Source organism: Camponotus floridanus, unplaced genomic scaffold (genome assembly GCF_003227725.1).
Source record: "Camponotus floridanus strain SB8 unplaced genomic scaffold, Cflo_v7.5 scaffold209, whole genome shotgun sequence".
In the NCBI taxonomy this organism is placed as follows: Eukaryota; Metazoa; Arthropoda; class Insecta; order Hymenoptera; family Formicidae; genus Camponotus; species Camponotus floridanus.
In genome coordinates, this window is record NW_020229336.1 from 27,501 (window position 1) to 284,151 (window position 256,651).

The 256,651-nt window shown below is 32.8% G+C and overlaps 10 protein-coding genes across 18 annotated transcripts; 8 read left to right on the forward strand and 2 right to left on the reverse strand.

Moving 5' to 3' along the window:
- Positions 1-2,131: 2,131 nt before the first annotated feature.
- Positions 2,132-8,064, forward strand: LOC105256009 (proto-oncogene tyrosine-protein kinase ROS). Its single transcript, XM_025408401.1, has 8 exons — positions 2,132-2,256; positions 2,392-2,715; positions 2,902-2,990; positions 3,799-4,938; positions 6,119-6,223; positions 6,450-6,667; positions 6,958-7,431; positions 7,652-8,064. The coding sequence occupies exons 1-8, from the start codon at positions 2,132-2,134 to the stop codon at positions 8,000-8,002; spliced, it is 2,826 nt and encodes a 941-aa protein (XP_025264186.1). The 3' UTR covers positions 8,003-8,064.
- A 16,556-nt stretch (positions 8,065-24,620) lies between these two features.
- LOC105254752 (protein Mpv17) lies at positions 24,621-26,067 on the forward strand. The gene is made up of 5 exons (XM_011263628.3): positions 24,621-24,831; positions 24,946-25,101; positions 25,217-25,326; positions 25,598-25,819; positions 25,887-26,067. The coding sequence occupies exons 2-5, from the start codon at positions 25,029-25,031 to the stop codon at positions 26,010-26,012; spliced, it is 531 nt and encodes a 176-aa protein (XP_011261930.1). The 5' UTR covers positions 24,621-24,831; positions 24,946-25,028; the 3' UTR covers positions 26,013-26,067.
- A 1,893-nt stretch (positions 26,068-27,960) lies between these two features.
- On the reverse strand, positions 27,961-40,280 carry LOC105254755 (glutamate--cysteine ligase catalytic subunit). Of its 4 annotated transcripts, XM_025408402.1 has the most exons (10): positions 39,994-40,280; positions 31,438-31,547; positions 30,731-30,916; positions 30,463-30,635; positions 30,133-30,350; positions 29,671-30,039; positions 29,219-29,566; positions 28,868-29,049; positions 28,520-28,716; positions 27,961-27,985 (listed from the first exon to the last, which is right to left on the reverse strand). In XM_025408402.1, exons 1-9 carry the CDS (start codon positions 40,141-40,143, stop codon positions 28,539-28,541), a joined length of 1,914 nt encoding a protein of 637 aa, XP_025264187.1. In that variant the 5' UTR covers positions 40,144-40,280; the 3' UTR covers positions 27,961-27,985; positions 28,520-28,538. The 4 variants fall into 4 exon arrangements, with proteins under 4 accessions (XP_025264187.1, XP_011261932.1, XP_019884160.1 ...); XM_011263630.3 differs by lacking the exon at positions 27,961-27,985 and having other exon boundaries at positions 28,483-28,716; XM_020028601.2 differs by lacking the exons at positions 27,961-27,985; positions 39,994-40,280 and adding an exon at positions 33,757-33,776 and having other exon boundaries at positions 28,484-28,716.
- A 3,478-nt stretch (positions 40,281-43,758) lies between these two features.
- LOC105254759 lies at positions 43,759-69,082 on the forward strand. Of its 3 annotated transcripts, none has more exons than XM_025408399.1 (15): positions 43,759-44,516; positions 45,175-47,151; positions 47,398-47,627; positions 47,799-47,898; positions 48,031-48,113; positions 54,120-54,294; positions 57,761-57,952; positions 58,048-58,170; positions 58,251-58,415; positions 58,537-58,696; positions 61,108-61,523; positions 63,339-63,582; positions 63,807-63,927; positions 64,900-65,061; positions 68,748-69,082. In XM_025408399.1, the coding sequence occupies exons 1-15, from the start codon at positions 44,459-44,461 to the stop codon at positions 68,901-68,903; spliced, it is 4,362 nt and encodes a 1,453-aa protein (XP_025264184.1). In that variant the 5' UTR covers positions 43,759-44,458; the 3' UTR covers positions 68,904-69,082. The 3 variants fall into 3 exon arrangements, with proteins under 3 accessions (XP_025264184.1, XP_025264185.1, XP_025264183.1); XM_025408400.1 differs by having other exon boundaries at positions 54,183-54,294; positions 57,734-57,952; positions 68,748-69,081; XM_025408398.1 differs by having other exon boundaries at positions 43,760-44,516; positions 57,734-57,952; positions 68,748-69,081.
- Positions 69,083-79,949: 10,867 nt separating this feature from the next.
- On the forward strand, positions 79,950-111,821 carry LOC105254761 (intraflagellar transport protein 81 homolog). Of its 2 annotated transcripts, none has more exons than XM_025408396.1 (13): positions 79,950-80,309; positions 80,383-80,528; positions 88,547-88,658; positions 88,759-88,875; positions 88,982-89,041; positions 89,694-89,846; positions 89,988-90,266; positions 90,442-90,759; positions 92,937-93,078; positions 99,122-99,270; positions 99,336-99,416; positions 99,498-99,664; positions 111,701-111,821. In XM_025408396.1, exons 1-13 carry the CDS (start codon positions 80,205-80,207, stop codon positions 111,795-111,797), a joined length of 1,926 nt encoding a protein of 641 aa, XP_025264181.1. In that variant the 5' UTR covers positions 79,950-80,204; the 3' UTR covers positions 111,798-111,821. The 2 variants fall into 2 exon arrangements, with proteins under 2 accessions (XP_025264181.1, XP_025264182.1); XM_025408397.1 differs by lacking the exon at positions 111,701-111,821 and adding an exon at positions 100,771-100,853.
- Positions 111,822-112,156: 335 nt separating this feature from the next.
- LOC105254756 (poly(U)-specific endoribonuclease homolog) lies at positions 112,157-121,540 on the forward strand. 2 transcript variants are annotated; one of them, XM_011263633.3, is made up of 7 exons: positions 112,157-112,417; positions 113,359-113,754; positions 115,483-115,638; positions 118,967-119,282; positions 120,013-120,454; positions 120,577-120,821; positions 121,122-121,540. In XM_011263633.3, exons 1-6 carry the CDS (start codon positions 112,360-112,362, stop codon positions 120,808-120,810), a joined length of 1,602 nt encoding a protein of 533 aa, XP_011261935.2. In that variant the 5' UTR covers positions 112,157-112,359; the 3' UTR covers positions 120,811-120,821; positions 121,122-121,540. The 2 variants fall into 2 exon arrangements, with proteins under 2 accessions (XP_011261935.2, XP_011261933.2); XM_011263631.3 differs by having other exon boundaries at positions 120,577-121,540.
- A 1,870-nt stretch (positions 121,541-123,410) lies between these two features.
- Positions 123,411-223,461, forward strand: LOC105254757 (probable 2-oxoglutarate dehydrogenase E1 component DHKTD1 homolog, mitochondrial). The gene is made up of 11 exons (XM_025408408.1): positions 123,411-123,703; positions 124,519-124,808; positions 143,073-143,292; positions 143,519-143,865; positions 186,984-187,205; positions 187,276-187,433; positions 213,365-213,641; positions 222,132-222,339; positions 222,422-222,834; positions 222,930-223,050; positions 223,442-223,461. Exons 1-11 carry the CDS (start codon positions 123,559-123,561, stop codon positions 223,459-223,461), a joined length of 2,421 nt encoding a protein of 806 aa, XP_025264193.1. The 5' UTR covers positions 123,411-123,558.
- Positions 129,626-132,070, forward strand: LOC105254758. Its single transcript, XM_020028594.2, has 2 exons — positions 129,626-131,455; positions 131,531-132,070. The coding sequence occupies exons 1-2, from the start codon at positions 131,051-131,053 to the stop codon at positions 131,882-131,884; spliced, it is 759 nt and encodes a 252-aa protein (XP_019884153.2). The 5' UTR covers positions 129,626-131,050; the 3' UTR covers positions 131,885-132,070.
- On the reverse strand, positions 132,340-134,434 carry LOC112637826 (putative nuclease HARBI1). 2 transcript variants are annotated; one of them, XR_003122759.1, is made up of 4 exons: positions 134,298-134,434; positions 133,848-134,158; positions 133,354-133,747; positions 132,340-133,271 (listed from the first exon to the last, which is right to left on the reverse strand). XR_003122759.1 is itself a non-coding variant. In XM_025408405.1 (3 exons), exons 1-3 carry the CDS (start codon positions 133,821-133,823, stop codon positions 132,911-132,913), a joined length of 744 nt encoding a protein of 247 aa, XP_025264190.1. In that variant the 5' UTR covers positions 133,824-133,851; the 3' UTR covers positions 132,340-132,910. The 2 variants fall into 2 exon arrangements, 1 of the variants encoding a protein (XP_025264190.1); XM_025408405.1 differs by lacking the exon at positions 134,298-134,434 and having other exon boundaries at positions 133,354-133,555; positions 133,643-133,851.
- Positions 223,462-228,018: 4,557 nt separating the features above from the next.
- Positions 228,019-228,729, forward strand: LOC112637827 (the record flags this gene model as incomplete). Its single annotated transcript, XM_025408406.1, has 2 exons — positions 228,019-228,458; positions 228,537-228,729. Coding segments are annotated over exons 1-2 (633 nt in total), but the record flags the coding sequence as incomplete, so codon positions are not given.
- Between the last annotated feature and the right edge of the window lie 27,922 nt (positions 228,730-256,651).

Here is a 256,651-nt window from a genome sequence, read left to right on the forward strand (position 1 = left end):
TTTTACACAATTTTTTTTAATACAGCAATTTTTTATTAAAATAATTTTTTGTAAAATAGTTTTATACAATGTTTTACTACTGAGATGACTCGACTTTTTTTTTCACCTTTTTTTGAAAAGGTAATTTTTTTAAGATATAACGAAACAGAGCTATTAAATATCAAGATAGGAAGTCTGTCTAATAAAAAAAACATTCAACAAACATTCTTCAAATTATATCTATTAACGCTAATATTTCAATCGACAATCAATAACAATCACTCGAATTTATATTAATTTTCATTGTACATATATCCATTTATATACAATTATATCCACATATTTTTATGAAGGCATAACACTGATCAACACTCAAATTTTTTCCTGACATTTAACATGTATTGTAGGTTATAATCTAAGGTACTAAAAAAAATACTAGTTTAATTGTATCAGCACTACTTTTTTTATTTATAAGATATTAATTCTGAAATAGATTTTCGATATTTTTGAAAGATGTATTTGCCACAAATATAACAAAAACTATCTGGATTATGTAAACAACGTCTCGGAGTCGAAGACATATCGAAAGTTAAAAAAATAATAATTTTGAGTCGAGTAAAACTCAAAAAAACTGCACGTGATGTTTAAAGGGGATAGTCTAAAAATATTAAAAAACAAGAGCTGTAAAAATATTTAAAAAAAACAAGAGCTGTAAAAATATTTAAAAAAATTACTGTCATACTCGAAATTAGCACACTTAAATAAGCCCAAAACTGCAAAATTATAAGAGGAAAAAGTTAAAATTATTTATACTATCATTTCCAGAATTTGTTTGTATTAAAAATATAACGACATTCGAGAAAAAAACTTGAAAAAGTTATAAATAAAAGAATTTATTATATATAATTCTAGGACTAATATTTAATAACTGTAAAGAAACAATGTTTTTAACCTTTTTATTTTTGAAGAACAAACATTAATAAAACATCAGTAATATCGGCAAATTTTTGGAAAGAAATTTGAATTAGGGTAAAATTGAAAAGAGTTAACTGACCTATCGTGAAAAAGAATCAAATAGTCAGACAAAATTGTTTTAATAATTGAAAAAAGCTACATTTTCGCTTGCATTACTTGCTAAAAGCAGTTATTCCTCATTGACTCTCGTTAACCTATTGATTTTTACATGAGTTATGTAAGATATACAAAATGTTTTTAAAAAAATAAATAAAAAATAGATTTTACAATATGAATAAAAATACATCGCATTTAATATATACATATCATTTAGGAATGGCATATATCAAACCAGTATTATTAAGCAAACAAAAAACGAATGGCAATTTTTCGTTTAATTTCATAATTTATATAATTTAATATTAAAAGCACCAAAAACAACCACTTCAACGATATTCACTTTCTTTTCACAATTCTTTTCGTATGTTATATTTTATGAAGGATATTTCAATGTCCGAGAAAAGTGATCATCATATACTAAATTTCAAATCTGACCGGAGTCATTCTGATAGTAGTGCGAGAAATGAGCGAGAAGTCGATAAGATCGATAAAGTTTCACTTGCAAATATTTCTATCACCCCAGAATCGATCGGTAAGTTGCAAAAAAATGCATAAAACATTAATAACAAACATTTTAACAAAATCTATGACAAAAAAGTGTAAATATAATATAAATTCAAGAGAGAGTGGAAATAAAATCTAAAAATATCTTCCAGTAGTGAGAAGAATATGAATTCTAAGTCCAAAAAGAAAATAGAAAAGCTTAATATAAACATAACATTGTATATAAAAATTGTCATAATTTAAGGTAAAATCAATTTTATTAATTTGATACTCTGTTTTAAAGCAATCGCAAATATTACTTCTGATTTCTTATGCTATAGGAATTTTTCGAAAAGTATTTGTCATTTTCTTAAAAGTTATTTATTTGTTTTTGCCATGAATTAACGATTACTTTTCTAAATCTTAAATGACGCAAAAAATTCTTATATTATTTCTTTGAAGATCAATACTGTGCTAATTTCCGTATTTTGTAGTTTACATTTATTTTTGTGTAGTTCACATTTATTCCTTTATTTTCATACATATTGTTTTTTCCTGATTTACTGAGATAATCCACTTAATCTCAAATATAATTATGTCAATATGTACGCTCTTAAAATCTTTAGAAAGCAGTTTGAGCAAGCCAATATTTCTCAGAGCATTTGTACAATTCGACAGTCAATTTACAGAAAAAGTAAACGACATCTTTGTAACATTGAGGTAAGGAATCTAAATTCCCAATTTGTATTCTTTCATTTTTCTCTCTTTTTCTTAATTCAATATAAATATATCAAAATTATAATTCTGTTATAATTTTGTTAAATGTAAAATGATTAAAATTTTATGTTTTTACAGATGGAATCAACCTGAATTTACCGAAATAATACAAGGGTACACAGTGCAATGTTTTTTCATCGAGGATTTAAAAGAGATTCAAACCTGCGATGATAAAAATATCACAACTACAAAATTGGAGCACACGGTGCACAATCTATCATCTAACACGACATATTATTTTCGAGTACGTGCGCATACTAAAATTGTTGCTGGTCCTTACACGGATTTAATCAATGTGTCCACTACACATCAAAATCCAATACCTAAATTATTATTTACATCGAGCAAAGGTATCCGCATATTGGACGTGGATTCAAACATTACTTATTGCGTAACGTCAGAGTACGTATAAAAACTGATAAAAAAATAGTTATAATTACCATAAATTATTTTTAACACTAACTAAGATTAAAGTTATTATTATTATGCACAAGTTCATTATTAACATTATAACAGTAATAATTATAAAATTAAAAATTTCAACTATAATTTTTTACTATACAATTATAATTGGTTCCTTTTTTTCAGATTAGTACGATATGTCGCTTATTCGATACAAGAACATAGAATTTATTGGCTAACAGAAAGAGACCTAATGACATTGAAGATTAATGAAAATAATTTCACAAAAATAGCTAGCTTTGATAATTATTCATATAATCCCTGCATTGAAAATAATTTCACAAAAATAGTTAGCTTTGATAATCATCCATATAATCTCTGCATTGACTGGATAGCAAGAAATCTATATTTCACGTATGCTGAGTCACCCTCTTATATTGTAAAGTTCGACTTAGCAATGTGGGAAAATGGCATAATTAAATTTGATAAGATTTTCGAATCAAAAGTTTATTATGACTATTTAAATGTATCACCGTCCATGGGGTATGTTTACTACCGTTCACCTGAAAAAATAATTTTCTATTAAAGATTTATGCATATTTGTAATTTTTCTATAATTTTACGTAGATTTATAATTAAGATCATAAATAAAAAAAATAATAAGTTATTATATAATTATAAGAATTTCGAATTTTCACTACATATAAGTTTCTGTTTTGTTAAAATAATGTTTTATAATCAGTAAAAATAATTACATATTTTTTAGAATTTTATATTACGTGTCATACAATTCGAATACCGAATATCGTATGATGAAATATCATCTCAATGGAAAAATCGAGCAAATTGTTGAGATAAATGTATGCCTATATAATTATATTAATTATATAAATTTTCCTATGAGTAATATGATAATTGATAACATGAATAATGAAGAGCTATTAATTTACTGGTTAAATGAAGATTACATATTTGTGACAGACATTAATATTTCTATGTGCAATACGATTTTACACAAGAAATATCCAAGTAATAACATCTTCAAATCTATGGCGATTGACAAAACATACATTTACATTTCAGCAAGTGATAATTCGTCTCAATTTATTCTCTACGTTTTGAAAAAGAAATATGCAGGTCTCAAAAGCATAAATGCAGATGATCATGTCGAGAAGATAATAATAAGCTCAGATAAAAATATGATTCATAAAATTTACGCTTTTGATAAATCTTTACAACCATATCCTTTAATAAGGTGTCTGACACCTTACGAAAAAGTTTATAATTTTGAGAATGTAAATGCTACGGCAAACAGCATCATTATAAATCTTCCGGAGCCGGTTGTAAAGAGTGGATGCAAAAAATATAATTTACCAACTACTATATATACTATCTCCGTAAGCTGTTTAGACAACAATCTCAACAAGTCTGAGAAATTCAATGTGCTGACGGCCGAGCGATATTACGAGATTCAGAACTTGACACCATTTACAGAATACAACTTGAAGTTTACTATAAGCAATTTTTACTTTGACCAATTATCAATAAATCCACTCGATTCGAATGTGATACGAATAAAAACTAATTCGGGCAAGCTTAATGCACCAGAAAACATAAGCGTCCTAGGTTTGACGCCTACTATAGCAGTAGTTCATTGGATGCCACCCAAGAAAGTAAACTGCGTAGCCGTGACGTACGAAGTGCATTGGAAGTCAGTTACATTAATGAACGAAACGCAACAAAGGGACAAACAATTTATCAATATGCCGAAATGTATGGTAGACGGCAGATTTTTCACAAAGATTAACTTGTCGCTATCAGTACAAGATTACTTGATATACGTGCGTGTGTATCCAATTAATTTCAGCGATTTCTACAACGAGAGTTTAAGCAAGATCGTTGACATATACTCAGAACCAAACAATATTACTTTGAACGAGGTCAACATAAATAGCATGAACATTTCATGGATCTCAAATATTAATCTGACGATCTTTTTTACACTAGAGTACAAAGATATTGCAGCAAAAAAGTGGCAAAAAATGAATTATATTAAAATGAATTATATCAATTATAACAATGAAGTAATATACCATGTCGAAAATTTAAAATCGGGAACTTCATACAAGTTTCGCTTAATTTTGAGCTACATCGAATATGAGGAAACTTTTATATGGCCGGCTGATGAAAGATTTATTTTTTCAACACGTGGTAGCAAACATGGTAAGCAAATGAAAATACCCATACAGCACAATAAGGTTACGGATATATTGAAGAATAATTTCATTGCAATATTGCAAATCGAATACGAAACTCTGCTGAGTTATTGTTATAAGATTGTGATGAAGTTAAGCTATTCGTTTTTTGCAATGAAACATTGTAGTAATATTACAGTGTAATATTATATATTGGAAAGAAATTATTGCTAGCATATTTTTGTTTTTGATGGATGAATATCTTGCAAACATTTAATTTAATTAAAAAGCTCGATATAAATAGAAGTTTGCAATATCTAAAATAATTGTATTTAAAATAATATATTACAAAATTATATTTAAACATAATCATATAACATAAAATGTTATATTTTTATTACTAAATTAAACTCTTTAAACTCCTACTTACGAATCATTTTTTTATTTTAAGTGTTCTATATCCTCTTATAATGGATACTTTATACACATATACATATATGTTATAGAATTAATTATACATTTTAATTTATATTTTTAAAAACTTAAAAAATCCGTTATAATTATATTTACTTGCATGTGAAAGGTTCATAAAAATGCACAGAAAAATATAATGATAGTTATAATAGTATCTATATACTTAATATAATAAAAAGATATATTATCTTTGAAGATTAATATCGTAACATTGTAACATTGATATAAAATGTTATTTATATTTTATTAAAAAGAGAGCAGTGCATATCTTTGGATTAGAATTATAATATATTTACTCGACTGATATTATTTCTGTATCATTATTTCATTCGACATCTGCAAAAAAGTAAAATTCATCGCATATATACAAATATAAAAAAATATATTATTACATTATTTTTATAGATAAATTAAAGGATGTTATAAAATGTTTTCAAAATATAAATATCATATTGCTAATGTCTAATTCATACTTTTTTAAATTATATTTCTACAACGTTTCTGTAATGTTGCATTGCAATTTGTAATATTGCAATATTATTGCAAAGTAGTTGTAACATTCTGTGCTGCATAGATATTATAACATTATGTGCTAATTTTTTTAGATATGAATAGGCCATAATATAATTTAAAAAAATTAAATTTAAAAAAATTAAATAAAGTTACGACTAAAAATAAATTTGTAAAAACATACACACACTAAGATATTAAAATTATGTTTTTGCTTAATATAGATATTCCGAGCACTCCTGGAATAATAGTGAAAAAATATTACTTATTATTGATGTTATGTTTTATCGTTATAATTATTATAATCTGCGTCTGCTACTTTTATCGTCGTAAGTATATTTGATGTAGGTGTCGACTTGAATTGTAGATTATACATATATATACATATATATACATATATATACATATATATACATATATATATATATTTGGTATAATATCTAAAACTTTACTAAAAATAGTAATTTACTTATATAAAAGTAAACAAATAAATTTACTAAAAAACAGTGGATTTTATAATACATATTATTACATAATTAACTCGAAATTTTCCAGTACATCGTCAACGCAGAGGTAATAATGAAAAATTTTTGTCTTCAACAACGGCCGATGTAGAATTGGCGATTCTACATGAAGTACCTTGCCGAAACACTCAATTCAATATCATGTACAGTTCTATGTTACATTATAACCCGGATGAATATGCGATAACTAAAATCGCACGAAATCAAATTACACTTACAAAACATCTTGGTAGTGGCGCATTCGGAATGGTAAAAATTAATTCTTTCTGGCAATATTTGAAATTAATTTTTGGATTAACAAAATAGATACGTATTTTCTAATAAAGATATAAATTACATGAATTTTTTAAATAGATTATAAGTATTATAATATTTACATGAGATAACAAGCATGCACTTTATTATATATTTTTCATTGAATTATTATAAAGTAAAATTAATATAAAGTATTATAAAGTAAATCAATATAAATATAACTTGACATTAAACTATATTTTCTAATAAAGTACGCATGTAAATTTGTGTGAAATATTTCGCAGGTGTATCAAGGAAAGGTGAAGGATTTAGAAAAATCGGGCACAGAGATATCCGTTGCAATAAAAACGCTTCGAAAAGATGCTTCTTTCCATGAGAAAGAGAAATTGTTAAAAGAAGCCAAGCTTATGAATCATTTTCGACACAAACATATATTAAGGTTGTTGGCCGTTTGTTTAGATGGGGATTCTCCGTTACTAGTGTTGGAATTGATGGAAACTGGTGATCTGTTAACACATTTGAGAGATTGTCGAAATTTGGAAGCGTCAGATTCGCATGCTCTGCGTTTACAGGATTTGCTCGCCATGTGCGAAGATGTTGCGCGAGGTTGTTGCTACTTGGAAGAGTTGCGTTTCGTACACAGAGATCTAGCATGTCGCAATTGTTTAATATCTTCGAAAAATCGCGAGGATCGTGTCATCAAAATTGGAGATTTTGGACTAGCTAGAGATATCTACAAGGATGATTATTATCGCGTGGTATAAATACAATTATTAGAAATAATTAAAAAATGAATTGTTTTGAAAATACTTCCCATTTTTTTATCATAGTAGTCTCATGCATTGTTTCTTGATGTATTATAAATGATTTTTATTTATATATCGCAAGAGTTAAATGAACGTTTTTCATTTTGCACATATTGTGAAAATGAAACAACTTGAACCGGAAAATTAAATTTTTACTAAAATCATGTTTTAGGAAGGAGAATGTTTGCTTCCTGTTCGCTGGATGGCACCTGAATCTTTGATGATGAGAATATTTACTTCTCAAAGCGATGTTTGGTCATTTGGTGTTTTAATGTGGGAAATTACATCGTTGGGTGAGACACCTTATAGTGCCAAGACTAATGAAGAAGTGATGAATTATGTACGTGCTGGAGGCAGGTTGCCGACGACGCTTAACTGTCCGTCAACATTGTACCAGTTGATGCTACGTTGCTGGAGTGCAACGACCAGTGCTAGACCAAATTTCGAATTTTGTCGGAAAAATATTATAGCATTAAGAAATAACATAGAAGATGCCTTATTGAGTCCAGTCGATACTATTTAGCCGATATAATTAAATTAATGTTTATCTTATTTTCCAAACGATTCAATAAATCTTAATGTAGAAAAAATATTTCTAGGATATTTCTAAATTGATGCTTATTTTTAGGTTTGAACTTAATATTATATGTACCAATGAAAGTAAAAGAAATTTTTTAATCTTACCTTCCATAAAATTTTGATTATTATTAAAAAATATCACATCCGTTTTCATGATTGTTCAAAATCAAATAATATAATGATATATCTAATTTGTGTTTTTGAGTAATTGAAGCGAAAGCTAATGATTACGATTGTATATATAGGAGTGAAGGGGGCACTATAGGACACTTTTTTATTTAAAGCTCATAGATTTTTCAATTTTTAAGAAATTAATTCTCCGCTACAATTATAAGTTAGTTTAATTGTTAATGTTCAATATAAACGTATGGTAAAAGAAACACATTTGAAAGTAGTGCATTGTTTTTATCTTTTAAAAAAGTATGTTCTCTTAATCTGCCTCCCTGGGAAGGAAGTTTAGGACGCCATTAGGGCAATTTAGGATTGATAATGAATAATTGAGATAATTCTTGTTTTCTCACTTTATTAAAAGTAATAAATCTTTTACTAGGCAACAGAAATCTTAAATCTTTTTTAGTATATTTTTTCTTTAACAATAGATAATTTGTACTACGCAATGAAATAAACATTAGTGTTCACCTATTAAAACTTTAATTATTGCAAGAATCAGTCTCATTTTCTTTTAAATAATAAAATATTTAACAACTCTCTTTAAAAAAGTTAAAGTATTAAGTTAAAATTATTAATTTTGTAACAAATTAAAAAGTTAAAATTTAACAAAAATAATTTCCTTAGACTTTCAAAAATAACTTTCTACGTAACAAAAGGAAATTGAGATCGTAATAAACTTAAAATTAATCAGCCAAGTTTAAAGCTAGAAAAATTAAATGTAAACGTCATAATTTCTGCAGTTCTCGAAGTGCTATCTGCATCGTTTGGTATTGGCAATTAAGATATTCGTACTAATCACTAGCGATTCATCCTTCTTTTCAGAAAAGAAAAATTTGTAAAATCCTGTAAAATCTTCTTCAAAAAATTAACAGTAAAACCGTTTAAAATTTTTTTTCTACTTTGCCAACAAAAACCAAAAACAAGGCACATTGGGACATGTCCTAATGTGCCCCGTGAATTTCATCCAATACTATCTCAACTCTAACTTGAAAAAAAAACGTAGTATCTCATATTAACTCTTTTATTAATCGTTGTATTTCGCTCATTACAACGCAAAACATATAATCTTAACCAGAAAATACAATAGATTCCTTTTGAGCAATAGTTTAACGTAAAAGTACTTACATTTGCGAGCCAAAATAATTACACCAGTCAGCGAAAATTATTAATAAACTGTAGATTAGGTTTGACAGTTAACAGCGCGAGCTCTCATGTGATATTTGTCTCTTGACTGAATGCTAACCGCAAAATGCGTTCAACGTGAAAAAAGTGACAAATTTGTTTTTTATTCGTATGTCCTATACTGCCACTGTTCTAAAGTGCCCCCTTCTCCCCTTTATATGTATAAACAATATTTTTTTCAACATGGGAATTTAATTAATTTTCGACATTATATATGACCGATAATTACAAACTGATTGTAAAATTTATGAGTGAAAGGGGAAACGCGAATAATATTCTCTATAATTAGTTGTAAATATATAAATATAATAATATAATTATTTTTGAATTTATAACAGTTATCATGTATGAATTTTTTACATCATTCGAGATAAGTATATACATATATTATATCTTTTTATTTAATGACTTACTATATATTCAAATTATATTGATGATTACAAAAGTATGCAGTAAAAATGAACTACATTTATTGTTCTATCTCCAATAACTGTTTAATAAAGCTAATAATATATAAATATATAAATATATATTCACACACAAGTACGGTCTATCATTTCGAAAAAATTCTTCCACGTATATATATATCTTTGTTGGTGAGTAAGAAATTTTTATAAATTTGTAAAATATTTGAAAATACATCTATTATTATGCATGAATTTAAAAAAAGATCATTATATTAATGTTTACATTATTAAAAATATTCTTATGCAGAATGTCTCTTTAACAATATAGGAACATTTTTGAAAATAACAATGTATATCATTTAATATATGAATAGACTAAATATGTCACAAAAGGAGGCCGAAGCATCTTAGAATTATTTTCAATCATATTTCACGCAATTAAAGTATTTATCACATTTTTTTGGAAATATAGTAATTGATTTATAGCGGGAGAAAGGGAGAATTTGATTGGATGCACTAATGCACACTGGTGCATAATAAAGACTGTCGTATATAAAATTGCAATAATAGAAAATAATGAAGTAATTAATATTATACATTTTTTTATTATATCATATTATATATATATATATATATATATATATATATATATATATATATTGGGTTGCCCGAAAAGTAATTGCCGATTTTTTCATTACAGACAGTCTCTTTTTCATTACATATGATCGTGGATTGTTGATTTCGGTATTTTCAACTTCTCTCCAATCTCTCGCTCAGTTACATGACGATCCAATTCGATTATGGCTTTGATTTGCTCATCATCAGCATTCATTGGCCGACCTGAACGTTGCTCATCTTTGAGCGAAAAATCTCCAGAACGAAACTTATCAAACCAATTTCGGCACTGTCTTTCTTTTAAGGTTTCCTCACCATACACATCACGTAACTTTTTAGCAGCCTGCGCTGCGTTTTTTCCTTTACGGAAATAAAAAAGCAAAATATTACGAAAATGCTCGTTTTTGGACTCCATACTAAAACTAACGCCAAACTAACAATTTTCAACAAAAACACGTCCAATTTGCTTCTAAAGTAAACTAAAAGTGACAGTTGACAAACGTCAGAAGAAAACAAAACACAACATTGACATAAGACATTCACAAATACCATCAAAGCCATCTGTGCGTGAAATCGGCAATTACTTTTCGGGCAACCCAATATATATAGGGTAGAGAAAAAGTATGGAAGCAAACAATTATTTCCTATTCATTTTTCAACAAAATGTCTTAGACATAATTTTTATGAAAAGATGTATTATGTGGCATAGACGGCATGACCTTGAAATGACCCTTACGAGCTGCATACAAATAACGTAAAAAATTTCAAATGGAACTCGTCAGTTTTTGTTACAGATTCTTGTAGCTGATGTTGAAACGTTTACAAAACACTGCATATGAGCCCCATTCCCTTAAAAACACTCTCAGTTACGAAACAATTGTGATACAAACAATTTGTATGCACATTGACATTGCTTACTGATTTCGCATTATGACGTTCAGTTGCGTCCACTAATAACATGTAATTGTACCTGTTGTCATATGATACACTGTCTATGAGTATTCATAGAATTTTTTTGATTTCTTGATCATCGCTACCTTATTTATTATTATCATTTATTTTATCCTTAAAAAAGTAGTGTCAATTGGCATACAAGTTTCGGATATTGTGTTTTGAAAATTTGCTATTTTTGTCGTTTTCTATTATAGAAATTGTTACTGATTTTCATTTCTGTAATTTCAAATGTTATTTTCACGATGGCCCGGTTGGATGAATCGCACTTATTTTGCCTTAACTGATTGGATGAATCGCACTTATCTTGTCTTAACTGGTTGGATGAATCGCACTTATCTTACCTTAACTGGTTGGATGAATCGCACTTATCTTGCCTTAATTGGTTGGATGAATCGCACTTATCTTGCCTTAACTGGTTGGATGAATCGCACTTATCTTGTCTTAACTGGTTGGATGAATCGCACTTATCTTGCCTTAACTGGTTGGATGAATCGCACTTATCTTGCCTTAACTGGTTGGATGAATCGCACTTATCTTGCCTTAACTGGTTGGATGAATCACGCAATCTCTTTCCTTGAGTACGGTTCGATGTACGCCTTAACTGATTCTACGAACTTCGCGTGTCTTTCGTATCGGCAGAAATAATCGAAGCGGGTTATTCTCCATTTGTTGCAGTAATCGCTACTGTTGTACTGATCTCTCATAATGACGTTCAGTCGCGTTACACACATTCATGTAATCACACGTACGCTGTCTATTTTCAATTTCGTCAATACGAATTATCACAATTGTTTCGTAACTGGGAGTGTTTTTAAGGGGATGGGGCTCATATGCAGTGTTTTGTAAACGTTTCGACATCAGCTACAAGAATCTGTAACAAAAACTGACGAGTTCCATTTGAAATTTTTTACGTTATTTGTATGCAGCTCTTTGTATGCAGCAATTATTTGTACGCAGTAAGGGTCATTTCAAGGTCATGCCGTCTATGCCACATAATACATCTTTTCATACCATAAAAATTATGTCTAAGACATTTTGTCAAAAAATGAATAGTTTCGGAAATAATTGTTTGCTTCCATACTTTTTCCCCACCCTGTATATTAAGTATATTATATTAAGTTAATATTAACTAAAGTTATATTATATAAGTTATATATATATATATATATATATATATATATATTGCGATGTTTATTCAATTCAATTCAAATGAATCGACACTCATCGAGATGTTGGATGAGAACATGCGCGGGGGAGCGAAAACGCCGTCAAAAAAAATAACGAAATTAATATACTCGCGTTCTGAGGAACAGGGATGGAGGACATTCTCGCGCGAGCCGCGGCGGAGATCGTATCGATATATCGAAAAGTTGGGCGCCAGATGCGGTCTTTCCCGCATCAGTTTTCGTGAAAAGCCGAAAGATGCTAAAAACGATAGCCTGCTTCGCCACGGGCCGACTAGCTCGCCTAACGGTAGAGGGGAGGGGTTGTTAGAGAAAGTTAATTGATTATGCGAGTCTTCACGGAACCAACAAACGACAGACAAAACGACAATCGACAATTAAGCGAGACGAACACTTAAATAAATTACGCGAATTGAACAAAGAAAGATAACAAGTTTATTATTAGATGTGGATTTTTTTACATTAATATTTATTTATTATTTATTTACATTATTATTTATTTCAATGATTTTTGGTTGCCAAGTTATTCTTGGTGAGGTCTTAGTTATCCTAATCTCCGCTAGTTTTTCTCCTCGACTATTTCTTGCTTCAGTTTGAGTTCCCCTAGATTTTCTGTTGGAGGAACGAGGAGTCCTTGGTGGAGATGCTCTAGGAGTCACCGGGATGGGAGAAAATCTTCGAGAGAATCTTCTTTCGACCAGGTCTATTGGTATAAGTTTCCAGGGAAGAAACTGGATAACTTTCCGAGGGTCAGTGGCCATAGAGGAAGATCTCCGAAGATCCGGTATGGTCTAGTAGATCTGAAAGATCTTGGAGATCTTGAAGATCTAGTAGGTCTCGGAGGTATTGATGATCTGGAAGATTAAGCAGGATCTCGAGGATCTAGAAGGTCTGGAGGATCTTGAAGACTCGAGAGTCTGAAGGATCTGGGAGATTCGAGGTTCTTGAAAGTCTAGAGGATCTTGAGGACTCGAGGATCTCGAAGATCTGGAGGATCTGGAGGACTCGAGGTTCTCGAAGATCTGGAGGATCTGGATGACTCGAGGTTCTCGAAGATCTGGAGGATCTGGAGGACTCGAGGTTCTCGAAGATCTGGATGACTCGAGGTTCTGGAAGATCTGGAGATCTCGTGGATCTCGTAGATCTGGAAGGTCTCGGAGAATCTCGAAGGTCTCGGAGGAGAGAATAATCACAAGGGTCAAAAGAGAATTCGCTGAATAGCTATAAGCTATTTGTTGCGAGGTTACAAGTGATTGATAAGTCGTTGACCGCATCTTCTTATATACACTTTTCAATGTTTTCCGATAGCGAGAAAATTATCTTAATCTGCCGCGCCTTTCAGCGGCATTAATTAAAACTGATGTTGCGCCAACTTCATGATTCTAGTCAGCGCTTCCCGAGAACGTGCTCGATGTGACGAGCGTCAGGTCGGCGCTTCCTGAGATCGCGCTCGATGTGGCGAGCGTCAGGGACGCCACATTAGAAAAATAAAGTAACAATACGAGTGATCAATAATAGATTAATAATAAGAAATGGATCAATTTTGAACATTAAATCAGCAATCAATAAGAAGCGATAGCTCAACTGAAATTAATAATTCCTCACGGAGACATTGGATCGCTATGATTTCCGCTAAACACGAGACCGAATCATACAAATCAAATTGAAACGACGGTTCACAATAAATTCGAACGACATACGAAAGCGAAAAATACAATACAATTAATCCTGGCACGAAAGATGCGACGGTATTCTGAACAAATATCTGCTCGCAATCGACAACGAAAACGAGAGCGCTAATCCGGTTGTTTACCCGAGCCCGTTTTTATGGCCGGAATTCGCTGAACTGAGCCTTTACTGAGACTTTACGGAATACAAAGGATTTTCGGCACGAAAATATTCGCGGATAATACTCAAACGATATCGTAATTTCGGCAGCCAGATCAACAACTTATCGCTACGGACTTTTCCCCGGAATTTCCTAGTTCGCGAAACAAAACGACAACTTAATAGCTCGACAGTCTAATGAACCAGAGATCGAAAATAATTAATACTTTTGCGAAGACGGATCTTATATGCGACAGGCGAACGATATTTTCGATATTCGATAGCCGACGGCGGCCGGAGATTTTTCTCAGCCGGCGTTTTGCCTCTTTCATCCGCGCAAGCAGTTCCGATTTCACCCTCGATCGTACTTTGGCGATTATTTCGCACCACGATAAATTCGACAGATACAAATTATCCTTTATTATGCTCTATCCGACGGCGTAATAAGCGCGACGAAGACGCAGATATTCTCTTAGCCTTTATTACGCTCTATTCGGCGGCGTAATAAGCGCGACAAAGACGCAAATACTTTCACGCTCACACTACAATAAAATACCATAAACGCTCATACGCACTCTTAACAATTGACGACGACATACACGAAATCCAACACAAGAATCGCCCTGAGATAATTTACGGGAATATTCACGCGGCAACGACACGACACGACGACACGGGCGGCGTACGCTTTTCGCGATCCTTCGCGCACGCGGTCGATAGCTACGCGTAATGAATACCTCGAAACCCAGAGAGAGACGAACGTTGCCTTATCAATCTAATGCCGACGTTACGATGGTCCTTCCTCGGTCGCTTGCCTCCGGTCGCCCGAAAATACGCAAAATATCACCGTCTCGGCACTGAGCCTGAGCGGTCGCGAAACACGAAAAATGGCGACGGCGGCAGAACGGCCGGTCCGCGGACTAAATCGCGTACGTGGCTCACAAAGGAAAGATGGGCAACCGATAACACCTCTTCCTGCTGGGGATGGTCCTCGGCCTCGTCCTCTGCTCGGTCTCGATAGCGGCGACAAACACAAAGAGTTTTGCACAAAGCGACACGATAAGACAACCTGACTAGTTAGGACGAGCTCCCGCACCAGAATGATCCTGGGATCTCGCGGCCCGGGGTCGATAGCGGCGTCAATGACCGCTTAGTGGGGTGTGCAGCCCCGCGGCCAATCAGAACACGGCACGCAAGAGGTCCTAATGCCTCGCGAGATCCGCGGCGCCTTAGCGCTTCGCGCGCAATTATGATTAATTTGAATTAGGTTATTGCGGGCCTAATGACGAGTCCGATGAAGATCTTGTTGTCGTCCTTCCCCGTAGGGAAATCAGGGGTGAGCAGACCCTCATCCTCTTGATCGTAGGAGGAGCGACGTCCGGGGAATCTCCGGGTCTCATTTATCGCCTTTCCGCTGTCGGCTATCGCCGGGTGCTTTGCTTCTGATTTTCCTTGGCTGAATCTTCCTCGATGTCTTTTCCCTGTCGGGTTTTCTCCGGTAGGTTGCCCGTTGTCGATACAATTGTCGTACAAAATAATAAAACATACGCAATTAGTAACAATACAAAATGACTAAATCGCTCGTCTCTCCGGGGAGCTCGATCATGCTCTCTCGCTGTAAATTCTGGCGCGACCGCTCGGCCCGCGCCCCGTTAAAATTATCGGGGCGGATGGACGCGCGACAGGACGGTAACGTAACAATATATATATATATACAGAGTGGGGCATTTATCTTGAGACAAGATAATATCTCGATTGGAGTCGATTATTTTGAAAAAAGTTTTAGACAAAAGTTGTATGGTTTCAAGGGGGACATAAGATGGTGTTATTAGTTTGATCTTGAAGAGCCACCTGAAGGACACGCGAAGGTCAGCTCCAACTTTTTAAATGGGATACCCTATATGCTTTTGCATATTCTTGTAGCTCATCTCAGGGGCTTTCCAAAACACTATAATTAAGTTAGTTTTCATTAAGTACTTTCCAAGTTATGAGGCTTGAATTCATTTTTTAATTTTACATAAACCGTAAAATATCTTGTAAAATATTCATTTTTCGATTATTTTACCTTAATACTTTTATGTACAAAATAATGAGAGGAATCAATTGGTGTAAAGAAAAGACATAGTTATTTTTAAGAAAAAATATGTAATTGTTAATTGCAAATTACATTTTTTTTTTCGAAACAACTATGAGTTTTCTTTACACCAATTGATTCTTCTCATTATTTTGTACATAAAAGTATTAAGATAAAATAATCGAAAAATGAATATTTTACAAGATATTTTACGGTTTATGTAAAATTAAAAAATGAATTCAAGCCTCATAACTTGGAAAGTACTTAATGAAAACTAACTTAATTATAGTGTTTTGGAAAGCTCTTGAGATGAGCTACAAGAATATGCAAAAGCATATAGGGTATCCTATTTAAAAAGTTGGAGCTGACCTTCGCGTGTCCTTCAGGTGGCTCTTCAAGATCAAACTAATGACACCATCTTATGTCCCCCTTGAAACCATACAACTTTTGTCTAAAACTTTTTTCAAAATAATCGACTCCAATCGAGATATTATCTTGTCTCAAGATAAATGCCCCACCCTGTATATACATATATATATGTATATATATATATATATATATATATACATATATATATACACAGGGTGTCTTATTTTAATAATTTCAGGCAAATATCTCAAAAAAATATGGAAGATACGGAAAAATGTTTCAAACAAAAGTTGTTTGGCTCGAAGGGGGACAAATGATGAACGTATGTACTTGACCTTGAGTGATATAAATATATCCAATATTATAAAATTAATAATTCAAATATCTGTAGTAAGCAAGAAAGACCGTCACATTTTGAAAAAGAATAACGGGAGGGTTTATTTAAAAATGTATAATAAATACGTACAATAAAAAAATAATATTCATAAAAAAATTATAAAATATGTAATGTTTAATACATAAAAAGTGATATTCTTAAAAAATACCTTTTAAAGAAAAGTTAAACTTAAATATCTAAAAAACGATCATATAATATTTAAATATCTATAGTAAGCAAGCGAGACCGTCACATTTTGATATAGTATGACGGGGGTCGTGATGGGTTTATTTAAAAATGTTTAATAAATATTATGAAAAATAATAATTATGAAAAATTAAATTTAAAATACTTAATTTTAAAATACATAAAATACAATTTAAAATACATAAAATACAATTCAAAATACATAATTTTTTATACAAAAAGAAGTGATATCTAAAAAAATACCTTTTAAAGAAGAGTAAAGAAAAAGCGTCGAGTTCATCTAAAAACCCTCTCACAAAAAAATAGCTATCACAAAAAGTAGTTACCTTTATGTAAAAAATTAATTTTTACAAAAAATACTGATATTACTTATAAAAAATTGCATCAAGTTGGGGTGCAATTTCACTTTAAGTTTGTTAATGTTATAAAATTTTATACATATGTGCTTTTATATAATCCGCTGCTGACAAAAAGGTAGAAGTTCCGTTTAAAATCTATTACATTTTTGTCATAAAGAAGAACATTTTTGTCATAAAGAAGAACATTTTTGTTAGAGTTGAATCAATTTTTTAAAATAATTTATATATGACGCAAGACTTACATATAATTATATATTAAACTAACAGAAATCCATGTATAATTATACATAAAACATTGTGAACATTATATATAAGTATGCAAAATGCGCAATTATATATAATTATATATATGTAAGAGTTATTGCACTTATATATAAATAAATATAATGTCCTGTACTCTATCATTTATAATTATACATATTTTTGCACAATTATATATAGTTTTGTACAATTATATTCAATTCTGCATGAATATACATGAAAAATTTTTTAACGGGTAATCTTCTTCATTTTTAATTAAAATTTATTACAGCCTTTAAAGATAAAATATATCAAAATATATTTAAAAGGTATATGATATAATTAAAATAATGATTAAAAATATATATAGAAGAGTAAAAATATATGTATAGATAAATAAAAATATATGTAAAGATTAAAAATTATAAAGATTATAAATAGAAATATATGTAAAGATTAAAAATATATGTATATAATATTTATATATATATTTATATTTATTTTATTACAAAATTAAAAATTTATAATGTAAAAAGTACAAGTTTTAATGTGAAAACTTAAATATTAGTTGGCTACAAGTGTCTATCATATTATGTAGTTTTCCACCAATATTACGCATGCGCGACCGCCATATTACATGGTTTTCGGGGACACATTGGCTCATTTCTGAATCCTCTTTTATCGATAAAAATGGCTTATAAGTCTTCTAATTGGCTACAGGCCACTTTTAAAAACCCTTTGATAATTTCAGAACATGAACCATTTTATGTAAAAAATAAGAATTAAGGTGCCTCTACATGGCAGTGTCACGTCTCAGTGACTTACTTTTCCCCTAGATACCTCGGTTCTAGAGTAAAGTGCGCTCTCTTTATTTTCAAGGCAACCTGCTTACACCGGCTATACCTTGGGGATGCCGAGAGCGAGGATCTGACTTGTCGATAACGGAAAAATGAGGAAGCCACGAAACTTTATGATAGGATAAATTGATTAAATGAGATTATTTGACATATATGCGTGTGTAATAAGTACCTATTAGAATGGAATTTCGAAATTCTCTATTAATTCCATTAGTTGATCGATATCAATATCACCTGCGATATATTGATCTATAAATTCCAATAATATTTCAAGAATTTGAGCTTGCTCATTAGCTGTTAGAGTGAAAAAAATCTTTATCGTCGCACGAAGGTTTTATTGGAGAATCTGTAAATAATTCTCTATCTCACACTGGTTTTCCGGTAACTGAGATTTTAATTGAGTTATTAGATCCGCTGGTTTTGAGGAAAGGCTTTCAATAATATCTTTATATTTGATAATCTCTAAGTAATAGTTATAAAAAGAGTCAAATTCTACGTTTGTAGTAATTGGTTGACGAAATTTCTGCGAAGTAAAATTTTCTGGTAAATAAAAGAGAAATTTAGCTTTAATCTTTAGAGCGGATATAAAACTTTCCGGAAGGAAAACCCTTCTGTCTGATTTGACGTAATTAGGGTTTGAGTTTGATTTTAATCTTTTATTTCGACGGAATCGAAAGATATCGCGATATTCACGGATTATTTTACCTGCTATATGTTTTTTCTTTTTAGATTTCAATTGTGAATTCACCATTTAAGGAATTGATTGAGGAAATTAGTGTGTATTTATTTTGTGATTGTTATTATTATTATCTGGGTGTCAGCGCAAATTATTAAATTGTGTAATTAATTCTTGTGATTTTAGTTCAACTGAAACGTCAATGAAGGAATAAATTATAAGGATATGGATGTCTCCGGCATGACAGGGATGCTCGGAAGCGACGGAAAAAATGGGAGAAGGAGCAAGAAGGTTTTCGGACGGCACCGAGAAGATGCTGTATCCCTGTATAAGGAAAGACGTTTGTGTTGTTAGCAGTACATTATATAAATTCAAATTTTGTTTAATATATTCCGTGAAGCGCCGATTAACAAATTAATTTAGGAAATTGGATGCCTCCGGCATGACAGTGGATGCCCGGAGACGATCGAAATCTGGGGTCGGCTAGAGCTAGTAATGAACCTTTTTGGAGAAAAAATAGGAGAGTGCAGACGTTCCCGGCATGACAGAGGATGCCTGGAGAGATCCTAAGGGAAAGAGGCGCCCGACGCTTAACGGATGAGAGCTGTATAATGAATCTTAACTAATAATTACTCTGACTTGCCAGAATAAAATGATAAGTTATTGCAACCTTTATGCTGAGTAGGAAAGGAATACTATCAGCGACGTGCTAGTGCTTGACAGTATTGTTATTTATTTAATTCTCGAAATCTTATTTCAGGAAATGTGGTAAATGCAAGGAAGGTGAACAAACAATTGAGGTTGAAAACGAGAGAATAAAATAAGGGTATAAAGGAATCTGGTATTTACTATTCAGAGGTTGATTTCTGCTGATCTTGGTATACGCGTCTTCGTATACGCAAGTCTGGGTTTCTCCAAAATTGACACAATAAATATGCACAATTATAATTCTTTTATTTGAACCAGACCGAATGATATAGCAAATTGATACAAAAATAATAGTTTAGTTATAATGATTAAGAATATAAAAGTAATAACGACGAAGTGACACTGACAAAAGCGACTAACAGCAAGTCTTTTCTACTGACTTTTCTACTGACTAATTATTATTACTGCTCTCTTATTATTACTGCTCTCTTATTATTACTGCTCTCTTATTATTACTACTGTACGCTCGTGCCTGAAATCCGGGGTTTATATACTAGTAATTCCTTTGTTCCGTGCATGATCTTTTGCTAAAGGAATTCTCGAGTAAGGTGATCTCTTCATCGGACCACGTCGTACTCGGAAGCACCACCGAATTTCTTATCAATTGTTTAGACATAGATATCTTTTTCATTGAGGCGTGGCGGTGATCAAAGGGTAATGCGTGAATTTCACCAGAGGTGTCGGTCGACATCTCTGGAAAATCAATGTTTGACATATTTATGACTTCCTCTTTAATTACCTCACGCAAAAGTTATGCGCTCTTAATTTTAATATTATTAGGAGTACAAATAAGTCTCCGCCGTTTGACAAAAGATGGCCTCACCAGTAAGTTATGGTTGAAATTGTCAGATGTAAAACGTCATATCGTAAGGTTGGACATCTGGCAACATCATAACCTTGAAATATTAGCGATTTTGTATTAGCATCACATAATTTTTTTTGTGCGAAAATGTCGAGTTTTAAGCGAATAAGCGTCATTTGCGGGAACTTTTGATTTACTTCTTTAATTTGAAGAAATCTGCAGCTGAGACGCATCAATTGTTTGTAGAAGCATATGATAAGGCTGCTTTAAGTGAGAGAAGTTGTCGTGAGTGGTTTCATAAGTTTAAGAACGGTGAGTTTGACGTCGAAGACAAAGAATGTAGCGGAAGGCCGAAAGTGTACGAAGACGCAGAATTGGAAGCATTATTGGAGGAAGATTCGTGCCAAATGCACGAAGAACTTGCACTTACATTAGGAGTGACTCAACAAGCAATTTCACATCGTTTAAAATCGTTGGGAATGATTCAAAAGCAAGGAAATTGGGTTCCATATGAACTGAAGCCAAGAAACGTTGAACGCCGATTTTGCACATGTGAAATGCTGCTTGCCAGGCATAAACGAAAGGGTTTTTTGCATCATATAGTCACTAATGATGAAAAATGGATCCATTACGATAACCCAAAGAAGAGGAAATCATGGGGACCACGTGGCCATGCTTCAACATCGACAGCCAAGCCGAATATTCATGAAAAAAAACTCATGTTGTATATTTGGTGGGATCAGCTTGGTGTTGTGTATTATGAGTTGCTCAAACCAAACGAAATCATTACTGGGGCTCTCTACCGAACACAATTGATGAGATTGAGCCGAGCACTCAAGGAAAAACGCGCCCACTACTCCAGACACGACAAAATTATTCTCCTGCATGATAATGCTCGTCCACATGTTGCGGCGCCGGTCAAAACCTATTTGGAAACACTCAATTGGGAAGTCCTACCCCACCCGCCGTATTCACCAGACATTGCCCCTTCGGATTATCACTTGTTCCGATCGATGGCACATGGCCTATCTGAGCAGCACTTCACATCATATGAAGATACCAAAAATTGGGTCGATTCATGGATAGCTTCAAAAGATGAAGAGTTCTTCCGACGCGGTATCCGTATGCTGCCAGAAAGATGGGAAAAAGTAGTGGTTAGCGATGGACAATACTTTGAATAAAACATAAGGTACCGTTCTTTCACAATAAATGCTCAATTTTTGATAAAAAACGGCGGAGACTTATTTGTACTCCTAATAATATTTAACGCTATCGGTATTAGGATTATAGAGTTATTATATATACATATAACTTCCCTTATATTTTAGAAAAGATTTAGAAATATGTGTATTTTGGTAGAATAATCGGATTTAAATTACAGCATATAAAGGAAGTTATTTACACAAATTTTAAATAAAGCATTTCAAAGAGTTGGAATAATTTGGTAGTTATTCATTTAAAATTAATCCAATAATTCCCTTGAAATACCTTATTTACTTAAATTATTTATTTAGATCGCATTGTTTAAAGTTTAAATTTAAATTTAGCATACATAAAAAGTCCTTATTATATATCGATTAAGGAGTACATAATGAATTAGCAGGTTAAATAACCGTGTATAATAGGAACGGTAAGCAAGTGTTATAATCAATATTCTTATACGCGTATATTAAGGGGTAATATCACCTTGTTGACTTTTTTTTCGTTTTTTTTTTATTGGCTTAAATGCTCGATAAACTACCCAAAAATGAAATCCAAAAGGTTTTATGGGAGAGGAGATTTTTTAAATAATTTAAAAAGTCAATTTTTCGGAAAAAACCACAGCGTTGTTTTGCGGGTAATTCAAACGCGCTCGAGTGCGGCGCAGTTGTAATCTTTTTCTCTATCTTAATCACTGTCGATAGTTTTAAGATTCAAAATTTGACTAATAGATGTCTCTATTATTCAAATTTACGAACTATAAAAGGATATGATGCGAAAAAATCCGTTGATAGAGAAAAACATGGCGTTTTGCTTACTCGTAAGCCACACGTATTTCTTGTTGTTGTAGTGAGTTTATCAATCTATCTTGTGTTTATTTAGAAAATGAGTAAAGTAGATTGTGCTTCCCGTAAAAGGACTAAAACAAGCCAGAAAATACAGAGAAAAAGAAATTCCGGCAAGTGGAAAGTGCAAAATCGATACTTATAAGCATGATACTGCCATGTCAATGGAAGTTTTTGAAGCTGTAAAGCCAGTTTATGAAGAATTGAGCAAAGATGAGTTACTGACACGTTGCTTGGGCGGATTTACTCAGAACGCGAACGAAAGCTTCAATGCACTCGTCTGGCCAATGGCACCGAAAAATATCTCCAGTGGCAAAACTGTGCTTGATATTGCTGCATATCTTGCTGTAATATTTTCCAATGATGGCTATTTTGGAATTATGCAAGTCATGAAGCTTTTGGGCATAAAAATTGGATTAAATTGTTATAATTTCTGTACCGAAGCCAATGCCATACGAATCAAGCTATCTGAGCGCTCCCCCCTTTCTGAATAAGAAGCTAAAGAAGCTCGCAAGGCTACAATATCTTCAAGAAAGGATGACGACCATGAGAATCTTCAACTAGAAGGCCAATTTTGTACGGTGCAGACATCGCAGATTAGAGGTAAATCAAAAATTTCATTTAAATTTTACTACTTAAAACTTTAAACGCGTTTATCTCGAAACCATGTTTTTCGAGCTGGCCGTACCACTAGCGCCTTCAATTTTCAGCCGATTGACTTCAAAATTTAACTGTAGCTTTACAATAACATTCTCCAACGAACGGCGTAGGATTTTTTTGATTAATTAAAAATTACCGATTTTATGGCCGATTTTCGATTGAATTTTTCGAAAGAAAAAAAAACTTTTGCTTCAAATCGACGCCATTTTTTTTTAAATCGATTAATAAAAAAAATCCTACGCCGTTCACTAGGTCTTGGACCACATTTTCAGAAAAATTTTGAATTTTTGTTCCAGATGCAGAATTGTGATCTGTAGAGGTACGGCCAGCAAGGTCAACGACGAAAAATGGATTTTTTTCAAAGAGCTACAGTGCCGCCATTTTAATTTTTAAAAATATAAAAAAAAATTTTTTTATACCTTAAGACCTGTACTTTAATGTAAAGAAAATTAGAATTTAATAAATCTTTCCATTTATTTTAAATCGCTTCGAGAAAATGACCCTTGATTTAGTGAACACAAGGTGATATTACCCCTTAAGGTTAAAATAAAAACGATAATAGAGAATAAAATTGGATTATAGGTAATAAAATCGAATATTCGTCCTTATCTCATGGTTATACTAAAGAAATAAGATGGGTAAGTGAATAATAACTAAACCTAGTAATTTTTAAAATGGCGGGACGTCACAGCAGCACCAAACGTCGAGCGCAGAATACCATTACCAGATCATTGCGCAGGATTCTGAATGAGTTAAGCCTGCGGCACACCGTATGATTTTTCGTACTAGATCGCATGTGAGCATTTTAACTGACCAATCGTAATTTCGATATTAAAGAATTGTCAAATCATCGTAATGCTCGCATGCAATCCAGCACGAAAACAAGCATCGTGTGCTACTGGTTTAACTCATTCAGAATCCTGGCAAGGTCTGGGTTAATGGTTTCCTGCGATGGTTTCGAACCAATCGGAAGCTTAAAAGAGTTTCGGAACGGCTATCAAGTAAAATTTTCATCGAAGAGTAAAATCGTTTCGGAACGTACCCTAGATATCTGTGCCCAGTATGGCGGTTTTCTTAACCCTAAACAACTGTCGACTTTAGTGCTTCATAACTTTTTTTTAATTAACAGATTCGTATTTTACGTATTAAAATACACTAAATTATCAAATTTCAGCGAAATTCGTGAGGACACCACTCTCCTTCATATTTACCGCAATTTTTATTAAACGACGTAATATTGTTGGATCGTTTACAATTATGCGAAATATAAAGATATTATATCAGAAAGCTCTAAAAATGTATCCTATAAGTACACAGGCAGTACAATCTGGTAGTATAATACAATTCATTTTAATTTACACTGTACAATATATATGTATACATATAGTAAAGTATGTAAATATTGTAATACGATATTGAGTAATATTGAATATAATATTGAATAGGAATATTAATGGGACTTGGTGATCAGATTGCACAAAATTTTATAGACAACTCAAAAACTATTGATTTGGCACGTACAATGCAGTTTACTGTGATTGGTTTGTTTATAAGTGTAAGTACATTTGTATTATTAATGTTGCATGACATAAGAATTTCAAGTATTTTTCACAGATATTTCTAGTATATTTGCTTAATGTTTTTGAAATTTAATATAAAATATATAGTTTATAATAGGTAGATTACACACAAAATATTTAAATTAATATAGATTAATATAGATTATAAAATATATAGATAACATAATAACATTATACAAATATCAGAAATAGAATATATTACTTATTAATAAGTAAAAATTTATGCATTAATAAAAAAATACTTAGGGTCCAGCAACAAGAACTTGGTATGGTATTTTAGATAAATATATAGGTTCTAAAGGTTATTCTGTTGCAATAAAAAAGATTGTGTGGGACCAGTTACTATTTGCACCTATATTCACAGCAGTTTTACTAGTTACTATTGGTATTTGCCAAGGAAAAAGTACTGAAAAATTAAAAATTAAAATACAAGATGAATATAGTGATATTTTAATGAATAATTATAAGGTAATGAACTATATATCTTGTATAAATTTTCTTTTATTTGTTTTGTGACATTATTATTTCTTTTTAGCTTTGGCCTATGGTACAACTTGTAAATTTTTCTTTAGTGCCTTTACATTATCAAGTTTTAGTTGTACAAGTGGTTGCTGTATTTTGGAATAGTTATATTTCATATAAAACAAATTTAAATATATAAAACACATCGAATTTAAATAAATTAACTGATTGACGCACAAATTGTAATTATGAGTATACTTTTAATGTATGTAATAAATATTTCATATCAATAATTTAAAAATTCTATGAAAATATGTTTATATTAGTAAAACTAAAATTCTATCGATTTTATATCTATCACATTAATATTATTTTTTTATATATAATTAAAAAAAAGAAATGATAAGAAAAAAAGTGACAGACAATGTTGTAAAGATATAGTTAATGCTTTATTGATATAATAACAATTTTTTGTTTTATTTAAAATAATCTATCAATTTGTAAAAATTATAACAGCATGTATATACGCGTGTGTTTGTGTGTGTGTGTGTGCGCGCGCGCGTGTGTATAACATAAATAAGTTATAACATAAATTATATACATATTTTTATTTATTTCATAACTTATTGTATTATATTTTGAAAATTAATATTTCAATAGAAATATATCTTTGTATAATTTGTAAACATAAATATATATTAAGTACGTACAAGTCTCCATTATAATGTATACTTCTTTAACCATAATTATATCGTCATCTAAAGTCTTAAAAATGGTGTTGCTTAAATATTTGCATCCTTTATACTTTGCCAAATCAATTCATCAATATTTAGTATATGTTAAAAAAGATATAATATTATTTGAGTAATATTTTATAATTTTTTATAATTTTTTCAGTAATACTATGTACACACACTATTTAAAAACACTGTGTATACTATTATTTAAAAGTATATTGGAAGATAGTTGAATAACAACTCGTATAACTATAATACTTAATATATATACTTTAAATACTTAAATTATCTTATATAAAACATACATTAAATTAAAATTTGTTATTTTTTTTTAAATGTGCCTACATAAATAACTTTTAAAGGACTTGCTTGAATACAAAACAGATTTTCAACATAACATAAAAACTTTAATACTTTTGTAAAATTTTAACTAGTTTGGTAGTTGTTATGTCACCATTCTATCTTTTCATATATATCGAATAGTATATAACATACGTATTTTAAATATACTTTATCTTTCAAAATAACAAAAATAACATTTATTTATATTAAAAAAATGTGATAATCAAATGTAACTTTCATTAATCATCATCAATCATTATGTAAAATTAATAAAAGAATAAATTAATTTTAGAATAAAAGAAATTATAAAAAAATAATCATATTGATAAATCATAAAAAATAAATTATCAATTCTTGTGTTAACAAATTAAAATTCTTGTTGATTTTAACTACATACATACATGTATTACAAAATTAAACTTTTTATATTACTGCGTTTGTGTTCAATTAAAGAATTTTTTTAATATATTATAATAATATTTTAATCAAGGTTGAAAAGTAACGCGTTACTTTTAATGCCGTTAACATTACAATTTTTATTTTGATAACTATAATAGTAATGGTTAAAAATTTTGTGTGTAACAAAAAAAGAGACTTTGTTACTTGTGACTTGTTATTTTTTAATATAACTACCGAAATTAGTAATTACTTTTATCGTTACTTTTTTCAAACTTAATCAATATTGATATAAAGAAACTTTTCTTTCTCTCTTTATAAGAAACATTTTGTTACAGATAATTCGATGATTAATCAAGAATTCAAGATAATAGAAATTATATAGATATTAGTATGTAGTTATATCATGTCATTTAATTACAAAAATATTTGATTATTTACAAATCTATTGAAAGAAAACTAACAGTAAGAAAATTTTTTTTATTTACAACATATTTAGAAATCTGAAAAAAAATAATTTGCAAACTTAAAAAATTTTTTTTATTTAAAATTAATTATTATCATAATATCGCTTTTTTTATATCTTAATTAATATAAAATGATATTTGAAAATGTAAATTTATAAAATAAATGTAAAGTATGGAAATAATATTAAAAATTTGAATTTTAGATGTTTAACTTAATTTTGTATTAATAACTGAAAAAAGTAACGGAACGATTTGTGTTAGTATTTGAATAACGATAACAAATAATAGTAATGAGTTACTTTTCAGAAAAAGGAATAGTAATGAGTTACTTTAAAATTAACTTTTCTGACCCTTATATTAAATAATACATTTAAATGAATTAAGCACAAATTCATTAATTTGTGGAATGCACTTTTATGTGGAATGATGATTTATTGTCATACCAATTCTAATTCTTTTTTGTACTCAATACTATTCCCTTTTCTTTTAAAATTTGAAAATTATTTCTTTTTTAGAATTTTGAAAATTATGTTGCTCTCTTATATATTTATATTTGATAGATAAAAGTATGCAATACATCTCTAACAAATGGAATATAAAATTACAAATATAAAATTTTATATTGTGCTACATTTCTTTTATACTGTTTTAATAAAAATTTTGACAATTGTGAACGCAAATATATTTATCTAATTACAAAAATTAACAGTATAAAATATGTGTATATATAAGGACATTAAAAAAAGAGATATTTATTGATTTACCTGAAATGTTTCAAAATCATTAACAATTTGTTGTTGAACATTTTTCTGCTTTTGCAACAGCAGCAGGTATGGTATCAGTAGTTTTAGATAATATACACTGTCCGAGTAGCTCTGGACATAATACATCATTGGAAACAATGCTATGGATTTTTTTTAGCAAGTCATAGTTGATGCGCTGTGTTATTACAGCATCCTGCCTGTTTTTGCATTTAATATTTTATTAAAAGAATATCATATTTATATAAATATAGGGTTTATTTAAATTTACAATACTATTTATAATTTAAGGAAAAAATATACATGATATATATATATATATATATATATATATATATATATATTGCTTACTTATATTCAGGATGTGAAGTGACCTCTTTCCTTAGCCAGGCTGCAGTTGTTAAAAGTTCCCCAGAAGCTCGTTTTTGTATTAATTTTATGTATCTTTGTATAGTGCAATGTGTATCTGCATCTACATCCATATTAGCAAGATACGAATTAACTAATGGCACAAGACCAGGGAAAATACCATCCTAAAAAATACAAAAATAATAGATTACATTGAAAATAATAGAATTTATTACAATTTATTAAAAAATATATTTACACGAAATTTATATACAAAAGTGTATATTTAAAAATATGTATTATACAATAACACAAAATATTCTTATATTGCATATTTTTTCCTAAAATAAGCACCTTTCCGTTAATAATTTCATTAATTGTAAATTCAGTGTATTCTGATTGAGCATCATCAGATTTTATGTCTGAAGTAATATCACGACGAAACCAAAATTTCTCCACTTTGACCGCATCTCTTTTTTGCGCCTTGACCATATTTTGATCAACTTTACTGATTGGAATTAAAAGATTTAATTTGTAACTCAATATGACTCTCGTCAATAATACTGTAAAACAAACTATTGCGGCATTTTCAAAGTCCGTGATTTGAACTTCACATGGACGGAATTCTACACGCCAACCGATAGAAGAATTTGGCGGTGGTGGTTTAAAACGCATCGTTTGCCAGTTTGTAGACTGTATATTCTAAAATAATAACATATATTTTATAATTGTGTGTTATTTTGCAATTGCAATTAACATCTGTAAGTCTTAGCATTACATGCATAAGCTAGCAATTGTAATTTTACCTCAAAGTGATCAGTATCTTTCAAATCGTCCTGATGTACTTTTTCGGAGAATAAAGATACGCTATCTCTGATAAACAAATGAGCTATGTGTTGCGCGAGTAAATGATCAATGTCGTTGTCCAAAAGTTGCTTATATATTTCGTCATCATATGTCACAGGGACATCATTATATCTCTCCCCTTGTTTGCTAAGATACGAATCGATAGAATCGTATCTAGATTTACTGATTCTAAATTTATTTTCCTTAAGAGGTTTCAATCCACGTTCCTCTTGAGTTCTGCAGTCCACTGATGAAGATATGACGCTCCATCGACAATCAACATCACTTATATAACCGCGATAAAATGGACTAGCTGCAGTTAAAGCTAACTGTCGAATGTTAAACAAATGTTCTGTAACGTATGCATGGAAAAACATTCTGACAGTACATTAGTATAAACAAAAAAATTATTTAATACTAACCATAATTGGACATAAAGGTGTCAATTGATCATATAATGTTCTTGCTTCTTGTATATTACATGCTTGAAAAGTGAGTTGTAAACAACAACATCCCATCCCAAAGCCCATTGCATCCATGTAGATGTGATTATCTTTAGATGCCTTAGAGGAGGATCCATCATCTCCCTTATCGATAAGATCTTCTTTAAATAACAATGGTACACTTTTATCTCTGTAAACTAAAAAATATCCTTGGATCATGGAATAACAAGTACAATTTACTCATCCAAGTATTTTATAATATAAACAATAGAAAATGTATTCAATATTATCTATAATGCTGTCACATACTGGGAATGTTTATAGCAACTTTCTCTCCACGTCGTTCTCTTATGTTTCTAGTCAATGTTTTGAAACGTGGGTGACCAGGATATATAGCTTCATCAGGAAAAAATAAGCTCTTGGAGGCACCAGTATTGAATGCCGGATAAGCAGGAGGATCAGTAAATTCAGGAGCGCCTACTCTATAACAGAAATAATAAAATTTATGAAACGACTAAATATTTATGTATGTATTATACATATATATTTTTTAATGATTTATTCTGCTTAGCATTACCTTGGAAAAACGGTTAATGACATTAAAACTTCATTAGGTTGTAATAATTTTGTTGCTTCTTGTCTTCGATAACGCATGTTAGCTTCAACAACATTAAAATGAGCTAATAATCCTCCATATGGTTTTCCTGGAGTTCCTTCAATCATATAAGCACCATATTCTGGTCTCCAAAGTGACTTTACATTTCTGTGAAAATAATTATGTATATGTATATATATATATATATATGTGTGTGTGTGTGTGTGTGTGTGTGTGTGTGTGTGTGTGTGTGTGTGTGTGTGTGTGTGTGTGTGTGTGTGCGTGCGTGCGTGTGTATGTCTATTTGTGTGTAACAATTTGATATTTGTAAAAATTCAATTATCGCATAAATAAAATAACAAAATTGAAGTTTCAGGAAGATTTCAGGCTTTTCCAGAGATTTATAAAAATTTTTTATATTTTATTTTAGTTTTAAATTTTTGGTAACAAAATTTTAATGAAAGAGAGAGAGAATTCTTTATCACAATTTCTATTTTTTTCTATGTTGTGCACTTTCATGTCAATAAAAGTGAAATTAAAAGTAAGGATTAAAATTAGCAAAGAAGCATGCTGACATTTTGAAACTTATTCAATAATTTTTATTTAACATATATTTACAGTATATTATTAAATATCAAATCAAGGAAAAATATTATTTTAATATCAATATGTATTATGTAGGGACTTACTTTGGATCTTCATTTTCTTTTTCATTTAAGATTTTTAATATTTCCATAGCTCTTAAGCTGAGTTTTGCAGTTTTTGAATCATCATCAAATTTTATGAGCATGTACTCTACCTATATAAAGATAATTATGCTATATATATAAAATAAAATTCTTAATATAATTACACAGGCCTGCGAAATTTGAGATTTGCTTAGTTACAAAAAGGAAAGTAAATGAATCTGATAGATTTTTTTGATGCTGAAAGCGAATCTGGTCGCAGAATACGTCCAGTTGTTTGAAATATTTCTGCCAATGGCATCGTATAGTATTAGTATTCACCTTTCAAATTCATTTTCGATTGCTGTCGCACGATTTTTTTTCGCTCATATATACAACCCATACGGAAAATAATGGTATTGGAGAATATCCACTAGATATTCTTCATATGCATTGAAGATATTCACGAATATCCACGAATGAAACATAATTATTAGAGATGCTGTAGATATCCAAATGTTCGCAATTCGAGGTTTCTTAAATTTCTAGAGGATATATAAACCAATATCCTGCAAATATCCGTACAATATTCAGTGGATATTTATTCAGTGGATTATTATATATAGATACATTTATTATACAGGGTTTTCGAAAAGTCCGGAAACGGTCGAATATCTAAAAAATAAAGCATTTTAGAGAAAAATGTTTCAAATAAAAGTTGTTTGGTTTAAAGAGAGCTATAAAACGGTGGCAATGGTTTGACCTTGAATAGTCGCTGGAATTTCTGAAATGGAACATTCTATATATTTTATTTATTTTCGCATATTCTTGTAGCTTATCTCGAGAGCTTTCCAAAACGCTATAATTAAGTATTTTTTATTAAGTACTTTTCGAGTTATGAGGCTTGAAATCATTTCTTAATTTTACATAAACCATAAAATATCTAGTAAAATATTCATTTTTCGATTATCTTACCTTAATATTTTTGTGCACAGAACAATGTGAGGAATCAATTAGTGTAAATAAAAACCATAGTTGGTTTGGAGAAAAAATATGTAATTGTTAATTGCAAATTACATATTTTTTTTTAAAACTATTATATTATATAATATATTACTCAAGGTCAAACCATTGCCACCATTTTATAGCTCTCTTTAAACCAAACAACTTTTATTTGAAACATTTTTCTCTAGAATACTTTATTTTTTAGATATTCGACCGTTTCCGAACTTTTCGAAAACCCTGTATGTATATTGATATTTATTTTGTGATGGATATTCAATGTTCTGTATATAGACACATGTATGACGGAATTTTGAAAAAATTAACCGGTTCATTTATGGAGTTTTGGAACTTCTCGCACAAGCCGGAGGAGATGCGACTATAATAATCTCCGCTCTTTGATCGATAAATCGTGACTCGTGGGATCTGTGCGGAAGCCTTAATATTATCTCAGAAGGGGGGGGGGCACTTCCGGATTCATATTTATATGGCATTTTGCTTTGTTTTGATACGTAGCATCTATGGTTAAAGTTTGACGAGACCTTTTAGGAACACCCTGTATAGCCTCCGCTACAATGACTCTCGAGTGTATCTACAATTCAGTCGTACAGTTGTATCGATCGTTTGAGGTGATAATTTCAATTGCAAAACAGTCGTAGTCGCAGTCGTTTGAATTCCTATAGGTTCAATTCCTATTCGAGCGACTGCGACTACGATTACTTTGCGACCGAAAATAATGTGGAAATAAGGAAATAATCATCTCAAGCGATCATCGATACAACTGTACGATTGAATTGTAGATACACTCGAGAGTCATTATAGCGGAGGCTATACAGGGTGTTCCTAAAAGGTCTCGTCAAACTTTAACCATAGATGCTACGTATCAAAACAAAGCAAAATGCCATATAAATATGAATCCGGAAATGCCCTCCCTTCTGAGATAATACGGGATGAAGTCACGTATCTTCATAGACCTATTTCAATCACTATAGTAATGATTTGCATCAGATAAGCTATTGCTATAAGATATTGCTTTGTTTTGATGCGTAGCATCTGTGGTCCACGGATGCTGACAATAAAGAAGTTTACTACTGTACGTATTACATTAAGTACGTGCTCACTATTGCTGCTTATGGTGGCCACTTTGAACATCTTATCTGATGCAAATTACTACAGTGATTGAGCCAAATAGGCCTATGAAGATACGTGACTTCATCCTTTGTTATTTCAGAAGGGAGGCATTTCTCGACCCATGTTTGTATGAACATTTTGCTTTGTTTTGATACGTAGCATTTATGGTTAAAGTTTGACGAGACCTTTTAGGAACACCCTATATATTACCTTAGATGGAGTCCCACTCTCAGGTTAGGCGCTTTCCTTTTCGCCACCTAGCGGCAAAGCTCGTGGAAGTATATGTATAATGTCCATTGGATATCTTTGGTAGCTACTTAGTGAATATACACTCACACGTAAAAAAAAAAAAACGGGCCATTAAATTTTAGCAAAATTTTTCAATAGCAACAAATCAGCAAAAAATCACCGTATTGATGAAATAAAGCTTAAATTAAACAATCCTCTTAAAAACTAAAAAAATCAAATTTGTGTTACACAAAATGTTTTACAAAATGACGAATGCTAAAGATAGACTTTGAGAAATAGAAAACAAATTTTTTTTAACTGCTGCATTGCTCAGGAGAATCGGCTCCCTGGTACAAACATGTTTTTAAGCTATTTATTTCTTAACAAATCCATATTTTAATAAATTTTAATAAATTTTTTCTATGACTTTTTTTGATAAAGTTATATCGTTTTGAAGAAAATGTTACAAAATTAAACTTTCCTTGTAAAATCTGTAATTCAGAAGCAAATTATCATGGAAAACTTTTTCAAAAAAGAAATTAAAGTGTAACTCGATCCAAGATGCTTCACATAGTGATAGACGATCATATTTAAAACTTTCGTGAAAACGATAACTTTATCAAAAAAGATCATAGAAAATTGATTAAAATATGAATTTATTAGGAAATAAATGAGCTTTTTTTAAAAACTCATACATTTTTGTAATAGAAAACAAGAATTTTTGTAAAATTTTTGTACCAGTTAAAGAAAAATTGTTTTTCATTTCTTAAACTATCTTTAACGTCTGTCATTTTGTAAAATATTTTTTGTAACTCAAATTTGTTTTTTGCTTTTTAAAAAAAATGTTCAAGTTTTAATTTGAATTTTTGTTTCATCTTAATACAATGATTTTTCGCTGATTTATTGTTATTGAAAGATGTTAAAAAATTGTGCTAAAATTTAGTGGCCCGTATTTTTTATATGTGACTGTAAATATATGAATAACATGTGTATATCTAGTGGATATCTCTGGTAGCTACTTAGTGGATAGATATGTGGATAATATATATACATCTACTAGTTATCTATAGAGGATATGGACCTCATATAGACATTTAGATATTTATTAGATATCTATTAGATAAATTTTTTCCTGTGGGAAGTTATAAAACTGGTTATGCATAATGGTCTAATAAGCCATTCCAATTCAACTGTATTATCTTTCTGTTTTGATATCACAATTTGGATAAAAAGATAAATTTTTGAACGTTGCCTGTGATTTCTTGAAATTAAAAATAACGACAAAATCACAAAAATAAAAAAGTAAAATTTAGAAAAATTTATCAAAATATGTAACAACTGTGTAACAAATATGTAACTGTATTAGATATATTTTACGGGACTTTTTTGGACAACCAAACCTGACATATGTAAGTTTTTTTAAATTTCGAGATAGTGGATCTACCATGTTGATGCCTTTGTAAATTTTCCTTAACGTAAATTTTCATATAACTTCCCAGATAGCAAAGCCTGTTCAGGCAGATTTTGTTAAACATCTACAACAAATTTTTGTCAGCAGAAAGACTACAGATTGTATACAAAACCTGTTACATTAAATAATAAAAGCAGAATGGCAGAAAATTCTGCAAAACCTGCTGACATAATTTGACAACAAGTCAGTAGCAGAAATCGAAAAGGATTTGTACAGAATCATCATAGCAGATTGGCAGCAGAAATCAAGCAGAACCTGCGCAACGCAATTTGATGTTCGATTGGCGGCAGAAATGAGTGAGGCCCAGTTGCGCACAGAATAAATCGGACACAGGACTCTCTCGGACTCTCTATTGATCAACCGTGATAGGTCTCTAAACATCGGTCGATATGATTGGTTGTGTCCGTTTCATTCTGTGCGCAACTAGGATCCTCCCGCAGAAATTGAACAGGGTCTGCACAATGCAATCTTCTCACCTGTTAGCAGGATTTGCGCGGTTTCTGTTGCCAATTTGCTCATATCGCCTGTTAGCAGGTTCTGCCGACAGAACACGAGTTTAATACGGACACAGATGGCTATGGATTTTGGTGTGGGATTCTAATCGAATCTGCTGCCAATCTGCTAGCATTTTGCTATCTAGGTTCATATTTGTATATTTCAGCGAAAAAAAATCGTACAGCGGTAATCGAAAAGATGAAGACTAGTATTATACGACATCATTGGCAGAAATATTTCAAAAAATTTGCTTCTTTCATAATAAATTCATGAAATTGCCATTTTTGGACTATTTAACTATAAATTATTTGGAAACCTGATGGGCTAAGGAAGTTCTGAGGCCAGATTCGTTTTCAGCGTCAAAAAATCTATCAGATTTATCTACTTTGCTTTTTGTAACTTATTCTCGCAGGCCTGTCTTATTAATGAAATTGAAAACAAAATATAAAATAACAAATATTAGAAACAAATACTAGAACAAATATTAGAATACATCAAAAAATCAGATTGCAAAAAAAATGTCTGTTTATAACATATTGTTTTGAAATATTTTATATATCGAAAATCATAACAATATTTGAATCAAATCAAACATTCAATAAATAAATAAAGTCATGTTTTATGACAACACATAAGTATCGAGATACAGATGTTTTACATAAAGTATTACAGTATATAAAGTGTTACAAGATATTCAAAACTTAACACCATATAAAAATATTTCAGTTTAAAAAATTTCAGCTAAAATTTATAATTTTAGAAAAAAATTAATTGAATTTTAATTAAGATTATTTATCAAAATTATGTAAATGCAAATTTAATTTTTTTATATATGTTGATTTCTTGCACTATTCAGTATAAAAAATAATAAGAATAGAATAGTTAAAAGTTAAATAGTGAGATATTTAAATGAGATATTTTATATTTTAATTTGACACAATTTGATATAAATTTTAAAATATCTTGTAAAATATTTATTTTTTATTTTGCCTCGATATTTTTATACAAAGTAATGTTATATTTTTAAAAAATACGCAGCATTGTGTATGTGTATATATATATATATATATATATATATATATATATATATATATACACACACAGGGTGTCCCATTTTGATCCAGTCGAATATCTCGAAAACTAAGCCCGATAGAGAAAAATATTTCAGACAAAAGTTGTATGGTTTCAAGGGTGCCATAAGAGGGTACCATTGGTTTGACCTTGAAGAGTCATTTGAAGGTCATGCGAAGATTACTTCAATTTTTTTAAATGGAACACCCTATATATTTTTGCATATTCTTGTAGCCCATCTCGAGATCTTTCCAAAACACTATAATAAAGCATTTCTTCATTCAGTACTTTTCGAGTTATGAGGCTTGAAATCATTTCTTAATTTTACATAAATCATAAAATGCCTAGTAAAATATTCCTTTTTCAATTATCTTACCTTAATACTTATATGTACAAAATAATGAGAGGAATCAATTGGTATAAAGAAAACATACAGTTTTTTTTATGAAAAAATATGGAATTTGCAATTAACAATTCCATATTTTTTCTTAAAAACAACTATATGTTTTCTTTACACCAATTGATTCCTCTCATTATTTTGTACATAAAAGTATAGTAGTTAAGGTAAGATAATTGAAAAATGAATATTTTACTAGATATTTTATGGTTTATGTAAAATTAAGAAATTATTTCAAGTCTCATAAATCGAAAAGTATTCCACGAAGAAGTACTTTATTATAGTGTTTTGGAAAGATCTCGAGATGAGCTACAAGAATATACAAAAATATATAGGGTGTTCCATTTAAAAAAATTAATGTGACCTTCGCGTGATCTTCAAATGACACTTCTAGGTCAAACTAATGACACCATCTTATGGCCCTCTTGAAACCATACAACTTTTATCTGAAACATTTTTCTCTCTCGGGCTTTGTTTTCGAGATATTCGACTAGATGTACTAAAATGAGACACCCTGTGTGTGTGTGTGTGTGTGTGTACACACACACACACACACACACACACACACACACACACACACACACACACACATACACAATATCTCATAAGCTATTTAATTTTTGAGCATTCTATTCTTCTAACTTTTAATGTCAAATATTGTGAGAAAACAATTTGTATAAAAAAATTTGGATGATTCAGTTTAAAAAAACATAATTCACATTCATTTAACCTTAAAAAAAGGATTTTAATTAAATATTGAAAATTTTCAACATTTTTCTCTCGAAATCCTATAAATTTTGTATAAAACATTTTATAATGATGTCAAGTTTTGGAGGAAGTACCTTATATAAAATACCAACACTTTATATAAAATACCATATCTATATTTTAATTTTAAAGAATATATATATATCATTTATATAAATATTATAAAATTATTCAAACAACTAAATATAAGAAATTTAAGAATAATAAGAACATAAGGATATTTAAATGGAGTGAGAGCAAAGGCTTTGAGAGCTTTTAGTATGAAATAAATCAACGATAGTTATATATTAATCCAAAATAATTACATAACATAATATAAATTTAAATAAAATAAAACCGGTAAGCATAATATAAAAATATATATAAACAGGCTTAAATGATAAACATGTGCGGACGTTTCGACTTGTTCTCAAGTCATCTTCAGCGCAAGGGAGTAGGTTCGCAATGAGGTTTAAGATAACTGTATGATATTAACAATGAATTGAATACTTAAAGAGCGATACATGTTCTTCATTCGGTGTGATAAATTTCAAAGTTGTTATTGCAGTAAGGTGGTTATCCATCGCTAGTTGACAAATTAGGAGGCCCACAATTAAAACAATTCAATATTAGAGACTTGTTGGTGTAAACATTTTCTCAGGTCATGTAATGCATGCTTGTTGAAATCTAGTAGATGGAACAATCGAATTATAAGTCAATTAATATAAGAGTTAAAATATTTAAAGTCTTGTATTAATTAATCTTGTATTAATAAAACCTCATTGCAAACCTACTCCCTTGCGTTGAAGATGACTTGAAAACAAGTCGAGACATGTTTATCATTTAAGCTTGTTTATATATACTTTTATATTATGCTTACCGTTTTTATTTTAGTTGAATTTATAATATGTTATGTAATTATTTTGAATTAATATATAACTATCGCTGATTTATTTAATACTAAAAAAAAGCTCTCAAAGCCTTTAATCTCACTCCATTTAATTATTTTTTATAGAGAGCTTATTAATTACAATTATTATAAGAATATTTGTTTCAAAAAAATCAAATTTTAATCTTAATATTGATCTAATCATATATTTATAATATCAAATGTATAATATCAAATTTTGCAAACTATTACATGTTGTGTATCTTTTAGTAATAGTTTGTACAATATTAATTCAAATTTAAATAAGTTTTTTTCTTAGTATTTTTAACCTTGAAATGTTGTCTCGTTTTGATAATAAAACTCTAATGATTTTATTTTTTCACCCCTTTTCTTTTTTGAGAGAGAGAGAGAGAAATTTCAATATTATATTTATCTTTTTAAAATCCAAACAATAAACAGGAAATTTCCAATATTATCTTTCTAATATTATTTTCTCAAGTATTAAATATTGAATTCAAATAATCAAATGTTCTATTACCGATCTGATTTATAATTATTACTAATTTTGAATTGGAAACATTTCTGCAATTTTTTATTTTTGTGATAACAATATAAAGTATTTTTTTAATTGTACAAGGAAAGAGAATGAAATAAATATATCTTATTAAAAGTATAACAATAAAGAATAAAAGCTAGAAATACGAGCTAAATTGATATCTCGATTAAAAACTTAGTTAAAAAGAATTATGACAGTGTAACAGATATGAATTGTGAATCATTAAGTGATTAAGTAGTAATGACATGCGATAATTACATGATGTAACATGAAGAAATTTGTATAATATGCATGCAATATATGATGCAGCGCGAAATCTCAAGAAATATGGAAAATATTGTACAAGTTGTGATCAATTTTTCAATGATACTGTAATAAATATTTAAATAGCTATACCAGTTTGGTTACATATGACGCACGTGATATACCATCGCAACGAATCGATGAGAGAAAAATCGAAAGACAATATGATTAACGATCAAAATGACGAATGCAATTTTTCAGGAAAAATAATAGTGCAAATTATTATCATCATATTATCATTTCCAATGCAACCTGTTGTAAATCATGTTGAATTTTGACTCAATGTATACCTCATCACCCCACTTGAGAACATCTCCTTGTCTATCTCTGAGTCTTTTGTAAAGGTTAATAAATTGAATAACCCCATGTTTGCGCACATGATCGGACAATTTCTTCGTCTCTTCCCAATTTAAAGGACTTCCTTCAGAAAGTAGGCCCATCTTCGGCTTATTAATCGATAAATAGGCTTCAGAAATTGACGTCGAGAACAAATTTCCGCGAAAAACGGATGCAATGCCCGATTTACGCTAACTCGTACCCACAGACTACCCATAGACTCTTATCAGAATATATATAGGCTGTGATCGGGAAGACACTAAAGCCAGCGGCACACGATGCTTGTTTCGTGCTGGATTGCATGCGAGCATTACGATGATTTGACAATTCTTTGATATCGAAATTACGATTGGTCAATTAAAGCCCGTGTCACACTACGTATTGCGGCCGCGGATTGGATTGGCCATGGACGTAAGAAATACAGGACAGAGCATAAAGTACTCTTTTAGACTAGGGATGTACGAAAAAAAAATCGATGCTAAATTAATCGATTTTTGAATATATCGATGTTGATTAATCGATTATTAACAAAAAGAATCGATGAATCGACTATTTTTCAAAAAAAGTATTTTTTTAAGGAGGAATTACACGAATCATCCATATCAAAAGTTAATACATCTAATACACTTTAATTCATAAATCTGACATTGCGAAAAGTACTTTTAGCTTTCTTAAATATAAAATTACTATTTAATTTGTAAGTGGAAGCAAATATTTGGTTTGTAAAATTACAATTTGCATTTTTATGAATTTCTTTGTACAATCACTATAAAAAAGTTTGGTAAGTTTAATATAAGATGATATTAACAATTTTGAGATTATATTCTATAGATTAAATCTTTACCTTTAAAAATCTCATTGTAGACGACGCTTTATTACAATGAGATATTTTGATAAGAAAAAAAATAAAACTTCGATGTCTGACATAAAGAATCGAACATCGATACATCGGATAAAGAAAATATCGAACCGATTAATCGATTATTAGAAAAAAAACTATCGACCATTGCGATTAATCGATAAACATCGCCCATCCCTATTTTAGACGAGAGGTAAGGGATTTATTGTCGCGGCCATTTTAGATGCCTCAGATTTAGCATTCATATTTTCACGTCGCACGGACGTAAATCGAATAAAATATGAGAGATTCCGTGAAATAATATATCATCTGAAATCGCTGTGTCATTCCAAATCATTTCTGAATATTAAGAAATTCAAAAATATCACACTCCGTGAAATTAATATCCGTCGCCATCTTACATCATATTCCGTTGCAGTAGACATTTCTTTCCCCTCACTCTTTGAGCTTCACTCCCGCAGCAATACACTCTGGCCGGTATTCATAGTCCGATCTTATATTTAAGATCATCTTAAGTTCGAGCTTGAAATGCTACGCAGCTATTTGATTGGTTGAATGAGGTCTTAAGTCAATCTCGAAGCAGATTTAAGACGATCTTAAATATAAGATCGGACTATGAATACCGGCCTCTGTCAGTATTTCTTACGTCCATGGGATTGGCATTGCGGATCCTGGATCAGAATTCAACCAATCAAGATGAGGCTGCCTCATCTTGATCGGTTGAATTCTGATCCGCGATCCGCAATGCCAATCCAATCCATGTCCGCAATACGTAGTGTGACACAGGCTTAAGACGCTCACATGCGATTTAGTACGAAAAATCGTACGGTGTGTCGCAGGCTTAAGAATACTTTGAAGTTAGGCTGAAATCACATGGTGCGAATAGAAGTGCGGAATAGAGAGTGCGTCATAAAAACAGCCAATCAGAGCTTTGCCAACACATTCCGCAAATGTCTGACCGCCCTGTGCACATGGTGCGTCATAGGCGGGTAATGACGCATCCGGAATGAAAATAATAGATGTAATAAAACTTTTATTAAAATAATTTAAACGTTTTTATAAAATATAATATTTTTAATAGCAATAATAATCATTAATATAATATTATATGTAATTTTGTATTGAATATTAAAAAGTTGAAAACAATATTTTTAAATTTTTAAACGGCATTGACGCATTTTTGATCATTTTTCTGCACCATGTGCACAGGGGGAGGGGGGGGGCAAAACTTGCGGAATGCGTGATGCAGCCTCGGTCATCTACACGCCAGTATTGTTGAACGTTTTTTACTAAAACTTTTTTTTGTTAGAAAATAATAAAGGTTGTGAATATGGAAAACAAAATAATGATGGTTGAAGAGTCTATTAAAGTTTTAATGAGTATAAAAAAAAGTATAAATATTACTAAGACCGGTATTCATAGTCCGATCTTATATTTGAGATCGTCTTAAGTTCGAGCTTGAAATGCTACGCAGCTATTTGATTGGTTGAAGGAGGTCTTAAGTCAACCTCGGACCAGACTTAAGACGATCTTAAATATAAGATCGGACTATGAATACCGGCCTAAGATTATGGCTACAAATTCTATGACTCATGACACAATGACGCCACGAACGCATGCAGGAAAAATCGTAAACACTGCAGCAAAGCTCTGATTGGCTGTTTCTATGACGCACTCTCTATTCCGCACTTTTATTCCGCACCATGTGATTTCAGCCTTAGAAATCCTCAAGTGAGGAATAAAGCCTGGTGCAGACAGGACGCGTCAAGCAACGAGCAGTAACCAATCAGCAAAGCGATATTTTCTATGCCACTGCTGATATCGGGTGCTTTCCATTTAGCGACACAAGTCGACACAAGTGTCATTCTATCTTTGTTTATTGTATTCATTGAAAAAAGATAGAATGATGCTTGTGTCGACTTGTGTCACTAAATGGAAATCACCTATTGCCTTGCTAATTGGGTTGCTGCTTGCTGCTTCTCCATCTATTGTAGACGACGCTTAAGGCCCGTTCCAACAGTGCCCAGTTAGCTTAACTAGTAGTTAAGTAGTGATGCCAACCACTGAAACAAAATTCGGTAAGCTAGGTTAGATCTTGACAAGTTGCATTTTCGCAAAATATACATAAGTGAAATATTGAAAATATATATACATTTATTTATAAAATTTATAAATTTTCAATATTTCACTTATGTATATTTTGAGAAAATGCAACTTGTCAAAATCTAACCTAGCTTACCGAATTTTGTTTCAGTGGTTGGCATCACTACTTAACTACTAGTTAAGCTAACTGGCCACTGTTGGAACGGGCCTAAGGCCCAGTTTCACAATCCTGTTAATCCGAGTTTAAGTAGTGAATGGACCAATCAGGACTCAGTTTAAGTAGTGAATGGACCAATCAGGACCCAGTTTAACGTATTAGGCCCGGTTCCACAACTCGAATTAATCGGAGTTTAATACGTTAAACTGGGTCCTGATTGGTCCATTCACTACTTAAACTCGGATTAACTGGATTGTGGAACGGGGCCTAAGTGCTCTCTGGAGTACATTGGAGCATGCGACGCGAACAAACCTATAGCTACAAACGCTCGCAAACGAACAGCGTACTCTGACGTCACTTCTTCTAAAAGAACCGTGATAGTGTACACTTTCTACAAAAGTGGAGAAAGTGTAGGTAAAATTAACAAACCTATTAAATACAATCTTTAAATGTTAAAAATAAATCACAAAAGCCGTATTAACATCTTAAAAAGTTACATTCCAAAACATCATCTTTGAGGAAAATTTTACTCGATAGCGGAAACGTTAGATAGATTTAGAAATGGCTATAGAATATAGAAAAGAAAAATTTTCCTCAACGAAAAAACCTAGGACATTTATTAAGATTTTAAAATAACAATTATGAAGGCTTATAAGCCACTTTTAAAGACACTATTTCGATAAAAAGTGCACACATACATTACGCGCGCGCGCAGATACAATCCATATATACGCACTACATCTATGTGTACGATACGTACATACAGACTTAAAATACACACACTATTGAATATTAACGCATACTACTGCGCAAATGTTCTTTATCTATTCTGTTCTATTTTATTCGTATAAAGTGACAATTTTGTCATGTAGAACCATATGTAATAAGACGTCGTTTGAAATAACATATCGATGTGTGATTTCAAATCTGTTACGTGTTGGATTTTACGATAGAAGTGTCAGAAGTTACTGCTGCAATTATTAGTGTAGCAATCGTGAATAAAACGTACATGCGTTTTACACTTACATTGGTTGTACAATTTGTTTTTCGTTTTTCGTTGAAAAATTGAGGCGCATAGTGTTAACGATTCTCTGATCCATCGATATTTTAAACACATTTATATTGAAATGTAAATAATACCGATTACATTATATTGATATTATGCCTCAAATATAAACCATATTTTTAATTAGAAGATTATTAATATTGATTCAATCGTGCATATATGGTTATGGATACCGAGTATGTATAGAACTGCTTAATAAATTTGTATAGTAAAAACCTCAATTGATGTGACATTATGGAGAAGTTTGTGATTGACTTGGATAAAGTTCTCAATGATTTCGAATTCAACGAAGGTAAACAATTTTCAAGTCAATTACAAGTCTTTACTGTAGATACTTTTATCTTTTAATTTCTAGATTATAATTAAGAGAAATAGATTTTTATCATATAAAATTATTATTAAAGAAGAAAGAGAGATTCCTGGATGGAAATAATTTTACAATTTATGTATTTATACAAAAATTAATATTTAATTATAGAAAAATTAATATTTTCAATAACAAATCACAATCTATATTCTATAAATTTGTAAAAATTGTAGAAATTCATGTTAAGTTATAAAAAATACTTATAAATTTTTAAAAATTTATACGAGCATTTTATGATCGATAATAAGTTATAGAAGTTGTAGATTAAAAATTATAACTATATATATAAACCTTGTAATGTTGTAAAAAATAATAACTTTCTATGTAAATTTATGAGAAACATAGCTCGTCAATCATAATTTGATATGAAAATAATATAGAGACAATTTAAGAAATTATAATTACGTCGTAGAGAATTTTAATTTTTACAAAATTTTTGAAAAGTAATTATTTCTACCAGAGATGTACAAATATAAGAAGATAAGAAAAAATATGTTGCAAAGCTTATGAATTTTTATTAGTTTTTATTTTATATATACATATGTTGTAATATAAAATTATTAAGTGTGCATGATATTTGCAGATTGTGCGGAACAAGTAGCATCGGTAGCAACTTCTACAATTAACGTATCAGCTACGGATAAGCATACTATTGAATGTGTGCCTCCGAAAATATACAATATTAATTCTGGAAAAAGTATAGCTATTGATCCTTTGCCATCTCTAGAGAAACACAGAGACACTAGATCGATAGATGCCGATTGCAGATATTCATTAACTGAAAAGAGTGTAGCGGACAGTAAAGATTCTATAAACAATTTTTACACATATGATGCCGATGACAAGTCGGAACAGAAATCATGCGTTCGTACCGATACTTCTGATCAAATGTCTTTAACAATATACAATGATATATCAGGTAATTTAATACAGAAACAACAGAATGGAAGTAATGATTCAAAGGATAGTAACAGATATGATAAAAAGTTAAATCAACCAAGTTTCAAGCCTAGTATTAGCAATGTGTTTAATAGTTTGAATGAATATATTAATGCTCCGACTGGAAGTTTAAGTTATGTTCAGCCTATGTTAGATGATCTACCTAAAATGTCCATGGGTAACATAATGGAAAAAGATTTTATATTGACTAAGGATATAGTAACTAATAAATATACAATTCCAAAGAAAAAAGACATAGTGGATGTAACTGATAAGAATATCCTGGATTGTAAAAATATCTTACCAACGGAAGCAAGTACATTTGTAGAAGTAGAAATAGATAACAAACAGGATAATGCGATGCAAAATGTTATATCGCAAAATTCTACACTGATACAGTCGGAAAAACTAATTGCTAATAGCAATGCTACAATCTTTGTACCAAATACAAGTGTTTCAAAAAATGAACATGATAATATTACCACAAGTACGGAAATGTTTAAAACTGATATTAATGAAGAAGATTTGATTAATGATGGTATATTTGAAGAAATTTATAAAAGTATTCCTAGCGAACAAAAGCATCTAGACTTAAAGGATCAAAATTTTATTGATAAATGTGTATTTATTGAAAGTAAGGAAAGCAATGCTGTATTAGAAAATGCTATCAAATTAGATACAAGTCTAAAGAACAGCGAAGATCATAATGAAAATGTGGAAACGACCAAGAGCTGCAATATCTTATCTAATATGTTGCATACAATTGATACTAGTGATGACTTTTCCGAGGAGAAACTAAATCAATATTTGTTAGAGTTGGAAAAAGAAGAAAAGTTTAAAACAGAAGATATATTACATACAGATGATATTTGGTCGCTAAAAACACAAGATGAAATAAAAGAAAATACTGCGAGTCAATGTCAGCAAGATGACATTAATGAAGCACCGCTATTTGAAAAAATTATGATTGATGAATATTCAAAAATATCTGAAGATGATGTTCAAGAGAAAGTAAAAAAATTTTCTGTAATTGATTACATAGATGTACATAATGAAAATATAACAAATGTAGAATGTAATGATACAATAAAAATTGCTTTACATGAAAACAATAATTCAGACAGACAAAATGAACTGGATAAAATTATAAAAGATAAGGATATAATTGAGGCTATTAATCAAGAGATAGTAATACCAGAAAATACTTTGCAGTCTGTATCGAGTGCTGTTGAAGTAAAAGTCACATCAAAATTTGAAAATGTTAAAGAACAGGATAATCAACAAGATAATATACAGAAATTACAAGATATCAATAAAGATATGCAATTACTGAGTAACAATAGTGGTGTTGTAGAAAATTTATCAGACAATAAAGATTATAATGAGATACAATCAAGAGTGTACCATCAAGATATTAGCGAAGAGAGTAAAGATATTGTTACATTAAATGATAATAAAACATATGATAGTGATTTGGTTCCTAAGATGGAAATTGCTAAAATTACCGATGCTTGTACAATCTCTTATACAAATGAAAATAATCAGGAAAGCGAAAAACCAACTCGTCCTCAGACATTGGATATTATTTCGACACATAATAAAAACGACTGCCATATTCTTGGTATGTTGTTGAAAAATTTTAGTTTTCATATACTCATTGTGTCGTTTATTATATTATTTCATATACTCATTGTGTTGTTTATTATATTATTTTATTATATATTATTATAGTTTTATATTTTCATTGTGCCATTTATATTTGGATTGGTGCTTAATTATATTTAAGTTAAAAAAAAAAAAAAATATATATATATATATATATATATATATATATATAAAATGATTATAATTAGAATTATTATAATAGGATCTCCAAGTGCTACACCAGCGGAACAGGAACATTCAAATATCGGAGGCATTGATGAAGATCGAGGTGCTTCATCGGATGTTTCTGATAATTCCTTAGTCGAATGTAATACCATATTGGGAAAGCAACCTCCATTTTGGGTTCCAGATAGCGATGCAGCTAGTTGTATGTTATGCGATATTAAGTTTACCGTACTTAAAAGACGTCATCATTGTCGGGCTTGTGGTAAGGTATGTAAAAAAATAGCTAAAAAGGCTGAAAAAAAATCAGTTTAGCATATACTTATTGAAATACTAAGTAATATTATTTATTTTTATTAACTGGCTCTGCCAGTTTTTTAATTATAATTCATACTGATTTTTTTATAATAATTAAGTGTTTATTTGAAATACATTTCACAGGTATTATGTAACAAATGTTGTAATATGAAATATAGATTGGAATATCAAGGAAATATCGATTCTCGCGTTTGCGTTCCGTGTTATCATTTACTCATAAAAGGTAAAAAATAGTCTTGTTAATAAGAAATATATATCTTATAATAATTTTTTCTTATTGTTGTGTGATCCAAAAGTAATGAATTTATGTTATACAAAAAAAATTCTTATATATTATATATATTTGCCCTTTTAGCTGAGAACGAGCAGGGAACTAGTTATAATTGGTCAACTAATTATAATTCATATGCAGATTCTAGTGATGCCAATCCCTCACAGGTATATTTATGAGATGATTTTTTTTCATTAACAATGTAATGAAAACTAATATATTGAATATCTTTTTGAGAATATTTATTTTGATAAAATTTAAGAAAATAAGTTATACATTTACATATATATATATATATATATATATATATATATAATTTTATCTATAATATAATTTTATCTATTGAAAATAAACTACAGATATACTCATCTAATAAAATACTAGCTTTTGAATCATTATAAAAATATTAATATAAGTCTGATCAAATCCTATAAGAATTTGTTGAATACTTCTATTTTTTTTTAAGTTTCATGCTTTACTATATAAATGATTTAGCTATATAAAAAGAGAGTAAATTAAATTAATGAATATTTCATATTCATTCTTATAATAGACTATTAATACATAGATATAAATTAATATTATATTTTAGTTTTAACATGAAAAAGGAAGATTTCTTTATGATATAATATTTTATAATAATATTTATGACATAATAATATTATATAAAATTATTTATAATATAATAATATTACATATAATGATACATTTACATTGGAGGAATGAGACAGTTTCTTAGATTTCTAATTCTTATATAAATAAGAATATATTATCATGAAAAATAAAAAATTTGTTTTAAAGATATCAAATATATATTGCAAATAATTATAATATATTGCAAATGTGAAAAAGCAAGAGAAAAAAGCCTCATTGAAACGCTTATCTAATATGTAATTATTGATAAATATTTTTTGAGTATTTTTGTATACTAAAATATATTGTATACCAAATATTTTGTCAAGACATTTTTGTAATACTAAGAAATTGAACAGATGTTTAAAATTCCAAATTTTTTAAATACAGGAAAAGGAAAGGACTTTGCACATTTATATGAAAAAAGTGGCTTCGGTCAAATTGGCTAAAATTGAAATATATTGTAGTTTAAGTGATGCTGATCAAAAGTTTCCTTGGGCAAAAATTTCAAAATCTAAAGTATAAAAGATATAATGATTTGATGTGGGTGATATCAAAGTTTAAAAAATGTTTTTGAATACATGGATTAAATTAATATATAAATGTTTGAAAAATATATAGGGTGTCCCGTAGCATTATCTCACGCACTTGTGAGGACGTAGAGTGTAGTAAATTAAATAAAGAAATCCTATTCCATGTAACGATTTTTGCAATAATAATAGAAATATTAATTATTATAGATATTTTATAGTTTATGTAAAATTAAGAAATTATTTCAAGTCTCATAACTCGAAAAGTGCTCGACGAAGAAATACTTTATTATAGTGTTTTGGAATCTCGAGATGAGCTACAAGAATATGCAAAAATATATAGGGTGTTCCATTTAAAAAAAACTGAAGTAACCTTCGCATGACCTTCAAATGACTCTTCAAGGTCAAACCAATGGTACCCTCTTATGGTCCGCTCGAAATCAAACAACTTTTGTCTGAAACATTTTTCTCTCCCAGGCTTGGTTTTCGAGATATTCGACTGGATGGATTAAAATGGGCCACCCTGTATATATATATATATATATATATATATTTTTCCAAACATTTATATATGAATTTAATTTATATGTATTCAAAAACGCGTTTTTTAACTTCAATACCACTTACTTCAAATCTTTTATACTTTTGATTTTCGTATTTTTTGCCCGAAGAAACTTTTGATCAGCACCACTACAACATATTTCAATTTCAGCCAATTTGACCGAAGCCACTTTTTTCATATAAACTCCTTTTTTAACCTGTACGTATCTCCGGGACATATATGTCCCACGAAAAAAATAACTTTTAAATAAATAAACCTATCGACTTCTATCTTGACTTGTTTTAAAGAAGAAAGTTCAAGCTACATGTAAAAAAATCGCGCACTTTAAAATGTAATGTTTACAGTAAAATATAATTATCTACTAAACTTTGCAAAAAATCAAGCTCTTAGGGAATGAAGGTTAACCGCATATTAATTGAAGAATCATATCATTTATGCGCTAATTATAAACTTAAAGTTTTTTATTTAAATGTGATTACAACTCTATTATGATAAATATAATAATTTACCATATATGTGTAATCAAAGTAAGACGACGCATTCAAGTATCGCGGCTTGCAAAAGAAAGTGTATAACAACGCTACGAGTCGAACGTGTGTGTGTATATTCGGAGAAAAACAATATATATTTAAAAAAATAAAATCTAAGCTTATATTTTCAATATATTGATATTTAAGCTTTCCATAATCGCCATCTTGAATCTGCCATTTTAAATTTAAATGGTAGTTTAATTTAATTGGTAGTTAAAGTTTAATGGTAGTTTAGTTTAATTTTGATGCTAAATTTAGAATCGGCACCCTCAAAAATCTATAAAACTGTCTTCATATCTTGAAACGCATCTCTTTTTTGGGAAAGCCGGAGATACGAAAAGGTTAAATGATTATATGTTTAATAAATATCATTATAAACTATATTACTATAAACTATTTGCAATAAGTTATAAGAATATGATTTTTTATGATTCCTCAGCTTTTAAAAGAATATAGATAAAAGAATATACAGGGTGTCAGGGAAATTTTGACGGACCCGAAGTGTGAAGGTAGATTGGCTCAAATTAAGAAGGAAGGTACTATAATATTTTGCGATATTCGCAATAATTATGGAAAAATTAATTAAACAAGAGTCGTGTGCTTCTAGCCACGCGCATTGGCCGATCTTCTTTAATTAATTTTTTGTTAATTATTGTGAAATAGTTAATTATCGCAAAATAGTATAGTACCTTCCTTCTTAATTTGAGCCAATCCACTTTCACACTTCGGGACCGTCAAAATTTCCCTGACACTCTGTATATGAGAATATATTATGAGAATAAAGGATGTGTTAGAATTGATAAAATATAATTTGCTTTATATTTAAATTGCGATTATATTTACGATTTAGCAAACAAGTATATAATGTTACGTAATCTGATTATTGAATCAAATTTTTGATATCTCACTTTAATTAATTTAGAAATTTTTTATTTAGTAACCAATTGCATGACACAATATCTACTTGTCTTTGCTTTTTGCTTGTTAGAAAACATTTGTTTTATTAAAATGAATTAAATAAATTAAAATTTGGTTTAAATCATAATAATTAAAAATTAAATCGAAATTGGCAAATTAGAGCCAGCCATAGCACGGTAATTCGAGCGCAGGGAAGAAACAACACTTTCTTCTTTCTAATTATTCATGTATTTCAAATTAAAAATGATTACATTAACAAAAAATGGACATATCTTTTGATCCCTCTTCAGCGCAATGTTAACAATATGTATTACAAATTATTATGATGACGCTTAAATTATAAAAATTTCTACCCTCGATGTAAATGATTTCATTATTGAATCTGAAACCAACATGAGAGATACATAACGACATACCGTTATCAATTGCAAAAAGTATGGAATTTAATCTGCTGTTACTTAATACATTAGCACAGTACAATTGTAATAATTTGAAAAATTATTGGAAACAATGTGCTTACCAGATCTCCGCGGAATACAATTTAACGACACGCGTCGAGAATAAAAAATACATTACATCGTATAATAATTTGTAATAAAATAAATATTTGTTGTTAACATTGCGCTGAAGAGGGATTAAAAGATGATACGTTCGTTTTTTAATGTAAATCATAATTAATGTAATCATTTTTAATTTAAAATGTACCAGTAAGAAAGAAAGAAGTGTTGTTTCTTTCCTGCACTCCAATTACTGCGCTATGGCTCTAATTTGCCAATTTCGATTGAATTTTTAATTAAAATGAAATACTCTATATAATTAAGTCTAATCTGCAATAATAAAATCTGATTGTGATACAATAAATACTAAAAAAAATGGTACTTATAACAGCTAGAAATTTAAAATATTTAAAGTTTTTTTAAAATTTTTATATATACAGGGTGTTTCAGACCACATGTACCACCCATTTAAAAACTAGAGAAGTGCTTACTTCAAAAAAGTAAAAACATTTTCTTTATAAATCGGGTGCGCTCTATCGAATGGTGATATTTTCAACTTCTGGTTCCGGCCGGAAATAGGCGATTCAGACCGGAAGTGCATTTTTTAAATGGAACTCCTCCATATTTTTCATTGCATATTCTTGTAGCTTATCTCGAGAGCTTTTCAAAACACTATAACAAATTATTTTTCCATGAAGTACTTTTCGAGTTATGAGGCCTGAAATCATTTCTTAATTTTATATAAACCATATAATATCTTGTAAAATTCATTTTTCGATTATCTTATCTTAATACTTTTATGTACAAAATAATGAGAGGAATCAATTGGTGTAAAGAAAACAACTGTATGTTTTCTTTACATCAATTGATCCCTCTCATTATTTTGTACATAAAAGTATTAAAGTAAGATAATCGAAAAATGAATATTTTACAAGATATTTTATGGTTTATGTAAAATTAAGAAATGATTTCAAGCTTCATAACTCCGAAAAGTGCTTCATGGAAAAATAATTTATTATAGTGTTTTGGAAAGCTCTCGAGGTAAGCTACAAGAATATGCAATGAAAAATAGGGGGTTCCATTTAAAAAAATGCACTTCCGGTCTGAATCGCCTATTTCCGACCGGAACCAGAAGTTGAAAATATCACCATTCGATAGAGCGCACCCGATTTATAAAGAAAATATTTTTACTTTTTTGAAATAACCATATCTAGTTTTAAAATGGATGATACGGGTGATCTGAAACACCCTATATATGTACAGGGTCCTAAACCACCCGTACATCCCCTTTCTTTCAAAAACTAAGCATTTTAGAGAAAAACGTTTTTGACAAAAATTGTATGGTTTTGAGGGGAACATAAGATGGTTTGACCTTGGATGGCATCGTTAAGGTCAGGTCAAGGATACCTTTAATTTGTTAAATGGAACTACATATTTTTTATTGCATATTCTTATAGCTTATGTCGAGAGCTTTTCAAAACACTATAATAAAGTATTTTTTCATTGAGTACTTTTCGAGTTATAAGGCTTGAAATAATTTGTCAATTTTACATAAACCATAAAATATCTAGTAAAATATTCATTTTTTTATTATCTTACCTTAACCCTTTTATGTACAAAATAATGAGAGGAATCAATTGGTGTAAAGAAATCACGCAGTTGTTTTTAAGAAAAAATATGTAATTTGCAATTAACAATTACATATTTTTTCTTAAAAACAACTGCGTGATTTCTTTACACCAATTGATTCCTCTCATTATTTTGTACATAAAAGTATTAAGGTAATATAATCGAAAAATAAATATTTTACTAGATATTTTATAGTTTATATAAAATTAAGATATTATTTTAAGCCTCATAAATCGAAAAGTACTTAATGAAAAAATACTTTATTATAGTGTTTTGGAAAGTTCTCGACATAAGCTACAAGAATATGCAATAAAAAATAGATAGTTCCGTTTAAGAAATTAAAGGTGTCCTTGACCTGACCTTAACGATGCCATCCAAGGTCAAACCAATGACACTATCTTATGTTCCTCAAAACCATACAATTTTTGTCGAAAACGTTTTTCTCTAAAATACTTAGTTTTTGAAAGAAAAGGGGTGTACTGGTGGTCTAGGACACCCTGTATATATTTTTTAAATTGATTTTTATTGAATTTACTGATTCTTTTTCTTCTATATATTAATGATAAAAATTATGTTATAAATGATTTATAAAAGATATGGATAAAAAACATCAACGCTTTTAATAAAATAATAGAATTTTTTTAATAACATTACTTTAAAAATGTTCAAAAATTAATCATTATTTGAGAAAATAATTTTTATATTTATTTTATTGATTATCATTAGAAATTATTATTTAGTATACAAACTATTAATTACAAATTATAAATTTGTAAAAATCATATTTATTATTTATATATTTAATTAAATAAATGTGTTTATAATTAAACGATTGAGAATGTCGATGTTAGAAGTATTCAACAAATGGTTATAGGGGAGACAGCCTAATCCAAATAATCCTATGGAGTACTGCTCTACTATACCACCCTTACAACAGTTAGCTGGCGGTTTACCACCACCACCAACAGTGATGGTACCTGTGGGCGTTCTAAAGAGAGAAGGTTCGAAACATCGTACAGAAGGACAGAAATCTGTAATGTTCAGTGACGGTATGTAGATGTTAATGTTATTAAGTATTAGTTTTCATCCATCTTTTTTTTTTTTTTTTTTTTAATTATTATATGTCATAATTTTAAAATGCTATTAAATATATACAATTTAAATTGTTTAATATATATTGTACATTTATACACATTGCATTGGTCACAATTATAAATTCATGAAAACATAATTTTTCGTGTCGTACAATGTGTTAAATATTATACACATGTACACATACAGGACACAGTGTTCCCGTTTAAAATGTCCACTCAAAAATCTTAGAATCATGGCGTTGTATAAAAAATTTTTTAAATAAATGTTATTGAATTCGAAGGGAGTAAAAGATAAAAATATTAATTTGACGTTGAGTGTAAGTACCATTGAGACCATTTGAAGATCAATTTAATTTTTTTTTAAATAGAATCTTCTATATACAGGGTATCCGTCCTATTCTGTGTGTTAAAAAAAAGTAGATCTCGTAAAACTGAATTAAAAAGTCTTTTATCATTTTGCAAACAACCACGTAAAATTTCGAGATATTAATTAAAAATAATCAGCCAATTCGCGTGAATAGAAGCGCACGGCAAGAAAGGCCATTCCACTATAACTTCATACTAGACGCGCAGCGAAGCGATGGGTGAGGCATTCATCAAACGTTGAAGCGCCGCGCGCCTAGTATCAAGTTATACAGAGTGTCCCAAAAGTCCCGGACCGGTCGAATATTTCATAAACTATGCACTTTAGAAAGAAAAGTTTCAGACAAAAGTTGTATGGCTTGAAGGGGGCCATTAGATAGTGGCAATAATTTGACCTTGGAGAGTCATTTGAAGGTGATGTAAAGATCACTGTCAATTTCTTAAATGGAACTCCCTATTTTTTATTCGTGTAGCTTATCTCGAGAGCTTTCCAAAACACTATAATAAAATATTTCTTCATTGAGTAAAATTTCTTTATTGAGTTAAAAAAAAATATGTAATTGTTAATTGCAAATTACATATTTTTTTCTTAAAAACAACTATGTTTTTTCTTTACACCAATTGATTCCTCTCATTATTTTGTACATAAAAGTATTAAGGTAAGATAATCGAAAAATGAATATTTTACAAGATATTTTACGGTTTATGTGAAATTAAGAAATGATTTCCATCCTCATAACTCGAAAAGTACTCAATGAAGAAATACTTTATTATAGTGTTTAGAAAAGCTCTCGACGTGAGCAGAATATTTAATAAAAAATAGGGAGTTCCATTTAAGAAATTGATCTTCTCGTGACTTTCAAATGACTCTTCCATGTCAAATCATTGCCACTATCTGATGGTCCCCTTCAAGCCGTACAACTTTTGTCTGAAACATTTCTTTCTAAAGTGCATAGTTTTTGAAATATTCGACCGGTCCGGACTTTTGTATACACACACCCTGTATACACACACACACATACAGGGTGTCTGAAACCACCCATACATCCTTTTTCTTCAAAAACTAAGCATTTTTGAGAAAAACATTTTAGACAAAAATTATATGGTTTTGAGATGAACATAAGATGGTGTCATTGGTCTAACCACCCTCGTTACACGGTCAATAGTCGTTTAAAGATCACTCAATTTTTAAATGGGATTTTTCATTGCATATTGTTGTAGCTCATCTCAAGCTTTCCAAAACACTATAGTTAAATATTTTTTCATTAAGTACTTTTCGAGTTATAACGTTTGAAAGTAACAGTATTTTGACAAAATATTTTGTTAAATATTTATTTTTTGAATTCCTTACTTTTGATATTTACAAACTATACGAATCAATTAATGTGAAGAAAACACATAATTGTTTTAAAGAAAAACTTGTTGTATAACTGCTTATTATATCTCACGGTTCGGGATGTATATACAATAGCAAGTTACAAGTTTTTTTTAAAAACAATTATGTGTTTTCTTTACATTATTTAATTTGTATTATTTGTGCAAAATTCAAAAGTAAAGAATTCGAAAAATAAATATTTAACAAAATATTTTGTCAAAATATTGTCATTTTTAAGCCTTATAATTCGAAAAGTACTTATTGAAAAAATATTTAATTATAGTTTTTTGGAAAGCTTTTGAGATAAGCTATAAGAATATGCAATGAGAAGTAGGGAATCCCATTTAAGAAATTAAAAGTGACTTTTACGTGACCTTCAAACGACTATTGAGGGTGTAATCAATGACACCATCTTATATTTCCCTCAAAATCAATTTTTGTCTAAAACGTTTTTCTCAAAAATGCTTAGTTTTTGAAAGAAAAGGAATGTATAGGTAGTCGCAGATACCCTGTGTATGTATATATATATATACACACACAGTGTATAAAAAGTACGGGGACGGTGAAATATCTCGAAAATTAAGCATTTCAGAAAAAAGTGTTTTAGATAAAAGTTGTAGAATTTCAAAAGATCGATTTACTGGCGCTATGAGTTTAACCTTGGGTGACGTCGCCAAGGCCAAAGCAAGGTCAGCTAGAATTTTTTTAATGGGGTTCCTTATTTTTTATTACATATTCTTGTAGCCCTTCTTCAGGCCTTTTTCAAAACACAATAATCAAGTTAATTTTCATTAAGTACTTTCCGTGTTATGAGACTTGAAATCATTTCGTAATTTTACATAAACCAAATTACATAAAAAAAAATATGTAATTTGCAATTAACAATTACATATTTTTTCTTCGAAACAACTATGTGTTTTCTTTACACCAATTGATTCCTCTCATTATTTTATACATAAAAGTATTAAGGCAAGATAATCGAAAAATGAATATTTTACTAGATATTTTATGGTTTATGCAAAATTAAGAAATGATTTCAAGCCTCATAACTTGAAAAGTACTGAATGAAGAAATACTCTATTATAGTGTTTTGGAAAGCTCTCGAGATAAGCTACACAAATACGTAATAAAAAATAGGAAGTTCCATTTAAGAAATTGAAGGTGACCTTTACGTCACCTTCAAATGACTCTTCAAGATCAAATCATTGGCACTATCTGATGGCCCCCTTCAAGCCATACAACTTTTTTCTGAAACATTTCTTTCTAAAGTGCATAGTTTATGAAATATTCGACCGGTCCGGGACTTTTGGGACACCCTGTGTATATATGTGTGTATGTGTGTGTGTGTGTGTGTGTGCGCATAAAATATTTTTCGTGTATGTGTATACGAGTATATGGTGAATGTGAATGTCGATATAGGCATGTGGGTGTGGGTGTAAAAAAATGTGTTATACAATTATATATCTTAAATCATATAAATTATTTTTTCCCGTCACATTATATTTTAAGTTTGGTTTTCCTTTTGAGTTTGTTATTCCTTCATCCAGTACATCCAATACAAAGTTATTTATTTCTACCTGGAACGTGTCGTCACGTTTGTCAACCCCCAACCCTTCCTGTTCGTTTTATTTTTACGCACCTATAACTAAAACACAGGAATAAGGCCTGGCTGTGACCTGACAGAGCTAGACACATGTTGGGATCTGAAGCCATCGTATCGCAAGCAAGGAAACAAACGGATGTTTGCATCGGGATCCACGTTGACAGACCCTGCGACGAGGAAACAGAGTCATCCTCTTCTAGACAATATGACTAACAGTTATATACCGCATGATCCTAATTTGTTGCCCCCGAACGTCACTATACACAAAGGCCGTAAGGATGTTATATTGTATGAAAAATTTTTAATTTCTCTCTCTCTCTCACAATAATATATTTTAATATCGCTTTCTTTTCTTTTCCATGAACAGAAATTACATACTATCCATCTATGGATGAAAGCGTACTTTATAAGACTTTAAAAAATGAATGCGAATCACCGGTAATGTTCGCGATTAATCGGAATCTCTATGCGTATGTGAAAATAATTAATCGTAAGTAAAAATCAGATTTATTCGAATAAAATTTTTATTCGTTTCATTTTAGTAGGAGATTTTACATTTACAATTTTTAGTAAACTGCTGTGTAAATAAGATCTGTTGGAATGTGACATCGAGAGGTCTTGCTTGCGTTGGCCAAGACGAAGTTATTTTATTAGTTGAAATTTTACCGGATGAAACGCGAATTCCAAGGGATCTTCTCATTTATATCAATCAACTATATTTTGAAGCTATTAAAGGTAACTTAACATATCTTATATATCTTACATCGATTATATAAATTTATGCAATATCTCAATAATAACAATATTTTTGTATTCTATTTGCATTGCAATAAGTTATTCTTTCATTCTCTCGTAGGTAATACAATAACAGAACTCGGATTCTCGGTATATCAAGGTAATAATCTGTTGGGTTCACGTGAACATTCGGGATTTCTTTTTATTCGTCAAACATTACAATGTTTACAAAAAATTATTTTACCGCCTGCACCTTTCCTAATTGGACTTTTAATTCATAGGTAAATATAAAATATTACCAGTATATTGGTATGGCATATTTTTATTTTGTCAGAAGATCTGTTCATTGTTAATACTGTTAATTATTCATTGTTAAAATTTTAGTTTTGAAATAGTATATAAACTGAACCACATATAAATGTGTATTTATACATTCATGCATTTGAAAAGAAATTATATACAGTCCCAAAAGTCCCGGATCGGTCGAATATTTCATAAACTATGCACTTTAGAAAGAAATATTTCGAACAAAAGTTGTATGGCTTGAAGGGGGCCATCGGATAGTGGCAATGATTTGACCTTGGAGTCATTTGAAGGTGACATAAAGGTTACCTTCAATTTCTTAAATGGAACCCGCTATTTTTTATTACATATTCGTGTAGCTTATCTCGAGAGCTTTCCAAAACACTATAATGAAGCATTTCTTCATTGAGTACTTTTCAAGTTATGAGGCTTGAAATCATTTCGTAATTTTACATAAACCAAATTACATAAAAAAAATATGTAATTTCCAATTAACAATTACATATTTTTTCTTTGGAACAACTATGTGTTTTCTTTACACCAATTGATTCCTCTCATTATTTTGTACATAAAAGTATTAAGGTAAGATAATCGAAAAACGAATATTTTACAAGATATTTTACGGTTTATGTAAAATTAAGAAATGAATTCAAGCCTCATAATTCGGAAAGTATTTAATGAAAACTAACTTAATTATAGTGTTTTGGAAAGCTCTCGACGTGAGCTACCAGAATATTTAATAAAAAATAGGGAGTTTCATTTAAGAAATTGACGGTGATCTTCACGTGACTTTCAAATGACTCTTCCATGTCAAATCATTGTCACTATGTGATGGCCCTCTTCAAGCCATACAACTTTTTTCTGAAACATTTCTTTCTAAAGTGCATAGTTTATGAAATATTCGACCGGTCCGGGACTTTTGGAACATCCTGTATAATAAATCTGTTAATTTTTTTCTTGCATCGTTTATCTTGAGTTATTTCATTAATGTATATTCATTTAGGTAATATAAATAAAGACACTATATAAAGTTTCTTTCCTTTTAAGTATTTATTAAGTTTTTATTTAATTATATATATATATATATATATATATATATATATATAGTTTTATTTATTTAATTATTTATACTATTTATGTTTATTATATAACAATTCAACAGGACTTTTGCGACTTGAATTCATCAAATCTTATAGATTTTTTTATGCTGAATACATATCTTGATTTTGAGAAAAATAAAATAGAAAAAGACTTTAAAAAGATATATGTTGGCAATATTAAGAGTATTCTATAACTTTGAAAGCAAATATTAATCTGAAATTTTAAAAAATCATCGATAATTATACTTAATTATATTTAATTATATTTAATATAAAATCTAAAAAATTCGAAAAAAACTAGATATTTTCAAAATAAAGACAATTCCAATGGGAATATTACGTGATGCTGTCGCTTATTAAATTATGTAGACCTAAATCATGTATAACTAAACCATGAACGATGACGGTTCGTCATCACATATCCAATCCTGTGCATTAATTCGAAAGTTGATTTATATTGTAAAAATTTTTTGTCAATCATATCATTTTTTTGTCAGTCTGCTTAAGCAATCATTATTAAACAAAATATCAAAATTGATGATCTCATTCGATTCATGCATTTATTCACTCCTTATTTTATCTCGTTTATAGATAAGGATAAGATATAAGGATAACATACAGAAACAAATAAATAAGTAAAGTAGGTCCATGAATTATATTTGGTCTCAAACTTAGTAGTATTTTAAATATTGTTAAAACACCCCTTTCTAGAAGTTTCTATGCAATTTTTTTTTTTTTGAAATCGTGACGTGCTGCAACATGATTAAAATTGTGACAGAGTAATTCTGCAGCTGGATATGAATTTATCAAAAAAAATCTATAAGAAAGATTCAGCTCGCAAAAAAAAGTTAAATTTTATTATATGTTATTGTGTAATTAGTTATATCTATTTTAGCTATATTCTTATTTTAAATCTGAAAAACTAAATGAAACTATTCAGTTTACATTATAAGAAAATTTAATAATTATAAATAATAATAAAAAATAATAATATTTTGGGATTATACATATAATCTTTATATTGTATGATATCACAAAAGATTTCTTTATGTTGTAATTTATTATTTGTAAAATTACAGTTAATATTATCAATAACATTTTTTACAATTAAATATACAATAAAATAAAATTCATATTTTAATATAGAGGAAAATATATAATATCCCTTTTAATTAATAAATATGATATATATTGCATGTTTTATTGTAAATGAAGCTATTTAATTTTGCAGTTTGTTTCAATGATTATCTTTACTCACAATAATTACTTATATTTTCTATTTATTTTAGGTGGGAAACTCCATGGGCTAAAGTATTCCCATTAAGACTTCTTTTACGTCTTGGTGCGGAATATCGTTATTATCCTTGTCCATTGGTATCTGTGCGTTTTCGCGATGCATTATACTTCGAGATTGGACATACTGTCATGAAAGTACTAGCAGATTTTAGAAATTTTGGATATACTTTGCCAGGAGTAAGAGGCTTAACAATTCATCTCAAGAATCGAACAACAGACGTTATGTTTCCCAGAAATCGATATGACCAAGTTATAAAAGGACTTTATAATTCGAATGATCATGTATTGGCTTATGCTTCAAATTTTAGTATAGCTGCAGATTCACACTTAGTTTGCATTCAAACAAATAGTGGCGATGAAAGCAGTTATCAAACACAAGCGATAAATATTCACAATAAGCCGAGAACAGGTGAGTTCATGTACAGGGTGGCTCAGGTAAAGCGTTACAAATTTATATCTCGAAGACGAAGCAATTTAGAAAAAAATGAATGAAGAGAAAATTCAGACGAAAGTCGTATGGTTTCAAGAGGACATAAGATGGTGCTATTAGTTTGACCTTGAAGAGTCACCTGAAGGTCACCTCCAACTTTTTAAATGGGACACTATATATTTTTACATATTCTTGTAAATTGCCTCAAGAGCTTTCCAAAAACTACAATATAATAAACTACACTATAATAAAGTATTTTTTCATTGAGTATTTTCCGAGTTAAGAGGCTTGAAATAATTTTTCAATTTTACATAAACCATAAAATATCTAGTAAAATATTCATTTTTCGATTATCTTATCTTAATACTTTTATGTACAAAATAATGAGAGGAATCAATTGGTGTAAAGAAAACACATAATTGTTTCGAAAGAAAAAATGTAATTTGCAATTAACTTTTTTTTTTTAAACTATTATGTGTTTTCTTTACACCAATTGATTCTTCTTATTATTTTGTACATGAAAGTATTAAGGTAAGATAATGAATCGAAAAATGAATATTTTACAAGATATTTTATGGTTTATGTAAAATTAAGAAATGATTTCAAGCCTCAACTCGGAAAGTACTTAATGAAAACTAACTTAATTATAGCGTTTTGGAAAGCTCTTGGAAAGATGAGCTACAAGAATATGCAAAAGCAAATATAAGGTGTCCCGTTGAAAAAGTTGGAGGTGACCTTCACGTGATCTTCAGGTGATTTTTCAAGGTCAAATTAATGATACCATCTTATGTCCCCCTTCAAGCCATATAACTTTTGTCTGAAACATTTTTCTTTAAATTGCTTCGTTTCCGAGATATAAATTTGTAACACTTTACGTGGGCCACCCTGTATATTAAATTTCTAATGTCATACGTAAAATTTCTACATGTGGAATGTAAAAAAAGAATTAATAAGAATTTATTAGATAAATAGTACTTATTAAGTCTAAGTAAAGAATGTTTAAGAGAATTATTTTTCTCACTTGGATTTTTTAAGAAATGAACATATAATGCTTTGAATTCTGCAAACTTTATAATAAAGAAAATATATATATTAATTAATTATATATTATTTTTGTATGAAAACATTTATATTAATTTAATTTATGTATTCAAAAACAAGCGTTTTTTAACTTCAATACCGCCCACTTCAAATCATCTTATACTTTTGATTTTCTAACTTTTTGCCTGAGTAAACTTGTGATCAGCATCACCTAAACGACAACATATTTTAATTTCAGTCAATTTAACCGAAGCCATTTTTATGAAATGAGACCTCTTTGCTTTTAAATTTTGTATTTCTGAAAATCTGAATTCTAAAAGAAAATAGGAAATATGTGCAAATAGAGGAAGAACATAGAATATTATTTTTTATATTTTTAAATATAATATAATAATATAGTAATATAATATAATGAGAATAATATAATTAAATAATAGAATAAGAATATGTACAATAATTTTTATTTTGTGTTAACATGATAAATAAAAGCAAGTAAATTATTTGCTTTATTAAAATTGGAAATTGTTTCTGACATTGATTTTTTAATCTGTGTTTACTTGATATTTTTTATTTTATTTTTAATGGTATTAAATTTTTAATATTTTAATTTTTAATGTTTTACATTTAATACTACTATCATAATATAATATTATCATACTTATAAGTATGATACTATTAACATCTTGTAGAGAATAGTGTTTATATATTTTCCATTATTTATATATTGTTTATATATTTTTCTCTATTATATAGTAACTGGTGCTAGTTTTATTGTCATCAATGGTGCTCTGAAATCATCAATGGGACTTTCTGCCAAGTCTAGTATTGTAGAGGATGGATTAATGGTAGAAATAATGTCAGAAAAAATGGAAGCTTTAAAAGCTGCTCTTAAAAATATGCAGGATTTTTCAATCGGTTGCGGACGTCAAGGAGCATCGGAACCGGACGAGATTGTAAATATAAAGTGGGTCGATAACGATGTGCTGTTTAATTTGGGGTAAATTATCTTGATAAATCTTATTTAATTAGTATATGAAATAATTACAAACTATATGTTCAATCTCTTCAATTCGAAATTTTCTAAATAACAAATGCTATTTGTGCATGTTTGTGTGTGTGCGTGTGTGCATATGTGCGTATATATTTCTGCATTTTTAGATTACCTTATATTGTGAACTTTGTCTCATTATTTAATAAGACATTGTGATTTTTTATTATCAGAGTCAAAAGTCCTATTGATGGACAACTAATGGACGGTATACCATCTATTAGAGTACACAATGGCAGTGATTATAGAGGTACAACTCGATTTATACGCTGGACAGAAGTATTTATTATAAAAGTATGTATCATAATAAGATAAAAAATATTAAAGCATATATATATATATATATATATATATATATATATATATATATATATATATATATATATATATATAGGGTGGCCCATTTTAATCCATCCAGTCAAATATCTCGAAAACCAAGGAGAGAAAACCGGGAGAGAAAAATGTTTCAGACAAAAGTTGTTTGGTTTCGAGGGGGCCATAAGATGGTACCATTGGTTTGACTTTGAAGAGTCATTTGAAGGTCACGTAAAGGTCACCTCAATTTTTTTAAATGGAACACCCTATATATTTTTGCACATTCTTGTAATTCATCTCGAGAGCTTTCCAAAACACTATAATTAAGTTAGTTTTCATTAAGTACTTTCCAAGTTATGAGACTTGAAATTATTTCTTTATTTTACATAAATCGTAATATATCTAATAAAATATTAATTTTTCGATTATCTTGCTTTAATGCTTTTATGTACAAAATAATGAGAGGAATCAATTGGTGTAAAGAAAACACATAGTTATTTTTTTTAAGAAAAAATATGTAATTTGCAATTAACAGTTACATATTCTTTCTTCGAAACAATTTCGAATATTTTAGTCTAGATATATTACGGTTTATGTAAAATTAAGAAATAATTTCAAGCCTCATAACTTGGAAAGTACTTAATGAAAACTAACTTAATTATAGTGTTTTGGAAAGCTCTCGAGATGAGATATAAGAATGGAAAAATATATAGGGTGTTCCATTTAAAAAAATTAAAGTGACCTTCAGGTAACCTTCAAATGACTCTTCAAGGTCAAACCAATGGTATCATCTTATGGCTCCCTCGAAACCAAACAACTTTTGTCTGAAACATTTTTCTCTCCTGGGCTTGGTTTTCGAGAGATTCGACTGGATGTATTAAAATGAGCCACCCTGTATATATATATAAAAACTAGATATATATAATTAATAAAATAATATTATTTTATAAGTCGGATGATTATTCGAATGGCGTAAATGATCCGGTGGATATAAATAAACTATCTGGAAATATAGCAAAAGCGACATGTGCAGCATTGGTTAAACTGTTGGATCTTCTAGCGACAGCAGGTTTAACGAAGCTTGGGGTGCGAGCAACTATTCATTCAGACAATGTAAATATAATTCTTGTTTATTATAGTTTATAATTTATTATAAAAATTCATAATTTTTCATTCATACGTATAGTGTACCTCATTTTAATAAAAACAGTTATAGTATATCTCTAAACTTGATATCATACAAAAAAATGTTTTAAACAAAATTTATAGGATTTTGAGGAGAAAAAACTCTTGAATTATAACTAAGATTCTCCAAGATATAAAGAATAATTTAGTTTTTTCATTGAATTTTTTTTAAATAAATCGATACTTTATAATATTTAGTGTAAAAAGTTATGAAGATAAGATGGCTAAAAATTGAATTGTTTTGCGAAATATTTTATATATTTTTTGATATAATTTTATATAAAAAATAAAGTAGATATATATATTTTGTAAAATATTCATTTCTTGATTACTTTTCAATTATATTATTTTTATGTATATAATAATGAGAAATATCAATTGATGATAAATAGTTATTCTTAAGAAAAAATACAATTTCATTGCAAATTATATATTTCTTTTATTTTTTTCTTTATTTCAATATTATTTTGCAAGTATTGAAATAAAATCACATAGAAAAATTAATATTTTACAGTTTATGTAAATTATATTAATTAAAATATCTAATAAACTATTCAATTTTTAGCCATCTCACGCTTATATTTTTTGCACCGAATATTACAAGGATTCAATTTATATAAAACAATTAGGATGATTCCATCTCTAGAAAAACTAGATTAACCTTAATCTAGATGACCTTAAAAAATGACATTAAAATTCAAGATTAAATTCAATTTTTGATAATTATTTACTTGTACGAAGCACCTCCCGATTTCAATCATTCTCACATATATTATCAAGATTATCATTCTGAGTAATGTTGTGAAGGTTTTAGTCGGCGGTTGTTTATTAAAAAGTTATAAACAAAAAATGTCTAATGAATAATATGTAATTTTATGACACCGTATATAAACTATGTTGTCGTTTCACATTGTTTACCTTTCTTATATTGAAATCACATAGTGGAACAATAATAGGCTTCTATGTTTTTGATATTTCTTATGACTTTGAAAATATTTAAGGAAAGGTGAGTTAGTACAAGACAGATTGTTGTACAATTAACATGAAGTTCTACGAGTTTCTTACCTTAACAACAAAATATGATGAGTTATTAAAATATTTGTAAAATATATGCGAAAAATGTTACATTTGTAACTTTCTATGCAAAGTGAAGTGTATTCCACACAAACATATTACTCAGAGTGATGATCTTGATAACATATGTGAGAATTATTGAAATCGGGGTGGTCCGTATAAGTAAATAATTACCCAATTGTTTTTCCTTTATTAAAACTATAAATTTTGTTTGAAACATTTTTCTATGCGATGTTAAGTTTGTATAAAAGATGTACAGCTGTTTGTATTAAAATAGGACACTTTGTATATTTGCGCGTATCCACATCTGATAAGATATCTTAAAATCACGTTCTTTTAAAGATAATTTTTCCTCGTTAAAAATATCGAAGCATCAATAATTTTCAAGATATAAACAATTGAGAAAAAGAATTCTTTGCAAATTAAACTTTATGAAATGTAGGGATTAATTCAATTATATTCGATACTGAATTCCAGATGAAATTTGTTGTAATAAAATTTTAATTAAAGGTTTAAAGTCATTATATAATAGCAAACATTTGAAAAAATAAAGATTTTCTCTTTGACATTTTTACTGAGGAAAAATCGTTTCCAAATTGATTATAAAATTTGATAAATTTGATAAAATTTTTTTATGAATAGAACATCTGCTAGTTTTAAGACGCTCTGTATACATGATACACATCACATACACGTACGCTCGCACACGCGCACACATACATGTACATACATTCTCTCATATACAGGGTTAGGAAAAAGTCTGGATACTCCTTAATATTTCGAAAAATACGCATTTAAAAAAAAAATGTTTCATACAAAAGTTATAGGGGTTTATGTGGCGCATTACACAGCAACATTATTATGACCTCGAATAGCGTTGTCAAGGTTATGTGAAGGTCAGCTTCAATTTTTTAAATAGAACCCCCTATTTTTCATTTCATATTCTTGTAGCTTACCTCGAGAGCTTTCCAAAACACTATAATAAATTATTTTTCTATGAAATACTTTTCGAATTATGAGGCTTGAAATCATTTCTTAATTTTACATAAACCGTAAAATATCTGGTAAAATATTCATTTTTCGATTATCTTATCTTAATACTTTTATGTACAAAATAATGAGAGGAATCAATTGGTGTAAAGAAAAAATATAGTTATTTTTAAGAAAAAAATATGTAATTTGCAATTAACAATTACGTATTTTTTTTTTAAACAACTGTGTGTTTTCTTTACACCAATTGATTCCTCTCATTATTTTGTACATAAAAGTATTAAGGTAAGATAATAAAAAAATGAATATTTTACTAGATATTTTATGGTTTATGTAAAATTGAAAAATTATTTCAAGCCTTATAACTCGAAAAGTACTCAATGAAAAAATACTTTATTATAGTGTTTTGGGAAGCTCTTGAGATAAGCTATAAGAATATGCAATGAGAAGTAGGGAATCCCATTTAAGAAATTGAAAGTGACTTTTACGTGACCTTTAAACGACTATTGAGGGTGTAATCAATGACATCATCTTATATTTCCCTCAAAACCAATTTTTGTCTAAAACGTTTCTCTCTAAAATGCTTAGTTTTTGAAAGAAAAGGGGTGTACGGTTGGTCTAGGACACCCTGTATATATATACATATAGATACACACACACACATACACACAGGATGATTCATATAAAATGACCGAATATTAGCTAAAGTTGAAGAGCTATGAACAAATTTTTATACCAAAAGATGTTGGACACAGAGAGAGGCATCATATGGTACAAACGATATTTTTCTAGATGAAGGCATTAAGGAGATTTCAAGATCTTAATTTTTTAAAATGGAACCCCCTATTTTTTATTACGTCTTATAGCTTATCTCGATTACTTTCCAAAACACTATAATAAAGTATTTCTTCATTGAGTACTTTTAGAGTTATGAGGCTTGAAACAATTTCTTAATTTTACATAAACCATAAAATAAAATATTCATTTTTTACCATCATTTTTCATATCTTACCTTAATACTTTTATATACAAAATAATGAAAGATATTAATTGGTGTAAAGGAAAAATAGTTGTTTCTTAAAAAAAATATGTAATTTGCAATTAACAATTCCATATTTTTTTCTTAAAAACAACTACGTTTTTAACGAAGAAATACTTTATTATAGTGTTTTGGAAAGCTCTCGACATAAGCTAAGAATATGTAATAAATTATAAGAATACGTAATAAAAAATAGGGGGTTCCATTTAAAAAAATTAAGTTAATCTTGAAATCTCCTTAATGTCTTTATCTATAAAAATATCGTTTGCATTATACAATATCCCCCTCTGTGTCAAACATCTTTTGATATAAAAATTTTTTCATAGCTCTTCAACTTTAGCTGATGTTCACATCGGTCACTTTATATGTCTCCCTTATATGTCACTTTATAATCACCCTGTATATATATATATATATATATATATATATATATATATATAATAGAATTATAGTTAATTATTTTTAAACTATTTAAATATATCATTAAATCTAATTTTAAATGCATATATAGGTGGGCTATGAAGCTGGTAGCGAAGGTATAAAATTACCACCCATCTATATGAAGAGCTTAGATAATGAGTTAATTCAAGTTCTACATAAAGCTGCACAAAGCAGTCAAGATGCACATACAGTGCTCGAGTTGATATTTTATGTACTTGATGATTGAAGAGTAGTATGTATGCTATATTTTTTAATTGGTGATGCTTTAGGATGACATTGAATAACTTTATTCAGTGAAAAAGATGTGCAATTACTGAATATTATAATATAGCGAAATATGATATGTAAGTTATTTCTTATTGTATATACACTTCGTTTTATAACTCAAGATATTATTTTTTTAAATTTCTTTTTATCTAATTTTCAATTTCTGTGTACCAAATTTCAAACAAAAATTTTTAATTTTATTGCGAAATTTAACAATAATTAATGATGATTTGTATAATATTCAACAATATAATTACGATTTTTATATAAATAATATCTTTTGCAAATATAATAGGTAAAGAAATAGTAATAGCAACATATAGTGATGAGAAAAACTTTAATGTTGAAATCCTACCTTGTCTTCCTCGCTTGTAGAAAAATAATAAATTCTGCAAATTTATACATAATAATAAATTCTGCAAATTTATACATAAGAAATAATAAAGTAATGCAAGCTTAATTTATAGGAACAAATAATAAAATAAGTTTATATATTAGAAAACATTACAAAAAATATATATATATTTTTTTGTAATGTTTCCTAATATATAAACATATGCAACATATATATATATATATATATATATATATATATATATATGTATGTATGTATATATATATATTGCATATATGCTCATTTCCAATCTTTCTTAATTATTATTTCAGTTTATTACGCTCTACTCACTCATGTTGGTCCAATCTTCATCAAACAATCTGTGTGTGTGTGCGTGTGTGTGCGCGCGTGTGCGTGTGTGTGTGTCTACGTGTACGTTTATGTTTATAAGCGAATAGAGCGTAATAAACTGAATAGAAATAACTATTTTGCAAATTTTACGATAATTATTGAAATATTAGTTAAAATTGATTGGCAAATTAGCACATGTTTTGCGCGCCTGGATTGTGAGATATGTTCTTTAGATATATCAATGACAAATGTCATATGGCAACGAAAAGTTTGGCCGTGTGCTTTTCGACTTTTGTCTTTTCGTTGCCGTTAGATATGCGCTGTTGATATGCCTAAAGCACACATCCCAAGATCTATATACGTTTATTTGCCAATCCTTTTTAATTAATATTTTAATAATCGCAAAAATTTGCAAAATGTTAAAAGACTTTTCTGTTCGATTTACTGCTTTCTACCCGCTCATGAGCATTGTCCAATCTTTATCAAACATTCTGTATATGTACATATGTAAATGTACAGAAGTTTCTGTATATTTATTTATAGCTAGGTAGCAAAATTTGGTAGTGTAGCAATAAATTAAATCATGCTTTTGCAACAGATTCCGTGTTTTCTTAATGAATTTAATTTCTGCCTTGTCGATGTAGTACAATGATTAAAATGCAGCAAACTTAATTATTATTGTTATATCGTAATAACAAATATATAGCAAATATCAAACAAAATCCATTATATCATTAATAGCAGAAATGTAGTAGAAATTACAAATGATTTGCTGTTACAGTACAATAAGAAACGTAACATGGATGCAGCACATTCTCTGAAACTGACAATAAAAACAGCAAAAATTGAGCACAATTTGCCGTCATGATGTAATAATCTATTCTTAACGTAATAGATTTATAGTATTGGCAGTGAATTTTGGAATACAGCCTTTATTAATTGAAGGCAGAAATGCAGCAAAACACTAACAAAAATCACAATGCGACAAAACAAGGCTACCAGATTGATCAGCGTCCAGCGACAGTACGATTTGTATCCGTACCACTTTCGCACACTAAGACCTGAGCTCTTATCCATGTACGCTCGATGTTTGACCACTTTCGGTTATTTTCGGTTTACAGAGGAAGACAGATAAATTAGCTTCTGTTCTCTTCTCTCCTGAGAGATCTATTGTATCTTACCTATCTCTCTACAATAGCTATGTGATCCTCGAAATCGAGTTGGCGATGTAAAATATGTGACGTTTATTATCACAATCTTTCCCTATAATCTTTTTCTATTAATTCTTTTTTTTTAACTTTATATATTGTATAAAAAATGTATAACATTAATAAATAATAATTAATATATAAATTTTACATAAATTTTTACATAAAAAGATAAATGTTATATTACAAAAATAGAGGTATAAAAATGAAATATGCAGGATATCTCAGACCATCCATACTACACCTTTTTTAAAATGAAAATAAATGGCTTTTATTAAAAATCGCGAACAATTTTGAAGTAAATCGAGTATGCTCTATCAAATAGTGATATTTTCAACTTCTGATTCCGACCGAAAATACGCCATCCGGATCAGAAGTTGAATTTTTTTAGAGGAACATGGTACTGTTTATTACAGATTCGAATTGTACATTGAAAAAATAAGAAACTTTTGTATCAAACGCTTTTTCTCAAAGTGCCTTTATCAACCTTCAAATTGACCTTGAAAGTAACTGTAAGATTAAGATTCCGGATAGCGTGTGCACGTGTGCGTGTGTGTGTAAGGAAATGTAAATAATATTTTGACCTTTTATTAATTAGAAAATTGATTATATTTTATTATTTTATTACAATTTTATTTTTTATTTTTATTTATTATTTATTATTTTATTTTTATTTTATTTTGGTTATTCATTTATTAAATTTTTTACATTTCCTTTTTAACGAAAGAGACTACCACCTTCTCGCGGTTTCCGTTGAGCAACAGGATGTACGTCATACATTAATACAAAATAAAATTCTATTAAAATAAATTTAAATATTTTATTACAATTATTTTTTTATTTACAAGAATTTTTTTTAAATAAAAAAGCGTACATATTGGCCAAGAGTGAAAAAATTTAGATAAAAATATGTTAGATAAATTTAGATAAAAATATATCAAATTTGTTTTTGTATATGTTGTATATATTGTATATGTTGTATATTTATTCTCTTTTTTAAACAACATATAAACTTTTATAAAAAAATCAATAGGAAAATATGTGTAATAATAAGTATCGCACATGTTACCGTCAATTCGTTAACACGAGATTTCGAGGACACATAGCTTGTATTCAGAGAGATAGGTAAGATATAATAGACTTCTCAAAAGAGAAAGAGATAGAAGCTAATCTATCCGTCTTTCTCTGTCAAAGGTAACCGAAGATAACCGAAGATAACCGAAAGTAGTCGAACGTCGAGCGTACACGAATGAGAGCTTATGCCTTAGTATGCGAAAGTGGTGGGGATACGAATCGTGCCGCCGCTGGACGTTGCATGGGCAATCTGGTAGCCTTGCGACAAAATGTGGCGAAAATTGAATATGTCTCATATACAGGGTGTTTCATAAGTGGTGGGCAAATTTCAGGAATGGATTCCTCAGGAATGGATAAGATTTTTGTAATACAAAATTTTGTCTCATTTCTCGTCTTAGAAGTCCTTTTACAGACATCAACAATGTTGCCGAACTTGAAAAACATTGTTGATGCCTGTAAAAGGACTTCTAAGAAAAAGAAGGGAGACAAAATTTTGTATTACAAAAATCATAATAACTCAAAAACTAATCATTTCCGGACCTATGTTGATTAATTTTTTTTTCTTCTCTAAGCAAGGAATCGATTCCTGAAATTTTGCCCACCACTTATGAAACACCCTGTATCATTATTACAAAGTATTCCAGAGTTCGTGGACACGAATGCACAACATGATTGTTCGTGCCAGAATAATTTTTGGCAAAATTACATTTGAACACTGTTTAAATAAATACTGTTTAAATAAAGGTAACTTTAAGATAACGAATTAGTAATTCATAAATTAGAACTAGTTCTAAATTATTCATGAATCAGGAGTAGCGCACGTCACAATAAGAAACAATTTTGTCAGAGGAAAAAGTTGTTTCTGCTAACATGAATCATCATAATGTACATTCCATGTACACTTCATTTCATGGACACTGTATATATAATTATATTAATATAATTTTCAACAAAATTGAATGTTACAAATATTGTATAAATGTTACTGGTAAGAAGTCGTTAGATATAATTTTTCATAAAAATAATACATGCTTGCGCGTGTGTAAAAAAATGTAATACATGTTAATAAAATAGTATATGATCCTCAAAGTGCCAAATGTGCCAAGAGCACATTGTGTATAAATATGTTGATAAAGTTAATTATATCATGTTGACAAAATTCTAACAATGACCAAACATAATATATCATTTTAAGTAATGTCTATAAAAAAATGCAACAGAAAACGAGCATTCTTGTGTTATATTATTTAAAATGCTGCAGAGGTTTTTAGTGTACAAGCAATAGAATTTAAATATTGCATTTACCATAAATCAACAAGAAAATAAATCAAAATTAAATATAATATGAAAAGTAAATATAATATATACGTTATGCTATGATGGAAGAATATCAGAAAGGTGTATCTGTAAATACGGCATAATGAAATAAACGCGGTAGAACATGCGTATTTTTAAAACTAACAGAGAAAATAGCAGAAACACAGCATGGTTTATTATCATGAAATAATAGTAGAAACACAACGATATCCTAAGATTATATAAAGATTATATGTATAAAGCTTTAATTCTTTCCTTTACTTCTATACGATGTATTTGTATTATAATAAAATAAACAAAGTTAAAGGCTCCTCTAAATTAACAAATCAATAATGAATAGTAAAAGGCAGTAAAGAGCCAACGCAGTTGTAGGACGTGGATAAAATAATTTCCAAGACAGCAAATCAATTTTAACGATCCTTTCGCTTTATTCCAAACGTTTCGGACTCAATTCGAGCTTTCTTCAGTGATTCTAATAAACACAAAGAAAAGATAAATAAATCAACTGAGGAAAAAAAAATAAAAACACAATATCAATAAATGCAAAAGAGAGAAAAAAGCATAGTCACATGTATGCATGATCTATCAAGAGACACGGTAGTGTCTTGTGCTAAGTCCCGCGTAAGCAACAAGACGCGCCGTGTATCTTTACGCGAGTCGGATAGTTGGAGATGTTCGAGATTATCATATTGAAATAATCGCTGAACGGATCGAGTTCTTATTAGGCTTAATGGATAGCTTGAGGTTAATTTATATAAGAAAAGTGTCTTTATTTTTGCTCTACGTGCATCGTGAACAGCAATATTATGATCCAAAGTCGAAATATGAAAAATTTTCATTAAGAAACGTCTCCTTGGTCATCGTCGTCCAAGTCCCCAATGCGCAAGCGTAAAAAGTTGTACGTTTGCCGCATTCGACGTAAGATTGCGCTAGCGGCGCTCCGTGATGTTAAGACTATTATATACAGGGTGTCCCATTTTAATCGATGGATCCAAATTTTTCCTAAACTACATCAGCTACAAAAAAATGTTTCAGACAAAAGTTGTATGGCTTGAAGGGGAACATAAGGTGGTGTCATTGGTTTGGCATTGAAAAGTCACCTGAAGGTTACGTGAAGATCACATCCAACTTTTTAAATGGGACTTCCTATATGCTTTTGCATATTTTTTTAGTTCATCTCGAGAGTTTTCCGAAATACTATAATTAAATTAATTTTCATTAAGTAGTTTTCAAGTTATGAGACTTGAAATCATTTCTTAATTTTACATAAGTCGTAAAATATCTAGTAAAATATTCATTTTTCGATTATCTTATCTTAATACTTTTATACTTAATACTTTTATCTTAATACTTTTACGTACAAAATAATAAGCAGAATCAAATGGTGTAAAGAAAACATACAGTTGTTTAAAAAAAAATATGGAATTGTTAATTGCAAATTACATATTTTTTTCCTCGGAACAGTTATATGTTTTTTTTACACCCCAATTGATTCCTCTTATTATTTTGTACACAAAAGTATTAACCCAGAAAACATTTTGCGCGTAAATATCTAGCAAGTCGCGCACAAATATGGTTCATATCGCGCAAGCAAAACCCTATCCCAGTGCGTCGTCATAGCGGTAGTAAAACGCTAGCACATTTTGCGCGTGAACTCAATAAGCGATATGTACGCAAAACGAGCAAATATGGTATCCATTTGCATGTGATTCGCTGGTGTACATGAGCTTAACCAACTTGCGGGCAAAACTCACGCAAACCGCGTACACAGTTTATATACATAAGACGCGCAAACTTTGCGCGCAAGGAATGTTATCTGGGAAGATAAGTTAAACAAAAAATGAATATTTTACTAGATATTTTACGATTTATGTAAAATTAAGAAATAATTTCAAGTCTCATAACTCGAAAACTACTTAATGAAAACTAACTTAATTATAGTGTTTTGGAAAGCTCTCGAGATGAACTATAAGAATATGTAAAAGCATATAGGGTGTCCTGTTTAAAAAATTGGATATGATCTTCACGTAACCTTTAGATGACTCTTCAATGTCAAACCAATGACACCACCTTATGTCCCCCTTCAAGCCATACAACTTTTGTCTGAAACATTTTTTTGTAGTTGGCGTAGTTTAGGAGAAATTTGGATCTATCGATTAAAATGGGACACCTTGTATACAGGGTGTCCTAGACCACCCGTACACCCGTACCCTTTTCTTTCAAAAACTAAGCATTTTAGAGAAAAACGTTTTCGACAAAAATTGTATGGTTTTGAGGGGAACATAAGATGGTGTCATTGGTTTGATCTTGGATGGCATCGTTAAGGTCAGGTCAAGGACACCTTTAATTTTTTAAATGGAATCACCTATTTTTTATTGCATATTCTTATAGCTTATGTCGAGAGCTTTCCAAAACACTATAATAAAGTATTTTTTTATTGAATACTTTTCGATTTATAAAGTTTAAAATAATATCTTAATTTTACATAAACTATAAAATATCTAGTAAAATATTTATTTCTCGATTATCTTACCTTAATACTTTTATGTACAAAATAATGAGAGGAATCAATTGGTCTAAAAAAAAACACATAATTGTTCCGAAGAAAAAATATGTAATTTGCAATTAACAATTACATATTTTTTCTTAAAAACAACTGTGTTTTTTTTTACACTAATTGATTCCTCTCATTATTTTGTACATAAAAGTATTAAGGTAAGATAATCGAGAAATAAATATTTTACTAGATATTTTATAGTTTATGTAAAATTAAGATTTTATTTTAAGTTTTATAAATCGAAAAGTACTCAATGAAAAAATACTGTATTATAGTGTTTTGGAAAGCTCTCGACATAAGCTATAAGAATATGCAATAAAAAATAGGTGATTCCATTTAAGAAATTAAAGATGTCCTTGACCTGACCTTAACGATGCCATCCGAGGTCAAACCAATGACACCATCTTATGTTCCCCTCAAAATCATACAATTTTTGTCAAAAACGTTTTTCTCTAAAATGCTTAGTTTTTGAATGAAAAGAGGTGTACGGTTTCTAATGACATATTGATTTGTAGTTATCCGTTATTTTTGCAATAAGAGTAGCAAAGAAGTTTGAAGGATCTGAATATCTATATAGTAAGCAAAGAGGACCGTCTAATTTTAATGAAATATGACGGGGGTGAAGGCGGGTTCTTTGCTCATTTATTTAGAGATGTTTAACATATAGTACAAAAAAGAGTGATATCCCTAAAAAATTACCCTTTTAAAAAAAAGGTAAAAAAAGGTGCTAAGTCCGCGTAAAAAACAGTATATATATTTGCAAAATAGTGTATTATTAACTGTAAAAAACTACTGTATTGTATATCCTACAAAAATAATGATATCAAAAAAGTTGCGCTAAGTGAAAATAAAAGCTTATAAAAATACTTTAACCAAAAAAAGTTATACAAAATAGCTGATTTAATTTTCTACATTATATCCTAGAAAAATAATAATATCCAAAAATTACGCTAATTGAAAATAAAAACTTAAAATAATTTAACTAAAAAAAATTGTACAAAATAATTGTTTTAATTTCATACAAATAATATTTAAAAGTTGCGCCAACTGAATAAAAATTTTTACTATAAAATAGACATATTTCTTTTTTATTTTCAATATTAAAAGAAAAATGATATTAAATGAATTGTAATATATCTATTATAAAAAATCGAATTGAAAATTTGAACAATCATATACATTGCAATAATATATCCATATGCATATATCCTGAAAAGTTTAATTAAAAAAAAAAAGAAAATGATAATACAAAATACAAAATTAAAAATTATTAAAAAAATTAAAAATTAGAAATTAATAAATAAAAAATAAAAATTTATATAAAAATTAAAAATTAATACATATAAAAAAAATTTAGTTAAAAAACTTAGCGCTGCTACGCTGAACAATGTGCTAATGAAATTAGCAGCGCTAAGTTTTTTAACTAAAATTTTTCACACAATAATGAGAGGAATCAATTGGTGTAAAGAAAACACATATTTATTTTTAAGAAAAAATATGTAATTTGCAATTAACAATTACATATTTTTTCTTTGAAACAACTATGTGTTTTTTTTACACCAATTGATTTCTCTCATTATTTTGTACATAAAAGTATTAAAGCAAGATAATCGAAAAATGAATATTTTACTAGATATATTACGGTTTATGTTAAATTAAGAAATGATTTCAAGCCTCATAACTCGAAAAGTACTCAATAAAAAAATATTTTATTCTAGTGTTTTGGAAAGCTCTAGAGATAAGCTACAAGAATATGTAATGAGAAAATGTAGGTTCCATTTAAGAAATTGAAGGTGACCTTCATGTGACCTTCAAATAACTCTTCAAGGTCAAACCAATGGTACCATCTTATGTCCCCCTAGAAACCATACAACTTTTGTCTGAAACATTTTGTTGTATCTCACCAACATTCCGAGATATTTTCCATTATAGATTAAAATGGTCCACCCTGTATCTACAGGGTGTACCACCTAGAAGTGGCCACCCTCTTTTATCTTTTAAACTAAAAGAGATAGACCATAACAAATATATATGAAATTAAATGGCTTTAACTGAACTTTATTGTGAGCATAGTGGTTGATTACAAAATTTATCTGTGTTAAAGAACGGAGAGATATGTATAATTTTTTTAAAATAATGTAGATATTTTGATATAATAAAAGTTGTAGCGCTGTTTGAAACGAATATAACGATGCATAATTTAATGTAAATATTTTACATATTATACGAGATTTTCCGGCTTGAAATATCGCGGGCGACGTCCACTATTTCATTTTCGGCTCTGCGATATAGCCAACTTCTGACTCGTGCATTAGAAGTTGACATATGTCATGTTGTGATAATCATGATACTCAGTGTACGAAAAATATAAATAGAAAGCTTATGATTAATTAATATAATATCTAATATTACAATGGATGCGAATAATTTTAATAGAATGCGAAGAATTTTTACGTGCTAATTTTAATCGTACAGCTGCGGTACGAATGTACCGAGAAACATATCCTGATGATATACCAACACCATCAAAACAATCATTTCGGAGGTAACAAATAACTTTATAAAAAATAAAAATTAATTAAAAAATTTAACTAAACATTGCACATTTATAAGATACATATTTCACATTATTATTCGATATTTTACATGTAGATTGGCTGAAAGATTAGAACACGAGGGTAACGCTGCAAGACGTCAACATTATGCAGAACATCCTCGTAAAATGGAAAATTATTCATGTACTGTTTATTTGAGGTATAAAGCAAGAATTTAATTCTAAATAAATTACATTTCCAGTTTTACAAGTTACATTTTCTTTTATCATTTACTTTATTATTAATTTAATTAAATTGAATTAGTCCTTCGCTATATCCCATACAGCACACAAATATCCGAAGGACATCCATAAGATGATCATTAAAGATATCCACAGATGATCCATTTTACGTTCTTTGGACATTCATGAACGTCTGTGGTATATCTGTTTATGAAATTGGTGGATATGCTTTAATCCCTAAATAATAATATAATTTATCTATTTGATATAAAATTGTATATAAAATTTTATATAAAAATTTTATTTATAATTTATACTCGCATATTGCAGTTTACATTTTAAATAGGTAATGAACGAATTATTTTTGTTTATTTTCCGGATTTATAAGTCGGATATTTACTTGTTCAACTTATAAAATCAATTTAATATCTGAAACTCTTGTATTGAGATCAGAAATTAAATTGACCATATTGTTAATCTTATTTGTTACTCTTTGCAAACTTTATATAATTCTCATAACTAAAACTTAAATACGAGAAGGATAGCGCATCGCATGTCGCATAGCGGTAAACTAACACATCCTTGTGTGCTCGCGCGAAACTTTGACATCCAAGATCGGACATTTTGTGGACGTCCAAATATTGGTCGTTAACGGATGTCCCGAATCGGATGTACGATGAACGGTCATTTCATGTCCATGAACGTGCGGACGTAAAATGGACATAAAATGAATGTCCATAGAATGACCTGTGCTGCCTGGGATGAGATATAACTACGACATAACATAGGTTGCGTTCGCTTTGTACGCTTACGCACTGTGAGCATTATTCTGTCTTTATTGCACATCGAATATCAAACGAAGATGGAGCGATGCTTTCAGCGCTAAAACCGTCAAAACGAACGCAGCCATATTAGATATATGTCATTTTCTAAGAAAATTCTAATTAACTTGCCGATAATATTGTTATTTAGCACCTGTAATAATCAATTTTGTTGCATTTATATAACATTAATAAAAGTAAGCGCAAATCTTGTGAAGTTTCTGCTGTTAATTTGCCATCAGGTTGCATGCCCAGATTCTGGTCGGTTTCTGCTGACAATCTAACATCAAATTGCACGCGTAGATCTTGCTCGATCTCTGCTGTCAATCTGCTGTCAGTTTATGCTAACAGATTCGGCTAGCCAAACCCAAGCTTTAAAGGTGCGGCCTCATTGACGCTAAAAAATAGCGTCAACCATTGGTTGAACAATTAAGCAACTACTTACTTTTTTGTTCAACCAATGGTTGACGCTACTTTTTAGCGTCAACCATTGATTGAACAAAGAAGTAAGTAGTTGCTTCATTGTTTTACCAATGGTTGACGCTACTTTTTAGCGTCAATGAAATTGCACCTTAATACGGACGCAGTTGATGCCAATCTGCCGCAATATTCTGTTTGAATCTGCTCGCATGCTGCTGGCAGACTGTTAACATTTTACTTTCTGGTCGTTGTCAGGGCAACCGAAAGCATAACACAGGCCATGCTACATGCCAGGTTGCATTCAGCCATTTATATATTTTAATGTTGCATTGTATCAGATATAAGTTGCATTACTTTGAAATATTTTCTTTTTCGCGATAGAAATCCGCAACTAACTGCATCATGAGTGAAAATGTAAAATTTATAGTGACAGAAATAAATAAATTGTTAGGACGGAATTATAATGTAATTGGGTTTAATGCCTTAACTGCTGAAGATTTATTGCAGGTATCTAATTGCTGTTTAGTGTATTATTTTGGTAAAGTTCTAGTAAAACTTTAGTAAAATATATTTTTTGTAGATATTATACAATGTTCTTATGAAAATACAACAACAAGATGGTTTAGATGATGTTAGATTGGACTCTGCAGAAGAACATTCTATATATATTTTGACAGTTCTCCGAATACTTAATTATCAACCTAATGTGGATCCTACAACATTTAGGTATAACACATATAATTTATATAGAATGTTCTAAAGCATTCTTAACAACACTTGTTAGGAAGTAGAGTGCAATATATTGTGAAAAGTATATTATTTTAAAATTTTCACAATAATTATTGAAATATTAAAAAATGATTGGCGAATGAACGAGCGTTTCACGCGATTAAACTATGAGATGCGTAATTATATAGGTTGCGTTCGTTTTGATGCTTTCAGCACTGAAAGCATCGATCTATCTTTGTTTGTTATTTGATGTGCAATAAAAACAGAATGATGCTCATAGTGTGTGAGCGTGCAAAGCGAACGCAGCCTAAATGTGCTAGTAACGAATGTCACATGGCAAAGGAAAGTTTGGTTGTGTGTACCTCACTTCTCGTTTTTTTTTTTTGTTATTGTGCCATACAGCACAGAAAGATTGCAAAAACGTTGCATAGACCTAACGTTGAAACATAGTAATATTGCATAGAAATTGCGAAATATTTCTGCAACATTATTGTTTGCAGCAACGTTGAAATGTCTGTCCTCAGAAATAGAGTGAGGCCCAGTTGCGCACAGAATAAATCGAACACAGGACTCTCTCGGACTCTCTATTTGTCAACCGTGCTAGGCCTCTAGGCATCGGTCGATATGATTGATTGTATCCGTTTCACTCTGTGCGCAACTGGGATCTTCCCCAGAAATATTACAATGTAAGATTGTAGTAATATATTTGCAACGTATTTGTAATATTAAAACGTGTTTTGCTATAAATGCAGACCGTTTTAAATTTAATAAATAAACTGAAAATATAAAAAAAAATGTTTAAGAGAGATAGGAAAGAAACATTTACCGCCTATAAAAAAAAAACATTACTTGTGTAGGAATATAGAATGATGCTCCGACTATATACGTCAATGGATGGCAGAAATTATGTTAAACAATGCACAATGCAACCGATTAAATTATATTTTAATAAAAGAACGATACATTGAATTGTCTCTAGTTCGGCAACTTATACGCGATCTCAGTCTTTCACTCAAATACAATAATATAAAAGAATTTCAGTACGTTTTAGACGATCCTTTAACTCGTATTTCATACCGTTCACCTCATTAGACGGTCCTTCGCTAACTGCCTCCTATACCGGCTTATTTCGAATTTTTATATAGCTCGTGTTGAAAAGTGGTGCTACATCACCCTCTTTAATATACTTCGTGTTTATATACACGGTGTCGCAATCTTTCTAAATATCAAAGTTATAATACATAAAATAATAATATACATATATATATATAACGCTGGCGCTTACAGATTCGGCCATTCTGACATTTAGTTCGTCCTCGAACTATGTCCGTCTAAACTAAACTTTTATCCATGGTTTGATCTTGTCTGAGGAAAGAATGGTATTCATTGGTTTTTGCGTAAGATTATAGCCTGGTATGTTGGTTACTACGAATCGATTTTTTTTAAGTACAGTCTTAATTTGATACGGACCCTTGTATTTCGGTAGCAATTTTTGATTAACGTCCGGTTTATACTGCAAAATTTTGACAAGTACGAAATCTCCTTCCTTATAACGTGTGGGCTTTTTATGTGTTCTATCGTAACGGATTTTGTTATATTCTTGGACAGCTCTATTTACTACTTGCGCTGCATTACGTAATTCCAATCTTTCTTTTTCTATATCGACATCTAATTGTATTAGCTGATTAATTAAATCTCTAAGCTCGTTATCCGATCTTTGACGCTGATCATAGCCTAATAGTATTTTACTCGGAGTAGTGTTAATCGATTTGTGCAGGGTGTTATTTACAACAAATTGTACGTTACCTAATACATTTTTCCAATCTTTAGTATTTTCGGTTAGTTTTGACAATGTAGATTTTAGAAATCGATTCACTCTTTCGACTTGTCCATTAGCCCACGGAGAAGCAACAGCAGTCATAACATGTTTTATCTTTCTCTCGTTTACAAAGTAAGCAAAATTTTTAGAAGTAAACGCAGTACCGCGGTCGCTAATAATTCGTTCAGGCAAACCAAATAATCGAAAACAATGTTTAAACTCTTAGTAACTTCATCTGTAGTAGTAGATTTAGTTGGAAAAAGCTAGGTAAATTTTGTGAAGGCATCTACGACAACTAAAATATATTTATAACCGTTTGCTGTAGCTTCTAGCGGCCCAAAATGGTCAAGATGTATTGTATGAAGCGGCAGAGCTATTTTTTCAAATATTTCCAATTCGCCTTCCGGTTTTCCTCCAACCAATGAAAAACTCAAACATTTAACGCAATTTTCGATATATTCTTTCACACGTAATTTGAGACAGGGAAACCAATAGTGACTTAAAATACCATGTATAGTTTTGTCTATACCGACATGTCCCATTTCGTCATGATAAATTCGTATTATGCTGTAGATCATATTTTCGGGAACGACAAACAAATTCTTATCCGCATATTTACGAAAAACAAGACCTTCTATTAGTACAAAATATTTATGATCTTTGGATTCCAAGTCTTCAGCCAATTCTTTAAGTTTTGGATCAGCCAGTTGTTTATACATTAATTCATCTTCTACGGAAATTAAATTTATGCTCATAAAGTTACGACTAAGACAATCTACATGTGCCATTTTTCCTGATACTCTATGAATTAATTCAAATTTATAATTCTGAAGAGTTAGACTCCAGCGTGCTATTCTCGGATTAATATTGATCTTTTTCATCGCCAATACTAAAGAATTAAAGTCGGTTATGATACGGAAGCTAATACCCTGTAGATAAATGTGGAAACGTTCGACAGCTCTAACAATTGCTAAAGTTTCTAATTCATAGCTATGATAGTTTTTTTTCGATATCGGTAGTCGCTCGGCTAAAATACGCAATGGGTGCCATAACATTATCTGGCTGCTTTTGTAATAAAATTGCACTAAAACCATGCCCTAACAGCACACATGTCCAAAAGATGTCCAAAGGACATCCATAGAATATCCCGATCTCCTATGGATATCCTATGGATATCCTTTGGATATCTTTCGGACATGTGTGCTGTTAGGGTGACTGCTTGCATCAGTGTGCAGTTCAGTTTCTGCTAATGGATTATATATTCGTAGTACCGGTGAGGTGGTTAATTCTACTTTCAATTGCTTGAAGGCTTGTACGCATTCTTCGCTGAATGTGAATTTCGCATTTTTCTTAATTAGCGCTTGTAACGGCCTAACTTTCAAAGCATAATCTCTTATAAATTTTCTAAAGTAATTAGTCAAACCTAAAAAGCTTTGTAATTCTTTTACATTATTCGGTTGCGGAAAATTAACGATTGCTTGAATATGTCGTGTACACATAGTGATACCTTTCCCTGTAATTAAATATCCTAAGTACTCGATTTCTTTTTTCAAAAACGTACATTTTTCTAGATTTAATTCCAATCTGTATTTCTTTTTAAATAAATCAGTACTTCTTTTAAAATTTCTAAATTCTCAGCAACAGTACATGTAGGTATTAGTATATCATCTATATTAAAATTTTATTAGAACGTATAAGTGGCTCGAATATTTGCAAAACTCTTTTCTGAAACTCGGTAGGTGCCTCTGAATATCCAAATGGCATTTTAACAAATTCGTACTGTCCAGATGGAGTAGCGAACGCAAAATATTTACTATGTTCTGGATGGATATCGCAATTTGATGAAAACCGTCCTTCAAGTCTAGTTTCGTAAATATCTGTTTGTTTCCTAATTTATCTAATTGATCTTCTATTATTGGGAAAGGATATTTTTGTGCAAATATTCTTTGATTGAGTGGTCTCAAATCAATACACATTCTTTTCTTACCGTTTCTTCGCGACACTAAAATTACTCGAGAACAATAGGGTGAGATACTAGGCTTTATAATGTTTCGGTTTAACAAGTCGTCTGTAATTTTTTTAAGATCGTCTTTTTCTGCAATAGACATTCGTCGCAGCGCGTATCTAAACAAATAATTATCTTTCAAATGTACTTGAACGTTATAATCATACGTTATAATAATAACGTTATTATCATTTACTTTCGGAATATCCATATTATCTACTTCGACAAATGTATTTAATAAATCGCGTCTATCTTGTAAACTTAAATCATTATCTAGATTATCACTAATCGCGTCATATGGTTCTTTATTTTCGATAACATTTATGGTAAGAATATCCTGTGCTAAACATTCAAAGTTATCAACAAGTTCAAACGCAAAATTATTTTTATAATACGTTAACTTCAAATTTGAATCATTAATAAATTCGCGACCAATAATAACGTCGTAACGCATGGTTTTGTCATCGACAACTAAAAACGTAATATCAAACCAAGAATCTTTTATATTTTCTAAGATAATCTGATCGTGAATTTTACCATACATTGTTATAGGAGACTCATTTATTCCTTTATAACTATTTTCTCTCTTGACTCTTAATAGCTCTCCATTATGATACAATTTTTCATAAACCGATTTCTTAATTAGATTAACTGGACTACCTGTATCTATTAAAGCACGAATTGATATTTTATCGTTATTTACTCTACGTATTGAAACACATAATTTCGCATCGCTATTAGCGCCTAATTGATGTACATCCTCCGTAGGTTGATAGGCAGCCACAATCGTTGATGAAGAAGGGAGTATTATCTGCTCGTCCAGATGATTCAGGGTCGTCGCAGAGTTGACTTCTTTCTTAGGACAATTGGAGCTAAGATGTCCTGTTTGACCATACTTGAAACTCGTCATCTTGGCGATTCGGCAGTTTTTAGATAAATGATCAGGTTTTTTATGTAAAGCACGTCTTCTCGGCAGCCATACTACTTTCGTTTGGAGTTTTTCTCACTGGATATTTAGTTGACTCTTCTCTCCGTATGACCACATTATCCTCCGTGATTCTGCGTACATGCTCAATAAAATCAGGAACGTTTGTGAGCCAAGTATGTAATACCTGCCTTCGAAGGTTGAAGTCCCTCACACCGTCCGCCAAAAGTTCAATTTTTTCCTGCTCTGAAAGAGATAGCGACTGCATTAGATTTAACTTTGCTTCGGCGTAGTCAATAAATTTTTCGGTATGCGACTTCCAAAAGCGAGCGTTGATTCGCGCCATGATTGCGGAGTAGGATTCTTTTCTTTGAAAATATCGTTTCAGCTACAATCGGAATTCCTCCTAGGTAGATACTGCATCAAGCGGCTGGCGATTATACCAATTTAAGGCACGGTCGTTCAATCGACGCACGGCAGCAAGAAGTAAGACATCAGGAGTAAAATGATACATTCTCGCAATACCCGCAATTCTCTCGAGCCATTTTCCGACGTTTTCTTCTTCTTTTTCTGAAAAAGTAGGAATTAGTTTTTCAGCATATTTTACATGCTGCCAAATATTAGCGGAATGGTTGCCATTTCCGTCAGCTACATGCGCATCCTGCATATGTGGGGATGGTACGTTTGCCACTGAAGATGCCGGCGCCTGTTGCAATGCCTGCACCACGGCGTCAATTATTTGTTGAATATTAGGCGTTGTACCCGCGAGGTGCCTAGTCATTCCTGCTCCAGCAACAGAGTATGCGGATTGAGATCCATGCTGTAAATGGCCTGCAGTTAGTTCACGTCCTTCCAAAGGAATCTCACTGTTAGAGGACGGATCACTTCCAGGTTCCTGTGTACTTTCCGTCGAGGAATGCCCCTGGATAGGATTAGGCCATCCTTCACGCTCATAATAGATTAAGAATATTGTCAAGAATATCTCCCCGTGTTCCTTTAGAATCCAACTTTAAACGTGATGCATGTGCTCGTAATTCCTTTATCGATAACGACTCTAACGTCTCCCTATTCATATTGATTCGTTAAAAGATTCGGTCAAAGATATCAAAACAAATCCGACAACAGATCACAGACATCTACCAACGAATCCCTGGTTTTCTATCGTCTTCGCTCTTGAAATCAACAAGAAAACAATATCGAAGGTCGGTTATCGATCCGTTTTTTCGACAATTCAAATAGCGCTTCAAAATTTTGGCAACGGCTATTGCTGAGTCATGTACCCCACGATAGAATTCTCTGTGACGTAACTCCGGTTCCGAAATTGACACGTGGCGATCTCGAATATTCTCGAATGTCGAAGAGAAACCAGCTACGATGATATTCGGGAAATTTAGAGCAATTTTCCACTTATAATAATTAACAACTAGTCCCAGAATACTCTTCTCCTGCCTCCGTTTCTTTTGATGTCTCTTCCTCCTTATTTTATAATCCGACAGAAAATCACACGGTGCACTCCACAGTAGACTTCGCGGTGAATAATCCCACTTCTGAAATTTTGCGGGACTGTAGGAATATAGAATGATGCTCTGACTATATACGTCAATGGATGGCAGAAATTATGTTAAAGCACAATGCAACCGATTAAATTATATTTTAATAAAAGAACGATACATTGAATTATCTCTAGTTCGGCAACTTATACGCGATCTCAGTCTTTCACTCAAATACAATAATATAAAAGAATTTCAGTACGTTAGACGATCCTTTAACTCGTATCTCACACATTCACCTCGTTAGACGGTCCTTCGCTAACTGCCTCCTATACCGACTTATTTCGAATTTTTATATAGCTCGTGTTGAAAAGTGATGCTACATCATCCTCTTTAGTATACTCCGTGTTTATATACACGGTGTCGCAATCTTTCTAAATATCAAAGTTATAATACATAAAATAATAATATACATATATATATAACGCTGGCGCTTACACTTGTGTTTTTTTATTAAAGTGTTTTTTTTATTAAATGTTTCTTATTAAATATTTATCTCAATAATATACACACAATTATTTTACATACACTCGACACCAGAATATTTTAATACGTGCAATAAATGAATTATTTCCTATTTACCCATTCAATGAAGAAAAATCTGTTTAATATTTTGAATCCCAACAAGAGATCCAGATTATTAAACAAATTATTTGTTTAATAACAATAATAATCTAGATCTCTTATTAGGATTCAAAATATTAAATAAATCAAGTCTGTTTATCAGAAATTTAACTGACACAAGACAAGAAATATAATTACTACATTACCTTTGTAGGCCTTATATCCACTTTAGATGAAAATTCGAATACGAGTTAGTTAAATTTTGTGTCGTCACATAGCGGCAAGTAAAGAAACACATGTTATACATTTTCGCTATGTTAAAATGTTGCTGCAACATTGCCAAAGTAATATTATAAAATAATATCTCTGTAATATTTTTGCAGCATTATATTGTAATGTACAATGTTGTAACATTGCAATAATATTGATGCAAGCTTCTGTGCTGTATAAGGTGCGACACTTGCTGCTGGCACGCCTAGAGTGCACATCCTGTGATATAATGCACATAAAACGCAATTTTTTTTTATTTTTCCCAATTTCACTTTCTCTAAAAAAAATACACAAATTATTCTTCGAATTACTTTTTAATTTTTGTTATTTTTTTATGTATATATAAGTTATATACATATAAGAGAAAAATGTATAGATACGTTTCATATACAGGATATTTGATAATAATCATAGCACTTTTCGTGCAAGAAGAGTGGATTAAATAAAATAGAAAATATCTATCTTTGCACGATTTTCGTAATAATGGTGAGCAATTAATTTTAAAAATCCGTGCGAATATAGAAGTGCAGTGAAAAGAACTAGACTATTACTTACATAATTTACTAGACAAGCGATGTAGAACTGGGAATCAAGTGCTTAATTATGTATATTATACTCGCACAGATTGATCGACTTTTACAATTAATTTCTCATTACGAAAAAAGCACAAAACAGGATTTTGTTACTCGATTTAATCCACTCTCCCTGTATACGAGAAGTGATATACTATCGGATGTGTGGTATAAATTATATATTTTTTATTTTATCATTTTTTTCGGATCTGAATAAATATGAATCTATTAAAATAATCTTTTTTATAGTTAAAATACCTATACTATGCATCTATGTAAAAAATGTACAAAAAAAAGTTAATTTGTTTAGACAAGGTTTAGTCCGAGGTGAAATCGAAATTATCCATCCTATATTGACATGGCTCTTGACGCATATTGATATAGTTCAGAAAAGAGCGTATCTATCACGATTTCTCGTCAAGGTAATGTATTGAAATTGTTTGTCGAATGCGCGTGATATTTAAAATGATAAATTGCCACCATATAATAGAATAATAGAAAAAAAATATTTTTCTTTGTTAGATAGAAATTTCACCAGAGTATTTAGCAGACTCGGAAATTTCCTCTTTATACGAACAGTATTTATCCTTAGTCGATAAATTTAAGACAATTCATAAAGAAAGAGAAATAGGAAAGAAGGTGTGTAATCATTAGATATGTATATGTAATCATTAAAATATGTATATGTAATCATTAAATTCTTTTTATTTTTATTACATAAATAATAACACTTTTATTTATGCAGAATGTTGAAACTGCCGTCGAATTGGCAACAGATCTACAAGCAATGGAAAAAGAAAAAGAAGTATGTGATTAATATTGAAAAAAATTATTATTGAAAAAATGTATTATTCATATTTATTCAAAAATATATTTTGTAGCATGAAAATCCGGTTCATTTGAAACAAATTTACAGTCGGAAATATATAGTTGATATATATGATGCCAAATTAATATCGAAAACCAAATGTTGAAGTAAAATTGAAATTTTGATTGAATCAATATTAGAATGATATAAATATTGAATCAATATTGAATCAATATTAGAATGATATAAATTATTGATGAATTTTCAATTACCCATTTTTGGATATATTATATATGTTTCTTCTTAAATCAATTAATTAGTTATATCCAAATGCTTATAAATTAAAAGTCACTTTAGATAGTCTTATTTATAATTCATGGAGAAAATTAAAGATAGAATTTCATTAATTTTATTAAATAAAAAACATTTAAAGAATAGTCATATAAAAAATATATATCACTTATATTTTATATGAAACTAGTTTTTTATATGAAACTAGTTTTTTATATGAACTTATAGTTTATATGAAACTAGTATTTTGTATGAAATTAGTTGGCTTTGAAGCCAACATTGAATTAACATTACATTTCTGACTGAATATGAAAATTTAGTATATTAATATTCAAATTACTATTTTGTTACAATATAGGCAGTGATTGTGCGTATTGGTAAAATCAAATCAAAAGCTGAACTTGCATTGCATTTATTGGACGCCTGCAGATTATTACGAATAGAAAGAGATAAAGAACGTGATTTAATATTGGAGAAAGAGCAAGAAAAGGATACTATGTTTAATTTACAAGTATATTTTTTTGTAAACCATTATTTTAGACTTTATGAATATTATATAACTCACCATTATATATACCTATTATATATATTTCAGCTTTCTTTATAAAATACTTCTTTTTTATAATAATTATGTGTTTTTATTATCATTTAGAATTCTCTTCAACGAGTTGAACGCGAGTTACACGCTTTGAAACGTGATAGTACTGGACTCACACCGCAAATATTAATTCAACATTTGACAGAAGAAGTAACGGTGCAATCTGCAATCATAAAAGAAAAACTTCCATCTGAATTAAACGCAAAAAAAAATTGGATAAAAGCTTTGTCAATAGTGAAGGAATATTCTTATTTAGGTCCAGATAAAATCATGGTCATGAGAAACGATTTGGATATAATATTAAAGAATATACAAGATTTAATAGAATCGAAAGTGCGTATAGAATAAAAAAATATACTCGATATACAAAAATGTGTATATCTAATGTACAATGATTTATATTCAATAATATATTATATATTATTTAATAATTTATGTATAATGATTTATATTCAATAATATATTATTTTAACAAAAGTTTTTTTATTTGCAAATATTTATTTTTCAGATATCTAAAAATGATATTGATAAAATGGAACCGTTCCGACAACAAGCTGCCGCTGTTGGAAATATGAAACGAAATGCTCTCGAGCGTTTAGAGAAGATCGAAAGTTCTTTAGAAGAATTACAATTACGATTAAAAGAGAAACAAGATTATTCGAAAAGTTTATTGCAAACATCGGTACCTAGAGCGGAGGAATTAAAAAAATATATCAATCGTCTAAAAACTAAGAGTACAGTATATAAACGATGCAAAACAGAGATAGCTGGCCTACAAGCAGAAAATGGTGTACTTCATCGAACAGCGGCTATTTTAGACGTAAAGGTGATATTGGAATATGCTCTGCTCCTAAAAATGGATATACAGAGTGTCCCAAAAATCCCGGACCGGTCGAATATTTCATAAACTATGCACTTTAGAAAGAAATGTTTCAGACAAAAGTTGTATGGCTTAAAGGGAGCCATCAGATAGTGGCAATGATTTGACCTTGGAAAGTCATTTGAAGGTGACGTAAAAGTCACCTTCAATTTCTTAAATGGAACTCCCTATTTTTTATTACATATTCGTGTAGCTTATCTCGAGAGCTTTCCAAAACACTAAATAAAGTATTTCTTCATTGAGTACTTTTCGAGTTATGAGGCTTGAAATAATTTCTTAATTTTGCATAAACCATAAAATATCTAATAAAATATTCATTTTTCGATTATCTTACCTTAATACTTTTATGTACAAAATAATGAGAGGAATCAATTAGTGTAAAGAAAAAACATAATTGTTTTTAAGAAAAAAAATATGTAATTTGCAATTAACAATTACATTTTTTTTTTAAAAACAACTATGTGTTTTCTTTACACCAATTGATTGCTCTCATTATTTTGTACATAAAAGTATTAAGGTAAGATAATCGAAAAATGAATATTTTATTAGATATTTTATGGTTTATGCAAAATTAAGAAATGATTTCAAGCCTCATAACTCGAAAAGTACTCATGAAGAAATACTTTATTATAGTGTTTTGGAAAGCTCTCGAGATAAGCTACACGAATATGTAATAAAAAATAGGGTTCCATTTAAGAAATTGAAGGTGACCTTTACGTCACCTTCAAATGACTCTCCAAGATTAAATCATTGCCACTATCTGATGGCCCCCTTCAAGCCATACAAGTTTTGTCTGAAACATTTCTTTCTAAAGTGCATAGTTTATGAAATATTCGACCGGTCCGGGACTTTTGGGACACTCTGTATACAGGATGTCTGTCCTATCATCCGCCAAAAAAAACCATAAGTAAATCTCGTTAAACCGAACTAAAAAATTATATATTCGCGGCGAAGTGACGGGTGAGGCGCTCTCCAAAACATGATAGCGGTGCGTGGAGCTTCAACGTTGCGTTGATGAGTAAGCCTCGTCCATTACTTCGATGCGCGCCTAATATTAGATTACACATGCACATAAAGATTGCATACACATTGTAGCAATCTTTCACCGCAATATTTCAACGTTGCAAATTCACTGCAAAATGCTGCATTGTTGTAGGATTGCAGCAACGTTAAAATGTCCGCTTTTAGGAATATTACAATGTAAGATTGTAGCAATGTTACGGTGCAACATATTTGTAAATATTAAAATGCGTTTGCTACAAATGCAGACACCGTTTTAAATTTAATAAATAAACTTTGAAAATATAAAAAAATGTTTAAGAAAGATAATAGGAAGAAATGCTTTTAAGAAAACATCTATTAGTGTTTTTTATTAGATGTTTCTTAAATATTTATCTTAATAATATACATACAATTATTTTATATACATTCGACACTAGAATATTTTAATACGTGCAATAAATGAATTATTTCCTATTTACTCATTCAATTAAGAAAAATCTGTTTAATATTCTGAAACCGAATGAAGGATCCAGATTATTAAACAAATTATTTGTTTAATAATCTGGATCCCTCATTAGGATTCAGAATATTAAGTAAATCAAGTCATCAGTTTATCAGAAATTAAACTGACACAAGACAAGAAATATAATTGCTACATTAATCCTTTGTAGACCTTATATCCATCTTAGATGAATTCGAATACGAGTTAGTTAAATTGAGTGTTGCCGCGTAGCGGCAAGTAAAGAAACGCATGTTATACATTTTCGATATGTTAAAACGTTGCTGCAACATTTGCCAAAGTAATATTACAAAATAATGTCTCTGCATTATTTCTGCAACATTACACTGCAGTGAGCAATATTGTAACATTGCAGCAACGTTGATGCTTCTATGTAGGGGCAATGGAACGGTTTTTTTTGCTGCGCGCTTATACTCGCACGTATTTACCGATCTTCTTTAATTAATATCTCGAAATTTTACGGTTTTCAAAATGGTTCATGGCTTTTTAAATTGGTTTCACGAGATCTATTCATAGTTTTTTGGCGGATGATAGAACGGGCACCCTGTATACACACACACACACACACATATGTATTTTATATTATGTGTTTTTTTTTCAGATTACGCATTTTTACCCAACAGATGTTGTATCTAAAGTAGTGATTCCAGAAAATTATACATTAGAGAACGCATTAGCAACAAATAATCAGTTGTCTCATTCAATATTGGCTCTGCGTACCAATCTTGCTCCAATCATAAGAGGTTATAACAAAATCTTATGCCAAGTATCTCACACACATCTTATCTAAAAAATTGTTTCTTAGTGAATTTCATACAAGCTTTAGAATTTCATAGTTCACGCTTAATAAAAGTTTCGATCAACTCTCACAACTCTCACGACACAACTCTCTAGAAGTTATAATTTAGCATGTAGAGTATTTAAAGTTAATGATTTTTAGAACTTTTTTGTGAAAAGTATTAGCAGTTCTTCGCGAATAATAAGTGAAATAACGCAGAAGTCATTATGAAGGTATTGGCAATTCGAGTCTGATTCAAACTTTCCTAACCACCTGTTTATAGAATCTAGTGATCGATCGAGCTAGTGTATTAGTAGACAGCAGTGCTACAGCACTGGCCCATTACTATGTATCAAATAAATATTTATTCAGAGATTTAATTATAAAATCTTATCTTCATTTTGTCTAATCTTTTCTGTATGTAAAGCCAAGATTTAGTTAATAATTTACTAATAACTATTATTATTAGGCGATCATTTGTATTCTATAAACGGATGATTGAGAGAACATGGATAAAACTTAAATTACATACTTCTATGTGATGAGTTTTAAAGTCCTCTACTTAAAATTTGCAAAGAACGAATATGTTAATTTCGCAAAAAAGTTCTGTTATGTATCTAATAGTGATAGAGAGGAGATAGGTGCACGGTCCTACAGTAAACTAATTTAATTTATGGCTTAACTAAAAGATCTTCTTTTATTTCCTCAATTACTCTAATATAACCCACACAGCAATATGACTTCTAAAAGTACTCTTAAAGAGTTCTCACGTAAGATTTAGACATCCGAATATATCTTCTGAAAGAAGACTTAATGACTTTAGAAAGTAGTCTAATGCACCACTTTAAGAAATAAGTAAGACTTCTTTTTTCTGATTTCTTAAAGACGACAATAAAAACTCTTTTTTTGAGAATTGATGTTTCGGAAATAATATTTTTATTTCAATATACATGTATTGAATCAATTATTACAATAATTATTATCAAATATTAATTAAATAAATTAGTATAATAGGTATCAAAACTTACTTGCAATTAAATTTTAATTATAGATTTAATTAGATTTAATTAGCACTAAAGCGTTTCACTATCCAGGCAGCACACAAATATCTGAAGGACATCCATAAGACGACCATTAAGGATATTGAGAATATCCAGATGATCCGATTTATGTTCTTCGGACATTCAATGGACGTCCATGGTATATCTGTTTATGAAATTGATGGACATGCTTTAATCCCTAAATAATAATATAATTTATCTATTTTATATAAAATTTTACATAAAAATTTCATATAAAAATTTTATTTATAATTTATACTTACATATTGCACTTTACATTTTAAAATAGATAATGAACGGATTATTTTTGTTTGCCAGACATTTACTTGTCCGACTTATAAAATTAATTTAATAATCTGATATTCGTGCATTTAGATCAGAAATTAAATTGAACAGTATATTTTTTAATCTTATTTGTTACCGTTTGCAAACTTTATATAATTCTCATACTCAAACTTAAATACGAGAAAGATAGCGCATCGCACGTCGCGTAGCGGTAAACGAATGAATTAATACATCCTTGCGTGTTCGCGCGAAACTTTGACCTAGCCTAACCTCTAAGACCGGACATCGTATAGACGTTCAAATATTGGCCGTTAACGGATGTCTCAAATCAGATGTACGATGGACGTTCATTTCATGTCCATGGACGTGCGGACGTAAACTGGACATAAAATGAATGTTTATAGGATATCCCGTGTTGTCTGGGATATACAGGGTGATTCTAACTAACCTTATGGTTTTGCAAAGACATAATCTTGATCGAATTCTAAGACGATTTTTCCTTTGACAAAAAAATTTCATGCAAAGCATAGTTTTTGAATTATTAAGAGAAATATTTTACTTATTACGGATCGGATACAAGAGGCATGCAAGGGCGGCGCAACTGACCGTCAGACGCGAAGCGTCTTCGGCGATCAGCTGGTCGCTATACTGTGTACGGACATACATTGTTTTTTATTTTTTGATACGCAGGGGAAATCCTCATGGATACCCCCTTTCTCCCCGGGGAGGGAGAGAGGGTTATGCCGGACTCCTACCGGCTAAAACCCCTGCGGGTGTCCTCCACCGCGATGTCACGGGGGAGCCACGGGCACGCCACAGGCATTCTTCCGCGACTCCCCCACCGCAATCCCTCGTTGTAGCCGGGAGGGAGGACACCCGTCCGCCTCCCGGCTCCGTCTAATGGGGTTCTGTCCCGGTGGGAGATTTCCCCGCTCCACACCGGGGTCCCCTCGCCGCGGCCCTTGAACGAGGCCTCTTCCTATGCCGGGTGGGGGGGAAGGAGGGGGGCCACCAGGTAGACCATCAGGCCCTGCCAGCCCCGGAACCTCCCTCTAGCACCCACCTGTCCACCTAGCCTGCAGTGAGGGAGGGAGTGGGCCCCCAACAGCGCCCTTCCCCGCTCAATCAGTCCCGTGCTGGGGCCTGGGGCACGGGTCGCCTTCTTCTCCCTCGCCGCATCCTCCGGGCCGCGACATCCTGCGCTTCCGGGGGCGGCATCCGTCGACGATCCCTCTCCGCCTCCTCCTTGGTTCTCATGACCTCCTTGCAAAAGGACCACCCTCCATTGCTCCTCTCCCTGCACCATGACCCGCACCATGACGCGGAGGGAGAGATCTTCCCCCACTACCGCGGCCAGGGAACGGCGCTGTATCTCCCAGGCCGGACAGGCCTCGAGAGTGTGCTGCGCCGTGTCCTGGTCTTCCCTGCAGTGGTGGCATTCGGGGGTCGCCTCCCTCCGATGCGGCACAGTAACCGAAGCAACCATGCCCGGTCACCACCTGCGCCACCTGGAAGGTGATGCGCCCCCAGGTCCTCCCCAGCCACTCCCTGAAAACAGGGAGAACGGCCCCCACTACTCTTTGGTCCTCGTGGGCCGGCCCGACTAATTGCCGCTGCCAGTCCACGAGGACCAATTCCGTCGCTTGACGGTCAATGGACCTCTTGGGCCTCACAGTGGTTCCCCTCCCCACGGAGCTCCTTTACTCTCCAATATGCGGCCGACTGGCCACGCGCCAAGAGCTCCAAGGGGGAGGGGGGAAACCGCCAAGATTGTCGCCGCCGCATACGCGACAGTGCGGTATGCGCGCGGCCTTCAATACAATGAGGCGGTGTGCCCCCCGTAGCACGCCCCTGATCCTTCTGGACCTCGAGGCTGCATCCACCCAGATCGAAACCCCGTAAAGGGCCACCGATCCGACCGTGCCCACATATATCCTGCGGACACGATCGTCCGGCCCCCCCCAGGTTGGGCCAGTGAGAAGTCAGATGTCCCAGAGGAAATTCGTAAAAAGAGAGGGGGTTTTAGTGGGTAGGGAGTACTGAGTTGATAATTAGACTTGTACTCGAGTCCCACATAACTCACCGGACCGAACGGTGAGTATACATAAATACATTTTCCCCTCTCTTGTAAAAAAAAAAAACGGTACAATATAAAAAAATAATTAAAGTGAAAATGTGTAACAATAAAAAGTAAATAATAATTTTAGTAATAATAACTTCGAGTAAGCAAATGAAAGAGAGGGGGGGGAGAGAGAGAATGTATGTATTTGCATGTATGTCCGTGCACAGTATAGTGACCAACTGATCGCCAAAAACGCCCCGCGTGAGCGCCCGCGTCTGACGGTCAGTTGCGCCTTGCATGCCTCTTGTATCCGACCCGTAATAAGTAAAATATTTCTCTTAATAATTCAAAAACTATGCTTTGCATCAAATTTTGCCAAAGGAAAAATCGTCTTAGAATTCGATCAAGATTATGTCTTTGCAAAAACATAAGGTTATTTAGAATCACCCTGTATAAATTGCAAAACGTGCTCTATCCGATTTTGCTATCTGGGTATATATATATATATATATATATATATATATATATATATATACAGGGTGTCCCATTTTAATCCATCCAATCGAATATCTCGAAAATCAAGCTTGAAAGAGAAAAATGTTTCAGACAAAAGTTGTATGGTTTCTAGGGAGACATAAGATGGTACCATTGGTTTGACCTTGAAGAGTTATTTGAAGGTCACATGAAGGTCACCTTCAATTTCTTAAGTGGAACCTACATTTTCTCATTACATATTCTTGTAGCTTATCTCGAGAGCTTTCCAAAACACTATAATAAAATATTTTTTTATTGAGTACTTTTCGAGTTATGAGGTTTGAAATCATTTCTGAATTTAACATAAACCGTAATATATCTAGTAAAATATTCATTTTTCGATTATCTTGCTTTAATACTTTTATGTACAAAATAATGAGAGGAATCAATTGGTGTAAAGAAAACACATAGTTATTTTTAAGAAAAAATATGTAATTTGCAATTAACAATTACATATTTTTTCTTTGAAACAACTATGTGTTTTTTTTTACACCAATTGATTTCTCTCATTATTTTGTACATAAAGGTATTAAAGCAAGATAATCGAAAAATGAATATTTTGCTAGATATATTACGGTTTATGTTAAATTAAGAAATGATTTCAAGCCTCATAACTCGAAAAGTACTCAATAAAAAAATATTTCATTATAGTGTTTTGGAAAGCTCTCGAGATAAGCTATAAGAATATGTAATGAGAAAATGTAGGTTCCATTTAAGAAATTGAAGGTGACCTTCATGTGACCTTCAAATAACTCTTCAAGGTCAAACCAATGGTACCATCTTATGTCCCCCTAGAAACCATACAACTTTTGTCTGAAACATTTTTCTCTTTCAAGCTTGATTTTCGAGATATTCGATTGGATGGATTAAAATGGGACACCCTGTATATATATATATATATATATATATATATATATATATATATACAGGGTGGGGAAAAAGTATGGAAGCAAACAATTATTTCCGAAACTATTCATTTTTCGACAAAATGTCTTAGACATAATTTTTATGGTATGAAAAGATGTATTATGTGGCATAGACGGCATGACCTTGAAATGACCCTTACGAGCTGCATACAAATAACGTAAAAAATTTCAAATGGAACTCGTCAGTTTTTGTTACAGATTCTTGTAGCTGATGTCGAAACGTTTACAAAACACTGCATATGAGCCCTATTCCCTTAAAAACACTCCCAGTTACGAAACAATTGTGATAATTCGTATCGACGAAATTGAAAATAGACAGCGTACGTGTGATTACATGAATGTGTGTAACGCGAATGAACGTCATTATGAGAGATCAGTACAACAGTAGCGATTACTGCAACAAATGGAGAATAACCCGCTTCGATCATTTTTGCCGATACGAAAGACACGCGAAATTCGTAGAATCAGTTAAGGCGTACATCGATAGAAAACGACAAAAATAGCAAATTTTCAAAATACAATATCCGAAACTTGTATGCCAATTGACACTACTTTTTTAAGGATAAAATAAATGATAATAATAAATAAGGTAGCGATGATCAAGAAATCAAAAAAATTCTATGAATACTCATAGACAGTGTATCATATGACAACAGGTACAATTACATGTTATTAGTGGACGCAACTGAACGTCATGATGGGAAATCAGTAAGCAATGTCAATGTGCATACAAATTGTTTGTATCACAATTGTTTCGTAACTGGGAGTGTTTTTAAGGGAATGGGGCTCATATGCAGTGTTTTGTAAACGTTTCGACATCAGCTACAAGAATCTGTAACAAAAACTGACGAATTCCATTTGAAATTTTTTACGTTATTTGTATGCAGCTCGTAAGGGTCATTTCAAGGTCATGCCGTCTATGCCACATAATACATCTTTTCATACCATAAAAATTATGTCTAAGACATTTTGTCGAAAAATGAATAGTTTCGGAAATAATTGTTTGCTTCCATACTTTTTCCCCACCCTGTATATATATATATATATATATATATATATATATATATATATATACAGTGTGTCTCATTTTATTTTTGTTAGTCAAATATCTTGATATCACTTAGAGTGTATATTTTATAGACATCAAGACACTGCGCCAAACAGCGCGTGAAACTGACGAAAGATATCATAAGGCATATAAGAGTCATAACACAGTAGAAACAAATATGAAAAGTACTACGAGTGATTTATTATCTGAAACGAAACAACTGAAAGACAAATTATTAAAGGTAATTTATATATCAGAGTGTAAAGTCTACAGTGTATGTGAAATAACATTGTCATTGTATTGCAGAATATTCAAGAGAAAAAAAAATTGCAACAAAATATTGCAAAAATGAAAATTACCGAAGAAAAATTACGCAGTGAAACAGAGGTAGTATAAAATATTCAATATAAATTAACAATATTGTTATTTTTATCATTTATAAAATTTACTGTCTTTTATTTCTTTTAGACTAATATTGATTTTAACAACGTAAAAGAAACATTAAAACAGGAATTACAAAAAGTTATCATGTTAGAAGAAGAAGCTTTAAGAAATTTGAATAAGGAACAAGAAAAAATAAAGCAGCACATTATACAATATGAAAGTCAAACGCAACAATGGAATAATATTATATCGTAAGTAAAACAATTTACACACATTTATTTATATACAAATATCTATATACAAATATACATACATAAATATACATATACAGGGTGTCCTATTTTAATCGACGACCCCGAATAACTTTTTTAATTTTGATTGTAGGACAAAATGTTTCAGACAAAAGTTGTATGGCTTGAAGGGGGACATAAGATGGTATCATTGGTTTTATCTTGAAAAGTTGTTCGAAGATCACATGAAGGCCACCTTCAATTTTTTTAACGGAACCCCCTATTTTTTATTACTTATTCTTGTAGCTTATCTCGAGGGCTTTTCAAAACATTATAATAAAGTATTTCTTCATTGAATAATTTTCGAATTATGAGACTTGAAATCATTTCTTAATTTTACATAAACCATAAAATATCTAGTAAAATATTTATTTTTCGATTATCCTACCTTAATACTTTTATGTACAAAATAATGAAAGGAATCAATTGGTGTAAAGGAAAAACACAGTTGTTTTTAAAAAAAAATATGTAATTTGCAATTAACAATTCCATATTTTTTCTTAAAAACAACTGTATTTTTCCTTTACACCAATTGATTCCTCTCATTATTTTGTACATAAAAGTATTAAGGTAGGATAATCGAAAAATAAATATTTTACTAGATATTTTACGGTTTATGTAAAATTAAGATATTATTTCAAGCCTCATAACTCGCAAAGTACTTAATGAAAACTAACTTAATATTATAGTGTTTTGGGAAGCTCTCGAGATGAACTAAAAAAATATGCAAAAGCATACAGGGTGTCCCATTTAAAAAGTTGGATGTGACCACGTGACCTTCAGGTGACTCTTCAATGTCAAACTAAAGACACCATCTTATGTTCCCCTTCAAGCCATACAACTTTTGTCTGAAACATTTTTTTCTACAATCAAAATTAAAAAAGTTATTCGGGGTCATCGATTAAAATGGGACACCCTGTATATATATGTAACTAAACAAATATACATGGAGTATATTATCAGATATAAGACAACAATTCAAATCGAAAAGTCCTGAGTTATTTTTTGATTTGAGCTTTCTTTTTGTTTTTATAACTTAAAGTTAGTTAATCAGTGTCTGTCTATAGCGAAAAGCAGAAGTCGAAAAATAGCAGGGGGTAGAAGATCGGAGAATAACGAGACACTCCCATACAGCACAGAAAGATTGCAGACATACTACAGAATAATTTTATTAAAATATTGTAATATTGCAAATCAATTGCGAAACTTTATGCATCATTGTATCAGTGCAAAAGTTCGTGCCCGATTCGTACATATGGCACTGTTGAAGTTGCCTAGCAACTCTGTTGTTGTTTACATATGCATAATATATATTATTGGAAAAATAACAGTCATAGGTGTCATTTGAGCATTAGAAATTGCTTGGTTTGGTTAAATTTAAGTCGTGAAAAAATCATTGAAGATGGACAAGGAAAAGTTGCATTTTCGACATGTGATGCTTTACGAGTTTCGGAAAGGAATAATTGTTGGCGCTGCGACAAAAAATATTCAGGAGGTTTATTTGAACCGTGCACCAGCACTTCGAACGGTGAAGAAGTGGTTTGCTAAATTTCGTCGTGGTGATTTTGACCTCGGAGGCGAACCTCGTTCTGGGCGTCCTTCCGACATCGATGACGATGTTCTGCGCGCATTAATAGCAAACAACACACGCATTTCGACGGAAGAGATTGCTGAGGTCTTAAACATTGATCGATCAACCGTGTTTCGGCGTTTAAAGAAGATGGGACTCACTTTAAAGCTCGACACTTGGATACCGCATTCGTTGTCCGAAAAAAACAAGTTGGACCGCATCTCCACAGCCGTTTCTTTGCTCGGACGATTGGAAAAAGAGGTTTTTTTGGATCGTTTGGTGACTGGCGATGAAAAATGGGTGTTGTATACCAACGTCAAACGCAAGCGTACTTGGAAGGAAGCAAATAAACCGGCAGATTCAATTGCCAAAGCTGAGTTGCATCCAAAGAAGATCTTGCTCTCTGTTTGGTGGGATTGCCAAGGTGTTATATATTTTGAGCTGCTTCCTGTTGGTCAAACGATTGATTCAATCAAGTACTGCCAACAACTAACCAAATTAGACGCAGCAATGAAAGAAAAACGCCCGAGCTTGGTTAATCGTAAAGGCGTTATTTTCCACCATGACAACGCCAGACCACACACATCGAAAATGACTCTGGACAAATTGAAACAATTAAAATGGGAAATCTTATTGCATCCACCATATTCTCCGGACATCGCACCCTCCGATTACCATTTGTTTCGGTCATTACAAAACGATTTAAATGGCAAGAATTTTGATTCTGTGGAGGCTATCAAAAATCACATCACCGCGTTCTTTGACGCAAAACCACGTGATTTTTTCAAACGTGGTATCCATACATTGGTTAAACGTTGGAAAATGATTGTCGAGAACGGTGGCGAATATATTATTGATTAATAAAGGCGGTTTTATAACAATAACAACTGTTTGATTTTTATTTACAAATCGGGCACGAACTTTTGCACTGATATATGTATACATATATATGTATATACTTGCATCATTATTTCCCATTTATCAGTTTAATTTCTGATAAACTAACTATATAAGAAATATATTTTGAATCTTATCTTAATATCAATCCTTTATATACATTTTATGAGAAAAAATTGAATACGAATTAATAAAGTTTGATAATGCCGCAAAGGAAAGAAACACATTCTATATACACAATATTACAGAAACATACAAAATGTGAAACTTTTTTTAGCAACTTTTTTATGAAAGATTTTAGAAATATTGCAAATACAATATTATAAAAAACATGATGCAAGTATATTTCTGAAATATTTCAAACACAATATTGTAATTGAAATGTTAATGAGTTAGTTAAGTTTGGTATAGTGCCGCATAGCAGCAAAGTGAAAAAACATACTCTAAATATGCAATATTACAGAAAAATTAAAATATAAAACATTTTTTAGTAAACATTTTTATCTTTCTGAAAGATTTCGGAAATATTGCAAATGTAATAATATAAAAACATGATACCAGATATATTTGTTAAATATTTCCGAATTATATACAAAATTACAATTAAAATGTTAATGAAATATTTTTGAACAACATTTAATAATATTATATTCCGAGTGGGTTTTGAATTTTAACGAGAGATTCAGATTAGTACAAATTATTTTAAAATGCCAATTTATCAAAAATTAAACTGATAAAAGAAAAGAAATATATTTTGAATCTTATATTAGTATTCCAGTTCTTTATATCTATTTTATAATGAAAAATTGAATACGAGTTAAATTTAGTGTTATCACGTAGTGGTAAGCGAAGAAATACACACCACGTATTATTATATATTTTCGCTATTTTAAAATCTTGTTATCACATTGCTGAAATAATATTGTAAAATAATGTCTTTGCAATATCTTTGCTACATCACATTGCAATATACAATGTTGTAACATTGCAACAATGTTGCTGCAAGCTGTAAGCTTGTGTGTTGTGGGCTCTGTGACAAACAATGATGAGCTAATTTTATCACTATATATAAAAAAGAAAGAAAGCTTAGATTAAAAAAGTGGCTTAGGATTTTTCGATGTAAATTGTTGCCTTGTACCTGATAGTGTACTCCATGTATGTTTGTTTAGTTACATCCTCTATACAGGATGTCCCATTTTAAATAATGCATCAAGATTTTTCGAAAATTATCCTAGATAGGAAAAATGTTTTAAACAAATGTTGTATAGTTCGGAAGGGGACATAAGAAGGTATCATTGATTTGACCTTAGCGTCGTTAAGGTCAGGTCAAGATCACATCAATTTTTTAAAATAAAACACCATTTTTATTTTTGATACCAGAATCTCATAGTTGATAACAAGAGCTTTTCAAAATACTATAATGAAGTTCATTTTCATTAAGTATTTTCCGAGTTATGAAACTCAAAAATTACAATTTTTAGCATTAGTATCGGAACTTTAAATTTATTATCTTCTTAATTGTTCTCCTCCAACATCGTACAACATTTGTTTGAAACATTTTTCTATATCTACCACAGTTTTCGAGAAATTTTAATGCATTATTTAAAATGGGACACCTTGTATGTGTGTATGTGTGTACTCAAATTCGTGATAAATATTTTAATAACAAATTTTTTTTAACATTCCCATATAGCACTAAAAGATTGCGAAAACGTTGCATAGACCTAACATTAATTGAAACATTGTAATATTGCATAGAAGTTGCGAAATGTTTCTGCAAACTTGCAGCAATGTTGAAATGTCCGCCCTCAGAAATATTACAATGTAAGATTGTAGTAATGTTACGGTGCAACGTATTTGCATCATATATATAAAACGTGTTTTGCTACAAATGCAAACCGTTTTAAATTTAATAAATAAACCTTGAAAATATAAAGAAATGTTTAAGAAAGATAAGAAAAAAACCTTTACTGCCTTTAAAAAAAATATCTCAGCAAACACAGAATATTGCAGCAACATTGCTGCAATGTTGTAATATTGCCGCAACATTGCTGCAATATTGTAATATTGCCGCAGCATTGCTGCAATGTTGTAATATTGCAGCAATATTGCTGTAATATTCTGTGATTGCTGGGATCTATTAGTGTTTTTTATCAAATGTGTTTTATTAAATATTTATCTCAATAACATACGTACAATCATTTTACATACACTCGTAGATCATATTGGAGTACTTTTTTCTGGAGAATCCAAATCTGCAATAAAAAATGAGGGTTCCTATTTAAGTTTTTTATCTTCTCTCATCCCCACCCCCAGGGGGTGGCGGTAGGGGATCGAGTTTGGTATCATTGGATGTCCCCCTTCGAGACAAACAACTTTTATTACCCACTTTTTTTGATCCGATGCATAGTTCTCGAGATATTTCAATATGTCTTCAGATAAATCGGCCACCCTGTATATTCCACCAAAGAGACTTCCTGTGATACAAACACTGCCATGTTTTTTTGAACAGATGAGAATTTGTTCATCATCCATAATCGTGATGAAACCATTCCTTTTTTTACAAGTTTTAACAGAAAACAAATACGTTCGGGCATCCCCATAGTATATTTTAATTAATTCAACCTCATACCATGTCCCATTGTGAAATACTTCTACGTTAATAGTGCTTTGCCCATATGCTTGGCATTTCAGAGTTTCTTTTTCGAAGCAAGATTCGCTCCGATACAGGAAACTGCATATACGAATAAAAATACTGTTTACTGTGAGTGATGTGTACGGATGCACCGCTATCACAGCATCTATCTAGAGGAAGTGTTTCCACCGAGGCTCCAAAAGCTATAAATGTATCCTTTTTCTCATTTGAGTCCTTGTCTTTTTTCTTTGGATTTTCTTTTTCTTCTAACTGCCTCTTTCTTTTTAGAGCATTTAGCTGCCCAGTGCCCATATTTTTTAAATTTATTACAAGGAAATCGTTGCTTTGCTCGTTCTATGTTTTTTATAGGTTTTTAAGGGCTTTTTCCACCATCGCTCGATTTCTTGAAATTCTTGGTTTTGTGAAAGAAAAACGCAGAATATTGTTGTTCTATGAACTTTGATTCTCTCAATTCAATATGCTACAGAGTTTTTCTACTAGAAAATTTACTGTCTGATTCGCCTCAGGAATTGTATCCCACAAATTCTTAAAATAATCGTACGATTTTTCAAAAGTAGATAGTATTCGTCCTGTTAACGTACGTTCCGACAATTTATTTTCATTGTGTTTTTCTGTTCGTTATTTAAATCTACAAATAGATTCTATAGTTTTGCAACGTGAGAGCTTATATCTTCACTTTCATTACATCGTACTTGAAAAAACATCTCTGTGAACATGTTGAGTCTTTGCGTTGAGCTGTGCTCGAATCGCACACATAACTTCAATCAAATTTCATTAGATGTTTCACATGATAATACTAGATCTGCAATGGACTTATTTAAAGCACTACCAATGATACTTGAAGTTTTTGCGTCAGTTTCTTTTCAATTTTCCAGTATTGTTCGTTGTTCTGATGTATTCTCAGTAATAATTGGACGTTCTTTCATACCATACATAATACCTTGGAGTGAGTTGGCTCTCAGTACATGACCCATGTGCCACTTCCATTTTAGCTAGTCTTCGGGACCCTTTAGTTTTTCCATAAGAACTTTACTATCCGTGTAGGTCATGTTTTTTTGTTAGATGAAAGCTGGACTCATAACCTGTTCATATTTTAATAAAGTAGACGAAGACGAGAAAGAAAAAGTACATCTTTTTCTATACTTGGTATATAGAAATACTTTTGTACTTAACTATACGTCAACTTTTTAGATTACATCTTGTAGTAGAAAGTAAAAATTCAGCCCTTGAGTGAGTAAAAAGTAAAATTGGAGAGCCCTATCAATAAAAACTAAAAAATTTCTAGAAGATAGCGTACTGTACCGATGTTTTTCCTTAATTTTTCTATTAATCTAGTATTAATACTAATTATGTTATAATAATTTAATTAAAATTTAAATTTAAAGTTAAAATTTGAATATTACATATTTACATATTTAGAAAGTAATTCAGAGGTTTTAATTCACAGAAAAGTATATAATAATGGATCCTAACTTAATATTAATAATTATTTGAAAACAATGGCAAAAGTGGAAGAAGATTTGATCGTTATTCGTATTTTATTAAAACTTTTTGATGCCTCTTCAACCTACACTATTCTATATCTTGAACAACACTGTACGATACGCTTATTAATATATATACATCAACATTTCTTCCGTCAAAAATTCGATTCGTAACGATAATAGCGTAAAGAGCGTAAAATAACTAGGCGGAAGCTGATACTTAAATGAAACAATGTGATTGGTCGGTGCAAGTTACGTTTATGCAAGTTACGCCGCATGTGACAGCACCCTCACGCGAGGCAAAGTTCAGCTACACCGACTTATGTCTTTTAGTGCGAAACGATGTCTATTATTATATAGTTCTGCGTGTCCAAGCGTGCAGCGTCCAATTGTGCAGAATGCGTGTCAAATTGTATGGTGTCCAGTCGTTACGTGTCCAAAAGAGTCATCTCTTAAAACTCTAAAACCTTTGTATTTAATATTTTTTCTGTCTTTTATATTTTTGGTATTATTTAGGTTCTGATCTTTTTCCGCATCTTATCAAAATAGATTTGAGTTAGGTTATATCTTGCGGAAGTGAAACCCTCCCCATAAGGGGGACGGAATCCATTCGGTATCCACGCATGTATTTTGCAAGACGAAATAAAGTTCAACAAGAATCAAGGTTATAGATATAGAATAGATTTTGTTAATGACATTGTAGGACCATCGCCATGTTTTGGCGCTAGCGTATTTCCGTCGCCATGTTATGGCGCTAGTGCGCTATGTTATATGCATAGACCTTACAGATATGGACTGGCAATTGCCTATAGTTTCTGTAGAGAAGCAGTGTCCGGAGGAGGTTAGAGAGAGAAACATACTTTTTAGTACTTCTCTTTCTACAAGTGTCCGGAAGTATGCATTGCGCATGTCAGTTTTAAATAAGCTAGATTAAGTTTATAATATGATTTATCAAGAAATAAATTATTTGAAACAGTCAAACATTGTTTTTGTATACTAAAATAATAAATATATATTATTGAAGCAAAATTTTTTGGAAAAGTGGTTTTTCTAAACATTATTAATAACATTTTTTAATAAGATATAGAACATAACTTTTCTGTAGCGATTAAAATTGCATATTACATTTTTTTCGTCTTTATATTATATTTATTATATCTTATATTACCTTTTTAGATACTTTTTTCTTTTCCCAAGAAATAATAATGGAATTGCATTTGGTTGTAAAATTTTTCGAGATCTATTAGTCCATTGCAAATGAGATGAACTGAAGTGACGTGAACATACTCTGCTTTCTTTCGTGATTTCACTTATATTGCACACATCCATCCATAATTTTTTATATTTTTCATTTGTTGGGAAACTGAAATTTTTGATGTTTTTCTTTCTTGTACTGTTTATAGAATGTCACTTTATGACATTACGATTTGTTTCATTAATACTTACGAGTAAAAAGAAACACTATTTTTTGATGAATACGTTATATCACAAACAATACATCTTCGAACCATTATTGTTAATCTTTATTAAAATAATTAAATTAATATTAAATACAGAGACTTTCTGAGACTTCAGAGACACAACCTCAATATTATGTTCTCTCTGCAATAATACATATACACATACACATATACATCAATCAGAATGTTTTATTGTATAGTATATGTCAGGTGCATGCGCAAAACGTATTTCCGGACACTTGTAGAAAGAGAAGTACCAAAAAGATGTTTCTCTCTCTAACCTCCTCCGGACACAGTCTGATACGTATTGCCAGTCCATACTTATAAGGTCTATGGTTATATGACGTAGCGCAATGTGATTGGCTGCGGCGCGAGGTTGACGATTACGACCGGCAATTGAGAATCACGGCCAGCAGTTGTTTTTCACATCCGGCAGTTGTTGTTCACGTCTAGCCACGAGCCACGAGGACGGAGAGTTGCATTCTGACTGTGTACGCAGTAACACGTACGTTCCGTTCGTGCGATCTTTTCCTGTGGTTAATACACAGTCAGTTCTTGTCTTGTAGTTGACTGACCGTTTTTTTTTTGGCAGTGTAATCTTTACTGCGCGTTTTCGGCGTTTGACTACCGGCGTTCGGGCTAGTATTTACGGTTGCCGACCCTCGGTATTTGCTCACTCCAAGTGTATATTCCTTTAAGAATTATTAGTATTGCATCCCAAGTATCTCCTTGGTTTTTCTCTCATACTGTTTCCGCGAATCAAACCAATCCCTCAACCGGTTCGTCCATCTCCTGACCACGTGATCACAACGTTAACCACGATCATAAAAACGGACATCTTACAATATCTATTGTTTATTAATGATATTTATTGGTCATAGAATTTTTTAAATATTTTTTAAATATTTTCCGCTAAAAATACTATCAGAATTTACTTTTACATTATGGCGTTAAAGTTATGGGAATCGTGCCAAGGTATATTTCACACCACGGACATGGGTCAGGTTATATCTTTTGAAAATGGAGCCCCCTTGTGGCGAAATCCATTGTGTTTACGCATGTACTTTAGAAGATGATTAGAACGTATGTCGAATAAAAAAATAGCAAAGGGAAGATATGCATAACTCATATGTACTGTTAAACTATTTGATTGCGAAAAATGATCTTTCCGTACTAGTCGTACAAAATCCTTTTAAAGGCTTTTGTATTGATCAAAAAGGAAGGTTCTCATCAAGTTTCATCAAAATCGAAGATAAGCTATTTTCAGAACTTTATCTATATACAGGGTGTTTCATTTTAATCGCCCTACGCAAATATTTCGAAAAATATGAAAGATACGGAAAAATGTTTCAAACAAAAATTGTTTGGTTCGAAGGGAGACATAAGATGGTGTTATTGGTTTGACCTTGAGTGAACGTGCCAAGGTTATATGGAATACAATTTTGTTTTTTTTATCCCCTATTTTTCATTGCATATTCCTATAGCTTACCTCGAGAGTTTTCCAAAACACTATAATTAAATTATTTTTTATTAAATACTTTTCGAGTTATGACTTGAAATAATTTCTCACTTATTTGGTCAGTGAGAAATTTGGTCAGAGTGACGTTTCAAGGATCCTCCGTGGCAATCGGCATTGCATCCACTGAGCAAGATACGAACATCGCTCTGGAATCGTATATCATTGTGTTAAAAACCAGCATTAGGTGTAGATCTGGATAGCTCAGTGGTCTAGAACAATTGCTCGGGAAGCGAAAGACTCGAGTTCGATTCCCAATCCAGCCACTTGCATCTCACATATTTTTCTAATCCACGAATACTGTTTTTAGCAATTATTCGTGGGGGCTGAAAAATGTGTGAATTCTCTCTCCACAGGATATACGTTAATGCCGTTGCCACGGATGGATTCTGTCGCTCGTTGACCAAATGGACGTATAGACACATTTGATCTCCTCCCACATACATCCCTATTTTTTTTTGGACATAAACCGTAAAATATTCATTTTCGATTATCTTATCTATCTAGCAAAGAAAACACATAATTGTTTCGAAGAAAAAATATGTAATTTGCAATTAACAATTACATATTTTTTCTCAAAAACAACTATGTTTTTTCTTTACACTAATTGATTCCTCACATTATTTTGTGCATAAAAGTAATAAGATAAGATAATCGAAAAATGAATATTTTACTAGATATTTTATGGTTTATGTAAAATTAAGAAATTATTTCAAGCCTCATAACTCGAAAAGTACTTAATGAAAAATAACTTAATTATAGAGTGTTTTGGATAGCTCTCGAGGTAAGCTACAAGAATATGTAATGAAAAATAGAGGATTCCATTAAAAAAAAAAACAAAATTGAACTTCTAGTGACCTTGGCACGTTCACGCAAGATCAAACCAATAACACCATCTTATGTCCTTTTTTGAACCAAACAACTTTTGTCTAAAACGTTTTTCTTTCACATTTTTCGAAATATTGGCCTGGGGTGATTAAAATGAAATACCCTGCATATTATATATATCCATGTATACACAATACACACACACACACACACAATATATATATATATATATATATATATATATATATATATTGTATACTACTATATATATATATGTATATATATATATATATATATATATATATATATATATATATATACAGGGTAGCCCATAGCCCATTTTAATTTCCCCAGCCAAATATGTCGGAAAATAATGAAAAATAAAAAAAATGTTTCAGACAAAAGTTGTATGGCTTAAAGGGGGCCATCAGATAGTGGCAATAATTTGACCTTGGAGAGTCATTTGAAGATGACGTAAAGGTAATCTTCAATTTCTTAAATGGAACTCCCTATTTTTTATTACATATTCGTGTAGCTTATCTCGAGAGCTTTCCAAAACACTATAATAAAGTATTTCTTCATTGAGTACTTTTCGAGTTATGAGGCTTGAAATCATTTCTTAATTTTGTATAAACCGTAAAAGATCTAGTAAAATATTCATTTTTCGATTATCTTGCTTTAATACTTTTATGTACAAAATAATGAGAGGAATCAATTGGTGTAAAGAAAACACATAGTTATTTTTAAGAAAAAATATGTAATTTGCAATTAACAATTACATATTTTTTCTTTGAAACAACTATGTGTTTTTTTTACACCAATTGATTTCTCTCATTATTTTGTACATAAAAGTATTAAAGCAAGATAATCGAAAAATGAATATTTTACTAGATATTTTACGGTTTATACAAAATTAAGAAATGATTTCAAGCCTCATAACTCGAAAAGTACTCAATGAAGAAATACTTTATTATAGTGTTTTGGAAAGCTCTCGAGATAAGCTACACGAATATGTAATAAAAAATAGGGAATTCCATTTAAGAAATTGAAGGTTACCTTTACGTCATCTTCAAATGACTCTCCAAGGTCAAATCATTGCCACTATCTGATGGCCCCTTCAAGCCATATAACTTTTGTCTGAAAAATTTTTTTGATTTTTCATTATTTTCCGAAATATTTGGCTGGGGAAATTAAAATGGGCCACCCTATATATATATATATATATATATATATATATATATGTGTGTATGTATGTATGTATACAATATATGCGTGTACGCACGAGTATGTATAGAAAATTCATAGAAATTTTTATTATGGAATCTATTATAAAATAATTTTGCTATGAATTTTGTTAAAATGAATAATTAATTGACCTAGCTTTCACCGTGTGGTTGTCACCATCCGTTATTCGCAAATTAATTACAAAACGCTCACTTTCTTTTTATTAAAATAAATGATGGCTAATATTTTTGGAAAATTATTCAGCGTCTTTTTTGTAAAATTATTCAGAGTACTTTTTGGGATTTTATTGAATTTTTTAAATAATTCTTGATGTACTTAATAAAAATATTTGCGTGTTTCAGAATTTTTTCATGCAAAATTCGATGTGCAGAAGAAAGTAAACAAACTGATGGTATAGTTGTACGAAGAGGAGGTGCTGAAACTCTTGTGTTGCAATAATATTGTTTATCACTTATATTTTTACAAAACTAAAGTATTAGATTGAAGAAGTATATATATATATATATATATATATATATATAAGTATATAAGTATATATATATATATATATATATATATATATATATAAATGTAGAATAAAATAAAACAAAAATATATAGACTGTATGTACATTAAAAGTTATAGATAATTAATATTTGTGTTTTGTGTTCATATATATCCACTATGTATATTTTTTATCATCATTTATGAGACAAGATTTCTTTCGAGAATTAATAAAATCAAATCAAGAAATGACGTCATTCTTTTAACTGCCTGTTCAAGTTTACTATACTGACCTCTATCAGAGCTATTGGAGAGACTAAAGAGGAAAGTAAGCTGATGACCTCGAGTCAGTTACATCGTAGAGAGCGATGCAGCCTTACTTTATATGAAAGTATCGCGTTTTATTCCCACTTACATGATTCTATATAATTGTATTTAGTTTTATAAGTTACGAAAGATATACATTTTATTTAAAATAAATCCGGACCGAGGATTTATAAACACTTGTGATACAATCATGGCAGTGAAAAACCAATATTTCATCGTTTTAACGATTACATTGTCGCTATTCATTGGTAAGTTTTTCAATATTTGCTTATCTTTCAAAAACATTCTACAAATTACACGCATAAAATTATGTACTTGGAATTTCCTAAGTACATAAAATACAATGAAATTGTCATTTAATTGTTTTAGAAAAACATAATTATTTAAGATAATTATTTAAAACAATAAAATATAATAAATTAACGGTCATAAAATGCAATAATTCCAACATATAAATGTATATTTACGAAATATATATTTGAAAATCAATATAATTTGAATTGATTTTTTGATAATTTTTATGATAGATTATATAATTTAATAATAATAATAAACATGTTATATGCCATATAATAATAAACGCCCTTAAATAAAAATATGTTATGGGTATAGAACTAGAAAAAAAAATATATATATATAAGTATAAAAAATATATAAATAAATGTAGATACAGAAAAGTAAATTATTTAACAATAATAAATATAATTAATTTAATATACTTATATATTAATATATATATATATATATATATATATATATGTATTAATATATAGGTATAATAGTATATAATATATTATTATATATATTATTATAAAGGTAATAATATATATAATAAATAAATATATATATATATATGTATATATATATATATATATATATATATATCTTTTAATATATTTACATATATTATAAAATCAATGAAATTAATACAAATGTTAATAAAGAATGAAAATTTAGAAAGAAAGTTTTATATATATATAACGCATTATAATGACTTATCTTTCTCTATATGATATCTCAAATGACCATTATGACCCAATAAACAGATAAGTGGGATTAAAAATATAAACCAAGATTTATGTGGTAACATAATTTTCTTTTATTTTCATATTTCTTTTTAACATTCACATGTAATTTTCTCATATATTGTGCGATTTTAAAATTTTAATAATTTTAATTTGCTTTTTAGGAAACAGTGAAGCAGGATGGAAATTTTGGAAAAAAGAAACTACTACTACTATGAGTACTACTCTATCCGTAAATGTACAAAGTACTACAGCTTCAACAAAGCCTATAACAGACAAAAAACCAACGATGTCAATTGTAAATACTGAAGCTGCAAAAATAAATGCTGCTAATCCGGGATTAGACATTATAGAAACAACTAGAGAAAGTATACGAAATAATGTTCGATCTAATTCAAAGACGGAATTCGGTACAGATATTGATGTTTCAAGATCAAACAAACCGGGAATTAGTCATGGAGATAGTCAAAGTTATCGAAATTTAGCTACAGATTTTATCGCTAAAGAATCATCACAAAACCAACCATCAAAAATTCAAGGCTCAACAATTAATAATGTCGGTGAGACGCATGATCATTTATTTAACGCGTATTAAAATATATCATTAATGACATAGATAACATACATAGATAATATGAATTAAATGTAAAATAAGATCAATCATAATTAAAGAAATGTTATATAAGTTTCATGCAACGGATAGAAAAAAAAATTATTAAATTTTACCGGGATTATTTATTAATTTTTAAAAAAATTTAATGCTGTTCTTATATGTGTTTATTTGTATGTTATATAAACTAGAAACTAACAAAATAAAACAAAAATAATTATTTCATTACGGAAATTCCCCCGCTGAAAAAATGTATTGAAATTATTATTTTCATTACAAATAAAATTTGAATGCCATTAGCGTTAAAATTACTGAAAAAATAAATATAATCCTAATAAGTTATAATGCGTTGCTTTTCAATTTTCGTAAAATATAAAACTTCAAGATCTGTTAAATCATGCAATATGTTTATTTACATTATTGTTCTAAAAAAAAAATAAAATCCCAGATAGCAAAATGCTAGCAGTATGCCAGCAGTATAACAGCAGATTCAATCATGAATTTGCAGTAGATATCGCTCAGCTGTGTCCTCATTAAGTTTCTTTTTTCTCAACACGATATGTCAATATGATGTGATGGCAGAAATGCAGCAGAAATGAAGCACAATGTGCCGTCATGATATGACAGCAGAAATTGAGCAGGATCTGCGCGTGCAATTTGATGTTAGATTGTCAGCAGAAACCGAGCAGAATCTGCGCATGCAACCTGATGACAAATTGACAGCAGAAACTTCACAAGATTTGCGCTTACTTTTATTAATGTTATATAAATGCAACAAAATGGATTATTACAGATACTAAATAACAATATTATCGGCAAATTAATTAGAATTTCCTTAGAAAATGACATATATATATATAATATGTTATATCGTAGTTATATCTCATATAGCGAAGGACTAATTCAATTTAATTAAATTAATAATAAAGTAAATGATAAAAGTAAATGTAACTTGTAAAACTTGAGATGTAATTTATTTAGAATTAAATTCTTGCTTTATGCCTCAAATAGGCAATACATGAATAATTTTCAATTTATCATATTGAATTCAATTTATCATATTAGTCTTTCATTCATATTCGCGACTTTATATATATTTCTAACAGAAATTCAATTACGAGAAAGAACAGCTCATGTAAGTGAAGGAACTATCGAATCATGCAAACCCTGTTCCATTTCTGCCATCAATCTGCTATCAGAGATTGTGCGCAGATCCTGCTCGATTTCTGCCGACAATCTGTTGTCAAATTGCGTCGCACAGATCCTGTATTTTAAAAATTAAATGACATCGTATGATGACAGAGCATGCTGCATTGCTGCTGTGTTTTTGCTGTCATAGCGTGCTTGCACAAGTTTGATATTTCTGATGAGATTTTGCTATTACACTGTGACAACAGATTATGCGTACTCTCAGTATGCATTCTGCCAACACATTATTCCAGCATTGAATTGTTCTATTTATGCTGGTAAAACTCTGCTTTATTTCTGCTGCATTTCTATCATTACATCATAACGCACGTTATGCTCAACTTTGCTGTGTTTCTGACAACATTAACTAAACGGCATATTTTGCTAGAATATTGACAGCATTCTGCTGACATAGTATGCAGCACATAAATTGCAAAACATGCTCTATCCGATTTTGCTATCTGGGAATAAAATTTAATTTACTTTGCAGTTTCTACAACATCTTCCATCAGAGCAGATCAAAACAAGCCGAGTACACAACCAAGTGGAAAAACGTGGGCTGATATCGCTGCTATTGGCGTGGTTAAAGCTGATTCACCTACAAACCTTCCAAGACCGCCCGAATATCCTGTGCATCCTGCTTCAGGTATTTTTTTTACACAGGATAAATTTTTTTACAAAGAAAATAAATTTTTATATTAGCCCCTAAATATTAATATTAATAATTAATTGCGAAATAAATTTTTATATTAATTTATTATCTTTCTTCTGATGATTTTAACACGAATATTTGTTATCAAGATTATGATCTCATTACATGTTGTTATATGTTTAACATTGAAACAGAATTTTAAAATGTAACAATGAATGTAACAATATGAATTTACTTTTTACAAATAATCACCCAACAAACACCAAGTAATGGTTATAACAGTAACAGTTATGTAACAGGTAACAGTTATATTGTTGAATAGAAAATTATAACTAACTAGTTATATAACTATTACTTAGTGTTTGCTGAGATTTATTGAAATTTCCCGTTAGATTGCATGTGTTCAGATTTTGTTCAGTTTTTGTTTTGATAATTTGACATCAAACATATTAGCAAGCTTTGTTCGATTTTTGCTGTCAATTTGCTGTCAGGTTTTTGCCAGCAAGGTTTGCTCGGTTTTTGCCGCCAATTTGTCATTAAAATCTATAACACGTCGTCTACAATGGCAGTAGAATTAATGGATTAAATCTGTAGACTTAAGAAAATGACCAATCATAGTCAAGCATTAAGAAAATACTTGACTGTGATTGGTCAATTTATTGAGTTACAAGTTTGAATTCATTCATCCTACATTGTAGACGACGCTTAATAGCAATTCTTGTACGGCCTTTTTGCTGACAAATATAATATTTCCTTGACAAGTAGCAAGTCCGTGGCCAACTCTTCGCGTAGACTTAGCTGACTGAGTTGTCATAACATAACGGTAGAATTGCAACAGCAATAGAAGAGGGAATAATATTGCACAGACTGTCTCGAAAGTGACATAACTAATATGTAGCAAGATCAGTTGTTACAATCCGAATAAAAAAATATCTAATCTAACGTTTTCATTGCATCACTATATATAATTAAAAAGTAAATAATTAATAAAAATAGCTAATCAAGAATAATATTTAATAGGATGCAAAAAAGATAATAAGTCGCATGTACAGTATTGTATATAACTATTATTTCATTATATTCGCACCAAATTAAATGCATGTACTTTTCAATTAAATATTTATATATAAATATTCTCTCTCTCTCTCTCTCTCTCTCTCTCTCTCTCTCTCCCTCCCTCCCTCTCTCTCTCTCTCTCTCTCTCTCTCTCTCTCTCTCCATACGCATTTTTGTTATTGCTAGCTATATTTTATAGTCTTTCAATTTGCTTGTCATAAAAACTTATAAATACGAGATAGATATATTGTGTAAATCCGGTAAACAAAAAATTATATACCCACACCCACCCACCCACATACCCACATCCACCCACACTCACACACACACACACACACACACACACACACACACACACACACGCGCGCGTAATTTTATAACTTAATATATGATATAGATTTAATGCCTGTGTTTTTGCCTGTTTGTTTCATAATAACAAATCATGTCCCTTCTGTCTTCTTTGTTATCTTTTGAGAAGACAAAGTATATTCAATTTCTGTTGTATTTTTACCGTCATGCTATGCTTACAGATAAGTTCGATTTCTGATATTTTGCCACTATAGTATAATATCATATTATCCTTAATTATGATTTAGTTTTTGTTTACATATTGTACTAACAACTTAAACATTGTGAAACAATGTTTAAATTATTTTTATGTCAAAAATTAAGCCGAAATTTTATGAAAGAAGCCAACTGTTTGTAAGTTTGCTGTCATATTGTTAATAATTGTTGTAACAATTAATTTTGAAAAATTAGGGATAAGATGTGATAGCATTATGTTTATTGACTTAAATTCAAATAATTTCTAATTCTAAGAACGACAAATTGATAGCAATATATTATAACACTGGTCGCATATAAGAGATTTCACAGCAATTTGACAACAATTCGTGACGATTCATCACTCACGATTAATAATTTTTAGATATTGCGACAAATATTAAATTTTATATTTCAACATTATTCCATACTAATATATTTGATTGATTTTCGATAAAAGTTTTTCAATGATATTATTATATAAATATTAACTATAATATAATATAGTGACATTTAAATAACTCAATTCATAAAACTAAAGATTTTATTTAACGAAATATAGATTTCTTATTTTATATTTCAAACAAATGCGAAATAAAAACGATTTTTGCTTAATCATATACTTATCTATTTTTTAATAATTAGTAATTCATAATATTATAAAATAGTAAATAATTCAATATCTGGAATTTCTTGTGTTATGATTATATCAGAAATTGAAATGATAAGATAATATATAATATTTTTAATGTCACTAGTAATTGTCACTTATAATTATATTTTTAATGTTACTAGTAAGTGTCATTTATAATTCGCAGGATTTATATACTTTTATAAAAAAAAATTTGAATACAGAGTAGATGGTGCATAATGCGTTGCATAGCGTAAGCGAACGAACTTTGTAAATTAAATCTCGAGAGTGATACATACTGTCTCGTAAATATATAATAATTTCATATTTTTAATAATTTGTTGACAACGAACTACAATTTAAAAACTTTCCTTGAGGAAATATGCGCGACAATAAATGAAAATTATTATATTTGTGATATTGCCATTATAATGCCATTATGATATTCTAGTCGAAACGATAAACTATCAGTTGTTAATAGAATAAATATTAGTATCGCTGATCGTTTGCTCTCGAAATTTCAGTAATTGACTACTTGTCATAAGCATTCATATTGTTGCACTAAGTAACGCTCTTTTCCAATGTAGCAAATACACAACACACACACACATACGCACGCACACATATATGTATATGTATAGGGTGTTCGTTCTATCATTTGCTAAAAAAAAACCATAAGTAGATCTCATTAAAAACCATCCCACTGTAACTTGATATTTTAGGCGCGCGACGAAGCAATGGGTGGCGGATGAAGCGCTCTCCAAAACATGATAGCGGCGCGCGATGCTTCAGCGTTGCGTTAGTGAGTAAGGTTACAGTGGGACGAATTTTGTCGCCGCGCGTTTATACTCGCACGTATTGGCCGATCTTCTTTAATTAATATCTCGAAATTTTATGGGTTGTATTCAATGATATGACTTTTTAGTTCGATTTAGTTCGAGATTTACTTATGGTTTTTTTTGGCGGATGATAGAACGGACACTCTGTATATATAATAACACATACAATGCATCAGTTTATTCAATATGATTAATCATGTTTAATTATCTGAGTTTATATATTTTTTATATTGATATATATTTTTCTAATCAGGTGAAAATAGAGGTAGGACTACATCTGAAAGGTCTACGCAGCCTATTCAACTTAATCAAAATAAACATTCAACATCATCCAAAGACGTAAGGGCTAATGCTGTCGCAGAAGTTACCACCAAAGCAACCATAGGTGTTACTAGAATGTATTCCAGTAATCCGACGTATAGTAAAGGAAATATAGTTACTGATGAAGATTTAGAAAAGCTTTCTGAAGCACTTTATATAAAAGATATAAATAATGTAAACCAATATATAACAGTTAATCTGCAAAAACAAACCACTAGCAGTAATCTGATGGATCAAGCTTCGCAGCCGTAAGAGAATTATGTTTTTAACATAATAAAATATATTTATTTATTTAAAAAAATATTGGCAACCAATCAATATACAAGGTGTCCCTGAATGGTCTGTACAAACTTTGTAAATAAGTTCCAGGGACCTAAACAAGCAAAAAATGTCCCATAAATATGGAGTCGGAAACGCTTGCTTCTGGAGTTACGACGGTTCGAAGTTTTCCTGTAATAGCTGGAAAAATTATCACGTCAAATTGCATAGATGTTATAAAACTGTGTTTATTTATTTCCTCGGTTTTGCCACGGACGTAACAGGACAGTACACTTGCTAAAGAAACGGTTTCTTTAACCACCAAATAGCGTAAACCATGTAAATAAACCAGCTTGAACTTTAAACAGCGGAGCTCAGCGGAGGCCATTTCGAGCATTTGCTATAGCAAGTGTATTGTTCTGTTATGTCCGCAAAACCGAGGAAATAAATAAACACAGTTTTGTAACACCTATGCGATTTGACGTGATAATTTCTCCAGCTATTGCAGGAAAACTTTGAACCGTCGTAACTCCAGAAGCAAGTGTTTCCGACCCCATATTTATGGGACATTTTCTGCTTGTTTAGGTCCCTGAAACTTATTTACAAAGTTTGTACAGACCAGGGACACTCTGTATATTATGTTATATGAATTATTAGATATAAAATATCAATATTCTTTTCAAGTTATGTTTAAATTGATCAAACTATATATTCTTATAGGCTATTGGTAATAAATCCTGAAGCTTTTCAAATTTCTACGATTCAAAAAGTTCTCTCCATATATGACAATTATCAATTAGATACTCATACGAATGAATATATTAATCCATTACAAAGACAGGAAGAGAGTCTCCTTGTTGATACTTTTTTGAGTACAAACGTAATGTCAGCTGCTATGCGTTTTCTCGCAGATAAAGGATTTGTGAGACAGGATTATTATGAGTATAAAGATACATTAAGAAGAATTTGGTTCAATTTATTCTCGCGTGGGCAAGGTAAAATTGGCAGCACTGGATTTGAACACGTCTTTATGGCAGAAACGAAACAAGTAGATGCCGGTACAGAAGTACTTGGATTACATAATTGGATCTACTTTAATGCAGAAGAAATAAAGAAGCGTGTTGACTATCTAGGTTACATTAAAAAAATCGATTTAGGAAACGTAAGTAATTCTTTTACCAAATTTTTTAATAAATAGAATATTTATAGAATTCTTTACATTTTTAATAATTTCAATATAAAATCAATAATTTCAATATGAACGTGGGTGTGTCTTTTTTGTAGAAGGGATCCATTATTAAGATGCATGTAAAATTCAACGGTTACGATAAACCAGTCACGACTATGTTCATCGGTATCTCTCCCGAATTGGAAATGTCACTTTATACTGTTTGTTTCTATGCAAGACCGGATGGCAACTGTCCTGTATCTCTAGGAGGCACTAAGTTTAATATAATAACACACAAATTTAGATATAGAGGAAAAGATTTGATTGGAACAGCATATCCGGAAATTTGAACTCTTTCTATGTAAATATATTTATTTTACATATATCTGTTTAATAACGGTCGGCATAACTTCTAGTTAGTAAAAATTATACTTTAGATTCTTGCATAAGCCAGTAGATATTTTACTCCTTGATGCTTTGCAACGAAAAATTCAATTATCGTTATAGTTTTGTCAGAACAAAACATAGACATTATGAGTATTGCATACGTGTCGCACTTTGAAATTGTGTTCCTTTGCGAACATCCGAAAGAATTGAAAATTTAAAATCTGCTGCTAAGTATATGAAAAAATCAAAATCTTTTATCCAAATGTGGTTGCAGTGATATAAAGAAGCAAAAACAATAAATAATTTACCGGAACGTAACTCAATACAAAAATTTATAAAAAAAATGATAAACAGATAGTGAATTATACATGTTTATAAACACTTTGAATGCGGGAAAGATGCTGCAATTTTTTAAAAAAGCTTTGTTACTATCTATCAAATTGATTTATTGAAAAGAATGAAAAATGGGTCAAGAGGATTATCTTCAACAAACATCGGAGCAGGTTCTGTATTGATTGAAAGGAGTGACCTGACATTGATCAATTGGATTGGCCGTCACAATCATTCGATACTTACATTGTAGTTAGTGGTTGTTATTATGAGCAATTATTGTAGCCATCTGTTTTGACATTGCTAAACATTTTTGTAGTGTAATGTAACCAAATAAAGTTATTATGAAAATTATTCCTAATACTGAATATATGGAACTGCCTATTTTTTATTACATATTCTTGTAGTTTATCTCGAGAGCTTTCCACTATAATTAAGTTAGTCTTCATTAAGTATTTTCCGAGTTATGAAATCGTTTCTTAATTTTACATAAACCGTAAAATATCTTGCAAAATATTCATTTTTTGATTATCTTATCTTAATACTTTTATGCACAAAATAATGTGAGAAATCGATTGGTGTAAAGAAAACACATAATTGTTTTGGAGAAAAAATATGTAATTTGCAATTAAATATGTAATTAACAATTACATATTTTTTCTCAAAAATAACTTTGTTTTTTCTTTACATCAATTGATTTCTTACATTATTTTGTGCATAAAAGTATTAAGATAATAGAAAAATGAATATTTTACAAGATATTTTATGGTGTATGTAAAATTAAGAAATTATTTCAAGCCTCATAACTCGAAAAGTATTTAATAAAAAAATACTTCATTATAGTGTTGTGGAAAGTTAGGTGTATTCGACGTGTATACATAAATGTGTGTATGTATGTGCGTATGTTTTTAAATTTAGCGCGGCGTCTCCTGACTGCTCTTGTAAAATATAGAATTAATAATAATTACAATATTACGCTAAATATGTAAAAAGAGTCAATTGAAATAAGAATAAATTGAAATAATAATAATTACTTCTCATATATATGTATAATTTTTTAAATGTAGTATTTAATAATAGTTTGAAGTTAATTGTATTAATATTTAGAAATAGGTATTATTTCAAACTTTTCTAAGCTTATGTTTTTATTATTAAATATTAAATATTTGTGAAATATTTTTTTTATTACTTAATATTTTTGTTTTATTTTATTTATTTATTTTTTATTTTGAATTTTTATTTGTTGTTTTTTATTAAACTTATTTTTTTTACTTTTTATTTTATTACTTATTATTAAACTTTTTTTATTTGTTAAACTTTTTTTATAATGATTTAAATGTTGTACTTTTGTTGGTAGCAGTTGGAAGTATTTTTTTTTCAAACAAGTTATTACTTGTAGTAAGTATTATTGTAAGTATTATTTTTTCAAACAATTTAATTATCTATTTCATGATGAAAAATTGAATACGAATTTGCTAAGATTAGTTTTGCTGCATAACAGCAAACTAAGAAAACGTTATGTATAGTAACGTATATAACAATTTTATATTGTAATAATATATATATATATATATATATATATATATATATAATATATATATATATATATATATATATATATATACATTTTATTATATTATTATTGTAATGTTGTAAAATAATACATATGATACATTAGAGTTTTATATCATATAGACAACTTATGTTATATTATTTGTTATTTCTTCATATATTTTCATTATATTACTGAATTTAGAAAATTTATCCATTTCGATTAAGTCAAATTGTCGACAGAACTGTAATAGAGCTTGTTGACATAATTTGATAGTAGATTGACAATGGAAATTGAACAGGAGTTATAGCTATTTTTCTAGTTCCTGCTTGGTTTTTGTTGTCAACCCATCATCAGATTGCATGTAGATGTTTCTCGGATTTTGACACCAATTGATTATCAGGTTTTGTAGAGTAGATGAATAAGTTCTGACAAAAGATCATAAGTTTCCCTACTTTACGGGCACAGTTATTATGGACAGTTAATACTAATTTGTTAGCAACTTCTAAATAAACTTATTGTCAATCTGTTGACATATTATACGCATGCTGACATTTACTTATTGAAATTAATATTTATTTGTAATAGAAATGAAAACATCAAAATAATATAGGCAGAAATGAGTTCTACATATCTTTCAAAAGATAACTAAAGTAACGGAATAGATAAACGAATTGTAAACAGATAAGAAATGCAATAAGTAAAAAGAGTAAGATGTATAGTAACATAAGAGGAAGGGAGAAATCTAATCTTACGCGAGCCATTAAGTCGGACGTAAACTCACGCTTGTAGTCTAACCAAAGATTGCTGTGAGGAAACTGCGTTAAAAATGTACGCAATCGAAAGATTTATACTGAACAAACAAAGATCACGTTTTCAATTAAAATGGTCAAGCTATTATATCAATGTTAAATTATATCATAACGAAAACGATATTTATGGATATAAACCGAATCAACGGAGACATTTTGAAGGTATTTTATTCCTATCAGAATATCGAGAATAATATGGATCTGTTTCATTATTAAATATAATGTAAATATTTAATATATATATATATATATATATATATATATATATATATAAAGCTCGATCACGATATTATAGAAGATAATATTAAGATTAGAAAATAAAAATAGATAGTATAAAGTTTAATTAAATTAATATTCATCAAATATCAATAAATAAAATATACAAATTCTTGTGCTATAACATTTTACATTCTAAATTTTTTTTTATTTTAAAAATATATTTGTAATAAATGAAGCATAATGTTTTGTAGTTAGATTTATTTAATGATATATTTGTGGAATATATTTATGTGTACAGAATGTAACTTGTAACATACATATATGTATATAGAGCACATTATTAGACAAGACAACAATCCAATTTAAATCGAAAAAAGCCAATTTTTTTTATTTGAGCTTTCTTTTCATTTTTATGATGTTAAAGTTAGCTAATCAGCGCCTGTCTATAGCTTGTCTATAGACAGATTGTCTCGCTACTCTTCGATCCTTCGTTTTCTCTGCTTTTCACTATATAGACAGGCGCTGATTAACTAATATGTTCTATCATGTTTTTTCAATTACATATATTTGAATATAATTATATATAAAGAATGCATTATTTTGAAATATTATTCTAAGAATCAATAACACGAAGAAATTAATAATGAATGATTTATACATAATAAAAATTTACAACTTTTTTATTTGACTTTTTTATTTGTTTATATAAAATTCATAATATAAATTCATAATATAATTGCTATTTGATTTTTTTTCAGTATCAAAGGAATATTTACATAATCGAGCAAAACAGAGTAATTTTTATAGATTAGTCACCGCGTATAGAATTCATGGACATAAACAAGCCGATATAAATCCAATTTCAATGAGCAAGCCATTTTTATTGCCTGAATTGGAACCGAAAAATTTTAGACTGAATTTAATGGATAAAGTCTGTTTTCGAGGGATCTTATTTACACAACAAGACAAAGGAACAGTAGAAGAAGCCATTCGATTTTTAAACACTACCTACTGTGGTCCTGTTGGAACTGAATTTAACTATCTTGAGGTAATTTTCAAGTTTAAAAGGATTCCACATGTGCAAAAATTTTGAAAACTTGTTTTTAAAAATTGTGATCAAACTAAAAATGCATTTAAAATCGATTAAAAAGATAATCTTCTTCTGCTATAATATTATTGCTTATTATAATAAATTTTTATAAAATAATTTGGCAAAAAAGTCTATCTATCTATGCAAATCTAGCATCCATCTCTTGTATAAAATTAATTTTTTTTAATACGGAAAACAACATTTCATTTGTAATTGTTTGTAGTAATAATAATGTAATGTAGTTTCCTAGTAATTTCATTTGTAAATTTATCCATTAAAAAACACAAAAGTTTTAAAAACTGATTCGTATTTGAAATTGAGATATGTTAAATCTGCTTGCGTAATCTTCTTTAGAATCATTTGTAATGTTTTTCGTTTCGTTTGTAATTGAATTGTTCAAAAGTTATAAACATTTAAACAAATGGCCCTTTGTTAAAATACCTCAAATCCTCTCGCGCGATTCTCTTTAAGATTGTTTGTTGTAGTTAGTTGTTGTTTCCATTTTTTTCGATTGCAGTTGCAAAGAAATTAATTATAAATGATGTACTCGCTTTAAGATTGTTTGTATTTGTTTATATTAACACTAATTTTGATCGTAATTATTACAAATATAAGCGATTTCAAAGCTGGAATTCGCAGCAGATTGATTCCATGTTAAGAAATTAAGAAATTATAATCAAGAAATTATAATCAAAATCAATGCTATTACAAACAATTTTAAAAAGCAAGCATATCTCAATTTCGAGTCATTTTTAATGGATAAAATTATAAATGAAACTATTATTACTTCAAACAATTATTATTACAAACAAAATATTATCATTATCCATATTAAGGAACAAATTTTTTAAAAGTCAAATGCTAGGTTCATATAAGTAAAAAAGATAGATATGTAATCAAATATTTTATATATATATATATATATATATATATATATATATATACAGGGTGTACCACCTAGAAGTGGCCACCCCCCTTTATCCTTTAAACTGAAAGAGATAGAAAATATATATGATAACAAATATATATGAAATTAAATGGCTTTAACTGAACTTTATTGTGAGCACCTTTATTGTGAGCACAGTGGTTGATTACAAAATTTATCTGTATTAAAAAACGGAGAGATATGTATAATTTTTTTATAATAACCCAGACAGCACACATGTCCAAAAGACATCTAAAAGACTACTTAAAGACGTCTTAAAGTCCTTTAGACGTCTTTAAGACGTCTTTTGGCCTTTTTGTGCTGTATGGGAATGTAGATATTTGTAGAAGAAACTTGTTATTTTTATTACTATACATATGAAAAAAATATATAATATTTTAAAAATTTAAATAACATTATAAGAAAGGGATAAAAATTTGTTTGCGCGCATGAACTAATGGTATACATTTTCAAAGTGTTGTCCATCAAGATCGACACAAAATTGCAACCACTTTCGACAACTTTGGAATACATTATTAAATATGTTTATAGAAATGTTTCGAGTGCATTTTTGATTGTTATCTATCAATTCTTCAATGAGAGGAACGGCAAATGATATATTCGAATCTTTTTCTCCAAACCGGTAATTTTGTTTGTTAATATACTCATTGAATTAAAAATGAGCTTCATCTGTAAAAATCTGTAAAAATCTGATATCTTTCTCATTGAGTTTCTTATTTTCAAATATTTCAATTATCACATTGCAAAATTGAACTCGTTTTTATGAGGATGTAATTTAATAACGATTTTTCACAATCTTTCGGAGAGTTTCTCGCTTTAAATTCATGACCTGAACATAACAGCTTTACGAATAAAGAAATTTGGATTTTCTTTGAAGTAGTCTCTGAAATATTCTCATCATTAACTATTTCGTCCGTTGTAACGATACAAGATGAGTCGAGTAAATCATGTCTACGATCTTTGAAAGTACCATACATTCGAAAATTATCCTGCGAAAAAATATTGAAAAATAAATAAAATTTCAGATTATTAACATAATGTGTAGGATAAATTAGATTATAGGGAGATTTTAGGGAGAAAACATATCTTCTGAGTATAATTTTACTTTACATTTTTAGATTCATACAGAAATTTGATACAGAATCCACAACACGCCCCAGTACAGATTTTGCCTCTATTGTAGAAGCATTCGATGAAAAATACTTTTTCTTCGATTTTTAACGCATTCATCGTGACGTTTAAATTGGCTTCTACAATGGCATAAATGAAAATGACAGGTCTCAGATACCGGACACTAATTGATTAAATGATCGCCGAAATTAAGGAGAGAAAATATAATCGTTCATTTTTAATACGACCAATGGTCACTCTGTGTATATAATATATTATCAATTCTTCTTTTTACTTTTTCTGTACATAGAAATCTCAATAGAAATTTTTCAAGAGAAAGAAAACATGCATATTTCATGCATAATTATATATTAATAATTAGGAATTTGATTCAAATAAATAAATAAAAATAAGGCTAAACCCAGATAGCACACAATATTCTATGAATATTCTTATAAAGTACAAATGTTCTTAATTTTAGAATATTCGAATTGAATATTATATGAATATACGTAGAATGTTAAAATCGTAAATAATATATTTCTAATAGAGAAGAATATTCTTAGAATATTGGTTGAATTTATTCATTGCACATTTTATTGCGCATGTGCAGTATAGATGAAATTCGAATTAAATTAAGTGTAAAAGAACCCTTAAGACCATACGCACTACGAACAAGCCTTTAAGCGGCCATATTCGTGAGCGGTTTCGTCTTTTGTCGTCATGTGCGTCGTTAAGTGTTTGACCATGTTTGCCATGTACTTTACATGAAATGATAGCGTTTTAACTAGAGGTAATTATCTTTTTTCTTTTATTAATTTTATTTTATCAAAAATTAAATAAAACTTAAGAATATTTTTCCATATATTTTTAGTAATTTTTTTTACATTCTTTTAACAGTTCAAGATAAATATATTTCAGTACATTTAAGGTTATGCTTGAAGAAAATCACACAAAATGCATACTCAGCAAACACCGAATAACAATTATATAACTTACTTGTTTGCTGGGTATATTGTATATATTTATTTTCTTATTTTTCATGTAAAATTCTCTTTCTTACAGTGTTCAAGCTATATTCTAATAATATTACGCACTACGAACAAGCCTTTAAGCGGTCATATTCGGAGGAACATCCTACAAACAGATGGTGAAACGCGTGTTAACAAGAATACTATCTAATGATTTGTCTAAGACTTATAGTTGGATAGGTTTTAAAGGAAAACGTAACTTTTCTAATCTTCGAATTTGCTCAGCAATATTATCTGCTGTACAAAAAACGCATGGCTGCTCAGAAGCGATGATAGAGGCTGTAATAAAATATTGGTTTGTAAAATCTATCGAACGACAGAAACAGTCAACAAAAGAAAAAAATTCGTAAGATTTACAAGTACAAAAAAATTTTATTTTGAATGCATATTCCCAAGTAAAAGATAATTTTATTTTAAGTGCAACTTAAGTGCAATTTTATTTTGAATGCATATTCGCAAGTAAAAGATAATTTTATTTTAAGTGCAACTTAAGTGCAATGTTAAGTACAAAAGATAAAAAATCATTTATTTGACATTTTTAAAAATAATTATTGTTTATTTCTAAAACACTTCAAGTTTTTAGAAATAAACAATAATCATTTTTTTCTAGTTTTCTCTTTTGTTGGAATGTATAATTATTTTTATGAATTGTTTTTTTTAAAGTCAAGTTTAAGATTCATATGTATACTTAAATATTAGACACTTAGACATAATCTTCGGTAATCTTCGGTAATTCTGTTTTGTTAAAAAATTTTGATTTTATGAATTTTAGTATTAAATTCAAAAGTATTATTTCCATTATAAATATAATATATTTTATATTTACATGATATTTATATAAATATTAATAAATATGTGTATATGTTGTTTCATAAAAATATGTGTAAAAACTTTTAAAAATTATTTTTTAAAATAAAAAAATGAACTTAAAATTACTTTATGTATTTATTAATTACGTAATGTAAACTTCTGTAACATATATAATCAAATAATCAGTTCTAAAAAACATGAAATTGTTTATTTTCAAAAGGACAGTTAAATTCTTTTTTATAAGAACAAAAATTACTTAAAATACAAAAGAAATTGATAATGTGGAAGTGTTAAGATTAAAAAACAGATAATATCCGTTAATAGAAAAAATTAATACTTTAACATTTTCAACTTATATTATTTTCTACTTAATTTTTTGTTTTTTTTTGTAAAAAGGTGAAATTTAGCTATTTTTGAAAATAATAATTTATGTTTATGAAGAGACTTTATTTTATTTTAATGTAAATACATAAATCCATATTCTGAATCCTCTTTTATCGATAAAAGTGCTTCTAAAAGTGGCTTATAAGACTTTTCATTGACTATAAGCCACTTTTAGAAGCACTTTTATCAATAAAAGAGAACTCAGAATCTGGGCTATAGAATGAGTATAGAATATTCTGTGTAATATATTACGCACATTTATAGAACATTCTATTAGGACATATATGGAATATTCTATGAATATACATAAAATGTTACATAGAATATTCGATAGATTATTCTAGTCACATTCGAAAAACATTTAAAGTAGTGCCATTCGAATATACTGTAAACATACTATAAATATATAAGAATGTCTTATAGAATATTCGAAACATTCTTAAAGAATATTCATAGGACGTTCATAGAAATGTTTAGTGCTATCTGGGAACTTCCGAAAACGACCCACGCTCGATTGCAATGAATTTTTGTAGAAACACTATAAATGATGTCAAATAAATGTCCTTAAAGGATTTTTACCGACTTTTGCTAAAAACATTTAAATAAGGGGGGCGGAATCCACTGTGTCCGCGTATACATTTTTCCACGCGAAGCGAAGTTCCACATAGGTTTATAACTTTCCACGCGAAGCGAGGTGCATCTTGAACCTATGCGTCTAGATTTTTGATAGTGGAGCCCTCTGCAAGGAGACGAAACCTACTGCGTCCACGCATACGTATATACTTTTTCACACGAAGCAAGTCTCACATACGTTATCAAGATCATCACTCTTAGTAATGTTGTGAAGGTTTAGTTGGCGGTCATTGTTTATTAAAAAGATATAAACAAAATAAGTTCATTAATACCGATATTTATCGAAAGAAAAGTTAATTGTTGCATAATTTTACATAGATTTGTAACTTTCTATGCGAAGTGAAGTGTATCCCGCATTACAAACACGGGTTGGATTTGATTATATTATCTTCTAAAAGTGAAGCCCCCCGTAAGGGGATGGAACATACTATACCTATGCATGTACTTCCTAAGATGAAGCAAAATGTATTCTTAATGAAGGTCAAGATTAAAAGTGAACTTTGCTTCATCTTGGAAAGTACATGCGTGGACAGTGTGTTCCACCCTTCCTGCGGGAGGTTCCACTTTCAGAAAATATAATTTAATCCAATCCATGTTTGTGATGCGGGATATACTTCACTTTGCATAAGACGCGTTTTCGTTTCGTTACCACGAGCGACCAGAAGCAAACAAGACCGTTTTCGTTTCTGGTTGTGACGTCATCGATGCAATCACGTGAGCCGTGGTAGCTGCTACCGCGCTGCCATGGTCTCGAGGATGATAATGCGGTTGTGATAGGTTGTTTGGCGCGAAGTGCGAAAAGAGAATGCTTGTAAACAAGTTGTCGAAAAGCAAAAATGAATAACGTAACCGTACTCACCTTGAACAAACACCTCCTCCTAGTGCGTGCTGATGGTGGCGTGCATTCTGTTGATGGCCAAATGTTCTTCCATCATGTTTCAAGTAAGTATACCTGCATTGTGAGTTCTGTAAGGATTATGTTAATCAATTAAATTTATCTTTCGAAACATATCTACGTTTTTGTGTCATAGTCAATGTTTCGAAATGGAATCTTAGCTGAGAGCTAATTCTATTAATATAATAGGTCCAATTTTGTTTTAATTAGACGTTTTAATCTTTTTTAGACTGAAATACTGGTACTTCTTGAATCTATTTAATGCATCTTTGTGATCTGTTTCTATTTTTTTTCTCAGGTGGATCATTTATCTCTCTTCCTGTAGATGATCATATAATTCAAAAATTTAAGTCTGCTAATTCCTGTGAGTTTTTTACGATGACAGAGGACGATGGGAGAGGACTCCAATATCACAGAGAATTTCTCTAGCGAAAGCTCTGAAACACATGTTATCTCACCTCTGTCGAGAGAAACCAGAAGCAACGAAGAGATTTGGGTCAAAAATAATAGACCATCACCACTGGATACCACAGCCACACATGACCTGAATGAAATTGTTGGACGTAAGGACATTCAAATGGTACTGAATGATAAGAAAACTGTGAAGAAGAAGATTTGGGAGAAAATTGGTGCAGAACTCAAAGAAAAATACAATTTTGGAATAAGGGATGAAGGATCTGTTTCACGCTCACAGAAGTGGTGCAACCTTGAAAATGCTGTGATGAACTTTTTACAAAATGCTGATGCTAGCAGTTCTGGTAACGAAAAAGTGAAAAAACCAGCATTTTATGATGAGGTATTTGACATCATTAAAGGGAAACACAAAGCAAAATCAAAACGTTTGCTTGATTCATGGTCTCTTTCTGAACAGGCGTCACCTACACCCACTACCTCCAAAGAGCAACCAGCCACGACTTCGAATGCTACAAATTCTGCAAGACAATCAGCTACCAATGCAAGGGTTTGTGAATCTGAAAATGCATCATCAGATGAAGACGACTTCAATGAAAGTCCATTCAATCATGTGAAATCATCCACCAAACCAAAGAAACCTAGAGTTGACAACAGCTGCATCCTAAATTTTTTGAAAAATGAAGCTGAGGAACGTCGCAAGCAAAATGAAAGTTTGATGAAACTGATGCAAGATTCCAATGACACTAAAAAGGTTTTCCTGAGTATAATTATCAAGATGATGAGCTCAACCACAAGCTCAAATAAAATTTGAGCTAATTAAAATTGTGACTTACAAGTAGGCAGCTAACACAGGTACTCTTTCCTTATAATTTACATATGTCATTGGTTAACACAAGCATTAAATATGTGATTTCTTCTATATGTGATCAATAATTGTTACATTTTTGTTTTATGTTATCTTTCCATGAGAATATCCCAAGTAATAAAAAAATATTTATATAGGTTTTTATTTACAATTTTTTATTTATAAGTAAATAAAAAATATTTATTTTATTATTATAATATTTTATTAATGAAATATTAATAAAATAAATATTTAATACACGTTAAATAAATATTTATATTACATTAAACATTAAAATAAACGTTTTTTTAATGAATAAAAAGTAATTTAACTAATTATTTTAACGTTTTTAAGATATCTTTGAAAATGAGTTTAAAACATTTTTTATAAATTTTTTTACACTACTTGGGATGTCTCTTTTTATAATTTATGTTAGTACAGAGGATTGCTTAGCATTAGTGTTATCATTCCATTTAAACATGACTACCTCACTTTTCATGTACTTATACTGAAATGCCAAAGTATTACATTATTTTACTTTAAGTTAAATTATTACAACTATATTACTATTTTATTTATACTATTATTTACTTTAAGTTAAGGGATATTACAGAAAGGTTCCAGTATGATATTATGTACTTACTTGTCATTGCCAAAGTGCCTTAGTCATTTCACAGTGTGAGAAACTGCAGAAAGTCCAGATTTGTATAATATATCGTAGTTTTATTTACGTTAATATTCGTTAATTATTTCGGCAAAGAGCCGAATTCGCTATATCTGAGTACCTTTTTATTTTGAGTTTCTATCTTTGTTACAAAATATGTATAAGACAATGTTATTCTTTTTTTTTCATATTTTCTGTATATATTATTTAGTGTAGTTCTGTCGAAGTAACATTTGATTTTGCAAATATGTACTTTGAGATATAAATGAGAAATAAATGTCAAAGACAATATTTGTTGAATTGTTTTATTTCAGATACCTAGTTCTCATTTATTTATCAATAAAAGAAATCTTTCTAAAAGAGAACCAGAACAGGCATACAATTCTGTTGCGTTTTTCTGCGCCTTGTATTTTGCTGGCTTCGTCTGCATAATTCTTGAGAACATGTTGCTTAGCCATGTGTCTTTTATCTCCAATCATTTTCTGAATCATCTCATCGTTGTGCAGATAACAAAAATTGTGCAAAACACAGATGGCCAGTACAATGTCACTAACTTTGGCAATCTCTGTGTTAACTTTCATTAAGCGCTTCCATCTGCCCTTCATAAGAAACGTGTGCTCTATTACAATACGGGTTGAACTGTGATGATAGTTGTACGTTTTCTGTCTTGGAGTAAGGTTTCCAAAATCCCTGTTCAAAGGCAGCATTAAGATGCTGTTCACATGACGGAACATAACAGCACATATTTAAATGCAAAAAAGTTGCAACTTACTTGAAAAGTGCCATGCACCATATTCTGTTAGGATAGGCCTTATCACCTATCAAATGATAATTCTCATTAAAGAACATGGATTCTACTCTATCTAGCATTATCGTCCGGTAGACGCTGGAGTATTTTAGAACCCGAGTATCATTACAAGAACCAGATGTTCCAATAGATACATTTGTAACTATTTTTGTTGCAGTACAAATTCCTACAAAATAAAAAGCTAATCTTATCATGAGAGAGTTATGATATTAACGGCAAAAATATACTGTTTTGCTTAATCATAAAATCCCACCTTGAAGTGTAATAGAATAGTTGCACGTGCGATCTATGTAGCTAGATTGCTGGTTTGCTGGAGATAGGACTTCAATGTGGCAACCATCGATGGCTCCTATGACACCTGACAAAAGACAATAAGATATGACAAAGTTCCTGCATGAGAGGCATTGTCTTAAAAAAAAGTTTAAAAGTGACATAGCCAAGCCATACAAAGTGCTCACCAGGAAATCCCGCACGTGCCTCAAATTGCCTGCTCAGCACTACACACTCGCTCTCTTTAGGCCAAACAATAAATGTATTGCTAAGATCACACAATATATGAATAATAGTTCTAGCCTCCTTGAAAACTGTGCTTTGAGCCACAGCAAATCGATCGCCTATATCAGACAAGGGCACATGCTTCTCCAGATAACACAATGTCATCAAGACAGCTTTCTCAACTGTCATTAGAGGTGCATCACCTCTTTGGCACTTAACAGGGCAGTAAGGTCGGACAATGTCGACAAGGGCCCAATATGTGCTTTTCATCATCCTGTACAAGCAAGAGACAAATTTGGACAGGGAATCCGCTTAACAATCTACTTAAGAAGTCAATGAATGTCAAAAAAAAATAACATTGACAACATGATAAATAAGAAATGTAGCAACGAAGCTGCTTTATGCTTCCTTACCTAAATTGTTTATGAAAATCTTGATCAATGTAACGGGTCACCCACTCTTCATTAGCAATTATTCCTATTTTGAAATGAGTTCTTCTATCCTTCAAAAGGGAAAGGACAACCCTGCTTGTGGGTTGCAATTGACAAATATTCACAATGTGTGATAAATCGTCATCAATTACTTCCATTATACAATACAATAACACAGATAACCTCACATTTGGATCCAGTTTGATCATGATACGTGAAGCAACAAACTGCTAACGCGTTTACGCATTACCTGCTCGAAACGTTTTTTTTCTCGGTTACTATTTGTGACGTCATATCATCAAACACGAGCCAACCGCTTGTAGCGAGGTAGCAGCAATGAAAACTCACCTATAGAAAGTTACAAATGTAACATTTTTCGCACACAAATAGTTCAATAACTTATTATATTTTGTTGTTAAAGCGAGAAACTCGTAGAACTTCATGTTAACTTTACTACAATCTGTCTTGTATTAACTCCTTTTCTTAAATATTTTCAAAGTCATAAGAAATATCAAAAACTTAGAAGTCTATCATTGTTCCACTATCTGAATTCAATATAAAAAAGGTAAACAACGTTAAACGACGACACAGTTTGTACACGAAGTCATAAAATTACATATTATTTATTAGACTTTTTTTAGTTTATAACTTTTTAATAAACAGTGATTGCCGACTGAAACCTTCATAACATTACTCAGAGTTGTGATCTTGATAACATATGTGAGAAATCGGAAGGTGCGTATAAGTAAATAATTCCCAAATATTTTTAGCATTAAATGTATCGGTAAAAATCCGCTTAAGGACATTCTTTTGACATCATTTACAATATTTCTACAAAAATTCGTAACAATCGAGCGTGGGTCGTTTTTGGAAGTTTATAAAATAAAATCAAAATTGACATAAGAGACACAGCGAGGTAGTAAGGGCACAGGGGAAGAAACAACACTTCCTTCTTATTGATTTTTGTTTATTTAAATTTAAACACTACATAAATAACAAATGTTTCGGATCGTTTTCGATCCTTCGTCTGCGCGATTAATAATATAAAAAACAAACTATTGCATTGTAAAAAAGAGAGAATAATTATATCTCCTCTTCACGTGGGTGATGCGAAACTGCATTGCGCGGAGATCTAGCAAGCCTGCTGCTTCTAAAAGTTCATCAAATGTATTAAAATTTGCTATGTAGAATCGCAGCAGATCTAACAAATCGAGTAAAAAATGTCCGATATTATATAAATTCTTTTTAATGTTTAAAATTGATCATTGGAAGCATAACGAACGAAACATGACTCACTAGATTCCTTGCTTTTTCTTTAAAAAAAAAAAAAAAAAAAAAAAAACGGAAAAGAAAAAACGTGAAATCTGATAAGTCATGTTTCCAATGATCAATTTTAAACAAGAATTTACATAGAATATCGGCATTTAATTTTTTACTCGATTTATTAGATCTGCTGTGATTCTAAACGGCAAATTTTAATACATTTGATGAACTTTTGGAAGCAGCAGGCTTACTAGATCTCCGCGTGATGCAGTTTCGCGTCACTCGCGCGTCGAGGAGAAGATTTATAATGCAATTGTTTGTTTTTATATTATTAATCGCGCTGAGGAAAAATCGAAGATGATCAGAAACATTCGTTATTTATACAGTATTTAGATTTGAAATAAACAACAATCAATAAGAAGGAAGTGTTGTTTTTTTCCTTGCGCTCCTACTGCGCTGTGGCTCTTATGCTAATTTTGATTTAATTTTTATAATTATATATATATATATATATATATATATAATTATAAAAATTAAATATATATATAAAAATTAAATATATATATATATAAGGGTGTCTGTCAATTTTCGACCTTGACGAAATAAGGAAGTAGATTGGCTCAAATTAAGAAGGAATGACCTGTATTGTTTTGTGATTGTCGCAATAATTAATGAAAAATTAAATAAAGAAGATCGGCCAATCTGCGTGAGTATATACAGGATGTCCGTCAATTTTCGACCTGAATGAAAAAAAGAAGTAGATTGGCTCAAATTAAGAAGGAATGACCTGTATTGTTTTGGGATTGTCGCAATAATTAACGAAATATTAAATAAAAAAGATCGGTCAATCTGCGTGAGTAAAAGCGCGCGGCGACGAGAGTCGTCCCACCGTAATCCGATACTACGAGCGCGGCGAAGCGGTGGGCGGGTCGCTCTCCGAGACATGATGGTGGTTTGCGATATATCGCAATACCGCGCCGAAAAATGACCCGTCCCCCCTTTTCGTGGCGAGAAAATGATGCGCTATCATTTCCACACCACCTTGCGGTAGATAGCATGGTGCGCTTTTTTTATAGTGGTTTCCCCCATAGGCCTATTCCACTCTCAATTTAATGCAAAAATTGTTCAAAATGCCGCCCTCCTTCTCGTATGCAAAGTTCGGCCCTTCGAACAATATCACGAGTTGCACGGTGCGCCATATCTGGCGTAATGAGACCGAAGGTCGCAACAATGGCTTCGCGTACTTCGTCTTCCGTAGCTTGATGCCGATCTTCTTTTTATATGGCCCCATACAAAATAGTCTAAGACATTGAGATCTGGCGACCGTGCTGGTCAGATGATTGGACCATTACGACCCATCTATCTATCTGGAAAACGCGCGTTTAATATCTCGCGAACTTCTCGACTAAAGTGCGCAGGAGCTCCATCGTGCTGATAAATTATCCGCGTTCGTACGTGAAGTGGTACATTTTCGAGAAGCTCTATTAACACATTTTGCAAAAAATCCGCATAAATTTCGCCATTTAAATGCGGCGGAAGAAAATAAGGACCAATCTGAAAATTTTAAACGAAAATTTTTAGCCGCATTGAAGCCGCAATAAAAGAAAAATATTGCTTTAATTTTATAGTTTACTCTTACTATTTGGTTCCCGATTATTCCAGCCCATACATTTATGGACCAGCGAAATTGGAATGCGCCTTGACGAACGAGATGAGGATTTTCTTCTCCCCAATGTAAATAATTACGTGAATTAAATACACCGTTCGGAGTGAAAGTAGATTCATCGGTCCATAGAATAATGTCCGGGAAAGATAAATCCCGTCGACATTGCGCGAGAAATTCTGCGTATGATTTATCGAGAGTGTTTTACTGAATGTAATGTAAAAAATTACATAAAATATAAAAAATTTATGATGACAGTACCTTCACAAAAATTGATCCGTAGTTGAAAATCCCTCGGTAAAATGTGTTGCACACATTGATAATGATACCGGTGTAATTCGTTCACACGTACCACGTATCGCGAAAAACCAAATTCATATGCTACACGACGCACGCTAGTTCCAGGATTTTCGTAAAATGCGTCGAGAATCCTTTCTTTATCTCGTACATGAAGACGTATTCCTGAACCGGTTATCCCGACATTATGCACAAGACACCCAGTTTCATGTAATTGCTGCACAACACGTAAAATTGTACGTCCACTTTTGTGCACGCCCGGGAAATCGTTCCGCGTAAATTGCGGCCGCGCGACGAGTATTTTCTCCCGCTAGCTCGTATGCCACAATCATGTCCGTATATTCCTACAGAGTATACTTCATTTTCACTGGTAATTAACTGCGCGAACATAAGATTTTTACTAAGCGTCTTAGCTCTCGCACGTTGTTGCCAGACTGCGTACGCCAGCAGCACGCAACTACAGCTGAGCGGCCATGTGAGTGTAATCATAGTGCGCAGGCGTCGAACTCACACGTACGCTTACATTAACATGTCCGCTCAGCTGTCAGCTGTAGTTGCGTGCTGCTGGCGTACGCAGTCTGGTAACAGCGTGCGAGAGCTAAGACGTTTTAATAAAAATCTTGTGTTTGCGTAGTAAATTAACAGAGAAAATGAAGTGTACTCTGCAGGAATATACGGATATGATTGTGGCATACGGACTAGCGGGAGAAAATACTTATCGTGCGGCCGCAATTTACATGGAATCATTTCTCGGGCGTGCACGAAAACCAAGTGGCCGTACAATTTTACGTGTTGTGCAATAATTATGTGAAACTGAGTGTCGTGTATAATATCGGGATAATCGGTCCAGCAGTGCATCTTCGTGTACGAGATGAAGAAAGGATTCTTGAAGAATTTTATCATCGTATCACATTATCAACGTGTGCAATACATTTTATCGAGAGATTTTCTACCACGAATCAATTTTTGTAAAGGTACTGTCCATTAATTTTTTACATTTACGATATATTCAGCGTATAGTAAATGGCATTTTGAATAATTTTTAAATTGAGAGTGGAATAGGCCTATGGAGGAAACCACTATAAAAAAAGCGCACCATGCTATCTACCGCAAGGTGGTGTGGAAATGATAGCGCATCATTTTCTCGCCACGAAAAGGGGGGACGGGTCATTTTTCGGCGCATTATTGCGATATATCGCAAATCACCATCATGTCTCGGAGAGCGACCCGCCCACCGCTTCACCGCGCTCGTAGTATCGGATTACGGTGGGATGACTCTCGTCGCCGCGCACTTTTACTCACGCAGATTGGCCGATCTTTTTTATTTAATATTTCGTTAATTATTGCGACAATCCCAAAACAATACAGGTCATTCCTTCTTAATTCGAGCCAATCTACTTATTTATTTCATTAAGGTTGGAAATCGACGGACACCCTGTATATATATATATATATATATATATATATATATATATATATATAGATAGATAGATAGATAGAAGTTTATTGTTTCCCTTTTCGGTATACAATGGCGCTTTTCAAGGGAGTGTTCCCGAACCCTGTACAACACCTGCTCCCCCTATCCCCTCCGACCTGACCATTGGGCAGCCATACAATCTAACACCCCTCCCTCCCCTCGGCCACCCCTCACCATTTCCCTCTGCCTCCCCCCCTGTTAACACCTCTCCTCCTCTAATCCTCCACATTTCTCCTTTCTATTTCGCCTCATGTCCTCTCCTTCTCCTTCCCTTCTTCCGCTTTTACCCCGCCACAACCTCCTTCTTCCTCCTCTCCACCGCACGGGGCTCTCTCCTTTTCCTTTTGCTCCTCTTCCTCTCCCCTAATCCTCACTACCCTTCTCCTCCTTTGTCTCTCCTTTCGCATTACCTCCACCTTCTTATCTGAAACAAATCTAACTACAAAACCCTGACCTTTCCCTCCTCCTCTCTACATATTCCCCCACTCATTTTTCCCTCCCCCTGTCCCCCTATCACAGACCTTACCATCTCTCATCATCCTTTCCCCTTTCACCTCAATCTCTGCGTCTTCCCCTTTCTACTCCCCCTTTTCCATTTCCCCCCTGATCCTCCCCCTTTCATCTCCTATCCTTCAAATTCCCCTACTCCTCCTTCTCACTCATATCTCTCTTCCGCGCTTTCCTCCTCCGAACCCTCTGACCCCTCCGTCCACCTGTCCTCCTCTGCATCCCACCGCCAAACCTCCCCGTTCACCCACATCTTCCTGTTCCCTACCACTACCTCGTTCCCCCTTGCCTTCTTTTTCCTCGCCCTTTCCACTAGCCTCCACCTAACTTTCCTCTCCTCCATTGTCAGATCTTCGTCTACTCCTATCCTCCAGTCCCTGTTTATCCTCTCACCTCTCTCTAAAATCCCTTCCCTATCCCTCTTCTTTGCCATCCTTACTATTAGTACCGTGCCCGCCGTCCCTCTCCTTTCTACTACCTCTCCTACCTCCACCTTCCTTCCTAGTTCCACCTCCATTATTCTCTCCATTATCCTCCTCCTCTCTTCCGCACTACCTCCATCTATCCCTCTCCACACTAAATTCATTCTCTTCTCTCTCCTCCTTCTCCTCTCCTTCTCTCTTTCCTTCTCCTTCCTCTCTGCCTCTCTCCTTTCCCTGCTCCTCCTCCTCATGTCTCTCCTTTCTTCAAATCTTCTCCATGTTTCTTCCATTTTTACCCTGTCCTCTTCTTCCTTCCTCTCTTCTCTCTTCTTCTCTCTCTCCTTCTTCCCATCTTCACCCCTCTCCTTCTTTTTCTTCTCTTCCTCGACCACCAGCTCCCACCATTCTTTCCTACAACTTTCCTCTTCTAAATTCTCTCCTTCCCACTTCCTCTCCGACTTTCCTACTTGCCACCTCCCCCTCCTCTCTTCCATATTCTCTACCTTCCCTCCCCTCTTATCATTCCTCCCTCCCCCGTCCTCTTCTGTCTGCACTCTTTCCTCCACTTCAGCTTCCTTTCCTCCCTTCCGCTCCAGCCTCCTCCTTTCCTGCTTTCGATCTACCTCCACTTCTTCCTTCCCGTCCGACCTATGCCTCCTGTTCTCTTCCCCTCTGTCCTCCCTGCCATCCTTCGCTCCTCTCTCTTCTTTCCGAGTTCCTGTCTCTTCCTCCTTCTGAAAAAACTGCGCCTCCGTCCTCACCTCATCATTCCTCTTGTCTCCCTCCCGCTCCACCTTCCTCCCATTCCTCTCCGCCTCTCCTCCATCTTCTCACCGCACTCCTCCTTCCTAACCCCCTCATTCTTCTCTTTCTGTCCACACTTCTCCATCCTCTCTAACCCACTCACCACTACCTTCATTAGCCCCACCATCTCCTCCATCACCCTCCTTATCTCCCTCAGCTCCTCCACCACACCATCACACCTTCCAGCCATTTTCACCGATCCTTCTCGCCACACGTGCTATCATCAATCACCATCTTCTTATCGATCTGTCGATTTGTCGATCCTTCCTTCGATACTACTGCCTTCGCGCGCCATCTACTTTCTTTCCTTCTCTCTACCTCGTCCGCCACTCTTCTACCCCCAGCGCCCTCTCTAATCTCCACTTCCTTAACTCTGTCCTACCGTACCATTTCCTCCCATCTACCGCACTCACCCCTCATCCTCCACTCTTTCCCCCTTTCCACACTCTTCCTTACTCAGCACTTTCTTCTCACATTTTCCAACTCCTTCGTTCTTCTCCTCCACCCTTCTCCCATCACAACCTCCATGCTCTCTTGATCCTCGATCTCTCCCCTCTCCCTCCTCCAACTCTCACACTTCCGTTACTCCTCCATCCTCCACTCTTTCCACTTTCACTCCACTACTCTTTTCCGGCCTGTCTCTCCTCCAACCCAACATGGCCACCCTCTATATATATATATATATATATATATATATATATATATATATATATATACGAGTATATATACAGGGTGAGGCAAAAGTATGGAAACCCCTAAATTTTTCGAAAACTATGCATTTTAGAAACAAATGTTTCAGACAAAGGTTGTAAGGTTTCAAGTAATGCATTACGTAGCAATATCAGTGTAACCTTGAATAGCACCGTCAAGGTCACATAAAAATCACTTTGAATTTTTCAAATGGAATCCCCTATTTTTCATTGCATATTCTTGTAGCTTATCTCAAGAGTTTTCCAAAACACTATAATTAAGTACCTTTTTATTGAATACTTTCTGAGTTATAAGACTTGAAATCATTTCTTAATTTTACATAAACCATAAAATATCTAGTAAACCATTCATTTTTCGATTATCTTACCTTCATACTTTTATGTACAAAATAATGAGAGGAATCAATTGGTGTAAAGAAAACACATAGTTGTTTCTAAGAAAAAATATGTAATTTGCAATTAACAATTCCATATTTTTTCTTAAAAACAACTGTATGTTTTCTTTACACCAATTGATTCCTCTCATTATTTTGTACATAAAAGTATGAAGGTAAGATAATCGAAAAATGAATGGTTTACTGGATATTTTATGGTTTATGTAAAATTAAGAAATTATTTCAAGCCTTATAACTCAAAAAGTACTTAATAAAAAGGTACTTAATTATAGTGTTTTGGAAAGCTCTCGAGATAAGCTACAAGAATGTGCAATAAAAAATAGGTGGTTCTATTTAAGAAATTGAAGATAACCTTTATGTGACCTTCAAATGACTATTCAAGGTCAAATTTTTGCCATCCATCTTCTGTCCCCCTCGAAGTCAAGCAACTTTTATTTGAAACATTTTATTGTACATTCAAATATAAAAAAGTTATTGGGGTGGATAAATTAAAATGGCTCACCCTGTATATATATATATATATATATATATATATATATACATATATATTATAATGTAGTGAAGTTAGGCATTTGTCAATAAAATTGTGTGCGCAAAGATTCATTTTTTGTGAAAAAGATATTTTCTAAATCTATTTAAAATGAAACGTGATAAATTATTTTTTCGACATGTACTTTTTCACTACTTTGATTTAAATAAAATTGCAGAAACAATTACGGTTGACCGTTACCAATAACAATTATACCGATTGAATGATTAATTGATGCAAAAAATGCTAGTAATCGACGTAAAGTGATTCTTTTGCATGACAATGTGCAACCTCATGTTGCAAAAATCGTAAAAGAAACACTATTGGGACTCAAATACGAAGTTCTTCCGCACCAGCCTATTCTTCAGATTTGACCCCATCGGATTATCACCTTTCCCGATCAATACAATATGTGCTCGCCAATACACACTTCTCCAATTACGAAGAAGTGTAAAAATGCATCGATCAATGGATTGCTTGAAAGAACAAGTCGTTCTATCATCACGAAATTCAACTTTTGAAAAAAAGATGGAAAAAACTCATAGAAAACAATGGATTAAATTTTGATTAATTCATTTTCTTATTGAAATAAATGCATTTTTTAAAAAACCGCAGAAACTTAGTTATACACCTAATATAATCTTTTTTCTCCCAGAGCATTAATAATAGATTTCTTTCTTGATTGAATAGACAGAAGAAGAAAGAGAATGGTTTGCCGAGATGGTGGAAACAACTTTAAACGAGCCATTAGATGATGAAACATGTAAAACAATAGCTATAGAAATGCTTAAAAGTCAAGTATTTGATAATTTTTTGGCCATAAAATTTGTTAGTCTAAAGAGATATGGAGGAGAAGGAGTCGAAAGTATGATGGCCTTCTTTCACGAATTGTTTAAATTATGTGCTTATGGTAATTAGAAAATATTTAGATAAATCAAATATAATTGCATTCACAATAATTTGATTGCACGATAGTGCAAAAAAATAGTTTTTTTTTCTATAAAAACATTGAAAACATTTTTGAGAATACTTTTTTACTGAGGTTCAAATTTTCATTCTTTTTAATAAATTGTTCTTCAATATCAACAGCATATATCATACAAAGATTTTTTTAATTGCTATAATATCATTTTTAGATAATTTGGAACACGTCATCCTTTGTGCGGCACATCGTGGCCGCCTTAATTTATTAACCGGGCTATTAAATTTTCCACCAGAAAAATTATTTCGTAAATTACGGGGATTCTCTGAATTTTTGGATACAACTAAATGTACCGGAGATGTGATTAGCCATCTTATAAATTCCACCAAATTCAATATAGAGCAAAGAAGCTTTCATGTGTCCATGCTTCGAAATCCTTCACATTTGGAAACAGTAAATCCGGTGTCAATGGGTAAAACACGAGGAATTATGCAAGCAATTCAAGAAGCTGCGTATGGAAATAAAACTGGGCAATGGAGTGATAAAGTTCTAAATATTCAAGTAAGAAATATAAAAATACACACATACACATACACACATGCATGTATATATACGGAGTCTCCAAAAAGTCTCGGAACGCTAAAATATCTCGAAAACATATATATATATATATACAGGGTGATTCAAAATAAGTATATTGTCCGTGAAATGACACATTTTTGAGTCAATTCTAAGACGATTTTTCCTTTGGCAAAATTTCGTCCGACGCTTAGTTTTCGAATTATTAAAAGAAGTAATTAACTTATAACGGGTCGAATACAAGAGGCAGGCAAGGGTGACGCGAATCATCGTCAGACGCGGGTGCTTACGCGGGGCGATCGCTGCGATTAGCTGGTCGCTACTAGAGTTTCCAATCCCGAAGACGATTTATAATCCCGGGATTTCGGGATATTTTGTATTATATCCCGGGATCCTGGGATCAATCCCAGGATCATGTACAGGAGAAAGTTGGATAATACAGGGTAGGCGAGTCAAAAAACAAAAAAACAGTTTATTAGTTTATTTAGTAAAAAAAATTGCCCCACTTTCCCTTATATATAAAAATAAGAATATAATTTTAATTTATAATTTTATTAATGTAATTAAAAACAGAATAATATATATATATATATATATATATATATATATATATATATAAAATTTATATTATTAATCAAATATCCAACATTAACTATTAATAAGAATCTTTTAATAGAAAGTTAAAATCAAACAAAACTTATTAAAATAAACTAACTTATTAAAATAAAAACTTATAACTTATTAAAATAAAATCTCATACAAGTAAAATAAAATCACATACAAGTAAAATAAAATTTAACGTTATCTTTTTTACGTAAAAATTAGAAATTATGAATGTAAACGCAACTCACAAATAAAGATAATTTTTATAAATTTTACAATAATTAAAACCTAAAATAAAAAATATAATTTCTATTAAATTAGAAATGAAAGATATAACTTTTACTAAAAAATTACTTTTTACAAGAAATGAAATATTTATAAACTATATACCTATATATCTAGTCTATATATCTATAGAACTATATATCTAGTCTATATACTTAATGTATATAGACTAGATATATTATAAAATATAATCTTAGTTTAGTAGTAATAAAAAAAACAATCTATAATATTAAAATCATTAAATAAAATTAAAATCAGTCTTGAAAATAAAATTATAAATAAAACTAAAGCTTTTAAAATTAAAAATCAAGATCTTATTTCGTTCTTTGGTTTTGAAAAAATGATCTTAAAAATAGTAATGCATCTAAAGTTGCATCCCCAAGTTGACTTCTGATCTTAGTTCCAATACATCCAGCTGCTGAAAACGCTCGTTCAGATTCCACACTTGTTGGAGGTATTGACATTAAATATTGATATGCCAAATCAAGATGATGCCCTCTTTTCCCAACTGATTCAAAAAGAGCCATTTCTTTTTTTAAGGTTGACATTAAATCATTTAATTTTTGAGTTTCTGGTTTTATTACTTGCATACTTTTTTCTATTTGTTGCTGAAATTTTTCTTTTAAAGTTAATGGCTCTTTTTCTATTATTTTTGGCTCACTTTCGTTTTCTGCGTTGCTATATGTTTTTTTTGCAATAATTTTCATTAGCGTTCAATCTTTCTATAATTTTTTTTAATTGTTTTCTAATAATTATTTGGCTAGGCAAAGGAAATAATTGAAATTCCTCTTCATCATTAAATGCGGGTTTATGTAAATATTGTAAAACTCCGGACAATTCTTCTTTACGTCTTTGGCTTATTCTAGTCTTCAAAGCTTGAAATATATTTTGAGCTAAATATGATTGTTTTTTGGATATCTCAGACATAAGGAGTTTAAGAACTGCATCTGCCGTACACAAATTTGCATCTCGACGACATAATGCCTCCACAGTTAATTTCACTGGAGTAAGCACGTCTATTATATCAGCAATTATATTAAAATCATCTTCCTCAAATATTATAGGAGATTTTAAATCAATCAAAGCTTTTTGTATGCATGTTTTCAAAAAAAGGAATCGTTCAAGCATTATTAAAAGAGAATTCCATCGTGTTTTACAATCTAAAAGGAGAGATAACTCTTTTCCCTTTTCTGCTTTCACATATTTTTGTAAAATAGAATCGTTTTTTGTTGAAGATCTCTTGAACAAGACAACAGTTTTACGTATTTTCTTCACTAGCTTGTTAATATTAATCTCATTCTGACTTGATAATTCAATATCTTTGTAAATAGATTCAAAGTCTAATCCCATCTGCGGATTTGTAAAATCTTCATCAACATCATCATTGCTACTGTAACAATCGTCTTCTATTTGTGAGGCAACTATTTCATTTGTTAGAGTTTCCGATATTGTAGTGTTTAGTTGTAATTCTTTATTTTTATTGTAAAGAACATCACAAACAGCTAGGTGTATACCGTGTGCTAGGCACAAATGATGTTCAGTTTCTACTATTCTTCCAACTTTTAGCATTATGTTAGGGCCATCTGTAACTATAGCAACTATGTCTTTTGTAAGTGAGATGCTGTGTTTATACAAACATTGCTCTAAAATATCTTTACATCTTTTGGCAGACATAGATCCGTGAATACGAATAAGACCCAAACTCCAAAATTTCTCTTTGCAATGTACATTAATATTCATATATCTTTTATTAGCTGTGGATGTCCATTCGTCAAAAGTTAATGAAAAACGCATTCCCTTTGCTTTGTATTGACATATTTCTTTAATTAGACGTTCTCGTATTTGCAATGAATAATTCACAACTCTATTACGTATAGTAGTGACAGAAGTAGGTAAATCATTATAACCTCTTGATATCAAAAGTTGTCTTAAATCTTGTGAAGTAACAAATAGATTAAACGACAATCCATCTAAAGCAGTCATCCGAGCTAAAATTACATCGCATGAAGATTTTTCAGAAGGTAGGAAATAATTGGAGATTTTTCGTTTCATTGGTGGCACTTCAACTTCACTGTCATTTATATTACTTGGTCCAGGCAAGTTTGAAGTGTTATCATTAATCTTTTTGTTATGTTTAGACATTAAATGAGTATGTAAACCTTTTGTACTGCCACCAAGGGTCTTTAACACAGCGTTACACTGTTTACAGTTTGCTGTTTTTCCATCTACAGCTTTTAAATAATAATACCATACAGATGTATCACATTTATCTTTTTTATGTGTAATATACGTAACATCTTGTTGTTCCATGTTTTACGAATTAAAATTAGTTTTTATATTTAATGTAAAAAGACTGGTAAAACGAGTACGTATTTGTTCTAACCTATAATTGTATACTGACAAATACGCGCTAGCGACATGATCATTTGATTATGCTGCCACCTGCCGCTTGCCACCGATAATTTACGGGTGCCGGTTATGTTATACGTACGCTTAAAAATTCTAAATAGTGAATTTTATAATCCCGAAAAATCCCGGGATTTGTAATGTTGAATCCCGAGTATTTTCGTAAATTTGACCGGGATCCCGGGATCCCGGGAACCGAGATCCCGGGATTGGAAACCCTAGTCGCTACATACACACACATGCGAATACATAATTCTCATTCTTTCTCTCCCTCTCTCTCTCTCTGCCCCTCACTCTCTGTCTCTCTCATTTGCTTATTCGAAGTTATTATTACTTTTACTAAAATTATTATTTACTTTTTATTGTTACACATTTTCACTTTAATTATTTTTTATATTATACCGTTTTTTTTTTTTTTACGAGAGAGGGGAAAATGCATTTTATGCATACTCACCGGGCGATTCGGTAAGTTATGTGGGACTCGAATACCAAGTCTATTACCAACTCGGTACTCCCTACCCATTAAAAATCCCTCTCTTTCGCTAATTTTCTCTAACACTGTTTATTTGACATCCCGAAATTTGTTTTGCACACAACACCAAAGAATAGTTATTATTATCTTGTTCGATATATTGCTGTAATTTTTTGAGAAATGAGTTTTCCAATAGATCGTACTTTTACTCAAATTGAACGTAGATATCACGTTGTAACGGTCGTATTTTCGGGCGTTTTTCGCAACGCAGATAGATCGCCGGTGCAAGGTTCGTGAAAATGAAAATACGCGATGTGTTCAGTTTAACGTGTTTTATTTTAATAACGTGTGTGTATGTACAGAGTAGGTGTGTGTGTATGTGTGTGTGTATGTGTGTGAGCGTGTGTGTGTGCGTGTGAGCGTGTGTGTGTATAATATTTGTGTATAATATTTGTGTTGTCCGATTAACTACGCGACAATAAATGCAGCTTTAATTTCGGTCTCGATCTCGAACGCCGGCTTGTGTTTATGAAGCGCGAGACGGCGCGTGTTTTTGCAGCGCTTTTTTCGCGAGGGATTCCGATGCTCCGAAAATCTCGAGTTCTCGAAATCGACAAGTATTTTCACGGAACTATTTATTTCTCGGCGCCGCGATTTAAAGTCCGCGTTCGGTTGATTACAATCTATGCGCTTTAATAACGGCGGCGGATGTCGTGATCCTAAAATACGCAGAGCGTTTAAAACGACGGTATCGGTGAAAACAAATGTATGCGCTCAGCGGTGGTTTGAGCGCGCGGTATAGGATCGTGTCGCGAAGGATGGATTACGCGATGCAGCTGGATCGAAAACACTCGATCTGAGGCGGCTCAGAGCTCCACCTTTTGTGAGAGTTCAGCTGCGGATCAGGTGGATTGCACTTGTGCGTCAGAAACGAGATCACTCGTTTGAGACGGAGCTCGCTCCACCTTTTGTCTTCGGCTACTTGTGCTTTTAATAGGATTTTCTGGATTGCTGCTGAAGCGTATTGCTTAGAGCGGATCAGGAAAATGTAATTAAACCTCGAAATGTGGCCTTTTTTATACGAGCTAATTGCCCGCGTCGGCGCGCAGGCGGTATACCCCTTCCGAACAGGTTTTCGGAAAACGATACGGTCGGGCCCGTTCGGAGGGGATCGGGTCTGAGCCGAACGCGGGCTTTTGCCGGTCGGCGGTCCGGGTCACATCGATTCTATTCGGCGATGCTCGGCCGAATTTGGATTTAACGACTTTGCGTTTAGCAAAGTAATCTTAAAAAAAGGTGGGTGCACCGCGCCCCTGCCTCTGCCCGGCGGATGTTCTGCCGGGCGGCAGCTTCTGGCGGGTGTTGTGCCGGGAATCGTAACGATGCGCTGGGATGCATCGTTACAACGTTCTAAAGGACAGAAATCCACACTAAATAATTAATCGAAAATTCTTTTTTATAAACTTCAACATAATCACATTCATTCACTCACTCGATAAGACGAGAAATTTACCAATGACTCTATGACTAATCACTATCAATTACTCTCGAATAATCACTGTTGGCAATTAAAAATCACTCGATTAAAGAAAGATACATGTTATTACATGACGCGATGACGCGACAACGCGATGATATTTACCCGGCAACAGCAAACAGTTTTTGGTTATGGTAGGTTAAGGTATTAATAGCGCTATCGAACGTGAATATGTGCTTCATTGAAGACGCGACAATTTAGCGTATAATATTATTATCATATGATATTTATACATCGTATGATATTTATTTTTAAAATTAATTAGAATAAATAAATGTTAATACTTTCACTATTAATGTTAAATATTATTTATTATTAATACTATATATATTTATTATTAATACTATATATTATTATTAAATATTCTTAAATATTATTATTAACATTAAATATTTATTTATTATTATTAAATAGTATTATTAATATTAAATATTTATTTATTATTAAATATTATTATTAATATTAAATATATTTATTTAATATTATTAATACTATTTAATAATAATAAATAAATATTTAATGTTAATAATATTATAATATTTATGAATATTTAATAATATTATATAGTATTAATAATAAATAATATTTAATATTAACAGTAAAAGTATTAACATTTATTTATTCTAATTAATTTTAAAACAAATATCATATGATGTATAAATATCATATGATAATAATATTATACGCTAAATTGTCGCGTCTTCAATGAAGCACATGTTCACGTTCGACAGCGCTGTTAATACCTTAACCTACCGCAACCTAGCATAACCAAAAACTGTTTGCTGTCGCCGGGTAAATATCCTCGTGTTGTCGCGTCATCGCGTCGTGTAATAACGTGTATCTTTCTTTAATCGAGTGATTTTTAATTGCCAACAGTGATTATTCGACAGTGATTGATAGTGATTAGTGATAGAGTCATTGGTAAATTCCTCGTCTTATCGAGTGAGTGAATGAATGTGATTATGTTGAAGTTTATAAAAGAATATGGTTTATAAAAGAAAAAAGAATTTTCGATTAATTATTTAATGTGGATCTCTGTCCTTTAAAATGTGATATCTACGTTCAATTTGAGTGAAAGTACGATCTATTGGAAAATTCATTTCCCAAGAAATTACAGCAATACATCGAACAAGGTAATTATAACTATTCTTTGGTGTTGTGTGAAAACAAATTTCGGGATGTTAAATAAACGGTGTTAGAGAAAATTAGCGAAAGAGAGGGGTTTTTAGTGGGTAGGGAGTACCGAGTTGGTAATTCGACTTGGTACTCGAGTCCCACGTAACTCACCGGATCGCCCGGTGAGTATGCATAAAATACATTTTTCCCTCTCTCGTAAAAAAAAAAAAAACGGTATAATATAAAAAATAATTAAAGTGAAAATGTGTAACAATAAAAAGTAAATAATAATTTTAGTAAAAGTAATAATAACTTCGAATAAGCAAATGAGAGAGACAGAGAGTGAGGTGCAGAGAGAGAGAAAGGGAGAGAAAGAATGAAAATTATGTATTCGCATGTGTGTGTATGTAGCGACCAGCTGATCGCAGCGATTGCCCCGCGTAAGCACCCGCGTCTGACGGTGAATCGCGTCACCCTTGCCTGCCTCTTGTATCCGACCCGTTATAAGTTAATTACTTCTTTTAATAATTCGAAAACTAAGCGTCGGACGAAATTTTGCCAAAGGAAAAATCGTCTTAGAATTGAAAATGTGTCATTCACGGACAATATACTTATTTTGAATCACCCTGTATATATATATATATATATATATGTATATATATACACTACTCAAAAGAAAATAGGGAACACTTTTTGTATACCGAGAAATGGGCTATTTTCAAACGATTGTAACTCAGCGAAAAATGATCATACAAAAATAAAAAAAAAAGCGTTTTGAAGCTTAAAGTTTCAACTTTAACGTACAATCGATAGTTTTTAAAGATCTTTTTATGTTTTCTCTACTCCTTAAAAAGGACACACCGTTTTTTTCCTTAAAATTACGTATTTTTGTCGCTCTATAGCTAGATAAGAAAAATTCTTTCGATAAATCCAACTCAATTTCCAAAAAGTATGATATTTTCTCTACAAAATGTTTTTTTTAAAACTTTCTTACGATTTTTTTTGGCTGAGTTACATGATTTTGAAGCTAAACCTGTGTTTTTCAGAGCAATTATCGTTACTCGGCGAAAAATCATCGACATTTTTAAAAATAGCATTTTTAAGCATGAAGCTTCAGCTTTAACGCGCTATCGATAATTTTAAAAAATTTCTTCATCTTTTTAGTACTATGCCCTAAGAAAGAAAGACTGTTTTTTCCTTAAAATTACACATTTTCGAGTTGCTATAAAAATTTTTTCTTAAAAAATTTAGATCAATCTCCGTAAAAATAACTTTTTTCTACAAAATTCTTTTTTTAAAAACTTATTTACGATTTTTTTCGGCCGAGTTACATATCTTTAAAAACAACTTTAAATTTTATTAAAAAATGACGTTTACCGCCGGCATTAGCGTTACCCAATGTGCACCACGTGGAGGTCGAGTTTTGCACATCATGTGTGTGTGTGTGCGTGTGTGTGTGTCACACAGCAGAGATAAGGACCCCGCAGTTCGTCACTTCTGCAGTATTTAAAGACTCCAAACCCTCTCTGCTGTATGTGTGTGTGTGTTTAATATTGTATTACCTTCTCTCTGCTCAATTACAGCTTGTAATCGCTCTCGCATGTTTATGCATCTTCGAATTAATTCCTGCGGAATTTCGTTCCAAATTTGTTTCAAAATTTCCGCTAAGTCATTGAAATTTTGCGACTGTTGTTCTCGACGTCTTCATCGTCGTTCCATCTCGTCCCATATATGCTCAATTGGATTTAAGTCCGGGCTGTTTGCGAGATGGTCCAGCAACGTAATGTTGTGTTCTTGAAGAAAACGGCGAGTTATGTTCGTCATTTTCTTCAAGAACACAACATTACGTTGCTGGACCATCTCGCAAACAGCCCGGACTTAAATCCAATTGAGCATATATGGGACGAGATGGAACGACGATTAAGACGTCGAGAACAACAGTCGCAAAATTTCAATGACTTAGCGGAAATTTTGAAACAAATTTGGAACGAAATTCCGCAGGAATTAATTCGGAGATGCATAAACATGCGAGAGCGATTACAAGCTGTAATTAAGCAGAAAGGAAGCAATACACAATACTAAACACACACACACACACACACACACACACACACACACACACACACACACACATATACAGCAGAGAGGGTTTGGAGTCGTTAAATACTGCAGAAGTGACGAACTGCGGGGTCCTTATCTCTGCTGTGTGACACACACATACACACGCACACACACACGATGTGCAACCTCCGGTTGAAATAGCATTTTCAATTAAAAATAGCATTTTCAAGCATGAAGCTGAAGCTTGCTATTTTTAAAAATGTCGTACGATGATTTTTTGTCGAGTAACGATAATTGTTTTGAAAAATACAGGTTTAGCTTCAAAGTCATGTAACTCAGCCAAAAAATCATAGGAAAGTTTTAAAAAAACATTTTGTAGAGAAAACGTCATGCTTTTTGGAAATTGAGTTGGATTTATCGAGAGAATTTTTTTTATCTAGCTATAGAGCGTCAAAAATACGTAATTTTAAGGAAAAAAACGGTGTGTCCTTTTTTAGGGCATAGTAGTGAAAACATAAAAAGATCTTTAAAAACTATCGATTGTACGATAAAGTTGAAATTTTGAGCTTCAAAACACTTTTCTTAAAATTTTTGTACTATCATTTTTCGCTGAGTTCCCAATCAGCAGACAATGTTTTTAAAAATGTTTTTTAAAATGTTTGAAAAATGTTTTTAAAAACATTTTTAAAAACATTTAAATCATGGGTTAAGTCCCCTTTTATTCATTACAAAAATATTTATTTTAACATTTGAAAAAATGTTTCGTTAATATTTGATAAATATTTATTTTAAAACGGTTGAATATATATTTTTAACGTTTAGAAAACGTATATTTATTATTAAATAAATGTATTTAAAATGTTTTTTTCAATAATTTAGAAATACATATTTAACGTTGAAAAAATATTGTTTTATATAGGTTTATTCTATAATCTATTGTATAATATAAATAAAATTTACCCCTGATATACATGCTAACTTAAATTTTTATTGTTTAATATTAATACAATGAGTTTTGGCAGCAATAAAATGGTTCATTATAAAATTGTACAATACAAAATATAGATTCTATATTGCTAATAATGTTAATGCTATATCAAATCTACAAATACACATTTTAAATTTTAAGCGAATGATATAAAATTATAAAATGTTAACAATATTAAATATATATCTTGATACATAAACAAACTAATAAAGATTATTTAACAAGAGTTATTTGTACATTTAAGTTATAAATTTAACGTATTTAATAAGAAATTAATTTTTTTTTCTTTTTTAATAAAATAACACCAGTCAGGAAATGAAAACTGAACACAAACATAAAAGAAAAAGAAAAATATATAATACTGTAACAAAAGTGACTTATCTTTGATCATATGCAATATTAGCTATCCTTATAATCGTAACTCATTGTTACTCGTCTTCATTATATATCTTTTTTATTGAAATTATATATCTTTTTTATTGAATTATTTTCTTAAAGATACTTAATTCATTATCTTCGTCATATACATTTTCTTCGTTATTGTCAGTTTTCATCTCATCTTCACTTGTAGTGCTGACATCAGTTGCAAATTTATTATTGTTCATGTCATCTTGATGCCTGTCTTGATGCCTGTTATTAAAAATACATCAATATTAATAAACAATGTTAACAGATAAATTTTGTTCATGTAGGGACAGATGCTTTGTCATATGAATTTAAATGCATATCAGGACAATATATGGAAAATGTACATGTAGTACATCCTCTAATATAGATATATCCAGATAGCCAAATGCAATGAACTTACGTTGAACTCACATGAATTCATGTGAGTTCAACGTAACAGACATAATGCTGTCTCACCTTGTCTCTAGTTTGTTAAAATTAGTTGCTTCAAGAATTATTGGCAACATGAGAGCAACCTCATTGCATTTGGCTATCTGGATATATCTATATTATGTTATAGATATGTATCAAATATGTATTATTTTAAATGTATCTGATATGTAAATGATATATTCAGTATTGCTGACATAAAGCCAAATCATAGTAATATATTGTGGTTTGCTGGGATGTAGTATTATATTGAGTATTACCTTATTGGCAAATGTAGAACACTTCAAAAATAGAAAATAGTAATCACGAATTAAGGCACAAAGAACTCGTGCACTGTCGTGCAGCCAGTTTTAACGTTAGGTTAACGCGCACTATGATCGTGCCACGTAATGGCGCGACGACTCACACAAACCAATCAGAGATAACCACATGTATTAATGCGCGAGAGCATTCTGCGCTCGAAACAATGGCTGCGTTCACGCATGCGCGCATTTATCTATAGTATACGTTACGCATACTATAAATAAATGCGCGCATATACGTGAAACGGAACGCAGCCAATTAATATTCACCATCATCAAATATAAAATATTTTTATAATCATAATTAAATTTCCTGCAAAGACACAACAGTAGTCAAAAGACACAACAGTAGTGTCTTGTGCTAAGTTCATGCAAACAACAATAATAAGACGCGTTTTATATTGTATTAGTATTAAACAATAAAAATTTAAGTTAGCATGTATATCAGGAGTAAATTTTATTTATATTATAGAATAAACCTATATAAAACAATATTTTTTCAACGTTAAATATGTATTTCTTAATGATTGAAAAAACATTTTAAATACATTTATTTAATAATAAATATACGTTTTCTAAACGTTAAAAATATATATTCAACCGTTATAAAATAAATATCAAATATTAATAAAACATTTTTTCAAATGTTAAAATAAATATTTTTGTAATGAATAAAAGGAGACTTAACTCCATGATTTTCAACATTTTTCAAACATTTTTAAAAATATTTTTAAAAACATTGTCTGCTGATTGGATTATTGTTGTTTGTATATAATAATGATTTTAAAAAATATTTATGTAATGTTCATTTAATTTCTATTTCATATTAATTATGCCAAATATAAATAAATATTAAATTAATGTTTAATAACTGTTAAATAAATATTTTAATAAATTATATTATATTTGGCATAATTAACATAAAATAGAAATTAAATAAGCATTACATAAATATTTTTTAAAATTATTATTGAAAACAAAAAATAATGTTAATGTAAATGTAAAAATATATATTAAATAAACATAACATTATTATTTTCTCTAAATTGCTATTTTAAACGAACGTTTCATAAAAAATAAATATTAAATAAACATTAAATAAATATTATATTTGTAATAAATTGTAGAAATGTACAATTAATGAATAATAAATATTAAAAATATATTTAAAAAACATTCTCTGCTGGTTGGGTTACAATGGTTTGAAAATAGTCCATTTTTCGGTATACAAAAAGTGTTCCCTATTTTCTTTTGAGTAGTGTATATATATGCACAATATATATATATATATATATATATATATATATATATATATAATATATATATACATGTATAGCATAATATTCAATGAAAAATAGGAAATTCTATTTAAAGAAAAGTTGATCTCCATATAATCTAGGCATATAGACCAAATCAATGGTATTATCTTATGTTTCCCTTGAAGTAATAAAACTTTTATATGTAACATTTCTTGCTTACTTTATAAGATAACAGTCTGGAACAATTAAAATAAAATACCCTGTATATACAGGATATTCCATTTTTATTTTCGGATCAAATACCTTGATATCTCAGTATTTTAGAAAAAAATGTTTCAGACAATAGTTATATGGCTTTAAGGGGAACATAATGATAGACATAATAATTTAATTTTGGGTAGTCATTCGAAGGTCACTTTTAATATTTTTTAAATGAACTCTTATTTTTAATTGCATATTCTTGTAGCTTACCTCGAAAGCTTTTCAATAATTAAGTACTTTTTGTTTCGCAATTTGCAAGTTATAACGCTTGAAAATTATTATACAATACCATTGACACTAGCATTATTTAAAGTATATCGCATGGAAGTGCACAGGCAGATTTACATTTTTGTTTATGTGCGTACATGCATGAATTCATGCCTGTGTATATGTATGTGTATCTGTGTGTGTGTTTGTGTGTCAAGTTACACATGAATAAGTTTTTATCAAAATGCATGTATTTATATGTATGTATATACTTTGGTAATTAATATCATTTATTTTTATATTTCTATATTATATATTTTAATGCAAATTATAGAATGTTCCACGGAAAATTGTTCAAATTAATTAGTTCTCATTTTTCAAACACACATAAAAAGAATAAGAGAAATAAAAGATTTTCTAATAGAAGACAATTTTGTGACAGTTTTAATTAAATAGACTAAAGATCTCAATCGGAGATATTTTTATTATTTAATAAATATTTATAAAACATCAAAAATTGAGAATCTAAATGACATTTTTGAAGCGCGCATTGTCAGAACTGAAACAGAAATCAAATTTCCTTCAGAAATTATAGAAAACTTTATAATAAAAGATCAAATCTTTTTAATTACAATTAACACAAATTTTATAAATAGTCCAAATGATAAATTAATAATAATCAAAAAGAAGGTTATTTTAGACCAAACAAAGCGCAGGTGGTAATGCGCGACAAAAAATTTTTTTCAATAATTTTTTATAAATTTAATAATTCTTACAAACGTTTCGGTCCCTTTCGAATCCTCTTCAGTGTGACACAATAATATTCATGTCAGATATAAAAGATATGTCAGATACAAAAATAAATAAATGAAAATTACTGTACAGGTCGAAGGATAAGATTGTAAAAATAAATACAGTCAAACAAAAGAAATACCGTTAAGAATTTAAAATAAAAGCAGAATAAAATGTAAAAACCGCGGCGCAATACAATATCTATTGTTTTCAAAAACGCTGTTACCTAACAATCCTCATCGTCCCACGCAACTTATAATCGCCCGCCTTTAAAAATCATTGATGTAATTGTTCCCACGAAAATATTGGCCACCAAACTTATTGAAAACACACCCCATCGAAATCTATCCAATCTGATGCTTTTCCCAAAGAACGCACGTTAGAGAAAAGGATCCCATGCAGTCAATGCTCAAGCGACAATCCTATGGCAAACCAATGGTAAAATATCTATAAAGGAGGGTGAGGGGGGCGGCGGAAGGAAATGATAATTTTATTTAAAAAAAACACAATCATGAAATTGAAATTGAGAATTGAAAATGGAATTAAGACATAAAAATATTGTAATTTTGAGTTTGTTGTCCGTCTTTTGTTTTTACAATGCCTTATATAAAAAATATTACGGACAGGTTCTCTTTTGTGGCAAAATCGACAAATAAATCAATGGCGTACGTGATCCCAAATAAATTAAATAAAATCATTAAAAAACACAAGGATCTTATACCTATTTACAATTGCAGTAACGTAGTTTACAAAATTAATTGCAAGGAATGTGATGCATCATATGTGGGGCAAACCAGCAGGCAACTTATGATGAGAATTAAGGAGCATCGCCTTAACATAAATAGATCTTCGTCGTTAACTGCAATTTCTGAGCATTGATTAGAGGAACATGATTGATTAGAGGGACATGAATTCGATTGGGAGAACATACGAGTCTTGGATAGAGAGCCGATGTTTAAAAGGAGGATGATTTCAGAAATAGTTCATATACAACAGCAAATGAAACTATCCCATTTTAAGGAAGTGTGAGTCGAAGCACCTCTTTCGGTATTAAAGTTTAACTCCCTTTAAGATTACGCTTCTGTGGCTCTCCTCGTTTTTGTTATATTTCTGTCTCCTAACAGTTTGTTGTTAGCTTCGAGTCTATTATCACGCATTTGAAATTCAATTCTGTACAACGTAATTTCTGTTTTACCTTTCAACTTTTCTGTAAGATAATTCTTTTTCCGTTGTTAGTTTTCTATTAATTAATTTACTCGAAATTTCAATATTTTCATGGTTTAATTCCATTTTCAATTCTCAGTTTCAATTTCTTGATTGTGTTCTTTTTTAATAAAATTATCATTTTTCCCTCCCCCCCTTAACAAATATTTTATCATTGATTTGCCATAGGACTGTCGCATTGATTGCACGGGATCCTTTTCTTTAACGTGCGTTCTTTGGGAAAAGCGTCAGATTGGATGGATTTCGATGGGGTGTGTTTGAGCGTGAGTTTGATGGTCAACGTTTTCGTGGGAACAATTACATCAATGATTTTTAAAGGTGGACGGTAAGTTGCGTAGGATGGTGAGGATTGTTAGGTAACATTGTAGCGTTTTTGAAAACAATGGATATTGTATTGCGTCACGGTTTTTGCGTTTTATTCTGCTTTTATTTTAAATTCTTAACAGTATTTCTTTTGTTTGACTGAGTTTATTTTTACAATTTTATCCTTCGACCTGTACAGTAATCTTCATTTATTTATTTTTGTATCTCTTTTATATCTGATATGAATATTATTGTGTCACACTGAGGAAGGTTCAAAAGGGACCGAAACGTTTGTAAGAATTATTGAATTTATAAAGAATTATTGAAAACAATTTTTTGTCATCACATTTTTGTATTACCACCTGCGTTTTGCTTGGTCTAAAATAATCTTCTTTTTGATTATTATTGACTTTATACGATATTATATTTTTTGAGATGGCATTAATTATGAAAGAAACTTCTTATACAATACTTATACTTCTTATATAATACTTATTCGTTTTAGAAATGTTTCTAAATAACTAAAATATTTTATAATCTGTTTTTAGAAACATTTTTTTTGGGTTTCACTTTAAAAAAATTGAAAAAATGGTTGAAGAAATGTTTTCATTTACGAAAAAAAGTTTGTTCTTTCAAGGAATTAATAAAATAACATATTTACATTTACAGAGTATCTGATGTAATATTTCCCATCAAAAAACACAAATAGATATCGTTAAACTGAATTAAAAAGTCTTATACTATTTTGTAAACAGCCATGTAAAATTTCGAGATATTTATTAGAAAGATTGATTAAAGAACAATTGTAAAGGCGAAAGCCATAAAACTGTAACTGGATACTAGGTGAAGCAGTGAGGGAAGGATTCATATTATCGTATCCTAGAGCATTCTACTTATTGCTTCACCGCGCGTCTAAAATCAGGTTATAGTGGGATGGCTCTCGTCACCGCGCGCTTCTACTCACACAGATTAATCTTTTTTTATTAATTAATTTTTAATTACTCCCAAGATCGAAAAACGGTAGAGGACTCTCCTACTGAGTCCTAACCCGTTCTACTTACATATGAAAGATTCGATTATTACTTTGTTTATTAAAAAAATAAAAATTATAATTTAAAAAAAAATCTATAACCTGATCTTTCCACACGGTAAAACTGTGGGCGGGGCGTTCATCAAATGTGTAGCTATAAATAATACCGAAGTGCCGCGCGTCGTCATCGTGTTTTGAAGAACGCCCCACTTAGCTCCTGCTCTAGTTGCACACGAGAAGTTCGGCGAATTATTACTGAATATTTTGTATATATTTTTACCACAGTTTCAAAGCACTATATATTTGTCCTTTCTTATAAGAATTTATTAAAACTTAAAAACACTTATTAAGATGTTAACATTAGCGTAACTCAAAGTGTAGTCACATAGAGATTGAATAGTTGAGCTATACACTTCTTTGTGTACATGTATACAGGGTGTCCGTCAATTTTTGATCTTGACGAAATAAAGAAGTAGATTGGCTCAAATTAAGAAGAAATGACCTGTATTGTTTTGTGATTGTCGCAATAATTAACGAAAAATTAAATAAAAAAGATCGGCCAATCTGCGTGAGTAGAAGCGCGCGGCGACGAGAGTCGTCCCACTGTAATCTGATACTAGGAGCGCGGCGAAGCGGTGGGCGGATCGCTCTCCGAGACATGATGATGGTTTGCGATATATCGCAATATCGTGCCAAAAAATGATCCTTTTAGTGGCGAGAAAATGATGTGCTATCATTTCCACACCACTTTGCGGTAGATAGCATGGTGCGCTTTTTTTATAGTAGTTTCCCCCATAGGCCTATTCCACTATCAATTTGAAAATTATTCAAAATGCCATTACTATACGCTGAATGTATCTTAAATGTAAAAAATTGATGGTGACAGTACCATTACAAAAATTGATCCGTGATTAAAAATTCCTCGATAAAATGTATTGCACACGTTGATAATATCTTGATAAAATGCTTCAAAAATCCTTTCTTTATCTCGTACACGAAGGCGCACTGCTGGACCGGTTATCTCGATATTATGCATGACACCCAATTTCACATAATTATTGCACAACACGTAAAATTTGTACGGGTCACTTGGTTTTCGTGCACGCCCGGGAAATGATTCCATGTAAATTGTGGCCGCACGATAAGTATTTTCTCCCGCTAGTCCGTATGCCACAATCATATCCGTATATTCCTGTAGAGTATACTTCATTTTCACTGTTAAATTTACTACGCGAACACGAGATTTTTATTAAAACGTCTTAGCTCTCGCACGCTGTTACCAGACTGCATACGCTAGCAATACGCAACTACAGCTAAGCGGACATGTAAGTATAAGCGTACGTGTGAATTCGACGCTTGTGCACTATGATTACACTCACATGTCCGCTCAGCTGTAGTTACGTGCTGCAGTCTGCATCCCATACGCTTGTAAATAGATAAGTCGTAACATTGTAAATATCTTTGTATACTTGGCGACAACTATTTCACTCATCTCGAAATGATTATTCTCGTTAACGATCATTTTCGCGTCCGCAAATCAATGAAGCTCTGAACTGTACGCAGTACAGTGACGCATTTCGCGATGATCGTTTCCGTGACAGTTTCAAATAAAGTTCCATAAAGTGCATATCTTCCATTATTCTGAAATTTTACATATTAATGTAATGTATTTCGATATGCTCATTATGAATATACCAACGAATATTGGCGACAAGGTCATCTTCAAGATTAAAACGAGGAAACAATTGTTTATTTGTACATTTTTTAAAAATAAATATTGATTTGCGATTGAACAAGTGAGTGAGAGAACACGCGAGAAAGAGGGAGCACACGATTAATGATAATTCGTATATTTAACCGAACTGATTAGTCTTGCACTAAACTTCCGAGCAGTGTCCGGTCATGATTCACTTGCGCGATTGGCAAGGATTCATCAGTCCGTGTACGAGTAACGCTGATTGAGAATGTTCAATCGATCGTAACGGATAGCTCGATTCCGGCTCTCTAGGTCGACCATTGTGTTATATTAAATACACGATGTCCGAACTTCACACACGATTCTGCCTTTGCACTGCAGAATGCGGTAATTAACAATAATCAGCAGTTGATCTTATGTTAATTAGAGATATTGGAAGACTTTCGCTCAGATGCTCGTCTCAACAGTCTCTAGCTGCCGGAGCCTTAGACTTTCGGGGGTGCGATATGGTTTCGCGAACATTCGATCATCAAAGTCAATCATCGACATGCAGGATCACGCGATCCTTTGATTTTCTTATGAGTCTAGAATCATACGTGTCGCAATGTTATATTTAACACGTACTTGAGAGAATGCAGAGCGGTGTGGAATAAGATAAGTTTGAAGGGGCGCACTAGAATGGTACCGATATCGATTTAGAGCGCGATCGCGCTAGTCCGTCGCTCGAGAGATTGCCGCGATCATGTGAGGGGCGCGTGTTTACATACCTGACGCGCTACATTACGAAAATATCTGAACAATACATTATTACTGTAAAAGCAATCCTTGTCGCCAATTCGTATTAGTATATAAAATTTCAAAATAATTGGAAATAACTTTTCGGAACCTGCAGTTTCTTTTTATTCACCGCACTCTGTTTCTGTAAACTATACATAGGGCTATAGATACATACTATGGGCTATGATTAATATTGCTCGCCAATGTGTTATAATTGAAAGTGTCTATTAATGTTCTATTAACGAATTTTCCTATGTATCATATCTTTTTGGAATAATTCCAGTGATCGCGGAATATTCCCATAGTATGTTTGTATTTACACTTAATGTCTTCATTAATTGTATTTGTATTTGATATAAATACGCTTAAGAATTAAGTGATGGTTCGGAGAAAATTGGAAGACTTATTTGAACTGATCGAGGAAATGGAGTTCTAGATGAAAATATGGTAGCTTGATCATACTCATCAATGAGCCTCTTTGGGAGGAGAGGAAATACATTATTACAATATATATATAAAATTAGGAATACATAATTGTTTCGAAAAAAAAGGAGTTTGCAATTAACAATTACATTTTTTTTAAAACAATTATGCGTTTTCTTTACACCAATTGATTCTTCTCATTATTTTGTACATAAAAGTATTAAGATAAGATAATCGAAAAATGAATATTTTACAAGATATTTTACGATTTATGTAAAATTAAGAAATTATTTCAAGCCTCATAACTCGAAAAGTCAATGAAGAAATACTTTATTATAATGTTTTGGAAAGCTCTTAAAGCAAGCTACACGAATATGCAATAAAAATAGGGAGTTTTATTTAAGAAATTGACGGTGACCTTCACGTGGCCTTCAAATGACTCTTCAAGGTCAAATCATTGGCCATCTGATGGCCCTCTTCAAGCCATACAACTGTGGTTGGAAACATTTTTCTCAGAAATGTTTCGTTTTCGAGATATTTGACCGTTTTCATACTTTTTTAACACTCTGTATATCTGAATAAGTTAGTTTGTTGAAAAATAATAGGTAGATAGATTTATTTCTTGCTTTTCAGCATTGAATAGGGTTTTACATAGAATATACATGTATATTACACAGAGAGACTTTATAATATTTTATATAAAAATATACATACTTATACAATGTTGTTTCATCCTAAATAATTTTAATTACTTCTAGATTGTCTTTGACAACTTCTTTGGCTTTATTCTCTTTTCTTAAATCTTAGAATTTTCTTCATCCAATTGATTCTGTTTTCTCCTAAAATGACCCCGCACTTTTTATAAGAAAAAACCGGTTTCAGTCAAATTGGCTCAATTTTGATTATATTGTAGATTTTGGTCTCCTGAACAAGAATTTCTATGTATCGGACCCCGTTTTCAAGTTTTGGTGTTAAAGCAATTTGAACCCAGTGCAAGAGAGCTTGTCAAGAATTCCTATTATATTGACTTCCAAATGTGTATGTATGGATCGTGTGTGTGTGTGTGCGTGTGCGTGTGTGTGTGTGTGTGTGTGTGTGTGCGTGTGTGTGTGTGTGTGTGTGTGTGTGTACGTGTGCGCTCGCGCGCGCGTGTCAGTATTTAATCCTCTGAATAAAAGTCCTAATGAGCTCACAAACTTGCAGTTCTTCATGTTTTAGAATTAGATCATTTTGAACGCAAAATAAGGCCGTCAAGAATTACTGCTTCACATTTTCTTAATCGTATATATCAATATGAGGTGCATGCACGCGTGTGTGTATGCCTTGTGTGTGAAGTCTCTTTCTTGTAGACACTATTATTTTTAATGTGATAGTGAACCTAAAAGAATATGCCACCGGCATTTGCATTACTCAAGGTGTGTCTCGTGGAGGTTGCGGTAAGACTTTCACCTCTTTGTCAGTCAGTCTTATGGATCATTTAACCAATAAAGTCAATCTACTCAATCAGTCAGTTAGCCAGTCAGTTATTCAGTTTCCATATACTCTACATCAACAATTATGTTTGCATCATTTTGTTCGTTTCTGTGAGTTGCGTCCAAAATGTAGTTGAGCATAGCTATAATAGGATATTTGATTATTTATTGATGGCGTAACCTAAGAACCATAAGACACTCGCCATGTGATCGCAACATCCTAAGGTTCTAGTGCCTGCTTTGCATATACAGTAATACTCAAAAATTGATCCTGATTCATTTAGCTCGTCCGCATTGTCATTATTATCGGATATGTTATCCATAATTGGTACCTCACAGCATTACGGAATCTTGAATTTATTTTGATTCGAATAAATTCTGATTCATTTCTGCCCTCGTCAAACTCAAATACTTTCGTACCGTTATGATCTATTTTATTCTGTATATAGAAATGCTAGTTTGAGTTGATATACACCTACGGTTAGGCGTTTTAATTGATCAGTGTCAAGTCTTGGAAATTCCGGAACATGATTTTTGTTCAGTAATGTCCACATAGCATTTTTACGAGTCAGGTTTTCTTGTTCAACTCTAGCTTGAACGATATTCACTTCATTCACTCGCTCTTTTATGTGCTAATTCTGTTTTTCCTTCTATTTGAATCAGATCATGATAACGATTTATTATTGCCCTCCAGCAATGAGATAAAAATCTCGTAGGTGAAATACATGAGCTTTGTGGATAATTCCGTCAAGGAACTTGAAAATAGACTTAATATGACCATTGCGGGCTTCAACAATCCACCTCTGTATTGTAACTAAACGTGCTGCATTTGCCATCCCGATTGAAAGCTGACGATCACCTTTTCGAAGAAATGCAGGCAGTTCACACGCGTAACCATGATCATTTAGAAATGATATTACATCACGATAACCGCAATTAATAAGAAATATGTCCCTTTCTTCGAAATCATTAATTCAGCATTCAGATCCCTCTGAAATTCATTTTTAAGAATAGGGGCGTCATTGTTTTTGTCATCTGAAAAATATAGTCTATGTGTATCTAAAATATAGTTAATAACAACGTTAATAACAACCATTAGGATAGGCTTAACCAAATGGCGTACAGAATAAGATCTTTGTGTACAGAATAAGATTGTCTTAGATATTTGTAATTACTAGATTTTTCAATGTAGCTATATGTTTCATCAACTATAACAATAGCCTTGTGTATATTAGGTTCATTATTGTACAATTCATTTGCAAATTCTGTTAAGTGTCTTGCAAAATTTTTGACGGGTGATAGAATTTAGTCCAATATTTTGAGGCACAAAACGTAACATTAAAGACCTTCGAACTATATTTATAACTATACTAACAGCTTGTCTACTAGAATAGCCGAAAAGGATTTTTAAAAATTCATCTGATAGATCTTGACGGAATTTACATAAGAATGTCAATAAATCCTTTTTTTTAACAATCCTTTGATTAATATCTTGAACAGGATCGCAGTATGCAAATAATTTCTTCAAATTGCGCCTTGGTGATAGAAATCAATGTTTTAAAATCTTCATCTGAAATAGTATCTAGATTTATGTGTGCCCAATTATTTTTGTTTGCTACTGCTGTATCGCGTAATGAAATTATTTGCGTATAAGAAATTACGCATTTCAAAACCTTTTAGCCGTATAGGTCTGTTGATAGTCTGCTAATCCTCTTATACAGGATTTTTAGCAAGAAACTTTTATCGTCCAAATGTTGTTGACATATTCGCGCTGAATCAGGAACGTAAATAGTATCAATGAATAATGATTTTGAATTCTAGCTTCTATAAAAAGACGATGTAATTTCAATAGTACATTGTTACAAATCATGCAAGAATGTGAGGATGTTTATTTGAAAACATTTACCGGAAACACTCAGATCTTCTGCTAATGCTTCTATCTCTCTGCATTTCTGGAAGGCCTCGTCTAACTCTTCGTTCCAAGTAACTGATGATTTCTTTTTAATCTTCGGACCATTGAGTACGTCGTTTAATAATACTTGTTCCTTTGCAGCGTCGGGGATGAATTTACGATAGAAATTCAGTGTTCCCAAGAATTGGCGTAATTGTTGTATGTTCTGCGGTTTAGGAAAGCTTTTTATTGCTTTGATTCTGTCTGGCGGGGGTCGTGTCCCTTTCTCTGAAACTTCGTATCCTAGGAAGAGTACTTGTCTAGCTCCGAAGATGCATTTGATGGGGTTTAGTAAAATGCCGTTTTCTTCCAATCGTTTGAAGAGTTTGTGTAGATGTTCTTCATGTTCCTCTTCATTGCTGGAGGCCACTAAGATGTCATCAATGTAGGCGTAACAGAATTCCAAGTCGCTCGTAATTTCGTTTATGAAGCGTTGGAACGTCTGTGCCGCATTACGTAAACCGAACGGCATGTATCGGAATTCAAAGAGACCGAAGGGAGTAGTAATTGCCGTTTTTGGTATATCGTTTGGATGCACAGGAATTTGATTATATGCCCGAACTAGGTCCAATGTTGAGAAAATCTTTTTGTTATGGAGAGTCTGCGAGAAATCTTCTATATGCGGAATCGGGTAGCGGTCTGGTACTGTCCTTGCATTAAGGCCTCTGTAGTCTCCGCACGGTCTCCATGCGTTTTCCTTCTTCTGAACCATGTGTAGAGGGACTGACCAAGTGCTTTTTGATGCCTGTATAACTCCCTCTCGTAGTAGGAGGTTGATCTCTGCTTTTGCTGCTTTTAGTTTATTCGGATCTAACCGACGAGGGCGGCATGCCTCCGGTGGTCCCTCTGTGGTTACGATATGGTGCACGGTGGAGTGTTTGATGGTTCGTGCTTTAGTTGTAGCTCTTGTAATCTTGGGAAATTCTGCGAGGATGCGATGGTACTTATTTTCGATTGCCAGTACCTTTACTGATTCAATGGATCCTGTTTCTGCCGTGCCCTTGATGTGTAGCTTTGTTTTCCCGTCCACCAGTACTCCTTTTAAATCTGGCAGAAGGTGGTAGTAGCTTAGGAAATCTGCTCCGATAATGGGTGATGTGACGTTTGCTATGACGAATCGCCATGGGAATGAACGTCGTAGTCCTCGGTTTGGCTGTAGCGTGATCCATCCGTATGTAGTGATCAGAGAACCATTTGCTGCGAATAACTCATAATTCGTTGGCAATGTGCGTCCTGTCATCGAGCGGGGATATACGCTTACGTCGGAGCCTGTGTCTACGAGGAAACGTTCCTTGGTTGTTTGACATGTTACATGGAGGCGGCGGGGTCTTGGAGCGGAGCCACTGGCCGCCATTAGTGGCTGCCCTGGTCTTTTTCCGAGTCCTTGTAAGTGCATGGCTGTGTGCATTTTTTAGCTTTTTCGCCGAATCTATTATGGTAGAAGCAGTAATTTTTATTATACTCTTTGTTTGTGGCTTGATTTCGGCTTCGGCTTCGGTTTTGGCTCCTCCTGTCCCCAATCTTTTTCCCTCGCTCTTGAAAGGCGTGTGTTCAGGGTTGCTACCTATTTTGCTAATGCTTGAATCTGTTTTTCCAATGTTGGGTTAGGTCCTTTTTTTTGTTTGGGGGCATTAGTTAACGCTACGATGGCCCTTGATGACATTTCGTGGATGCGGTCGGCTTGTTCGGCTACTTCGGTTAGGCGATCCTCAGTGCGGGTTGCGAGAATCATTTGCATTTGATTGGGAAGTCTATCAAACCACAGTGTTCTTAAAAGAGAATCAGGCACGTTTTCCCCTGCTAATGTGCGCAGGTGTCGTAAAAATTGTGAGGGTTTGCGATCGCCGATTTCTTCGAGCTCTAGTAACTGCTGCGTTCGCTGTTCCTGAGAAATTGACATTCGCTGAATGAGAGCTCTTTTTAAGGTTTCGTATTTGTCCGCTTCGGGGGCTTGCGTAATTATATCTTTAACTTCTTTTATTTGGCGTGAATCCAATTGGGAGAGAACATAGGAGTATTTTGTACAGTCCTGTGTTATGCCGCTGAGTACGAATTGTCCCTCTAGTTGTGCGAACCATAATTCTGGCTTGTCGCTCCAGAAAGGGGGAATCTTAACTGCTACTTTATGAACGATTTCTCTTGCTTCGTTTTCCATCTTACTACAGTGTGTGTCGGGATCACCAATTTGTAGGGAACTGCAGGGAATGTAACAGGTTCTTACTTAATAACCACACGGTGGGAACGATAAAAATAACATTTATTTAATGTTCGTACATGAGCTTATATCTGTGATCACGTTTATATGGGGAGTCACGCCTGGCGTATGCATATCGCTCCGGGGATCGGGTCTGCGTCCCGGCGTTTCGGACTCGGTATCGGATGGACTCCTCTCGGTTTGCGTCTGTCTGAGTAAACACGTCTTTCGTGTTTGCTGTAGTCTGCGTGGCCGTGGACTTAGTGGTTGCCTGAGCCTGAGCGTTGGACACTCATGGGCCCCGTGGAGATGGTAGCTCTGGTGAAATACGGGGCGAAGTGTACCAAGATATTGCAGGGACTTGTACTGGCCCTGATGAGACCGGAGGTGGTAGCGGTGTGGTTGGCCTTGGTCGGAGGACTGCCTTGGGCCTTTCGCAGGTCCTTTTCATGTCACGTGAATGAAAGGCGATGACACGGCCCGTCCTGGTTCGCCCTCCTGGATGCTTTATTTTCGATGTTAGAGAAGGGTAAAAGACCTTTCTCCTTTCCTGGTTAGGAGAGGCCGGGATGCGGACCCCGAGAATGATCTTTCGGGAGCGAGGTCTAAATTCCAGGGAGGCCTCTCCCGAGTGGGGGCTCCTGCTGGCCGAGGTGGCGGAGAGAGTGCCACAGGCGGTCCTGCCGTCGCCTCGTTACTCCGCCGGCCTGATAGCACCGAAGCTGGACGCGTCCTCTTCCGGACGGTGATCTCCTCTGAGAGAGGAGGTAGGTTCTCCGATGCCGCCGTGATGCTGTCGTGGTTGCTGCTCTTCTCGAATTCTTCTTTCTTCTCGTGGTGCTTATAAGCGATAGACGTGAGAGAGAGGAAAGAAATGTCTTGGCTCTGCGGAGATCCTCCTTATATTCGCCGCATGCTGTTTCTGATTTGCGGGAAAAGCACAGTTGGCGTGCGCCGCCTGGCGGAGGTACCCGGTACTAGGCGCGCAGCTTATAAGTAGCCGCCGCATGCCTGCGCGCTTGCGAGAAAGCCGAGTCGCCGCGTGCTCGCGTGCTTGCGAGAAAGCCGAGTCGCCGCGTGCTCGTGCGCTTGCGAGAAAGCAAAGTTGCCGCACGCCGAGTCAGTGTGCTATCGCGAAATGTCTCGTGTGCCGTGTACCGCCACACTCATATTCCTTCTATCTTCAGATCTATGTTTCATATATTAAAATACTCTTTACTAAGTGATTAAACACTCAGATCTTTCTCCTAAAATCTCCTACGATTTTTTTTGCTCTATTGCCCATACCTGCTTCATGGCATACATAATTTTTTTTAACTGTTTCTTTATGTCTTTCTGTTAAATTATTTCTTTGTAACATATAATCTAAATATTTAAAATAATCGACTTCCTCTATTGGGGATATATACCTTCTTTATCCAATGAATTCTCTTTTTTCTGGTGTCACTCTTCTTTCTTCGGTTCTTTGAAAAAGTATCATGAAGTATTGTCTCCGTTTCATCCCTGTAATACACTTAGAAATGTTAACTTCTTTCCTTCTTTCCATACTTATATATTTACATGCTTCTATCTCCGTTTTGATTTTTCAATTTTTTTTTCTTCTCCTTTTCTAAATTCTTCTTTTCTAGTTTTACATAATGTTTGCTATTACCTTCTTTTCATCCTATATTCTTTGAATAAGTTATTATTCTTTTTTGCTTTTCTAAGAAATCTTTAATTTTTTTTTCTTGAGTCTACATTCTTTGTTTCACTATTTCTTCTTCCCTAGCATCTTTTTTCATAATTACTTCTTTGTCTAGTGTCGCCAATTTTATCCCTTTCTTTAATTCCTTCTATTATTCTTCTAAATCTGTCCTTTCGAGTTTTCGAGTTTTTAAAATTTCTTTAAAATTCTTAATTCCTTCCTCTGTCTACATCTGTTGTTTGAAGTTTCTATCTTTAAAATCTTCTTCCTTTTTCAAAAGAAGTTGCCTTAAGTTTTCTGTTTGTATGTAAACACAGTTTGGTAAATGATCCGATTCCGTTTTTTCTTTGACTACTAAACTATGGATCTTATTCCTTTGTATTTTCAATTATCATGATGAGCATCTACGTAAGTTAATTCTTTCTCCTCGTCTCCTTCTATATTCCCGTTCAATATGTTCCAATCTCTTTTCTTTACTTCTTCTAACAATTTCTTGCTTTTTATGTTTATATACACGTTTAACTTCCTCCCACATACATCCCTATCTTTACTGGAGGAGATTAGCCACGACTCTTTCACGATTTGAAGCAGTTTAGAGCGATTGACACGGATGGATTCCTGATCCAGCCCGATCCTCCCACACATCCTATTCCTATCTTTTTCTGCTTTTTTCCTATTTCTTCTCTGTCGTCTCCCCAAATAATTGTTCGTTTCTGTCCTATTTTAGCATTAAAGTCCTCTCCTATTAAAAGATTTTGTTGGTTATCTTTCATTATTAAGTCTTTCTGATACTTCCTTCTTATTATATGCTGTTACGATTTTTCAAATATCTTTTCTTAATACTATTTTCTTTATTTGTACTCCTTCTGCCATTCCCTTGTTTTCACTCCTCTTTTTTCCTTAATACCCTTCCTTATTCGTGTGATTATTCCTCCCATTGCTCTGCCTTATTTTTCTCTCTCTGACACTTTTATTTAAAATCTTCCAATAGATAATTTTCTAGCCTTTTCCAACGTTTTTCTTCTATCTAAGTTTCTGTCATTCCGATTATGTCGAATTCCTTGATATATTCCTAGAATTGCATATTCTTATTATCTAGTCCTACAACATTCCAGAAATCTATTTTAATTTTTTTTACATCTAAGATTTTACTTTCTTCTTACTTATCTGCTGATTTTGCATCTTCTTTAGCTTTGCTATATTACTCCGCTTTCCTTATAGACCGCGCTCACGGATCTCTAGAAGTCATATAGGCAACTTTAATCTCTATTGGTTCGCTAATTACAAACCCATAGAGCTCTGCTTGTTTCAAAAGTTTTGTTCCTTCTGCTTTCCAAATGAAATTTTTAGTTTTCTGTAATCGATCTTCATTTTAGCTCTTTTTCGCTTTTCCATTTCTACAATCATGCACATTTCCTTTTGTATCTGTCTATCTTTTCATACTAAGTCATTATCTATAAAAATGTTTTTGCCTTTTAGATTTTTTCTTTTATCCATTATTTTTCTTTTTTGATCTCTATTTTTGAGTTTCATTGTTATCATATTTCATCTTTTAGTCCAGAAAGCCTTTTCTATGGTCATCTCTGCCTTGAGTTCTTCCCTTAACATTTCTTCTACTGCCATTTCCAATAAAAGTTCTTCCCCCATTCTTTTATTATAATATTGTTTTTTTTCTCATTTTTTCCTTGCTTATTCTAGTACTTCCAATTTTTTAATCTTCTTTTAGATATTTTCATTTATTCTATATTTCTGTTCTTTCAATCTTGTCCTCCACTTTCTTTATCCTTCCTTCCCATTACTCTCCCCTCCTTCTCCTTTATGTTCTCTTATTATTTTTAATTCTTCCTTTATGTTGCGCATGAATTCTTTAATTATCTTCATATTTTCTTCTGCCATCTTTTACTCTCCCTTCTTGATTTTATTTTGAATTTTATTACTTCCTTAGGTGTTGTTTCCTTTCTTGTTAGTGATTCAAATACTTTCCTTACCCTTTCAAAGTTTCTTAAAAATTCTTTTTCTGCTTCGAGTTTATCCTTCTCTTCTCTTTTCCTTTTGATTAAAGGCTCTGCGGATCTTTTGCTCCCTATTTTTTATCTGTATGTTCTAAAATCGTTCTACTTTTCTTCTGACCTTCTTCTTTCTTTTCCTTGTCAATGCTTGCTCCTGTTTCTTTCTGTTTGCTCTTGTTACTCATTTATCACTTTTTGAATGATCAATCTTATCTATCTATATATACACGGTGGGCCATTTTAATCGATGCACTCGAATATCTCGAAAACAGCACTCTTCAGAAAGAAATGTTTCAAACAAAAATTGTATTAACAAAAAGTGCATTGCAAATTACACATTTTTTATCATAAACAATCATACGTTTTCTTTGCACCAATAATTTTGTCTCATTATCCTGTGCATAAAAGTATTAGGGTAAGACTACCGAAAACTAAATATTTTACGAGATATTTTGCATTTTATATCGAAGTACTGCAAACTTTGAAGCCTTATAACTCAAAAAGTACTTAATGAAAAAACATTTGTCTGTAGTGTTTTGGAAAGCTCTCGAGATAAGCTACAAGAATATGTAATGAAAAATAGTGGGTTCAATTTAAGAAATTGAAGGTGACTTTTATGTGACCTTCAAATGACTTTCCAAGGTCAAACCAATGCTACCATCTTATGTCCCCCTTCACACCCTACAATTTTTGTTTGAAACATTTCTTTCTGAAGAGTGCTGTTTTCGAGATATTCGAGTGCATCGATTAAAATGGCCCACCGTGTATATACAGGGTGTCCCATTTTAATCCATCCAATCGAATATCTCGAAAACCAAGCTTGAAAGAGAAAAATGTTTCAGACAAAAGTTGTATGGTTTCAAGGGGGCCATAAGATGGTATCATTGGTTTGACCTTGAAGAGTCATTTGAAGATCACACAAAGGTCACTTCAATTTTTTAAAATAGAACATCCTATATATTTTTATATATTCTTGTAGCTCATCTCGAGATCTTTCCAAAACACTATAATAAAGTATTTCTTCATTGAATACTTTTGGAGTTATGAGGCTTGAAATAATTTCTTAATTTTACATAAACCATAAAATATCTAGTAAAATATTCATTTTCCGATTATCTTACCTTAATACTTTTATATACAAAATAATGAGAGGTATCAATTGGTGTAAAGAAAACATACAGTTGTTTTTAACAAAAAATATGGAATTGTTAATTGCAAATTCCATATTTTTTCTTAAAAACAACTGTATGTTTTCTTTACATCAATTGATTCCTCTCATTATTTTGTACATAAAAGTATTAAGGTAAGATAATCGAAAAATGAATATTTTACTAGATATTTTATGGTTTATGTAAAATTAAGAAATTATTTCAAGTCTCATAACTTGAAAAGTATTCAATGAAGAAATACTTTATTATAGTGTTTTGGAAAGATCTCGAGATGAGCTACAAGAATATATAAAAATATATAGGATGTTCTATTTTAAAAAATTGAAGTGACCTTTGTGTGATCTTCAAATGACTCTTCAAGGTCAAATCATTGGTACCCTCTTATGGCACCCTTGAAACCATACAACTTTTGTCTGAAACATTTTTTTCTCTCGGACTTGGTTTTCGGGATATTCGACTGGATGGATATATATATATATATATATATATATATATGTATATATATATATATATATATATATATATATATATATATACAGGGTCTACCAAAAGTGTGGAAACCCCTAAATATCTCGGAAAATATACGTTTTACAGAAAAGTGTTTCCAACAAAAGTTGTAGGGTTTAAGAAGATCTATATACTGATTCTATCAGTTTGACCTTGGATGGCGTCGTCAAGGTCAGGTCAAGGTCACATTGACTTTTTTAAATGACACCCCCTACATTTGATTGCATATTCTTATAGCTTAATTCAAGAGCTTTCCAAAACACTATAATAATGTTCATTTTTATTAAGTACTTTGCGAGTTATGAGGGTTGAATGATAGAGTAGCGCCGGTATTAACATTATCCAAGGTGTACTACATGGAGGTTACTCGCTCGGATTTGCATCTGTTGTGTGTGTGATCCAGCTAACTAAGGCAAGATCGATTCCTCAACATATCCTCATATTTCGCTGAAGTCAAATTGCCAAAAAATTGCTCCATAAAACGTGTATGAAACGTCTCGTTAGTTCCTTCATTTACCGCTATGTGACGCACTACATGCAGTCTAACTCGCATTTAAAATTCAACTAAGAATGTATAAAGCTATCAAAGAACGAGCACCTTCTGACTTCAGCTTTGAGCAAGCAGAAATTAATTGTTATCGTCCAAATACAACGTACGATTAATTAAAATTAAACATTTTAAAAATGGCTGGCGACTTGTCGGAACGTGAAAGAATCACTATCCTCATGATGCGTGGATGGGGTGATAACGAAAGATCGTTCTCTGATGTCGTTCGATTATTTAATGACACGTATCCGAACCGTCGAATTAATAAGTCCACTGTGTTAAAAACAATAGAACGTTTTAGACAAACTGGTAGCGTAAGAAATCGCTCTAAGTCAGGAAGACCATTGTCTGCAACCAACGAAGAAAAACAACTTGATGTTCTGCAGACATTTATTGAAGATCCCAATTCTAGTGTTCAGAGAGTCGCTCAAACTCACGATATTGCTCCCATGTCGGTTTGGAGAATTTTAAAGAAGAACAAGTTCCATCCATATAAATTGCAATACGTTCAAGAATTGCAAAACGGAGATGAGGAGCGTCGTATACATTTCTGTGAAAGAATGATGGCACTAATAGATGTCCGGCCCATCTTCCCTTATCAAATTGTTTTCACAGACGAGGCAACTTTTACCTTAACGGGAGAAGTTAATAATCAAAATTTTCGTTTCTGGTCAGATGAGAATCCGAATTGGGTGCGGGAAACTCACACACAACATCCACAAAAAATAAATGTATGGTGCGGAATAATAGATGGCTATTTAATAGGGCCGTTTTTTTTTGAAGAATATTTGAACGCTCAAAGGTATGAGAGATTACTTGTTGATCAAATAATTCCAGCCATACAGAATACTTTTCCAAATAATTTCCAAGAAATATGGTTTCAGCATGATGGAGCTCCTGCTCATTTTGGTGCAGGACCACGTCGTATTTTAAATGAGACTTTTCCGCTACGGTGGATAGGAAGAAGGAACGGAAATGAGGGAGGAGAGGATTGGCCACCTCGGTCACCAGATCTAACTCCTCTTGATTATTATCTATGGGGATATCTGAAGAGTAAGGTTTACAGAACAAAACCTAAAACCATTCACGAATTGATACAGCGAATAAGGGATGAAATGGCTTTGATACCTTTTGAAACGAATCGTAAAGTCATTTCTACATTCTACCAAAGATTAGCATATTGTCAGGAAGTAAATGGCAGCCACTTTCAGCATTTACTTTAACACATTGAAACACATTTGCAATCGTTTGGTGCAACCTAACCTGATCTCTGTATACACGCACCGCACGCACGCACACGCACACATTTCGAACAATTATTATGATAAATGAGCATCCACAAATTTATTTACTGTTTACTATGTCGATTGCTTTCCAGGTCTTTAAATGCTCGATTGTAATTTGGTTGGGTCTTTGCTTTTGCTGACTGGATCCACGACCGATCTTGCCTTAGTTAGCTGGATCACACACACAACAGATGCAAATCCGAGCGAGTAACCTCCATGTAGTACACCTTGGATAATGTTAATACCGGCGCTACTCTATCATTCAACCCTCATAACTCGCAAAGTACTTAATAAAAATGAACATTATTATAGTGTTTTGGAAAGCTCTTGAATTAAGCTATAAGAATATGCAATCAAATGTAGGGGGTGTCATTTAAAAAAGTCAATGTGACCTTGACCTGACCTTGACGACGCCATCCAAGGTCAAACTGATAGAATCAGTATATAGATCTTCTTAAACCCTACAACTTTTGTTGGAAACACTTTTCTGTAAAACGTATATTTTCCGAGATATTTAGGGGTTTCCACACTTTTGGTAGACCCTGTATATATATATATATATAGGTTTAAGGTGTGCGTTAATAATTCTCGCGCGACTCATTACTTGGAGCATTGCCTATTGTAATAAACCTGATTTATTTTCTGAATAAATAAATTTGCTGTTAACCCGTACACGTGTAGTTCTGCGAGCCTGAGCCTCCCCTTCTCCCGAACCCTGACTCCGACGAGTCGATCCGCGGCGTCGGGAAAGGTGCTCCGTTACAACTTTAAATAGAAAACAAATTCTCTTTTAAACTACTGCGTTGCTCAGGAAAATCGGCTCCCTGATATAAATACTTTAATTATATAATATTGTTACATATAATACAATTAAAGAATAATGGAAATCAATCAAGTTTTTGAAAATGCCTAATTTAATCGACTTTTCGCTTTGTCGAAAGGCGACTTTTATATTCTGAAAAAGAGGGCGATCTTAAGTCGATTCATAATCGATAGTTAAAGTTGACCGTACTAGAAATAGTTGACTAAATGTCGACTTAAAGAGACGACTTCAAGTTGACTAAAAAATGTCGACTATCAGTCGGCAAATAGCCATTTGTGCTGTGTGGGAACAAATTTATAAGTATACTTTTAAAAGATTAGCTAAGAATTTTAAATAAAAATTAAATTTTTTGCTTTTTAGAAAAATAATATGTAGAAATCTATTATACATCAATAACAGATGTATAGTAGAGATCTATGATGGATTTGTAGATGATACCTACCATGGAGATAATATGGAGTTCTATTAGAGATATAATTGTATGTAGAAATCTATCATATATCCATAACAGATGTCCAGTAGACATCCATGATGGATTTGTAGATGACATCTACCATGGAGGTAATATGGATTTTTATTAGAGATATATGTATGTAAAAATCTATCATATATCCATAACAGATATCTAGTAGACATCCATGATGGATTTGTAGAAGATATCTATGAAAGCTAATATGGACTTCCATTAGAAATCTATTCAATATCCACTATGAACATAGATGTCGTATGGAGTGATGGAGGTTGTATGGATGTCCATTGGATGTCAAGTTCCATGTGGGTAAATGATCTATTTTTAAATTTTTCACTTTAATTATACTCGTGTACTGTTGAACTCTTTGTGACGAGACAACGAGATCGGTATGAGATTTTATAATAGCGATGTATCACTATCACCATACCAAAAACGCGTCATAAGACAAAAGTATACGCGTTCCCATGCAACTCAGCATGGTATAATATAATATTAATGTCATCATATCACGACTTTGTGTGGAGATAACGGGTAGACCATCGTCGGAAGGGAGGAGCAATGAGTGTGTAGGCGTACAGCAAAGGCTCCTCCTGTTCCTAATTACTGCTTTGTCGCGCGTCGCCATTATGTTACAATGAGACCGCCTTCGCCGCCGCGCACTTCTGGCCACGCTCATTGATTGATCTTTTTTAATTTTTCGTTAATTATTGCCGATATCGCAAAATAATATAAGACCTTCCTTCTTAATTTGAGCCAATCTACCTTCACACTTCAGAACTGCAAAACATTTCCTGATACTCTGTATAAATGTTGAAAACGTATGTGTATACACACACACACGCATACACACGCGCCAACACACACACTCACAGGAGAATGCAAGGGGGCTTTCGACTTCTTTCTCGCATCTTTCCCGGCGATCGGGACGCATTGCGAAGAGTTCAATCACAATGGATATATGCTATAAGTTGTAAAGCGAAGTCTACTTTACCTACTGACGGCGTGGTTGCGGGAGGAGGGCCGAAGGCCTTTCCTTTCCTCTCCGCAGGCGGTGTGTGTGTGTGTATGTGTGTGTGTGTGTGTGTACATTTGTGATATTTTTTAATTGTATTAAATTGTATTAAATTCTATATAAATTTAAACTGTATTAAATGCATTTAAAATTATTATTTTTTTATATAACAACTAAAATAGTAGTTATAAAAAAAATAGTACTTATAAATAGTACTAAATAGTACTAAATAGTACTTATAAAAAAATGCATATAATCTTTTTTGTGGGGTTTTTCAGGGTCTTTATTTTTAAAATTAAAATTTAAAATTTTTTAAATTAAAATTTTTTTCTCAAATCAATATTTTCGGAGATAAAAAGCATTAAAATTGTGAAACTTCAATTTGTTATATCTTCTAAACCAATGTTATCCCTCACTTATTTTTTGTATAAAATTACTCAGAAAAAGATCCTTTACAATATATTTAAGTAGCGATAAAATCGATGAAGTTTGATCTTTTATGCACATTTACTATTTGCTGATATTATTAAGCATTTTTTAATAAATATTTATTAAATAATAACAAATCTCTGATTGTTTCGTCCAGATTTAATTGCTAGAAATGTCTTCTATTAAAAAATATTTTATTTTCTCTGTTTTCTATGTATTTAAAGATTCTTATGTATTTGAAGATAAGGTAAATGTTTACTTTAGATTGCATAGCTCAAAAAATTTTTGTTTTCACATATGTTGTAGAAGATACATTCTTAAGTAATACATCGTTTGAATTTTGCGACGGTCTCTTCCTTTCGGTCTGTTCCTTTCTAAGATATACACTTTTGAAGTTTTATACTTTTATATCATCTTTTCGTTATATCCTATTTATGTATTTACATTTTTGTTTACATATGTTTCACGGTTTGATATTATATTTTACTTGTATGTTTATATTTTCTGTTTACGTTTGCCTGTTGTTGCTTCTATATCGCTAAGCTATAGAATTATTGTTTAATTTCGCTAGAAATCTTGAAATCTAGAATATATGTATTTGCAAACTTTGCTATGTCTTGCAAAATACGCAAGTGGATATTTTGTGTTCCGTCCCCCTTACGGCCTCCATTTTCGGAAGATATAACCTAACTTAATTCATGTCTGAAGTGTGGAATATATTTGGCTTCGCATAAAAAGTTATAAACTTATATAAAGTCATAAACCATATGAATTATGTGAAGTGAAATGTTATATATTAAGGTATTTCCTACACTTCAAACAAGGTTGGATTAGATTATAAGTTTGTTCTTTTCAGCTGCACTAGTTCTGCACTAATTCAGAACTAGAACTGACGAGTACAGTAAAAATTTCATAGATGCAGAAATGTAGATAGAAACGAAAAGAACGCCACAGAGTGCAGAAATCAACATGGCGCAACACATGATTCCGGATAGTGATTAATATTTAGATACATAATTTTAATACCTTCCAATTTACAAGTAATATTTCCATCTTTATCAATTAAAATATTTCCAGCTGCATCTCTTGTAATATATGCAACACTTCTTTTCTCCATGTCGATAAAACTTTTTTTTATACAACTAAAGTTCTAATATAATTAATATAAATTAAAAATCTAAATTCAAAAAGCTAAAAACATATATATATCACATATTCTCTTTATATTTACTTTTTTAAAGTTACGTTAATATTTAACATTTTTTACTATATGTTTGTCTGTCGCTATTGTTATTGCGTATATAAAAAATATTATTTATCACAATATTTTATACTTCTATTATGTTACTACCAATTATACAGGGTGTCCGTAAATTTTCGACCTTAATGAAATAAATAAGTAGATTGGCTCGAATTAACAAGAAATGACCGGTATTGCTTTGGGATTGTCGCAATAATTAACGAAATATTAAATAAAAAAGATCGGCCAATCTGCGTGAGTAAAAGCGCGCGGCGACGAGAGTCGTCCCACCGTAATCCGATACTACGAACGCGGCGAAGCGGTGGGCGGGTCGCTCTCCGAGACATGATGGTGGTTTGCGATATATCGCAATACCGCGCCGAAAAATGACCCGTCCCCCCTTTTCGTGGCGAGAAAATGATGCGCTATCATTTCCACACCACCTTGCGGTAGATAGCATGGTGCGCTTTTTTTATAGTGGTTTCCCCCATAGGCCTATTCCACTCTCAATTTAAAAATTATTCAAAATGCCATTTACTATACGCTGAATATATCGTAAATGTAAAAAATTAATGGACAGTACCTTTACAAAAATTCGTGGTTGAAAATTCCTCGATAAAATGTATTGCACACGTTGATAATGTGATACGATGATAAAATTCTTCAAGAATCCTTTCTTCATCTCGTACACGAAGACGCACTGCTGGACCGGTTATCCCGATATTATGCACGGCACTCAGTTTCACATAATTATTGCACAACACGTAAAATTGTACGGCCACTTGGTTTTCGTGCACGCCCGAGAAATGATTCCATGTAAATTGCGGCCGCACGATAAGTATTTTCTCCCGCTAGTCCGTATGCCACAATCATATCCGTATATTCCTGCAGAGTACACTTCATTTTCACTGTTAATTTACTACGCAAACACAAGATTTTTATTAAAACGTCTTAGCTCTCGCACGCTGTTACCAGACTGCGTACGCCAGCAGCACGCAACTACAGCTGACAGCTGAGCAGACATGTGAGTGTAAGCGTACGTGTGAGTTCGACGCCTGCGCACTATGATTACACTCGCATGTCCGCTCAGCTGTAGTTGCGTGCTGCTGGCGTACGCAGTCTGGCAACAACGTGCGAGAGCTAAGACGCTTAGTAAAAATCTTATGTTCGCGCAGTTAATTATCAGTGAAAATGAAGTGTACTCTGCAGGAATATACGGATATGATTGTGGCATACGGACTAGCGGGAGAAAATACTTATCGTGCGGCCGCAATTTACATGGAATCATTTCTCGGGCGTGCACGAAAACCAAGTGGCCGTACAATTTTACGTGTTGTGCAATAATTATGTGAAACTGAGTGTCGTGCATAATATCGGGATAACCGGTCCAGCAGTGCGTCTTCGTGTACGAGATGAAGAAAGGATTCTTGAAGAATTTTATCATCGTATCACATTATCAACGTGTGCAATACATTTTATCGAGGAATTTTCAACCACGAATTTTTGTAAAGGTACTGTCCATTAATTTTTTACATTTACGATATATTCAGCGTATAGTAAATGGCATTTTGAATAATTTTTAAATTGAGAGTGGAATAGGCCTATGGGGGAAACCACTATAAAAAAAGCGCACCATGCTATCTACCGCAAGGTGGTGTGGAAATGATAGCGCATCATTTTCTCGCCACGAAAAGGGGGGACGGGTCATTTTTCGGCGCGGTATTGCGATATATCGCAAACCACCATCATGTCTCGGAGAGCGACCCGCCCACCGCTTCGCCGCGTTCGTAGTATCGGATTACGGTGGGATGACTCTCGTCGCCGCGCGCTTTTACTCACGCAGATTGGCCGATCTTTTTTATTTAATATTTCGTTAATTATTGCGACAATCCCAAAGCAATACCGGTCATTTCTTGTTAATTCGAGCCAATCTACTTATTTATTTCATTAAGGTCGAAAATTTACGGACACCTGTATATATATACAGGGTGGGGCATTTATCTTGAGACAAGATAATATCTCGATTGGAGTAGATTATTTTGAAAAAAGTTTTAGACAAAAGTTGTATGGTTTCAAGGGGGACATAAGATGGTGTTATTAGTTTGATCTTGAAGAGCCACCTGAAGGACACGCGAAGGTCAGCTCCAACTTTTTAAATGGGACACTCTATATGCTTTTGCATATTCTTGTAGCTCATTTCAAGAGCTTTCCAAAACACTATAATTAAGTTAGTTTTCATTAAGTACTTTCCAAGTTATGAGGCTTGAAATCATTTTTTAATTTTACATAAACCGTAAAATATCTTGTAAAATATTCATTTTTCGATTATTTTACCTTAATACTTTTATGTACAAAATAATGAGAGGAATCAATTGGTGTAAAGAAAAGACATAGTTATTTTTAAGAAAAAATATGTAATTGTTAATTGCAAATTACATTTTTTTTTTCGAAACAACTATGTCTTTTCTTTACACCAATTGATTCCTCTCATTATTTTGTACATAAAAGTATTAAGGTAAAATAATCGAAAAATGAATATTTTACAAGATATTTTACGGTTTATGTAAAATTAAAAAATGATTTCAAGCCTCATAACTTGGAAAGTACTTAATGAAAACTAACTTAATTATAGTGTTTTGAAAAGCTCTTGAGATGAGCTACAAGAATATGCAAAAGCATATAGGGTGTCCCATTTAAAAAGTTGGAGCTGACCTTCGCGTGTCCTTCAGGTGGCTCTTCAAGATCAAACTAATGACACCATTTTATGTTCCCCTTGAAACCCCTTGAATACAACTTTTGTCTAAAACTTTTTTCAAAATAATCGACTCCAATCGAGATATTATCTTGTCTCAAGATAAATGCCCCACGTTGTATATATATATATATATATATATATATATATATCCTACATATATATATATATATATATATATGTAGGATGTTATTTACAAGTATAGTTTATTGAAATCGGTATACGATACGGAATGTAATTACCAAGTTAGAGTACAGTGAAAGCACGTCTCGACTCTTCAAACGATCGTTAGGAACTGTCTTTGCCTGAACTGCATCGCTGCAATTCACACTCGCCCTTCCGTCAGGTATAGTCAGTTGTTAAAAGATATAAAATATCTGAATGAAACGCAAGATGTTCTAAGAACCGTGCGGGGCGTCCGAAAAGGTACACACGCGGAAAACATAACGCAGCGCGAGACGCTTCGGGTTTTAGTGCGGTGCGACCGTATGCGGATAATACGTGAACGGGTTGGTCAGCATATGTTCTCGTAAAATATCCTACATATATATATATATATATATATATATATATATATATATATATATATATAATTCACTGCCTGTCCCAGGTCTTGAGTTAGTGCAGTGGTACAGTTCAATATGGCAACTTAGGTAAAACGAAAATAACAGTATAATTTAACCTAAAATTAAAAATTATATTATCTTTATATTTATTTTTTTAAGTTATGTTAATACTTAAGATTTTTCACTCTATATTCATCTTTTACTATTATTTTTGCGCATATAAAAATATTGATCAGTATTTTTACATATACTTGTATATACATATATATATATATATATATATATATATACATACTTGTATATACATTATATATATATATATATATAATTATATATATATATACAGGGTCTACCAAAAGTGTGGAAACCCCTAAATATCTCGGAAAATATACGTTTTACAGAAAAGTGTTTCCAACAAAAGTTGTAGGGTTTAAGAAGATCTATATACTGATTCTATCAGTTTGACCTTGGATGGCGTCGTCAAGGTCAGGTCAAGGTCACATTGACTTTTTTAAATGACACCCCCTACATTTGATTGCATATTCTTATAGCTTAATTCAAGAGCTTTCCAAAACACTATAATAATGTTCATTTTTATTAAGTACTTTGCGAGTTATGAGGGTTGAATGATAGAGTAGCGCCGGTATTAACATTATCCAAGGTGTACTACATGGAGGTTACTCGCTCGGATTTGCATCTGTTGTGTGTGTGATCCAGCTAACTAAGGCAAGATCGGTCGTGGATCCAGTCAGCAAAAGCAAAGACCCAACCAAATTACAATCGAGCATTTAAAGACCTGGAAAGCAATCGACATAGTAAACAGTAAATAAATTTGTGGATGCTCATTTATCATAATAATTGTTCGAAATGTGTGCGTGCGTGCGGTGCGTGTATACAGAGATCAGGTTAGGTTGCACCAAACGATTGCAAATGTGTTTCAATGTGTTAAAGTAAATGCTGAAAGTGGCTGCCATTTACTTCCTGACAATATGCTAATCTTTGGTAGAATGTAGAAATGACTTTACGATTCGTTTCAAAAGGTATCAAAGCCATTTCATCCCTTATTCGCTGTATCAATTCGTGAATGGTTTTAGGTTTTGTTCTGTAAACCTTACTCTTCAGATATCCCCATAGATAATAATCAAGAGGAGTTAGATCTGGTGACCGAGGTGGCCAATCCTCTCCTCCCTCATTTCCGTTCCTTCTTCCTATCCACCGTAGCGGAAAAGTCTCATTTAAAATACGACGTGGTCCTGCACCAAAATGAGCAGGAGCTCCATCATGCTGAAACCATATTTCTTGGAAATTATTTGGAAAAGTATTCTGTATGGCTGGAATTATTTGATCAACAAGTAATCTCTCATACCTTTGAGCGTTCAAATATTCTTCAAAAAAAAACGGCCCTATTAAATAGCCATCTATTATTCCGCACCATACATTTATTTTTTGTGGATGTTGTGTGTGAGTTTCCCGCACCCAATTCGGATTCTCATCTGACCAGAAACGAAAATTTTGATTATTAACTTCTCCCGTTAAGGTAAAAGTTGCCTCGTCTGTGAAAACAATTTGATAAGGGAAGATGGGCCGGACATCTATTAGTGCCATCATTCTTTCACAGAAATGTATACGACGCTCCTCATCTCCGTTTTGCAATTCTTGAACGTATTGCAATTTATATGGATGGAACTTGTTCTTCTTTAAAATTCTCCAAACCGACATGGGAGCAATATCGTGAGTTTGAGCGACTTTCTGAACACTAGAATTGGGATCTTCAATAAATGTCTGCAGAACATCAAGTTGTTTTTCTTCGTTGGTTGCAGACAATGGTCTTCCTGACTTAGAGCGATTTCTTACGCTACCAGTTTGTCTAAAACGTTCTATTGTTTTTAACACAGTGGACTTATTAATTCGACGGTTCGGATACGTGTCATTAAATAATCGAACGACATCAGAGAACGATCTTTCGTTATCACCCCATCCACGCATCATGAGGATAGTGATTCTTTCACGTTCCGACAAGTCGCCAGCCATTTTTAAAACGTTTAATTTTAATTAATCGTACGTTGTATTTGGACGATAACAATTAATTTCTGCTTGCTCAAAGCTGAAGTTAGAAGGTGCTCGTTCTTTGATAGCTTTATACATTCTTAGTTGAATTTTAAATGCGAGTTAGACTGCATGTAGTGCGTCACATAGCGGTAAATGAAGGAACTAACGAGACGTTTCATACACGTTTTATGGAGCAATTTTTTGGCAATTTGACTTCAGCGAAATATGAGGATATGTTGAGGAATCGATCTTGCCTTAGTTAGCTGGATCACACACACAACAGATGCAAATCCGAGCGAGTAACCTCCATGTAGTACACCTTGGATAATGTTAATACCGGCGCTACTCTATCATTCAACCCTCATAACTCGCAAAGTACTTAATAAAAATGAACATTATTATAGTGTTTTGGAAAGCTCTTGAATTAAGCTATAAGAATATGCAATCAAATGTAGGGGGTGTCATTTAAAAAAGTCAATGTGACCTTGACCTGACCTTGACGACGCCATCCAAGGTCAAACTGATAGAATCAGTATATAGATCTTCTTAAACCCTACAACTTTTGTTGGAAACACTTTTCTGTAAAACGTATATTTTCCGAGATATTTAGGGGTTTCCACACTTTTGGTAGACCCTGTATATATATATATATATATATATATATATATATATATATATAATGTATATACAAGTATGTATATATATATATATATATGTATATACAAGATATATATATATATATATATATACATGTATATACATTATATATATATATATATATATATATATATATATATATATACACGGTGGGCCATTTTAATCGATGCACTCGAATATCTCGAAAACAGCATTCTTCAGAAAGAAATGTTTCAAACAAAAATTGTAGGGTGTGAAGGGGGACATAAGATGGTGTCATTGGTTTGACCTTGGATAGTCGTTTGAAGATCACGTGAAGGTCACCTTTAATTTCTTAAATGGAAACCCCCATTTTTCAATGCATATTCTTGTAGCTTATCTCGAGAGCTTTCCAAAACACTACAGACAAATGTTTTTTCATTAAGTACTTTTTGAGTTATAAGGCTTCAAAGTTTGCAGTACTTCGATATAAAATGCAAAATATCTCGTAAAATATTTAGTTTTCGGTAGTCTTACCCTAATACTTTTATGCACAGGATAATGAGACAAAACTATTGGTGCAAAGAAAACGTATGATTGTTTATAATAAAAAATGTAATTTGCAATGCACTTTTTGTTATAAACAATCATGCGTTTTCTTTGCACCAATAGTTTTGTCTCATTATCCTGTGCATAAAAGTATTAGGGTAAGACTACCGAAAACTAAATATTTTACGAGATATTTTGCATTTTATATCGAAGTACTGCAAACTTTGAAGCCTTATAACTCAAAAAGTATTTAATGAAAAAACATTTGTCTGTAGTGTTTTGGAAAGCTCTCGATATAAGCTACAAGAATATGTAATGAAAAATAGTGGGTTCAATTTAAGAAATTGAAGGTGACTTTTATGTGACCTTCAAATGACTTTCCAAGGTCAAACCAATGCTACCATCTTATGTCCCCCTTCACACCCTACAATTTTTGTTTGAAACATTTCTTTCTGAAGAGTGCTGTTTTCGAGATATTCGAGTGCATCAATTAAAATGGCCCACCGTGTATATACATATATATATATATATTCTCGTTTTACTTAAGCTGCCATATTGTACTGTACTGCTGCACTAACTCAAGACCTGAGACAAGCAGTTCAGTGAACTGCTGTACTCAGTTCTGTTGCATTATTGAAAAAAACAGTCATCTTTGACGTCACTTCTGCTAAAAAGAACGCCTCAGTGTACACTTTATGAATTAGTACAGAAAGTTCAACTGGAGAGAACAAACCTTATATCTTCTGAAAGTGGAGCCCCCTCCATAGTAGGGATGGAACACACGATGTCCACACATGTACTTTGCAAGGTACTATAAAACAAAATTTACAAATACATATATTTTATTAAATATATTTTTTCTTAAACATACATGATGTGGTAAAATTATATTCTATTCATAAAACTTTTTTGTTAATAACTATTTAATAAAAAATAAGCGACTAAAACCTTTTGAAAATTATTCAGAAAAATGACTTCGGTAAATGTAAACAGAAAAATATAAACATATTTAGAATGTAATGAAAAGATGATACAAGTATAAAATTTAAAAATCGCATATCTCAGGAATGAAGAGAGACCGCTGCAAAATTCAAACGGTGTATTACTTAGAAATGTATCCTCTACAACATATGTGAAAATAAAAATTTTCCGAGCTGTTTAACCTAAAGTAAACATTTATCAAATGTTTTATTAGATACATGGTGATGCTGCTTATCCAGGACAAGGAGTTAATCAAGAATGCTTAACGTTGAGTAAAGCACCACATTTTGAAATTGGTGGTACAATTCATTTGATAATTAATAATCAGTTAGGTTTCACAACTCCATCTTCAAGAAGTCGATCATCGAGATATTGCACGGATTTAGCAAAAAGTATATCTGCGCCTGTAATTCATGTAAATGGCGATAATCCTGAGGTATATTTTTATGGCAAAATTTCTCCATTCGTTAATATTGTTATTAATCGATAATCATAATGTTTTGTAGATGGTGGTACGGACTATAAGAATAGCCTTTAAATATCAAAGACAGTTTAGGAAGGATGTTTTTATCGATCTAAATTGTTTTAGAAAATGGGGTCACAATGAATTAGATGACCCTACAATCACAAATCCTCTTATGTATAAAATCATACAGAATCGACCGTAAGAACATATAATAAGCAATTTGTTATTAGAATTATTGATTATTATTCGCGAAAAATTATAATCAACATTAAGAATATTTTCAGAATATATAAATATCTGATTTAGATTTTTTTCAACATGATAATTAAGAAACGAGCACTAAGAGCCTACAAAAAGCGGATGGCAATGCGTAAATTTTTTCGAACATTAATTGTTCGCGAAAAAATTTTTAAGACATATACATATATGCCAAGTTATAGATTCTCTTGGTTTGAGACTTCTACAACAGTCTCAAACCAAGAGAATATATAACTTGGCATATATGTATATGTCTTAAAAATTTTTTCGCGAACAATTAATGTTCGAAAAAATTTACGCATCCGCGTTTTGTAGGCTCTTAGTGCTCGTTTCTTAATTATCATGTTGTTAAATACATGGAGCCGTATTATTTACCAATTTATTTAATTTTTTCATTTATCCACATTTATGAATAGAAATTAATATGAATAGAATGAATAGAATATTAATAACAATGTAATTTTTAGATCTATAATATCTAAAATATTAAATTATTGAAGATTTAGATTAGAGAAAGAGAGAGATTAAAATTTTTATGTTTTGCAAGTATTTTTAATCCTTTTGGCGGCATTGATGCTATATGGCACAAAAAATGTATCTTTGTGAGTATTAGTGATATGCCATATGGTGTTATCATTGGTTCATTTTTCGGTTCATTTTTCGGACATTGGTTTATTAATTGGACTGATTTTTATAATAATTGATACTTAAGAATTTTTTTGAATAACTGAATACGAATTCAAGATCAAAATTTCAAAATTCAAAATTGCAGAAACGATGAATGTATAAGTACGCCGCGAAGGCTCTTCCCCTCTTCAATTATCACTTCGCCGCGCGCCGCCATTATATTACAATAAGACCATCTTCGCCGCTGCGCACTTCTAGCCACACGCATTGGCCAACCTTCTATTAATCTTTCGTTAATCATTATATCCTAAAACAGTAGAAGACTTTCCTTCTTAATTTGAGCTAATCTACCTTCACACTTAGAGACTGCGAAAAATTTCCAGACACCCTAATATTATGCACACATATACAATAATATTCGTGTATATATATATATATATATATATATATACAGGGTCTACCAAAAGTGTGGAAACCCCTAAATATCTCGGAAAATATACGTTTTACAGAAAAGTGTTTCCAACAAAAGTTGTAGGGTTTAAGAAGATCTATATACTGATTCTATCAGTTTGACCTTGGATGGCGTCGTCAAGGTCAGGTCAAGGTCACATTGACTTTTTTAAATGACACCCCCTACATTTGATTGCATATTCTTATAGCTTAATTCAAGAGCTTTCCAAAACACTATAATAATGTTCATTTTTATTAAGTACTTTGCGAGTTATGAGGGTTGAAATAATTTCTTAATTTTACATAAACCATAAAATATCTAGTAAACCATTCATTTTTCGATTATCTTACCTTCATACTTTTATGTACAAAATAATGAAAGGAATCAATTGGTGTAAAGAAAACATACAGTTGTTTTTAAGAAAAAATATGGAATTGTTAATTGCAAATTACATATTTTTTCTTAGAAACAACTATGTGTTTTCTTTACACCAATTGATTCCTCTCATTATTTTGTACATAAAAGTATGAAGGTAAGATAATCGAAAAATGAATGGTTTACTAGATATTTTATGGTTTATGTAAAATTAAGAAATTATTTCAAGCCTTATAACTCAAAAAGTACTTAATAAAAAGGTACTTAATTATACGTACTCAAAAAGTACTTAATAAAAAGGTACTTAATTATACGCCCAGGGGGAGGGGTGGGGGAGCTGATTTTAACGTCATTGTACGTCCCCCTCGAAATGACGAAATTTTGATTCTAACCATTTTTTCGTAGTGTGTTTATTTTTCGAGTTATTTGGCTGCCTAAGTTAAAATGGGTCACCCTGTATACCGGGTGTTTCAGACCACCAGTTCCACCCTTTTAAAACGTAGGGATGTGCTTGTACAAAAAAATGGCTCAGACGAAATTTGCATGATTTCGAGGGATCTATCTGATGGTGACCTTGAATTCGATCTTGAGGTCGACCTTCAAGGTTATTTGAAGGTCAAAGTGTTTTTTTTTAATGGGAACCCCTATTTTTGATTGTATATTCTTATAGCTGACCTCGAGAGCTTTCCAAAACACTATAATAAAATATTTTTCCCTCAAACATTTATCGAGTTATGAGGCTTCAAATTTCTTAATTTTACATAAATCGTAAAATATCTTGTAAAATATTCACTTTTCGATTATTTTACCTTAATACTTTTATGTACAAAATAATGAGAGGAATCAATTGGTGTAAAGAAAACATACAGTTGTTTTTAAGAAAAAATATGGAATTGTTAATTGCAAATTACATATTTTTTCTTAAAAACAACTATATGTTTTTTTGGAAAGCTCTCGGGGTCAGCTATAAGAATATACAATCAAAAATAGGGGTTCTCATTAAAAAAAAACACTTTGACCTTCAAATAACCTTGAAGGTCGATCTCAAGGTCGAATTCAAGGTCACCATCAGATAGATCCCTCGAAATCATGCAAATTTCGTCTGAGCCATTTTTTTGTACATCCCTACGTTTTAAAAGGGTGGGACGGGTGGTCTGAAACACTCAGTATATATATATATATATATATATATATATATATATATATATATATATACACAAATATTATTGTATATGTGTGCATAATATTATTGCTACAAAGAATAACAAAAATTAATAAAAAAATATGATTTTAAAAATATAGTTACAAGAAAAAAGTTGTGACATTATGAGAACTCGAACTTACATGCCTTAACCTACTTATCCACCGCGCGATTCATGATTACTGTAACTAAAATGCTCAATTTAATATACAGCCGTTTAAATAATTGCACTTTTATCATAAACGAAAGCCCGTGCACTCAAATCCTCTTTTATACTTTTATTACACATAACTTCTCCTTTCAAATGAGCTATGACTCATTCCATTTGGTATTTCACACTTCTTATCATCTTCTTATTAATAAGATGAAGCAAAGTTCATTCTCAGTAAAGATCAAGATGAAATGTACATGCGCAAATGCAATAGGTTCCGTTCCCCTACGAAGAGTTACACTTCCAGAAGATATAGTGTTAGCGTATTATTTGTGTGGAAAATAATAAATAATTAAGAGTTCTGCCTTTATTTACAATAGTTTTAAAGTACTTAATAGTTTAAACAAATAGTTCTAATGATTAAAAGCAAAGAAAATGCCTGAGGACAAAGTGATATGCTGCGTGAAGTTGGCTATGATATTTTCTTTATCAATAATTGTTCAAATTTAAAAGATTTATAATTCTACATGAGTTCCAAGAAGTTCTGCCTTTTGAATTAAAAAAATATTAAATAAAACAAAATGAAGAAACCTCTTATCTATAGATGTATACAGTTGATATGCTGGCCGTATTTCGGTAATTCTATTTATTCTAAAACAATTCTCGCATAGTTCTGGGAATGTTTATTGTCTTTCCGAAGAGTTGCAGTGATACAAATAATTAAACAATTTTTAAATAATTTTTTTATCCAAAAAACGAGTATTTTCGAGTATAGAGATGATATGCTGGCCGTAATTCAACAGTTCTATTTATTCTAAAACAGTGTTCGCAATTCTGAGCATATTAATGACTTTACCAAAGAATTCTAATTTTAAAAATAATTAGAAAATTTTTGAAACAATTTTTTTACCCAAAAAACGAACATCTTCAAAGATAGAGGTGATATGCTGGCCGTATTTCGGTAGTTCTATTTTTTTTAAAACAGTTTTGGCATAATTCTGAGCATGTCCATTGCCTTTCCACAGAGTTCTAGTGATAAAAATAATTAAACAATTTTTTAAACAATTTTTTTATCCAAAAAACGAGCGATTTTCGAGTATGGAGATGATATGCTGGCCGTAATTCGATAGTTCTGTTTATTCTAAAACAGTCCTCGCATAGTTCTGAGTATATTAATGACTTTTCCAAAGAGTTCTGAGTTCTGAGCATATTAATGATTGAAAATAATTAGAAAATTTTTAAAACAATTTTTTTATCCAAAAAATGATTATTTTCGAAGATAGAGGTGATATGCTGGCCATAATTCGATAGTTCTATTTATTCTAAAACAGTCTCCTCGTATAGTTCTGAGCATCGAAAATGCTTATTTTTGGTAAAAAATTTGTTTAAAAAATTGTTTAATTATTTTTATCACTAGAATTTTATCACTCTCTTTGGAAAGGCAATGGACATGCTCAGAACTATATGAGAACTGTTTTATAATAAACGGAACTATCGAAATACGGCCAGCATATCATCTCTATACTTAGAGATGCTTGTTTTTTGGGTAAGAAACATTGTTTCAAAAATTTTCTAATTATTTTCGTAACTAAAGCTGTTTGTAAAAGTCATTAATATGCTCAGAACTATGTGAGGACTGTTTTAGAATAAATAGAACCGTCGAATTACGGTCAGCATATCATCTCTATATTCAAAAAAGCTCGTTTTTTAATTTTTTTTTTTAATTTTTTAATCACGAACTATTTGTTTAAATTATCAAGAACTCTAAATAACTCTGTAAATAACTATTGTAAATAAAGCCAAAACTCTTAATAATTTATGATTTTCCACAATATGATACACTAACTTCACACACCTTTCGAAAGTGGAGTTCCCCTTAGGGGGGGGGGGGGCGAAATCCATTCTGTCCATGTATATATAAGACGAAGCGAATGTGAAGATCACGAGTTATGAAGCGGACTTATTTTATTTTAAAAACACCACACTCTTCGTCGTTTTGTCCACGTTTTTCATAAATCTCCAAAAACTTACCTTTTTAAAAAAAGATAAAAAAAATGGCGCCAAGTTCATGCACTAATTGTATCCAACTGTCGTATTGTTTAGAAAAATAGTGATATAAAAAAATTGCGCCAACTAAAAATAAAAATTTGTACAAGATAAATAAAAGTCGTTTCTACATATGATTATTTATACCATAAATAGAAGTACAAGGAAGAAAGCTTGTACAAGTTAAATAGAAATATTTTAATTGAAAACATTGTTATAAAATAGTTGTTTTAATTTTCAATAATAGTAATATTAAAAAATTAAAAATTTATTTAAAAATTGAAAACTGAAAATTAATATACAACAAAAAGTTTTAATTACAAAAATTTTAATTTAAAAAATTTGGCGCTGCCAATTTTATTAATATATTGTTCAGCTTAAAAGTCTGAATTTCCAAATGAAAATCAATATAAATTAATTAAAGAAATTAGATCATTAAATTTAAATGATAGACTAATAAAATTGGAATATGTCCCAATTTTTTAAATATATATTTAATTGGAATATGTGCCAATTTTATTGGCAGCACCAAGTTTTTTTAATTAAAACTTTTTTTATTTTTTTGTTTTATATTAATTTTCAGTTTTCAATTTAAATAAATTTTTAATTTTTTAATATTATTATTCTTGAAAATTAAAACAACTATTTTGTATAACAATTTTTTCAATTAAAATATTTCTATTTAACTTGTACAAACTTTCTTCCTTGTACATTTATTTATCTTGTACAAATTTTTATGCTTAATTGGTGTAATTTTTATATCATTATTTTTCTAAACAATATGACAGTTAGATACAATTAGTATGCATGAATTTGGCACCCTTTTTTACCTTTTTTTAAAATGGTAAGTTTTTAGCGATTATATCACTTCTTTTTTTGGCATAATTTGCTAAGAGATATTATATTTAAATATATATATATATATATATATATATATATATATATATACAGGGTTCTCCATTTTAAACAATAGGGTCAATTTTCTCGTAAACTAAGCGAAATATCGAAAAATGGTTCAGATGTCACATGTGTTGCATGGTTTCGAAGGGGCTATAAGATGGTGCCATTGGTTTAACCTTGGATAATCATTTGAAGGTCACGTGAAGGTCACCTCAATTTTTTTGATGAAAATGGAATTCCCTATTTTTTATTACATATTCGTGTAGCTGACCTCGAGAGCTTCCCAAAAGCTATAATCAAATGTTTTTTCATTGCATACTTTTCGAAACTTTGCTTTTATAAAGCTCGAAAGTTGTAACATTTTGATAAAAATACAAAATATCTCGTAAAATATTCACTTTCCGATAGTCTTATTTTACATGCTCCAACCAATCAAGGCAAGATCCGGACATAATACAACCAGTCAAGGCAAGATTGTTGATGATCCAGCCAACCAAGGCAAGATCGTTGATGGTTCTGTCAACTAAGGTAAGATCAAAAAATATCCAGCCATCGAAGGCAAAATTGAGAATGATCCAGTCAATAAAGATTTATCGAATCAATTGTTCGAATTGGATATGCAATTGCGTATCCAATTTTGTCAATGAGCACAACAAATAATCAGAGCTGAACCAAATTTTTCAATTTTGTCATGTTCTCTGATGAGTCGACATTTAAAAATAATGGTGAACTGAATAGGCATAATTGTCACTATTGGTCAGATGTTAATCCCCATTGGCATAGACCAATAGATAATCAGAATTGTTGGAATGTACAATAAATGTTTGGTGCGGGATTGTGAATGGGTATTTGATTGGTCCTTATTTCTTTGACGGAAATGTCAATGGGGAAAACTTTCTGGCATTTCTTAGAGATTATTTACCACAATTACTTGAAGACGTTGATCTGCAAACACGCCAGAAATTATGGATACAACTCGATGGTGCGCCACCTCACTATACAAAATATGTGAGAGATTACCTGAATGAAACGTATAATGGTAGATGGATTGGACGAGATGGACCCGTCGCGGGGCTTTCACGATCTCCTGATCTGACGTCGCCCGATTTTTTCTTAGGGAATACCTGAAAAATGTCATATACGAGCAAACGTCTACAACGAGAGAAAATATGATAGAACGGATACGAGAAACTGCAGAAGAATAATGCGCGATATGTTACTCAAGACAGTAAGACATTTCTGAGATAGGTTGGCATTATGTATCCAAGCCATGGAAACAATTTCGAACAATTGATTCGATAAATCTTTATTGACTCGATCATTCTCGATTTTGCCTTCGATGGCAGGATATTTTTTGATCTTATCTTAGTTGACAGAACCATCAAAAATCTTGCCTTGACTGATTGGATCGTGTCCGGATCTTGCCTTGATTGATCGGAGCATGTAAAAAGATAGAGAAGTAATAAGACTATCGGTAAGTGAATATTTTTTACGAGATATTTTGTATTTTTATCAAAATGTTACAATTTTCGAGCTTTATAAAAGCAAAGTTTCGAAAAGTATGCAATGAAAAAACATTTGATTATAGCGTTTTGGAAAGCTCTCGAGGTCAGCTACAAGAATATGTAATAAAAAATAGAGGGTGCCATTTAAAAAAATTGAAGTGACCTTCAAATGATTATCCAAGATCAAACCAATGGCATCATCTTATAGCCCCTTCGAAACCATGCAACACATGTGACATCTGAACCATTTTTCGATATTTCGCTTAGTTTATGAGAAAATTGACCGTATTGTTTAAAATGGGCCACCCTGTATATATATATATATATATATATATATATATATATATATACAGGGTCTACCAAAAGTGTGGAAACCCCTAAATATCTCGGAAAATATACGTTTTACAGAAAAGTGTTTCCAACAAAAGTTGTAGGGTTTAAGAAGATCTATATACTGATTCTATCAGTTTGACCTTGGATGGCGTCGTCAAGGTCAGGTCAAGGTCACATTGACTTTTTTAAATGACACCCCCTACATTTGATTGCATATTCTTATAGCTTAATTCAAGAGCTTTCCAAAACACTATAATAATGTTCATTTTTATTAAGTACTTTGCGAGTTATGAGGGTTGAAATAATTTCTTAATTTTACATAAACCATAAAATATCTAGTAAACCATTCATTTTTCGATTATCTTACCTTCATACTTTTATGTACAAAATAATGAAAGGAATCAATTGGTGTAAAGAAAACATACAGTTGTTTTTAAGAAAAAATATGGAATTGTTAATTGCAAATTACATATTTTTTCTTAGAAACAACTATGTGTTTTCTTTACACCAATTGATTCCTCTCATTAATTTGTACATAAAAGTATGAAGGTAAGATAATCGAAAAATGAATGGTTTACTAGATATTTTATGGTTTATGTAAAATTAAGAAATTATTTCAACCCTCATAACTCGCAAAGTACTTAATAAAAATGAACATTATTATAGTGTTTTGGAAAGCTCTTGAATTAAGCTATAAGAATATGCAATCAAATGTAGGGGGTGTCATTTAAAAAAGTCAATGTGACCTTGACCTGACCTTGACGACGCCATCCAAGGTCAAACTGATAGAATCAGTATATAGATCTTCTTAAACCCTACAACTTTTGTTGGAATTGTATATATACAGGGTCTACCAAAAGTGTGGAAACCCCTAAATATCTCGGAAAATATACGTTTTACAGAAAAGTGTTTCCAACAAAAGTTGTAGGGTTTAAGAAGATCTATATACTGATTCTATCAGTTTGACCTTGGATGGCGTCGTCAAGGTCAGGTCAAGGTCACATTGACTTTTTTAAATGACACCCCCTACATTTGATTGCATATTCTTATAGCTTAATTCAAGAGCTTTCCAAAACACTATAATAATGTTCATTTTTATTAAGTACTTTGCGAGTTATGAGGGTTGAATGATAGAGTAGCGCCGGTATTAACATTATCCAAGGTGTACTACATGGAGGTTACTCGCTCGGATTTGCATCTGTTGTGTGTGTGATCCAGCTAACTAAGGCAAGATCGGTCGTGGATCCAGTCAGCAAAAGCAAAGACCCAACCAAATTACAATCGAGCATTTAAAGACCTGGAAAGCAATCGACATAGTAAACAGTAAATAAATTTGTGGATGCTCATTTATCATAATAATTGTTCGAAATGTGTGCGTGTGCGTGCGTGCGGTGCGTGTATACAGAGATCAGGTTAGGTTGCACCAAACGATTGCAAATGTGTTTCAATGTGTTAAAGTAAATGCTGAAAGTGGCTGCCATTTACTTCCTGACAATATGCTAATCTTTGGTAGAATGTAGAAATGACTTTACGATTCGTTTCAAAAGGTATCAAAGCCATTTCATCCCTTATTCGCTGTATCAATTCGTGAATGGTTTTAGGTTTTGTTCTGTAAACCTTACTCTTCAGATATCCCCATAGATAATAATCAAGAGGAGTTAGATCTGGTGACCGAGGTGGCCAATCCTCTCCTCCCTCATTTCCGTTCCTTCTTCCTATCCACCGTAGCGGAAAAGTCTCATTTAAAATACGACGTGGTCCTGCACCAAAATGAGCAGGAGCTCCATCATGCTGAAACCATATTTCTTGGAAATTATTTGGAAAAGTATTCTGTATGGCTGGAATTATTTGATCAACAAGTAATCTCTCATACCTTTGAGCGTTCAAATATTCTTCAAAAAAAAACGGCCCTATTAAATAGCCATCTATTATTCCGCACCATACATTTATTTTTTGTGGATGTTGTGTGTGAGTTTCCCGCACCCAATTCGGATTCTCATCTGACCAGAAACGAAAATTTTGATTATTAACTTCTCCCGTTAAGGTAAAAGTTGCCTCGTCTGTGAAAACAATTTGATAAGGGAAGATGGGCCGGACATCTATTAGTGCCATCATTCTTTCACAGAAATGTATACGACGCTCCTCATCTCCGTTTTGCAATTCTTGAACGTATTGCAATTTATATGGATGGAACTTGTTCTTCTTTAAAATTCTCCAAACCGACATGGGAGCAATATCGTGAGTTTGAGCGACTCTCTGAACACTAGAATTGGGATCTTCAATAAATGTCTGCAGAACATCAAGTTGTTTTTCTTCGTTGGTTGCAGACAATGGTCTTCCTGACTTAGAGCGATTTCTTACGCTACCAGTTTGTCTAAAACGTTCTATTGTTTTTAACACAGTGGACTTATTAATTCGACGGTTCGGATACGTGTCATTAAATAATCGAACGACATCAGAGAACGATCTTTCGTTATCACCCCATCCACGCATCATGAGGATAGTGATTCTTTCACGTTCCGACAAGTCGCCAGCCATTTTTAAAACGTTTAATTTTAATTAATCGTATGTTGTATTTGGACGATAACAATTAATTTCTGCTTGCTCAAAGCTGAAGTTAGAAGGTGCTCGTTCTTTGATAGCTTTATACATTCTTAGTTGAATTTTAAATGCGAGTTAGACTGCATGTAGTGCGTCACATAGCGGTAAATGAAGGAACTAACGAGACGTTTCATACACGTTTTATGGAGCAATTTTTTGGCAATTTGACTTCAGCGAAATATGAGGATATGTTGAGGCATCGATCTTGCCTTAGTTAGCTGGATCACACACACAACAGATGCAAATCCGAGCGAGTAACCTCCATGTAGTACACCTTGGATAATGTTAATACCGGCGCTACTCTATCATTCAACCCTCATAACTCGCAAAGTACTTAATAAAAATGAACATTATTATAGTGTTTTGGAAAGCTCTTGAATTAAGCTATAAGAATATGCAATCAAATGTAGGGGGTGTCATTTAAAAAAGTCAATGTGACCTTGACCTAACCTTGACGACGCCATCCAAGGTCAAACTGATAGAATCAGTATATAGATCTTCTTAAACCCTACAACTTTTGTTGGAAACACTTTTCTGTAAAACGTATATTTTCCGAGATATTTAGGGGTTTCCACACTTTTGGTAGACCCTGTATATATGTATGTATGTATATGTATATATGTACGTATGTATGTATATATATGTATATTTTTTTATATATAAGCAAATTATATAAAAATATATATAGAATAAGTATATATAATATTGTTACGTCTAGACCCTTGAAAGGACGGGCCGTCTGGAAGAACGTAACCTACTTACCCGGTGACACACTTTTGGGCGTGTATAGATCGGGTCGAGCGCACTATTCTGGGGCCTGACACAGGTCAGTGACCAGAATGGTTCCTTTAACTTTCTGAATGTTTTAGGCCGATGCGCTCCTTGGTCCCTTTTTGGTAAGAGAATCTAATCTCTTTTACATGGGACGGGACCTTGTGCGATTTTGGAAATAAAGAGATGAGAGTGGGAAAATGTAAATAAATTTATCTCCTTATTATAAATTAAAATTTATTCAAAATCAATATTAACGCGTTTACAAAGAACATTTTTAATGTGCGAGTTGTGTGTGTGTGTGTGTGTTGTGAATATGTAAATTCGCGGGTGTTACATTAGTACGAAGGACATCAGCCAGGAATAAATAAAAGGAGTTTTGAGACGGCTATATCCTGGCTGGATTTTACAATTTTCCTATTTAAATTTGTAAACAAAGATCTAAAGGAGTGTCTCATGGAAGGAATAGAGATCAAGGGTCATCGAACTGGATGGTGGACGGCGGGAATTTTCTTAATAGGGCCTGGATGGGAACGGCTAGAGGTAAGGGTAATCCAGAGAGATACCAGGGAATTATCGAATCAGGTGGGGCAGTACTTAGATGATGGAGGAACTCTTCGTGGTTCACTTCACCTGGACCCACGCAGAAGGATCCTTCTGGTATGGGAAAATCGAGGAGGGAAAACTGGTATATAAAATAGTTTAGGGAGTCCACGTGAGAAGGTTCAGGTGTCGGATCTGAAAAAGAGAGTTCCGAGGGGGACTCTGGGGAGAACTCGAAGTGATGGAAGCCCTCAAGGTTGGGAGGACATTTTGCGAGATCCTCCGGATCCTCGAGGAACTCGGAGCACTCCGATGGGATGGAAGGGGATGGAGGATCAGAGTCGAGGGTAATTACAGGTATGGGAGACGGGTATCGCAACTCGATTAAAGGTGAGGGAGAAAGTTCGGGTAAAATAGGGATAGGAGATCGTTGAGGTGATGCAGAGAATGGTGATGAGGTCGGGCCAGGTGTGTCAGGGAAGAAGGAGGAAGGTGCTGGGGAGGAGATAGGGGAGTAGCTAGGCGCAGGGATCGAGGGGGATTTATGTAGTGAATGTGTACTGTTGCCTTTTGGCGTGTTAGCACTTAAACTAGACGAATTATTGAGTGAACTGCCAGAAATTGATTCAGTTATCGATTCAGCCAACCCTTCCTTTAACCACCGGTTCCGCCGATTCCGCCAACGCTTAATATTCGAGCAGGATTTACGAGTCGACACTAATAAATTACAAGTACGCTGTTTAGTTACGATAGGAAGCGGATCATTGATCAGGGATTTTAAAACGATCTTTATTGAGAAACGATCTTTAAGGTTTATTAATTGATTGTTCCTTATATTTTGTGAAATATCCTGATATGATTTTTTAAAGGAAAATATATATACATACATATATATATATATATATATATATATATATATATGTATAGAGTAGGTTGTGGTTAGCAATCAAGTGGGAGTGAGAGAATATACGTGAATGATCTTAGGAGATTTATTCGCGAATTCCAATACTGAAATCTGGAGCAAATAAATTAAGGAATACTCGTGGATTCCACTACTGAAACCCCGAACGAGCGGATAAAGATGTTAGGAGTTTTATTCGCGAATTCCAATGCTGAAATCCGGAGCGAATAAATTAAGGAAATACTCGTGAATTCCACTACTGAAACCCCGAACGAGCGGATAAAGATGTTAGAAGTTTTATTCGCGAATTTCAATGCTGAAATCAGGAGCGAATAAATTAAGGAAATACTCGTGGATTCCAATACTGAAATCCCGAACGAGTGGATAGAGATCTTAGGAGTTTTATTCGCGAATTTCAATGCTGAAATCCGGAGCGAATAAATTAAGGAAATACTCGTGGATTCCAATACTGAAATCCCGAAGGAGTGGATAGAGATCTTAGAAGTTTTATTCGCGAATTTCAATGCTGAAATCCGGAGCGAATAAATTAAGGAAATACTCGTGGATTCCAATACTGAAATCCCGAACGAGTGGATAGAGATCTTAGAAGTTTTATTCGCGAATTTCAATGCTGAAATCCGGAGCAAATAAATTAAGGAAATACTCGTGAATTCCACTACTGAAATCCCGAACGAGTGGATAGAGATGTTAGGAGATTTATTCGCGAATTCCAATGCTGAAGTCCGGAGCGAATAAATTAAAGGTTACGGAGAAGAGAATCGAATCGTTGGGAATTATTTATCGCTAGCAATTCTTGCAAAATTCTAAAGAAACTAGAATAGTGTCATTCAGACATTTTTAAAGATCGTTTCAGAATCGTTAATTGAAGGAGAAAGAGGAGTAGAGATTTCGAAATAGTTAAAACTTACTACTTATGGAGTGCGTTGAATTGAAATTTTCTGGTTCAGGCCGGAGCCCCGGGGTTGTAGGCAGGAAGTGGTTCGCCGTGAAATCAGTGATGTTTTCTGAGGTTGATACTCAATCGCACTTATATGTAACTATCACTGATTTGCAATTTTTAACCGACTGGTTCGTAACTCCTTTAAACTGTAACTCTGACTATGCGGAGAATCAGAAAAAAATTCTGAGTCTGACTGTGTAAAAATTGGTTGAAAAACTGTGTGTCCGCGCTCTCGGCTCAATTTTAAAGTTTTTGCTCCTCCTCCCTTCTGGATGGTGGGAATCTTTGAAAATCGAATCAAATGATTTCTATTACTCCCTTCCTAGGGCTAAGGAGTTAGATTTTCAGTAAGAGAGGAGTGTCTTAAGGTTTTAATTGGTTAAGCCCTTTTGCGCGAGATTTAATTCCATCTAATAGAGAGTGGGAGCGAGGAGCTGATTTCCTTATCTCCTAACGATTTGATGATTGAGATTGGCCTGTCGAACTAGCGCACGTGCAGTATTAATTTCATAGATTTGTTAGTGTTTACCTTTTGGTCAATTTCTCGAGGACCAAAGGCTCTTGTTCAAAACTCTGAGACGAACCAAGTTATACCCGTGGATCGAATTTCTTATACATCCGAATCTCATAATTTAAAAATTTATTTAGATTTTCCTTAGCGTTATGTCGACTGGTCACTCTCAGTGTTTAGACTAACTATTTATTTACGCGAGTTAGATTCCGTTTCAAATTCGAGCCCTTTCTTATCTTTGATTACTTTTAAGATAGCGTTTCGATGAAAGAAAAGAATCGTGAAGTCCACCGGACGTAACAATATATATTTTACACAGAGTGGACCAATAACTCTGTCCACCTGGAATATCTCCGTTATTTTTAGAGATACAAAAATTTTGTACTTATAAAAATTCTACGGTACCAGGTAACATGCTACTAATAATTTTTTTGTAGGTGGAGGCGCTTCAGAGATTTCAAGGTCACCATTTTTTTAAATAGAACTCTTCATTTTTTATTACCTATTCTTATAGCTTATCTCGAGAGTTTTCCAAAATACTATAATAAATTTATTATAATATTACTATAATATTTTTTCATTGAGTACTTTTCGAGTTATGAGGCTTGAAATAATTTCTTAATTTTATATAAACCATAAAATAGTAAAATATTAATTTTTTTATTATTTTACCTTAATACTTTTATATACAAAATAATGAGAGAAATCAATTGGTGTAAAGAAATAATAGTTGTTTTTTAAAAAAAAATATGTAATTTGCAATTAACAATTTCATATTTTTTCTTAAAAACAACTGTATGTTTTCTTTACACCAGTTGATTCCTTCCATTATTTTGTACACAAAAGCATTAAGGTAAGATAATCAAAAAATGAATATTTTATTGGATATTTTATGGTTTATGTAAAATTAAGAAATGATTTCAATCCTCATAACTCAAAAAGTACTCAATGAAAAGGTGTTTCTCGATTTACCGGGTGTCTCCGGCTTCCCCTAGCCGCTCCTGATCGAGGTGTCTCTCGACTCCCGCCGAGTAATTCCGGCTCCTGTACCAGTCCCGGTCGAGGCGTTCCTCGATCCACCGGGTGTCTCCGGTTTTCCTGTACGCAGTCTCAGTCGAGGCAAACGCCCGATTGCACGGGGTGTCGCCGGCAACTCTACGCCGTACTGACAAACCAGTTCCGTTGATGGTACAACACTAGTCCTAGGTTCCGTGTCCGTTCCGAATACCCGTCTCGTTTCCGTAAATTAAGTCCGCATTTCCGTGTCCGTCCGATACTAGTTTCTCGTGCGCCGGTTGTATATTTAATATTAGAAAGGTTTTGTATCTGTATGTTTTTGATGCGTGCTGCTACGGTTTAATCGTGTCAAGTATTTTTGTTCGTTGTCGTGATGCGTTTTTGCCGTGACGCATGATTACAGCTGACGTTCAATGCTGGATCCTTAATTCGATGTAAACACGTGTTTCGTCTGGCTGCGTTTTACAATGATTATGCGCTGATTTAACGCTCGATGTAATCTAGCAGATTAATGCATGATAATCCGGAACGATGTATCGGTATAATGCACGCTAGTTTATACATTGCGAATTGAAACTGTAATTATTGTTTATATGAGACGTGCGTCTAATTTGCAGTTGGCGATTACTGTATAGAGCGCTCTACACATAACTCTATGTTCATAACCAGAGATCGTAAATCGCGTATATTAATTCTCAGGAAGTTTTAGTCGAAAAAAGTTTCATCCAAAATATTTTCGAAAACGTCTCGAATTTAGCTACAAATATAGTAAAAAATAAGCATTTTTGTGGAAGATTTTTGTTCACAGAGCTTTTCAAAGTCATTCAAAATTAAAAATAATGTCACCAGCTAATAGATTTTGTAAAACTCTACTATTTTTGTTTCAAACATTTTCCAAAAAAATCAATATTTTCCGAAATTTGATTATTCGGCAGCCCGAATTTTTTATGTTTGACTGGTTATAACTCAATAACTGTCCATTATTGATCTTTGCCCATTACATTTTTTGTTCAGTAAGTCATAAGCTATAACATATGAAAAATTAATTTTACCGGGATAGATTTTCCATATGATTAGTGCGGGGTTCTTTGGATACGTAAAGATGTAAATGCTGAGCGCTCGTCAGAGACGAGTCTAATTTCTTTAATTCTTAAGTCTTTTCTATTTGCCTCATAAATTTTGCAATGTTTATGCGGTAGTCGGTTTCGCTAAACTAGCGAATCGAGAGCGTTCGGCAAAACTGGTTGTCTTCGATTCGGCAGTAAGATATGCAGGATCGTAGGATTCTGAGAACTATGAACGTTTAGCAGAAGCAGAAAACGTTCTATCTTCTGTTTCGGATGCGTAGTGAAAGGATTGAATTCGGTTTCAGATCTCCGCACTTTAACGTGAAAGTCGGAGTGGAAATGATCTTTAATCGTATATCAGCAAAATGTATCTTTTTAGACTGTCGAAGACTCTTTTTATACGCGGGCTGATTATTGTGTCAGTATAATTGCCCGTAAAGTCGGAATTATCCCTTCCGAGCGGTGGTATTTTAGATCGATATATGTTGATTCTGGCCGGAAGGTTTGAAATACCGAACGCGGATTGTCATCCTATGTATCTTTAGATTTCTTTGATGGTAGACTTTTTTACTTTACTTTACTTTACTTTTTACTTTAAAATTGTTAAGTAAGTAAATGAAGATAGTAAATAAAGATTAAAAAATGAGCGTATTATGAGCGTGCATCTGGTCTTTATTCAACCGATAATTGTCGGACAGTAGTTTTCGACGGATGAATAGCCGGAAATCTTGGAATGATGCGTTTGCAGAGTGCATAGTTGCTTCATGGTTGCTTCTAATATCATAATCAAATATATTTACATTGAGGATACAAAAATCTTATTCACTACAAGTGTTGGTAATTAAAGTGTATTACGAGTAACATTAATATCGTTTTAGTTTCATATATTTTTTTATTTGAGCAAGATTATAAACCGAAATATAATTATAATTCCATACTCAGATAGCCAAATCTATTAAAATCACATACTGCAAATTATGTTACATATTATGTCGGTAGAACTCCGGCAGCAGTTGTGCATGATCTTTCATCTCAAGAAAAAGTATAAAAGTATCTTTCTCCGATTTTAATGAGTTTCGAATGTTGTCCAAATCAAAATAAGAGATACATATTTTTTTACGGTCATTAAAGGGGCGAAACTCCTCCTTAAAAAAAATCGATTTTTATATTTCCGAGCAAATACCATCGAAACGTAAATGATAAAAGATAACGAAAAAAAGTTTTCAATAAAAATTTCATGACTTTTAATGTACTGTTGTGCTTCGGACATGAGGCGTGGGATTTAGAATTATTGTTGATCAAGGGATATGGATTTCAAAAGCTGTTGGAAGCCAGTTACAGTTTTGTTTAAGGCATCGACATAGCATCAAGAATGGACTACATCATATGTAAAACTCAAAAAAAAAGTATAAGACGTGAAGATGGCTAACTTCTCTTTGTCACTTTCTATTCAATGCTTAAAAAAAGAAAGAGATAACTATTTTCGTTTTATCTCTTTCAATTTTTTTGACCACATTTAGTACACTATTTAGATAATGATGCAATCCATGCTTCAATAGTTCAGGGTTCATCAGCCACTATTTTCCTTCAGCCACTGAGAATATTTTTATTTACTAGAAAGATCTTGATGGATGTGGTTACTCTATGTGTCATTGGTGTCATATCTGTGGAAAAAGCCAGTCGGGGAAGCCAGCATACATTGCAAATATCTTCACCGACTTTGCTTGGTTAACAAACAACCATTTTAAAGTCTGTCCATTTCTATAGCAATCAGTATTGCATTTATTGAGAGAGATGCCAACACTCGCTCTGGAGTTGTATTACTATACATATAACTACGTTAAAAGTGGTACTAGGTGTGACTCATTTAGTGAGAGGTTAAGAGCAATTGTGCGGAAAGACTTATTTGTCAGCCACTTTATCAATCTTTGCTAACCACCTCACATATTTTTTTAGTCCGCAAATATTGTTTTTTAGTAATTATTTGTTGGACTGAAAAATATGTGAATGTCTTACATATAGATATACATCAATGTTGTTGTCGTGAATGGATTGCTATTTTGTCACTTATTGACCAAATGAATGTAGACATGCCTGACCTCCTTTCTCATATACATACTTATCATCTTGGAGTCCTTCAAGGGCTCGCCAAGTAGTAGTAGATTTATTTTAAAAAATATGTTTATATATTTTTAAATATAAACGCAGTGTGAAAATTTATTCGTTTTCTTTCCTCAAGTATTTGTTGTTCAGTCGAACGCTTCTGCTACAAATTGGTTTGCGTATGACTTGTAGGATTTGCATTAATAATTGCGTTAATAAATACTTAACAATCATCTGTAAAATTTGTTTAACTCATAATTAACGACTATTCGTTGTTTGTTCGCGGTGGGAGGTTTTATGTTGGCTAAAATTTTAAACAGAATCGCTTAACATGATCAGATTTAGTCGTTGTAATCTTCGTGGCGGTTAAGTCTTTGTGCAAGTTAAGATAGACAAGCTTTGCTTTTAAAATTTCTAAATTTCTGCGCATTAAATTATTATTTCACGCGGTTCGTGAATATTCTATAGTCTCTTTCTCAAAATTTTAATGCTAAATTTATATACAATCCAATAAAATATTTTATTCATGTATATAATCTTTCAAATCTTAATAGTTATTATGAAATACTTTACAATAGCGCAATCACAGATTTTCCAGAAATGTCATATTTTTTGAAATCCCTTTTCATTCCCAACTTTCGGAAAATTTCAGAAACAATTCCTGATATAGTCATGATACAAAAAGTGTTGCAAAATTTAAGCAAAAATTTTTGGTAAAATAGTAGATGTTAAGCATTGCATGTTAGTGTGACATATCATGACATTATTAGTATAGCATAACATAATTATATTTTACAGTGATAGAATATCATTAGAAATCGAGCTTATCTGCAAGCACGACATAAACGCATCAGAAATCGAATAGCTACTTTAAAAAATAACAGCAAAAACACACAGCAGAAAGAGTATAGCCTATTAAAATGAAACAATAGCAGAAACTATATTATATATATATATATATATATGTGTATATTTGTAACAAAAATATAAAACATAAAGAAAAGCTGTCAAAGAGAAACATATTGGGATCTGACATCCGTAGTCATGACATCTGGTGGCGAGAAATAAAAGCAGTAGAAGCCCACTGTTTGCATAGCATTTACTGCTATTTTATTAATTAATGAATTATCATTATGGATTGCGGGATATTTTCTCCGCGTTCTAAAAGTTTAAATACAGATAAAGCAGTTAAGCTAACCACATCACTCTTGCAGTTTTGTATATTTTTACCGCATTTAATTATATCCCCTGCTTGAAATATCCTTTCACCCTCAAGGAATTTTCTTTGGGCTGGATTTGTACCAGCCCAATGACAAATGCTTTATATACTAATTAACATAATCAATAAAATATCACATTGTTTCATAACAACACTATATTAAGCATGGGCTTCTCGGCACCATGTTGATGACGTATGCATATAGGCTCCGCCCCCATGTCAGATCCCAATAGAGATATCGAGGAGCGAGGCTCGCTCAGCAGCGTCCCGCGTCGCGCGTCGCCCGTCGCTTTCGTTGCCTGGTAAGAAGGAGACAGAAAACTATTCTGTCCTCTTTTTCTATCCGAAGTTCGCCGAAGCGCCGAGCTCACACGTACGCTTACGCTCACATCTTCGTTACCCTCTCCACTACGCCTGGCATGTTGCGGAGACAATCTTGTATCCCTGAGGTAGGGGCCGCATTGCGAAGAGTTCAATCATAATGGATATACAAGGTGTCCCAAAAGTCCCGGACCGGTCGAATATTTCATAAACTATGCATTTTAGAAAGAAATATTTCAGACAAAAGTTGTATGGCTTGAAGGGGGCCATCAGATAGTGGCAATGATTTGACATGGGAGAGTCATTTGAAAGTCACGTGAAGATCACCGTCAATTTCTTAAATAGAACCCCCTATTTTTTATTATACATATATTCGTGTAGCTTATCTCGAGAGCTTTCCAAAACACTATAATAAAGTATTTCTTCATTGAGTACTTTTCGAGTTATGAGGCTTGAAATCATTTCTTAATTTTACATAAACCGTAAAATATCTTGTAAAATATTCATATTTCGATTATCTTACCTTAATAATTTTATGTACAAAATAAGGAGAGGAATCAATTGGTGTAAAGAAAAAACATAATTGTTTAAGAAGATTTTTTAAGAAAAAAATATGTAATTTACAATTAACAATTAAATATTTTTTTAAAACAACTATACGTTTTCTTTACACCAATTGATTCCTCTCATTATTTTGTACATAAAAGTATTAAGGTGAGGTAATCGAAAAATGAATGGGTGTGTTTCGGAGTCGCATCGCACAGTAGCGCTACAGCTTTTTTGCTACAATTGTAGCAGTAAAATTTGTTGAAATTGAGTATAGCGCTACAATTGTAGTGCTATACTCAATTAGCATTACTATTGGACTGCATAGTGCTATTTTATATAGCCTCAAAATTAAATTTATTGTAAAAGTCCTGCTCGTAATATGGAAAATTGATATGGAAAATTTAATTAATATGGAAAATATAGAAGATTTCCTCATAAATGAAATTTTCTTTGAGGATGATTTCTCAGATGATGATGGCGAAGAAGAAGAATTTATAAGATTCTTTTTACATAATTTACAAGGTAAGAAAAATGTATAGATAATAAGAAAAATATATAGATAATTTTGTAACAATAATTGAGATAATCTTTAAAAAATAACATGTTCGATCTTATATCTAAAAAATTAAAAAGAAAATCTTATATCTACACTACGCAACAAAAGTTTTGCAACAAACAAAAAAGGTTAAAAATTGCTCAACATTGAAGGTCGATTATTCAGCTTCAAAACGTCGTAGCGGGGTCTATTTTTTTTAATTAAAAAGTTGAAGTCTCTACGTTTTGATCCCATCATTAGATTTTCGATTGGGCATAACCCCAAATTACGTGACCTTGAAATTCAAGGTCATGTTTTCAATCTTAACATTTGCAAAAGTTTCGCAATGTGCACGAGCCTGGGTAATTTTTTTTCAGCAATTCTGAAAAAAAGGTCTGAAAGTACAACTCTTTCCCTTGATTTCTAAAAAAAAAACGTCCCGCTACGATTTTTCTTGTCATTTTTACAGCGTTTTGAAAAAAACTTCAAAAAAACGCTAAAAATCGTGTTTTTAATCTCAAAATTTGCAACGTTTCGCAATGCGCACCGACGTGGATGATTTTTTTCGGCAATTCTGAAGAAAGCATCTGAAAGTAGAACTCTTCTCCTTTATTTAAAAAAAAAATACGCCCTGATACGATTTTTTCTGACATTTTTACTGCGTTTTGAAATTATTCTTGAAATAACGTCAAAATTCATGTTTTAAGTCTTAAAATTTTCAGTTTCGCATTGCGTACGAAATTGCACGGAATTGCATGATTTTTGTTCGAAAATTCTAAAAAAACATTTAAAAGTTCAACTTGACTCTTTTCTTTAAAAAAAGGTCTCGCTACCATTTTTTCAATCAATTTAATATAACACTTTCATGTTTTTACCACTAACATTAGAATACCTTTAGAAGAATACCATTAGAAGACCTTTTTTTTTAAAAAAAGAGTCAAAATCAAGCATTTTTGCAATGATTATATTTCATTATAGGTGTTTGCGATCACACTGGAAAATTTATCGACTGTTTAATCGGTCGGCCAGGACGTGCACATGATGCGGCAGTTTTTCGAAGCAGTAATATTTATGGCAGACTGATAGATGAAGCAAATCCTTTGTTACTTTTTCAACGACACATTAGGTGATTTCGCATATCCATTGCTCAAAACTGTGATGACTCCATTTCGAGATAATGGAAATTTAACCCCAGAAAAGTCTAATATAATACTACACTTTCCTCAATACGATCGATAATAGAACGTGCCTATGGATTGCTGAAAGGAAAGTGGCGAAGATTAAAATCTCTTGATGTGAAAAGTATTGATATGGCAAATCATATTATTGCTGCTGCATGTACTCTTCACAATTTTCTTATATTACATAATGAAATCGAAATAAGAGAGAATGTAAACATTGACATTAATATAAATATTGAACACGAAGATTATAACAGTGATGAAAGTGATAATAATGATTTTCAAAATGATAATGGACAAATGAAAAGACAAGAAATTGCAAATAGATTGCTTCAACTGAAAAGACAAGAAATTGCGAATAGATTGCTTTAAATTAATTGAATTAATTTTTTTTATAAATGTATCAATGTACAAATTTAAATTCAGAAAAATAAGTTTTATTCTTATTATAATATCCAATATATATTTTTAGAATAAAGAGTATTTCTACTTGTGCAAAAAGATAAATTATGCAAAAATTGTAAAAATTGTAAAAATTATGCAAAAATTGTGTTTAAAAAAAAATAATATAAGATTAAATTAAATAACAACAAGTTTTAATTGTTTGATGGATTTATTTTCCTATTTATATAAAATTATTTATATAAGATGTATCATTTACATAAGATATATTATTTATAGATTTATCATTTTATATTATTTCAGATGTATTATTTTTAGATTTTATAAGCATCTCTAACATTTTATTCCTTTTCTTCAAAATATCGTTTCTTTCTTTAATTAATTTCTTTCTTTCTTGTAGTGTTATTGTAACTTCTTCTATTTGTTTTGTTCCTTGATTTTGAACCTTGATTTTTTTCGATATTTTGCAATATATTAATTTTCTTTGATTCTAGTTCAATTATTTTATTTCTTTGGCTACATAATTTTCTTTTATTTAATGATATGTTTTCATTTGAATCTCTCGTCGAAGCATCATGAAAAGTTGAATCTCTCGTCAAAGCATCATGAAAAGTTGAATCAGTATTAGAAGTAGAAAAATATTCATCAAACATAATATTTGATGGTCCCTCAATGCTACTTTCTATATCACTGTCCGAAACACGATCCGACGCGTCATAAGATGTTGAAACAAAATCAATATAATTTGACAAACATTTACATAATTTATTAATATCATTAAAGTGTTGAAAAGATAATGTTAAATTTGGTAATGAAAACCTGTGCTTAGAAAGATCTATAGCTTCGTGAAAAGGATTTTGTCCACTCTCCATAGATGATATTCCTTTTTCAAAATTTACAGACTTGTCTGCATTAAAAATTTCGTGCATCTCACCATAAAACTCCTAGTCTTCACGGCTTTCCAGTCCTTTTTATTATTTTTTATTCGCTTGTAAGTTTCATATTTCATATTTTTCTATCAATGCTATGAGCATTAAGTTTGAGATATTCCAGTTCCTTCATTTCAGTTTCCATCTCCTTCCAAAGGCGACTTTTTTTAATTTTTGGGTTGCGGAATTTTGGAAGTAACTCCTGATACTTTGATAACAAAAATTTTGTTGATTTGCGGTCCCATAATATTTTTGATTCTGAAACATAGAACATATTATAATTATAACGATTAATTTAACAATAATGATTAATTTAACAATTTTTATTATACTTACCGTTATTACTACCATCACTGCAGTTGGTTTCATCACTATTAAATTTAGCTGCATCTAATTTTGCAAAATATTGCACGCAATAAGTTTCATCTGGAAATAGCATTATGTGACCGTAAATCAATAAAATTTTGGTTATTAAAATATCGAGAGTTGCTTCTAAAAATAAATATTTTATCAAAAAGTTATACTTTTTACTTTGTATATATTTCTTATAATTAATTTTGCTTACCTGTTTGTATTTTTAAGTGAATTTCATATGACTCAGTCACTTCATATTCTTTACCATCGTGATTATATATCATAGTTGAAATATCCTTGTTAATATCCATTATTCTTTAGAATCTATTGTGACATGAACTGTCGCATGAGCATCTGTCAAAAATGGCGATCGCTACAATTGTAGCAGAAAGTTCTGAAACGTACTTTTGTAGTGCTACTATAGCGCTTTAATATCGTGAAACACGCTTATGTAGCGCTACAGTAGCGCTACTGTAGCGATGCGACCGCAAAACACACCCAATATTTTACAAGATATTTTACGGTTTATGTAAAATTAAGAAATGATTTCAAGCCTCCTAACTCAGAAAGTACTTAATGAGAACTAACTTAATTGTAGTGTTTTGGAAAGCTCTCGGCGTGAGCTACCAGAATATTCAATAAAAAATAACAAAATCATTTCGAACAAACTGTCTGAAGGTAATATTCACTTTTAGGAAAAAGGGCTTAAAAAGTACCTTAATTTTCGAGTCGCCAAAAATCCTTTTCCTATACTTTTTTTGTATCTAAAAAGAACCTATTTACAAAATTTGATTCAAATCGGAGCATGATCATTTTCGGAAGAACATCCCGAAGCATTAGCGTGACACTCTGTGTATCTATACGCGAGTCGGACAGTTAAGAATAACTCAAATTATCGGATTAAACCATTTAAATAAATAATTCAATAACGGCTGAACGAATCGAATTCTTACTAGCCTTAATCGATAGAGCGAGTTTGAATTGTATAACGAAAATATCTTTATTTTTGTGCTGCGTGATCTATAAACGGAGATATAACGCAAAATCGAAATATGAAAATTTTTAATTAAGAAACATCTTTATCATTATTGTCATCGTCATCATCAATGTACATGTACACAACACATAGAAAGAGAAAACGAAATCGGATTAAAGAAAATCGGCCAATCTGCGTGAATAGAAGCGCGCGGCGGCGAAGGCGGTCTCACTGTAACATAATGGCGACGCGTAATAAAACGGTGATTGGGGAGGGGAGGAGCCTTCGCCGTGCGCCTGCACATTCATCGCTCCTCCCTTTCCGAACCACTGCTTCGCCGCGTGCTAAGTATATGGTTACAGTGGGACGACTCTCACGCAGATTGGCCGATCTTCTTGAATTATTTTTTCGTTAATTATTGCAAATATTGCATAACTGTAGAAGACTTTTCTTCTAACTTTGAGCCAATCTACCTTAATTTTTTAAAATTATGATCACTTTCATGACACCTTGTATAATGTATTATTTAAAGATTATATTCAAAGAAATTATTACTAGATTATTGGACAATTTAAATAATATCTATATTTTTTATTTACAATTTAAATAATATCTATATTTCTTACAATTGGTAACATTGGCTTATACTTAGCATTTTACTATGTCAGGCAGTGTAACTTTGTATCGTAGTTGGAATTCATCGTGGTGAACACAATGGCCGCATTCAGCGGACTCAATAGTTGGACAACATTACCATATTTTCCGATGTAATTCGACACTGATTGGTCGCATCTGAAAGTAGAAACCAATCATGTTCGATTGCTACTTAGCGATTGAGTCCGCTGAATGGGGCCAATGTTACACTGTATCCTCTGTGTCATTAGTTAGAAAACATCCAATCAGATTTTGATATTTTTCGGCATATTGGATCCGACATTTTGAATTTTAATTTAAAATTCGTATTCAGCAATCTAATGGCGTTTCCAAATGGTCGGATTTAATCGCTCCGGGGTAGTTTACTAGACGTCATTGATCAATCATAACTAGTCTTCAGAAGAATATGCCATTCATTCTTTAGAAAAATAGCTGTGATTGGTCAACAACGTCTAGTAAACTACTCCGAAGCGATTAAACTCGACCACTCAAAAACACCATAAAAAACTCCTAGATACTTATCTAAATAAGTATTTTTAAAATCGGATAAGTATTTTTAAAATATTCTTTTTCTTGCCCATAGAGGCACAAACAGTGAAGTTTTGTCACCGAAAGGATTAATGTAATGTATATGTTTTTAATATGCAACATGAATCATTAATGTAAAAAAAATTTTTTTTAATTCAGATCTATACCAGATCAATATGTGGAGAAACTCATAAATGCCAATATTCTTTCTCAAGAAATTGTTAAAAATACTATCGAAAGCCGTACCACATTATTAAATAAGGCTTTGAAAGAATCTATGGAAAATATGCCGCGACAGCTAGCTACGTCATATCTTACTGGAAGATGGACGGGAATAAAACAAGCTGAAGCCAATATAACACAATGGGATACTGGAGTTGATTTGCATTTGTTACAATTCTTGGGAAAAAGAAGTGTTCAAGTACCACCAAACTTAGTAAGTAAATTTATTAATAATATATAAGAATACATAAATATACACATTATCTTATATATTCTTATTTTATCACTTTCTTTTATTATTATACAGGGTAGGGAAAAAGTATGGAAGCAAACAATTATTTCCGAAACTATTCATTTTTCAACAAAATGTCTTAGACATAATTTTTATGGTATAAAAAGATGTATTATGTGGCATAGACGGCATGACCTTGAAATGACCCTTACGAGCTGCATACAAATAACGTAAAAAATTTCAAATGGAACTCGTCAGTTTTTGTTACAGATTCTTGTAGCTGATGTCGAAACGTTTACAAAACACTGCATATGAGCCCCATTCCCTTAAAAACACTCTCAGTTACGAAACAATTGTGATACAAACAATTTGTATGCACATTGACATTGCTTACTGATTTCGCATCATGATGTTCAGTTGCGTCCACTAATAACATGTAATTGTACCTGTTGTCATATGATACACTGTCTATGAGTATTCATAGAATTTTTTTGATTTCACTTATCTTGTCTTAACTGGTTGGATGAATCGCACTTATCTTGTCTTAACTGGTTGGATGAATCGCACTTATCTTACCTTAACTGGTTGGATGAATCGCACTTATCTTGCCTTAACTGGTTGGATGAATCGCACTTATCTTGTCTTAACTGGTTGGATGAATCGCACTTATCTTGCCTTAACTGGTTGGATGAATCGCACTTATCTTACCTTAACTGGTTGGATGAATCGCACTTATCTTGTCTTAACTGGTTGGATGAATCGCACTTATCTTACCTTAACTGGTTGAATGAATCACGCAATCTCTTTCCTTAAGTACGGTTCGATGTACGCCTTAACTGATTCTACGAACTTCGCATGTCTTTCGTATCGGCAGAAATGATCGAAGCGGGTTATTCTCCATTTGTTGCAGTAATCGCTACTGTTGTACTGATCTCTCATAATGACGTTCAGTCGCCTTACACACATTCATGTAATCACACGTACGCTGTCTATTTTCAATTTCGTCGATACGAATTATCACAATTGTTTCGTAACTGGGAGTGTTTTTAAGGGAATGGGGCTTATATGCAGTGTTTTGTAAACGTTTCGACATCAGCTACAAGAATCTGTAACAAAAACTGACGAGTTCCATTTGAAATTTTTTACGTTATTTGTATGCAGCTCGTAAGGGTCATTTCAAGGTCATGCCGTCTATGCCACATAATACATCTTTTCATACCATAAAAATTATGTCTAAGACATTTTGTCGAAAAATGAATAGTTTCGGAAATAATTGTTTGCTTCCATACTTTTTCCCCATCCTGTATTTACTGTTGAAGATCAAATGTTCGCTTTCAAAAATGGCGCAGCGGGTCAAATTAGCTGACCCGCAATCAAGCAGTCGCTAATATTTACCGCGCGAGCGCGATAACGACGCGTGAAAGATCCTTAATTAATAAGCAGCGCTGGGGGGAGGCGGCTAATCTCCACCGCCCACGCGCGCTTTTTCGGAGAAATTCGAAACCCGATTCGCCGAACTAGTGCATCCGTTTTCCAGAAAGTTCGGAGTCGCGCATCAACCTGTCGAATGACTGACGATTTCGGCTCCGAATTCTCTGGAAAAACGGATCAATAAAATGGAGTGAACGGCGACAATCTCTCTCAGTCGAGAACCTTTTCTAAAGTTGGATCTGTGTGAATAACAATCCGAACATTTTATAGTTGGTGATTCCGTGGCGACCTCTCCTCGCGGCGTCAAGACAGTAAATTATTAGAAGATAAGTTGTAAATAGAAGTGTGAATAAATGTGCGTATAAAAATCATAGCTGTGAACTTACTCTCGAATCTGTCGTTTCATACGATACCCTTTTGTTACGTTTTGCAAACCGAACATTTACGAATTTAGGAATCAAAATAATAATAGAGAAATTCTTGAAAAATTAATAACTAGTCATCATAGAATATGTTTAAAGTGTCATCTATGCGTAAATGACTAATAATTTATTATATATATATATATATATATATATATATATATATATATACACAGGGTGTCCTAGACCACCCGTACACCCCTTTTCTTTCAAAAACTAAGCATTTTAGAGAAAAACGTTTTCGACAAAAATTGTATGATTTTGAGGAGAATATAAGATGGTGTCATTGGTTTGACCTTGGATGGCATCGTTAAGGTCCAAGGACACATTTAATTTCTTAAATGGAATCACCTATTTTTTATTGCATATTCTTATAGCTTATGTCGAGAGCTTTCCAAAACATTATAATAAAGTATTAAAACGGCTATCTCACTAATAACCTTGGCCTTGACATATGTGATCAAGATCATGATCCTGAGTAACCTTCAATAAGTTTTAATTGGTGGTGCCTACTGAAAACTTTATTTAATAATAATCTATATAAAATCGTACAATAATAAACCTCATTTTACGCTGACTCAGCGGTGATGTGGTGTGGACCTCGCTTCGTGTGGAAAGTTACAAACTTATGTAAAATCTTACTTAATAATAGACCTCGTTTCGTGCTAACTTAGCGATGATGTGGTATGGACTTCGTTTCGCGTGAAAAGTTGCAAACCTATATAGAACCGGTAAACCTGCATAAGAGGACTCTGCTCGTACTGACCCCCCTAACTTTGACCTTGACATATGTTGTTAAGGTCATTCTCCTGGGTAACATTCCAAAAGTTTTCGCCGTCGGTCATCGTTTATTAAAAAGTTATAGACAAAAGTCTAGTCCCCCCCCCCCCGACTACCATCAACGTGTCATCCGCATAGCAGATGACACGGCAGCTGGGGGGAAGGACTCTACCCAGTATCTCATCGTACGCAATGTTCCACAGGAGCGAGCCCAATACGGATCTCTGCGGAACACCGCGCACGATGGGCCTTCTTCTGCGGATCCCCCCCCCCGCATTGCGGTAGGAGATATCCCTATCCCTAAAATAATCCCAGATTACCCTGATCAGGTAATCCGGAACTCCATGCGACCGCAGCCCCGCCCTATCCTGTCCCACGGGAGGGTGTTGAATGCATTAGCTATGTTTAAGGACACAACCAATGCCACCCCTGGACTATCTGTTCCGAGCGGGCCTCCAAATCATCGACCGTGTCGATGGTTGACCGGCCCACTCGGAACCTGTACTGGCTCTCACTGGCTCCTTGCCGCAGGTGCTCAGTAAGGCGCCCCACCAGTATCCTCTCCATCAGCTTACCAACTTCGTCCAGCAAACAGAGAGGTCGGTAAGCCGATCGGCGAGATCCCTTCTCCCCTTCGGGAGAAGGATCAACCTCGCCTCCTTCCTTGAGGCATCTCGTGAAGAGGTACCTCAAGGACCCGCTGACTTCACCCATGACCCAGGGCCCAGATATTGCCCGGGATGCCGTTCGAACTGGAAGCCTTATTCGGTTTCATCCTCCGGACGGCATCTCTCATCTCCTTTACTGTCACCTCCCAGTCCTCCCTCCACTCCACCAGGCAAATAGCCCGAGTGGGGGAAGCGCATCTCACCTCCGGCATCCCCCGGGGAAGAGGGTTTCGACCATCTCTCCGAGGAAGCCGGGAGCAAGAGACTCCGTGGTCGGAGGCGCCCACGGTCTCAACCTATTGAGGACCATTCTATACGGGCGCTCCCACGGGTTCTCATTCAGGGATCATTTCCTCCTAGACCCTGGTCTTAGACCTCCCAATGGCGGCGCAGAGGGAGTACCGAGCTTCGCGATACTCCCCTCGCGCCCGCTCTATGCACGCCTCGCTGCTCCCCCTCCTTCGCAGGACCCGCTAGAGCCGGCGCCTGGCCCGGACCGAGGCGTCGCGAAGACTCGCGATTTCCTCGGTCCACCAGTACATCGACTTCCTCCCGCACCCCTTCCTTACTCTTGGCATCGAGGCATCGTAGACTCCCCACAGAGCCTTGCGAAGCCTCAATGCCAATTCTTCCACAACTAATTCCTCCCACCCTCGGTGATCCTCCTCCACACCCAAAGCGAGACGTGCACCGAGGCCATCAGGAGGTCCGGGTTCAGCCGAGTGAGGGACCACCTGCGCTCCTCCACCACATCCGCCCCGAGGGGACCGAGGGGCAGCCAAACTGAGCTCGATATATCTGTGATCAGACAGGATCTCGAGCTCAGTGGCAATTCTTCAACCCACCATTGTGCGCAGGGTCGTAGGGGAGGCCCACGACAAATCGACGATGGACTCCCTCTGCGGCTTCACGCACGTGGCCATGGACTCTTCATTGAGTAGGGTCTATACTACACATGCGAACAAATACATTCTCTGTCTGTCTGTCTGTTTGTCTGTCTCTTTCTCGCTCCCCCCTCTCTCTCTCTCTCATTCGCTCAGTCACCTATAATTTTTTTTTACGAGAGAGGAAAAAATGCATTTTATGCATACCCACTGGTCGATCCAGTGAGTTATGTGGGACTCGAGTACCAACTTGAACTACCAACTCGGTACTCGCTACCCACTAAAAATCCCTCTTTTTTCACGAATATTCTTTGACACACTGTCCCTCCGACTTCCCGAGCTCTGTTTTCACATAACGTCAAAAAATACTTATTATTATTATCTTGTAACGATGCACCTCCCAAACTGCATCGTTCCCGGCCAAATATCGACTGGAAGCTGCCGCCCGACGACCACCGGTCGGGCAATAGCAGAGGATTGTGCGCCCACATTTTTAAACGTTAGCAACATCCGGATAGAAGTCCAATATAACACCGTCGGCCGAGAGTCGCCGGTTGAGAACCGCATGCGGCATCTCGAACACGGTCGCCGGGAGCCGCCGGCTGAGAATCCCGCGCGCGATACCCCGAATTTCCCCGGGCGGAATCCGAATAGTACCGTTATTTTTTTCCGCCGCCCGGTGGGGGTAATTACCGAATACGCCGGCGCGTGAGTCATAATTAACAGTATAAAACAGGCTCCCGGTGACACTTCGAGCAGATCCTTCCAATCCTCTCCAGAGCGAAGGCAAGCCAAGCAACCGAGAAATACGAAGCGATTACCAGAGAACCAGGAGGTAGGGAGAACGCCGTTTCCGCCGATCGATATCGGCACTCAACGGATCGTCTTCAATCCTAGATTCCTTATCAGGAAAGGTGCCTCGCACCTATCCGGGGGTGGACCGAGAGCTGTCTCCGACGCTCGCTAGCGTCGCGATGCCTTCCTAACACCTTTATTCGTCTGGGAAATCATTTCCCGTATATAAGATTCGGTTTAAAGCCGATCAGCTGTTATCTTAATTCCGCGCGAAGGCCTGATTATAAGAACCGCGATAAGAAACACAGCAAGAACATGACGCCGGGCCGCAAAAGCCCGCAAAGCCATGCATCGCCTATGGCAAAATCACCGTCCAATTAATTTCATTATCACGCTTCACGCGATTTTATTTTATTATTTTTTTTACCGGCGATTCCCTCGTACATCTAAACCAGCGATTAAAGCGAACATTCGACAGAACTTGTATTTCGGCGCGATCGAGATCTCGATCGCTCAATACGCGTCCATCCGTACATTTATACACACACATTGTACACGTATACACACGCACGCTATACGTCGCACTCAAACACGTATTTATACATACACAGTTATACATCGCATTTACCCGCGCGCACTCGTACACATCCGTATACTGCATCGACTCTTGCACACATTTAGACTGCGTACACACTCACACACACACACACACACACACACACACACACACACACACACACACTATTTGCTGCATTCATCCACGCACATATTACATACTGCGTTCATTCATTGTTTACTGCATTCATCCGCGCACACTTGCATACATTGCATTCCGCGCTTATACGCGTGCACACGCATAAACTTGTACACACACTTCATTTAAAATATATTTTTTTTGCTTTCCTCACGCATCGAGTAATTATTTTCTTCCTGGAAACCGACGGCTATTCACGACATAAGAAAAGTGTTAAGATCACGAAAAGTCACGACGTTAAAACCTTGTTCGATAACTTTTGATGTATTGCTGAAATTGAAGGAGAAATGAATTTTCCGATAGATCATACGTTCTCAAATTTAAAGTAGATATCACGTTGCAAAAGACAAAAATCCACACTAAATTATTAACTGAAAGTTTTTCTTCTTTTATGAACTGTATTCTTTTATAAACTTTAACGTAATCACATTTATTTACTCACTCAATGAGACGAGAAATTTATCAATAACTCTATCACTAATCACTATCAATCACTGTCGAATAATCATTGTTGGCGATTAAAAACCACTCGATTAAAGAAAGACAGGCGCACATACGTTATTACATGATGTGACGACGCGGCAACGCGATGATATTTACCCGGCAACAGCAAATAACTTTTGGTTATGGTAAGTTACGGTAGCTTTTTCAATCAAACACATGTTCACGTTCGACAGCGCTGTTAGTTTCTTAACCTATCGTAATGTCGCGTTGTCGCGTTGTCACATCGTGTAATAACGTATGTGCGCATGTGTTTCTTTAATCGAGTGGTTTTTAATTGCCAACAGTGATTATTCGACAGTGATTGATAATGATTAGTGATAAAGTCATTGGTAAATTTCTCATCTTATCGAATGAGTAAATGTAATTATGTTGAAGTTTATAAAATAATACAGTTTATAAAATAAAAAAGAACTTTCGATTAATTATTTAGAGTGAATCTCTGTCCCTTTAGAACGTGATATCTACGTTCAATTTGAGTGAAAATACGATTTATCGAAAAATTCATTTTTCAAGAAATTACAGCAATGCGTCGAACAAAATAATAATAACTACTCTTTGGTGTTGTGTGAAAACAGATTTCGGAATGTCAAAAAAAACAGTGTTAGAGAAAATTTCAAAAGAGAGGGGTTTTTAGTGAGAGTAGGGAGTATCGAGTTTGTAATTCGACTTGGTGCTTGAATCCCACATAACTCACCGGACCGGCCTGTGAATATGCATAAAATGCATTTTCTCCTCTCTCGTAAAAAAAGCACAATATAAAAAAAATAATAATAATTAAAGTGAAAATGTTTAATTATAAAAAATAAATAATAATTTAAGTAAGAGTAATAATAACTTTAAGTAAGCAAATGAGAGAGAGTGAGGGAGAGAAAGAGAGAGGCAGAGAGAGAGAGGGAGAAGGGGGGAGGGGGGAGGGGATGGAAGGGGGAGACGGGGAGATATATAGGGAGGGAGGGAGGGAGAGAGAGAATGAGAATTATGTATTCGCATGTGTGTGTATGTAGCGACCAGCTGATCGCAGCGATCGTCCCGCGTAAGCACCCGCGTCTGACAGTGAATCGTGTCACCCTTGCCTGCCTCTTGTATCCGACCCGTTATAAGTTAATTACTTCTTTTAATAATTCGAAAACTAAGCGTCGGACGAAATTTTGTCAAAGGAAAAATCGTCTTAGAATTGACTCAAGAATGTGTCATTTCACGGACAATAGGATTACTTTGAATCACCCTGCATGTTAGGTTAGGTTAGATTAGGTTGTATCTTTTAGTTTTTAGTTTACTGTGTGATTGCAATATTTTAATTTTTACCGATTATTTTATTGTGATTGCAATAATTTGGTCTTTACTGATAATTTTTATTTATTTAATATATAAGCAATATACCTATATAAAATTTTTATTTATTTAACATATAGTGCAATATTTAATTACTTTTTGCAATAATTAGTTAGTTAGTTTGCGACTGATTAAGATAAGAAATTTTAATATTTAGTTTTGACGAGCAAACTAATATCTTTAAATAACATATTTTATTTAATGTAACTGTACCTAATATTTACCTAATATATTTATTTTATATGACTGTATTTGAATATAACAGCTGTTTTTATACGCTAGGCGAATGTGTAGAAGAATATTAATTTTGTACCTTATGTTGAATTTTCATTTTGTTTTAATATATACGTTATATTTTTGTTTTAGTCTGCGACTGATTAAGAATTAAGGTCATTGTAATAATTAGGAATATTTGTGCTTTCTCATTTATATTAAAGTAAATATTTTTAGAGCTATACCTAGTCAATTTATTAAATCATCACTCAACAATTGAAAAACCAGCACTATACAATACGGACTAGCGCAGTTTCACTTATGAAGAATTAGCAACTTTGCCTACTTGAAATCGGGCGAAGTTCCTAATACAGTAGTTATTGACATTGCTATAGCTGAATAGGCAATGTCAATTTTGTTCACATCAAACCGGGCCATGTCAGTTAATAAACCATTTCAGCAGGCTTTACCTAAGAACGATATGCAGAGCAGACATTGCCTGGGCAATGTCGGCTCTGCACACCTAACGGACTTCGGCCCGTAACATATACATATGATACTATAGAATATAGCATACAACATGTAGTATATAGCGTATAGCATATAGTACATAGTATATAGCGTACAGCATATAGTACAGAATATATTTGAACAATAAAAATAATTATTTATTCGGAAATATATTAAAGGATGTTCACCCACAATTACTGAAAAATCATATTCAAAATCGTCTAAAAAAGATCGAATGTGGAAAAACATTGGATTGGTCAACTGCTGAAGCATTAGCCATCGGTTCTCTATTATATCAAGGATATAATGTAAGAATAAGCGGACAAGATGTTGGTCGTGGAACTTTTTCACAAAGACACGCGATGTTTGTTGATCAATCTACAGAAGGTATACCAAAAAATTCATATATAATATGAATATTATTCATATTGTCTAAATATGTATATTTTAAATTTATATTAAATTTTAGCTATTTTTATCCCATTGAATTCTATGGTTAATGATCAAACTGGCAAATTAGAAATGGCTAATAGCATTTTGTCCGAAGAAGCTGTACTAGGTTTTGAATATGGTATAAGTATAGCATCACCATTTATTTTGCCTATTTGGGAAGCTCAGTTCGGAGATTTCTGTAATGGAGCACAAATCATTATCGATACATATATAACGAACGGAGAAGCAAAATGGATGTTGAGTAGTGGCTTAACAATGCTCTTACCACATGGATATGATGGTGCTGGTCCAGAACATAGTTCATGTAGACTCGAAAGATTTTTACAATTAACCGATAGTAAAGACAATGAAATTGATAGCGATGACATTAATATACAGATTGCGAATCCTACTGAACCAGCACAATATTTCCATTTATTGAGAAGGCAGGTAAGAATAAATTATAAAATATAGAAATAATTTCTAAACATTTCTGTTATGATAAATTGCAAACATTTAAATTCAAATATTTTATAAATTTATAGATGATAAGAAATTATCGAAAACCTTTGGTCGTGGTAGCACCTAAAATTTTATTGCGTCATCCAATAGCAGTATCATCCTTTTCAGATTTTAAGCCTGGGACAAGTTTCAAAACTATTATAGGTATGTTGTACTTTAATATTCCGCTTTAAAAAAATATAATCAATATAATAAAATTTTAATTTATATATTTATTTAATTTTATTTATATTATTATTTATTTATATTTATATATTTATATTTATATTTATATTTATTAATTTATAAAATAAATTAATAAATGTAATTAAAATTTATAATTGATATAAAGGGTCTAGGAGAATAAGCATGAGAAAGTTGCTCTCGCACGTATCAAATTGATATCATAGATGGGCCCTTGTTACATATACCCTCCCGAAGTGATGACATTAAAATGTAATTTTTATGGGAATTATGGGAAAGGAAAATGAAATCGAAGAAGTCGATTTTTTCGAAAACGGCTGAACTGATTTTGATGAAAAAAAATATGTTGTAGGGACCAATAAAGGCTACTAAATAAAAATATACTTTAAAAATTTTAATAAAAAATACGGCCAAGAATGACGGTTTGAAATTTTCAAACAATTTTTTTGAGGTTATGTTTTAGAAATACATCTCTAATTTTTTATGCAAAATAATCCTCAGAATGTGTACTTCAACATACATTTTTTCCAAATTTTTTCTAGATATTTCATGACAAAAAAATAAATGTATGCCCAGAGTACCATGCGCGTATATAACTGTCTGGCTCGCACTCTCTCGTTCGAGCATCGAGTGAAAGAGACGGCTATTGGATCTCAGTAGTTGTTATAGGAGAGTTCTAATCCAGGACCTCTCAGGGGGGTGAGGGGAACCGCGGTGCGGGGGGGAGTGACGTCACGCGCGGGGAAGGAGGATCCGCGGCGCGAGCGATGGACGAGGGGGTCCGCGAGGTGAAGGGGGATCCACGGCGCGAGCGATGGACGAGGGGGTCCGCGAGGTGAAGGGGGATCCGCGGCGCGAGAGATGGACGAGGGGGTCCGCGCGGTGAAGGGGGATCCGCGGCGCGAGCGATAGACGAGGGGGGCCGCGAGGTGAAGGGGGATCCGCGGCGCGAGCGATGGGCGAGGGGGTCCGCGCAGTGAAGGGGGATCCGCGGCGCGACCGATGGGCGAGGGGGTCCGCGCGGTGAAGGGGGATCAGCGGAAAGAAAACGGCGTGTGAGAAGGACAGCGCAACGTATGGGAAAAGGACAGTGCAAAGTGTGTGAAGAGGACAGTGCTACGAGTGCGACAAGGATGGCGTTAACGCGGGACAAGGACGACGTATAGGTGGGAGAAGGACGACGCAAAGGTAAGTGAACAACGAGTATTCTAAGCGAAAGAGAAAGAACGATAATATCGAGAATAACAACGCGTGCGAGAGAGAACGATAGTGCAAGAACAACGCGAGTGAGAGAGAGAACGCATATGAAAGAGAGAACGATAGCGCCAAGACGACATGTACAAGAGAGAGAACGATAATATCGCGAGACTTACAATTAGCGCGTGCGAGAGAGAACGATAGCGCGAAGACGACGCGTGCAAGAGAGAACGATAATATCGCGAGACTTACAACTAACAAGTATGATAGAGATAGCGATACTTAAAACTAGCGCGAAAGAGACGCAAGAGAGATGCAAGGATGGGAACGCATGGAGAGGTGCGTAAATAATTAGATTTTTTTTTTTACATCAAAATATAAAACATAAATTTATTAAAAATGTGTGTGTGTTTTTATACATTTTGTGTGTGTGTGTGTGTGTGTGTGTATGTACTTAAAATTAAGATTATAATAATATAAAATATATTATAATAAAAATAATTTGGGGATGCGGGGGTGGGGGTCAGGGGATGGTCACTCCTGGAAGACTAGGGGCGATGTGTCGGGCTGAGGGACTTCCGCTCCTGGTCCTCTCGTCGACCATTCATGTACTCTCGTAAACTCTGAAATTAAACATAATAATTGTAAATGTTTTAAATTTATTACACATTAGCAAAAATATTTTTACCTTCAACGTTTCCAAGTCATGTCGTAGCATATTCTCATGTACATCTCCTTCGAATTTGTCTATACCTTTACATAATTCAAGATGTTCACAAAGTCTATTTCCGAAACATTTTACTTTAGTGTGATTAGGATCTTCCGCATGTATACATTCAAAACAAAAACTTGTATCACATTTTTTAACTGAGTTCGCCCAATATTTTCGAGTTTTGAGAAATCTGTTCAACGAAATTGTGCGGGGTTTTTTCAAGCCGAGCTCACGATTTCTTATAAATTGAACGACTGAGGTTTCCAGATTCTTCTTCGAAAGTTGTTCCCGCTCATACTGAAGTAATTCATCAACATCACTAGTTCGAAAATCGAAATCAGGTTCCTTATCAGATGATTCTTCTTTCGCATATAATTTCTTCCATTTCGCTCTTCTTTCTCTCTCAATCACAATTTTTTCCACCAACGGGATCCATCCAGACATCATATTCATCCATATCTTCATTGCCGATGATTACGTTTTCTTCAGCATCATTATCATCCATATCTTCATTACCAATGATTACGTTTTCTTCAGCCATTGCACTAACGTAACACACACACAAGACTAATGAAACGCAAAGAACAACGAAAGAAATGATACTCTAGTGCAGCAGACTCCTCTTCATTATATATCTTTTTAATATCTCGCGTCTCATTCCAACTAGAGCATCGCGTCTCATCTACCTCAGCATTTCTCTACATCTTTGAAGGAGCGTGTTGAGAAAAATTGTCGACTATTCTTATTCGTATGGAAGGAAAGAAATAAAATTCATAGATGGAATAAAAATAATTATTTATTGCACGCATCGTAAGAATATCATTTACAGCACATGTTAATAATTCGCAATCGATCAATGATTCGCTGTCAAAGACATCACTCTCACGTATCGTTTTTACAGCATCGCATACAGTAGTAATATTATTACGTTGTAATACAGTTTCAAATTGTTTAAATTTTTCATTTACGAGATACGTATTCTCGCATAACCAATTGTGCATATGATCGATACAATTTTCAAAATTAAATAAATGTAATAATGTTTCTGGTTTCATGTACAAAGAATTTTCGCATAATGTGAGTTTTACAATTTTCGATTGACACATTTCAATCATTAAATCTCCAATTCTTAATGGGGGAGCAGTCGATTGTAGAAATTGTTCAACGTCTGCTTGCTTCCGCATCAACAAATTCCACGTTGAAAAGGGTAACACTATTTGATTGCCTCGATTATCACCGAGAATCAGTTCCACGTACGATACAGCTCCAACGCTTATTCCAATGTCCAAATACTTGTACGACGTCGGGGTTAGAGCGTACCTTCTTCCAAGTATGCGAGCCGCACGACGAGGCTGAATACTATAAAAATATAAATAATTAGACAACAATATTAAAAATCAATAAGTAAAAAAATTTTTTAAACGATTTAAACTTACGTGTCGCATTTCTGCTTCTTACACGGTGGAGTTTCACCGTTTCGAATCGAGACGTAGAAATTCATATTTCTTCAGCGGCGAACCTTTCACACGCGCGATTGATGCAATACTGCAATCGTATTAGAATCAATATCAATTCAAATAGTATCCCAAATTGCGATGTAGAGGGGATTATTGCTGACGCAACATTTTAATTTCATCCAATTTGGTCGCGCCGATGTACGGCTGCGATGACATCATCATCTTCGGAACAAAGATTTAGCTGAATTTGCTAAAATCGAGCACCGATGTACGGCTGCTCCTGATGCAATCACGTTAAAATTTTCAAATGTACGTGACAAATAGTGAAAAAATAACCACCAAGGTTAAAATGTGTATCATCCCTAGACAAAGATTTAGCTGAATTTGCTAAAATCGAGCGCCGATGTACGGCTGCGCCTGATGCAATCGCATTAAAATTATTCAAATGTACGTGACAAATAGTGAAAAAATAACCACTAAGGTTAAAATGTGTATCATCCCTAGACAAAGATTTAGCTGAATTTACTAAAATCAAGCGTCTATGTACGACTGCGCCTGGTGCAATCGCATTAAAATTATTCAAATGTACGTGACAAATAGTGAAAAAATAACCACCAAGGTTAAAATGTGTATCATCCCTAGACAAAGATTTAGCTGAATTTAGTAAAATCGAGCGCCGATGTACGGCTGCCCCTGATGCAATCACGTTAGATTTTTCAAATGTACGTGACAAATAGTGAAATTATCAAGGTTAAATTGCACACGGTACTACGGGCAATTTTTGTAAGATGAAATCGTTCTAGAATGTTCGATGATAAAACAATGCATGAGACAATATATAAATCATGATAGAGAGACGCACCCCACCAGTAGCTAAAGTGCATCAGACCTGTCATTAGAAACGCTAAATTTTGCAAGTGTACGTTAGCAATATGGAGGAGCAAATTTTGCGAGAACAATCCGCTTTGCTTGATTCGTTGGAAAACTACATTGTGTGGGAGCAACGATGCGACGAGTACATCGAGTCGCTGGAAGAGCAAAGTCGAATCAAACGCCCGCGATTATCGATCGGATGTCGACAATCGCTGATTGCTCAGATCGCGCGCTTCGAAGGGTTGAAAAATTCGGTACGTGGACGTTTCGTACACGCGGGTGCCGGATGTAGTGCGCGTCAAAATGGACTTGTGTGGCGCGAAATTGATACGGCGTTCGAGAGTCGCGACTGGTGCGGTGATAAACTATAATCACATCGAACCGCGCCAATTTCTCGATGACGCCAAAGACATTGTGTTGGAACATGTGCAGGGCGCTTTAAAAAAACACAACAGTGTAAAAGTGAACACTATATTCAATGGTGAATTTGTGGCCGGAGATAAACACGCGAATAAAAGTGTGAATACGAGAAACTATGAACTCTTTCGCACATCTGATTTATGCGAGTGGTACGAACAGCGCGTTATCGAGTCCATCCTAGCGTCTCTGGAAGAGTTTTAGGAACGTGATAGTGGGTGGGCATTGTCGCGAATACTGAACTTGACTGTAAATATTAACAAGTACAATCCCATGCGCGCGGGATGTCACATCAAGTTACCGCGGGAGATTATGATGAAGAGAGCGGTGGTTAACGTGCAATCAAAGGATAATGCGTGTTTCGCGTGGGCAGTGGTCGCCGCTCTGTATCCCGCCGAAAGTCATGCGGAACGGGAATCATCGTACCCGCATTACACGACAGTGCTGAATCTCCGGGACATTGAGTTTCCAGTGACTGTTAATCAAATTAAGAAATTTGAACTTGCAAATGACATTTCAATCAATGTGTACGACATCGAAGACAAAAACATTGTCCCGATACGTCTTTCGCAGCAGAAACGGGACAAACATGTGAACCTGCTGTACACTGAAGACGGCAACAGCGTGGGACATTTCGCTTGGATCAAAAATTTATCCCGGCTCGTGAGCTCGCAATTGAGCAAACACAATGGTCAAAGATATATCTATGATCGGTAAGTTTATTTTATATTATTTGAAAATTATAATTTATATAAAAAATCTTATGATAAAAAAATTTTTTTCTTTTACAGATGCCTTCATTATTTTGGTTCGGACGACAAGTTGCAGTCGCATACGGTCGACTGCGGAAAGCTAAACGACTACGCTGTCCGATTGCCGAGCGACAAGGACAAGTGGCTCGAGTTCAGCAACCCTAATCGGAAGGAGCGGCTTCCATTTGTGGTCTACGCCGACTTGGAATGTGTCCTGACCAAGACGAAAGAAGAAAAATTATATCAACGCCATCGGGTATTTAGTTTAGCTTATTATGTACATTGTTCGTACGACGACTCATTATCAACGTATCATTCGCGTCGTAGCGTCGATTGTATAACATGGTTCGCCGAAGACCTTAAAAATTTAGCAATTCGCGTTAAGAATATTTTAAAAACAAATGTCCCCATGGTAAATTTAACGTTCGAAGAGTGGGAGAAATTCCATAGCGCCACTCGTTGTCATATATGCGAAAAGCCGTTTACACAAGACGATACACGCGTTCGCGATCATTGCCATCTGACCGGGCGGTACAGAGGTCCTGCACACTCAAATTGTAATCTAAATTATAAAGATTCTTTTTGCATTCCGATAGTGTTTCACAATTTATCCGGTTACGATTCTCATTTTATCATCGAGGAAATAGCCACAGCGTTCGAAGGGAAAATCGAGTTATTACCGATAACCAAGGAAAAATATATTTCGTTTACTAAAAGTGTTGATCTTAAAGAAGAAGAATCAAAAAATCAAATAAAATTACGTTTCATCGATTCATACAAATTTCTCGCATCGAGTCTCGATAAATTGGCATCATTTTTGGACAAAGATAAACTCAAAATTTTAAAATCGGAATTTCAAAATTTATCAACAGAAAATTTCAATTTGTTAACGCGAAAAGGCGTATTTCCGTACGAATACATCGATTCCGTCGACAGGTTGCATGATACGTGTTTACCACCGCGCGAATCGTTTTACAGTTCCTTGACTGGTGAAACTGTATCCGAGAGCGATTACGCGCACGCCGAGAACGTCTGGACACGATTCTCCATTCGGACGCTAGGCGAATATAGCGACTTGTACCTCAAAATTGATGTCTTGTTATTAGCCGACATTTTCGAAAACTTTCGAGATAAATGTATCGAAAGTTACGGACTCGACCCCGCGTATTATTATACTCTCCCCGGATACACGTGGGACGCCATGTTGAAGCATACAAAGATCACGTTCGAGTTGCTTACAGACATCGACATGGTTATGTTTATCGAACGTGGTATACGCGGCGGCCTGAGCCAATGTTCGGGTAGATACGCTCGCGCTAATAACAAGTACATGGAGTCGTACGATCCATCGAAACCATCATCGTACTTGATGTACTTTGATGTAAATAATTTGTACGGATGGGCGATGTGTCAACCGTTGCCCTATGCGGATTTTCGATGGATCGACGATGTGTCAAATTTTGACGTATCATCCATCGCGCTAGATTCGCCTACGGGCTATATCCTCGAAGTGGATCTCGAGTACCCGCAACATCTTCACGATGCGCACACTGATCTACCGTTTTGCCCGACACGCGACAAACCACCTGGCAAGCGAGAATTCAAGCTACTTGCAACGTTATACGATAAGAAGCGTTACGTGATACACTACCGCAACCTGCAGCAGTGTACGCGGCACGACCTTCGTGTAACAAAAATACATCGAATTTTACAGTTTTCTCAATCTCCCTGGCTTCAAAATTATATAGAATTAAATACACATTTCAGAACGTTGGCTAAAAATGATTTCGAAAAAAATTTATACAAATTAATGAATAATGCGGTATTTGGTAAAACGATGGAAAATGTACGCAATCGTGTCGATGTAAAATTATTAACAAAGTGGAACGGACGATACGGCGCAGAGGCGATGATCGCGAAACCAAATTTTCACAGCAGAAGCGTTTTTTCGGAAAACTTAATCGCTGTGGAATTGCGTAAACTCGAGGTGAAATTTTACAAACCGATTTACGTGGGTATGTGCATCCTCGACATATCCAAGACATGTTTGTACGAATTTCATCACGAGTATATGGCGCCAATGTATCGCGACAAATGTCGAGTAATGTATACCGATACGGACAGTCTCATATATCACATCGAGTGTGCGAATGTGTATGAGAATATGAAGCGTGACATTGTTAGATTCGACACGAGCGATTATGCGGTGGACAATGCATACGGTATACCGCTTCTAAATAAAAAGGTACCGGGTCTGATGAAGGATGAAAACAACGGTGCCATAATGACCGAATTCGTCGGGCTCAGAGCAAAGATGTACGCGTTACGAGTGAATGGGAAAAAGGATACGAAGAAAGTCAAAGGTGTCAAGAGCAACGTTGTCGCGAGAACGATAACGTTTGACGATTACACGCGGTGCTTGAACGAAGAGATTGAAATGACGCGTCAGCAGTCGTGTATACGATCTAAATTACACCAAGTATACACGATTCGCGAGACGAAAATTGCTCTGAGTCCGTACGACGACAAGCGATCGTACCCGATACCACCGATACGCTACCGTGGGGACATTATCAGATACCGTTGTAAATAAATCTATATTTTGTTTATTGTATATTTTGTACATAACCATGTATATATTTTGTACATTTTATATTATATATTTTTATTTATATATTTATATTTAATTTATATTTTAATAAATTTTATATATTTTTATACGCATATTTATGTTTCAATAAATGTTTACAATACATTATTTTTATGAATCCAAGAATTGTATGATTTATCCATTCCCAACCATTTCACATAAACCTCATCACCCTTTTCTCGCAAAATTTTTTCCACGAGATATACGTCGGGATTGGCGACGCGTTGTAACTCGTATTCGTAGAATCCTCCAGTGATGGGATTTCCCCGCGAATCTTTGAGTATGAATGTCGCGGGATTAGTTTTCTGCACCTCGATAATCTTAAAAACTTCGGTCGTCCAATTTGGCGTGAAACCTTTTTCAAAGATGGTCTTGTATTTGCTCACGCGTACCGAATCGCCTACTTTAAATTTTGCCGGAGCCGCAATTTTTATATTGCTGTACACCGTATTTAAAATTTTTCGGCGATCGTCGAACGGTCATTGACCGGAAACGAACGGTCATTGAACGGAAACGAACGCTCGTCGAACGGTCATCGAACGGTAATTGAACGGTCATCGAACGGAAATGAACGCTCGTCGAACGGTCATTGAACGGTCATTGAACGGAAAATAAACGACCGTCGACGGAAACGGACGCTCGTTGAACGGTCATCGAACGGTAATGAATGACCGTTGAACGGAAATTAAAAATGGATCGATGAGCTATCTCGACTCGTTGCAGAGTACAATACGCGAAAACATCGCACCATCGGTATGAGACATGTCAACGTCACTCCGGCGATCGCCGAAAAACTTTTAAATACGGTGTACAGCAATATAAAAATTGCGGCTCCGGCAAAAATTTAAAGTAGGCGATTCGGTACGCGTGAGCAAATACAAGACCATCTTTGAAAAAGGTTTCACGCCAAATTGGACGACCGAAGTTTTTAAGATTATCGAGTGCAGAAAACTAATCCCGCGACATTCATACTCAAAGATTCGCGGGGAAATCCCATCACTGGAGGATTCTACGAATACGAGTTACAACGCGTCGCCAATCCCGACGTATATCTCGTGGAAAAAATTTTGCGAGGAAAAAGGGTGATGAGGTTTATGTGAAATGGTTGGGAATGGATAAATCATACAATTCTTGGATTCATAAAAATAATGTATTGTAAACATTTATTGAAACATAAAATATGCGTATAAAATATATAAAATTTATTAAAATATAAATAAAATATAAATATATAAATATAAAAATATATAATATAAAATGTACAAAATATATACATGGTTATGTACAAAATATACAATAAACAAAATATAGATTTATTTACAACGGTATCTGATAATGTCCCCACGGTAGCGTATCGGTGGTATCGGGTACGATATATCGCTTGTCGTCGTACGGACTCAGAGCAATTTTCGTCTCGCGAATCGTGTATACTTGGTGTAATTTAGATCGTATACCACGACTGCTGACGCGTCATTTCAATCTCTTCGTTCAAGCACCGCGTGTAATCGTCAAACGTTATCGTTCTCGCGACAACGTTGCTCTTGACACCTTTGACTTTCTTCGTATCCTTTTTCCCATTCACTCGTAACGCGTACATCTTTGCTCTGAGCCCGACGAATTCGGTCATTATGGCACCGTTGTTTTCATCCTTCATCAGACCCGGTACCTTTTTATTTAGAAGCGGTATACCGTATGCATTGTCCACCGCATAATCGCTCGTGTCGAATCTAACAATGTCACGCTTCATATTCTCATACACATTCGCACACTCGATGTGATATATGAGACTGTCCGTATCGGTATACATTACTCGACATTTGTCGCGATACATTGGCGCCATATACTCGTGATGAAATTCGTACAAACATGTCTTGGATATGTCGAGGATGCACATAACCCACGTAAATCGGTTTGTAAAATTTCACCTCGAGTTTACGCAATTCCACAGCGATTAAGTTTTCCGAAAAAAAACGCTTCTGCTGTGAAAATTTGGTTTCGCGATCATCGCCTCTGCGCCGTATCGTCCGTTCCACTTTGTTAATAATTTTACATCGACACGATTGCGTACATTTTCCATCGTTTTACCAAATACCGCATTATTCATTAATTTGTATAAATTTTTTCGAAATCATTTTTAGCCAACGTTCTGAAATGTTGTTATTTAATTCTATATAATTTTGAAGCCAGGGAGATTGAGAAAACTGTAAAAATTCGATGTATTTTTGTTTACAACGAAGGTTCGTGGCCGGCGTACACTGCTGCAGGTGCCGGTAAGTGTTATCACGTAACGCTTCTTGATTCGTATTAACGTTGCCAAGTAGCTTGAATTCTCGCTTGCCAAGGTGTGTTGGTCGCGTTGTCGGGGCCAAAACGGTAGATCAGTGTGCGCATCGTGAAGATGTTCGGGTTACTCGCAGATCCACTTCGAGGATATTAAGCCCGTAGGCGAATCTACGGATGGATGATACGTCAAAATTNAAGACAATGAAATTGATAGCGATGACATTAATATACAGATTGCGAATCCTACTGAACCACAGCACAATATTCTCCATTTATTGAGAAGGCAGGTAAAATAAATTATAAAATATAGAAATAATTTCTAAACATTCTGTTATGATAAATTGCAGACATTTTAAATTCAAAATATTTTATAAATTTATAGATGATAAGAAATTATCGAAAACCTTTGGTCGTGGTAGCACCTAAATTTATTTTTTGCGTCATCCAATAGCAGTATCTCCTTTTCAGATTTAAGCCTGGGACAGTTTCAAAACTATTATAGGTATGTTGTACTTTAATATTCCGCTTTAAAAAAATATAATCAATATAATAAAATTTTAAATTTATATATTTATTTAATTTATTTTATATTATTATTTATTTATATTTATATTATTTATATTTATATTTATATTTATTAATTTATAAAATAAATTAATAAATGTAATTAAAATTTTATAATTGATAAAGGGTCCTAGGAGAAACTAAGCATGAGAAAGTTGCTCTCGCACGTATCAAATTGATATCAATAGATGGGCCCTTGTTACATATACCCTCCCGAAGTGATGACATTAAAATGTAATTTTTATGGGAATTATGGGAAAGGAAAATGAAAATCGAAAGAAGTCGATTTTTTCGAAAACGGCTGAACTGATTTTGATGAAAAAAAATATGTTGTCGGGACCAATAAAGGCTACTAAATAAAAATATACTTTAAAAATTTTAATAAAAAATACGGCCAAGAATGACGGTTTGAAATTTTTCAAACAATTTTTTTTGAGGTTATGTTTTAGTAAATACATCTCTAATTTTTTATGCAAAATAATCCTCAGAATGTGTACTTCAACATACAATTTTTTTCCAAATTTTTTCTAGATATTTCATGACAAAAAAATAAATGTATGCCCAGAGTACCATGCGCGTATATAACTGTCCTGGCTCGCACTCTCTCGTTCGAGCATCGAGTGAAAGAGACGGCTATTGGATCTCAGTAGTTGTTATAGGAGAGTTCTAATCCAGGACCTCTCAGGGGGGTGAGGGGAACCGCGGTGCGGGGGGGAGTGACGTCACGCGCGGGGAAGGAGATCCGCGGCGGAGCGAGCGATGGACGAGGGGGTCCGCGAGGTGAAGGGGATCCACGGCGCGAGCGATGGACGAGGGGGTCCGCGAGGTGAAGGGGGATCCGCGGCGCGAGAGATGGACGAGGGGGTCCGCGCGGTGAAGGGGGATCCGCGGCGCGAGCGATAGACGAGGGGGGCCGCGAGGTGAAGGGGGATCCGCGGCGCGAAGCGATGGGCGAGGGGGTCCGCGCAGTGAAGGGGGATCCGCGGCGCGACGATGGGCGAGGGGGTCCCGCGCGGTGAAGGGGGATCAGCGGAAAGAAAAGGCGTGTGAGAAGGACAGCGCAACGTATGGGAAAAAGGACAGTGCAAAGTGTGTGAAGAGGACAGTGCTACGAAGTGCGAACAAGGATGGCGTTAACAGCGGGACAAGGACGACGTATAGGTGGGAGAAGGACGACGCAAAGGTAAGTGAAACAACGAGTATTCTAAGCGAAAGAGAAAGAACGATAATATCGAGAATATACAACGCGTGCGAGAGAGAACGATAGTGGCAAGAACAACGCGAGTGAGAGAGAACGCATATGAAAGAGAGAACGATAGCGCCAAGACGACATGTACAAGAGAGAGAACGATAATATCGCGAGACTTACAATTAGCGCGTGCGAGGAGAGACGATACGGCGAAGACGACGCGGTGCAAGAGAGAACGATAATATCGCGAGACTTACAACTAACAAGTATGATAGAGATAGCGATACTTAAAACTAGCGGCGAAAGAGACGCAAGAGAGATGCAAGGATGGGAACGCATGGAGAGGTGCGTAAATAATAGATTTTTTTTTTTACATCAAAATATAAAACATAAATTTTTAAAAATGTGTGTTGTTTTTAATTTGTGTGTGTGTGTGTGTGTGTGTATGTACTTAAATTAAGATTATAATAATAATAAAATATATTATAATAAAATAATTTGGGGATGCGGGGGTGGGGGTCAGGGGATGGTCAACTCCTGGAAGACTAGGGGCGATGTGTCGGCTGAGGGACTTCCCGCTCCTGGTCCTCTTCGTCGACCATTCATGTACTCTCGTAAACTCTGAAATTAAACATAATAATTGTAAATGTTTTAAATTTATTACACATTAGCAAAAATATTTTTACTTCAACGTCGCTATTCTCATGCACATCTTCTTCCGAATTTGTCTATACCTTACATAATTCAAGATGTTCACAAAGTCTATTTCCCGAAACATTTTACTTTAGTGTGATTAGGATCTTCCGCATATATACATTCAAAACCAAAAACTTGTATCACATTTTTTAACTGAGTTCGCCCAAAATTTTCGAGTTTTGAGAAATCTGTTCAACGAAATTGTGCGGGGTTTTTCAAGCCGAGCTCACGATTTCTTATAAATTGAACGACTGAGGTTTCCGATCTTCTTCGAAGTTTTTCCCGCTCATACTGAAGTAATTCTTCAACATCACTAGTTCGAAAATCGAAATCAGGTTCCTTATCAGATGATTCTTCTTTCGCATATAATTTCTTCCATTTCGCTCTTCTTTCTCTCTCAATCACAATTTTTTCCACCAACGGGATCCATCCAGACATCATATTCATCCATATCTTCATTGCCGATGATTACGTTTTCTTCAGCATCATTATCATCCATATCTTCCATTACCAATGATTACGTTTTCTTCAGCCATTGCACTAACGTAACACACACACAAGACTAATGAAACGCAAAGAACAACGAAATAATGATTTCTAATGTCGCAGACTCCTCTTCATTATATATCTTGGCGTCTCATTCCAACTAGAGCATCGCGTCTCATCTACCTCAGCATTTCTCTACATCTTTGACGGAGCGTGTTCAGAAAAATTGTCGACTATTCTTATTCGGTATGGAAGGAAAGAAATAAAATTCATAGATTGAATAAAAATAATTATTTATTGCACGCATCGTAAAGAATATCATTTACAGCACATGTTAATAATTCGCAATCGATCAATGATTCGCTGTCAAAGACATCACTCTCACGTATCGTTTTTACGGCATCGCATACAGTATAATATTACTACATTGTAATACAGTTTCAAATTGTTTAAATTTTTCATTTCACGAGATACGTATTCTCGCATAACAATTGTGCATATGATCGATACAATTTTCAAAATTAAATAAATAAATAATAACGTTTCTGGTTTCGATGTACAAAGAATTTTCGCATAATGTAAGTTTTACAATTTTCGATTGATACATTTCAATCGTTAAATCTCCAATTCTTAATGGGGAGCAGTCGATTGTAGAAATTGTTCAAACATCTGCTTGCTTCCGCATCAACAATTCCACGTTGAAAGGGTAAACTATTTGATTGCCTCGATTATCGCCGAGAATCAGCTCCACGTACGATACAGCTCCAACGCTTATTCCAATGTCCAAATACTTGTACAACATCGGGGTTAGAGCGTACCTTCTTCCAAGTATGCGAGCTGCACGACGAGGCTGAATACTATAAAATATAAATAATTATACAACAATATTAAAAATCAATAAGTAACAAATTTTAAACGATTTAAACTTACGTGTCGCATTTTTGCTTCATACACGGTGGAGTTTCACCATTTCGAATCGGAACGTAGAAATTCATATTTCTTCAGCGGTGAACCTTTCACACGCGCGATTGATGCAATACTACAATCGTATTAGAATCAATATCAATTCAAATATGCTCAAAATCTCAAATTATGATGTAGAGGATTATTGCTGACGCAACATTTTAATTTCCTCCCAAAATTTATCGCGCCGATGTACGACTGCGATGACATCATCATCTTCGGAACAAAGATTTAGCTGAAATTTGCTAAAAATCGAGCGCCGATGTACGGTGCTCCTGATCAATCACGTTAAAATTTCAAATGTACGTGACAAAACGGGAAATTTTCCACCAGGTTAAGATCTGCATCGAACTAAAATTTAGCTGAATTTGCAAAAATCGAGCACCGATGTACGGCTGCGCCTGATGCAATCACGTTAAAATTATTCAAATGTACGTGACAAATAGTGAAAAAATAATGCCAAGGTTAAAATGTGTATCATCCCTAGACAAAGATTTAGCTGAATTTGCTAAAATCAAGCGTCGATGTACGGCTGCGCCTGATACAATCGCGTTAAAATTATTCAAATGTACGTGACAAATAGTGAAAAAATAACCACCAAGGTTAAAATGTGTATCATCCCTAGACAAAGATTTAGCTGAATTTACTAAAATCGAGCGCCGATGTACAGCTGCCCCTGATGCAATCACGTTAGATTTTTCAAATGTACGTGACAAAACGTGAAATTATCAAGGTCAAATTGCACACGGTACTACGGGGAATTTTTTGTAAGATGAAATCGTTCTAGAACGTTCGATGATAAAACAATGCATGAGACAATATATATATAAATCATGATAGAGAGACGCACCCCACCAGTAGCTAAAGTGCATCAGACCTATCATTGGAAACGCTAAATTTTGCAAGTGTACGTTAGCAATATGGAGGAGCAAATTTTGCGAGAACAATCCGCTTTGCTTGATTCGCTGGAAAACTACATTGTGTGGGAGCAACGATGCGACGAGTACATCGAGTCGTTGGAAGAGCAAAGTCGAATCAAACGGCCGCGATTATCGATCGGAAATCGACAATCACTGATTGCTCGGATCGCGCGCCTCGAAGGTTTGAAAAATTCGGTACGTGGACGTTTCGTACACGCGGGTGCCGGATGTAGTGCGCGTCAAAATGGACTTGTGTGGCGCGAAATTGATACGGCGTTCGAGAGTCGCGTATCGACTGGTACGGTGATAAATTATAATCACATCGAACCGCGCCAATTTCTCGATGACGCTAAAGACATTGTGTTGGAACATGTGCAGGACGCTCTAAAAAAACACAATTGTGTAAAAGTGAACACTATATTCAACGGCGAATTTGTGTCGGGTGATAAACACGCGAATAAAAGTGTGAATACGAGAAACTATGAACTCTTTCGCACATCCGATTTACGCGAGTGGTACGAACAGCGCGTTATCGAGTCCACCCTAGCGTCTCTCGAAGAGTTTCAGGAACGCGATAGCGGGTGGGCTTTGTCGCGAATACTGAACTTGACTGTAAATATAAACAAGTACAATCCTTTGCGCGCGGGATGTCACATCAATTACCGCGGGAGATTATGATAAAGAGAGCGGTGATTAACGTGCAATCAAAGGACAATGCGTGTTTCGCGTGGGCAGTGGTCGCCGCTCTGTATCCCGCTGAAAAGAACGCGGAACGGGAATCATCGTACCCGCATTACGCGACAGTGCTGAATCTCCGGGACATTGAGTTTCCAGTGACTGTGAATCAGATTAAGAAATTTGAACTTGCAAATAACATTTCAATCAATGTGTACGGCATCGAAGACAAAAACATTGTCCCGATACGTCTTTCGCAGCAGAAACGGGATAAGCATGTGAACCTGCTGTACATTGAAGATGACAACAGCGTGGGACATTTTGCATGGATCAAGAATTTATCCCGGCTCGTGAGCTCGCAATTGAGCAAACACAATGGTCAAAGATATATCTGTGATCGGTAAGTTTATTTTATATTATTTGAATAATTATAGGTTATACACTTTGTTACATAAATCTTAATTAAATTTTTTTCTTTTACAGATGCCTTCATTATTTTTATTCAGACACCAAGTTGCAGTCGCATACGGTCGACTGCGGAAAGCTAAACGACTGCGCTGTCCGGTTGCCGAGCGACAAGGACAAGTGGCTCGAGTTCAGCAACCCTAATCGGAAGGAACGGCTTCCATTTGTGGTCTACGCCGACTTGGAATGTGTCTTGGCCAAGACGAAAGAAGAAAAATTATATCAACGCCATCGGATATTTAGTTTAGCTTATTATGTACATTGTTCGTACGACGACTCATTATCAGAGTATCATTCGCGTCGTAGCGTCGATTGTATAACATGGTTCGCCGAAGACCTTAAAAATTTAGCAATTCGCGTTAAGAATATTTTAAAAACAAATGTCCCCATGGTAAATTTAACGTTCGAAGAGTGGGAGAAATTCCATAGCGCCACTCGTTGTCATATATGCGAAAAGCCGTTTACGCAAGATGATACACGCGTTCGCGATCATTGCCATCTGACCGGGCGGTACAGAGGTCCTGCACACTCAAATTGTAATCTAAATTATAAAGATTCTTTTTGCATTCCGATAGTGTTTCACAATTTATCCAGTTACGATTCTCATTTTATTATCGAGGAAATAGCCACAGCGTTCGAAGGGAAAATCGAGTTATTACCGATAACCAAGGAAAAATATATTTCGTTTACCAAAAGTGTTGATCTTAAAGAAGAAGAATCAAAAAATCAAATAAAATTACGTTTCATCGATTCATACAAATTTCTCGCATCGAGTCTCGATAAATTGGCATCATTTTTGGACAAAGATAAACTCAAAATTTTTAAATCGGAATTTCAAAATTTATCAACAGAAAATTTCAATTTGTTAACGCGAAAAGGCGTATTTCCGTACGAATACATCGATTCCGTCGACAGGTTGCATGATACGTGTTTACCACCGCGCGAATCGTTTTACAGTTCCTTGACTGGTGAAACTGTATCCGAGAGCGATTACGCGCACGCCGAGAACGTCTGGACACGATTCTCCATTCAGACGCTAGGCGAATATAGCGACTTGTACCTCAAAATTGATGTCTTGTTATTAGCCGACATTTTCGAAAACTTTCGAGATAAATGTATCGAAAGTTACGGACTCGACCCCGCGTATTACTATACTCTCCCCGGATACACATGGGACGCCATGTTGAAGCATACAAAGATCACGTTCGAGTTGCTTACAGACATCGACATGGTTATGTTTATCGAACGTGGTATACGCGGCGGCCTGAGCCAATGTTCGGGTAGATACGCTCGCGCTAATAACATGTACATGGAGTCGTACGATCCATCGAAACCATCATCGTACTTGATGTACTTTGATGTAAATAATTTATACGGATGGGCGATGTGTCAACCGTTGCCCTATGCTGATTTTCGATGGGTCGACGATGTGTCAAATTTTGACGTATCATCCATCGCGCTAGATTTGCCTACGGGCTATATCCTCGAAGTGGATCTCGAGTACCCGCAACATCTTCACGATGCGCACACTGATCTACCGTTTTGCCCGACACGCGACAAACCACCTGGCAAGCGAGAATTCAAGCTACTTGCAACGTTATACGATAAGAAGCGTTACGTGATACACTACCGCAACCTGCAGCAGTGTACGCGGCACGGCCTTCGTGTAACAAAAATACATCGAATTTTACAGTTTTCTCAATCTCCCTGGCTTCAAAATTATATAGAATTAAATACACATTTCAGAACGTTGGCTAAAAATGATTTCGAAAAAAATTTATACAAATTAATGAATAATGCGGTATTTGGTAAAACGATGGAAAATGTACGCAATCGTGTCGATGTAAAATTATTAACAAAGTGGGACGGACGATACGGCGCAGAGGCGATGATCGCGAAACCAAATTTCCACAGCAGAAGCGTTTTTTCGGAAAACTTAATCGCTGTGGAATTGCGTAAACTCGAGGTGAAATTTTACAAACCGATTTACGTGGGTATGTGCATCCTCGACATATCCAAGACATGTTTGTACGAATTTCATCACGAGTATATGGCGCCAATGTATCGCGACAAATGTCGAGTAATGTATACCGATACGGACAGTCTCATATATCACATCGAGTTTGCGAATGTGTATGAGAATATGAAGCGTGACATTGTTAGATTCGACACGAGCGATTATGCGGTGGACAATGCATACGGTATACCGCTTCTAAATAAAAAGGTACCGAGTCTGATGAAGGATGAAAACAACGGTGCCATAATGACCGAATTCGTCGGGCTCAGAGCAAAGATGTACGCGTTACGAGTGAATGGGAAAAAGGATACGAAGAAAGTCAAAGGTGTCAAGAGCAACGTTGTCGCGAGAACGATAACGTTTGACGATTACACGCGGTGCTTGAACGAAGAGATTGAAAGGACGCGTCAGCAGTCGTGTATACGATCTAAATTACACCAAGTATACACGATTCGCGAGACGAAAATTGCTCTGAGTCCGTACGACGACAAGCGATATATCGTACCCGATACCACCGATACGCTACCGTGGGGACATTATCAGATACCGTTGTAAATAAATCTATATTTTGTTTATTGTATATTTTGTACATAACCATGTATATATTTTGTACATTTTATATTATATATTTTTATATTTATATATTTATATTTATATTTATATTTTAATAAATTTTATATATTTTATACGCATATTTTATGTTTCAATAAATGTTTACAATAAATGTTTACATTATTTTTATGAATCCAAGAGTTGTATGATTTATCCATTCCCAACCGTTTCACATAAATCTCATCACCCTTTTCTCGCAAAATTTTTTCCACGAGATATACGTCGGGATTGGCGACGCGTTGTAACTCGTATTGGTAGAATCCTCCAGCGATGGGATTTCCCCGCGAATCTTCGAGTATGAATGTCGCGGGATTAGTTTTCTGCACCTCGATAATCTTAAAAACTTCGGTCGTCCAATTTGGTGTGAAACCTTTTTCAAAGATTTGTCCGCGGACAATGAAATCTTGTCAATTATTGAAGAATTTCGCGAGGCCGACGTTATTATAAATTCAACTATGCGTCGACGCTACGTGTCATTCGGTTAATGTTCTCGGTACCGAAATGTCGATTAATAAATTTGGATTATCGCTCGGAGCATCGTTCGACTATTGAACGGTTATCGAACGGAAATGAACGTCCGTCGAACAGCTATTGAACGGTAATTGAACGGTCATCGAACGGTAATTGAACGGTCATCGAACAGAAATGAACGCTCGTCGAACGGTCAATGAACGGAAACGAACGCTCGTCGAACGGTCATCGAACAGTAATTGAACGCTCGTCGAACGGTCATCGAACGGAAACGAACGCTCGTCGAACGGTCATTGAACGGAAACGAACGGTCATTGAACGGAAACGAACGCTCGTCAAACGGTCATCGAACGGTAATTGAACGGTCATCGAACGGAAATGAACGCTCGTCGAACGGTCATTGAACGGTCATTGAACGGAAAACGAACGACCGTCGAACGGAAAAGGACGCTCGTTGAACGGTCATCGAACGGTAATGAATGACCGTTGAACGGAAATTAAAAATGGATCGATGAGCTATCTCGACTCGTTGCAGAGTACAATACGCGAAAACATCGCACCATCGGTATGAGACATGTCGACGTCACTCCGGCGATCGCCGAAAAACTTTTAAATACGGTGTACAGCAATATAAAAATTGCGGCTCCGGCAAAATTTAAAGTAGGCGATTCGGTACGCGTGAGGAAATACAAGACCATCTTTGAAAAAGGTTTCACACCAAATTGGACGACCGAAGTTTTTAAGATTATCGAGGTGCAGAAAACTAATCCCGCGACATTCATACTCGAAGATTCGCGGGGAAATCCCATCGCTGGAGGATTCTACCAATACGAGTTACAACGCGTCGCCAATCCCGACGTATATCTCGTGGAAAAAATTTTGCGAGAAAAGGGTGATGAGATTTATGTGAAACGGTTGGGAATGGATAAATCATACAACTCTTGGATTCATAAAAATAATGTAAACATTTATTGTAAACATTTATTGAAACATAAAATATGCGTATAAAATATATAAAATTTATTAAAATATAAATATAAATATAAATATATAAATATAAAAATATATAATATAAAATGTACAAAATATATACATGGTTATGTACAAAATATACAATAAACAAAATATAGATTTATTTACAACGGTATCTGATAATGTCCCCACGGTAGCGTATCGGTGGTATCGGGTACGATATATCGCTTGTCGTCGTACGGACTCAGAGCAATTTTCGTCTCGCGAATCGTGTATACTTGGTGTAATTTAGATCGTATACACGACTGCTGACGCGTCATTTCAATCTCTTCGTTCAAGCACCGCGTGTAATCGTCAAACGTTATCGTTCTCGCGACAACGTTGCTCTTGACACCTTTGACTTTCTTCGTATCCTTTTTCCCATTCACTCGTAACGCGTACATCTTTGCTCTGAGCCCGACGAATTCGGTCATTATGGCACCGTTGTTTTCATCCTTCATCAGACCCGGTACCTTTTTATTTAGAAGCGGTATACCGTATGCATTGTCCACCGCATAATCGCTCGTGTCGAATCTAACAATTTCACGCTTCATATTCTCATACACATTCGCACACTCGATGTGATATATGAGACTGTCCGTATCGGTATACATTACTCGACATTTGTCGCGATACATTGGCGCCATATACTCGTGATGAAATTCGTACAAACATGTCTTGGATATGTCGAGGATGCACATACCCACGTAAATCGGTTTGTAAAATTTCACCTCGAGTTTACGCAATTCCACAGCGATTAAGTTTTCCGAAAAAACGCTTCTGCTGTGGAAATTTGGTTTCGCGATCATCGCCTCTGCGCCGTATCGTCCGTCCCACTTTGTTAATAATTTTACATCGACACGATTGCGTACATTTTCCATCGTTTTACCAAATACCGCATTATTCATTAATTTGTATAAATTTTTTTCGAAATCATTTTTAGCCAACGTTCTGAAATGTGTATTTAATTCTATATAATTTTGAAGCCAGGGAGATTGAGAAAACTGTAAAATTCGATGTATTTTTGTTACACGAAGGCCGTGCCGCGTACATTGCTGCAGGTTGCGGTAGTGTATCACGTAACGCTTCTTATCGTATAACGTTGCAAGTAGCTTGAATTCTCGCTTGCCAGGTGGTTTGTCGCGTGTCGGGCAAAACGGTAGATCAGTGTGCGCATCGTGAAGATGTTGCGGGTACTCGAGATCCACTTCGAGGATATAGCCCGTAGGCGAATCTAGCGCGATGGATGATACGTCAAAATTTGACACATCGTCGACCCATCGAAAATCAGCATAGGGCAACGGTTGACACATCGCCCATCCGTACAAATTATTTACATCAAAGTACATCAAGTACGATGATGGTTTCGATGGATCGTACGACTCCATGTACTTGTTATTAGCGCGAGCGTATCTACCCGAACATTGGCTCAGGCCGCCGCGTATACCACGTTCGATAAACATAACCATGTCGATGTCTGTAAGCAACTCGAACGTGATCTTTGTATGCTTCAACATGGCGTCCCATGTGTATCCGGGGAGAGTATAGTAATACGCGGGGTCGAGTCCGTAACTTTCGATACATTTATCTCGAAAGTTTTCGAAAATGTCGGCTAATAACAAGACATCAATTTTGAGGTACAAGTCGCTATATTCGCCTAGCGTCTGAATGGAGAATCGTGTCCAGACGTTCTCGGCGTGTGCGTAATCGCTCTCGGATACAGTTTCACCAGTCAAGGAACTGTAAAACGATTCGCGCGGTGGTAAACACGTATCATGCAACCTGTCGACGGAATCGATGTATTCGTACGGAAATACGCCTTTTCGCGTTAACAAATTGAAATTTTCTGTTGATAAATTTTGAAATTCCGATTTAAAAATTTTGAGTTTATCTTTGTCCAAAAATGATGCCAATTTATCGAGACTCGATGCGAGAAATTTGTATGAATCGATGAAACGTAATTTTATTTGATTTTTTGATTCTTCTTCTTTAAGATCAACACTTTTGGTAAACGAAATATATTTTTCCTTGGTTATCGGTAATAACTCGATTTTCCCTTCGAACGCTGTGGCTATTTCCTCGATAATAAAATGAGAATCGTAACTGGATAAATTGTGAAACACTATCGGAATGCAAAAAGAATCTTTATAATTTAGATTACAATTTGAGTGTGCAGGACCTCTGTACCGCCCGGTCAGATGGCAATGATCGCGAACGCGCAGAGATCGGCAAAAAAATAATATTAAATTAATATTATTTAAGTATTTAATTAATTATTTATCAGAGAAAAATATTTTCCGAATATTCGTTTAATCAATAATCAAAGCAAAAAATTATTTAATTACTTTATCAATCATTACTCGGAACTGAGAAATTTTTCGTTACTTGATTAACCGGTAATCAGAATGAAATAATTTCAATTACTTTGTCAATCGTTAATCGTAACTGAGAAATTTTTCGTTACTTGATTAACCGGTAATCAAAATAAAATAATTTCAATTACTTTGTTAATCATTAATCGGAACTGAGAAATTTTTCGTTACTTGATTAACCGGTAATCAGAATGAAATAATTGTAATTATTTGATTACTCAATAATCAAGGTCTCATTTTTCTTGATTATTTTAGTTATATAAGGAAATATTACTAAATGATGAGAGGCACAATATTAAATATGAGTATATTTTTAATGTTAAGTCATTTTTATTTTTTAATCATTCTTTTAAAAATACTATTTGCTTTTGAGAGCACTCTTTTTTCAAAGTTTTCATCCGTGAGACGATTAAACTTTGCAGTATCGAACATTGTGGCAAAACTGAATAGTCTTTCGACTGGAGCTGAAGATGGCAATAAAGTGTTAAATTTCATAAACGCCGGTTTAATAATAGGGTAAGCATGCAAAATTGATATATCATTTTTCTGCTCTTGACAGAAACGTTGAAACTCAATTTCGCATGCTGTACTCCCTATAATATTTGCAATGTTAGTTTCGCCTTCGTTTTCAGTATCAAAATCGAACCCATCGTTACTGATGTCCATGTGTACAAAATTTTGTGGTGGAACATTAACATTGTAACAGGCCGCTATTCCACTTTTTATAGCAGCCATTGCATTGTCTCGTGCCGTTTCATTTAAGCACTTCAACCATCTTATTTTAAATTTTGGATGAGTTGCCGCTGCTACGGCTGCTTGCTTTCCTTCTTCTACAATTTTTAGTAAATTCGAAAATCTGTAGTGGAAGAGAAAACTGTTAAAATCTATCTTAAACTTACTGAAATAAGAACATAATTAAATTAAGTTTTCCTAAATTAATATTTAAAATTAATTTCTGATAATTAAAATCATTTAGTATTGCTTTCTCACGTCAATTATAATTGAATCAAACTTATTGAGACGAATTTGCAATCAAACTTATTGAAAGGAATTTGAAATTTTAACTTAACAATATGGTTTAACACTTTTTTTAAACGACATTATTGTTAGAAAAACGAAATTTGTAGAGATTGTAGAGATTGTAGAGATATATTGTTTTTACCTTTTCTCTAAACTCGTTATCAATAAATTAACCAATGCTGTGCAATAAATTAAATCAGCGTCGATTATTTTCTGCAATTTATTCTTTGCAGATATAATTGTTGGTAACAAGTAACCGTAGCTGACATCAACTTCACCCTGAAGAATGTCAAGTGCTTCCGCGATTGGCTCAGTACATTTAACGTACTCCTCTAAAAATCTGTAAAATTAATAACATATATCAACAAATCAAATTTTAAAAAATTTCATTTTGCATGTGTATTGTGTATATTACATAAAATCGTTCGCTATTAAAGGATCTGCAATATCCATTTGAACATTTAAGATCAAAAGTTTGTCTTTTAACTTTAGAAGTTGTTTAAAACAGTCGAACAATGAATTCCATCGCGTGGCAACGGATCGTTTCAATGCCTCTCCCAAGGTTTCGACTATGATCTCATATTTTTTTGGAGATCTCGTCAAGTTCCACAAACTCGTGCATTTCTTTATGACATCATTATATAGCAATTTCATATTTTCGTGTGAATTGATGCCATTTAAAATATCTGTTGTTGCAACTAAATGCAGAGTGTGGCTAGCACATCTTTGGTGAGGAGGTAATAATGGAGAAATAATTCCTTCAAAAGATATTGTTTCTAGAGACTGATGTTCATTTCCATCTTGTTCTTCATTTTCGATGTAATCTACAACATCTATATTATCATTAACTCCCATAGACTATTGTAAATTGTTGGAAAGTTTAAGAACAAAGAATTCTAAATTTTTTATGATTCTTTTTATTTATTCATTTATCTATTTTATTATAAAAGTCGATTCGTTTATACATTTTTCTATCAATGTCTTCATTGCTTGGATTTAAATATATTATTAAAAAAAATTCTAATACGTCGACTCACCCTCATGAAATAAAGAATCATCTAAATGAACTCCGAATTTTTTAAAAGCTTTCACAAAATTGGAACCATTGTCTGTCACAGTAGCCACTAACTTTTCATTAGTTATTTCATATTTTGAATGAATTTCATTCAAAATAATGGCAATTCGATCATGTGTGTGGCTTCCGGAGAATCGTTTGCAGGCAATGGCATATGACATTCTTTTGAAAGATTGTTCATCAATCTAAATGAAAACACATGTAAGTTCCAAATGAAATGACCACTGTTACAAGTGTCGAATTGAGTATACAAGTACACATTAATAATATAAATTCTTTAATAATTACCCAATGAGCAGTCACACCAATGAATCGACGACTGTGACTACTCCAGATATCTGCTGTCGTACACACATATTTGGCGTTTGAAATTTTGTCTTTTATATTTTTTATTTTATCCTTATATGTTTCTTCAATTCTACGCAGTAATGTACGGGCAGATAAATGATGCAGTTGTTTGCCATCTTTACGAATATTCATGTCTATAATACACATTCATAGCTTAAATTCACTATCTATGTAGAAAACGTGATTTCAAACTTCGAATTTCACATTTCTATCATAAAATATTTCGAATTCTGAAATCGACTTGATATTGCTTGTATTCTTTATATTTAATTGAATTAAATCAAAATTACCATCGAAAATTTTCCGGAATGATGGTAACTCTACTGTATTATACGGTACAAAACTATCTAAAATGAAGTTTGTAACATTATCTTCGAATTCCATTTGAGAAAAATCACAATAGGTTCTTCGATTTTTATTATCCTGGGAATTATGAAGCCGTTGTTTCTTAGCTAAACAATAATTCTCAAATTCTGGCAACTTTTGACTATGTACCCTCTGAAAACAATTTAATATGAAAAGCACTATTACATGTTATATTCTTTAAGAAAAAACAAAACTTTTTTATTACTGCTCAAAGCATTTTACCTTCAAATGAGTTTTAAAATTAGATAAGGAGTTTAAATTTCCACTAATGACAGATTGTTTGTTGAAGTTTGCTTTACATATCTGGCATATGCCATAAACTTTCCCAGTAGTAGAGGTTGATTTTGACAAATCAGGAACAAACCATGTACCATCTAAATATGATCGTTTCTTACATTCTTCTTCCAAACTTTCTCTCTCTATGGTGTTTTCAGATGGATTTAATATGTTTGCAAAACTCGTAGAAGCCATCTCCGTTTCAGAATTATTCGAAACGATGGACATTTTCGAATTTTCACTATCATCATTCATATTTGATGGACTATTGTCATCGAATGATGCCATATTCTGCATAAAATGAAATAAATCGTATGGTAACAATTTATTTTCAAACAATAAAATAAAAAAACAGTTATCTTAAACGCAAATGAGAATTTTTTTAACAAACATTTTAAAATTCCAAATTTTTGTGTTTAAGTCAATATAATAATTTACTCGTACAATATTTTACAATTATTTTTAACAATTAAATTAAATATATTATGATTGAAATAAACCTATGCGAACTTGGCACCTGACTTTTAATAAATAAAGTTTTTAATAGATAATAGTGTTTCGTTTGTAGTTGATTGTAGTAAAAAGATTTTTATTCGTAATTCAACCCATTAAAAGAAAAAAATAATTAAAAAATGACTGTCACTCGGCTTAAAATCTCAAATATCTCAAATCCGCTTGCGCTATGTATTTAGAATCGTTTGAATTGTGTGTTTAAAAGTTATAATATATTTACAATTAAAAAATAATGTAATTTCGTCACTTTTAAGGACATTTTAAATCCGTTTGTGCCATGTGTTTTAGAATCGTTTATATATAGTTTATGTATAGTTTATATTATAGTTGTCTGTAGTATAGATTTTCTTTTCGTGATTTTTTGTCGTTCGTAGTTGAATAGTTTAAAAATTATAACATATTTGCAATAAACACTACAAACAACTACAAACGATTTAAAAACACATGACACAAATTTGAAATGTCTTTCAAATTGACGAAATTACTTATTTGTTAAAAAGGATGCGGATCAAAAAACTCGCTCGAAAACGCGTAAAAGTATTGTCCAAACGTCTCAGAGCATGAAGATTTTAAAAGTTGCAAAATTAATTTTTTTTAAATACAGGCTTGTAGAGAACGACTAGACGAAACTTTTTTCTAATTGCAATTTTTTATTAGATGCTTATTTTTAATAACAAAAATGAAAGACTGAAAAATTTTTATCTCCAAATTCAATAACATTTTACAATATCAATCGTCGTAATTTGGCCAAATTATTATAAACACACACGAGACAGTACAAACGAAACAGTATTATTTTATCTATTGAAAACTTTATTTATTAAAAGTCGAGTGGCAACTTCACATAGGTTTTAAATTACAACATATATTTGTTAATTAAATTAAATATATAAATTCTCAAACTAACTAAATGCAAATACATACTGTTTGTGCCTCGCCGTGTGAGCAGTAAGTAATCGCCAGGTGGAAACAGAAAATACGCACTGTAGGTGGCGAAGTGAGAGAGTGCACGAGTAGTCACTATACACTTATCGTATACAAGCCACTATATACTTGTCGTATAATTCAATGCGAAAATTATAAAAAAATTAATAAATTTTTGAAAATATCAATCTTTCAAAACGAAGAACCAAAGCAAAAATAATCACACACTACCGATGGCTGTCTTAGAACGACTAGACCAATAAACTGCGCTCTGGAATCTTGGTGCCGACTGCCCGCTCCCCGCGCCGAGCTGGGGAATTGTTTTGCTCACTCGCGAGAAGCAAAAACTTATCAGCAGTTGAGTTATTGCCAAAACACAAGTGACACGTTCTAAGCGATGTGTCTCCTAAAAACCTGCCAGAGTAAGGCTGTCGGCAAATTCTCCCCCGGCCCCGGACGGCTCCAACATATACACGGATAAAATAATTATATCAACATCAATCTAATTAAAATGCATTTTATTATAATTCAGTAACATTATTAATTAAATTAATACGCTATGCTTTTGAATTAAATTTTTTTCAATAGCACGGCACCTTTCAACCAATTTTATTGTGTTAATTATTTACTTTCCTCAAACAAATAAGTATTAAATAATATAATATAATATTTATATAATTTATGAGAGTGCTTGCATACACAATTTTAAAATTAGTTCACTTTAAGTACTGTTAATGAGCACTTTGAAATTTGTTGCCAACCGAAACGCCAGTAACATTCAAAGAGAATGCAAAGGAGCGAAGACGGCGATCGGAATAAGGAGCATGAGTGAGAGCGAGAGAAGTCATGTTAGAGAAAGAAGAAAGAATTCGCTCGCGTTAACTGAGCGCGATCGAAATAGAATGAGCAGGAGAGCGAGAGTGAGTGAGACAGGAACTATCCAATCATAAAGAGTTGAGATGTTGAAAATGAATGTTTGACAAAAATATCGCTCTCTCAGACTCCCCTCTTAAGAGAAAAATTTGGGATTCGATTGACGGCAATGCAATGGCCGCTATAAAAAAATGGAATAGCGGCATATTATAATACTCCATCACAAAATTTTATAAAGATGAACATTAGTAACGATGGGTTCGATTTCGATACTGAAAACGAAGGCCAAACAGACATTAAAAATATTAAAGGGAGTACTCTGTGTGAAATTGAGTTCAACGTTTCTGTCAAGAGCAAAAAAACAATATATCAATTCTGCATGCTTACGTTATCATTAAATTAGCGTTTATGAAATGCAATACTTTCTATCTTCAGCTCCAGTCGAAAGACTACTCAGTTTTGTCACGATATTCGGTACTGCAAAGTTCAATCGTCTCATAGATGAAAAGTTTGAAAAAAGAGTGCTCTCAAAAGCAAATAGTAGCTTTAAGGCTCCCGAGTACTCGCGCGGCCATATTGGAATCGTGACGTCGGAAGCGAGAAATGACACGCCGAAAATTCTTGCGTGCCATTTTAAAATAAAATAATATTTTAATGAAACAAGACTACAAATCGCTTTGGCACACTTGTAAAATATTCCGGCCTCTAAGGTTTTTCCTTGACAGTTAATAAATAGCCGTAAAATGAGTGTCAAAGTAAATAAGCTACCGAGCTGTCAAAATTGTCAAAATAAACAAGTTTACTGTGACACTCATTTTACGGCTATTTATTAATTGTCAAGGAAAAACCTTAGAGGCCGAAATATTTTACAAATGTGCTAAAGCGATTTGTAGTCTTGTTTCATTAAAATATCTTTTTGTTTAAAAATGGCACGCAAGAATTCTCAATGTGTCATTTCTCGCAATTTCTCGCTTCTGACGTCACGATTCCAATATGGCCGCGCGAGTACTCGGGAGCCTTAAGAGAACGAGTAAAAAATAAAAATTACTTACATTAAAAATATACTCATATTAATATTGTGCCTCTCATCAATTTAGTAATATTTCCTTATATAACTAAAATAATCAAGAAACATCAGATCTTGATTATTGAGTAATCAAATAATTACAATTATTTCATTTTGATTACCGGTTAATCAAGTAACGAAAAATTTCTCAGTTCCAATTAATGATTGACAAAGTAAATGAAATTATTTCATTCTGATTACCGGTTAAGCAAGTAACGAAAAATTTCCCAGTTACGAATAACCATTGACAAAGTAATTAAATAATTTTTTGCTTTGATTATTGGTTAATCGAATAATCAAATAATTTTCGACTTTGATTATTGATTATCTAAGTAATCGTTAACCAAAGCTGAAAATATTACTGAAAATATCGCTGATGCCGATCCCTGCGAACGCGTGTATCATCTTGCGTAAACGGCTTTTCGCATATATGACAACGAGTGGCGCTATGGAATTTCTCCCACTCTTCGAACGTTAAATTTACCATGGGGACATTTGTTTTTAAAATATTCTTAACGCGAATTGCTAAATTTTTAAGGTCTTCGGCGAACCATGTTATACAATCGACGCTACGACGCGAATGATACTCTGATAATGAGTCGTCGTACGAACAATGTACATAATAAGCTAAACTAAATATCCGATGGCGTTGATATAATTTTTCTTCTTTCGTCTTGGCCAAGACACATTCCAAGTCGGCGTAGACCACAAATGGAAGCCGTTCCTTCCGATTAGGGTTGCTGAACTCGAGCCACTTGTCCTTGTCGCTCGGCAACCGGACAGCGCAGTCGTTTAGCTTTCCGCAGTCGACCGTATGCGACTGCAACTTGGTGTCTGAATAAAAATAATGAAGGCATCTGTAAAAGAAAAAAATTTAATTAAGATTTATGTAACAAAGTGTATAACCTATAATTATTCAAATAATATAAAATAAACTTACCGATCACAGATATATCTTTGACCATTGTGTTTGCTCAATTGCGAGCTCACGAGCCGGGATAAATTCTTGATCCATGCAAAATGTCCCACGCTGTTGTCATCTTCAATGTACAGCAGGTTCACATGCTTATCCCGTTTCTGCTGCGAAAGACGTATCGGGACAATGTTTTTGTCTTCGATGCCGTACACATTGATTGAAATGTTATTTGCAAGTTCAAATTTCTTAATCTGATTCACAGTCACTGGAAACTCAATGTCCCGGAGATTCAGCACTGTCGCGTAATGCGGGTACGATGATTCCCGTTCCGCGTTCTTTTCAGCGGGATACAGAGCGGCGACCACTGCCCACGCGAAACACGCATTGTCCTTTGATTGCACGTTAATCACCGCTCTCTTTATCATAATCTCCCGCGGTAATTTGATGTGACATCCCGCGCGCAAAGGATTGTACTTGTTTATATTTACAGTCAAGTTCAGTATTCGCGACAAAGCCCACCCGCTATCGCGTTCCTGAAACTCTTCGAGAGACGCTAGGGTGGACTCGATAACGCGCTGTTCGTACCACTCGCGTAAATCGGATGTGCGAAAGAGTTCATAGTTTCTCGTATTCACACTTTTATTCGCGTGTTTATCACCCGACACAAATTCGCCGTTGAATATAGTGTTCACTTTTACACAATTGTGTTTTTTTTAGAGCGTCCTGCACAATGTCTTTAGCGTCATCGAGAAATTGGCGCGGTTCGATGTGATTATAATTTATCACCGTACCAGTCGATACGCGACTCTCGAACGCCGTATCAATTTCGCGCCACACAAGTCCATTTTGACGCGCACTACATCCGGCACCCGCGTGTACGAAACGTCCACGTACCGAATTTTTCAAACCTTCGAGGCGCGCGATCCGAGCAATCAGTGATTGTCGATTTCCGATCGATAATCGCGGCCGTTTGATTCGACTTTGCTCTTCCAACGACTCGATGTACTCGTCGCATCGTTGCTCCCACACAATGTAGTTTTCCAGCGAATCAAGCAAAGCGGATTGTTCTCGCAAAATTTGCTCCTCCATATTGCTAACGTACACTTGCAAAATTTAGCGTTTCCAATGATAGGTCTGATGCACTTTAGCTACTGGTGGGGTGCGTCTCTCTATCATGATTTATATAATATATTGTCTCATGCATTGTTTTATCATCGAACGTTCTAGAACGATTTCATCTTACAAAAAATTCCCCGTAGTACCGTGTGCAATTTGACCTTGATAATTTCACGTTTTGTCACGTACATTTGAAAAATCTAACGTGATTGCATCAAGGGCAGCCGTACATCGGTGCTCGATTTTAGCGCTTTCAGCTAAATCTTTGTCTGGGGATGATGCATGTTTTAACCTTGGCGGTTTTTTTTTTTTCACTATTTTGTCACATACATTTGAATAATTTTAACGCGATTGTATCAGGCGCAGCCCGTACATCGACGCTTGATTTTAGCAAATTCAGCTAAATCTTTGTCTAGGGATGATACACATTTTAACCTTGGCAATTATTTTTTCACTATTTGTCACGTACATTTGAATAATTTTAACGTGATTGCATCAGGCGCAGCCGTACATCGGCGCTCGATTTTTGCAAATTCAGCTAAATCTTAGTTTCGATGCAGATCTTAACCTTGAAAATTTCCCGTTTTGTCACGTACATTTGAAAATTTTGACGTGATTGTATCAGGAGCAGCCGTACATCGGCGCTCGATTTTAGCAATTTCAGCTAAATCTTTGTTCCGAAGATGATGATGTCATCGCAGTCGTACATCGGCGCGACAAAATTTTGGAGGAAATTAAAATGTTGCGTCAGCAATAATCCCTCTACATCATAATTTGATATATTTGAATTGATATTGATTCTAATACGATTGCAGTATTGCATCAATCGCGCGTGTGAAAGATTCATCGCTGAAGAAATATGAATTTCTACGTTCCGATTCGAAATGGTGAAACTCCACCGTGTAAGAAGCAAAAATGCGACACGTAAGTTTAAATCGTTTAAAAAATTTGTTACTTATTGATTTTTAATATTGTTGTATAATTATTTATATTTTATAGTATCCAGCCTCGTCGTGCGGCTCGCATACTTGGAAGAAGGTACGCTCTAACCCCGACGTCGTACAAGTATTTGGACATTGGAATAAGCGTTGGAGCTGTATCGTACGTGGAGCTGATTCTCGGCGATAATCGAGGCAATCAAATAGTGTTGCCCTTTTCAACGTGGAATTTGTTGATGCGGAAGCAAGCAGACGTTGAACAATTTCTACAATCGACTGCTCCCCCATTAAGATTGGAGATTTAACGATTGAAATGTATCAATCGAAAATTGTAAAACTTGCATTATGCGAAAATTCTTTGTACATGAAACCAGAAACATTATTACATTTATTTAATTTTGAAAATTGTATCGATCATATGCACAATTGGTTATGCGAGAATACGTATCTCGTAAATGAAAAATTTAAACAATTTGAAACTGTATTACAACGTAATAATATTACTACTGTATGCGATGCGTAAAAACGATACGTGAGAGTGATGTCTTTGACAGCGAATCATTGATCGATTGCGAATTATTAACATGTGCTGTAAATGATATTCTTTACGATGCGTGCAATAAATAATTATTTTTATTCCATCTATGATTTTATTTCTTTCCTTCCATACGAATAAGAATAGTCGACAATTTTTCTCAACACGCTCCGCCAAAGATGTAGAGAAATGCTGAGGTAGATGAGACGCGATGCTCTAGTTGGAATGAGACGCGAGATATTAAAAAGATATATAATGAAGAGGAGTCTGCGACATTAGAATATTATTTCGTTGTTCTTTGCGTTTCGTTAGTCTTGTGTGTTACGTTAGTGCAATGGCTGAAGAAAACGTAATCATCGGTAATGAAGATATGGATGATAATGATGTTGAAGAAAACGTAATCATCGGCAATGAAGATATGGATGAATATGATGCTGGATGGATCCAGTTGTGGTGGAAAAAATTGTGATTGAGAGAGAGAGAAGAGCGAAATGGAAGAAATTATATGCGAAAGAAGAATCATCTGATAAGGAACCTGATTTCGATTTTCGAACTAGTGATGTTGAAGAATTACTTCAGTATGAGCGGGAACAACTTTCGAAGAAGAATCTGGAAACCTCAGTCGTTCAATTTATAAGAAATCGTGAGCTCGGCTTGAAAAAACCCCGCACAATTTCGTTGAACAGATTTCTCAAAACTCGAAATTTTGGGCGAACTCAGTTAAAAATGTGATACAAGTTTTGTTTTGAATGTATATATGCGGAAGATCCTAATCACACTAAAGTAAAATGTTTCGGAAATAGACTTTGGAAAC

Coding starts and splice junctions, on each gene's coding strand:
- LOC105256009 (XM_025408401.1), top strand. CDS start 2,132: ATGTCAATATGTACGCTCTTAAAATCTTTAGAAAGCAGTTTGAGCAAG. Junction 2,991..3,798: donor GACATTGAAGATTAATGAAA/ATAATTTCACAA, acceptor TTTACATTTCAG/CAAGTGATAATTCGTCTCAA. Junction 4,939..6,118: donor AACACGTGGTAGCAAACATG/GTAAGCAAATGA, acceptor TGCTTAATATAG/ATATTCCGAGCACTCCTGGA.
- LOC105254758 (XM_020028594.2), top strand. CDS start 131,051: ATGGGAGAGGACTCCAATATCACAGAGAATTTCTCTAGCGAAAGCTCT. Junction 131,456..131,530: donor AACCAGCATTTTATGATGAG/GTATTTGACATC, acceptor CTTTCTGAACAG/GCGTCACCTACACCCACTAC.
- LOC112637826 (XM_025408405.1), bottom strand. CDS start 133,823: ATGTCACTTTTAAACTTTTTTTTAAGACAATGCCTCTCATGCAGGAAC. Junction 133,556..133,642: donor CTATTCTATTACACTTCAAG/GTGGGATTTTAT, acceptor TTTATTTTGTAG/GAATTTGTACTGCAACAAAA. Junction 133,272..133,353: donor TGGTGCATGGCACTTTTCAA/GTAAGTTGCAAC, acceptor GCCTTTGAACAG/GGATTTTGGAAACCTTACTC.
- LOC105254759 (XM_025408398.1), top strand. CDS start 44,459: ATGGAGAAGTTTGTGATTGACTTGGATAAAGTTCTCAATGATTTCGAA. Junction 58,416..58,536: donor ATATTTTGAAGCTATTAAAG/GTAACTTAACAT, acceptor ATTCTCTCGTAG/GTAATACAATAACAGAACTC. Junction 65,062..68,747: donor CAACTATTCATTCAGACAAT/GTAAATATAATT, acceptor ATGCATATATAG/GTGGGCTATGAAGCTGGTAG.
- LOC105254755 (XM_025408402.1), bottom strand. CDS start 40,143: ATGGGCCTACTTTCTGAAGGAAGTCCTTTAAATTGGGAAGAGACGAAG. Junction 30,351..30,462: donor AGTTGCTATAAACATTCCCA/GTATGTGACAGC, acceptor GATATTTTTTAG/TTTACAGAGATAAAAGTGTA. Junction 30,040..30,132: donor CACCTTTATGTCCAATTATG/GTTAGTATTAAA, acceptor AACATTCGACAG/TTAGCTTTAACTGCAGCTAG.
- LOC105254756 (XM_011263631.3), top strand. CDS start 112,360: ATGGCAGTGAAAAACCAATATTTCATCGTTTTAACGATTACATTGTCG. Junction 113,755..115,482: donor CTCAACAATTAATAATGTCG/GTGAGACGCATG, acceptor TTTACTTTGCAG/TTTCTACAACATCTTCCATC. Junction 119,283..120,012: donor ATGGATCAAGCTTCGCAGCC/GTAAGAGAATTA, acceptor ATATTCTTATAG/GCTATTGGTAATAAATCCTG.
- LOC105254761 (XM_025408396.1), top strand. CDS start 80,205: ATGAGTGAAAATGTAAAATTTATAGTGACAGAAATAAATAAATTGTTA. Junction 88,876..88,981: donor AAAGAGAAATAGGAAAGAAG/GTGTGTAATCAT, acceptor TTATTTATGCAG/AATGTTGAAACTGCCGTCGA. Junction 90,760..92,936: donor CGGCTATTTTAGACGTAAAG/GTGATATTGGAA, acceptor TTTTTTTTTCAG/ATTACGCATTTTTACCCAAC.
- LOC105254757 (XM_025408408.1), top strand. CDS start 123,559: ATGTACGCAATCGAAAGATTTATACTGAACAAACAAAGATCACGTTTT. Junction 187,206..187,275: donor TAAATGGCGATAATCCTGAG/GTATATTTTTAT, acceptor AATGTTTTGTAG/ATGGTGGTACGGACTATAAG. Junction 222,340..222,421: donor TGTTGATCAATCTACAGAAG/GTATACCAAAAA, acceptor ATTAAATTTTAG/CTATTTTTATCCCATTGAAT.
- LOC105254752 (XM_011263628.3), top strand. CDS start 25,029: ATGCGAAATATAAAGATATTATATCAGAAAGCTCTAAAAATGTATCCT. Junction 25,327..25,597: donor TGATTGGTTTGTTTATAAGT/GTAAGTACATTT, acceptor AAAAATACTTAG/GGTCCAGCAACAAGAACTTG. Junction 25,820..25,886: donor TTTTAATGAATAATTATAAG/GTAATGAACTAT, acceptor ATTTCTTTTTAG/CTTTGGCCTATGGTACAACT.